This window comes from Dendrobates tinctorius, unplaced genomic scaffold, assembly GCF_039654945.1.
Source record: "Dendrobates tinctorius isolate UK_male_01 unplaced genomic scaffold, ASM3965494v1 ptg000250l, whole genome shotgun sequence".
Classification (NCBI taxonomy): Eukaryota; Metazoa; Chordata; class Amphibia; order Anura; family Dendrobatidae; genus Dendrobates; species Dendrobates tinctorius.
The window spans coordinates 59989011-60277368 of NW_027361917.1; the positions used below are offsets into that span (position 1 = coordinate 59989011).

The 288358-nt window shown below is 41.5% G+C and overlaps 1 protein-coding gene across 5 annotated transcripts; it reads right to left on the minus strand.

Moving 5' to 3' along the window:
• Positions 1 to 5431: 5431 nt before the first annotated feature.
• Positions 5432 to 238977, minus strand: ADGRG6 (adhesion G protein-coupled receptor G6). Of its 5 annotated transcripts, XM_073557707.1 has the most exons (29): positions 238082 to 238977; positions 225496 to 225596; positions 145212 to 145553; positions 136670 to 137290; positions 123908 to 123976; positions 121849 to 122034; positions 115412 to 115480; positions 111690 to 111764; positions 95274 to 95356; positions 90826 to 90878; positions 89130 to 89195; positions 85589 to 85645; positions 71964 to 72097; positions 71686 to 71800; positions 67295 to 67356; positions 64568 to 64775; positions 64126 to 64291; positions 63364 to 63504; positions 52180 to 52308; positions 50235 to 50280; positions 41399 to 41508; positions 24236 to 24363; positions 21894 to 22162; positions 20714 to 20819; positions 20205 to 20488; positions 19756 to 19857; positions 19112 to 19270; positions 14997 to 15043; positions 10156 to 10287 (listed from the first exon to the last, which is right to left on the minus strand). In XM_073557707.1, coding segments are annotated over exons 1-28 (3897 nt in total). In that variant the 5' UTR covers positions 238084 to 238977; the 3' UTR covers positions 10156 to 10287; positions 14997 to 15029. The 5 variants fall into 5 exon arrangements, with proteins under 5 accessions (XP_073413807.1, XP_073413809.1, XP_073413810.1 ...); XM_073557706.1 differs by lacking the exon at positions 14997 to 15043 and having other exon boundaries at positions 5432 to 10287; positions 238082 to 238976; XM_073557708.1 differs by lacking the exons at positions 14997 to 15043; positions 121849 to 122034 and having other exon boundaries at positions 5432 to 10287; positions 238082 to 238976.
• Between the last annotated feature and the right edge of the window lie 49381 nt (positions 238978 to 288358).

Sequence of the window (288358 nt, forward strand, 5' to 3'; positions counted from 1 at the left end):
GTCAGAACACCTTTTGAAACCGTACTCTAGCAGAGGATTGACAAGACCAAAACGCATTTTTAATTACCGCCTCACAAGAGCAAGAAGAATGGTTGAATGTACCTTTGGTATTCTGACAGCCAAATGGCGGGTCCTATTGACTGCGATCAACCTCAAGACAGAAACTGTGGACGAGGTGATCAAAGCGTGCGTGGTACTCCACAATTTTGTTATCTGCAAGGAACCCATTTCCATTGAGGACACCTCTGAAGAAACCACCTTGCAAGATTACCATGACATTACCACTAGAAGTTCTGTGACGGTTTCAGTAATGAGGGACAATTTTGCACTATACTTTATGTCACCTCAAGGCAGAGTACACTGGCAGGATGACAGAGTGTGAAAGATTTGTGCCCTAACCAAACTTGTGTACCTTCTGGACCAACAGTATATACCTTTGCCAACCAAAGTTGGCTATCTTGTCATGGTCTCTATTTTTAGCTTTAGGCCACAGGTGTGTACCTGGTTGTGTTTTATGCAAAGTATTTCACCTTTTAACAAAAGTTGTGTACATTGTTAGGAAATCACCAACAATAAACACAACTTTTTAGGTGAAATACTTTGCTTCAAACACAACCAGGAACACAACTGTGGCAAAAAGCTAAAATTTACCCACAGTTATATACCTAGTTTTGAATACCATTTCACCTTTTAAATACCCTGTATTTAACCTTTTTCGCCGCAGAAAGAAATGACAGACAACCAGTGTAAAATAATTTAACTTTTATTGAAAAATGTTTTTTTTAGTAAACTTTTTTAAAATTTTAATAAACTTGTTTAATAAAACTTTGAAACTATAAAACTGAAACCATAAAACTGGTCATTTTTATTTAAATACACACATTATAATTCTGTGTAGTGTGTGGTGGAAATACTGCTGTAGGGGCTGCGGGACACTTCGACACTGGGAGTGTGGAGAGAGGACTGGGATCGTGGTGGGGAAGGAACAGTTAGAGGTGAAGGTGTGGAAAAAACTACAGAATGGGTGGACATGTGGGAAGCAGAAGAGGTGGTGGGTGGTGGAGTGGAGGGTTGGGCAGGGACTGTAGGAGCAGATGATGTTGATGGCAAGTTGTATGGGGAAGGAGTTTGGTACGGGGCAGGTTGCTGGAAGTGGGGAGATGTCTGGTACGGGGCAGGTTGCTGGAAGTGGGGAGATGTCTGGTACGGGGCAGGTTGCTGGAAGTGGGGAGATGTCTGGTACTGGGGAGGTTGCTGGTACTGGGGAGTTTGCAGGTACTGTGGAGGTTGCTGGTACTGGTGAGGTTGCTGGTGCTGGGGAGGTTGCTGGTGCTGGGGAGGTTGCTGGTGCTGGGGAGGTGGATGGTGCTGGGGAGGTGGATGGTGCTGGGGAGGTGGATGGTGCTGGGGAGGTGGATGGTGCTGGGGAGGTGGATGGTATGTAATAGGAGGGGGAGGATGGAAAGTGGCTGGAGGTGGATGGTATGTAATAGGAGGGGGAGGATGGAAAGTGGCTGGAGGGGGTGTAGATGTAATAGGAGGGGGAGGATGGAAAGTGGCTGGAGGGGGTGTAGATGTAATAGGAGGGGGAGGATGGAAAGTGGCTGGAGGGGGTGCAGGTGGAGGAACTACTGTGGTGGGAGGAGGAGGAGGTTGGGAGGTAACTTGCTGGAGAGCAGCGTGGCATGAATGCATTACATGCATCTGCTGGGCAGGAGAGAGCGTTTCCATGCGCTCCACAACAGACCTGAAAAAGGTGTGGTTTGGCGAAGATCTTGCTTCTGAATGCATGGTTTGCAGAAGTGTCTTCACCTCCAGAATGCTGGAGTTGATCTGCTGATAGCCTGCGGATATTTGCTCTGACAAGACTTTGAGACAGTTCTGGAAAGATGCATTCAGATGCAAGAACTCTGGCGCATAAGTCTTTTCCTGACCCCTCTGCCGCTGCCGCCCAGTACCCGCAGGTGTACTAGAGGTGGCAGGGGCAGAAGGGTGGGGTAAAGGGAAAGCGATCTCCTCACCAGCAGCTTCATGTAATGTAGGCGGCCACGATGCTCCTGTGCTGGTGGATGGGACAGATGGGTCGAATGTGTGGGAAGGCTGGGAAGGTGCAGATGTACCGGGGCGGTCGAAGTGTCCCTCGGTGCCGGTCTCCTCAGGGATCGCCTCAGAAGGGTCCAATCGTGCCGGCTCCCGAGTGCTGCTCACCGTGCTGTGGAATAAAGAGAAAAAAAAACAATTAAAATACTGACATGGTATGGCCCTGGCTGAAAAAATTTTTTACATATAACATTTTTTTTCACATGTGGTGTGTAATATTTACCTTCTGGTGACCATTGTTTCCCGGAGGAACGACAGGGCTTCTGCGTACTTGTACTTGCTCCTGCGTCCTCCAGATCCACTCGGGGCCCGCATCTCTTTATTGAACTCCTTCTTGAAGCGATCCCTCACAGACCGCCACCGATTCACAATTCTGTTCCCTGAAACAAGAAAGGAGTGGTTAGTATACAACATCAGTGTTTCCCAAACTCCAGTCCTCATGGTCCCCAGGGGTCATGTTTTCATGATTTCTATAGTAAATAGAAATCCTGAACACATGATCCGTGGGGACCACGAGGACTGGAGTTCGGGAAACACTGGTTTACATCAAGCAACCGGTACTGTATATACTTACGCTCTTTAATCTGGGCCCGAGCTTCGAGGTCCTCCCAGCGGCCCACAAGGAGAGAACAGATTTCCTCCCAGAGTCGTCGGGTAACAATCAGGTCAGCATGGCGGCGGTCAGCCATATTCCAGAGCGGCTCCCTTTCTCTGACGAGATCGATGAGGCGGTCCACATCAATCCCTCCATCCTCACCGTCAGAGTCGGGAGCACGCTGTGAAGGCTGTTAAAGAAAAAGACAAAAATAACATAATTAGCCTCCACAAAAGAAATGAAATAAAAAGTGCAAAAAAACAAAGCAAAAATATTTATACTTACACGCTGGTGACCGCCGCGTTGCTGTTGCCGACGACCCTGGGAGGCACTGCGAGGACCTCTTGGCCAAGCACCAGATTGGGAAGACTAGAGAAGAAAACAAAAAAAGTTATGTCTTTGGATGTAGGCATTTGTTTGCTGTGTGTGGTCTGCAGAACATTGTTTTCTATGTGTTGTGTGTAGTGTGATGTTGTGTTTCTGCGTTTGATGCAAAAAACTTACGAATTGTGAGCCCACTCCAAGTGTCTGTCCACCCCTTCCTTCTTCTTCTGGGAGCTCCTCTTCATCTTGTGATTCCTGTTTTGAAATAAAAGGCAATGAATAGACATATATTACAGAGAAGATGGATTTTGGAAATAAAAACTTACCGTCAAACGCTGACGATGCGAGGGAGGGCTCCCAGAAGATGTGTTGTCCTCTTGCTGGCCAGACTCCATGGCTGTGGGTGGTGTTACAGCTGCTGCCAGTGAAGCCAGTGCTGCTGCTGCTGCTGCTGCTGCATCTCTTGGGCGGCTGTTGAATAAAGAGAAACAAAGGGCCAATGAATATCTTGATATTCAATAGCCCTAGTTTGGAGGAATGGGTGATTTGATAATTACCGTCTCTCATCTGCTGCTGGACTCCCCTCCCGTTGTTCAGCATGCTGCTCCAATTGGGGTGGTGCTGATGGTGCTGCTGCAGATGTCTCCTGCCTTCTCCTGCGCCTGGTTGCTGTCTTGGGTGGCATGTTGGGTGTGGCTGTGGGTCCCACTGTCTTGCTTTTATATATGTCTTGTGGGCAGAGCTACTGAGCATGCTCAGACCAAAAAATCGGATCCGGCCGACGGATCCGGCTTTCGCCGGATCCGGCGCATTGCGGCGCTCATAGACTTTCATTGTGTGAAAAAGCCGGACGCGCCGGATCCGGCGTGTCCGGCTTTTTCGACGGAGACAAAAAACGTTACAGTCACCGTTTTTTCCAGACGCCGGATCGCGACACATTGCCGGATCCGGCGAAAACCGGATGAAACACATGGCCATCCGGCGCGATCCGGCGCAAATGCAAGTCAATGGGGGGGAAAACGGATCCGGCATTGCATTTCGCCGGATCCGGTTTCTGTCAAAAGCGCCGGATCGCGCCTGACGGCGAAAACCTGATGTGTGAAAGAGGCCTTACACGGTACAAAGATATACATCTTAATGGTATCAAATATTAATATGATTTCTCTTTTGGTCAATCACATTACATTAAATTAACTGATAAAAATAAACTATTAAACATTTCTATTTTTTAAAGCATTCTTACTTTGGAACGATTTTTGTACACCTGACTAAAATGTTTGCACAAATTTCCCCTGTTTGTATTTGTTCAGTTGACTACTAGATGGAATATTGAAAAACTAAATACATGTGTTAATATGGTTCCCATGAAAATGCAATACCAGCTTCTACAATGGTTAATTTACAAAAATGCACATCCATTCACAGGGAATGTTTTTGCCTCTCCATGGCACTTAGTGCTGAATAATGAAAGGGATAGCTACAAGATGACTGAGCCCAATTAAATCTACAGGCTTACAAAAAAAGCATAAGGAGTTGTAAAAAAGAAACAAGATAACATGTGCATATGAGGCTAAAAACATGTTGCAATTTCGATCCAAAATGATAAAGTAACGTATCCTGAGTGGGTACACCTTGTCACAGTGGGATGGCTCATACACTTTTTTGATCAAAACAGTCTCAACTAAGTACCCTTTGTTATTACGTGTATTCAAGGGTCTGTACACACGTTGTGGATTCTGCTGCGGATTTGGCTCTGAGGACCCGCAGCAGTTTCTGCTGCATTGTACAGTACCTTTATAGTCTATGGAAATTGAAAAAAGCAGTGCACATGCTGCAGATTTTTCTGCGCGGATTAGCTGCGGTTTTAAATCCGCAGCATGTCAATTCTTTGCGCGGAATCCACAGCGGTTGGACACCTGCTCCATCACCAGGTGTCAGAACGTAGGGGAAAACCGCAGGCTAATCCGCAGGTAAAACGCAGGTCATTTGACCTGCGGATTTAGCCAAATCCGCAGCACAATCCGCAACGTGTGCACTCACCCTTACTATTTACTTGTTTCCCTTTCTGCAGGGTATCTATACATTTTTTAGAATATAAAATATAATTCAAAAAAGTGCAAATAGAATAAAAAATGTACCAAACACACAAAACTGGGCAAAAAACAGGCACATAGGCAATGATTAAGGAGGCCTTGGTATCCATCATGAAAAGTATCCTGCAATACTCTCATTTTCTGTGTCCTGCTCCTATAATGGAGAAGAACAATGGAAATGAAGAATTAAACCAGGTATTTATTGAGACTTTTAGCATAGATGGACATTTGCAATAAAAGTCACTTTGGTATTTGAAAACTACATGTAAAAATGATTGCTTACTTATCTTTTTGATAAATAAAAGCCACTAGAAAAACATTCATATTTATGTATTTATTTCAAAATATGACAATTTTCAGTTTAGAACAAGCTATACATCACATCATCTAAATGACGGAAAGCTTCACACAGTAATTGTATTTCATACAGTGAAAGGAACATGTGGCGCAATAAAAGGCCCTTTCTCTCCATAACCTTACCAATTACCACACTCCGATCTTTATCATAACAAGACATGAATATGCTGAAGCTTATCAAAACAAACATCAAATGACACATTCAAACAAATCAATAAATAAATATATACATAGGAGGCGACATTAGCCACAGGACGCTGGGGCTACCATAAAACAGTATAGCAATAACTAAGGAATAATTATACTGTACAGTGAGAAATGAATACACTTCAGTGTGAAAGCTGAAAACTGACTGGCTACTACTCATCGTGACACTTAAAAGTAACAGGCATTAAGAGATTAATATTCTACTACATGGTAGTAAAAAGGAAACAAAACACTATAAAAATAAAGCAACATATACAGGTATGGTTGACCTTTTTACTGTGATTTCACACATCTGTTCCCTTTTCAAATTATCTCCATATTCTCTTGAAATATGACTATTAGGCACAAATATTTGGTTGATGACAAAAAATGGATATGGTCAGCAGTTAGATATTTCACATTATTTGTTTAGAGAATTTTTATATACTTTATTGCCCATACATCAAAGTGTTTCTGCCAGGTTTATGGCGTAAAACACATTAAAAAGTCGTAAACTTTTTTGAGGTTGCTCATAAATTTTGTGAGTTTTGTGAGTCCCAGCCAGATCTGTGAAAGTGGATATAACAAGGGTGTTAGTGCTTGCCTGGCCAATTCATGAAAAGTTCTATAACTCACACCAATAATGTTACTCCAGTCCCTGAGTGGAGTAACAATTCTGGTGGGACACATTAATGCGCATGACAATAAGAAGATGTATTGGTATAACTGGTGAACACATTAAATCGCAGCAAGACTCTTCCCAGTTACTAAACAGTTATAACTTATCTTCAACAGGCATTCATCGCAAATAGAAACATACCGTATTTATTTGCCACAAAATTGGTCCGAGACAGTACATAAAAAATGAGTGATGTGAAGAAATAAACTGGTTTCCATGACTGCACAAGTCACATTACATAGTACACATGAAATTAAGCAGGTTTTTTGTAATATATCTTATCAGAGAAATCGGCTTTTTTTTACCTCCTGAATTGGTATTTCAGTCTCAATTCAAGGGTAAAATCTGTGTTCAGTGAAGATGTATTTTCCCATTACTAAGACAGGAAATGACCAATGCTGCTTATAAAATTCTATGGAAATGGGAGGGGGAAGGAGGAGTAAGATGCAAATATAGCTGCATGTTCTCCTAAAACAACAGTTGCAGTTATCCATAGAACATTATTGTTGCTTGCAACTAGTGATGGGCGAACCCCCCGATGTTCGGGATCGGTGGGCTCGCCCGAGTTTTTTTGTAAAGTTCGAGCTCAGGGCCGGAGATAAGGCAAACTTGCGTCCGAACCCCGAACTCCTTCCTCAGAGCCCTGGGCAGGGCAGTCAGCTATTTAAGACCCTGAAGGTCTGAGTCCACTGACAGTCAATAGTTCTGTTATCCTACTATATACCTTTGTCTGTGATCCTTTGTTTTGTACTGATTATTCCTGTTCTTTTGAGCTCAATTTGAATATTTACTACTTATTTTATGATTCTGCCCTTGACATAACCTCTTGGATCTGACCTGGCTAACTAATTATCCTTCTTGCCAGTTTGTGCCATTATACAGCAGCTGTCTCTATGGCCCTGTATACTATGAGTTAATTTTATATGGTTTCAATCAGTTTAATATAATATACACTGAGATGAGGTAAGCAAAACGTCACTGAAACTTACTTAAGATTAAGGAATGTAAATTACTGGTTATTTGTTTATCCATCAACAAAGGACCATTGATATTCAAGGCAACTACCCTAATTAGATTGGGTGTGCTAACTTTCCCAAGGATGTTATCTTGTGCTCCGAAGCCCCTCCTCCAGCTTGCTGCATTTCTGCCATGTGGCACACATGAGGCCCCCTCTAGCTTCCTGTATTATATACTGGTTAAAACAGGTATTGAGGGGATGTGTTTATAGCCAATGCACAATAGACTTGTGACATAATTCCCCACATGATGGGGCTGGACACACCTTTTAGCTGGACATTTAAAAGAACCAGGACACATGTGCTCAGGCTCTTTTTGGCTCCTGGAGGATGACTGGTTGACGTCTATCTGAATAATGTAACGTATGAATAATGCTTGTTTCTGATTAATGCATATGTATTTATAGTTTTATATTTTTTATTCATTTATTAAGTAAATCAATTTAGTAAATTCAATTCTTGTGTGAGCATTTTCTTATTCATCACAATCCATTGGAACCCTTACAATACAGGCCCTAGCCTGTGTAAGTCCAAATCCCTGTACAGTAGTTAAAGGGTGAAGGTCAGGACAACTCCTGGGTTCTGGGAAACAGAGCAGCTTGTGCCAAGCCTGTTCAAAGTAGTCATTTCAAAGCTGCAAAGTGACTGCAAAGGGAGCATACGTGACAATTGTGAGCACCAACTATCATTTGTTATCTCAGTATGAGGACATCTATGTTCACTAAAGAATTTTGAGAATTAAAGATCAGTCCAAGAAGATAAAGAAGCAGATATCTATAATAAGATATATTACAAAGTTTCAAAAATCTTATTTTTCAAATGTACTTTTGATTTATGGTGGGAGGGGGGGATAAATTGCTGATCACTCTTTAAGGGTGTAATCTCAATAAGAATATCCCCACATCACTTATCCCGCTTCAGAAGTTCAGCTGTGGCTTGCCATATATCTCTCCTGCAGGAGCCACTAGAGAGGAAATGCAGAATTATATTTCGGAAGTTGAAATGAAAGACTAACCATGTAATACATGGACAGGTCTAATCCACAAGGAGTAGTGCTTAGTAAAGCTCTAATCTGGCTCTTATAGAAGGGTCTCAAGCATGTTACCATTTCTTTGACATTTGCTATGTCAAAATAGGGCATTTTTGGAATGGAATATCGTCACGTGACAAGAATAATACATGCTTATTGAGTTACCATGTAACTGTATGAACACCATAAAATGCAGAAAAAATATCTTACTTTTAATTAAAATTAGTGCCTTAGTGATCTGAGTTCCCATTTAGGTAAAGCCAATGTTTCTGACAGTGCTTAAAAGCGTCACAAAACTTGTAATACAAATAGTGAGATCAAATGGTTACAATTATATTTAAATATATAATCCCACAATCTAAAAGGAAAAACAATGTTATTGAATAAATCTATCTTATTTTTTTTCTTCAAAATTACAGCTTCAGTTAACGTTGGATACGAACTTAGTTAAGAGATAAAACATACTACATGCTTTCCTTTGCATCATGTAGCTACAAAAGTGCATAAAAAAACATAAAAACTGCTTAACCACATAGCTCTTCACAGTTAGGTAACATAGAAATATATAAATAAATAAAAGAAGAAAAAAATTCTTGAGAATATCTGAAGAAATCCCAGCCCATGAAGAGCATATGATCTGTGTAAAGGTGAAACAAGTCCTAAAGTCCAAACACGTAGGATGCACTTTTCAATAATAATATGAAAACTTCCATATATATATATATATATATATATATATATATATGTCACTTCATTAGTGTTCAAAAGCATAATTTTAACAGTAGAGAGTTAAATGTATAGAATTTGGCTTTAAACATTTTTGTTCTGTAGTTACGCCAAGATTTTTTCTTCTGCACTATTCTATCCTGTGAAACATAAAAAATATCAATTTCCATTCTGTGTTAGTGGAAAAAATAGGAATTGACCCCAAAATTAGAAAATAAGTACTGTTCCTAAATTCCTGTTTTTTCTTCGTAACTACCGAAACAAAGTATGGAACGATTTTTATCATACAAAGTGGACGTGTGGACATATAGGTATGAAGGGTTTCAGAACAGGAAATAATAAGAGGTGGCTGCTTTGGCAACAGGATGATTGAACTGATATCACAACGAGGCAAGTTAACCAGTTAAATACAATGGGATAGATACTTATATGCATCAATGTTCTGCAGAAAAATCCCTTGTTACACCTTTAAGAAGACACGTTTTGGCTCAGGATCTTTTTGTTAAGGACTAAGATGTGAATATTTGTTAAGTTAATCATCACATAGACCCATTGAGTGTCCAGTTTCTTTACAACAGCTGAGCCAATGTGAACTGTTGTATTTTATCCTTAGGGTTAGAACTTGGTGATCTGGCATGATGTTTTGTAGAAGTTTTCGTGAGGATGACAATAGCCCTTGACTTTGTCAATGATGAATTGGAATAATTGATGTCTGTTCACCATCCACTTGGTTGACTCAGCCCAAAATCTGTCTTTGGTTTTTGTGCTTTCTTCACTTTGGGACTTTCAAAAGTATGCTTCATGATTGTAAAATACAATAATTTTACAGGTTCTTGAAGCCAGTGTAAAGAAAATAAAAAAAATGTAGACAATTCCCATTAATCATTTGATGATTTCATAAGTGTGACTAATGTTAAAGATTACTTTACATAAATTCCTTTGAGTGTTCAGTTTCTTTACGGCTGATGAACCAAAGAAAACTGCTGTATTTTATGCCTAGGATCAGAACTTGGTGCTATGGCTGAACGAGTCCGACATGATGATATTTTTGTAGAAGTTGTCCGAGTGAGGATGACAATAGCCCTTAACTTTGTCAATAACATGATGAACAGGAAGAATTGAAGTCTGTTCACCGTCCACTGGTGTAAACTTGACTGAGGGTCTCTCCCCAAAAATGTAACCTGCAAAGCAAACAATAGTCATCAACAACTGAGCTTTAAAGATTAAGACAATTGTCAGAATTGACTGAAAAAAAGTGTAATTACCATAGAAAAAATATTTTTATACTAGATTTTTCAAGATTAAATATTGATAACAAGATAACAAGCTTATGGATATAAGAATAGAAATACATTTTGTTTTCTATCTCCCATACTGTGTTACATACATAACGTTCATTTCCAAAGTGTACCTCTTCCGTGTGTAATATTTGCTACATTTCTAGTAGAAATTTCCATTCACCTCATTTTGTACGTTCTATTCACATGAGCATAGACAATTCTTTACAAATGAGTTAATAACTGTTATTAGTATTACTGCAATTATATTTGCAGAATGTTTTCAGGTAAATCTGTTTTGTCAGGTTCAGATAAGCATATATTACTTACGAAGAGAACATGGACCAATGTTATTGAATAGGGCATTGAATGGGGCAGTTTAGATGACTGTCTTTTCACTCAAAACAAGTGTCCATGAGAAAAAAAATTGCAGCAGGCACTAGCCTGATTTGGAAATTAGATCAGACTTGCCCATTAAACTCAAATGGTGCATAACAAAACAAATGCTATACAGACACTATTCATTTGACATTTTTTTAGACCCATTGCAATTATTTAAAGAGATTTTATGGGCACAAAAAGATCTATAGTTTCAAAACTCTTCTATTACCTTTTTATATTAATTTTTGTAGTTGCCATTCAGCCCCTTGGGTGAATCCTTGTGCTCTGTTATTGCTTACATTTTGAACTTCCTGCCAGCTCTTCCTTTGTGCTTCTAAACTACATTTCCCAACAGTCAAAGCTATATCTGCCCTACAGCTCTCTCACTCCCACTCTCAGTACCCATTCACTTCCAGTTCCAAAGCACTTTACTATTATGCTGTTTACTAGTATGAATCTGTGGAGGCTGCACTACTTCTGTGGCTTATATTCTTTCTCCCATACATATCCTCAGTAAATCACAACAAACTGAGGGTCACTAGCCATGTTCCCCCTCATGGCATCATCATTCATAGCACATGGCTGAAAGTTTCTTGTTGAGTCCTTGCCTTCTTCAGACAGTCTGGGCTTGAGTAACAGGCTATGTTCCGATCAAAGCACAAACAGAACATTTCTTTGAAAAAATGTTTGTGTTGGACAACTCCTTTAATGACCAGGCAGTAAATATATAGTACAAACATAACCATGGTTATTGACATATTTTATCTACAATAAATTTGAAGGCCACCCCTCTATGCATGGCGACACTGTGTAAGATGATCTGCAGCCACAACTTCTGAATCTTGTCTAATATGTTTCTTTAGTTATTATGTCTCCCTATGTTTCCCCAGGTAACAAGAATCTAATATCAAGTTCATGATGCCTGAACTGCAGGCAGCATGATTCAAGTGATGATTCTATCAGGCTTTGTTTTACATCTAAAGAATTGCAATAATTTAAAGAAATTATAGATTAATACTAGCTCATGACTCACATTAAGTATTGTCTTGAGCAGAGGAGTCCACAGAAAGTGTCCTCCTCTAACTACTAATATGAAAAGACATGTCCATCAAGCTCAGCCAGGTGTGGAAAAGTTGGATGAGTGTCTCCTAACAGACTCTTTTGCCCAGGACATCATGAACCTCCTAACTGTTTTTTTTATGAGGGTAGTATATTTTACAGTAAGTTCAGGTCCAAAGTTTTTCTACGGCAAAGAGATGAACTATATAGTACTATTTGTCTGATAGCAAGACTGAAAAAGATGCCATACTTATTCTGAGTGGAGCATAAACATGTGGGCGGAAAGAGGAGGCAGTTTGTGGGGGATTATTCTCATGAATAGTATTTATTAGCAGTAGCCTAGAGCTTTTTTGACAGTGGCTTGGTAGAAAAACTACACAATATGTTTTATGCCATGTACCATAGCAATCCTTCAGCTTTCTTGGATTGTCTATTAGGGTAAGTTCACTAGGCGTTTTTTCAGCACTTTAATTTTCTGCAGCAAAGCCTGATCTTTTGGCTGGAAAGAAGCTGCAGAAAAAAACATGTTTTCCTTGCCTTTTTAATGCGTTTTTTGCTGCGGTTTTGGCATGCTAAATTTGTCTTTTGTTCATCCTGATAAAGTTTAGTGTGGAAAAAAAAAGTCCTATTCTATAGAATCAGATTTTTGCACAAAAATGCAACAAGACCTGATACCTATGTTTTTTCACCACCCATTCATTTCAATGGGTGAAAAACGCTGAAAAAAAAGCTAAAAGAAGTGACATGCTTTATAGTGCAAAAAACCATGCAAAGTACAAAATCCTGATGACAAAAAAAAAAACAAGCTGTGTGCATGAGATTTCTGAAATCACATAGTCGTTGCTGGTACTGTAAAACACAGCTGAAAATTTCCATAATAAAATGCGCTAAAATAAAATCGCTGCAAAAACTCCAAGTGTGAATTTAGCCTTAGACTGTCATATCCGCTTTAAAGAGACTCAGCACAAGATGAGTGTTCAATCCAAATACAGAAAAGATGTATATCTTTGTACCGTGTTAGCCAGTAGAACCAAGTAGAGTGTTCAAACCAAATACAGGCATTTGGAGCATCTTGTCAGTGCCATTCATTAAAATGCACCTTCTGTCTGCTTGTTTTCACTCTCTCTATCCCTACTCTTTTCTTTGATTGACAGCTCTGGCTTCATACATGGAAAACTAGAAGTGAGAAAGTGCACTTAAATGATTGGCCACACCATGATGCACCTTCATTCTGTGCTGACAGATTCCCTTTAAGTATGTCCTAGTCACAATAATACTTTTACAATATATATGAGGTAAATGAGTATTAATATAACTGACATAAGACAATGAATAACAATCAGGTTGATAATCAATATGCAAGTATTCATGTAATCATGTTATAAGCAATTATTATAAAATACATATCATATTCATCAATATTGCATTCGGTTAGATGTCCAAGCAGGCGACCATGCTGCTGTAATTGAGAGGAGAGAAAGGTTTCCAGAAAACAATCCCAAGAGCCATCACAGATCCCATCCACAGTTTGTGGCAATAAGCAAGATTCTGAAAGCCCTTTAAATTCAAAAGGTCTAGAAAGTGAAGAGATGTTGTTGTAGAAGGAAGTGACTTCACTGTATGTACCCTTCAGGTCTAATCTTTGAAGATTTGTGTTCCCCTTATCCACTGTAACAATTTGATTTGTACAGTTGTAGCCAAGGATGGTTGTTACCTTCACTATACAGTTGTCTGAACTATGTTAAAAGGAACCTGTCAGGACAATTTCACTTCAGAAACAAATGGAATGGCTGTATAGGTCAAACTACAGCAATAAAAATGTTTTGTAATAATCCAGTCTGACAACATTGAAAAATTGAGCTTTGAACCACATGAAAATTAGCCAGAAACTGCTTTGGGGGTGAGTTGAGGCATTCCGAGTGCGCCAACAGTCCCCCAATGCACTTACTTGTTAACTAAGCTTGATTTTTCGCCAATGGCACACTGGATTACCTAAAATCATCTAATTTCTTATAGGCATACTCATGTTGGGGAAAGGGGATTAAGCAATCGCTGATGTCTCCTCTTTCCCGTTGAATGCAATAGTAGGAACTACTATTGTTTTTTAGAAAATGGGTAAATCAGTGCTTTTGGTGATATTTTCACAAATATCTGCATTTTTAAGCACTTGACATAACAGGACTACGTGATGAATGTATGTTACAAAATGTTTTAATTTATGGCTGCAGCATATTACTTGACAAATCTGTCCCCCAAAATAAAAAATGTTTTAATTTTTTCAGACCTCAAATCTCAGTTTCCTACATTTTGACTCACTTAAACCCTTAAGAACTCGGCCTGGTATGAGCCTTTATCATATTTTTTCCAGTATATAATTATATTTTTACCTTTTAAAAAAATATTTTTTATGGCTTTATTTTAGGAGGGAGACTGCTAATTTTGTGATAGGATGTTAGAGGCAATAGAATAAAGAGTATGCATCTGACATCTCGGGGACAATTAAGCATGGACTTACAATATGCATTCGGCAATATGCAGTTTTTAAGTCTAGGCTAATCCTTTCATGGCCTCTTAAATAAGATTAAAAATTTGTTAGTTTAAGATAAATTGTTTTATCTGCAAAGTGAATGGAGATGAGAATATTTTGCTGAGCATCAGTTTTACTAAGTTTGTTTATGAACTAAGGCAAGACTGTGAGCGCTCGCGGGCATGGTCCTCTCTCCTTCAGTACTTGTGTGTCCCTTGTCTTACACATGTTTATTGTACTTGTCTATATTTCCCCTTTTCATCTTTAAAGCGTCATGGAATAAATGGCGCTATATATAAATGTATTATAATTGATAATTAAAATTGTATTTTATAAAGAAAAGCAGTGACAATGTCAAATGCATCAGCAATATTTATGAATTCAGTTGATACATGCACTTAATAAGAATGTATAAATAGCATAAGAGCAAATTGAAATATTATTTTCACCAATAATTAAGCCAAAAAAGGAAGGAAAAAGCCATAAGAAAATTTAGAGATGATCATCAATGTCCTAAGATGAAGCAATGGAATGATGAGCAATTCTGATTAGAGAATGGTCCTTTCCATTGTATGACTACATGCAAGAGTACCCATCCCAGCTCTTGATAGATCATGCACCCAACCAACCTTAGAGGAGCAATTACCTGGATGTTTCCACCTCTGGTTAAGGGATGCTCTTAGAAGCCATTATCTATGCCATAAACATGGAATTTACCGGTCAATTTAGTAAGTAACAAACATGTTAGTGAAAACCACAAGTTGTAACACAAAACATTAAATGTACACAGTCAAATCCCTACTGAAGCACTGTACAAGTAGCACTTTTACATTAAGGTCCAGAAATATTTAGATAGTCACACAAATTTGGCATTTTAGCTGTTTACCAAAACATATACGTATACAGTTATATAACTAATATGGTCTTTAAGTGCTTTAATTTCAGGGTATTCTTGTCCTAGTTGGAGTAAGTGTTTAGGAATTACAGCTCTTTAATATGTAGCTGCCTCTTGCTAAAGGAATCAAAAGTAAATGGACAATTATCTTGAAAACTCTTTAATGGGCTTTAAAAGCTATTTCATCCTTAATCTATTATCAATTAAGCGGCTAAAAGGTCTGGAGATCATTCCAGATGTGTCATCTGCATTCAGAAGCTGTTGTTGTGAACCCACATGTAGCCTCTATGGGAAAAAACAAACCATCATTAGACTGAACAAAAAGATGAAATCCATCAGACAGATAGCAAAAATGTTAGGAGTGGACAAATCAATGTACCAGTTTGGTACATTTTGCAAAAAATAGAGAGCACTGGTGAACTTGGAACTCAATAAGGCCTGGATGACTACGGACAACAAAAGTGGTGGGTGATCGCAGAATCCTATCCATGGAGCAGAAAATCCCTTTCATAGCATCAACCAAATGAAGAAGACTCTCTCCCAAGTAGATGTTTCAGTTTCAAAGTCTACCATAAAGAGAAGACTTCACAAGAGCAAATACAAAGGAATGACCACTAAGTGCAAACCATTAATCAACCTTAAAAAAAAGAAAGGACAGATTAGACTTTGGTAAAAACATCTAAAGAAGCCTGCCCAGTTTGCGAAAAGCATCTTTTGGACAGATTAAACTAAGATCAACCTGTACAAGAATGACGAGAAGAAGAAAATTTCAATAAAGCTTGGATCAGCTCATGTGCCAAAGCACACCACATCGTCTGTAAAACATAGTGGAGGCAGTGTGATGACATGGGCATACATGACTTCCAATTTTCAGTGGTCACTAGTGTTTATTGATGATGTGACTGAAGGCAAAAGCAGCTGAATGAATTCTGAAGTGTATAGGGCTATACTTTCTGCTCACATTCAACCAAATGGAAGAAGGTTGATGAAGCGCTTCACAGTACAGTTGGTTGATCTAAAACATACTGTGAAAACAAGGCAGGAGTGTTTAAAGGTAAAGAAGTGCAATATTCTGCAATGGCTGAGTCAATCACCAGATCTCAACCCCATTGAGGCTGCATTTCACATGCTTAAGACAAAACTTAAGGAAGAAAGGCCCACAAACAAGCAACAACTGAAGTCAGCTGCAGTAAAGGTCTGGCAAAGAATCAAAAGGGAAGAAACCCAGAATTTGGTGGCATCCATGGCTTAAACATTTCAGGAAGTCAATACCTGCAAAAGATTCTCTACAAAGTATTACAAATTTAAATTTTATTTATCATAAAGTTAATTTATCCAATTCCTTTTGAGTCTCTGAAATGAGGAGGCTTTTCAGAAAAATGGATACAATTCCTAAATGTTTCACGGGATATTTTTGTTCAACCTCTTTAATTAAACCTGAAAGTCTACAATTCAATTGCATCTCAGTTGTTTCATTTTAAATAAAAAATATTGGCTTGAAGAGTCTAAAACCCGAAGATTCAATCACTATCCAAATATTTCTGGACCTAATTGTATGTGCTGAAATTAACTGTAATCTTGAGTAAATGTAATAATATAAAGCTTTGTCAAATCTTTGAATTTATTACTTAAAGTAAACTTTTTAATCTATTAAACATTCAACATTAATCTTTTCGCTCTAGATGTTAAAAAAATGGGTCAATAGGAGAAATGTAAAAAAATCTTAAAAGAATAAACTTTAGGGATAAAGAGTGAACCAGAGTGCACAGGGTGATACTTTTCTAAAAAGATAAAATAGCTCCAGGTAATCTGCTAAACTGAGTGAGTTGTGTACTAGGAACAATTCCTGTGAAAGCTCAATAACTGTTTTTGCTGCCTCGTGGACGGAAATAAACTACAGCAGGAAGCTTGAAGGTAAAGATAATTCACAGTTTGGGCTGCAGTAACCCAAATGAAGATCATTGATCCAATAATATAAAGAAACAAAACTTTCAATTCTCTTTACCTTTAAAAAAAAATTGAAAAAAACGCAAAACTTTCCTGCTAAATTCCCTATTCCGATTCTCCCCATTGGTCTTTGCTTACTTGGCTGCAGTCATGACTATACTTTGACATGTGAGTGCTACAGCCAATCACTGGCCTAAGTAATCACATTATTGAGGCAAGGGATGGGCTGCAGTAGTCACATGTGTTAACAGTGTTTCAAAGCTGTAGCTTAGTAACCAAAAAATTGCTGGGTTACATTGGAATAGTGACACTGGTAAATCATGCCTTTTTGCATATTATTTTATTTCATTACACTATGATGGTCCTTTTTAAAGTATTTCTAGCAACCCCTTTAAGTTGATGACTCTGTAGTACCAGATTCATCCTGTGATTGCACTCATATTTTTTCTAGTATTATACAATCCTTTTAATCATCGCTAAGCTTGTTTACAGACTACTAGACCACAAGTGTTATTGACATTATGCTATGAATCTTATGATTCTCCTCTAATAGCTCTAAAAGGTCCTGGTTGCTGAAGTAAAGGATGAGAGGCAATTTGCTGAATAAAGTGACGTCTGCTCTTCCCAAATGCACTATATCTAAAGAACAACCCAGGTATATTGGTGGTACCAGCAAGCAATGACAATATTCTTGCTGAATGAATAACCTAAAGATGTTGTCCACTACTTTTTGATTGATGGCCTATCCTTAGGAGTGATTGGCTGGGGTGCCAGGTGTTGGACCCCTGACGATTAAACATTGATGACCTATCCTATTGATAGGTCATCAAGCAAAAAGTAGTGGGCAACGTCTTTAATGGTTAACCGATTAGATGCTGCTTTCAATAGCAACCATGGCATTTAAGGTTACCTAGAAGGAAGGGACTCTAGTTAACCACTCTAGGTAACCACTAGGCAACCTTTGTCATTTCATCGGTGATTTATTTAGTCATTTATGACTTCATGCCACTTTGAGGTCTGAGAAAGTTCCCTGTACGTGCAATCCGTATTCACCTATTAATTTCTCCGTAAAGGAGGCTTAATCGGTTACTTGTTGATGGATTACTTATAACCAATAATACACTGCAATACAGAGTTTTGCAGTATGTTATTTAAACAATCATAAAAATCTAAAGAAGAAATGAAAATTAAAAAATCAGTTTCTTTAAAAAAAAGGATGAGCGTAAAGTATTATAAAACTATTTTTTTCCAGTGAAAATCCATATGTTGCGCAAAATTAATGATACGGACAAAAATACATAGATATTTTGTAATGCCGTAATAATAAGAATGTGCATAATAAAGTATAATTATTGTTTATATCATTGTAAACACCTAAAAAATACCAGAAAATCTCTAATTATCCGCCTAAAAATTAGCTAATCAATGAGTTATATGTACCTCAAAATACTGAAAAATATAACTTGTCGTGAAAAAATCAAGCCTTAGTGAAACTAGGTTAACAGAAAGTGAAAAAAAGACCTTATGGCTCCCAGAACATGGCAACAACAAAAAAATTAAAATACTAAAATAAGTAAAATAAATATGTTAGTTGTAGCTTAAAGTGTACAGCCTAAAAAATAAGTAAAGCTAAAAAATGGTTGTTTTGCCTATCCCTTAGCCCTCCTTCAAAAAAAGTTGCTCAATTATTTGTAGGTACCAAGTGATGCTACTATTGTAAAATAATTAACTTGATGAACATATAAGAGTTATGGCTGTAAAAAATACAATAAATTGCTATGAAAAGACTCAGACTGGTGCCATACTTGGCCGTTGTCAATCTGCTACGATTTTTTTAAGCGTACGGTAAATTTCACTGACATATATATATATATATATATTGGAATAAAACAGTAACAACAAAAATGAATGAAACTCACCGGTGCTACTGTTCCTTTTATTAAAGAATGTATTCGAACTAGACTTTGATTTTGACGTCCAGTATGTAGAATTTGAGCCTATGGAACTAGAAGAAAGTGACTTCCCCAGATTATCAGAGCTGACCTTCTTTGTGTTATTCGTGGCTGTTTTACTCCAATCTGAAAAGTAAAATCGTGTCTGACTGTTACTTGACAACATTAAACATTGGAAGAATAAGGCTATGTGCACACACTGCGGATTCACCTGCGGGTTTTTCTGCACGGAACCGCAGGTAAAACCGCAGGTAAAGTGACCTGCGGTTTTCATGCGGTTTGGCCTGTGTTTTTCCCCTGCGGTTTCACACCTCTACTATGATAAAGGTGTGAAACCGCAGCGGAATCCGCAGAAACAATTGACATGCTGCGGTTTATAAACCGCAGCAAAACCGCACGGAAAAAAACGCAGTGTGAGCATAGCGGTTTTTAAAATCCATAGGGTAACATGGTACTGTACCATGTCTGCGGAACTGCTGCAGTTCCGCAGGGCCAAAAACGCTGCGGAACCGCAGCAGAATCCGCAGCATGTGCACACAGCCTTACCAAACTCCCCCCATTCCTTGCAATGAGTTGTATAAACACCTAACATTCAATCCTTCTGACTTTACCTGAATTATCTGATAGTCGAAGTTTCCCACAGCACAGATGCCTCCTCCATTGTTTTTGTACATTTTCTTTTAATGCACAGTGGAAAACAAAAATGAATAAACCTACAGAGAACAAATAAATTGTTGAGAAAGAATGCTAGAAAGAGACGTGAGTCCATCTAGTTCAATCTAAACCCTTGTAGTGTGGAGTCAGACAGATACGAATAATGTTTAAGAGGAAGGTTTACTATTTTCTATTTATCTTAGAAAAAAATGTTTGTCATATTCCACCACATATTTGGCATTTAGTATAAAATCCTGAATTAATTACCTATTTCCAAATTCTAATACACATTACCTCTAATATTAATACACAAGTATCCAAAAAGCACAAAAGGAAATACAAACCATACAAACACACATGAAAATGGTTAGGACACGTTATACTGCGACCATTTCATACACTGTACCTTGCAAAGAGTTGAATATGGTGAAAAGGTACATGAATGCTAAGGTAGCATTTCCCCAAGCAAAAAAAGCAAAACCCCATGTCATCCCCAGAAGGAATGTCAGGCTGACAACACTGCGCATGTTCCGTAAAACCTCTTCTCTAATACTGCGATTAGTCCTTTTCCCATTTCTTCCACAGATCTGTACCATCACCACGATGAACATGGCTATATTCATCAGGAACATCACTCCGAAATAAGCAACACAGGTCACATAAAAAACGATGTTGCTTTTTATCCAACAGCTGAAAAAAAAATAATTGCATGCGTAAATAGTCAGGTTGTGAAAGGTGAGATTTACTTATGAGTCTTCATACAAAACCATGTAAGTCCACCAAAAAGTTAAGCCATTTATGCTCAAGAACAATACAAGCCGCAACAGGAAACAACCATAGCATTTTAGATATAGGTGGAGAAAATAAATCTATGTGATTTTCCACAAAAAACAGTATTATAATAACCATACTTACAATGCATCACCATTTCCATCAGAATCCTGCCCATACATGCTTTTCCCATAGGCACTGTCTTTATGTGTACTTGCCAGAACAATTGCAACTACTACGGCAGGAACACCTATAATACAATATATCAAATTAACCTCTAATAAATAGGGAAACTGAATGATAGATAATCGCATTGTATAAACATTGCACAGCCTAATAATAATAAAACAGGAATGAGAAGGAAGAAAATGAAAATCTGTTTTTTTCCTCATGTAATTTGAAAAGAATACCAACAAATGATGAAGAGAGAAAAATTAAGGCTCCAATTGATCAAAGCAATTTTGCCAAAATTCTGTCTTAAATCACTTTGCTCAAAAACTTTGCAACTTTAGACATTTTCACCAGCTTCACCTAGCTTCGTTGACCTGTGGCTCACCTCTAACTAGAAATTTTATCCAGTCCCTGGCGCACTTTCCCTGTCAGACGCTCCTGATTCATGAAGAAGAGTGCACCTTTAATGAATCAGGAGTCTGTGACTCCAGCACACCACCTCAGTAAGACTGGCGTAGATATCACCAGTCTTGATGAATTGACGAATAGGGGCCTATATGTCTAAAATGAAAGACATCGACCCACAAAAAGAAAAATGATGGCTAATTCTTAGAATCTTCATGCCTAATGTCATTAATATGATTATTTTCTAGTAAGGGAAGTGTCATCTGATTGCAAAATTCCCAGAAGAGTAAATAGTTATTTTCACTTACATTAATTGTTGCAATTAATTAATTAAATTGTAACCTTTATAATTTATTTTGCAGATATTCATTAATGTCTTTACTGCAAATGATAACATTTTATTCAGCTAAAAAAAATGTAAATTTCTCACTAATAAAATTGAAAATTTCAGATTTCATTGGAATAGGGAGGAAATCCTTTCCAAATAACCTAATAACAAGGTATCACTTCTGGACACAGAGTGCCTCTATGCAATTTGAACTTGTAGGGGCTGAATATGTCTAGGTACAATTTTAATTTGTCTGCCACGAGGTAAATATTCCAATTAATTATATTCATGTAAAAAATATTCCATTGGGTAAATTCTAAGATTGATTTTGCATTTCCATTGGTTATAACAACACATGTGACACTTAATTATGGTGTCAGTATCAATATACTGGTACACAATGTCTTCTAGATAACTTACCCCAACCAATAATGCAGAATTTTAATATATATCTTCGGATATACGTATTGAACACTTTTACAAGTGCTATGTACATGTGCACAGCCTCTAATCCCATCCAAGTGAATGAAGCTAAAAGAAAAAAATGAAGCACTGCTGCCACGGCTATGCAGAGCTCATTAATATCGAAGGAAGCCAACCAGCCATCCAGGAGGAAGAAAAGGTTCAGGAAAAGCAAAGCAGTGCTCAAGTTCATCAAAATTTTTGAAGGGTAATCACGTCTGATTTTTCTGGTGAACAAAAAATAAAAATTGTTACATTTTACAAAGCAGATGGGTGTGGAGTATAGTGGCTCGCAAGAGGCGGAAACTTGACTACGCCATTCAAAGAGGTTAGGACTCAACATTTGGTCATTTATGAATCACATCAAAATTGAAGCATTACAGCAAGTTTGTGCTACAATTGAAAGATGTCTGATCATTGCTACAATTTGCCAATCATATTTCTAGTAGGTAATCAATGAGATGGCATGAGCAGTACTGAAATAATTTTATCATTACAACGAGCATCAGACTGAGGTACCAAAGGCCCAGGAGTAACATAAATTCTTGGAGCCAGCTAAACAACTATATGCAAATGTTACTTGACCCTTTTTCTCAAAATTTTCAGCCAAAGCATTCAATATACATTTGAAGGGAAAGCTAGCTGTATTTGAGTGCAGTTGCATCTCCACTGAAATACTTTATATGGAGGATGCAGACATGATGGGCTGGACCCCATTCACCCAACAGGTGGTGAACCCAGGGGTAGCATTTATGACATGTCCTGTAATGGGTAAGTTAGTAAGTAATGGCCACAAATTGACCAGATATTTGAATGGCATGTACATTTACGACAAAATTGTGCAGTTTTGATTGGAGGATAAGCTTGTGGAGGGCTGAACCCCTATTCACTCAACAGGTGAGGAGACATTTATGCAATTTCCTAGAATGAAAGGACACATACATTTGCCTGTATTAGGCCACGACCACACATTTAGTATTTGGTCAATATTTTTACCTTAGTACGTGTAAGCCAAAATGAGGTGCGGAACAATCAGAGGAAAGGTATAATAGAAACACATCACTCGCAACTTCTGCATTTTTTATCCCCTTCTGGCTTTGGCTTAGATATACTGAGGTAGAACACTGACCAAATCCTGAATATGTGAATGTGGCCTTAGTCTGCTACTTTGCCCTTGCCTCAGACACTTTTTTTCCTGGGAACTCTCTCAGTAACCTGTGAACCTGGCCCTTGTCTTTGACTAAGAGTTCTCCCAGTTTTATGGGCGGGTTATAAATGCTCACACAGCAGTACACTATCTGCTCTACCTGAATGTAGTGCACCAACCGTACTGTGCCAAGCACTGCTCATGTATGGGATGTAGGGCTGAGGGCCCACTCTTACACAGGGGCTATCAACAGATTCCTGTGGGCCAGTCCGAGCCTGCAATCAAATATTGCCATGGTAACCTAGTTTAAAACGCTACTAGTGATGAGTGAGTATACTCATTGCTCTGGTTTTCTCGAGCATGTTCGGGTGTCCTCCGAGTATTTTGGAGTGCTCGGAGATTTAGTTTTCGTCATCTCAGCTGCATGATTTGTGTCTGCTGGCCAGCCTGAATACATATGGAGATTCCCTAACAGGCATTCCTTACATGTATTCAGGCTGGCCAGCAGATGCAAATCTTGCAGCTGAGACAACGAAAACTAAATCTCCGAGCATGCCAAAATACTTGGAGGACACCTGAACATGCTCGGGAAAACTCGTGCAATGAGTATACTCGCTCATCACTAAACACTACATAAAATTTTGTATAACTAATTGCATTTGCAAAACATTTTGTAAATTGTTAGAATTGTACATTATTGGAATTTCAGCATACAAAACTACACCCTCACTATTGTCTTTCTTCTGTTTCAGTAAGGCTTCCTTTACGTTACTTATTGTAAGTAACCACATATATATTCACAGAGTGACATAAATAAATTGTTTCCAAATGAGGCAGCAAATACATCAAAATCCAAACTCCTGCACAGTGATGTGGAGGAGAATTTTTGTGGCGTTGCACATCTTTGACAACTTTACACGTCCTGCCCTTTTAGATTTAATATAATATACACATATTTAATTTATAATGTTTATTCCTCAGTCTTGGTTATTTTGATTCTGTCTGAAAGACTGGTGCTCCCAAATTTTAACAATGACCCTATTATCAGTGGATCTAAATGATTAACTTTTCCATTTCCATTTGATTAATTGTTTTTACATTTATATAAAAAAAATAATAATAAATGTCACAATGTTTGGATAAATATACTTACTCAAATGCAATGTAAGTTAGAAGTGTGGCAGCTGTACAAATGGCAGATATCCCACAGCCAATATATGTAATGAACGTAAGTATTTTTGTATTCTGAGGGTCTATATATTGTTGAGTTCTCTGAAGGTCCTGCAGAAGATAAATATATGTGGTACATAAATACATTTTTCTTGCACAATATTTTATTATTTAAAAACATTAATGCAAAAACATTTACAATGCAAACATACATACTGTCACGAAGTGACTTGCCCTGTGTGACACGACCTGCTAAGTGCAGGGTCATTCCACTGCGTGTCAGTGGCCCACCTCCTAAACTCTGAGCAGTACTCCTCAGCAGGCCAGCCTCCCTACTTGATCTTACGGAGTCGGGTTTCCGCCAGGGAGACGCCATCAGGATCTCCATACATCAGCGCCAATGCTGCAAAAAACTCGTCCACAGATCGTAGAGATGGTAAATCGACCGGCAGCGAGAAGGCCCAGGATTGGGGATCACCCTTATGAAGGGACATAATGATTCCCACCCATTGTTCCTCACTCCCTGAAGAACGAGGACGGAGCCTGAAGTATAACTTGCAGGCCCCCTGAAAAAACAAGAATTTATCTCTCCCTCCAAGAAAACCTGTCAGGGAGAGATATCTTGGGTTCTGGTTGAACCTGTACCTGAACCAAGGCCCCAAACCCCACCAACTGCTGCAGCTGCTGCACCACCTCACCATGCAGCACCCTAATCTCATCAGTGAGGGGCTGAAGGAGTTGGACCAAGGCCTGTATTTGGGTCATAACTCACCAGAAAAAATGGGTTGGTGATATTGTCACAAAGTGACTTGCCCTGTGTGACGCGACCCGCCGGTCGGTCACCGCCGGTCGGTTTTAGTCGGTAACTAAAACATGACAAACAAGGGGACACTGGGGACACAATTACAATGGTGGGCCCTATAATAGGGAATGGGGACGTGGACACCTCCTGTATTCTCCTGAGGCTGTTTCCCTGAACACTCCTAACGTTCCCTATACAGGTTCTTTCAACCTGTCGCCGACCAGGATACCTCCATCCCTCACTAGCCCTGCACCTATCCCTTATTAGGGAACTGGCTGGTGCGGGCACTGGTCCCACCGCTGTACTAATAAACACCAAGGAAAATAACAAGACAGGGAAAAATGAACAACACTTAGCTTTCTCTGCTGCCAATGCTCCTTAGGCAGCAGCGTATGGCACGCAGTCACAGCTTCAGCTGAAACACCAGTGCAACAGCACTGCTCCAAATAGCTCCTCTCTCCTCCAAGGTTGGTTAGGGAATGACCAGTATAACCAACAGTGATCCAGAGCACCTGACAACCTTTTATAGGAAGGAGGGGGGGTGGTAACACCTGCTGGCTAATTTAAATGTGTAGTAACCCCAGCAGCCACCGGGGGCAAAAACCCACCAGCAGAGCAACTAAGGTTGTAGTTACACCGGCGGCAAAAACTAACATTAAGCCAGAGGCTTGAAAGAAAAAAAAGGTTATATATGAGCCCGGATCTGCCACAGATCCAAAAATGGATCGTGACGCATACAGTGCCTTGTGAAAGTATTCGGCACCCTGGAACTTTTCAACCTTTTCCCACATATCATCCTTCAAACATAAAGATTAGAGTTGAGCGACTTTGGTCAGATCGGGTTTCATGATTTGTTTCAGATGAAACTGGTCTGACTAGGGCAAAAAAAGTCGGAGTTTCGTCCGAAACCCGACCCCAATGCAAGTCAATGGGAAATAAAAGTCGGCATTGAGCGGATGACATTTGACCAAAGTCGCTCAACTCTAATAAAGACACCAAATGTAAATTTTTGGTAAAGAATCAACAAAAAGTGGAACACAATTGTGAAGATGAAGAAATGTATTGGTTATTTTAAATTTTTGTGGAAATGCAAAAACTGAAAAGTGGGGCGTGCAATATTATTCGGCCCCTTTACTTTCAGTGCAGCAAACTCACTCCAGAAGTTCATTGTGGATCCCTGAATGATCCAATGTTGTCCTAAATGACTAATGATGATAAATATAATCCACCTGTGTGTAATCAAGTCTCCGTATAAATGCACCTGCTCTGTGATAGTCTTAGGGTTCTGTTTGAAGCACAGAGAGCATCATGAAGACCAAGGAACACAATAGGCAGGTCCGTGATAGTGTTGTGGAGAAGTTTAAAGCCAGATTTGGATACAAAATGATTTCCAAAACTCTAAACATCCGAAGGAGCACTGTGCAAGTGATCATATTGAAATGGAAGGAGTATCATACTACTGCAAATCTACCAAGACCCGACCGTCCCTCTAAACTTTCATCTCAAACAAGGAGAAGACTGATCAGAGATACAGCCAAGAGGCCCATGATCACTCTGGATGAACTGCAGAGATCTACAGCTGAGGTGGGACAGTCTGTCCATAGGACAACAATCAGTCGTACACTGCACAAATCTGGCCTTTATGGAAGAGTGGCAAGAAGAAAGCCATTTCTCAAAGTTATCCATAAAAACTGTTGTTTAAAGTTTGCAACAAGCCACATGGGAGACACACCAAACATGCGGAAGAAGGTGCTCTGGTCAGATGAAACCAAAATCGAACTTTTTGGCAACAATGCCAAACGATATTTTTGGCATAAAGGCAACACAGCTCATCACCCTTAACACACCATCTCCACTGTCAAACATGGTGGTGGCAGCATCATGGTTTGGGCCTGCTTTTCTTCATCAGGGACAGGGAAGATGGTTAAAATTGATGGGAAGATGGATGGAGCCAAATACAGGACCATTCTTGAAGAAAACCTGTTGGGAGTCTGCAAAAGACCAGAGACTGGGACGGAGATTTTTCTTTCAACAAGACAATGATCCCAAACATAAAGCAAAATCTACAATGGAATGGTTCACAAATAAATGTATCCAGGTGTTAGAATGACCAAGTCAAAGTCCAGACCAGAATCCAATCGAGAATCTGTGGAAAGAGCTGAGATCTGCTGTTCACAAACGATCTCCATCCAACCTCACTGAGCTCGAGCTGTTTGCCATGGAAGAATGGGCAAGAATTTCCGTCTCTCGATGTACAAAACTGATAGAGACATACCCCAAGCGACTTGCAGCTGTAATCGCAGCAAAAGGTGGTGCAACAAAACATTAAGTTAAAGGGGTCGAATAATATTGCACGCCCCACTTTTCAGTTTTTGTATTTCCCCAAAAATTTAAAATAACCAATAAAATTTTGTTAAACTTCACAATTGTGTCCCACTTGTTGCTGATTATTCACCAAAAATTTACATTTGGTATCTTTATGTTTGAAGCATGATATGTGGGAAAAGGTTGAAAAGTTCCAGGGGGCTGAATACTTTCGCAAGTCACTGTACATACATAAAGTACATATACACAGACACATACATACAGTACATACACACAAACAGACATAGACATACATACATTTCATGAACTCATTTTCTGCTCCACCAGTTGAGAGTTCCCCTTCCTTCTCCCTCTGGTGGTGACAGGAGGTAGTGCGCTTGGTTTAAGTGGTAGTGATCTGCCACCTGATGAGGAAGATAACGATTGGATCTCTGGAGTATCAGACTGGATATAAGACAGCCGACGCCCTATCTGGGTGCTGGTGATTCAGTCTGCTTCTCAGGTCCTGGACTTCAGCTCTCTTCCAGTCTTCTCAAGTTAAGTTTGTTTTTTGCTAATGTTCACACTTGCGCTTGTTGGTCAATTCAGTTTGTTGTGTAATCAGCCTGCCCCTGCTGGGGCTATGCTGAAATTCCACTCCTATTAATCAGATTTTGCCAATCTTCTTTTTGTCCCTTATTAGATTGGCCTCTTTTTTGCTCTGTCTCAGAATATTTCAGAGTGCTGATATAGGTTTAGAAGTCTAGTGACTTCAGGGTTAATTTTGCTATCAGAAGTGTTGGACAATATTTTTGTAGGTTGCTTTTGGCAGATTGCAGACAGTGTCTTTCCTTTTCTGTCCTTTTTACTTAGCCGGGCCCCATCGTTTGCTCAGCCTATTTTCCTGCCTTTGTTTGTATTTTCATCTTGTTTCACCGTCAATACATGTGGGAGGCTGTCTTTCCTTTGGGGTCTGCTCTGGGGCAGTTAGTTTTCCTCTTTTCCTGCTTTAGGCTTATGTAGTTCTCCGGTTGTGACGAGGCGTCTAGGACCAACGTAGGAACGCTCCACAACTGCTGCTAGTTGTGCGGCTAAGATCAGGGATCTGCAATCTGCATAGTTACCAACTTCTCTGGTTTTCTGAGACTTAGCTTGTTGTCTTGTTTTTCCTCCTCGGTTTCCCTTTCATAACACATACACATACAGACAAATGTACACAAACTATTTATCATTTATTATGTTTACACACATGCAAACACACATATACACACAAACAAATATATACACACACAGACACACAGATAAACATAAAATGTACATACATAAACACCCATGTACCACAGGCTCACATAAATACACACTTACCCCAGCGACATACATACACACAGCATATACACACATATACACAGACCTACATACACTATTTATCATTTACCATGTTTACAAACATGCAAACACACACATACACATATATACCCGCACACAACATGGATAAACATGTTAGGGCAAGTTAGGATAGGATATGGGTTGAACTAGATGGACTTAAAGTCTTCCTTCAACCTTAATAATTATGTTACTATGTTACATACACACATATATGCACACGCAGACCAACACAGATATACATAAAACATACATATACAGGCATGTACCATATACTTACATATATACATACTACACACATACACTCACATACATATACACATACATGTGCAAAATCTTTCAAACACAAACAACTGGTAAAAAAAATAGCATCAAAATGTGCAATAAAATCCAAAATGGTGCAAAATATTCAAAATAAATCTGTTATATTGGTGGTAGTGTTGAGCATTCCGATACCGCAAGTATCGGGTATCGGCCGAAATTAGCGGTATCGGAATTCCGATACTGACTTCCGATACTTTTGTCATATCGGATTCCGGAATCGGAAGTTCCCATCATGCTATGAGCCTGCTTGCTTTGATTAAGCCAATGGGAATCCTCCGAAGTGTGGGCACATCCTGTTAGGCATGTAGGCATGTTAACTATTGGCATGGCTGTGATTGGCTGCCGAAATGATGTCATGATGCACTATAAAAGCCACCGCAGCCGCCATTTCTGGTTCACTCTGCTGTGAATTCAGTTAGGGACAGGCTGCTGTAGAAGACTGTGAGGGACAGTTAGAAATAGCGATTCCACCAAACATCTAGTGCTTTACCCAGGCTACATAAACCACCACTGTAGCCTTCTTTGCCCTAGCAGCAGTGTTCACAGCTGTCTGCAAGGGCTGTGTGAGTGCAGCTCACGCTGTGGAGTGGGTCCTGCAGCCACGTCAGGCTGTAGGCCACCCAGTGTGATCACTGCTGCCTCATACATCTTTTAATTTTTGAGCTGCATTTTTTACATAATTTCAATCTAGTGTGCTTCCATCCGTATCCATATACGTTGGTTGCAAACACTAGTAGTAGACAGCGGAGCCTTTCTGCAGCCTTTCAGTGCTAGTGTCCACTTTGCTGCACTGTTCACGGCTGTCTGAGAGGTCTCTGACTGTGTGTGAGTGCAGCTCACGCTGAGTAGTGTGTCCTGCAGCTACGTCTGGTTGTAGGACGCTCAGCGTGTCACTGCCTCACACATTTTTCTTTTATTGCAGCTCATTTTTTCTTCTATTAGTGTGCATCCATCCGTCTCCATCTACGGTGGTTGCAAACACTATATAGGAGTACACAGCGGAGCCTTTCTGCAGGCTGTCAGTGCCAGTGCCCACTTAGCTGCACTGTTCACGGCTGTCTGAGAGGTCTCTGACTGTGTGTGAGTGCAGCTCACGCAGAGTAGAGTGTCCTGCAGCTACGTCTGGTTGTAGGACGCTCAACGTGCGTCACTGCCTCACACATATTTGTCTTTGAGTGCAGCTCATTTTTTCTTCTCCTATTAGTGTGCATCCATCCGTATCCATCAACATTGGTTGGTTGCAAACACTATATAGGAGTAGATAGAGGAGCCTTTTTTTCTGGCTTGTGCCCTGCCGGCGCAGCCAGATTAGTATTACCCAATTTTTTTGGAGCCTCATCTTTGGCATTGTAGGTTACCTGCCTGCATTGTAATAGCTCCAAAAAGTTGGTGATACTATCAGTTTCAATTCTTTGTTCACATACTTTGAGTTTGTTTCCAACAAAGAAACCACAAAAAAAGTTCACCAAACACTACATTTGGAACTTGTGTAGGCTACATCAGCTCCTATTAAAGTGTAGTCCACACACACACACTTCATAAAATTAGTGTTTCTTGTACCTGTAACCAGCTGTTCAGGAATAAGCACACTAAGGCCCCCCTTTGTACTTTTCTGCCTATCTTAAGCAGTCTGGCAAGATGAAGAAGGCAGGGAGTAAGGCGCGTGGGCGTGGGCGTGGAGTTTCAGCAGGGAGAGGACGTGGGGATTCTGCAGGGAGAGGACGTGGGGATTCTGCAGGTAGAGGACGTGGGGATTCTGGGCCTGCTGCGGGCACCAGTGGATCAGCATCCCCCAGTTTTAGCAGGCAACAGTCCTTTATGCGCAGCTTTGTAGGACCTCAACGTACCCCACTGCTGCGGGAGGAACAAATTGAAGCCATCTTACCATTTCATCATTTACAGGATGAAAATGATGAAATGGTAAGACAGGATGTTGAGAAGGCTGAACTTTTAAATTCCTATTTTGCATCTGTTTTCTCTCAGAAAGGAAATGTAACACCAACTGTTATTCACTGTCCTATTAAGGGAATAGAAGAATCCAGGATATCTATAAACAGAAAGATAGTGAGGAAACACTTAGCTAACCTAAATGAATTCAAGTCTCCAGGTCCAGATGAATTACACCCCAGAGTACTGAAGGAGATAGCAGAAGAAATTTCTGAACCACTCTCCATAATCTTTGAAAATTCTTGGAGAACAGGAGAAGTGCCAGAAGACTGGAGAAGAGCAAATGTTGTTCCTATCTTCAAAAAGGGGAAGAAGGTGGACCCAGGCAACTATAGGCCAGTGAGTCTGACTTCTATACCAGGAAAGATCTTTGAAGAAATTATTAAACAACATGTAAGTCAATACCTGGATAAGAATGAAGTGATCAAACAGAGTCAGCATGGGATTGTAACTAATAAGTCATGTCAGACTAACTTAATTTCCTTCTATGACGGTATCACTGATTGGGTGGATCAAGGAAATGCTGTAGATATAGTATATCTTGACTTCAGCAAAGCATTTGACAAAGTCTCTCATACAATCCTTATTGAAAAAATGACTAAGTATGGAATGGACAAGGCAACTGTTAGGTGGATTCATAGCTGGCTTAGTGATCGGACCCAAAGAGTGGTCGTAAATGGCTGCACATCCAGTTGGAAGAATGTCTCAAGTGGGGTACCACAGGGCTCTGTCCTGGGCCCTGTATTGTTCAACATCTTTATCAACGATTTAGATGAAGGAATTGAGGGTAAACTGATTAAATTTGCTGATGACACAAAGCTAGGAGGGATAGCTAATACTAGAGAAGAGAGAGAGAGGATTCAAAAAGATTTAAATAAACTGGAGAAGTGGGCAGTAACTAACAGAATGGTTTTTAACAGGGAGAAATGCAAAGTACTACATCTGGGCAATAAAAATGAAAAAAGCATATATAGAATGGGAGGAATAGGGCTAAGTGACAGCACATGTGAAAAAGACTTGGGTATACTAATAGATCACAGACTGAATATGAGTCAACAGTGTGATGCAGCAGCAAAAAAGGCAAATGCAGTTCTAGGATGTATTAACAGAAGCATACAGTCTAGATCACGTGAAGTCATTATTTCCCTCTACTCCTCTTTGGTCAGACCTCATCTGGAATATTGTGTCCAGTTTTGGGCACCACATTTTAAAAAAGACATCAACAAACTGGAGCAAGTTCAGAAAAGAGCGACCAGAATGGTGACCGGTCTGCAAACCCTGTCTTATGAGGAAAGGTTGCAGGATTTGGGAATGTTTAGTTTGCAAAAGAGAAGACTGAGAGGAGACTTAATTGCTGTCTACAAATATCTAAAGGGCTGTCACATTGTAGAAGGATCAACTTTATTCTCATTTGCACAAGGAAAGACTAGAAGCAATGGGATGAAACTGAATGGGAGGAGACACAGATTAGATATTAGAAAAAACTTTTTGACAGTTATAGTGATCAATGAGTGGAACAGGCTGCCACGAGAAGTGGTGAGTTCTCCTTCAATGGAAGTCTTCAAACAGAGGCTGGACAGACATCTGACTGGGATGATTTAGCGAATCCTGCTTTGAGCAGGGGGTTGGACCAGATGGCCCAGGAGGTCCCTTCCAACGCTACGATTCTATGATTCTAAGCCGCTGTCGGATGGATGGCAGCTAACGCATCGACTTCAATTACTTCCACAGCCTCTCAGGACCAGAGCACCGAAGAGCAACCATCTGTCTCTTCACCACCTGGTAAAGTGCCCAGGCAGTCAGAGAGACATGGACAGGAGCCATCACAGTCTCTACTTCTGTTCTCGGAATCTGTTGGCTTGGAAAGAGGGGGCCAGCCAAGCAGCATTCCTGAATGTGAAGAAGAGGGAGTATGCAGTGATGCGCAACTTCTTTGTCCCTCTGAATCTGAAGAGGCGAGTGGGCCAGTGCCTATGGTCAGCACACCTCAGTACGCATCAGATGATGACGAGACTCAGTTGCCACTTTCTGGTGCGTACGGTGCTGGCGAGACAACCCCGGAGAAGCAGCTGTTTGAAGAGGGGAGGGAAGATGATGAAGTCCTTGACCCATCATGGCGTGAGGAACAGGAAGGTGGTGGGAGCAGCTCGGAGGAAGAGATTCCCCTACCGGCCAAAACAGGAGGCAGAGGGAGGGGGAAGACTTGGTTGCCTGTACCCTCCACTTCGGCACCCGTTAGGAGCATTCCTCATTCCAAAGGCAAAACGGGCGCTCCCAAGAGTTGCAGTGCGTGGTCCTTTTTTGACACAGTTGCAGATGACATTTGCTTTGTCAAATGCAAGCTGTGTCATCAGATAGTCAAAAGAGGGAGAAATGTCAGCAACCTCAATACCACAAATATGTGGAAACATGTGCGCACCAAGCACGAGTTGGAGTTGCAGAGACACCCTGAAGACGTAGGCCAACGTACAGCACCACCTACCACCTCTTCAGTTCGTGTTGGGGCCTCTTCCTCCAGCTCACACACTGCTGGTTCGGCTTCCTCACAGGATCGCCAAGGAAGAACCTCTGCCACTGTTGTCCGGAGACCCTGTCAGATTCCACCCATAGCAGCACGTTCCCATCCATCACAGCCATCGGTAGCACAGGCATGGGATAAAAGGCGCCCTTACTCGGCAAACCATCCCCGAGCACAGTCTCTGAATGCTGGCATTGCCAAACTTCTGGCAGTTGAAATGCTGTCATTCAGGCTGGTGGACACTGACACCTTCCGGGACTTAATGGCATTGGCAGTCCCCCAATACAACGTGCCCAGTCGCTTTTATTTCAGCAGGCGAGCCGTCCCTGCCCTGCAGAAACATGTTGAGGGCAAAATAAAACATGCGCTACTAAACGCCGTTAGAAGCAAGGTCCACCTGACCACCGATGCGTGGACCAGTAACCATGGACAGGGACGATACCTTTCCCTCACTGCCCACTGGGTCAATGTTGTGGAGCCGGGTACAGATCTGGAGAGTGGCGCTGTACGTGTTCTTCCAACGCCACGGATTGCAGGACTCCAGTCTGTACACATAGACTCCTCCTCCTACTCAAGTTCCTCAGAAACAGCAGAGCAGGAGCCTGTTACGACCGATATGAGCACAGCCGTGGCCAAACGTCAACAGGCTGTACTCAAATTAATTTCTTTGGGGAATCGAAGCCACACAGCGCAGGATCTCTGGAATGCTATCAAGCTGGAGAGCGATGTGTGGTTTGGGCCAGCGAATCTCCAGCCGGGCTTGGTAGTGTGTGACAATGGCCGAAATCTGGTGGCAGCTCTTGGCCTAGGCAACCTCACACACATCCCATGTCTGGCACATGTGCTTAACTTGGTCGTGCAGAGCTTTCTGAGGGACTATCCGGATCTTGATGCACTGTTGCACAAGGTCCGCATAGAGTGCGCTCACTTGCGGCGTTCCAGCACGGCAAGATCACGCCTCGCTGCTCTGCAGCGACGATTTGGCCTTCTGGAACATCGCATCATATGTGACCTACCCACCCGGTGGAATTCAACGTTACATATGTTGGAGCAGTTGTGTGAGCAGCAGGCAGCAGTCATGGAGTACCAGCTGCATCAGGCGCAAACAAGTCGCACTGTGCGCCGTTCACACTTCAGCACCATTGAGTGGGCCTCTATGAAGGACATCTGCCTCGTTTTGCGTGCCTTCGATGAATCCACGCGGATGGCGAGTGCAGATGATGCACTAGTCAGCATGACTGTCCCCCTTATCTGCCTGCTTCAACAAACACTGCAAGCACTAAGGGATGAGGTTTCGGAAGAGGTGGAGGATGAGGAGTCCCAAATGCCATCTGCTTCTGGACAGTCTGCGCTACGTGTTTCCTCACAAAGGCCTAGGCAGGGGACACTTTGTGAGGAGGATGAGGAGGAGTCGATGGAGGAGGAAGACATCTCTCCAGAGGAGGGAGGTACACAAACCTCTACTCAGTATGTACAGCGAGGGTGGGGTGATGCAGAGCAGGCCGAGGTCACGCCTCAAACAGGGGACAGCGGTTCTTTGGCAGTTGGGAGTCTGCAGCACATGGTTGATTTCATGCTGCAGTGCCTGAGAAACGACCGCCGCATCGCCCACATTCTCGTCTCGGCTGATTATTGGGTGTACACCCTCCTAGATCCTCGCTACCGGGACAGCGTACAAAGGCTCATACCAACGTTGAACCGGGAGCGTAAACTGCGGGAGTACGAAGAGTCACTGGTGCAGTCCATAATGTTTTCCATTCCACCCGACAGCATTGTTGCTAGTGCTTTACAAAGCAGCTCTGTGCGTCGAGGCAGTGGAGGAAACTCTGCACAAAGAGGGAGCAGAGGCAGCGCCGCAGCACAAGGCAAGACCACTATGGCCCAAATGTGGCAAAGTTTTGTGTGTCCACCACAATTGTCTACACCATCAGCGACGCCTCGAGTCAGCAGGAGGCAACGCTTCCGTCAGATGGTGTCAGACTACATGTCTTGCCCTGTCACTGTACTCCCAGATGGCTCTTCCCCCTTCAAGTTTTGGGTCTCTAAGCTGGATACATGGCCAGAGCTTAGCCAGTATGCATTGGAGGTGCTGGCTTGCCCTGCTGCCAGTGTATTATCGGAACGTGTCTTTAGTGCCGCAGGTGGTGTACTAACAGACCATCGCACGCGACTATCTTCCGATAATGTTGACCGGCTGACTTTTCTGAAAATGAACAAGGCCTGGATCTCCAAAGACTTTGCCATTCCTCTTACAGACTAAATTAGTGGTTGGCAACTGTATCCAGGTCTGCTGGTGTGTTCATTTTTCTACCACCTGAACTATAGTCCCTGTGCTTCAACACAGCCAGTTGTCGCTCAGATGTGTCATCTGCACAGAGAAACACACTAGCTCCTGTGTTAGTGGGGTTCAGTAACGCCAGCTGATCCCCTGCTGTGTGGACGGCAAAGTCACCAGCTCCATCAACATTCAAACCACTACTGATTTTTAACCGTGCCCAACTTAGGTCTCTGGCTCCACTGTCTCTACTATTTCCCCTGACCTCCAACCCCGCCATCTACATCTCTGAAGTGGCGTCAGCACAATCTACACTTGTTCCTGTGTTCCTGTGGCTCAGTCCCATCAGTTTATCCCCTGATGTGTGTGTGTCCGGCAAGGTCTCCTGCTCTATCCACATTCCCATAACCAGTAGTGGGAATGAGGACAGAGCTGGCGAACTTGCTGGACAAACATCAGGGGATCAACTGACGGGACTGAGCACCAGTAACACAGGAACAAGTGTAGATTGTGCTGACGCCACTTCAGAGATGTAGCTGGCGGGGTTGGAGGCCAGGGTAAATAGTAGAGACAGTGGAGCCAGAGGCCTAAGTGGAGCATGGTTAGAATCAGTAGTAGTCAACAACCTCCATAAAAACCGCTGCCCATTGGCCTCTGCATGCGGCATGCGTAATCCTGGGCTCCAACAGTGTCAGTTGGTGTTCAGAAGTGTCATCTCCACAGAGCCAAACACATTCGTTCGAGTGTTAGTGGGGTTCAGCACTGCCAGCTGTTCCCCTGCTGTGGAGATGGCAAGTCTCCTGCTGCCTACACCTGCCAAAATCCAGTAGGCCCCAGCCTGCTCCACGCCTGATCCTGGGCTCCAACAGCGTCAGTTGGTGTTCAGAAGTGTCATCTCCACAGAGCCAAACACATTCGTTCGAGTGTTAGTGGGGTTCAGCACTGCCAGCTGTTCCCGTGCTGTGGAGATGGCAAGTCTCCTGCTGCCTACACCTGCCAAAATCCAGTAGGCCCCAGCCTGCTCCACGCCTGATCCTGGGCTCCAACAGCGTCAGTTGGTGTTCAGAAGTGTCATCTCCACAGAGCCAAACACATTCGTTCGAGTGTTAGTGGGGTTCAGCACTGCCAGCTGTTCACCTGCTGTGGAGATGGCAAGTCTCCTGCTGCCTTCACCTGCCAAAAGCAACAGGCCCCAGCCTGCTCCTCGCCTAATCCTGGGCTCCAACAGTGTCAGTTGGTGTTCAGAAGTGTCGTCTCCACAGAGCCAAACACATTCGTTCGAGTGTTAGTGGGGTTCAGCACTGCCAGCTGTTCCCCTGCTGTGGAGATGGCAAGTCTCCTGCTGCCTACACCTGCCAAAATCCAGTAGGCCCCAGCCTGCTCCACGCCTGATCCTGGGCTCCAACAGCGTCAGTTGGTGTTCAGAAGTGTCATCTCCACAGAGCCAAACACATTCGTTTAAGTGTTAGTGGGGTTCAGCACTGCCAGCTGTTCCCCTGCTGTGGAGATGGCAAGTCTCCTGCTGCCTACACCTGCCAAAATCCAGTAGGCCCCAGCCTGCTCCACGCCTGATCCTGGGCTCCAACAGCGTCAGTTGGTGTTCAGAAGTGTCATCTCCACAGAGCCAAACACATTCGTTCGAGTGTTAGTGGGGTTCAGCACTGCCAGCTGTTCCCCTGCTGTGGAGATGGCAAGTCTCCTGCTGCCTACACCTGCCAAAATCCAGTAGGCCCCAGCCTGCTCCACGCCTGATCCTGGACTCCAACAGCGTCAGTTGGTGTTCAGAAGTGTCATCTCCACAGAGCCAAACACATTCGTTCGAGTGTTAGTGGGGTTCAGCACTGCCAGCTGTTCCCCTGCTGTGGAGATGGCAGTCTCTCCTGCTGTCTCCGCATTCCAAATACAGTAGGCCTCTGCCTACACCCTCCTATTTCCTGGGCTTCAGCACAGCCAGTTGTAGCTCGGAAGTGCCGTCCACACGGAAAGAGACACTTGCTCCCGTGTCTCAGTGGGGTTCAGTAATGTCAGCTGATCCCCTGCTGTGTGGATGGCAAAGTCTCCTGCTGCCTACACAGTCGTACCACTACTGATTTTTAACCGTGCTCCAATTAGGCCTGTGGCTCCACTGTCTCTCGTATTTCCCCTGTCCTCCAACCCTGCCAGTTACAGCTCCGAAGTGGCGTCTGCACAATCCACACTTGTTCCTGTGTTACAGGTGTTCAGTCCGGTCAGTTAATCCCCTGATGTGTGTCCGGCAATGTCGCCTGCTCTGTCCACATTCCCATAACTAGTTATGGGAATGTGGACAGAGCAGGCGACATTGCCGGACACACATCAGGGGATTAACTGACCTGACTGAACACCTGTAACACAGGAACAAGTGTGGATTGTGCAGACGCCACTTCAGAGCTGTAACTGGCGGGGTTGGAGGACAGGGGAAATACGAGTATCACTGATATTCAGTCCGGTCAGTTAATCCCCTGATGTGTGTCCGGCAATGTCGCCTGCTCTGTCCACATTCCCATAACTAGTTATGGGAATGTGGACAGAGCAGGCGACATTGCCGGACACACATCAGGGGATTAACTGACTGGACTGAACACCTGTAACACAGGAACAAGTGTGGATTGTGCAGACGCCACTTCGGAGCTGTAACTGGCGGGGTTGGAGGACAGGGGAAATACGAGTATCACTGATATTCGTATTTCCCCTGTCCTCCAACCCCGCCAGTTACAGCTCCGAAGTGGCGTCTGCACAATCCACATTTGTTCCTGTGTTACAGGTGTTCAGTCCGGTCAGTTAATCCCCTGATGTGTGTCCGGCAATGTCGCCTGCTCTGTCCACATTCCCATACACACATCAGGGGATTAACTGACCGGACTGAACACCTGTAACACAGGAACAAGTGTGGATTGTGCAGACGCCACTTCGGAGCTGTAACTGGCGGGGTTGGAGGACAGGGGAAATACGAAAATCAGTGAAGCCACAGGCCTAAGTGGAGCTTGGTTAAAATTAGTAGAAGTCTACAACCGATCTTAAAATTTCTTCAATGCAGCCTCAGCCTGCTCCGTGCTTGTCCCTGGGCTTCAACACAGCCAGTTGTTGCTCGGAAGTGCCGTCTTCACAGAGTAAAACACTAGCTCCTGTGTTTGTGGGGTTCAGTAACGTCAGCTGTTCCCCTGCTGTTTTGATGGCAATCTGTCCTGCTGCCTCCCAATTGACAGCACATCAGGCCTCAGCCTGCTAAGTGCTTGTCCTGGGCTCCAACATCGCCAGTTGCTGCTCATAACTGACTTTGGCACGGGTACTCCCTCCTGCCCAGCTTGGTTCCAGCCCTGCCTGCTGTTTCCGGGAAGTGTCAATGTCAGTTTGCCACTCCAAGTTGCCATGTCGTGTTGCGGTTGGGTTAGCCGAGGCTAGGGTGCCAGCAGTTTAGGTGCTTCCTATGTGGACTGCGGGTTCTGGTAAGAAAGGCTTGTTCCGTAGTGCCAGTAGGACAAGCACCCCCTGTAGGACTGTGTGATTCGGTAACTGCGGCCAGCTTGCGGCATGCCAACTTTGCTTTTCAGGGGTAACTTCTGCTACCCCTCCGGGTTCCAGCACCGTCAGCTGGTTCTCGTCAGAGCCTTTGGCCTAGGTGCCTCCATCTCGGTATCCGAGTTCCGGCAACGTCTGCTGGTCCTTGGTAGTGCTTTGTAGCACAGGTACCTCCTGCTTAGTAACCGGGTTCCAGCACCGTCAGCTGGTCCTCGGTTGTGCCATTGGCTCTTATTCCTTCTGCTGCCCCTCCGGGTGACAGCACTGTCAGCTGGTCCTCGCTATTTCCATTTGCTCTTGCAGCTTATGCTACCCCTCCGGGTTCTAGCACCGTCAGCTGGTTCTCGTCAGAGCCTTTGGCCTAGGTGCCTCCATCTCGGTATCCGAGTTCCGGCAACGTCTGCTGGTCCTTGGTAGTGCTTTGTAGCACAGGTACCTCCTGCTTAGTAACCGGGTTCCAGCACCGTCAGCTGGTCCTCGGTTGTGCCATTGGCTCTTATTCCTTCTGCTGCCCCTCCGGGTGACAGCACTGTCAGCTGGTCCTCGCTATTTCCATTTGCTCTTGCAGCTTATGCTACCCCTCCGGGTTCCAGCACCGTCAGCTGGTTCTCGTCAGAGCCTTTGGCCTAGGTGCCTCCATCTCGGTATCCGAGTTCCGGCAACGTCTGCTGGTCCTTGGTAGTGCTTTGTAGCACAGGTACCTCCTGCTTAGTAACCGGGTTCCAGCACCGTCAGCTGGTCCTCGGTAGTGCCATTGGCTCTTGTTCCTTCTGCTGCCCCTCCGGGTGCCAGTACCGTCAGCTGGTTCAAGAGGACAAAGAACAGGAAGACAACCACCAAGATGCAGAACAACAAGAGAGAGAAGACAAAGAAGCATAAAAAAACAAAGCAGAAGAACATTAAGCATAAGACTAATACTCTTAGCAAATGATATTATCTTATTTATAAGCAGAAGAAGACTAAGCAGTGTATGGGGGTGAGTCCGTTCCTCCTCGTGGTGCCCCTGGAAAAGGCCTGCTGCTGCAGGCCAAACTGAACGCGGACAAATCCTGTTGTAAATCTTTTGTGACAGGCAGAACGGAAGGTGTAAACTTCTAACTTTTCTAGATAACAACTACAGGAATGCCTGACACAAACAAGAATATGATGAAGAAGAATAGGAAGAAGATGAAGAAGTTGAATATGTAGAATAATAATTGTTGAATAAGAAGAATATGAAGAATGTAAGAAAAGGAAGAAGAAGAAGAATGTAAAAAAAGGAAGTAGAAGAATTTAAAAAAAGGAAGAAGAAGAATGAAAAAAAGGAATAAGAAGAAGAATGAAAAAAAAGGAAGTAGAAGAATGTAAAAAAAGGAAGAAGAAGAAGAAGAAGAATATAAAAAAAGGAATAAGAAGAAGAAGAAGAAGGTAAAAAAAGGAAGAAGAAGAAGAAGAAAGAAGAAGAAAGAAGAAAGAAGAAGAAGACATACATGTCTGGCAAAATATAAATGAGGCTAACATAGTCAATATCTTTGTAACTCCTAACGTCTTTAAAAAAAAAGTTTAATTCCTGCTATTCCATTTGATTGGGCTAAACCTCTATGGCTTTAATGTCTCCTCCACCTCCCACAATACATTCTACATTATTCTTAGTTGTTTTTCTTCATGTAGAATTAACCTACAAGGAAAGAAAGGTTTTTTTTTAATTCCGATATTTTGGCCCCATTGACTTGCATTGGTTCCCGGTATCGGAATCGGCGATACCGATACTTTTTTTTAAGATCGGCCGATCCATTCCGATCCGATATTTTCAAGTATCGGCTGGTATCGCTCAACTCTAATTGGTGGACATTTGAGACAACTTGTGTCTACTTTTCAAACATTTCTCTTAAATTCCATGATTTCATCAATTGAAAAAGACCACATAAATCTTGTTTACTGGGAAAAAAAACACATAGTAAACATGATGTAATATATTCTCAAAACAAACAATTTTTTACACTTTAATTACCATATATGAATAATAATTCATATTTATAACAAAATTATAAAAAAAAAGGCTCATGGACGTACTTACCATCAGAATACCAAAATGTGTGAGGTGACTGCATAGACAGACAGTCTCATTCGCATTGGATTCATTTATCAAAACCCTGCAGCCAGATTGGCTCCAGCCACCATTGCCAGCTGTTGAAAAGTAAGAATGAATAATCGGTCGTTAAGGATTTGTTACAACTGAGAAAACAAGATTGTGAAAGTTACATAAAGAAGCAAGGATCATATCTTATGTTATTGTTTCAGATTTTATTATATTTATGTTAAGCACAGCATTCTTTATACTAAGTAGTAAAGAATAAACTGTCCATTTCCTTGGCGGATATTCAGAGTTTAGTTGATTTAATCACTTGCTTACACCTTAGACATGGGGTTGTAAAGGGGATAGTGATATTTTATGAAATGGATTGTTAACCATACGATAATGGGACGTGAAAGGACTTAATGAGTAAAATAAGAGGAACATAAATTGAAATAAAAGAAGTTAGATCATGGATTTGTTTTTGGAATTCTATTTTGTAATTTTGCTGATTGAAGTGCATATATTTATATACCACTATTAGCCTGGTATTTATATTAACTATCCGTATTATTTTATAAAACAAAAATACTTTATAAAATTTGTAATTAATAGAGTTGGATGGAAATCTAGCACCAATATCTCCCCCATGTAAGAGGACACTTCAGGCACTGTTTAGGCTGATCTAATACAATATTTAACACAAAACATTGGCCAATACAACCCTTGGCAAAAATTATGGAATCACCGGCCTTGGAGGATGTTCATTCAGTTGTTTAATTTTGTAGAAAAAAAGCAGATCACAGACATGACATAAAACTAAAGTCATTTCAAATGGCAACTTTCTGGCTTTAAGAAACACTAAGAGAAATCCAGAACAAAAAATGTGGTAGTCAGTAATGGTTACTTGTTTAGACCAAGCAGAGGGGAAAAATTATGGAGTCACTCAATTCTGTGGGAAAAAAATATGGAATCATGAAAAACAAACAAACAAAACATTCCAACACATCACTATTATTTTGTTGCACCACCTCTGGCTTTTATAACAGCTTGAAGTCTCTGAGACATGGACTCAATGAGTGTCAAACATTACTCTTCATCAATCTGGCTCCAACTTTCTCTGATTGCTGTTGCCAGATCAGCTTTGCAGGTTGGAGCCTTGTCATGGACCATTTTCTTCAACTTCCACCAAAGATTTTCAATTGGATTGAGATCCGGACTATTTGCAGGCCATGACTGACCTTATGTGTCTCTTTTTAAGGAATGTTTGCACAGTTTTTGCTCTATGACAGGATGCATTATTATCTTTAAAAATTATTTCATCATCCCCAAACATCCTTTCAATTGATGGGATAAGTGTCCAAAATATCAACATAAACTTGTGCATTTATTGAAGATATAATGACAGCCATCTCCCCAGTGCCTTTACTTGACATGCAGCCCTATATCATCAATGACTGTGGAAATTTGCATGTTCTCTTCAGGCATTCATCTTAATAAATCTCATTGGAACGGCATCAAACAAAAATTCCAGTATCATCACCTTGTCCAATGCAGATTTGCGATTCATCACTAAATATGACTTTCATCTAGTCATCTAGAGGTCCACAATTGTTTTTCCTTAGCCCATTGTAACCTTGTTTTTTTCTGTTTAGGTGTTAATGATGGCTTTCATTTAGCTTTTTTGTATGTAAATCATATTTCCTTTAGGCGGTTTCTTACAGTTCGGTCACAGACGTTGACTCCAGTTTTCTCCCATTCGTTCCTCATTTGTTTTGTTGTGCATTTCCTTTTTTGTAGACATATTGCTTTAAGTTTCCGGTCTTGACGCTTTGATGTCTTCCTTGTTCTACCAGTATGTTTGCCTTTAACAACCTTCCCATGTTGTTTGTATTTGGTCCAGATTTTAGACACAACTGACTGTGAACAACCAACATCTTTTGCAACATTGCGTGATGATTTACCTTATTTTAAGAGTTTGATAATCCTCTCCTTTTTTTCAACTGACATCTCTCGTGTTGGAGCCATGATTCATGTCAGTCCACTTGGTGCAACAGCTCTCCAAGGTGTGATCACTCCTTTTTAGATGCAGACTAACAAGCAGATCTAATTTGATGCAGGTGTTAGTTTTGGGAATGAAAATGATTCCATAATTTTTTCCCACAGAATTGAGTGATTCCATAATTTTTCCCCTCTGCTTGGTCTAAAAAAGTAACCATTACTGACTACATTTTTTGTTCTTGATTTCTTTTAGTGTTTCGTAAAGCCAGAAAGTTGCCATTTGAAATTACTTTAGTTTTGTGCCATGTCTGTGATCTGCTTTTTTTCTACAAAATTAAACAACTGAATGAACATTAGGGTGACCGGATCTCATATGGGGGGAAAAAATGTCAGAATCTTGTTCGTCTGGACCCTACAAAACGATTCCCCTTTCCAGATATTGAGATAGCCAAAATTTGAGCTCGATCAAACAACGTTAACCCGTGCCGCTCGTCGCTCAAAGTTTGAAAAAATCTAAATTGAGGTATTTTAAGATCTAGGTATTTTGCATAGTCTGTTAGACTATAAAGAATGTGACAACAACATTGCAGAAATAGCCCTGACCAAATTTTCGAACCATTTGTGGTATTTGAATGCAGAGTTGGTGGGATTATCGTTTTTTGATCCCACCATTACAGACAATGAAAAGTTGTTAATGGCTAATAAATTGCTCAGTAGCACAGATGAACCATCAGAGCACGCTAACCTACATGAGTTGATAATTTTACATAGTTATCTAATCTATTCTAGAGCTTTTGTTAAAGTAGTTTTTGAAACATCAGAATATAATGCTCGGCATTTGCTTACAACTTGCAGGACATATTGCTTTTGTTCTTCATCTTTTGTCAGAAGGTCGTTAAAGTCGGTTACTTCCTACCTCTTTTAATTTTTCTTTCCTAACTTTTGGATTTACAACCCTAGCGTGCTCTGATGGTTCATCTGTGATACTGAGCAATTTATTAGCCATTAACAACTTTTCATTGTCTGTAATGGTGGGATCAAAAAACGATAATCCCACCAACTCTGCATTCAAATACCACAAATGGTTCGAAAATTTGGTCAGGGCTATTTCTGCAATATTGTTGTCACATTCTTTATAGTCTAACAGACTATGCAAAATACCTAAATCTTAAAATACCTCAATTTGGATTTTTTCAAACTTTGAGCGACGAGCGGCACGGGTTAACGTCGTTTGATCGAGCTCAAATTTTGGCTATCTCAATATCTGGAAAGGGGAATCGTTTTGTGGGGTCCAGACGGACAAAATTCCGACATCGATTTTTTGCGGTCACCCTAATGAACATCCTCCAAGGCCGGTGATTCCATCATTTTTGCCAGGGGTTGTATAACAATCGTAGGACTACTGCGCGCAAACATATATCCATATTTTATTGTACAGGGTGGGCCATTTATATGAATACACCTAAATAAAATGGGAATGTTTGGTGATATCAACTTCCTGTTTGTGGCACGTTAGTATATGGGAGGGGAAAAACTTTTCAAGATGGGTGGTGACCATGGTGGCCATTTTGAAGTCGACCATTTTGGATCCAACTTTTTTTTTCAATGGGAAGAGGGTCATGTGACACATCACACTTATTGAGAATTTCAGGAGAAAAACAATGGTGTGCTTGGTTTTAACATATCTTTATTCTTTCATGAGTTATTTACAAGTTTTTCTTTGTTTACAGCCATTGACATGTCGCAGAGGTTAACACGTGAGGAGCGGATAGAAATTGTGTTGATGTCTGGTGAATGCAGTACCCGGGTCATTGCAGCAGATTTCAATACAAGACACCCTACGCAAGAAAAGTGTCACCATTCCCATTTTATTTAGGTGTATCCATATAAATGGCCCACCCAAAAAAGTTTGCCTCATCACTGAATATAATGTTCTATGTAAACTGAGTGTTAGGGTTTGCGGAACACACTAAATAAAATATAAAGATAAAGTGCTTTCATAACCCAGGGTCCACCATGCAGAGATGGAAAACTGCAGCTAGTGAGAATAATGGTGAACGGAAAGGTGGCACTATGGCAATTTAAGCACAGTGTTAACCATCGCACTGTGTGAACAGTAGCCAAATAAGAGCACTCTGTTACGCCACAGACCGGTAGGCAAATAATAGAACTAACAGCGCTGTTCCCTGTTAAATGTCACAGAGCACAGCAGGGATGACGCTAGTGAGGTCTCTATGGCTCAGCCCCTAGAACGCTGGGGTTAGAGTCAAACCAGACCCACAACACGCATGACATTGCATAAGCGACGCCACTAGTTGGCGCTGACGCAAGTTAGGGACTCAACCTCCTTCCTACACTGTCAGCCTAGGCACTAGCTGACTGGGCTGAATGATACATGCACACTCCTCCTAACCGGAGGAGCCAGGGTAAGCTTAGTATGGGACCGGCCCTAAACACATGCACAGCCAAGGGAAGGGGAAATATAGGGAGTCATTCACCAGAGACATGCATACAAAACACACCACATGGTCTATAATAGCGCATGGACTTGCAGCTGTGAAATCCTTTTATAGATCCCAATCTGCCAGGACCTTGCTGGTGGGCCAATCCAGACTCGCTTGAGGACCTGAGCAGCTGACCGCCGACCACCAATGAGAGATCACCACGTCACGAGCATGCTCAGTAGGGCAAAACCCGGACTTAGTCCCAGGAACGAACGCTTGCCGCTTTTTGCTGCTGATTGCTATAGCTGAACCTGGAGAGGCAGCAGCAATCAATCGCTCAGAATGGGTCTGAGCAATACGCTGAGACCGATGTCTCTGCTGAGCAGGACCCACTGCAGTCGAGACTGGATGGGAGACCGCATTAGAAGACACAGCTTGGGATCTAACCTGTGCAGAGGAAGAATCCCACCGCCTAACACTGCGGCTACTGTTCCAATTTTTGTTTTGCCCATTCTGCAAATTCAGTGCGCCGATCTGGGTCACCAACCATTCCCTTTATTTTAGGTGTATCTATTGTGAGGTAGCACTGTCATTCGGGTAGGGGATACTCGCTAGGCAGCGAATAAATCACATCCGGCACAGGTTTTCCATTAAACCAAAACAGTCCATGCGGTTTATTCAACATCATACACCCACAGCAGTAACATAAAGATCATATAATCAGCATAGCGTCCATGTCAGAGCTTCACTCTGCTAAGCCTGTGGTCACACAGGTTACACAATGTCCATTACTCAGGCTCTTCAGCCTCTCAGTTATCTCACCCATCAAGGTTCACTCATGGTTCTTTCTCTATGCTGCAGACGTCCATTCCCTCCAGGGAATTCTCAGGCATGTGCAACCATTAACACAGCGTTCCCTTGCTGTCAGAAGGCAGCCCCATCTCACTCAGATGGAACCTTCCACACTGGACCAACCAGGTCCCAGCATTCACCCCATGTGACCTACCCTGGCCACATTATATGGTCCATAGCCACACCCACCGGGTCACATGACTATGACCTCATCACAGGTCCTTCAACTACTCACACTCTTTACAACAGTGTTCTTTAAACACACCCCCTGGGTGGGTTTGTAGGTAACTGGCCGCTCATCTCACTAGTTACTTGGAGACTTCTCCCTGTCACATTAAAGCAGCACCTCAGCAGTATCACTGCTGATCAACACATAAGTCTCCATCTCAAAGCCACCCACTTTGAGATACATAATGGCCATTCAGTATTCTGCCATTCATCCTTTCTCCTGGGACATCCACACAGTGCCCCCACTAGCGGACACAGTGGTTACTACACCACACTATATAAATGGCCCACCCTGTACAAGGATCATGTATCAACATGCAATCAATTACTACAAACTCATAGTTACAAAAGATCAAAACTAACATGTACTTTGTAAAATAAAATCTTTAGCTACAGATACAGAGCACAATAGTAGGAAAGTTATCATAATCACATCAACTTGCCCACTCCCATCTGTGGTCTTTAGGGCCAATGTTATTGTACAGTATTTGCAGTGATAGTGCTGCGGCCTTTCCAAAGATTTTTTTTTAAAAGAAGGGATTGACTATTGTTTCTTTTCTGCGTTCGGCTCATCCTATTATTAGATGAGTTCTTCTTACTTAATTTTGAGTGCAATTTTTGTGGGCTTTTTTGGAACGTGGCTGAGCATCCAGGTTCAAAATACATGTGGATATTTGGGATCCTTGAGTTATTTTTGCCAAAGAAATGAAATTCTAAGAACCTTAACCTTAAGTTTAAAAGGAACCTGACACCTTATTCATGCTGGCAGTATGAAAAAGATCCTGACTGCACGATTGGAGAAAGGTACATTTTTGTCTGAAACACTCCAGCATTACAGAGAAAGACATACCTGTCTGCAATTATGTAGAAAGGATCTGATTTATGCTGCCAACGGTTTGGGTAGCATGAATCAGGTGTTAGGTTCCCTTTATGCTTAAGTGTATGCATAGCCATGAATGATTACCATTTTTGTGCATCCTTAAAATATTTAGCTATGCAAACATAGAAATATGAAATTATTTTGGCTATGTGTTTCACATACATTGTTCTGTCTGGGTTTGGTATGGTTTTTCTTCTTCAAACCCTTTGTGAAATTTAGCTGCAAAGTAGTAGTTTTCTGGGGCAGGAGGACAGGGAGTGCAAACAATTTGTTCATGCTTTAACTTCGAGCAAGCTTAAAGGGAGAAGAGTTTTTCACGCAGTGTAGAAAATCATAGGATACCTAAGTCATACATTTCTAGCAAAAAGGTATTACCCAAACAGACATGTGTGCTCAATTGCTGCTTATGATTATAGCATAATTTTGAGAGTTTCTAGTGGAAAACAATGATGTACAATAAAAATGATATTGTGGTACCGCGTTAGCCAGAAAAATCGATGTAAATACTTTTATGCCAAACGATGACAAAAGTATTCTCAGAGTGATACCTTTATTGGCTAACCAGAAAATAATATATGTTTACAAGCATTCAGAGCACAGGGGTTCCTTCATCAGGCAGGTTTATAAATATATTAAAAAGCTAAGAGCACAACATTTAAGAGATATTATAGCAGGACATTTATTCATGAGGTAGAAGGGGTGATGCCTCCTAAAGATAAGATACTGAAATCATCCTCCAATGTGGTGTACATGATACAATGTACAAAGTGCCCTGGAGGCATCTATATTGGGGAAAACCATACAAAACCTACAAAAAAGAATGAATATGCACAGTACACAATTAAGAATGAGCTGGTCACACCTGTGGGAAAACATTTCTCTGGACCTGGACACTGTAAGGCTATGTGCCCACGTTGCGTTTTAAAACGCACATGAAAAACCGGACTCCTTCCCAGAAATCGCGCGTTTTTTTCCCCGCGCGATTTTACCGCGATTCTGTTCGCGATTTTGCCGCGATTTTCTCAAACACTTTCCAAGCGATTTGCGGCATTGCTTGGAAATTGATTGACAGGTTGGTCACACTCGTCAAACATAGTGTTTGACAAGTGTGACCAGCTTTTTACTATTGAGGCTGCCTATGCGGCATCAATAGTAAAAGATAAAATGTAAAAAATAAAAAATCGGGGTATATTTACCTTCCGACGTCCCGCGCTGCCATCCCGGGCCACAGCGTTCCCAGTAATGCCTTGCGAGACCTGTGATGACGTTGGTCTCGCGTCACTATAGCGATCTCGCGAGACCGCTAGAGTCACGCGAGACTACGTCATCACCTTGCTGCAAGGTATTACTGGAAACGCTTAGGCCGGGAATGCAGCGCGGGACGTTGGAAGGTAAATGTACCCCGATTTTTTATTTTTTATTCTTTTTTTTACAGGGGTATGGTACCCAGGGCCTGGAGGACAGTCTCCTCTCCTCCACACCGTGGGTACCAACCGCACATGAGACGCTTAACTTCCCGCATGGTAAAGTAAGCGATTCTCATGCATTCCTATGGGTGTGGAATCGCGGCAATTCTTTGTGATTCCGCACAAAAGAATGACCATGCTGCATTTTTTTCCGCGATGCGATTCCGCTCTGGAAAAATGCGCAGCATTAGCACAGCATGTGCGGAATGCCATAGGAATGCATGGGGGGCGTTCTGTACACGATTTTTAAACGTTTTTGCAGCGTTTTCGCGCCATAAATTGCTGCAAAAACGCTTAAAAATCGCATTGTGGGCACACAGCCTAAAAGTCTTAATACTAAAAGGTCATTTTAAGGATGACAGACAGAGAAGAATTTGGTAATTCAATCTATTAAGGCTGGTCAATTCCTTCAATTCTTTGACACTGAGACTCCATTTAACACCTGGATTTATGTCTCACTACATTGATTCAAGTCATACCTCCATCAGACGGATTCCAGATAACTAAGAGAACATTCCCCCCCTGCCCCTCCATTTGTAACAAAAACCTAATTTGATTTCCTTGGCTTATCTTTAGGAGGCATCACCACTTCCACCTCATGAATAAATGTCCTGTTGTAATATCTCTTAAATGTTCTGCTCTTATCTTTTTAATTCATTTGTAAACTGTCTGAAGAAAGAGCCTCTGTGCTCAGAAAGCTTGGAAATTTATTTTTTTCTGGTTAGCCAATAAAGGCATCACTCAGAGAATACTTTAGTCATTTTTGGGCATATAAGTATTTACAATGGAAAGCAATGAAACATATATGTCTATAGTGCGTGAGAGGCATTCAAATAATTATCAAAATTTAAGAGGTTGAATTTTAAACAGTGTAATCACCATGTTAGCACATTTATGTAAACTGAGGACATTTATGGCTCTTAAAAAGTCGTGAGAACAGGTACAGATAACAATAATGTGCATCATACCATTTTTGTTTATATCCCAGAACACACAGGTTGGATCTCCATGTTCCTAAAAGAAGAAGAGACATTTAACAAGATGTTTGCAAAGGCAAGTCTAAACTGACAAAATGATATACAGCATATCTAGAGTCCCCTTATCGCTGTGTGGTGTATTTTCATTTTCAGTCTATCTTTTTAAGAACTTCCACTTTAGTGAGGTATTACTCAAATATCCCTTAGTATACTAAGTACAACTGTTATATTGAACTGTATAAATATTTTATGCAGGAGGACTGGTGGCCACAGTTTACTGCAGTTCTGTTGCATTTGTGATGCTGTGATTGGACAAAGTGATGGAATTCTTCTGAGTGACAATGCAAGGGTTCGTCTTGTAGGCAAAAAATATGAGCTAATATACAGTACTGGGCAATAGCTACTAGCTACTAAGCAATGTACACTGTACACATTGTATATCTGACCATAGCTGGTGGTAAAAACAGCTGATTGGCGGTGACATCGAGTATAGGACCTCCACTCATCTTATATTAATGACCTATTTAAATAATATATCATCAATAAAAAAGTAGTGAACTCTCCATAAACCCTTAAAGTGGTACTCTAATGTGATTAAATTGCTTTTCTCAGACACCATGAAAAGTAGTGCATTCGCAATTGACTAGATTTTTCTTTCTGCTTTCATTATTCTGCAATGAGAGCTTTTATCTCACATGGTGTTCAGCTTGTTTCAATAGAGCATGGCTACTAGTGTCTGCCCAAACATGGCTGAGAATGCGCAGCAGTTACATTCCAGTAGAGAAGTTAACTCCTAACATTCCAGTTACTTCTATCTAGCCTATTGATTTTTATAAAGAAGATAGCTGCTCACCTCCTTCCCCTTCCCACTCTGACAAGCTGCTGTAATAAATCTTGTAAAATCATTAATCCAACTATCGGCTGCTCACCAGCCCTCATTACACCTCTCACTATCCCTAGCTGTGTGCTTGATCAATTATGTTGTTTCTATATGTAAATAGAGTGATAAGAGTGTATACTTCATAATAAACCAGTGATGGTTAAATGTGTTACACCAGAATTTGTGCTGAGCTTTATGTGTTTGCAACTCATCAAAACTTACTACCAGAAACCAGTAAGTGAAAGAGACTGGAAAGCTGTGTGCTCCTCATAAGACAATTTGAAAATACCCCTTTAAGGCCCTTTCTACTACTGATGAAAATGAACTGTCTGCAACCAACCCTCAAATTTGGTGAGATATATCTGGCATATTTTTTTTTACATTTTGTTGTAAATGATTCTTTTCTTGGTGTTCCTGGCTCTGATGACTCTACATTTGTCATTTGGTAAGCTCTACTGGGCAGAGTGGTGGGAAGGTGCAGTGAAAACTGTCCAACTTCCCCTAGGTTAAGTCCCTATTAACTTTGTCTTTTATTCATCAATCAATTACAACAGGACATGGGAAAGAACTATCACAAGGGCTGTATTGACTGGTTGCTGTGGGTTACAATGAGTTTTCATTTTAATCAATTTCATAAATCTTCCCCATTGTGTCAGTTAAAGCTACAGTAACTAATAGACTTTATGCACCACTCTACAGTAACTAATAGACCTCATCCACCACAATATCTGTGGTTGTGTTCAGAAAAGTTGAACTGTTTTAATTTTGGGGGTTGGCATTTCTTTTAAGGAGAACTGTTTTGGTACCCCTCATTGAGGTCTGATTCTCCAGTAAAAATGTGATTCCCCCAGTGATTAATTAGAACTGGCACCAGATTTTAGATAATAGTGGAAGCTTTGCTGCAGGGATCCTTACTGCTTTCTATACAAGCTAAGTTGTATCAAATACACTCTTTTAAGAACACATTCAAAAATTTTACTAATCTACTATTTTTAATTTTATTTTTTTTACAACAAATTCTAATTCAGAATCTCAGAAAAGGTGAATATTACTTACTTGACTGCTCTTGTGTTTAACAGTTATCTTGACGGGATCTGTAAGGTCGCGAATAGAAATGTTTCCAATGCTACATGCAACAACATAACTGTTCAGCTTCTGTTTCTTTTCAACATTCAATTTAGAATCCTGTTAATGTGTTCATCAAGAAATGTTCTATTAAAATCTTACACATTTACCAATTGTGCATCCTATTAGTGTAACAGATTTTCTCTCTCCTACTTTTATATCTGCAAAATGTATATCAGAATACAACTGGTACTTGTAAACTGTAACGTGTGTAATGACTCTTTATTGCCCACATACAATGATCAGAAATATTAGTTAACCTCTTTTCGACATAGAATGTAATAGTATGTGCTACGATGAATCCATGGCAAATGTCAGTGGTGTTACACAGGGTCTCCCTGTAACAGCATTGGCTGTAGCATGCTCTGAATACCCCTTTGTGATCAGGCCAAAATTTTCAAATCGGATGTGTCACTTTCTGTATCAAAAACTCGGGAATGTTTCAACATATCCCAGTGATTCTGAAATTATATTTTTGTGGCACATTGTACTTTATAGTAGTAGTAAATCAGACTGTGTGTTAGGGTTGCAGATCGCACTGAATATAAAATATAAGCAAGTGCGATCGCAACTCGGGGTCAACAGTGCAGAGATGTTATGCTGCTGCTATACAACAACGGACAGCGTGTAGTAAACCGCTTGCTGGACACCGGCGGGGAACCACTGACCCGGTGTAATAGGAAGTGGGCTCTGTAACTGCACAGAGTCCGCAGAACCCGATGCCGAAGCTTAAACCTCACAGGCTACGGCTAGAGGAGCGCTAGTGTGTGGTCACAGGGCACTGCTTCCGACACACGAGAACAGTGCCCCTCTAGACCCACTAGCGCCCAGAACCGCTACTGCGGAGCCAGGGAAAGTTCCCCCTGGAAAGCTGTGCCCTGTTAACCATCACAGGGTGCAGCAAACATTAGACCACCGCCCTGAGCGTGTACTGCGTCTGCACATGCGGTCACCACTAACCAGCCTGAGCTTGATGCACACTATCTGTGCATGGTGCCGTGAAGACGGACGCTGCTACACATGCGGTATGGTGGTGCTTGTGCTGACTGGCGCCCACTGGCACTAATGGATGAGAGCTGAAAGCACTGCGGCACTAAGCAGTACCAGTACTAGGTGCTGACTCTACTCTGTGACCTAACTCATACACACCCGAGGGAGGGGAGTCATAATGAGTCATTCACCTGTCTCATACATCCATCATCACACACACCACTATAAGAATAAGAGTTAATCTCTATCATAGCGCATGGCGGGGCGGCCATACGAGGCTTTTATAGCCACGACCTTCCGGGCCTTCCTGTTGGTCCAATCAGAGCAGGAGCAGGACCTGAGCATGTAACCTCCGATCTCCAATGAGAGATCGTCCCACGGGCATGTTCAGTGGACTGAAAGGAGGACTTAGTCCCTGGAAGTAGCTCGCTGCTGACCAGCATGCGTTGCTATAGCTGGACCAGAGGTAGCAGCAGCAACCAAACCCACAGTGCTAGTCTGAGCAGAGCTCTGGGATCGACGAGTCTGCTGAGCAGCCTCCTCTGCGGCCGGAGAGGAATGGGAGACCGCAGAAGGCAAGGCTCAGAATTCATGCTGTGCAGCGACAGGAACCTGACGCCTAACACTGTGGTGACCTGATCCATAAATTAATGCGTTTTTGAAGAGTTTGTCAGCTGCTGCAGATCCAGGGGTTGCCAAAGCAGTGAAATGAAGATATAGAGAATTTGTGGATTCCTGAGGAAGAAGTGCTTGTCAATTCAAAACGCGTTGAATAAAAACATCATGATCAATAAATTCCTGATAACTGACGTCTTCAATAATCGGCAGCGAACAAAAGCATCCACAAATTCTCCATATCTTCATTTACCAAGATAGTCATAAAACACAAAATAGTTATGTCTACTTTACATTTACACCATTTCACAAATGTATTTTAATTTTGTTAAATAATGTTAGAAGTTTTCAAAAATTATCAGCAATTTTTCAGATTCTCAAAGAAATAAAAAAAAATGTATTTTTAAGGGATCTATGCAGTATTCAAGTGACTTTGGGGGACCTACTGTACATTTTGGAAAACCCACATAAGCAATACCATTTTAAAAACAGCACCCCTCAACAGATCCAAACCTGCTGTAAGGTAGTTTTTTAACCCTTCAGGGGCTTTTCAGGAATTATTGCAAAATGAAATTACGGTAATTAAAAATTATATTTTTACCACTAAAATTGTTTCTGATACCTGAACACTATAGCAGACAGACTCTGAGGCCACACAGCCACAGTGCCAGTAGGGTTAAAGACTATATCTCAGGTCAGCAAAATAAGATATTGGTCGTCCTTAACCCCTTCACGATGCGGCCAATTTCCGTTTTGGCATTTTCATTTTTTCCTCACCTTTGTCTCAGAGCCATACTTTTTTTTATTTTTCTGACCATGCAGACATATGAGGACTTGTTTACGGGAAGAGTTGTACTGAAATACACCATTCATATTACCACATAGTGTACAGGAAAATTGGGAAAAAATTCCAAGTGGGGAGAAAATGTGAAAAAGACACACGTCTGACATTGTTTTTGGGAATTGTTCTTACTGTGTACATTTTGTGGTAAAATGACCTCAAAATATGATTCTGCACAACATCAGTACGATTATGGCAATACCCAACATGTCTAGTTTTTCCTTTTATTTTAGTGGTGAAAAATAATTAGGAGTTTGAAAAATAATCTTTTGGGGGTTGTATTGCTATTTTCCGAGACCTGTGATGATTTCATTTTTCTGTTGCCGGAACTGCGTGTTCCTTATTTTTTTTGCAGGAAGATAATGTTTTTCCAGCATTTTGGGATCGATATGACATTTTGCTCCCTTGCTACAACATTTTACAGCCTTGTTTACAGCTGCATCCCAATCTTCTCATTCTTCTCCATTGATATTTTTTATTGATACTGATATTGATAATTGATGCAGTAGGCAGCCATGTAAACTATACATTTAAGGGCCTGTCACACTAAGCGATATCGCTGTGTCTGATACTTACCTCCGACCGATACCCCGCTGGTTATCGCTGATCGTGCGAGAACGTCCTGGACTGTTTCTCGTCGTCAGCTTCCTGCGGCGCTTCCTGTGGAGAGACGAGCGACGAGCGTGGAGCCGGGCGGGAGGACGTCAGGATCGCCTAGTGTGACAGGTAAGTAGCGACCCCCGACCCCTGCGATGTCGCTGGTGAGATCTGCCTGTGTGGCAGCTCACTAGCGACCACTTAGCGATGAACCAGCGATCCTGACCGCGTCATATCGCTGGTCGTGATCGCTGGTACATCGCTAAGTGTGACAGTACCTTTAGACTTCAACCACAAGTACTCTTAGCCCTTCCTATAATTTAAGAACCAGGTTCACTTAAAGGGTGAAAATCTCACCATACCGGCCTGAAATCAGGCAGAGGAAATGTAGCAACTCTCTATTTACGAGTCTACGCTGTGCTCCATTATCTCTCTTCAAATGGGAAACACTTGTTACCTTTTTAACCCAATGTCCTGTTTATAGTATGAAAAGAATTTGATTTTTGTTTCTGAAACTTTGTTTGGAATTCCTTATTAATTAAGAGGGCACATTACAAGTGGATGTGAAATGGTAATGAAATCCCAAGCTGTAACTAATCTGTTTACAAGGCTTGACGTCGACATATTATAACCCTGTGACATCATTTCCTATATGGAATGGCTTGGTTCTCTTATCTTATTGGCACTGTATTGTTATGTCAGGGAAATAAATATTTGTACTGCCATAACGGATGCTGAAAACCTGTTGGGTTACTGTACTTTTGTCACCACTTTGTTTTCTCTGTACACGATGTACTCTAAATTAGAAAACCTATCACACATCTATATCTATAAAACTACTTTCCACAAATCAATAGAAGTGGTCGGAAACTCTATAAAATTAGACTTGTCACCTCTCTCCCCAGCCTCCAGCACTAATCATTTATGTTGCATTTATACAGCATGATTGTATCTGTTAAATATCCGCCGATCACCTGAGAGCCGCATGATATAGAGATAGAGAACCCGATTCCAGCGATGTATCACTTACTGGGCTGCTTGCTGTATTTTTTTATAATATCACTGCTTTATTATTAGATTATGACAAGAGAGCTAGTCAACCTGCTGCCATGTAGTCCTCCATATTCATGAGTTCTCTATAACCTCACCCCACCACTAATTGGAAACGTGCTGCATATTCAGTGTACAGAAAGCTGCCAATCAGTGGTGTGGGCAGAGTTATACAGAGCTCAGCATTCAGAGAACAGGTAGAAAATAAGATAATGATTTATTCAAAACTACAGCAAGCTGCCCAGTAAGTGATACATCACTGGAAACAGGGTCTATGCCCTTACATCATGCTGCCCATGAGGTAGCAAAAACCTGGAGACAGATTCATTTAACTCCTAAAAGCATTTTTCTATAACTGATATTTAAACAAGTGAAAGGACTAAGGAAAAAGAAAGAGCGCAATAGGGTCTTATCTGGGTGGAAACTGGAAAAAAGACTGATAAAATCTACTCACCCTTTCCAGGAAAGATATAAGCACATAGACCAATGTCAGCTTGCTGCACGCCCGAGGGTCCACTCCGTGGCCACCAATATAACTCCTTTTAGATAGAATATCAGGCTTATTGTGCGCTGCTGGACCAGATACAATTACTAGCAAATGAAAAGTTTAACCATTTATTTTCCCAACGCGTTTCAAAGTGTGAACCAATTCTTCCTCAGGGGATGACATATAGTCACTATATGTCATCCCCTGAGGAAGAAGTGGTTCACACTTTGAAACGCGTTGGGAAAATAAATGGTTAAACTTTTCATTTGCTAGTAATTGTATCTGGTCCAGCAGCGCACAATAAGCCTGATATTCTATCTAAAAGGAGTGATATTTAAACAAGACATTTAATGTATACACATGCTGTTGCTCTATCGTGTTTTGTAGCAGAAGAACATACAAACATGGGTGCACAGCCTAGATAACCACTACAGGGTGCTGCATCGTGCCCTGTGCTAACCAAAGTATGCTAAGTAACAGAAAACTTGTCACCCATGATGACCCATGGCTCATGTAGCCCAGACATCCCACACGTATCACTGTAGGTTATAGCTTCATCAGGGAAAGTGCTTCTCTGATGAAGCCAAGAGTTAATATGGAGTGTCTGGGCTACATGAGGAATGGGTCATCATTTGTGACATGTTTTCTGATGCTTAGCATACTTTGGTTAGGAACCTTATCCAGCACTGGGCACTTTAGTTGTTATAAAACAATCCAGCTCACCGATCAGGACATCATGAGGCTCGGAGCATGGAACCGCCGTGTCTTGGTGTATTGAATTCCAATGAAGAGAAAATCCATGACTAAAGGTGCTATGACACCTGAAACGCATTGATAACGCAATTTTTTTGTCCGTACTATGCTGAATTTTATCCTCTATTTTTGCAAAAATCTGAGTGAATAAGGAATTGTTTTTTCACTTCATCCTTGAGCTAGATTTTCTCTTCATTGGCACTTTAGCTATTACAGCTTTGGCTGAGAATAGTCTATGAGCGATTTTCATATGCAGCTATAATTACCTTATAAGTATCTTTATATACCTGCTATAGACTTTTCTTGTGTCTATTATTGGATAACTGGATACATCTGGCTACAGCTATTAAAGATTACTATTAATTATTACATTATTTGAGATTTATTACATTGGTTTACTTATTGCACCTTATAGTATATTTCAAACTTTCTGTAGCTCACCTCCAGTATGCCTTGTTCTCACTGGTGTGGGATATAGCGTACCATTTCTTTATCCCTCTTTATACATTTATGCATGGCTTATACTAATTCTATATACCAAGGCTAGCAATACTATAAAAGATGATGTATTATTATGCTGTTATGTCTACATTTTGGTATGTCACCTTGGCCCATGTTTGTACCTGCGTCTCAGGTTGTTGTATTGATATTTTTGATATTTTTATGCTTGTACACTAGTGTTGAGCATTCCGATACCGCAAGTATCGGGTATCGGCCGATACTTGCTGTATCGGAATTCCGATACCGACTTCCGATATTTTTTCAATATCGGAAGTCGGCATCGGAATCGGAAGTTCAAAGTTGATTGACAGCCGAAATGATGTCATCATGATGCGCGGTGTGTGCGCATCATGATGCGCCGTCATTTCGGGCCTTCCGGGGGTCTCTGCCGGCCTGCCGGGGGGCTGTGTGGACTGCCCGGGGTCTGTACCGGCCTGCCGGGGGGCTGTGCCGGCCTGCCGGTGGTCTGTGCACCCTGTGTGGGTCTGTACCGGCCTGCCAGGGGGCTGTGCCGGCCTGCCGGTGGTCTGTGCACCCTGTGGGGGTCTGTACCGGCCTGCCGGGGGGCTGTGCCGGCCTGCCGGGGGGCTGTGCTGATGTCCGGGGGTCTGTGCAAGCATCGTCTGATGGGACTATAAGTCCCATCTGGCGATGCCTGCTACCATGACAGTGATTGACACATTAGCCAATGATGGGACAGTAGTAGTCCCATCATCCGGCTAATGTGTTAAATGTTAAAAAAAAAAAAAAATACTACATACATACTACATACATACTACATGCATGCTACATACATACTACATGCTACATACATACTACATATATACTACATGCATGCTACATACATACTACATGCTACATACATACTACATATATACTACATGCATGCTACATACATACTGCATGCTACATACATACTACATACATACTACATACATACCACATATATACTACATACATACTACATGCATGCTACATACATACTACATACATACTACATACATACTACATACATACTACATACATACCACATATATACTACATACATACTACATGCATGCTACATACATACTACATACATACTACATGCATGCTACATACATAACACATATATACTACATGCATGCTACATACATACTACATGCTACATACATACTACATATATACTACATACATACTACATACATACTACATGCATGCTACATACATACTACATGCTACATACATACTACATATATACTACATGCATGCTACATACATACTACATGCTACATACATACTACATATATACTACATACATACTACATACATACTACATGCATGCTACATACATACTACATGCTACATACATACTACATATATACTACATGCATGCTACATACATACTACATGCTACATACATACTACATATATACTACATACATACTACATACATACTACATGCATGCTACATACATACTACATGCTACATACATACCACATACATACTACATACATACTACATGCTACATGCTACATACATACTACATATATACTACATGCATGCTACATACATACTGCATGCTACATGCATGCTACATACATACTACATACATACTACATGCTACATACATACCACATATATACTACATACATACTACATACAATACATTCATACAATACATACATAGACATACAGTACATATAACATAGAGTAACATACTTACCAATACTTGTCACATTGTTCCCCGAAGCCATTGTCTTTTACGGAATAAATATTAACATAACAAACCACAAAAATACTCACCCACGATCCGAAGCAGTCCACGAGTGTGTCCCATGATGATCTTGGGTAGAGAACTGCAGCATCAGCTGATGCTGCCGTTCTCTACGGGCTGCAGGAATCCAATGATGGAAGGTAGGTATCCTTCCGCACTGTATTCCTCCGCCACTTAAAAAAAAAAAAGTCCCTAGTCTCACTTTATGCCATTGCTGCGTGGGAAATCCCTCTGTCTGGCAGCGCACTCTAAGTCCAAGAATTTATTCCTTATTGAACTGTGGTACGGTTCCGCTGTGGACCGTTGGACGTGCAGCAGGCTGACTTACTATACAAGCTTTATTTTCTCTTTGAGAAGGTGAGTTTAATACTTTCAGTATTTGTACATTTTACCCGGATAAGACCCTATTGCGCTTTTGTTTCAACCCTTTAGTGAAAATAATATTTATTCCGTAAAAGACAATGGCTTCGGGGAACAATGTGACAAGTATTGGTAAGTATGTTACTCTATGTTATATGTACTGTATGTCTATGTATGTATTGTATGAATGTATTGTATGTAGTATGTATGTAGTATATATGTGGTATATATGTAGCATGTAGTATGTATGTAGTATGTATGTAGCATGCATGTAGCATGCAGTATGTATGTAGCATGCATGTAGTATATATGTAGTTTGTATGTAGCATGTAGCATGTAGTATGTATGTAGCATGCATGTAGTATGTATGTAGTATGTATGTAGCATGCATGTAGTATATATGTAGTATGTATGTAGCATGTAGTATGTATGTAGCATGCATGTAGTATATATGTAGTATGTATGTAGCATGTAGTATGTATGTAGCATGCATGTAGTATGTATGTAGTATGTATGTGGTATGTATGTAGCATGTAGTATGTATGTAGCATGCATGTAGTATATATGTGTTATGTATGTAGCATGTAGCATGCATGTAGCATGCATGTAGTATGTATGTAGTATGTATGTAGCATGTATGTGGTTTGTATGTAGCATGTAGCATGCATGTAGTATGTATGTAGTATATATGTGGTATGTATGTAGCATGTGGTATGTATGTAGCATGTAGTATGTATGTAGCATGCAGTATGTATGTAGCATGCATGTAGTATATATGTAGTATGTATGTAGCATATATGTAGTATGTATGTAGCATGTAGTATGTATGTAGCATGCAGTATGTATGTAGCATGCATGTAGTATATATGTAGTATGTATGTAGCATATATGTAGTATGTATGTAGCATGTAGTATATATGTAGTATGCATGTTGCATGCATGTAGTATATATGTAGTATGTATGTTGCATGTAGTATATATGTAGTATGCATGTTGTATGCATGTAGCATATATGTAGTATGTATGTTGCATGTAGTATATATGTAGTATGAATGTAGCATGTATGTAGTATGTAGTATGAATGTAGCATGTATGTAGTATGCATGTTGTATGTATGTAGCATGTATGTAGCATGTAATTTTTTTTTTTTTTTTTACATTCAACACATTAGCCGGATGATGGGACTACTACTGTCGCATCATTGGCTAATGTGTCAATCACTGTCATGGTAGCAGGCATCGCCCGATGGGACTTGTAGTCCCATCGGACGATGCCTGCACAGACCCCCGAAGCCTGCACAGACCACCGGCAGGCCGGCACAGCCCCCCGGCAGGCCGGCACAGCCCACCGGAGCCTGCACAGACCACCGGCAGGCCGGCACAGCCCACCGGAGCCTGCACAGACCACCGGCAGACCGGCACAGCCCCCCGGCAGGCCGGCACAGCCCACCGGAGCCTGCACAGACCACCGGCAGGCCGGCACAGCCCCCCAGCAGGCCGGCACAGACCACCGGAGCCTGCACAGACCCCCTGGCAGGCCGGCACAGCCCCCTGAAAGGCCCGTACAGACCCCAGAGAGGCTGTACAAGGCAAAAACAGGGTTTTTCTTATTCCGATACCGGAAGTCCCATAGACTTGAATGGGACTTCCGGTATCGGAATCGGCGATACCGATACTTTTTTTTAAGATCGGCCGATCCATTCCGATCCGATACTTTGAAGTATCGGACGGTATCGCTCAACTCTATTGTACACCAATAAAAGCTGTTTATATTTTAGAAGTGAGCATCACTAGTGTATTTCTTTTTTTCTTACTCATGTCATAGTGTTGTGTTTGTAGCATCTAAAAATGGAGGCATTATTTAGAGTGGCTTTTCATGCACTTTAGAATGCCAGAAATAAACTGTGTAATAAAAGCCTTTATACTCTCAGTGGAAAAAGTAAAGTATAACCCCATTTATAGGCATTTAGCAGAGATTTCACAATTGAATATACACTGAAATTAATGTATCATCCGAAAGGCATGAAAGGTGTTTCAGTGCCCTAATGTAAGAGTTACAGGTAATGTAAGTGTCACGTATACCTGTCCTGTGTGACACGACCCACAGGTCGGTAACTGAAGCAACAAAACTGTCACATGTACCTGTCCTGTGTGACACGACACGCAGGTCGGTATCTGAAACAACAAGACAAAAGGGGAACACCGGGGAAACAGTTACAATGGTGGGCCCTGCAATTTGGGAACGGGGACGTGGAGGCCTCCTGCACTCCCCTGAGGCAGTGTCCCTGAACACTCCTAACGTTCCCTATACAGGCTCTTCACCTGTTGCCGACCAGGATACCTGAATCCCTCACTAGCCCTGCACCTATCTCTTACTAGGGAACTGGATAGTGCGGACACTGGTCCCACCGCTGCACTAATACACACGAAGGAAAATACACCAACGGGGGAAAACAACAAAACACTTATCTTTCTCTGCTGCAGTCACCGGGCAACAGAGTTCATCACTGAGTTAGCTTTCAGCAGTGGATCGACACCTAAGAGCCAGCTGCTACCTTCACCATCTTTCTCTGCTGCAAACACTGGGCAGTAGAGTTCAGCACCAGATCAGCTTTCAGCAGTGGCTAAACACCTCAGAGCCAGCTGCTAACTTCACCGTGGTTGGAATCCACAAAGGACCTGCTCTAACCAACACCAGCTGATACACCAGGTGACCTTATATACCAAATGAGGAGTGGTCACCATCAGCAGAGAAACCAAAGACATGCAATAACCCCAGTAACCACCAGGGGCAAAAGGTAAAGCAAAGAAAACTATCAGACATGTAATAACACCTGTGGCCACCGCGGGCAAAAACCCATATTAAGGCCCCAAAGGCCTGAAAGGGAAAAAAAAAAGGTTTAAATGAGGGAATCCAGAATCTGACACAGGTCCAAGAATTGGACTGTGACAGTAAGGGGCAGGATGTAGAAGATGATGTCAGGCTTTTACTATTCACTGGACCAGCAAAGCTTCTTGATAAATACAAAAGGGAATAGGTAACAGTATTAGTAATAAAAACCCAACATTTAAAAAGGTGTGATGGGTTAAAGTGGGAAATGACTACCTGAAAAAACTAGGCCTTAACCATTTTTTTTAAAGTTGCTCAGATTAACAAGTACTCACCTGAAAAAGTCCAGCTTTGCTGAAGAAGGTGAACTGGGCTCTTGTAACAGTATAGAAATCATCTTGACTTAAATTCGACAACAGGCTGGATGGAAGGACAACAGATGCCAATGGGTTATCCTGATTTGTCTTCATGTCAACCTGATGAAAAAATATATTGAAATGTAAAATTCATATTGAAAAGCTCCTTATATCACAGTATTCTTAGCAATTTGTCATATTATTTTTATTATTACCGTATATACTCGAGTATAAGCTGACCCAAATATAAGCCGAGGCCCCTAATTTTACCACAAAAACTGGGGAAACTTATTGTCTAGAGTATAAGCCTAGGGTTGGAAATGCAGCAGCTAGTGATAAATTTCAAAAATAAAAATAGATACCAATAAAATTAAATTAATTGAGACATTGGCCCCATAAGATGCTCCATACAAAATATCACGCATATAATGCTCCATAAAGTTGATGATGGGCCCCATAAGATGCTCTATACAAAAATATGCCTCATATAATGCTCCATAAAGTTGATGATGGCCCCAAAGATGCTCCAAACAAAAATACGCCCCATATAATGCTCTATAAAGATGATGATGGGCCCCATAAGATGCCCATATAGTGCTCAAATGCAGTTTATATCGTATATTGCTGCTGCTGCAATAAAAAAATTACATATTCACCTCTCGTCGCTGACGTATCTGTATGTGTGTGCGTGCGCACGCGTGTTTGTTATGTTAATTGTAAATAAGTCACAGTTCACTACACCTTAAAATCGGAACTGTTACTCTGAGCTCCAACGCTGAAGGATGAGCCATTGTATGAGGTAGCATTCACTTTGGAAACTCCTAAACACAAGTTTCGTGACACAATGCTGACAGATGGTCCTGGGAACTGAATCTTTAAAGCCAGAGCTTCTATTGTCTTTAGTGCTCTGAAATAAACACAATAACAGAAGAAGTAAGATCTAGGAAAATATGACATCATTGCCATTCACTAACATCCCTCAATAATTCACTTCTTAGGGTAGCATTGAGCACTATATTAAATATTTAGAATTACCTGTATCCATTCTGAACATTTTATTTGTACGATCTGCTTTAAGAATGGTTAGAATTGTTGCAATTTATCTGAGTCGTCAGTACTGTTGTATTACTCCAAGAATAGCTAATTGATAAATCAATGAAATATTAAGAAATACGGTACTTACTGAGAAGAGGATGTCGCTAATACATTGTCTGAACTGTTTAATATATTGGAAAACACAGTTACAACAGTTGAGCCCAGGTCAGCATTAATGTCAGCAGCATCATTCACTATTTTCTTCAGTGTTTTGACAACATCATTAACTTTCTCCTGCGTTAGCTCCTGGCCGCTCCCAGTAAGATTTAACAGATTGGCCAAATCTTCAGCATTATCTGTAAAATGACACATTGCTTAGTCCATATGATTTAGCACAATAAATCCTCTTAACAATTTCAAATCTTTATATAGTCATAGTAAACAATTTAAGATCCAGCATCAGATAAAAAAAATCACCAAAAATCTTTATTAGAACTTCATTAAAAATGTTGTACAGACATACTGATGTCTGACACGTTTCGCCTTACTCAGACTCTTAGTCATAGGTTGAATATGGTACAGGCATATTGTTGTTCTGACGTGTTAAGTCAGATTATTATTTGCAGCCTGTTTGACTAAGAGTATGACTCGAAATGTGACAGAAACAACAGTATGCCAGTACTACATTTTAATGAAGTAGAAAAGGATGTCAGGATATAACTAAGAGTCTGACTGACAAGAACCATGTAGTATGCCTGCACTACATTTTTAATGAAGTTCTAATAAAGTTTTATTGGATTTCTTTATCTGGTGCTGGGTCTGAACTTTTTACTACAACTATATGATGTAATGCTTGGAGCCTTATGAGCTTAAAGGGCTTGTCCATTCCTAGGAAAACTCCTCAAACTAAATGCTCAGCTCCAATAAAATAATAAAGCAGATACTCACCTACCATGCTGTCTCCATTCCAGCTATGTCAGTACTCATGGACCAGGGGCTGTGATGTGCTGGAACAATACTTAATGCCTGTCGCCCAGTCAGCGCTGGTGTCACAGACTCCGCTTTTGGACAAACTGAACATGAAGAGGAAGTCAGGGATCAGCTGCAGCCCTGGCTTCCTCTTCATTTTCAGCTTGTATTAAGGCAGAGACAGTGACGCCAGTGCTGAATGGTCGCAGGCATCACAACACCTCATCACAGCCCCAGGGACAGCAAACGCCAACACTGTGGGAATGGCGCCAGCACCGGAGTGCTTTGTTATTTTATCGGGGCAGAACACTTAGTTTAAGAAGGGATTGTCATAGTAGTGGACAACCTCTTTAACCAGTATACTAAAAGGGGGATTGCTTGCAGACTACATCTAATTAGGTGGTAATGAACACCTAATAACTGTTATGAATGGGTAGCCGAGGAGAAAATAAAAAACAACACAAGCTAAGTCTCAGAAAACCAAAGAGGTTGGTAACTATGCAGACTGCAGATCCCAGATTCTAACCACATAACTAGTAGCAGTCGTAGAGCATTCCTACGTTGGTCCTAGACGCCTCATCCCAACCGGAGAGCTACATAAGCCTAAAGTAGGAAAAGAGGAAAACTAACTGCCCCAGAGCAGACCCCAAAGGAAAGACAGCCCCCCACATGTATTGACGGTGAAACAAGATGAAAACACACAGAAAGGCAGGAAAATAGGCTGAGCAAACGATGGGGCCCGACTAACTAGAAAGGACAGGAAAGGAAAGACACTGTCTGCAGTCTGCCAAAAAACCCTACAAAATGTCCAACACAACTGATAGCAAAATTAACCCTTAAGTCACTAGACTTCTCCCACTATATCAGCACTCTGAAATATTCTGAGACAGAGCAAAAAGAGGCCAATCTAACAAGGGACAAAAAAAAGGCAATTTGGCAAATAAGAGTGAAAATTCAGCACAGCCCAGCCGGGCTGGCTGACCACACAAAAAACTGAAAAGACCAACAAGAGCAAGTGTGAACATTAGCAAAAAAAACAAACTTATCTTGAAAGACTGGAACAGAGCTGAGTCCTACACCTGAGAAGCAGACTGAATCACCAGCAACAGGATAGGGCGTCGGCTGTCTTATATCCAGTCTGATACTCCAGAGATCCAATCATTATCTTCTTCACCAGGTGGCAGATCACTACCACTTAAACCAACCTCACTACCTCCCGTCACCACCAGAGGGAGAACGGAAGGGGAACTCTCAACTGGTGGAGCAGAAAATGAGCTCATAACAAATAACTGTGTTTTATATGTCTTTTTCTGAAAGGAATTTTGTCAACTCCAATCTCAAATTAACTACTTATACATCCTTATAGTGGACTTAGCTCACTTTTTAGTTTTTCAGCAAAACAGGTTTATTCAATATGCAAATAAGGGCTTCTTTGTGAAAGGCTAAATGCACCATTTTACCTCCACAATCAACATTTCATAAACCTTCCCTTAGCTTTATTAACAATGCCTGCTTTCTCAGAGCAGGCAAGTGTTATTGAGGGTGTGCTCTCATCCCTCTCTCCTGTCTGCATCGACCACTCCCTACTGTGTGATCCTGTGTACAGCGAGTGGACGCCACAGATAGGAGAGCGGGATGAGCACGCACCCACACTGGCGTTGAGTGGAATTTGAAATTCTTTCCAGGTGCCATGTAGACCAGTGTCTATTGCAACCTATAAAAGATTATAGACAGCTGCTATAAAGCATAAATCATGTAAATCTCAAACTGTTTAATGCGCTTGATGTATAAATATCAGCAGCAAGCTTCTAAGCTTAAACTTTGTAACACCTATGCAGGAAAAATGGGAGCATTGTTTTAATTCTGGTTTTAGTTTTATTCCTATTACAACTGCTCAATTTCTTACCTGTGCAGTTGCTCAGATCCGGCGGCCCCCAATATGACGTATAGTTATGTTGTCCCAAATAGCTACAAAGAAAAATAAACTTACTACAGTTAAATAGGTAATATCAACCAATAGAACGTAGATAATCTGGGCGCAGTTCACCTTGAAAACAAATTTAGCAGATTTCCAGACACATTTAAACAGCAGGTTACAATAAATAAAATATCCTTTGAAAATATTATCCTTTTCAAAAAGGGTTTATTGTAGAGAACCTGTTTCAAAAGAGAAGCTGCTGATGGCAAACTGCAATCTCTATTGCAGTCAGCCAGGGTTTTTTTGTTTCCTTTATGAAGTTCCTCCACCCTACAGGGTTATATGGAAGGGGAATTCTGCATGAAACAACCCATTAACCCCTTTACTCCCAAGCTTGTTTTAACCTTCATGACCAGGCCAAATTTTACAATTCTGACCACTGTCACTTTATGAAGATATAGCTCTGGAAATGCTTCAACGGATCCCACTGATCCTGAGATTGTTTTTTGTGACATATTGTACTTCATGTTAGTGGTAACATTTCTTCGATATGACTTGCGTTTATTTGGAAAAAAAAATGGAAATTAGCAAAAAAATGTATGCCCTTAAATCATTATAGTTAATAACAACATTAACCACATGTCTACTTTACATCAGCACAATTTTTGAAACAACATTTTTTTGTGTTACTAAGTTATAGGGGTGAAAATTTGACCAGCGATTTCTCATTTTTGAACAAAATTTGCAAAACCATTTTTTTAGGGACCACCTCACATTTGTAGTGACTTTGAGGGGCCTATTGACAGAAAATACCCAAAAGTGACACCATACTAAAAACTGCACCTCTCGAGGTGCTAAAAACCACATTCAAGAAGTTTATTAACCCTTCAGTTGCTTCACAGGAATTTTTGGAATGATGCAAAAAAATAAACATTTAACTCTTTTTCATAAATTGTCATTTTTTTTATTTTTGCAAGGGTTACGGGAAAAAGGGCCCTAAAATTTGATTTAAAATGTCTGTTAAGCATGCCTATACCCAATATGTGGGGAAAAAAACATTGTTTGGGTGTACAGGACTTGGAAGGAAAGATGTACCATTAAACTTTTTGAATGTAAAATTTGCTGGAATAATTAGCGGATGCCATGTCGCATTTCGAAAGCCCCTGATGTGCCTAAACAGTGGAAACTGCCAACAAGTAACACCATTTTGGAAACTAGTTCCCTCAGGCAACTTTTCTAGATGTGTGGTGAGCACTTTGAAACCCCAGATGCTTCACAGAAATTTATAACATTGAGCCGTAAAAATGAAAAAAAATCTATTTTTTCCCCAAAAAATGTATTTTAGTCTCAAATTTAGCATTTTCACATGGATAACAGGAGAAACTGGATTAAAAAAATCATTGAGCAATTTTCTCCCCATATGTGAAGGGAAACTACTGTTTGGGTGCACAGCAGGGCTCAGAAAGGAAGGAGTGATGTTTTATAATGCAGACTTTGATGGAATGGTCTGCGGGTGTCATGTCGTGTTTGGAGAGCCCCTGATCTGTATAAATCCCCCACAAGTGACCCCATTTTGGATACTAGACCCCGCAAGGATTGTATATAGATGTGTGATGAGCACTTTGAATGCTCAGGTGCTTTAAAGAAGTTTAAAAAATAGATCTGTGAAAATAATAAAATCACATTTTTCCCACAACTTTTATCTTCAAATGTTTTGTTTTCACGAGGGTAACAGGAGAAAAGGTAACTCAAAATTTGTTGTGCAATTTTTCCAGAGTATGCCAATATACCATATGTGGATGAAAATTACGGTATGTTTGAGGAACAGTATAAAGCTCAGAAGGTAAGAATCACCATATTGGAGTTCATATTTTACTGGACTGGTCTGAGAGTGCGATGTCACTCTGGCAGAGCCACTGAGGTACCAGAAGAGCAGAACCCCATAAGAGACACCATTTTACAAACTTAATCTCCCAATGAATTCATCTAGGGATGCAGAAATTGACACCACAGGTTGGTCACAAAATTTTATACTATGGGGCAGTGAAGAAAAAATAATTACATTTTTAACCACCAAAATTCTGTTTTAGCCACAGAGTTAGCAATTTCACATGGGAAATGGGAGAAAATGGCACCAAAATTTGTCCTACAATTTCTGCTCAATGTAGAAATATATATGGCTGTATAGTACTGTTTAGCCACATGGCAAGACTCGGAAGGGACAGAGTGCTATTTGCCACCTGAACCGCAGATTTTCCTAGAATAGTTTGCGGATTCCATATAAAGAGCCCCTAAGTGCTGGAAGAGCAGTGACGATTTTGACTCCATGGGTGTTTTCCAGCAATAAGCAGCACTGGATGTTGCAGAGTGACAATTGCAAACTGCCGTTGTAATGACCAGTACGCTGTAGTGACCAGTACATTGTGCCCAGCTTATGCTTCTGGAGATCCGCACCTGTAAATTAGGCAGACACTCATAGCTACAGAAATGCCAAACATGTGGACGCTAAATGCGGTTTAGGCACACTGGGGCTCAGAAGAGAGGGCATTTGGATTTGGGAGCGCAGAATTTTCTGTCTTTTGGGGGCGAGGAGCCATTTTGCTTTTCCAGAGTTTTGTGCTGCTAGTAACATGGACGCTCCCTATATTTCCATTGATACATGATGGACCTAGGTAGGGGCTTTTTTTTATGAATTTAGTTGAAGCTTTTATTGGTTAAATTTTTACATAACGTTTGAGATCACATTTATCCTGTGTGCTCTAGAATGAACAAAAACCAGCAATTCAGAAATTGTTTTTTTTATGTCATTCTGTGTGTGGTAAAATTGATAATACAGCTTTATACCTTGGGTCAGTACGACTATAACGATACCACATTTATTTTTTTTATGGTTTTGTGATTTTACACAACAAAAACAATTTTATAAAAAAAATCATTATTTTTTGCTTCACTTTTTTGAGAGCTATAATCAAACAGAGAGCAGAGTGAGCTCCCTCCCTCTGTACGACTGCGAAATGCTGTGATCGATATCGATTGCGGTATTTAGAGGTTAAAGTGCCAGGAACGGTGCTGGCACCGCTCCTGCACTGAGTGTTGGGTGTCAGCTGTCAGAATCAGCTGACACCTGGAGGTGAACGCTCGCGCACCCCCTCTAGCACACAAAATCATCATGATATATCCATACGTCCAAGGTTGGTAAGTATCAATCATCTTGGAAATACGGATACATCCAAGGTCGTAAAGGGGTTGAAGAACAATTTGAAACTCTTCCTTGCTTCACTTTATGCATTATACTGCATAGTTTAAATTACAGCATTTCTCTAATAAAATTGCATTATCAGAATTAATCAGAATTAAAATCAAATAATAGCAACACAATTGTTTACATTTTCAAGTCAACTCAATACCATTCAAGGTTTAATCTGTAGAGTATGTCTCCAATCACACTGCAAGCTATATAATCTCACTGTACAGTGAGACTACCGTGAATAAACAGTAGGTATAATTCCTCTTCTAACACCAGCAGTCAGAGCTTGCGCCATTTACTGCTGTTTAACTATTTAAGTTCCGCAGTTAGGTCTGCATGTTATGCACTCACACACAGCACATTGCCCCCCATGGCCCTCCTTTCCCTCCCAGAGCCCATAGTTATCTGGGGGACTGTTGAAAGCCCACATGGCTATTATCCTAGTACCCCTGTGAACTGCTGCCTTATCTTTAACTCCGAAACAAAAAATGAATTGAAATCCCAGAATTTCATTATTCCAAGGAATGATAGTCTTATTATGCACATTGGATGTCAAATCAGACAAAATCTTTATGTATGTTTATTGCAGCCTGATTTTCAATCAGTGAAATACGGCTTTCTAGTATCATTTGGCATCAGCTTACAGTAGTGGTCCTCCTAATGGGAATCTGTCACCATGTTTTTGCTTCCCAATATTCGAACAGAATGCTGTAAGTGCAATGTATAATTTATTGAGCTACTTGCTCCAGATCTAACAGTCCTCTGAATGCTGAGCTCTGTATAACCCCGCCCACACCAGTGATAGGCAGCTTTGTGTGTACACTGTGCATAGTTAAAAAGCTGCCAATCAGTGGTGGGGGTGAGATTATACAGAGATCTTGAATATAGAGGACTACATGTGACCACAAGTTTAGTAGTCCTCTATTGATAAAAAAAACCTGATAAAAACAGTGATTTTACCAAAACTACAGCATGCAGCTTGGTAAGTGATTTATTGGTGGAATCAGGGTCTCCATCTCAACATTATGCTGTTCTCAGATTAGGTGGCAAAAACCTTGTGACAGATTCCCTTTAAGATCTTTATAGCACACACACATTGGCGCCTTGTTAGAGGAGTTCACATATGTCTCACCATGTCCTTGATGCTGTGTATCCAGAGTTTCTTGGACATGGAATAAATGCAGTTGTTGTTGGATTCGTTTGAGGCCACGTGTATAAAGGTGGATTTTCTTGTTGTTCACAAAGTTCTAGCAAAAAAACAAACAATGAGGGAGATTTGTCAATGAAGTTGTAGTAGGATTGCTTTTATGGGTATGTGAATACTAGGCAAATTGCACAGTGTGTATCATTTGTAAATGGGAGTGTATGGGTGTCCTATCTCACCATGCACTGTATGCCGTGTCCACTTACCAACTCGATAAACTTCAACTGCCTGAAGGGTCAGACCAGGGTGTGAGCTTCCATTAATCCTTTTTAATATATCATCCTTTTCCAAAACAACGTTATTACTATTGTTATACACGAGAAGGGCCCAGATATAGTAACTGCAAAAACATAGGACATTGTGATTAGATAAGTAACTTTGGGGATTCAAGTGATTCCTATAATTATAAAGAAGATAAATGTAGTGGTCCAAATGTATATTCCTCTTTCACAGATAGTGTAGTGTTTTTAATTCTCAATTGAAGGATGTTTCTTGAAAATTGCAGAACAAGCAAAACTGAATAATTTAGAAATGGTTTTGGCCAATCCTCTGTTCCTTCACAAAAACCACATATAAGATGTATCACTGCACTCTTCTCACATAGTGCTCATCGTCTCATTAGGGGACAGTTTTTATTGACCCACTCACAGAGCCTAACTTCTTTTCCCCCAGACCCTCCGAATGCCCTCTTAATCACCCTTTCTCTGCCCTAACTAACTATTCTAGATGGGGGCTGGGGTAGGGCACAGCCTGAGAGGAAGCCCCCATGACTGCAATTGGCGGGTAAGTTTTCAAATTTGTTTTGGCCTCGGTGACCTGAATGGTTGGGATGGGGTATGGGAGGAGTTTGGGTGGGGGCGGCCTGGGGTAGTGGAGAGAAAGTGCAGGAAAACCGCATTCGTCAGTAGGGAGCAGGAAACTGAAGACCCACCTTGACAGCACATAGAGAATGGAGACCGTGGATGCGCTCATGTCCAGGCTCCAGGACGTGGCCCAGTCCAGAATGGGAGGATGGCTTCAGTTACAGCTGTCCTCTCTCCTCAGGGCGGCGGACGGACTGTGAACTAGCCAGCGGGGCAGAAGGACCAGGCCCCTGGAGAGGTTGTCACTGGAGGTGATGGCGCGCAGCAGGCGCAGGCTGCGGAGCCCCTCCAGGGACCCTGTGGGAGGCGCGAGTACCGGGGTAGTTTCCCCCCACAGCACCCGTCCCGGCAGGAATCCGCCTAGCCGGCCTGCGGGAGCGGGAAGACAGAGAGCGGGAGCCACGCTGGAACTACAGGCCGGGCAGGAAGGGAGGACATCGCGGGCTGGAGCTGAAGCATCGCGGGACTTGGCGGTGCCAGAATGGCCCACAGGTGCAGGAGCAGGCCGCGGTAGGCCTGCGTCACAACGGCGAGGAGCGAAGCGGGCGGAGGCGGCGACAGTGAGGTCGGCGATGAGGGTCTACATGGCAGATGCTCCCGGGGAGATCAGATCCGTGGGGTCTGCCAGATGGGGCGCCAGACAGAGCATCACAGCGGGCATGAGTGGCCAGTATGAGGACATCCTGCCTGGCCCCAGCACTTCAGACACGTCAGGGAGAGCGGCGGGCAGCAATGCGCAGCTGTCTGGCAGTCAGTCGGATGGTGCTGCAGACCGACACAGGTCGCGCTCGGGTCAGAAATCTATGGGGCGCCATGAGTCACGTGCTCAGGTCCCCCCTGCTGACGAGGAGGCCAGGGGCGTGGGCTGGGAGCAGCAGCGAGTGTCAGATGGAACTGACTCGGGCAGCGAACATCAGGATAATGGAGGACGTCGGGATTCTGGACATTCAGCTGGCGGGGGCACAGCACCCGTGCAGCTATGTGAGTATGGCTCCATGTCGTGTTTGTCGCCCGCAGGGGCTGTATTACAGGAGAGTGGGGGTAGTCTAGGGGATGCTAGGGAGCAGAGGGGGTGTAGTGGACCTAGTGGGGCGGAATGCCTGGGCTGCGGGATATTTTGAACAATATATCTCAAATTTTGAGGAGACTTGAGGGGGGTAATTTGGGAGGCAGCCCCATCTCTGGTGGGGGCATGGTTAGTGGGACGGGGGTCTGGCACCCAGACGGAAGAGGAGGCATTGCGCCCGGTCGAGTGTGACGGAAGGGCATCGGCGGGGGTATTGGTTTCGGTTCAGACAGAGACGGACAAGGGTGACAAGATAAAACTGGACGATAGGGCTAAGGGAGAGGTTTATGTGTGCTTTGAGGGGCCTTTGGGTGCCCATTTAAAGAAAGAGGTGAAGGAAAAGATTTGGCGGGACGAGTACGTCGAGATATTCTCCCTCCTTCCGTTGGAGAAATTTAACTTAGATAAGGGGAAGGACGATAGTAGAAAAGAAGAGGAGGAGAAGAGGAGGTGGCGGCTGATTCCACAGACGTTTGTAAACTGGATGCAGGCATTCGCTATTTTGGCGAGTGTCGTAGGTGAAAAGTTTCCAGAAAATTGTTCTGGTCTGTTTTGCTATCTAGACTAGAGTTAAGCGAAACGGGTCGGTCATATTCAAAAGTCGCCGACTTTCGCTGAAGTCGGGTTTCATGAAAAAAAACCCGACCATAGCGTGAGGTCGGCCACGAGGTCGGCGACCAGAGCGCCAAAGTCGCGTTTCAAAGGATGCTTCCAGCTCCCTTTTTCAGCCAATGATGGAGGACGCACACTGTGGGCAACGCGATGACATAGGCATCGGTCACCACCATCTTTGAGAAGGGCATGCAAGTGATTGGCTGGCTTTGGGTGGCGTCACAGCGGCTATAAAAAGGCGTGACGCCGACCGCCATCTTACTTATGCGGATCTTAGCATAGGGAGAGCTGCTGCTGCTGATTCTGTAGGGAGAGCGTTAGGCAGGGAAGAAGAACCAAAAAACTGCTTCTGCTGTTAGCGATTTCCACTTACAACACATCACTTTGTATGCAGTGACAGGGGAGGCTCTATTTTTGTGCATCAGCTCTGTTGGTTATTAGGCTGCCTTATAAGGCTCCCTGATCGCTGCATTGCTGTTTGCACACTGCTGTGCAAACTGCTTTTTTAAAAGCAAAAATACTTTTCATCCTCTTTTCTGCACAGTTACCAAGGGTTCATTTTTCCACCCTTTTGTGTGTGCACTGTGCAGCAGTCTTGCTTATTAGGCTGCCTGTGTCCATACTTGGACTGAGAGCATCATTGTCAGCGTCATCAAATCTCTAGTGAGATCCAAAATCTCACCAATCCTATAGACACCCTACACCTTCTCATACACCATCCAATTTCAGCCTGTTACATTGAGGTGTAATCTCTACTGGGCCAGAGACAATAGTTCTGCGTCCTCAAATCTATAGTGAGATTCAAATTCTCACCAATCCTATAGACACGCTCCACCTTGTCATTCACCATCCAATTTCAGCCTGTTACATTGAGGTGTAATCTCTACTGGGCCTGAGACAATAGTTCTGTGTCCTCAAATCTATAGTGAGATTCAAAATCTCACCAATCCTATAGACACCCTACACCTTGCCATACACCATCCAATTTCAGCCTGTTACATTGAGGTGTAATCTCTACTGGACCAGAGACAATAGTTCTGCATCCTCAAATCTATAGTGAGACTCAAAGTCTCACCAATACTATAGACACCCTCCACCTTGTCTTCACCATCCAATTTCAGCCTGTTACATTGTAGTCTAATCTCTACTGGGCCAGAGACAATAGTTCTGCGCCCTCAAATCTATAGTGAGATTCAAATTCTCACCAATCCTATAGACACCCTACACCTTGTCATACACCATCCAATTTCAGTCTGTTACATTGAGGTGTAATCTCTACTGGGACAGAGACAATAGTTCAGCGTCCTCAAATCGCTAGTGAGATTCAAATACTCACCAATAGTAGATACACCTTCCACCTTGTTTTACAGTACCATATAGCTGGTGGTATTTTGGGTACATTTTCACAAAAATGAGCAAGTATGGTGGAAGACGCCATGGAAGTTTGTGGGGGTTGCCAGCTTATCCCGATGGTGGTGGTGTTGCATCTGTTGGTAGTGGCAAAAGCACAATAGCACCTAAGGCAGGAGGTGTTGAGCCTGCATCATCGTCTGGCTCCACAAGGCCTCGAAGGCTCTCTTTTCTGGGAGTATGTAAACCACTTTTAAAGCCGGAGCTTCAGGAACAAGTTTTGGCTTACATTGCTGACACAGCCTCCAGCTCTCTCGCCTCCTCTTCTGAAGTTTCAAAAAATAAAAGCACTGAGTCGTCATTGGAGGCTCCTGGTCAGGAACAACACCTTTCCTTGTGTCCTTCACCCCTACCAAAAGTGAAGTATGTGGCAGGCCACACTACCGATTACTCCATGGAGCTCTTTTCACATACCATGCCTGGTTTAGCAAGTCAAATCGTGAATTCCACAGTCCAAGATGAATCTGACATGGAGTGCACTGATGCAATGCCACTGCTAGATTTGTCTGCTGGTACATTCACTCACAGCACTAAATTGTCCTCGCAGTGTACTGAGGCAGAATCAGACGCTGATGAAACTCAGTTGCCCCTTCCCGCATTCTATACCACCTTACACGGTGACACAGAGGAAGGTGCACATGAATTTGAAGAGGAGGTGATGGATGACCCAGTTGTTGACCCAGAATGGCATCCATTGGGGGAAGAGGGTGCCGCTGCCAATAGCTCAGAAGAGGAGGAGGAGAATCCGTAGCAGGCAACGACATCGCAACAGCTGCTATCTGGCAGGACCGTAGAAGTCCAAAAACTTGTTACAAAAACCAAAAGAGTTGCAGGACAGCTTGGCCAGATGGTCAAATTAGCACAGCGTGCAAGGTCTCAAAATGTCTTCCATAGTAGGAAGAATGCAGTGTGGTACTTTTTTGAACAAAATCCGAATGATCAGGCAAAAGTTATCTGTAAGAAGTGCGCAAAGACCTTTAGCCGAGGGAAAAATCTGAGAAATTTGAATACCAGTTGCATGCTTAGACCATGCACTTGCAAGCGTGGACGGACTACCAAACCTCACGTACCACATGTGCACCTGCTCTGAATGAAGGTAGTCAGAAACGCTACATCGCTTCCCCCACTGTAAGCCCACCGGTTAGCACACCACCAGCAGCAAATGTCGAGGTGTCGTCGCAAGGGCAAAGCAGTCATGGAATGACAATGGTATTGCTACGAAAGACTGAATCTCGGTCATCAGCAACACCACCAACACCATCACCATCACCAACCGCCATGTCCACTGCTAGTTCCACCATATGCAGCTCTCAAGTCCAGCTCACCTTACCAGAGACTCTGAGTAGTACAAGAAAGTACTCATCCTCTCATCCACGTACACTGGCTTTGAACGCCCACATTGCCAAACTAATCTCGTTAGAGATGATGCTCTACCGGTTGGTTGAAAGCAAAGCTTCCCACGAGCTCATGGCCTACGCAGTACCACGCTATGACCTACCCAGTCAGCACTTCTTTTCGCGAAAAGCCATCCCAGCCCTCCACGTGCATGTGAAAGACCACATTCTCCATGCACTCAAGCAATCAGTGAGTGGAAAGGTGCACCTCAAAACAGATGCATGGTCCAGTAGGCATGGCCAGGGCCGTTACGTGTCCATCACTGTGCACTGGGTTAATGTGGTAGATGCAGGGTCCACAGGGGACAGTGGCGGTGGGACAGTGCTGCCTAGCCCACGTTATAGGAAACAGTTGGCTGTAGGCGTTCGACCCTCCTCCTCCTCCAGAAGCGATAGCTCGTTCACAGAGTGCAGTCGCACGAGCACTCCATCCGCAGCTGCCAGTGTGGCACACAAGGTGTCCCTCTATCGAACAGCTAGTGGTAAGCGTCAGGAGGCTGTGTTGAAGATGATGTGTTTGGGAGACAACAGACACACTGCGGAGGTACTGGCCGACTACTTGCAGCAACAAACTGAGTCATGGCTGGGCAGTCTACATCTTGAGGCAGGCAAGGTAGTTAGTGATAACAGCCGGAATTTTGTGGCAGCCAAAAGCCCTTTCAAAACTCACATACCTTGCCTGGCTCACACCTTGAACCTGGTGGTGCAGTGCTTCCTCAATAATTATCCGGAGTTAATACCCCTGCTCCATAAGGTGCGAAGACTGTGCTCACACATCTGCCGGTCGCCCGTACACTCCAGTCGTATGCAGAAGCTGCAGCGATTGCTCCACCTGCCCAAGCACCGCCTAATTATCGACATTGCAACAAGGTGGAACTCCACCCTGCACATGGTTCAGAGGCTGTGCGAACAGAAGCAGGCTGTAATTCATTTGTGGGAGGATACACGGGCAGGCAGTTTGCAGGCAGACATGGAGTTGTCTGGTGTGCAGTGGTCGAAGCTGAAAGACCTCTGTAAAGTCCTTCAGTGTTTTGAGGAATGCACACGGCTGGTAAGCGCAGACGACGCCATCATAAGCATGAGCATCCCACTTATGCGTCTGCTCATGCAAACTTTGACGCACATTAAGCAGCAGGCGTCTGCAGCCGAGGAGGAAGAGGAGGAGGGAAGCCTTGATGACAGTCAGCCATTGTCTGCTCAAGGAAGTCTCGTGGACAAGGTGGAGGAAGAAGAGGAAGAGGAGGAGGAGGAGGATGATGGGGATGATTATTTTGGGGAGGAGGATGCTTCTCAGGGGGCAAGAAAAAATGTTGGCGCTGCAAGGTCAGGTATAGGGTTTGTGCGTGAATGAGGGATGTGGATTTGCCAGAAAGTGCTCCTCCACGCAGAAACTCGCAGTGCATCATTGACACCTGGAACATTGTCCCACATGTCTGATTATGCCTTGCAGATCCTAAAAAGGGACCCCCCCTCATTGCCAAAATGATGAATGATGACGACTACTGGTTGGACAGCATCCTGGATCCACGCTATAAAGGCAAATTCCAAAACATCATGCCACAGGAGAACCTAGAGCAAATATTGGCTAACAAAAAAGCAACTCTGGTAAACCGTTTGTTTGAGGCATTCCCAGCACACAGCGGCGGTGATGTTTTTCCAACAAGCCATAGGGGGCAACATGAAAGAGGTGTTCGTGGTGCACACAGCCGAAGTGGTGTTGGACACAGGGGTTTCATGACCATGTTGTGGACTGATTTTTCAAGTCCCGCTCACACGACTGGTAATACTGCATCGATCGAAAGTGACAGGAGACAGCAGTTGTCAACTATGGTAACAAACTACTTCTCCTCCCATATCGATGTTCTCCCTCACCGGTCATTCCCCTGTGACTATTGGGCCAGTAAACTTGACACCTGGCCTGAATTGGCACAATATGCCTTACAGGAGCTCGCTTGCCCTGCTGCGTGTGTTATCTGAACGAGTCTTCAGTGCTGCTGGATCAATCCTGACAGAAAAAAGGACCCGTCTGTCAACCCAAAATGTTGATGATCAAACCTTCATTAAAATGAACCATGCATGGGTTTCAAAGGATTTTGTCCCACCCTCCCCTGCTGACACGTAGGTTGCCAGAAAAATGACTTGCTTTTGTCCTCCTCTTCCACGGACTTCTCCAATTACTCCATTTGCAGCTGCTGAATGTCCAACATCAAAGTATGCCAATTTTTCCACCTCCCTAACTGGGCTGCCTCCCCCCACGGGGCCGGGGTCACCATCTGGCGCACACACCCGTGCGAGTGCCGTTGCCCTGGACAGGTGGGTGGGTACACTGTTTGGCAACGGCACTGGCACAAGGTCCCTCATAGAACAATCAAGTGTCGCTGATGGTGGGGGTGCACACCCGCCGTCAGACACACGGCGTACTATGAGGGGCTCTGTGCCAGTGATGTCGCCAACGAGTGGCCCCCCCCTGCTTGCTCAGGATCACAGCACTTGCAAAGTTGAAATACTTACCTCTCCCTGCTCCACCGCCGTGATGTCTTCCGCATTTCCTGACAGTGACATTCTGGTCAGAGAGCGCAATGACATCACGTCTGTACGCCCTCTGCCTAAACAGTCCAAGTGCAGTGAGATGGAAGATGGGGACTACGAGGAGTCCAGACTAGTACAGGGATTCCCTAGCGAGGAGACTTATTTAATTGTTTTCAATGTTGGGACAGCTATTTTTGGGGAGCACTATACTCTGGAGAATGATATATGAGGCCCACCATACACTGGAGCATTCCAAAGGTGGACATGAGACACTGGAGCAGCATTTACAAGGCCCATTATACACTGGAGAATTTAAAATGGATATCAGTCAAGAGATGTAAGAAGTGAAGTATTTTTCATTGTACTATACCGCTATTTCTCTGCCGTATCAGAGGATCATGAATTGTGGCATGTGTTAAAGGACCCCATTGACACTCTTTGGCCCTGGGCCCACGAAAATGTGGAGCCAGCCCTACCCCCCCCACAACTTCAGCCAAATAACCTCCAGTTTTCAATGCCTAACTATTATTATAAAGTTAATTAAGGTTGACAAGCTTAAGTAATAAGAATTGATGTTTTTGGCATTAAAATGGGCACTGTAGGTGTGTTTCCTGTCCTTCACTCACTGCCGACTTTTCTTCCCCATTGTCTTGCATTGGGTTTCGTGTTTCAGTCGGTCTTCGACTTTTCACGATAATCAGCCTATTTTGTTCGACTCGACTTTTGAGAAAGTCGGGTTTCATGAAACCCGACTCGACCCGGAAAAAGGCAAAGTCGCTCATCTCTAATCTAGACGCTATTGCGGAGGCACATCGTATTTATGGGGGTCAGGCATGGCTACGATACGATGAGCAGTTTAGACAGAGGATGGCGGTGCGGCCAGAGATAAAATGGGATCAGAAGGATATTGGGTTGTGGCTGAAGGTGATGGCTCCAGTAAGGTATGGGCAGTCCTTTCACGGGAGCGAGGGCGGTGGCAATCAGCAGGCAGGACACGGTGGTGGTCAGGCAACCCAGGGAGGAAAAGAAAAATCTGGAACGTGCTGGCAATTTAATGGCGGGCAGTGTAAGTACGGGATCAGCTGCAAGTTCATGCACGTGTGCTCCCACTGCAATGGTACCTCTCACGGGGCGTCAAAATGTTTCAAAAAGGGGAAGGGTAAGCCACACGTGGGTACCGGTCAAGGGGGAGAGCCCGGTGAGAATTCAAGAGATGGCCCCCTTTCTAAATAGGTACCCAGCTTGGGCGGAGGCCAGTGTTATTTGGAAGGGTTTTGTTGAGGGCTTCAGGATCCCCGCCTGGTCATGTGGCTCCTTTTTCGGTTAAAAATTTCCAGTCGGCAAGGATGTATGCGGAGGTAGTGGATGCTAAGTTGAAAAAGGAGGTTGAATTGGCTAGGATGGCTGGTCCATTTCCCACGGCACCAGTAGTGGGTTTGATTGTTTCCCCTTTGGGGGTAGTGCCAAAAAAGGAGCCGAACAAGTTTCGTTTGATTCAGCATTTATCATACCCAAAAGGGTTGTCAGTTAATGATGGTATTGATAAAGAGTTGTGTTCGGTGGAGTATACCTCGTTTGATACTGCAGTTCAGTGGGTGCGATGTTATGGTTCAGGGGCTCTGTTAGCAAAAACCGACACTGAATCGGCTTTTTGTTTATTGCCGGTACATTCGGAGAGTATCCCGCTGTTGGGTTGTTTTTGGAACGGGGGTTTCTACCTCGATAGGTGTTTGCCGATGGGTTGTGCAATTTCTTGTTCACTGTTCGAGACATTCGGCACTTTTCTGGAGTGGGTGGTAAGGGATGTTGCAGGCGTGCAATGTATCATTCATTACCTGGATGATTTTCTTTTAATCGGTCCCCCGGATTCACCGTTGTGTCGGAATGCGTTGGCAGCCATGGTAAAGGGCGGAGCGTTTTGGAGTGCCGTTGGCAACGGAGAAGACTGAAGGCCCTAAGACCGTTATATGTTTTTTGGGCATAGTAATCGATTCGGAAAAGATCGAGTGTCGTTTACCAGAGGACAAGTTGTCATTGTTGAAACAGGAAGTTGATAGGATCGCGAAGTTGCGGAAAGTGATGTTAAAGGAGTTGCAATCCTTATTGGGGAGATTGAACTTTGCCTGTAGGATTATGTCCATGGGTCGCATATTTTCCCGTCGTCTGGCTGGTGCGACAGCTGGAGTAAAGGCTCCTCACCATTATGTCCGCTTGACTAAGGAGCATAGGAAGGACCTGATGGTTTGGCAGCATTTTTTAAAGAACTACAACGGTTGGTCGTTGATGCAGGAGGAGACCTTGAGCAATTTTGACTTTGAGATCTATACGGACACAGCGGGCATTTCTGATTACGGTGCCTACTGTAAGGGGAAGTGGAGCATGGGGCGGTGGCCGGAAGCATGGAAGTTTTTGGGCCTTACAAAAAACTTGGCATTGTTGGAATTGTTTCCCATTGTGGTAGCTGTCTCAGTGTGGGGTCCTACGCTTGCGAACCGGAGGGTGCGATTTCACTGTGACAACGCAAGTGTAGTGTCAGTAATTAACAGTTTGTCGGCTTCATCTCCCCCTGTGCCAGATTGGTTAGGGTCTTGGTTCTTTGGTGTCTGGAGTTGAATGCTGGGATTTCTGCAGTGCATGTGCCCGGTGTAGATTCTTTGTCTCGTTTTCAGTGGGGGCGTTTGAGAGTTGGCACCAGGAGCGGATGCCTCGGGCGTGGAATGCCCTTCTTATCTGTGGCGAGTGATTATGGAAGAGCGGGAAGATTGATTCGGGAATCGGTATCGAACCAGACCTGGTCAGCCTACGAATCCTCGTGGCAAGTATGGCAGAGTTGGGTGTCAGAATGGCGCGGGGTGACAAACGAGGAGGATAAGATGTTGGCGGTATTGTTTTTAATTGGAAAGGCGGCTGACAGGGGTTGGTCCACTGCTAAGGTGAACAAATTTGTAGCGGGTACTTCTGGGTTTGAGTTGGCATTGTTTAGGTTAGCTTTTTCTTTGGCCTTTTTTGGAGCAATGCGAATCGGTGAGGTAGTTTCCCGTAGCAGGGACACGGCCTGAGGGGTGTTGGCAGAAGATGTGGAATTTTGGGTGGGGGGCATTGCTTTTTGGATTCGACGTTCCAAAACCGATCAACTGGGTAGGGGCAGGCGGGTAGTGTTCGGGTGAGTCGAAGGGGCGATAATGTGCCCACAGAGGTGTTTGGAGTTGTATTGGGTCGAGTGGTCAGGTAGAGTGGGTCCTTTGTTGTGCCATGTGGATGGTACCTATTTGTCTCATTTTCAGTTCATCGCGATCTTGAAGAAGGGATTGTTGGAGCTTGGCCTCCCCCTGGATATGTATGGGTCCCATTCTTTTAGGATCGGGGCTGCGTCGGAGGCTGATAGTATTGGTTTGGGGGCCGAGGTGATCAGGAGAATTGGCAGGTGGAGGTCGAATCGTTATTTATTGTATGTTCGACATTAATTATGGTTGTTGAATGCTAAGGGATTTGTTTTCCATGTTCTGTTATGTATTTTCAGGTGGCGACCCCTTTCTGGCCTGGATATTTGGACACTCGTACATGTATTGGGGTGCGCTACGAGCTGACGAAAGGCCGGATGGTAGGCATTTGGGCTTTAGGAGGGAGCAGGTGGTGATTCGTTGGTTGGGTTTTCGAGGTATGGTGTGGAGCAGGGTGCTCCCAGAATTTGCCAAGTCTGCTCGCCTTGGTAGCCCTCCCGACGTTCTTGTCATACATGCGGGTGGTAATGATTTAGGGGTCAGGCCGGTGAGAGAATTAATCAGGGACATACGTTTCGACTTTCTGAGATTGTGGACGTCGTTCCTGAACGCGTTGACTGTGTGTTCTGATGTTGTACCCAGAAAGAAGTGGAGGTAGGCGAGGTCTTTCAAAGGGATTAACAGGGCTAGAGTGAAATTAAATCAAGCAGTATCTGGATTTGTATCTAAGAATGGGGGTATTAGTGTTAGGCATTTTGAGTTGGAATCGGGTGTCGGTAATTTTTGGTTGGATGATGGGGTTCATTTAAATTCAATTGGAATTGACTTGTGGGCATTGGCAATACAAGAAGGTATAGAGAGGGCATTGGTGGCTTTGGGGAACTCACGAGCCTGGGATGGTCAGGGCTGTTCGTGGTTGGCGGGGGGTGGGGTTCTTGGAGTTGACGATGATTGGTCAGGGAAGGATTTGGAAGTAAAATTCCTGGCAGTTTTAAAATGGTATGGTGGATCTGGCTTTTTGGTTATGGGCTCTGGACGGGGTTTTTACCTTGGGAGCTCTGGTGGTTAGTCTCCCAGAACGGGAGTTATGGTGCCCTCGATCTGGGGATGGACGGCTGAGGGTAACATGGTGGTTGAGTTTTTTCCCATTGGTTTTTGGCCAAAAGGTTTTTGCCAGATCTTTTAGCTCCAAGAACCCTCCCCTCATATTTTGCATTATGATTATATATTATTGCTTATTGTTAAATGTTTTTGTTTGTTAATAAACTTGGCCGCTGTGGCCAAAAAATTATCCAAAGAATTAAAGTTGTAGCGTGTTTTATTTTAGGAGTGGGAATATCGGAGGGAGTCGGGTAGGATTGGAGAAAATGGCAAAGGGAGAAAGCTGGACTCGCCATATGCGGTCAAGATGAAGGCTGGGGTAGGGCACAGCCTGAGAGGAAGTCCCCCATGACTGCAATGGGCGGATAAGTTTTCAAATTTGTTTTGGCCTCGGTGACCAGAATGGCTGGGACGGGGTATGGGAGGAGTTTTGGGTGGGGGCGGCCTGGGGTAGTGGGGAGAAAGTGCGGGAAAACCGCATTCGTCAGTAGGGAGCAGGAAACTGAAGACCTACCAACTCTCCCATTTATACAGTAATACAGGGCAGGTGGGGGTAAGGGGTTACAAAAAAAAATGGGGCTGAAGGGATTTATATGGATTGTTTGGTGTTTCTGACGTCACAGTGGCTAGGTGGGCGGGGGGTGGGGTTCTTGGAGTTGAAGATGATTGGTCGGGGAAGGATTTGGAAGTAAAATTCCTGGCAGTTTTAAAATGGTATGGGAGATCTGGCTTTTTGGCTATGGGCTCTGGACGGGGTTTTTACCTCGGGAGCTCTGGTGGTTAGTCTCCTGGAACGGGAGTTACAGTGCCCTCGAGCTGGGGATGGACGGCTGAGGGTAACATGGTGGTCGAGTTTTTTCCCATTGGTTTTTGGCCAAAAGGTTTTAGCCAGATCTTTTAGCTCCAAGAACCCTCCCCTCATATTTTGCATTATGATTATATATTATTGCTTATTGTTAAATGCTATTGTTTGTTAATAAACTTGGCCGCTGTGGCCAAAAAATTATCCAAAGAATTCAAGTTGTAGCGTGTTTTATTTAAGGAGTGGGAATATCGGAGGGAGTCAGGTAGGATTGGAGAAAATGGCAAAGGGAGAAAGCTGGACTCGCCATATGCGTCATGCATCTTAATGGGGTTGTCAAGTACTAGGACGCTCCCTTCTTGAATATTTGACCCTGGGAAAATGAAAAATCTCACAGTCATGGCCGATAGCATTGGCACTTTTGAAATTGTTCTACAAAATGAAGTATTTCTCCCACAAGATTATTGCAATTTGTTATACACATGTTTATTTCATTTGTGTGTATTGAAAAAAAACAGAGAAAAAAAGGCAAATTGGACATAATTTCTCACAAAACCCCAAAAATGAGTCAGACAAAATTGTTGGCACCCTCAACTTAATATTTGATTGCACACCCTTTGAATCAAATAACTGCAATCAATCGCTTCCTATAGCCATTAACAAGCTTCTTACACCTCCCAACTGGAATTTTGTACCACTCTTCTTTTGCAAACTGCTCCAGGTCTCTCATAGTTGAAGGATGCCAAGCAGAATAACGTTCATTTTCTCCAAATACTTAATATGTGCACATACCCTTAGACATGAAAATGCTCCCATTCCACTTCTAAAGTTACCTTTCATTTTTGTTGTCTCCAGGACTTCTGGGAAATCTTGCAAGATTGCTCTGAAAACTAAAAGCAAAATAACAAATTAGCTGATCATATTGAAAGTATGTGAGAAATCTGTGTGTGTGAAGCTGAACCCACCTCACACTGGGCAGATGCCTGCTGTGCTTCACAGCCAGCATCTGCTTCTTACAGCAGCGATCAGAGCTTGCTCAGTTCACTGCTGTTGAACTATTTAAGTGCCGCAGTTAGTAACTAACAGCAGCAGTTAAACGGTCTGCTTGCTGCTGCACTCATACACAGCACACTGGTTCCCGTAACACAATTGCTGGGAGTTGAAGGGTTACCATAGTAGCTGGGGGCCTGCTGAAGGCCCAAATGGCTATCATCTTAGTCCTTCTGTGAAGTGTTGCCTCGTGTTTAACTCCAAAAAAATTGCTGGTGTTGTGTCCCCTCTCAAAAAAATGCTATAAAAACCAATAAAAATGTCATACCTTTCCTAAATTGGTATCAGTGACAACTACAGAAGAACCCTCACACAGCTCCTTCGGCGGTAAAATAATTGTCACAGATATCAAAAAATGACAACACAAACATTTTTTATTTTACTAAGTTTAGAATTTTTTTAAACTGTAAAATACAATAAAAAACGAATTCTGGTAAAAAAAACAAAGCCCAAACAACAATACCCGAACTATGTTTTTTTTTTACTTTTTCATCCCATTTGGAAATGTTTGCCATTTTTCAGTGTATCATATGCTAAAATTAGTGTTGCAATCCAAAACTGCAGCTCATTTTGCAAACACTAAGCCATGATATGGCTATGTGGATGGAAAACTAAAGTGACTCTTAAAAAAAACAATAAGGACGAAAAAAGGAAAAATCACCAAGTCTTGAAAGGGTTCAGTGAAAATCTTTAAAGAAAATTTTTAAAGAAAATTGAAAAGGTATGTGGCTGCGCGTGTGTGTCTGTATACATTTGTATGTGTGTGTATGTATGTGTAGGTATATGTGTGTGTATGTATATATGTGTGTGTATGTCTGTATATGTGTGTATTTGTTTATCCATATGTGTGTGTATTTGTGGGTATGTGTGTGGATATGTGCGTATATGTGTATGTATGTCTATGTGTGTATATGCTTATCTGTATGTGCATGTATGTGTGTGTATATGTGTGTATGTACTGTATATATATGTGTGTTTATGTCTGTGTATGTGCTTATCTGTATGTGCATGTATGTGCGTATGCATGTGTATATATATATATATATATATATATATATATGTGTGTGCATATGTATGTGTGTGTACGTCTATGTGTGTGTATAAATACATGTGTGTGTATTTCTGTGTATGTGTGTATGTGTTTATCTGTTTGTGCATGTATGTGTGCGTTTGTGTGTATTTGTGCTTGTGTGTGTATGGATACATGTGTATGTGTGTTTGTGTTTATGTGTATGTATGTGTGTGTGTGTATGATTGTGTATATGCGTATGTATGTGTGTGTACGTATGTGTGTGTATAAATACATGCGTGTGTATTTCTGTGTCTGTTTGTGTATGTGTTTATCTGTTTGTGCATGTATGTGTGCGTGTGTAGATGTTAGTTCTGTGAATATATATGGCTTTCATCATAACATAATTTATAAGGATCAGGATAATTTGTTATCAATATTTTTATACTATAAAATTATGAAAAAATCAAATAAAAATGCACATGCATCCAAGACGAAAACAAAAAGAACCAAGGATGAATCATTGTCATATTAACCAATGTATAATTCTCAAAACAGAGATCATTTTTGGGGGAAAGGAAAGGTGAATTGAGGTGACAAACACAAAATTTGCTCAGTTTCATATATAACAATTGGAATACAATGTCGGTATGCTATCCCCAGTAACAATAATGATGGTTTTGACGTACATACAATCCATATAATTCAATGATTACGGTACACTATTTTATGGGAATGCATTACATGGTATATTTCCAGCAACACATTATACAGTGCAGCTGTTACTATTATAGCCCAAATAATTGTTGCCATTGCCCAGAGCTGATTACAAGCCGTTCTAAGTGCTCTCATATGATCCTTATTTAAATAACAAGATGTCTAACAAATCCTACATTGTTACTATAATCAAAGCTGTATATTAAAGCGACCACTATATATGTTCCTTTGTTTTGACAGCTAGAGATTGTTTGTGGTCAGAGGCCCACATCATTTACAAATGCAGTGTATAGCACTTAGGGCTTCCCACAAAATACCACCTTTGTACAACCCGTTATGATTCTTTAATTACCTAGAAACTATTACATAAATAACACATATTTAATGTTCCCACCTATAATTAAGAAAAGATTAAGATGAATACATTTACCTTCTGACACCATTTGATGTTTACGGAAATGTAATCTTAGTAGGGGTGGCCTTAAATCCAAAGTAATTTTCCTCCTAAATCCATTTGTCTAGTTAGTGCCATAATCTAAACTGCTTTCTAATATACTTGAATTAAAAAAAATACACACTGTTCCCTAACTACACTGTCTAACTGTTTTTCTATTTTATTTTCAATTACTTTTTCATGATGCCTCGTTTGGGAATCCCAGTTCATGCTGGGATATTTAAACAAAGCTTCTTCAGGGGCAGAGGCTGCCGTCACTTGCAGGGGCAACGCCGGTCTCTGCAAGTTAGGTAATCTGACAACTGCTTATATGAGTCGGCAACAGAGCGTACACTTCCTTTGTGTACACCACACAGTGCACATTGCGCAGGGACCAGCCCAGTCACTGATGACACTACATTTTGAGGAGGGGGCAGATGCTTAAGTTGTTAAGGCAGCCTCTCCAGCTGATGACGCTCCATCTGAGTATCGAGAATGCACCGGGATACTCAAACAAAGTGTCATCAAAGAGAAAGTGAAAAAAAAATAGAAAAGCAGTTAGATTGTGTGGTTAGGAAAGGATAGGGAATTTTTAATTCAAGTATATTAGAAAATAGCTTAGATTATGGCACTAAATAGATAGGGATTTAGGAGGAAAAAGTACTTTGGACTTCGGACCACCCCTTTTAAAGGAGATTGTGAATTAAAGTTTTTTAGACATAATACAAGATGGTAGAACTGTAATCAGTTTTCTGGTCATATGAGCATCCAGATGCACACATCCTTTCTTCTTCTATTCTGTGCTACCCTCATTCCTATAAAAGATCGCTAGCTACAAATCCAGAGCATTTTATCTTACTATTGAAGGAATGGCCCTTTTTTCATTTTGGTAGGAACACCCATATTCATCATGGGCAATATTAATGTAAATTGTCTATATTTATATTTGATTCATTATCAAGGAAACAGTTGTCACACAGAAATAGGCAAAAAGTTATAGGGACCTTTTAGGAAAAAGTTAAATTATTAAAAATTATTAATTTTACTGCAAAATATACATTGATAGTGCTAATAGTATTTATTGTGGAACCAATTACAATTTAATAACCCACCAACAGACATCTCAGTTCAGTGAACTCATATATTACTCATGCTACTCACTTACCTGTTATCAATGACTGACGCCACATCTCTAGTTCGGCGTCTATTTCCATCATTTACGGGTGTAACACTGGAAGAAGAAAGAAAATAACAACTATAGAGTCTTTCCATTTCTGATTCTGAATTTTGCAGAAATCTTTAAAGTGTGACCGTCATTTACATTTTTATGTTACTGTATTTTTATTTCGCAAATCAATAATACACATGAAAATAAGTAAGTTTGCAATGTCTCTTATCAGAGAAATCTGCATCATTCTCCTCCTTCCTGTGTAAAAATCTAAGTTCAGTGAAGACAAACTGTTAATTACCGTATATACTCGAGTATAAGCCGACCCGTGTATAAGCCGATGCACCTAATTTGACCAAAAAAAACTGGGAAAAACTTATGGACTTGAGTATAAGCCTGGTATCCATGGCCCCCTCATCCCTATCCTGGTATGCATGGCCCCACCCCTACCCTTGTATGCATGGTTCGCATCCCTATCCTTGTATGCATGGTCCCATCCCTATCCCTGTATGCATGGTTCCTCATCCCTATCCTGGTATGCATGGTTCCTCATCCTTATCCTTGTATGCATGGCCCCATCCCTATCCTGGTATGCATGGTTCCTCATCCTTATCCTTGTATGCATGGCCCCATCCCTATCCTTGTATGCATGGTTCCTCATCCCTATCCTTGTATGCATGGCCCCATCCCAATCCAGGTATGCATGGTTCCTCATCCTTATCCTTGTATGCATGGCCCCATCCCTATCCTGGTATGCATGGTTCCTCATCCTTATCCTTGTATGCATGGCCCCATCCCTATCCTTGTATGCATGGTTCCTCATCCCTATCCTTGTATGCATGGCCCCATCCCAATCCAGGTATGCATGGTTCCTCATCCTTATCCTTGTATGCATGGCCCCATCCCTATCCTGGTATGCATGGTTCCTCATCCTTGTCCTTGTATGCATGGCCCCATCCCTATCCTGGTATGCATGGTTCCTCATCCTTATCCTTGTATGCATGGCCCCATCCCTATCCTTCTATGCATGGTTCCTCATCCCTATCCTTGTATGCATGGCCCCATCCCAATCCAGGTATGCATGGTTCCTCATCCTTATCCTTGTATGCATGGCCCCATCCCTATCCTGGTATGCATGGTTCCTCATCCTTATCCTTGTATGCATGGCCCCATCCCTATCCTTGTATGCATGGTTCCTCATCCCTATCCTTGTATGCATGGCCCCATCCCAATCCAGGTATGCATGGTTCCTCATCCTTATCCTTGTATGCATGGCCCCATCCCTATCCTGGTATGCATGGTTCCTCATCCTTATCCTTGTATGCATGGCCCCATCCCTATCCTTGTATGCATGGTTCCTCATCCCTATCCTTGTATGCATGACTCCATCCCTATCCTTAGTGCTGGACCCCGAAAGGGTGAGTAAAGCTAGATTTATTTTTGTTATTTTAAATGAACTGCACCTGGGATGGATAGGAGTTTTTCCAATATTGCAAATCCTATTTGAGTGCTTTTCTTTTATAAATAATCAGTACTTTAACAATGCTTAACAAAGTTACATAATTACAAAAACATCTTGCTATTATTACATAGTAGTAAAAGTATGCTGTAAATGCAAATTAACTGATATGTACAGAGTTTAGTGCTATTTTTCCAATGGTAACCATTTATTGCAGAACATCGTAACACTTACCTGATATTTACAACAAAAACTTTATAGTCCCAATTCCGAAAAGTGTGGTTCAGCTGAAAAATAATGCAAAGGTTAATCTTCACATTTACTTTTAATATTATCTTTATTTGTATAACCAGAGCTGACATTAGCACTGTAATTGGAGCCACAGGTTGTTCTGCCAACTCTAACTGGATATATTCTGCTTCAAGCATATCAATTGAAAATGTAAATAGCTTTTCTGTTATATTTTTCAGGTTTTTAATTTATTTAGCATTAATGTAATATCCTAACCACCTAATCATGTTATATTCACTGTTGACTCAAGCCTACTGCGCAGTTTTCCTTCTAAGGATGACTAAAGGCCCCTTTACATTTAGCGATGCACCAGCGATCCCGACAAAGATAAGACCCGGTCAGGATCGCTGGTGCATCGCTAAATGGTCGCTAGTAGGCTGCCACACAGGCAGATCTCACAGCAATGCAGCAGTGATACAGTGATCGTTACTTACCTTTCAGATGCGGCAATCCTGACGTCCTCCCGTCCGCGTCCACGCGTCGCCACAGCAGGAAGTCCAGCAGGAAGCACCCGACGAGAAATGGAGCAGACAGCAGGGGAGCCGGTCGGAGGTAAGTATCACAGATTGCGCAAATATATCGCTATGTGTAAAACCCCCATAAGGCTAGTTTCACATTAGCGTTTTTTAGCGCTGCACTTCGTGCGCAAAAGAATCGCATGCAAAAAACGCATCAGGCGTTTTACATGCGTTTGCTTTTTTAGGCGCATGCGTTTTAATCAGTTTCTAGCCATGTTAACTCTTAAAACGCATGCGATCTCAAACGCGTTCCCATAGACTGTAATGTGTTATTTTTGTGCATTCCGTGCACATGCGGTTTTTTACGCCATTGGACAGACCCAAAAATGCAATAGGTTGCATCGGGCACGCCTAGGTGCACACTACAAAAAACCACATGCGCACGAAAACGCATACGAATGCGTGCAAACGCTAGACCATGCGCCCGCCATGTCAAACACAGGGGCGCAGGGCACTGAAAAACGCTAATGTGAAACCAGCCTTAGTCAACCAAAACTATAGGCTTTCAGAAGTTTTAGCTAATGCTCTGCTACTTTATAAACAATACTCACTCAGCATCTGATCCTCCGATGGGACCATGTACTGGAAGGTACTACATTACTGCAACCTACATCTCACTTCAGGGACTGATCAGAGCACTGCCAGCTCCAGAAAGCTGATGGCTCATTACCTCTCTTCCTTAGGTTAGTCAACCAGGGAGACCAACGATGCTACACTGTAGCCAGACACTGATTGGCTACAGTGTTAGGGTTGTTTTTACACAGTGGCTCTACCCCTCCCCCCATAAATGTACCTCAAGTCACGAGCTCTGCTGTGATTGGTGGGCTGCACTGCTGCATGAGGAGGTAGGTAGAAGAAAGGTCCCTGCTGCTGCGTCACTGCTTGAGACCCACTCACAATGTTAGTAAAATGATCACAGAGGCAGACTCAGGCCCAATTATCATCCCTGACTATTCAGAGGTAATATGAGTGGTAAACAACAGAAAAAATACAGGGAAAAACGGAAAGCCACACCGTGTCAATGTGCCTGGTAGCCTTGAATTTGACAGCAGCGATCTAAAAAAATCCGTCTGATCGTCGGATCACAATGAGAGGAAGAAAAAAGTTGTCGGATCACAACAATTCTTCTTTATTTCACACCATCATAAAAACGTGTAGATACAGTATATCCACAAATAGATAAAAACAGAGTCACATTCGCATGCGTTTCTGGCTATCAGCCCTTAGTCATAGAATGATAGCCAGAAACACGTAAGAATGTGACTCTGTTTTTATCTATTTGTGGATATATCTACACGTTTTTATGATAGGGTGAAATAAAGAAGAATTGTTTTTTATTATTCAGCTGTGTGATCCGACAACTTTTTTCTTTCTCTCTTAATCTGAGTGGTTTTGACTGACTGAGAGCCTGTTTTCCCCATCATTTATGTAATTCCTAACTGAACGATGTCCCATGACCCTCAGACATAATGACAATGGCAGGGGTTAGGTAGATGGCCTTCAATCAGTCATAGCCATTTGAGTTATAAAATAGATAACCATTTGAGGTATAAAAACTAACTCATAGGGCTATAAATGATTTCAAGAAGCCCTTCCATCAAAATTTTTATCCTCTTAATATATTGCAGTCATCATATTATGTAGCACAGTGTTCTTACTTACAATTGCTCATTTTGTCTTTCTCTCCAGCTAATTCTTCCCTTTTCTCTGTGCTATGTAGAAATCGGAAGTCTCTTGTCCCTCCATTTATCACCCCCCTCTTCAACTACTGACCCAGCTGTTCCACTCCTTGCCCTACCAGTGTCTTTTGCAGTGACTTATGACTCATGAAGTGAAAACTGACCTCCCGTTTCTACACACAGCTTAAAAGGATTTAGCTAGAAGAATATTTAGAATTGAGAGTCCTCAGTGGTTGATACCTTTTAACATGGTACAAAGATATATATCTTTCCTGTATCAAAATCAAGGATGTAGCTAGTCAGTTTTAATCATGTGATGTCATATACCTAATTGAAAAGAATTATTAGCTGTATAGAAGGATAAAATGAGCAATTGTAAGTGCACAGTGCTATATAATATGATGACTGCAATATATTAAAATGATACATTTTCTTTAAGGGAGTACTTCTTTAAAACTACTTCCTAATCCCAGCCACTGTCAATACGTGTATGGGTATGTTCACATATAGATTTGCTGCTAGTTATTTAACAGCATACCTGCAGCGAAATCCTCATGGGTTACATTTTGTTGTGGACCTGCTCTCAGTAAGTACTAAAGAGATATCTCTTAGAATAAGTATTGGTGTGGAAGTTACAGTAAGGATTCAAATAGACACTGCAGCTATTGCCTTCTTGTAAGCATGGTGGACCCCAAAAATGATTTTCTCTTGTAGGGTCAAAGTACTCCAATCTAACACTGATAATATTAATTGAAATATACAGTAATATGTTATGTACAGCAATTTGTTCCCAATACTCAGATCTCAGGGACCATGTTTACCTATGGTTCATTGACAATACATAACAAATACTTTAACAAGAAATATATTTGATAAATTTACCTAGGAATTATTAATAATAATAATAATAATAATAATATTATAAAAAATAATAATTATATAGCACCAACATATTCTGCAGCACTGTACAATTAACCTGGGACATGTACAGACAATAAAGATGTTACTGAGTAATACATAGTTAAACAGACACAGGAGGAGTGAGGGTCCTAATCATGCTTATGATCTACACGAAAATAGAGGGGACACAATAAGTAAAAATGTTGCCAGCATTATAATAAATAGTGCATTTCTAATAAGCTGTGTGATCCAGTCATCAGCCTGTATCAGTGTAAGTACAGTCACTATGTGCTCCTTAAGAGACTTGAAGTTGTGATCTTCCAATCGCCAGTACTACACATAGCAAGGCTTTAGCCCTGCTATGTATGCCAAAAATCATCATCTGCTAAGAATGCCGACCACGAGCTGGTATTCATAGGAGGTTCACAATAACAGTCACTGGGGTTTTCTGCAGACCCTCAGCTGTCATGACAACCCATTGGAGCTCCACTCACGTGACAAGGACACCGATGGGCGTGTCTTGTGATGCTCTTCATGCTAGCGCAAGTTAAATGCAGTCAGAGATTGACACCAGCATTTAACATGTTAACAGCCGTGGGTGGATTGCGATTCCACCTGCAGCTGTTACGGGCACATAACAGCTGATCAAATCAGCTGTCATATGCAAGGAAAGGTACGGGCTCATGACAGAGCACGCATCAAATGGAGGCACATGACCGATGACATATCTTTAGGTCATCGATCGTGAGGGGGTTAAATAGTAACTTTTTATTTCATAAATCAAGAGCTCATATGAAAATAAGCAACTTTGTAGTATTTGTTATTAGAGATATCTACTTCTTTTGCCTTCTGGATTGATCACTCATTCTCAATTCATGGTTATAATCTGTATACAATGAAGACAGACTTTCCCATTACTGACAGTGGAAATGATTGTTGGTGCTCTTAAAATTTTATGGAGACAGAACGGGAGTAGCTAGAAGCATAAACCGAAATTCTGCTGAAGGTTCGCCAGAAACGACGGTTATAGTTCTCCACAGAACTTTATTAGCACAAACTGTCATTTCCTATCTCGGTAATGGGAAAGTCTGTCTTAATTGTACAGCTCTCTCTAATAAGATATATTGCAAAGATCTTATTTTCATGAGTCACTTATTGTCACTATCAATTTATGGAAAAAAATTAAAACAGGTACTCTCTTTAAGTATAAATTACATACAGTCATACATAATCATATGCAAATTATATTAGAAAGGCTCATTGATAAATTGTAGTAAGGGACATGTATACTTACCCACTGTGACACCAAGCTGTGGACTGTTAACTCGTTAGCAACATCACTGACCACCGTAATAGAAATCCTATAAAATGTCCCACCTGTTCAGAAACATGATAGTCAAGTTAAGACCTTCCATACATTAAGCAGACACTGTGCTGGCGTGATGTTAGTAATTAGCTGATCATAAAATTACGATTGGTTAATCTACTGCTATTTCCTTTGCAGACTTAGGATTTCTAATACAGCAATGTTAGTAAGAAAAAATGTGAACTATGTTGCTCTTTTCTATAGGTACAAAATGGATTAATTGGCATCAAACCCAAAACACCATGCTTCATTTGACTGAGTTACTTTTGGAGAAGCTAAAGTAGTTCTTAGTATTCTGCTGAAAAATTAACATAAGTAAAAGAAGATAGTATTTCTCGGCCTCAAAATGTGATTTTAATTCATATGTGTAACTGGGGGGAGGACACATCCTTTATTGTATTAATGTAAAATCTGAATATATAACTTCCACCCTTTGAGACAGCCTGGACAGTCTGCTCTGGAGAACATGAGCTTTGTCATGTCAATATTAACACATGACTTAAATCGTTTCATGGCCTTCTGGGCATTTTTTATTTTGACGCTATAAGACTAATGAAGATGGAATAAAACATATGTGCGTAACTCTAAAAAATTTTAGGACACAGAGTTTAGGTAATATAACAAAAGTCTGAATTATTTTACTAGTCGCAATTACTATTTATATGACCATTGAGTACTTTAGTTGATGGGGCCATCCTGGTTTGTCCCATCACTTTGCTCCTTTTGCTCCCCATCCCGCAGGAACTGAAAACTTAGCAAACAATGAGTTTAGGATTCATAAGAAGGATGTGCAAAGAAACGTCATGTCCTACATTCTTTTAAATATCAATAAATGCCTGCAAACAGTCAAGGGTGGCCATTTTGTCATTTTATTAGACCACCAACCTTCAACGTATAGAGACAATTTGGTGGGGAACCAATACTAATTTGGGTGTGCATACTTGGAGGGAATATTGTGGTTTTCAGGAACCAAATCATCCAAATGCTCCTGTTACCAAAAGATTATTGTGACCTCCTTGTGTGTTTGTTTGTTGTCCTTTAACTGCTAGACTTGTACAGGCTACTGCAAAAAAGCCTATAAGCTACTCACACTTGTGATCTATGTCAAATTTGCAATTATGTTTAGAATTGGGCCAAATGAAACAATGTTTTAGGGACCACAAACTCAAGTGTTATGTTTATTAGCATTCATTGTGAACTTTCATTTTTTTTTTTGAACTTACAGACTAAGGCCTCAATTCATCATTTATAATAATTTCTTGTCTTTTTTCTTTGTCTTGTGTTTTTTTGCTTAGATTTTTGCACCATATTGTCTAGCAACAAAGGACATAAAACTTTTAAAAAGTCTCACATTATCCTCAAAATCTTGCAAACTGAAGGAAGTGGGGGGGGGGGTGAGGTAATGGGTGAACCAATGACGTGAGAGCCACCAAATATTTTTTTTTTTTCATGAATCAGTCTAAAATATTTTAGAAGCAAAGTTGCCTAGGAATAATAAAAAAAGACTTAAAAAGAAGAACGACTTAAAAAAATTGAAAACGTACACAGAATAAGGTACAAGTACTAAAGCCACTAAAATATGTGGAAATTACTCCAGAAAAGTGGAGAAGCAGCAATGTTGATTCATGATCATGTGCTTATATTTTCTTTAAATCCAGTAAAATACACTGAATCTGAATAATATATTCTGTGCTCCTAAGTTGTTGTTTTTTTTTTACACTAGCTGGCATTAAATTACATCATCAAGTATTAGTAAAATGTAATACAACTAGACTTAAAGAGAGCCTATTACTTACTGTAAAAAATGTGTTAAATACCTTGCAAAAATCCCTGAGCTTTTCCGATTCTGCTGCTCTTTTTCATTTTGTACTGTGTCTCTATATTGCAGAGATATTCATGCTTGCGTCTTCTGGAGAACACTATGTGAAATTTCTGCCAGTAATTCAACTAGCATTTCTTCAAAGTCCTCTGTGGGGACATGCACTTACAGCCTTGTTAGATGCTGCCAATTACAACTCAGCAGCATCTGAGACTGCTAGGCTGTTAGTGCTGTGATTGGCAGAGATTGGGAGGGAGGCGTATAAGTGTACACCCTCAGAGAAGACTATGGAGAAACACTAAGTTGGACTGCAAGCAGAGATTTCACATGCTGTGCTCCTAAAGCATCAACTGTGAGTATCTGTACAATGTGATGAGTGACGGAGAGCAAAAAGGAAAAGAGTGACAGAATTTGGGGGAGCTCGGGGATTTTCACAAGATACTTAATTCAAATTTTTGGGAGTAAGTGACAGATCCTCTATAAACGAGACTGCAAAGAATGTGTCAACATGTTCCAATCTAAAAAAAAAATATTACTAATTTCATATCTTTTAGCAAAATGGTACATAAAAAGAGTTAAACAAATAAAAAAGCAGCTTATATTTGTCAGGTTCTTTTTTATTTCAATTTATATATCAAGGAACTGGGCTTGGAAATGGTTTTGCTCTGTGATGTATCTCGTGAATCTGTGACGGTCAGTAACGGTTTGCAACAAGTATGACACAAAATGTAAATAGGTCATCGAATGACACTAAAGCAATTTCCACTCCAATTGATGTGAAGGAGGATCAAAGCAGTCTTGCAAATGTAGCACACATTTTACCAGTCAGTTTTAACCCCCTTACCCCTAAGGGTGGTTTGCACGTTCATGACCGGGCCAATTTTTACAATTCTGACCACTGTCCATTTATGAGGTAATAACTCTAGAATGCGTCATTGGATCCCGGTGATTCTGACCAAGTTTTCTCGTGACATATTGTACTTCATGATGGTGGTAAAAAAATTTTGATATGACTTTCTAGGTGAAAAAAATGGAATTTGGCAAAAAATTTGAAAATTTAGCAATTTTCCAACTTTGAATTTTCATACCCTTAAATCACAGAGATATGTCACACAAAATACTTAATAAGCAACATTTCCCACATGTTTACTTTACATCAACACAATTTTGGAGCAAAAAATTTTTTTTGTTAGGACGTTATAAGGGTTAAAATTTAAACAGTGATTTCTCATTTTTAAAAACCCCATTTTTTTTTAGGGACCACATCACATTTGAAGTCACCTTGAGGGGTCTATATGATCGAAAATACCCAAAAAGTGACACCATTCTAAAAACTGCACCCCTGAAGGTACTCAAAACCACATTCAAAAAGTTTATTAACCTTTCTGGTGCTTCACAGGAATTTTTGGAATGTTTAAAAAAAAATAAACATTTAACTTTTTTACAAAAAAATTGATTTCAGATCCAATTTTTTAATTTTCCCAAGGGTAACTGGAGAAATCGGTCTCCAAAAGTTGTTGTGCAATTTGTCCTGAGTATGCTGATACCCCATATGTTGGGTTATACCACTGTTTGGGTGTATGGCAGAGCTCAGAAGGGAAGGAGCGCCGTATCACTTTTTCAATGCAAAATTGGCTGGAATTAAGATCGGACTCCATGTCGCGTTTGGAGAGCCCCTGATGTGCCTAAACAGTTGAAACCCCCCACAAGTGATATTGGAAACTAGACCCCCCCAAGGAACTTACCTAGATGTGTGGTGAGCACTTTGAACCCCCTGGTGTTTCACTAAAGTTTTTAACTCCCGTCCGTGAAAATAAAAAATCATATTTTTTCCCACAAAAATGATTTTTTAGTCCCCAATTTTTAATTTTCCCAAGGGTAACAGGAGAAATTTGACCCCAAAAGTTGTTATCCAATTTGTCCTGTGTACGCTGATACCCTATATATTGGAGAAAACTACTGTTTGGGCACACGTCAGGGCTCGGAAGGGAAATAGTGACATTTTGGAATGCAGACTTTGATGGAATGACCTGTGGGCTTCATGTCACATTTGGAGAGTCCCTGATGTGCCTAAACAGTGTAAACCCCCAAAACGTGACCCCATTTTGAAACTAGACTCCCCAAGGAACTTATCTAGATGTGTGGTGAGCACTTTGAACCTCCAGGTGTTTCACAAAAGTTTATTATGCCCAGCCATGAAAATAAAAAATCATATTTTTTTCCCACAAAAATGATCTTTTAGTCCCCCATTTTTAAATTTCCCAAGGGTAACAGGAGAAATTGAACCCCAAAAGTTGTTGTCCAATTTGTCCTGAGTACGCTGATACCCCATATGTGGGAGAAAACTACGGTTTGTTTCTAATAGATGGGGGGCCTATATCAATGTCCCCTTACCAGCCTGAGAATACCAGCCCCCAGCTGTACGCTTTAGCAAGGCTGGTTGTCAAAAATAGGGTGACCCCATGCCATTTTTTTAAAATTAGTTATTTAAATAATTTAAAAAAACAGCGTGGGGAACCCTCTATTACTGATAACCAACCTTGCTGAAGCTGACAGCTAAGGATTGTAGCCCCCAGCAGTGAGTTTTGCCTGGCTTGGTATAGAAAATACAGGGGAACCCACGCCATTTCTTTCATTTATTTATAGCACAGACAGTGGCTGATGAATACCCCAGTATTCAGTCGCTCCCGCTGTCACTGTTATTAGCAGCAGCAGGGGTAGGCTAATGGAAGTAATAGTCCCATCAGCTGCCGCCTGCTGTCTCTTTTATCACATAAATGTAACTCTCATCATTCTTCCCTGCTCGCACCGATCACCGGCAGAGCAGGGGAGAATGATGAGAGCTCCAACACCAGGGAACAGCTCATACTGCATCGCTTCTTCCCTGGCGCCTGTCTGTGTGGTACTGATGCGGCACATGGTTGCCACACGTATTACACACACGGACACTGACATCTCCGGTACCGGAAATATCAGGACGTGTGAAACAGGCCTTATAGCAGGTTTTTATGTTTGGCAGCTGTCACACGCTAAAAGACACTCTTTATTGCAAAAGTAGTTTTTGCATCACTACATTTTGAGAGCTATAATTTTTCCATATTTTGGCCCACAGAGTCATGTGAGGTCTTGTTTTTTGCAGGACGAGCTGATGTTTTTATTTTTTTTATCGCTTTCTTTTCCGATTTTTGGGAGACAGAAAAAAAACAGCAATTCATGAATTTCTTTTGGGGAGGCGTTTATACAATTTCGTGCGGTAGAACTGATAAGGCAGGTTTATTCTTTGGGTTAGTACGATTACAGCAATGCCTCATTTATATCTTTTTTATGCTTTGGCGCTTTTATACAATAAAAACTATTCTATAGAAAAAATAATTTTTTTTGCATCACTATATACTGACAGCTATAACTTTTTTATTTTTTCACTGACACTGTATGTGGCTTGTATTTTTGTGGGACAAGATGAAATTTTCAGCGGTACCATGTTTATTTATATCTGCCTTTTTGATCGTGTGTTATTCCACATTTTGTTCGGAGGTATGATGATAAAGCATTGTTTTTTGCCTTGTTTTTGTTTAATCGTGTTGACTAAAGGGGTTAACTAGTGAGACAGTTTTATAGGTTGGCTTGTTGCGGACACGGCAATACCAAATTTGTGCAGTTTTATTGTTAAGATTTTTTTTAAATTCAAATATTTATTTATTGATAGAATATATAATGTTTTTTTTATTATTATTTTTGATTTTTTAAAAAATATTTTTACCATTTTTTAAAACTTTTTTTTACTTTTTCCCCAATTTTTTTTACTTAGTCCCACTATGGGACAATAATTTTTTGCAGGCTTATCGCTTCTATAGTATACAGATGAAGCAGCATCTGCATGCCATAGAAGCTATCAGCGCTGCACTGACACAGGGAGACTTGCTGATCATGCACTGTGCATGATCAGCAACTTTCCTAGCTCTGGTGAGCTGGATGTCATCATGACGACATCCTCTCACCATGGCAACGATAGGGACCCCGCGTCATGCCGCAGGGTCTCTGATCCAAAGGCAAAAGGGCTATCTGCCCCTGTGCCAGCTTCCAGAATGCTGCGATCTTGTTTGATCACAGTATTTCGGGGGGTTTAAGTGCCAGGAGCAGTCTTTGACTTATTGCATCTGCTGACACCCGGCCACAATCGGCAGCGCACCCCCTTGAATGCTGACATGCAAAATAACGCTATTAACCTACAGATTTATCCCATATCTGCAGGTTAATAGCATTATTTTATATGACAAGTTCCCCTTTTTTTTACAGAAGTTGGTTTGCTGCTGTCACGCCATACTGGGAGGTATAGTTTCACAACAGCTTGAGATGCACAAGATAATGATGACTATTATTCAACAGAAACTGATTATCTTAAACCTTGACATTCTGTACACATCTTTTCTCTTCTTCTTTTTATTATGTGGAAGGATTTCTTTTTCACGTGTAGAAAATGTTCCTATTTTAACAGTAATTATGATGAATTAAGTCCTTAAGTCAGCGTATGAACTCAAAGATTTAAATGACATTTAGTCACGCATAGTCACATGTAAAGCGGAGACATCTATAAAATTGACTCCAGCAGTGTATGTGAGTGCATCAATCCTTTCTTTTACTATGTGCTCAGCTTTGGGCTGTAAGAACACACCTTAACCACTGTTTTATAGCATAAATACATGGAAGGGACTTGTAAACACAACTCTCACATCTTTCTTTATGTCACTTGCTCCATATTTTTCTACATATGTAAATTGCAGAAATATTTACAAAAAGCCATAAATCAAGTTATGAAGATGTGTTTATATGTATTGCATTCTTTTATTCTTTTAATTTTCTGCTACAACATAAGTGATGCAAATGGGGTCGCATGTAAAGCAGAACCATTAGTAAGCATTCAGAGAAATCTGCATTAAAACATTAAAATGCTACTAAAGTGTTATAGTATACACCAGGTCCTGGCATATCATAAATGGAATTAAATAAAAAAATATATTGATATCACAACCATCAATTCATATACTTTCAGTAAAAAAAGATCAATAATTACATTTAATATAAAAGTGAATAATAAAAGAATATCATTTCATACATAGTAAAATACTTGTCAATTATTTCAGAACTTGAACACTAAGAGCTATGTGACCTGATATTCACTGTGGGTATAATGACGGATCTTTCATTTCCAGCACAAAAACATTCTGAACGTGTGTTATCATGTCGCCTATATGAACAATTTTTTTTACATTTGGGGCTTATCAGTATCCGCTCCAGTAAATTATCATTTAAAAGCAGAAGATGAAGTGCAAATAAATCATATGGCTATGGTGAGATCCATGTCAAATATGTCTATTATATTCACAAGTAAATATCAGTTCACAAACCACTGAATCATTGCGGATATAATTAACAAGACTATTCAACTTAAAAAGATATATTTCTTAGAAAAAATAAAAGCACCAACTATAGCGAATTTAAAAGGAACCTGTCATTTAAAATAAGGCTGTTTATCTGTAGATACGGGGTTAATCTGCAGGTTGATAGTGCTCTGACACCTGGGGGCACCAATTAACCTTATTCCTCCCGGCAGCGTTCAGCTACCAGTCATAGGGCTGGTGCCGGTACAGTTTCAGTCACCGCTCTGTGCACAGATAGCGGTGGCTGTAACCTCACCCCCGGCACTGACTGACAGCCGGCTCTAATGCTAGGATCACACATGCAAGAAACTTGGACGAGTCTCGCATCTTAATACCTGGCACTGCCGCCGGCACTTGGGAGCGAAGCGTGCAGCTGCATGTAATGCTATACGGCCGCACTCTCCAATCCGAGTGCAGGCGGCAGTGCCGGGTATTAACATGCAAGACTCATCGGAGTTTCTTGCATGTGTGATCCCAACCTAATTTTGAGCCTGCTGTCAATCAGTGACTGGAATTGTACCGCAGCCACTTCTATGACTAGAAGCCCAAGTCTGCCGGGTGGAATAAAGTTTATTTCCTCCCGGCAGCGGGGCTTTCAGTGTCAGAAAGGCACAGTGTCAGAATGCTGACATGCAAAATAACGCTATTAACCTACAGATTTATCCCATATCTGCAGGTTAATAGCATTATTTTATATGACAAGTTCCCCTTTAAAGTGATAGGCTATCTTCCGTTCTATGGACTATTGGGTATTTTATTGTGTGTATTGAAAGCTATTTTTGAGTACAAAAGCACACAAAAAAATAAGATATATATTGTGACAATTTAACATATTTATATAGTCAAATAAATATTGATGTCAATGCCAAAATATTCACAATATTTATAAATGTTTTACTGTGTATGAAGTTATATGATTTTATTATTAGTTCTATATTCATTTATTGGTGATTTATCAAGTAAAATTTATATGAACTGACAGTAGTGTGATACAATCTATCCATCTATACGATAAATCATGTATACATACAGTGGATTAGTTGTGTTCACACTGGATTCATAATATATTATTCCACTATATAACTGAGAGTCCATTTATACTGCAGGATTATCGTGAGCAAACATTCCTATGAACACTCATTCACGATAAATTTGCAGTCTAAACAGGCGGCCGATCACCGAACGAAAAAGCAAAACGCTCTTGCCAACGCTTCATCCTGTGTAAAAAGGACCTGCGCTGCCAAGAACAATGGCTGCCTATATGCAATGCGCTTTATTACAGAGCATTCAGTCTGCAACTGAAGCAGGGTTGGCCTGTGTAAACTGGCTGCTAAACAGACTGGGGATCACCCAATGGACAAGCAATTTGCTCATGGAGTGAAATAATCTTTTGTGCTGCAAAAAATCATTGTTCTCAGCAGCGCATTGTTCTGTGTAAACAGCACCTGTGCTGTTGAGAACAATGGCAGGCTATGTGCACTGAACGTTAAGTTGAAAAAGAACTCGCTTTCATTAAAAACAGTATAGAATAAATAAATCTCTCGCATATCTCTAAAGTTTGGCATAATTTTAAAGATGATGCTTTCATAAAACACTGCCCTTAGCCATACCTTGTTCAGAGCCGGGTCCAAAAATTGCTGTAACTACCATAATTACAAGTAGTTAAGCTTATTATAGAATTGGGAAACAATTTACAATTTCAATTGACCAATATTAAAAATTTAAAATTAGGAACTGAGGACAACTGCTATTTAAAGGGAAAACAAAATCATGTCCAATACTGAAAATGATGGGGCTACATGTGTGTAGTTCAGGGTTCTTTAGCACGTCCTAAGCATTTTCATTTAACTAAAACATGGCCAGGATGGTGGCTCAGTGGTTAGCAGTGTTGCTTTGCAGTGCTAGCGTCCTAGGTTTAAATCCTACCAAGGACAACATCTGCAAAGAGTCTGTATGTTTGCGTGGGTTTCCACCAGGTAATCTAGTTTCCTCCCACACGCCAAAGACATACTGATAGGAAATTTAGAATGTGAGCCCCAGTGGAGACAACCATGACAATATCTGTAAGGCGCTGTGCAATATGATAGTGGTGTATAAGTTAGCAAACTATTCTATGGATATTATATGGCATAAAATGTGAGATAATACTCAACTGCAAAAAAAATGTTGACATGGTGTCCAAACTTTGCAATCGCCTTATAAGTATATTAATAAAGTTAAAATATATTACTTTTAGTGGGAAATTTATTGCAGAATCACAGCATAAACATTATCTACTAGTTAATATTTATATTTAGTACAATATAAATGATTTGATGAATTATTTTCTGAATAATATTGCATAAATAAAATAATATTTTCTACTACAAACACATTTAATAGCACTAAAGTTTTCTTCAAGCAATTATCTATTGAAAGATATGACTATCATTAAGGGGGTGTCTAGTCTAGGAAGATGCATCTACATACTGCTGTTAACCTCCTGTCCACAGAAACAGGTAACATCAGACAGATGACTGCACTGGCACAGCAGGTCTGGTGGAGCCAATGTAATTGCTTCAAATGAGCCATTGCTTACAAGCTTTTGACTGGTGTTATTAAAGTAATCTTCTTGATGCGTAGGCTGATGCGGAAATCCAGTTTCGAAAACAAGAGAATTCTCTTTTATAAGATCTGTTAGTTTGGAGTCTGAAAATCCTAACGTGGCAAAACTTTCAGAAAGATGCTCGTTATCCTTATTTGCTAACACCACTGTTTGAGTTTTTTCCATAATGCCGATTGATTTTCCAGGATTTTCAGGGAGGGTTATAATTTTCCAGTAATTCCATACATTATTTATTATTGAGCTTGTAGTCAGATGAGAAATCTGAGCAGCATTTACATCACTCTGGGTCTGTATGATTAAAGATGGTAACCTGGTTGTTGTTGATATTTGTTGACCATTATGCATCAAATAGGTTTCAGATGTGGTTGATAAGAGATTATATTCGAGCGGGGGTGTTGCCATATAGGTGTTGTATCTTATTTCTAATGACTCTTCCTTACTGATAAAATTACTTTGCTTTAGTGAGTCATCATTAATGCCACTACTTGCTGTCAAGATACTGATTTCACTCGCTTGTAATGTTATATCTAAAGTTTGCAATGTACCCTGAGGTTTGATAAATTCTGGATGAGCAGAATGTTGTTGATGTTGTTGCTCGGGATTAATCAAAACCTGAATAGTGCATGGCACAAGTTTCATTTTGTTAGCTACATCAGAAGACTTTTGACTGCCAAAAGACTGTTGTGAGGAATGATCGATTATAGAAATGCTTAGGTCAATTTCATCTAGATTTCTTCCAATCTGTAACTGTGTCGTGCTTTCTAAATCTTTTAGATCTAAAGAGTTGCTTGGCGTTATATTTGATGTAAATTTATCATTACCTACTGGTTGGGCAATAAGTGTTGATGGCAAATAATTTGACAATGTCTTTGTTGGGGTCAGGTGAAATGTTGTATTCATTTGTGAAAGTCCTGCAATAGCGTCAGTGGATTCAACTGTATGACTCCTAGACACTAAATACAACTTTTCAGCTTCGAAAAAATCATCTTCACCAGAAAAGTCCATTGCGTCAACATGTGTTTGATACTCATTGAGTTCAACAGTTGGATGTGGGCTGACAATTCCAGTAGATGAAGTATCAAATGGAAGTTCAGTGGTTGGACCAACCATGTACAATTTGAAGTTCTCACTGTTTTTTTCATAGTTGAGTATAAGGTTCTTCCACTGATTGTCTGACACATCATAACTTGAGGTCATCAAATGGTATTGTTCTTGCCCCCTCGAATTCAGAATATCAGTCTTTTTTGCTTCCGTGAAATGTATAGTTTGTCTATCTAAGGGCATACTATCCAGATTTAATACTGTACTGTATAATCCTTCATGATGTCTTGTTCTTGTTGGTAACAGCTCTTCTACCAATGTTGGATGTAAGGTATACTCCATATTGTTGATATTTACATGGTGCATATTTGCTCTGTGAGCCAATAAACTTCCAAGAGACAGCTTTGATTGGGTAGGTAATATGTTGTACACTATGGTACAACTGGAGACAGGATCACAAGACACACTGTCGGTAAATAAAATGTTCTGTGCATATACTGAGTCCACTACTTGATTCCTTAATAAAGTAGGAGCTAAATTATTTGGTTGAGTGGTTTGTGCATCAGACGGAGATTCTGTAGATACGCTAACATTATCCTCCTGAACATATTTTGCTTCTTCTGTGTTTTTCACATCATATATCTCATAACTACTTGGAGTTTGAAAACTATAAAACCTTTCAAGTCCTTTATTATTTGATCTTCCTGACTTGAATTCTTCTGTTGATGTCACCACAGAGGATACAATATCTGAGTCATTTATTAAAAATGGTAGTTTACTTGTTGTATTGTTCTTTTTTTCAGATGCACTTTCAGTACTATTATCATGACTTCCACTTGCGTGATCACGATAGAAATATTCTGATGTCTTTTTGCTGTATTCATTACTATACTTTACTACACTTTTAGCATTCAAGGGTGGAGTAAAATTGTCAAAGTTATGCATAATCCATTGTGGCCACCATGTTTGATTTATTTTCATGTTATTAGTATTGCTAAGCTGTGTTCTACTGAAAGGCATATTATCTGGTTCCATCACTGAAACATTACGCCATTCATCTTCACTTCCAGACCCTGCTGTCTCCATTTTTGAGATTTCATCTTCTCCAAATAATAAAGATAATTTGCTTGAAACATTCTTTAAAATAGCTAAAACATTACCAGATAATACTGTGCTTGTGGACCTGTTTTCTTGAATTACTTCACCCTCTGTACTGACCATGGTGGTTATCCTATGATTTATAGATGACGTCCATATTGATGGGGTTGTCATTAACCAGAAGTTGAATGGTATTTTGCTTGTCGTACTTTTTTCAGAAGATGCTGGTCTCTGTTTCACTGGCCACACTATTGGAGTAGAAATAATCCCTATACTGCGTACACCTTTTATTTTTGAGTCTTGCATTTGTTGCTGCCATCCTTCCCAAGGACGGGTAACTAGGTTTCTCTTCATTCTGATGGAAAATGTAGCAGGAACTTTGAGTTCCTGCAGATCTGTATATGTTATGCCATACAATAAATAGATTGAAAAAAAGCAGTTACTTGCAACAAAAATACATTTCTGTCAACTTGATGCAAAAAATTTTACTTGAAATATACTGTATGTGATTGTAACATTACATTGATTATGTACAGAAATTCACTTCAGATGTCTAACAATTAAAAATATAACTTTGAACTTTGGTACACCTAAGTCGAACCTTCACTCATATCTTAGACATTTGCAGATGTTGAAAATTCCTTATATACTATAGCATTAATGACAGAATGTATCTGGTTTCCCATTCAGTCTGTTTCACGTTACATGTAGCATTTGGAATTCCTAATAATCATTCTATAAATATGTTTCCTGAATATATAAGTATAAGTGTAGGCTTTACTTTGGGTTACCAAACATGAACTTCCCATTACTGCTTTCCAGACATATAGACAACTTTAAGTCCTTCTACTAAAGAGGAACCGTAGTTCTAATTTTTATTACATAAACTTTGAAACTTTGTAATATATCTTATCAAAGAAATCTGCTTCTTTCTCTGCCAGAAGTTATCGTACATTAATCAAATTCTCAATTCTTGGATAAAATCTGTATTCAGTGTAGACAGATTTTTCCATTACTGAGATAGGAGATGACAGTTATTACTGACAAAATTCTATGCAGAGGGAAGCGAAGAGGAAAAGGAGCTAGAGGCAGAGACCATCCCTTCTCCTTCCTCTTGCCTTATCAAAAGTAACTTTCATCTATAATTTCAATCTCATAAAATTATGTCTTTATGGAATTCAGATTTCACCAGTGAATTGAGATTTTTGAAAAGGAATGATAAGTCCTGGTGGAGAAAGAAGAATATTTTTCTGCTAAGATGTATTACATAGTTTCTTATGTTCATGTCTACTACTGATTTTTGGAATAAAAGTGAAAACGACGGTTACTCATTAAAGACATAGTCCCATCTCAGTACGTCGGTACGTCATGGCATATCACTAGGATATGGCATCACTTCTTGATCACTAGTAGTAGTAGTATAAGAAATTCCAGCACTGAAAAGAAGTATATGCAGAAGAAATTTATTTGTACAACAGATTCTCCCAAAATTATATGACGTTTCGGTCTACAACTCAGACCTTCATCAGACTGGGAACAAAAGACAGAAAAACACAAAAAAATCAATTAAAAACATAAAAACCACTGTGTTTCAGAATCAATATTACAAGGGCTAATGGAAGATGATACTCATCATAAATGTACAAATATATAACAAAAACGAGAAACACCAGTTAACACAAGGTTCACACTTCATATATGACAGAAGTGTCTAAAATGTTGATAATATAACATAGTTACTTGTATCATGTTTAGTTGCGTACAGTAAAAAAATAAAATAAATTTTGGAGAAATTACCGGACCAAATGAAATATACAAAAATAACTAGTTCCTAGAGGTATGGAGATATATGTGAGCATGGAAAGTCCATGGAAGACAGCCACGATAAGTAGAAATATTCTTTGTAGAAATGAATAAGAGTATTAATAAAAGAACATTCAAGGAAATAAGGAAAAAAATAAAAAACGACAAATACAATGTAAAAAATAAAATGAAAAAAATGAAAAGAAATGAAAGAACGATTGCGATTCATTTGAACGCCATCTGCGTTCCACCGCTACTTCATTTCGAGTATTACACTTCCGGAAGTGTCGTCACTTATAGCAGCCACCTCCGGTATTTAAAGCGCCTTCATGCCTCACTGTACGCTTAACCACAGGGTGCCCCAGCCCCCCTGCCAGGGCTGTGTACACGCCTGACTATGTGCCCACAGGTATTTAACCATTACCTCTCTGTTTCTCCTATCCACTCATTTTTACATGTGAGCTTTTTTTATGAGTTTTTTCCTGACTTTCACCCTTTGTCCCAAGAGCTTGATCTCTCTCCCCCCAAAAAGGGTAAGCTTACATACCAGTCTATTTCTGTTCTCTATTGTCCTCCATCATTATGCCTGTTACTATGCATTCTACTACTATATATTTACATTGCTATTGGTCAGTTTTTTCTGTTTTTTTTATCTTTTTTCACATTTTTCTCACTTTTTTCTCACTTTTTTCACTCTTTTAATTTATTTTTTATTTATTTTTTTCATTTTTCCTTTTTTTCTATATTTTTCTATATATAATTTTTTTTTGCATTTTTATTTTTTCATCCATTTCATTTTCGTTCTTTCATTTCTTTTAATTTTTTTAATTTTATTTTTTACATTATATTTGTCATTTTTTATTTTTTATTTTTTTCCTTATTTCCTTGAATGTTCTTTTATTAGTAACAAGTAACTATGTTATAGTATCAACATTTTAGATACTTCTGTCATATTTGAAGTGTGAACCTTGTGTTAACTGGTGTTTCTCGTTTTTTGTCATATATTTATACATTTATGATGAGTATCATCTTCCATTAGCCCTTGTAATATTGATTTTGAAACACAGTGGTTTTTATGTTTTTAATTGATTTTTTGTGTTTTTCTGTCTTTTGTTCCCAGTCTGATGAAGGTCTGAGTTCTAGACCGAAACGTCATATAATTTTGGGAGAATCTGTTGTACAAATAAATTTCTTCTGCATATACTGTGCTTCTTTTGAGTGCCGGAATTTCTTATACTATACGTCTTGAGGAGTGGTATCCTTTTCCCTGCACCTCGAAGACGGAGTGACGTGTACTCTATTCCTACTTCTTGGTCACTGGAGGTTTGATTTCTAGAACACTTACCATGCCAGAGAATAAAGGAGCCACAGGTCTGCTTCAACAATGCATCAACCTTTACAGATTTTCCTGAATAGAGACATTTCCGGGTAACCGGCTATGCTGGAAATGACAGCTGACACCAGTAACTTGGAAGGAACTGTGATGAAGATCGTAGTCAGGAGCACCCCTGTAAGAGGGGCAAACTGTGAAGCAATGCTACAGCCCCTTCAATCTCAGGATCAGTAGAGGCTCTAGAGGTCAAACCCCCTGCGATCATTAAGTAATGGAATATCTTAGTGAAATTATAATTATTACTAATTATGCTATTAATTAGTTAATCATAGGCAAGAGTGGTTAGAAGAACCAACTCTCATTCACATCCCATTGATTTTATAAGAACGGTGACATTTCCTACCATGGTACTACAAGGAAACTGAATATTTGCTTATGGGTTACTGCTGTAGGATCTAGCAGCGGGACACCCTTTGAACAGTTTATTGGCAGGGAACCCTTTTAATAAAAAGCCATTTTTCAAAGTGAAGAAATCTTTTGAATAAAAATTTGCCTCTGCAAATTTCTTCTGTCTGTAAATTACTTGTAGGAAAATAACAGGATTCATTTAGATTTGCATTTGATACAAAGGCCTTATTGCTGGAGAGAAGCATTATACACAATATTAACAACACATGAAACTTTCCAAAGAACAAGCGCGCAATGTCTATATACCATACTGATAATATACATGCTCCATATGCAAAGCATTCTATTCTATATTTTCATAACAGATATATAATTCAATATGTATGTATGCAAATATAACAAAAAAGCAAGTGTCACATGACTCTCTCTTCATTATTCATATCAAACGTTAATTAAGAAGAGTATTAACCCGGTTTGTCAGCTGTGATGAGTTTGACACCAATGGCGTTTGTACTTAGCTTTATGGACATCATAAGGAGCCTGTTTGTTGTATGCAAAAATATAACGTAGCCAGAAATCCTTAATATAATGATATTAGAATCATCTGTACATTTTAAGATGACCTCAATTAGGGAAAAAATGATGCACATTACAGCAATCTATATTTTATACTAATTCGTGCTTTCATAAAATCGACTTTCACTTTGCTCCATACAGAATCTTTAGTTAGTGTTTTCTAATATATATCAAATATAAACCATAAAATACATTAGCAGACATTATAACATGGGTTTCTTACCAGGCTCTGTGTTATCGACTGTGATATTAGTCATGTTAGTAGTTATCATAGTGGGTGGTGAAGCTGTTACGATAGCTGGGAAAAACACAATAAAATGTGAGCTTGAGTAGCGATTCTGGGAACCATTAGGTAAAGCATTGGTTGTGACAATAAATTCAATAATCTAGGCAGGTTAGGTTATTGTGCAATAATAAAGCAGTAGGTGCCATTCAATAATTTGCATATTATACATGTGTATAAGGATGTGAACCATTGTGGAAAGCAGTGATCATTAGGCTATGTTCACTCAGGGTAGGCTTTTTGCAGCAAGTCTACCACTGTTTGATATATCTGACTGGAGTTTCTAAAAATCCATGCACATGCTGGAGAATCTCTATATTCAGACATATGAAAGTGCTTTTCAGTTTCAGAAATTGTGCTGTTTGTGAACATACCATTATCCTAATTTGCATATTATGGCTACATAATTAATTGCTGTCATTCATTATTGCCAGGCTTATAAAAAGCAATGCTATAACAAGCTTGCAAACCACAATTATACTAATTTGGAAGCAAGGAACACATATAGAAATTCACGATATTCAACAAATTGCTTGATACTAACATTTTTACATATGGATAATAGTGCAATAATTTATCCTCTAAAATACCTTGTGTGTGAAGTTTACATTTGCTTTCATGTGATTTCAATATATTCTAATTGTAACTTCTGCCATTTCTATGACTTTTTTTTGGAACAGCCTCCTTATAGGGGTTATCCACTGCTGAATAAGCCATTGTTAATGGGTGAAGAAAGGTGAAAAATAAATGCACTACACCTCCCGGACCAGCCTGGCTCCTTGGTAGTTAGCGCTGTGTCCCCCCACCAGTCTGCTGGGATCAACATTCATGCGGGAGGCATCATGTTACTGCAGCAGACAATCGACAAATGATGATCCCAATGGACCAGTGGGAAAAACAGTGGTGATGTGGAGGAGTGATACAGGTACAGGTTATATAACTTCATCAAATTTTTGTTTTTTTTCCAGATTAATTGACAAAGAGAAGGAAAAAAATCAGCTGCTAACTGAAAATTAATACTTATCCAGAAACCAACTATTGTTCTTGAATATTATGACTAATATGTATTTTTACTTAGTACAATTACAAATCTCTAAGGCTATGTGTGGGATTCTGCAGTATTACAATTACTAAATACAGTATGCCATGGAATAAATGGCACTATATAAATGTATAATAATAATAATAATAAATAATAACATATGTGGGTGATAAAAAAATTAGAAAGCAGAAGGGAAAATTCTACCTGGGAATAAATGACAGTCAAAGTGATAAATAATATAAAATATAATGCTGCTTGGATGAAAGTAGAGATAATAATACACCTATGTGAGTATTAGATCCCACTTGGGAGTGTAACATGTCATGCGATTGAAAACAATAACGACATGACAACAAAGTGTCAAAAGGCAAATTACCAAGACACAAATAGCCTTCCTCATCTGATGCGCTTTTCATATTGTTTGGTTTGGAGGTGAATGGTTTCCTTTGTTTTCTACTTTCACCACACATTGGGTTTTCATTTATGTTCTTAAAAGGGGTTTCCACCTTTAAAAAGTGGTCCCCAAAAGATTGGATACTTGTAAGAGAACAAACACAGATAGTATTCATCATCTCCCAGAATTGCACTGTATCCCAGTCACTACAGCACACATCTCCACTGCAGCCAATCAATGAGCCTGGCAGCTCATACTCTCTACAGTAGCGAGCCAATGAGCTCAGTGATTGGCTGCAGAAGTGATGTGTGTTGTAGTCATGCTCTCACCACTTCAGCCTAAAAACGAGACTGGAGCAACGGAATGGATCTGGTACCAGCCCTGGGGAAGATGAGCAGAATCTGGTTAGCTACAAGTAAAATCCTATGGAGAACAGTTTTTTGAAAGTAGGAAAACCTTTTTATTGTATTTGTACATCTTACTGCAAATATTACTAAATATTTAGTCTTTTAAAAGGGTTTTATGATTCTCACCTAATTGCTACATTTCATTTTAAGTGGTTCCACACTTTGTGATTTTTGTTGGTGTTATTTGGGAACTAAAAAGTATTTTAGCAATAATTTGATTGGTGTGTTTTCTACTGTAAGTACATATAGGTGAATTGTTCTGATTGGTGTGTGAAAAAAGTAATAAATATGATTGCAGCTCAGTCTATTGAGTCATTATTATTAAAAGTCAAATGTTCTCATTTGATAAATTTGTTAAATCTAAACAAAATCAATAATTTAGATACAATTGGAAAATAATCTTGAATGCAAATATACAAAAAAAATACATAAATATGTTGGCTATGTAGAAAATATTGATCAAACATGGAACTTAAATAAAATGTTTAACTAGATGGGTTAATATAATCTTATGTGTGATAATATAAAGTCTCTAAACAGTTTTACATGTTTACAAGATGATTGTCTATAAAATGATGGTAGTCTCAATTTCGAAGCAGCAGTGGGTAGTAAGATATGGAGCCTGAAAGTGAAAAGTTCAAAACATTGTTATCCTTTTGCTCATCACTGTAACAGCTATAATGTCCATGACTGCTTGGTGCAGGTGTTTCTCACAAAATTAGAATATCATCAAAAAGTTAATTTATTTCAGTTCTTCAATACAAAAAGTGAAACACATATATTATATAGAGTCATTACAGAGTGATCTATTTCAAGTGTTTATTTCTGTTAATATTGATGATTATGGCTTACAGCCAATGAAAACCCAAAAGTTATTATCTGAGTAAATTAGAATACTTTATAACACCAGCTAGAAAAAATTATTTTAAAATCCAAAATGTTGGCCTATGTTCAGTAAATGCTTTCAATGCTTGGTCAGGGCTCCTTTTGCATCAATTACTGCATCAATGTGGCGTGGCATGGAGGCGATAAGCCTGTGGTACTGCTGAGGTGTTACGGAAGCCCTGGTTGCTTTGATAGCAGCCTTCAGCTCATCTGCACTGTTAGGTCTGGTGTCTCTCATCTTCCTCTTGACAATACCCCATAGATTCTCTATGAGGTTAAGGTCAGGTGAGTTTGCTGGCCAATCAAGCACAGTGATCACTGTTTGTAATGACGCTATATAATATATGAGTTTCACTTTTTGTATTGAAGAACTGAAATAAATTAACTTTTTGATGATATTCTAATTTTGTGAGATGCATTTGTAATGAGTGATAAAACACTGGGGAGGAGGCTGATTGCTGGAGCCATCATTAATCCTATGCAGTTTTAATAGCTCCCATAAATTTCCAGATACTTTTGTGGTTTCCGGATGAAGGAGTCATAGTACTCCGAAACGCATTGAATAAAGCCACTTTTTCATCTGAATATCCATTTGGACTTCTATCTTTCAAGCAGCGTGGAGTGAATCCACCTTTTTATCCTTTTTTTTTATAAATTTCCAATGAAAAGAGAGATGCATCCCTGTTGTCAAACCTATATATTTAATGTTTTATAACTCATCTCTTGAAATCTAGCTGTCAGGATAAACTTTTCATGCTGTATTACTTTTAGTTCCTTTTGACTTTCAATAACAACAATAAAAATACCAATTACGGTATATAAAGATGGTGCATTTAGAAATTCAAAAAGTCCCGCTTGCCTTAAAAGAAATGGGTAATTGGCATATTAATCCTCTTTCAATTTCAACTAGATAATTCATGATATAAAGTCTTACCAGATACTGGGCTATACGTGGTTATGTTAATAGTGATCAAAGCAGATGACAAAGAGGGAGTTACAGTAGCTGGCAAAAATATAAACAAAACAAATGAAAGCATGAATGACAAGACTGATAAAAAGAAGTATAATGACAAATTGTACAATGTAAATAAGAATAATCTTCATAGAGAATAGTAACTATTGTAACAATTGTTGACAACAGTTAATATGTTTATAAATTTGGTCTTATTTCAAGTGCAATAAAATCTATACAACACAAACTAAATTGATTTTCACTTTATATTTTAGAGCAAGGATCTGAACTTTGGGAAGCCAGAAACCTATTATGGTAGAAGGGATAGTACTTAAAGAGGGTGTTCCAACAAGAGATATTTATGGCACGTCTAAGATCCATAAATGTTTCATAGGTAGGGCTACAAGATAAGGGAGAAGGAGAGGGCTGACCAAACATGCACACCTGTCTGATTGAAATGTTCACACCTGAGCATAAATGGCAAATATTAAAGGATCTTTACTAGATGGCAAAAACAATCATACTTGCCAAATATATATTATTTTATTGACTATCATTTGATGACTTTCAACTTTTTTTAATGTACTGTTTAACCCCTTAGCGACAGAGCCAGTTTGCAGCTTAATGACCAGGCCAATTTTTACAATTCTGACCACTGTCCCTTTATGAGGTTATAACTCTGGAACGCTTTAATGGATCCTGCTGATTCTGAGATTGTTTTTTGGTGACATATTGTACTTCATGTTAGTGGTAAAATTTCTTCGATAAGTCTTGTCTTTATTTATGAAAAAAACAGAAATATGGCAAAAAAATGTAAAATTTTGCAATTTTAAAACTTTACATTTTTATGCCCTTAAATCAGAGAGATGTGTCACATAAATTTCTTAATAAATAACATTTCCCACATGTCTACTTTACATCAGCACAATTTTGGATGCAAAATTTTTTTTTGTTAGGAAGTTATAAGGGTTAAAAGTTGACCAGCGATTTCTCATTTTTACAACAAAATTTACAAAGCCATTTTTTTTAGGGACCACATCATATTTAAAGTCATTTTGAGGGGTGTACATGACAGAAAATACCCAAAAGTGGCACCATTCTAAAAACTCGACCCCTCAAGGTGCTCAAAACCACATTCAAGAAGTTTATTAACCCTTTAAGTGCTTCACAGGACCGAAAGCAATGTGGATGGAAAAAATTAACATTTAACTTTTTTTTGGAAAAAAATTACTTCAGAACCAATTTTTTTTATTTTCACAAGTGTTAAAAGCGAAAATCAACCACAAAATTTGTTGTACAATTTCTCCTGAATACGCCGATACCCCATATGTGGGGGTAAACCCCTTTTTCAGCACACGGCAGAGCTCGCAAGGGATGGAGCACCGTTTGACTTTTTCAACGCAGAATTGGCTGGAATTAAGATCGGATGCCATGTTGCGTTCGGAGAGCCCTTAATGTGCCTAAACAGTGGAAAACTCCAACAAGTGACCCCATTTTGGAAACTAGACCCATTAAGGAACTTATCTAGATGTGTGGTGAGCACTTTCAACCTTCAAGTGCTTCACAGAAGTTTATAACGTAGAGCCGTGAAAATAAGAAATCCATTTTTTTTTCCACAAAAATGATCTTTTCACCCCCAAATTTTTATTTTTACAAGGGTAACAGGAGAAATCATACCCCCACAGTTATTATGCGATTTGTCCTGAGTACGCTGATACCCCATATGTGGGGAGGAACCACTGTTTGGGCGCATGGGAGAGCTCGGAAGGGAAGGAGTGCCATTTTGGAATGCAGACTTTGATGGAATGGTCTGCGGGCATCATGTTGCGTTTGCAGAGCCCCTGATGGGCCTAAACAGTGGAAACTCCCAATAAGTGACTCCATTTTTGAAACTAGACCCATGAAGGAACTTATCTAGATGTGTGGTGAGCACTTTGAACCTTCAAGTGCTTCACAGAAGTTTATAAACGCTGAGCCGTGAAAATAAGAAATCCATTTTTTTTCCACAAAAATGATCTTTTCGCGCCCAAATTTTTATTTTTACAAGGGTAACAGGAGAAATCATACCCCCACAGTTATTATGCAATTTGTCCTGAGTACACTGATACCCCATATGTGGGGGGGAACCACTGTTTGGGCGCATGGGAGAGCTCGGAAGGGAAGGAGTGCCATTTTGGAATGCAGACTTTGATGGAATGGTTTGCGGGCATCATGTTGCGTTTGCAGAGCCCCTGATGGGCCTAAACAGTGGAAACCCCCCACAAGTGACCCCATTTTGGAAATTAGACCCCCTAAGGAACTTATCTAGATGTGTGGTGAGCACTTTGAACCCCCAAGCGCGTCACAGAAGTTTATAAACGCAGAGCCGTGAAAATAAAAAGTCTTTTTTATTTCCACAAAAGTGATTTTTTAGACCCCAATTTTTAGACCCCCAAAGTGGGTAAATAGTGGAAACCCCTCAATTCTTGCTCCAACCCTAACCCCAACACACCCCTAACCCTAATCCCAACCCTAATCCCTAATCCTAACCCTAATCCTAGTTCGCCCTAACCCTAGCCCAACCCTAACCCTTAACCCTAGCCCAACCCTAACCCTTAACCCTAGCCCAACCCTAACCCTAGCCCAACCCTAACCCTTAACCCTAGCCCAACCCTAACCCTAGCCTAGCCCTAACCTTACCCTAACCCTAGCCTAACCCTAACCCTAGCCTAACCCTAACCCTAGCCTAACCCTAGCCTAACCCTAACCCTAGCCTAACCCTAACCCTAGCCTAACCCTAACCCTAGCCTAACCCTAACCTAACCCTAACCCTAACCCTAGCCTAACCCTAACCCTAGCCTAACCCTAACCCTAACCCTAGCCTAACCCTAACCCTACCCCTAGCCTAACCCTAACCCTAACCCTAGCCTAACCCTAACACTAACCCTTATGGAAAACTGAAAAAAAAAATATTTTTTTTATTTCATTATGTGTGCCAGAATAAGGGGGTGATAAAAGGGGGGGTTATGTACTATTTTTATTATTTTGATCACTATGATCGTTTATCATAGTGATCAAAATAATGAATGGAATCTGCCAGCCGGAGCCAGCAGATTCCCGGCGGGCGCACTGCGCATGCGCCCGCCATTTTCAAGATGGCGGCGCCCATCGGATGACGCCGGCGGGCGCGGGACCACCGGGAGGGGACGGAGGACAAGGGAGAGGTACCGGGAGGGGACCGGGGGGATCGGGGACCCTATTTCTCTATCCTCTGATGTGCGATCACATCAGAGGAAAGAGAAATTAAATGTTAAATCGCGGCTTTTTTTTTTTGTGGTCGCCGTTATAGGGTTAATAACGGCGATCGCAAAAGCGGGGGTCGGTAAAAACCGACCGGTTCATGTTCTCTGGGGTCTCGGCTACCCCTGGCAGCCGAGACCCCGGAGAAAATCCGACACTGGGGGGCGCTATTCACTTAAATCACAGCGCCGTGAATTAACGGCGCTGTGGTTTAAGTACCCTTAATTACCGCCGTTAAAAGGCGTATCGGCGGTCGTTAAGGGGTTAATGATATTGGATAATGAATTATAATATTAATTTAACTCATAAGTTGGTCAAAAACTAGAAGCAAAAAATCCAAAATGTTTCAGAGCTGAAATTTGGCGCATTCCCTGTTCCTATACTTTTCAGGTACCAAGCCAGTGAATGCAGTTATGGAAACATGCTGACTTTTCCTGATCAAGCTGGGGGAAAAGTATGAAAACTGGTGCAAATGAAAAAGGAATTAGCCATACATCTCATTATTTAGAGGCATTTTATAAAATGGACCATTAGCAGGAGCTAATCCTCTTTTCTTTTACAGCAGTTTTAATATACTTGCCCCATGGGCTTGGGTTCTTCAAACATGCCTTTTTGAAAAGAAGATATGTTACTATGTTACTATTCTTATCTATATCAATATAATTGAAATTGCAAAATATAAACATTATTTCAAACATATCTTCCAGGATTATCTTGTGAATGGGAGAACGCTTTCAATACCATTTACAGCCATTGCACAATTTATGGAGTAATGGCACATCTGGTGTGCACTGCCAACAAGAATTATCTGATTGGACCCCCAAAATCTGATATTGATGACCTATCCTCGCGATAGCTTATTAAAGGGTTATTCCCAAATTACAAGTTATTGCTTAATCACAAGATAGTGGATATCTTGCTAATCACAGGTGGTGTGAACTCAAAATTGGGTGCTCTGCAACTCCATCTTGAAAGAAGCGACAGTGTATATGCTCCACCTCCATCCAGTACAATGCATGGATTTGAGACTGAGCATGCACTCCTCTTCAGCTTCCCACAAATCTACAGTAAGCTATGGAACCCAATTCTCAAGGTTCAATAATCTAAATGTCAGGATAATCGAGAATCCCAGCCGTTAGACCACAAGTGGTCAGTAGGTTTTAAGATACGTTATGGATAGGGAATTACATGACATTTTGGGACTAATCCTATAATATTAAAGTTTCTGAAATAGCAAAGATAATGTTATTATGGAAAAAACAGCATGCTTAAAATGTTAACAGCAAACAAAGCAGTAATGAATGTATGCATTTACTGTATAATGCATAACAAGCAAATGATGATGGATACACAAAATATACAGATGGTTATTTGTGTTAAGTTTGAATACATTTGTTGTTCCCACTTTTTATCTATGATTGTATATGATTTAGCATTACAAAAGATGGTTGATGATGAAGGTGTGACCAGCAAAGGCATAACACTAGATAGCTTTTGACCAAACAGCTATCTATCATGACATCCCCACACGCAGGAATTCTCAGCTTGGCTAAGTGCTCTTGTATTCTCTATGAGAGAGCCATTGCCAGACCCCTCCAGCAGTGGCTCATCTTCCTTAGTACAAAACAATCAGCTGAAGTCAGGAGACCCCCATATACATTAAACTGTCGAATGATCCTGCTGCGCCAATTTTACTCAAAAATGTATAGGGGCTTTAAAAAAGGTCTTGATAATTATTAGTGATGAGCAAGTATACGCGTTACTCGAGATTTCCTATGCATTTCCCGACAGAATTTGGATGTGCTCGGAGATTTAGTTTCTGTCACCGTAGCTGCATGATTTGCGGCTGCTAGACAGACTGAATACATGTGGGGATTGCCTGTTTGTTAGGAAATCCCCACATGTATTTAGGCTGTCTAGCAGCTGCAAATCATGCAACTACGGCAACAGAAACTAAATCTTCGAGCACTTCCAAATACTCGGAGATCACCCGAGCATGGTTGGGAAGTCTCAAGTAACAAGTATACTCGCTCATCACTAATAATTATCTGATAACAAATATTATTAATGGTTATAATTATCCTAGCAATCAGAGATGTATCAAAGGTTAAACTTGATGGTCCTGTGTCTTTTTTTCAACTACAGGGCAAAAATAGAGTTTAGACTCCTCATGCAGAACTGTTCTTTGCCCCAATGGATTCCTTATATCATTGAATATCTAAAGCCCCTAAAATCCACCCTCTGCGCACATAATATTGATTAGTTATTTAAAAATGGATATATATGTTTTCTGGAATTCTATGAAGTGTTTGTTTAATCTAGTATGAGCTTTTTCTTCAGCTTCGGTTAACAACCCTGCTTTTAATACCTGCTGGCAGGACTTTGTTATTGCACAGACAGACAGCTATCTCAAGCAACCTAGTTATGTTGCGATGTAATATATTTGGTATAGTGGTCTTCAATCATTAATCTGGAGCATAAAGAATACAGCTTATCTGTAGTGACTGATTCATTATAAGGGTTAAAAAGCCAAGGCCATGTTTAACAATGCATAGAACTATTAAAGGGAATCTGTCAGCAGGTTTTTCTTCTGTGATCTGAAGACAGCAGAAGATAGAAACAGAAACATAGAATTCAGGGATGTGTCACTTGTCAACATGCATGCTGTTTACTTTCTGTGAAGGATTTCTATGGTTAATTCTGATTGTGTAAGAACTGCTGCACCCAGTAAACTAAGTGATACACTCTTTACCTACATTATGCTGCTCTCAGATGAGGTAGCAAAAATGTGCTGACAGATTCCCTTTAAGATGGCATCTGATGTAGCCTATCAGGCCATTTTTGCCAGATTCCACAACATTCAGGTCATACTTCATCAAATGCAGGGGTAAGTCCTCTGGTTTTGCCTATCAGAAATGGTGGAAATAATGGGTGTCTATGTCTCTTTTGTGTTCAGTCCTAACGCAACACGTTTTCACACTATTGTCCCACTAACTAGGATATAAATCAAACATTTTTTTGTCTTTTGTTTTTTTAGTAAACCATCTGAATATTTTAGAGTATAGATATAGAAAGTATCTAGTGTTTTTGTCACTTTTACAAGTGAAAAAACTCACATAATATGGAAGATGTGGTCTTACCATACATGGTACTGGAAGCATTAAAACCAGGAGTATTAGTGGTGACAGTGGTTGGTGAGGTGGTAGTTGTATCAGGTGAAGAAGCTACAGGAGATGGTGAGGTTACGGCAGGTGATGGAGATGAAGTTACTACAGCTGGTGATGAAGTTATAGCTGATGTCATTATAGTGGACACTACTGTAGATGCTAATTAACACAAGAAAGAAGTAAACTAGGATGAATTAAATGGAAGCATCCTTACAGAGATAAGAAATACAGATATTCACAAAAGCTCTGAAAACTTTAAGTTTAACAAAGATTGGACACTAAAATGATGTAAAACACTATGAAATATTTAAAACATATGAATCATTTTTCATTGAAAAATAAATAGATATTGTGCTACTATAAATTCTATAAATTAAATTAAAATTTTACTGTAATTCCAAAAACAAGTCTTCAATTGTCTGAGACTTTGTACATGAAATCAGTGGTGACTATTTTGTTATAGATGATTCTCCAAGTCAAAAAAGATATAATTACTTGCCAACATAGGATAAATCATGTTACAGTATTATCATAAAATTACACCATGGCTAAAAAGAATATCCTGCCTACATAAAATTGTACTGTCGATGTATAATACATGCAGAATTGGGCTTTGCCATGACACAAAGGTCTCACGAATAATGCAATTCGGTAATAGTCTAGGCATCTAAGGTTGTCTTTCCCTGTTCCACAGAGTAAGCGAAAAATGTTTTGTTTGTCTTGCTGTCAAAATACAGGTCTCTCTGTACCCCGTCTACAACAATTACAATTCTCTGAAGAAGGAAACATTCCACTCTAACAAATATTAGCAGGCAGCAGTGGTCTATGTGCACTATCGCAGCTGTAATAATAAAGTAAAACCCCAGTGACACTAAATAATGGGCGAGGATGGAAAAGGTCCTACAGCAAAGCTGCATGAAAGGTCAGAAACCCATTGTCCTACATTTCTGCAATATTCTAGTATATTCCTTGTACCGATCAAAGCATATTTTAACTTCTACTTTACTTCTACTTTGGAGTTTTACAATCTGGAAAATCAACATTTTTTGCTTAACTATTTTAAAGCCCTGGCTGGAAGTGTAAAGACTGACGCTGGTCTCAAGAGCTTACTTTAAAAAAAATGTCAGACACAAACCACTCCACAGTTTCTTACATTTACCTGTAGTTTGTGTTACTCCAGTCACTTCTCATGGTTAACACCGGTGATTGTACATGTACATCCATAGTTTTATAATACCAAAAATTCAAATTAAAAGTCAAAATAACATTCTAAAATGTAACAAATATTAAGAATGTTTAGATAGCCAGACAGAGAGATATATTGGTGGCCTAGTAGGTAAGATCCCTGGGTTATTATTCCACCAAAGATAAGATTTGCACAGAGTTTTATGCTCTCCTTGTGTTTGTGTGGGTTTCCTCCCAGAAGGGATAGAGAATTTATTTTGTGAGCCCCAGTGTGGGGCAATGGGCCTGATTCATCATTTGCATTTATTTTGACACTTTTCTTTTTTGTTATCTTGTCATTTTTGCTGATGTCTATTGTGCCAAATCCATCAAAATGTTGAACGCTGTTCATTAATTTTGCGCCAAATCAAAAAAAAATTTTCTGTCTTTAACTATTTTTGCGACTTTTAGAGTAAAAAGTCATATCTTTTTCAAAACGTCGTACAAAATGCTCAAAAATTTCTGACCTATATAAAATAGCTTCAGGCAGTTGAGACACATTTGGTACAAATTTTTTTGAAAAGTCACAAATGATGAATCAGGCAAAAACATTTGGAAACCTTAAACCATGCCCACAGTGAGGAACTGAAAAAAAAAAAAGAGAAAAAACGAGAGCCCATAAAAAACTTTAAACACAGCGCAAATGGAAAGATTAATTTGGTGGACACAAAATAGGAGCAAAACCCCCAAAAAGCAAATATTATGAGAAAGTATAATAGATATGATAGGGAGATTCTAATATTCTAAGTCATTGAAAACACCAAGCAAATTGATGCTTTAACACTTGACAATCATTGTATTCTTGTACCTTGACAGACACCTGCCAGCTTTTCACATGTAGTTGGTTCTGTTGAAGCAGTTGTTGGTAAAAATGTACCTAAAAGTCCAAAAATAAGAAATTATTTATTAGAATTGCTTCTGTATATAATAATGTAATAATGATATGAGAAGCCATGTGCTTAATGATTGCATTTAGCAGGGCTAATGTATATACACATACATTTATTCATATATACAGCTGTATACAATATAGATATGAATATATGTATAGAAACTCAAACCATTCTCTGTTCACCTTTTAGTGACAGGTTTGGTCTGATTTATAACCCATTACATTTTGAAATAGCAGAGACAATATTTTTTCATCTCTTGTCTCAATACTACGTGACAGCCTTTTTATCTTTCAGTTCATGTATCATGATGCTTTCACTGTACATATACATAGCAGTTATTTTTTTTACTCTATTCACCACCTAGAACAAATAACATGTTAGCTGCATTGTAATAGTCAGTACCTTTATGGAGATACCAAGTATGGTAAATGTGACCAGTCATGTAATAATCATTGGATTAGGTTTTTTTTTACAGGAAGGAACAGCATTTCTGGTTAAAAACAGTAATTTTGTTCTGTAGAATACTTTCTTTTTAATACTGAAACACATGATAGCCAGATCATCATCTACAGGTGCTTCTCACAAAATTAGAATATCTTCAAAAAGTCAAGGAGTGGAGTGTGTCAATGACTGCCTTCTGGACATGTGTCAAGTCAGCAGTCTTCCCCATGATTGTGGAGCCTACTGAAACAGACTAAGGGACCTTTTTAAATGCTTAGGAAGTATTTGCAGGTGTTTTTTGTTAATTATTCTAATTTACTGAGATAATGAATTTTGGGTTTTCATTGGCTGTAAGCCATAATCATCAACATTAACAGAAATAAACATGAAATAGATCACTCTGTAATGACTCTATATAATATATGAGTTTCACTTTTTGTATTGAAGAACTGAAATAAATTAACTTTTTGAAGATATTCTAATTTTGTGAGAAGCACCTGCATATTGTACCTAAATGTTCTAATTCTATTAATATTAATTGAACTTAAAAGGAACCTGTCATTTGAAAAAACGCTATTTACCTACAGATATGGGGTTAATTTACAGGTTAATAGCATAGTGAACTTGCCCGGCGCCTGCACTGTGAACCCCGCTGCCATAATTAAATTAACTTTTAAACTTACAGCATTTGGCATTCAGTCACAGGGGTGGCACTGGCAGGGGTTCAGTCACTCTGCTGTGTATAGAAAGAAGCAGCTGTAGCCACACTCTCGGCACTGACAGCCAGTCCTAATGCTGATCGAGCTGTCAGTCAGTGCAGGGGGCACGGTTACAGGTGCCGCTCTCGATACACTGAGCGGTGATTGAACCTGCACCGCTGCCACCCCCATAACTGAATGCCAATTGATGCTAGGATAAATAAAATTAATTTCCTCCCAGCATCGGGGTTCTAAGTACCGGCACTGAGCTGGTTCAGTCAGAATACTATAAACCTGCAGATTAACCCCATATTTGCAGGTTAAAAGCATTTTTTCAAGTGATAGATTCCCTTTAAAGGAAAGTAGCAAAATGGCTATTAATGGCCAATCTTGCAATACAGCGTAGGCTAAAATCTGCCAGCATGGGCATAAACAATAACAAGAGTCTTCCCATTCTGGTTCAAAGAGGTTGGTCCCAAAAGGGAGACTCCCTTCTAGAATGTCCATACTGTATTACCTAATAGGACATATTAATAGGGGCTGTCTTCATTCATTTCTGGATTGCTACTAACATCACGGAACATTTGGATAACAATTTGCAAGCTGCACAGAAGTTGTAAAATTTGTTTTTTTTATATACAAATAAATGTTATGAAATGTCTTTTTAGCCCCTATAAAACTATTATAGGATACAGGGTCATGAAAACTGATTATGGGTTCCTTTTATGGAAAGCTAAAAATGGTATATTCACAGGCTCAGTCATGTGAGTTACACAAAAGAAAAAAATCACAGAAAGTACCTATTAGCTTCTACTTTACCCTACAGTGTTTGCTGACAGAATACATTCCCTGCACCCAAAAAAACTATTAAAACTGACAGCAAATGGGCAACATTCAAAAAGCTTTAGAAAAATTTAACATACTCAGATATTAGAAAACCTACTGTAACTGGCTACAGTTAGGCTACATTCAATGCTGCATCCATGTTATTGCGAGATGTTTCATCTTTATCTACATTCTCATTATTTGAGATATACATGTTTTGCAGCAACCTGCAGGACGGTGCAAGGGCTTATGTGAACCTTATTAGTGTAATGCCCAAATTGTTCCACCAATCACATACACAGCCAGGCTCAGACTGACACACAGGGCACAAGTAAATACCATGGTGAGCCTCGGTGTAGGAATGAACTCTCTCTCTCAACTCTACATGAGCAGTGCTTGGCAAAGTACATTTAATGCAGTATATTCAGAGGTAATGTAGGGCATCTAATCATTTTTTTTAATAAAATATCATTTTTATTAAAATGTAGATGCATATTGTAGGCTAGCAGACCATGTTGTATCCACCCTCCCAGACCCCACTTACTTCATATTGCCACAGTAGTCCCTTCCTACCTAATCGTCTGGCAGCTTCTTGCTGTGGCTGTCTAGCATTGGTATTAATGGCCTATCCTTAGGACAGTTCATCAGTACAGATTGGCAGGGGGTGAGACACCCAACATAACCACTAACGAGATGTTACCAAGTCCCTCAGAAGCCAGATGTTGACATGTGTACCGTACGGAGCCAGAACATCATAACTCTTAAAACTGTGCACAGTGAGGTGAACTGGAGCTGAGCTGCAGCTTCGCAGAACTGCCAAAACACATTGTACAGAGCTGCTGTGTTCTGGTTTCATATAAAGTGAGTGCACAATTTTTAGGCAAGTGAGTGTTTTTACCATATCATCATTTCTATGCAGCTTTTCCAATTCCAAGCTGTATAAACTTGAAAGCTTATTGGATGAAGCACATCAGGTGATGCATATTTGTCTAAGGAGGAAGGGTGTGACCTTATATCAATATCCTTTATCAATGTGTGCAGAATTATTAAGCAGTTTCTTTTCCTCATGAAAAATTAGTCAAAAAAAGAGACTTAACTAACTCTGAAAGATCAAAATTTATTACAAGTCTTACAGAGTGGTGAAAATTGTTAAGATATTGGGGCGTGATCCCAGAACCATCAAAAGCTTTTATGCAAACAGTGTTGCAAAAATTATGTTGAGGAAAAAAAAGATGTACGATATATTAACTGCCAAAATTTGAGAATAAACATATGTGAAGCAACCAAGAACCCATTATACTCCAGTGCTGTCATATTCTAGAACTGTAACCTTCCTGGAGTGCCCAGAAGGTGTTCAGTGCTCAGAGAAGTGGCTAAGGCATGGAAGGTTTAAAACTGACCACTAGTAAACAAAACACATAAGTTGAAGTGTGCAAAATATTCCAAGCCATTAGATATACCATTGAACCCGGGGAAGATGGTTATCAGAAAGATGCTTAAATTTGGCAAAACGTTAATTAAAAAATGTGACATTACCTAAACAAATTTATAAAAAGACAAGAACAAAATTGATCCAAGAGGTTGCCAAAAGGCGGATGCAAGATGAGAGAAGCGGCTGAAATTTCTGGCATGTATCGGTTCTATACTGCATGTGACAATAATCTATGTCTAGTATATTGAGTAGAGTGACAGCACACAGACCTTTTCTGACAAATAAAAACATCCAAGACTATCTAGTAGGGATGACCGAATAGCTTTGGATAAGAACTTATCTGAATAGCTATAGCGCTTCCCGAATAGCTACTTTGGTATCCTGGATAAAGTACTGCAATGCGCAGGCGCCGGACCTCTCTGACCTTTTCTGGCACCTGCGCACTGCAGTACTTTACTCTGCACTCAACAGGGCAGATATAGTATGCCTGCGTAGGAGCTGTGGCAGAAGTAAGAAGGAGGACGTCATCGCTAGAAGATGGGAGGCGTCAGACCGGACCACGACACCCATCGGACCGGACCGGACCCTCAGGTGAGTATAATCTAACTCATTTTTCTTCTCTTTCAGGTTACATCGGGGGCTTATCTACAGCATTACAGAATGCTGTAGATAAGCCACTGATGGCAGTGGCCACATCTCATAGGCCAAAACTGAGGTGACAAATTCCCTTCAAGTGTTCTACTTCAAGTCAGATTCAGGAGTGTACTTGTCTGATATGGCCACTTACATCAACAAGTGCCAGCAGATTTTATCCCTTCTTAAGAGATGTGCTCTGTAGTCAAAACATGTGCCTTTGGTTAGTGGTGCCACCATGAGGCACTGTATTCTTTCTAAATGCTATGTGATACAACATGCATTACAGCATGATGTAATTTGATTAAGAATTCCATAACTCTATGTGCATCCATGCCAAATCAAAGCCCCCTAGATATCTACTATAGAACTATATTAGCATGCTGGATTCAAATTAAAGTAAAATTAATTTTAATGGAATTATCTCTCTACAGACAATCACTTTTATGGCTTCCACTAACCCCTTCAAACAGTTGCTTGCTTGCTAGGAAGAATCAGTCTGACAAGCATTTTTCTTGTAATGGCAGCTTCAGGAGAAATGTATCATTCAATGATGGTCATTCTGGCTCCTGAGTTGGAGATCCTCATGTGATGTTTATAAGCCCTATTAGGGCATGCAAACATACCTTTCTAGAAATCAGATGCTCGGCCTTGGGAATAATGAATTAAATTAGAAAATAATTCCCAAAATTCTAAAAGAGTCACATACTTAGAAACATTAACAGGTGTGAAGTCAGAAATGTGAAAAAATGTTCTTTAGCTTTTTCAAAACACAATAACGTAGCATAAGACAAGCAAAATACATCTACAATCACTACACTTTGCAATATAAACATTATGTATGGCAACCTATGGTAATGCACAACCTGGCTTTGTTCCCAGTAAATGTATGCTTCGCAAGGCACAGTTTAATGGAAGTGACTGTGAATAGACTGAATTAACAGGTCTATTCGTTTTCAGACCATTTATTTCAGTTTTAGATGTTGCTCACTCTAATGGTATTTGCACAGTGTTCTCTGAAGAGATATGGGTCTTGTTGTAATGTTTGGTGCAACATCTCCATTCCTATCAGTGTTTAGTTGCTAGATTTGTATGCTGTTCATAAAGTTAGAACAAAAAAAAAACTCCCAGAGGCTCACACAGGGAGAGCATGTGACTGTATTTCCTGTTTCTGTGTTTCCTGTGTCTGTGTATGAGAGAAGCAGCCTGCTGTAGATGCTGCACAGATAGAGACACATAAATGATTTATTTCTGATCTGTTAAGCTTATCATATATTGTTCCTGTTTGTTCCTGAATAAAGAAGCTCTGTTGTCACACGCTTGGAGAGTATCCTGAATAATCCACTGTCAACAGGTTATGGGCCCAGAGTGACACCGAACCCCGGAGTAACACAGCAACAGAAGTCCAAGGCAAAAACATCACAGAGCAACAGAGAATGTCCACTAGCAGCAATCCTGTCAAGTTTTCAGTGCCAAGCCTTACTAACCAGAACTACCAGTCCTGGAAATTCAAGGTGAAGATGCTGCTCATAAGAGAAGATATGTGGAAATATACTCAGGAACAGATGCCTTATCCATTACCAGATGATTGCCTAGAGAAGGATCAGAAAGCACAAATCATATCTCCCTCAGGGTAGATTATAATCAGACTGTGCATATATGCAAGCGTGCAACTGCAAAGGAGAAGTGGGATGAGTTACAGAAAGTGCATGAAAAATCAAATCTCAGCAATAAGCTTTATCTCATGAGAAAGCTGTATCAGTCTAAGCTAAGTGATGGACAGAATATGCAGGACTATATAAGAAACACCCTAGAGATTGTGGAGCATCTCAGGGGTATTGGAGAAGAAATTATAGATTTTCATCTTGATGCACTACTATTAAGTGGTCTTCTATAAAGTTATGACAGACTCGTGACTGCACTAGATGCACAGACAGATGAAGAGCTGACATTAGAGTATGTTAAAGTTAAACTTGTGGAGGAATTCAAGAGAAAAATGCAGAATTTAAGCAGCAGTAATGAATCCAGAGCAGAAACAGCATTAAAGACACAGGATTTCCCTAAATATAAGAGCAATCTAAGAGAAACTCTTGAATGTTTTGTCTTTAAAAATCCCGGCCACCTTAAAGCAGACTGCAAAATTTGGAAAGCAAGAATGAGTCAACTTAAAAAGCAGATCAAAGGGTTAAAGCAGCTGTAAAGGAAGATTCTGCATGTGTTGAAGCTGCATTTAATGCCAGAACAGGCCCATCTACAAAGCATATATGGTGTATAGATTCTGGTGCAAGCAGCCATATGACAAATAACAAGGATTCTTCACTAAGTTTAATGAAAGCAAGTCAGAAAAGGTTATCTTAGCTAATGGTCACTATATGACTTCAGAAGGAGTAGGAGATTGCTATCTCCACTGTCCAGTTTCCTCAGCACAAAGCAGAAAGATCCCAGTAAAGGATCTTCTCTATGTTCCCAGCCTTGAAAGCAATCTTCTGTTAGTAAAGAAGCTCACACAAAAGGGGAATGTAGTTACTTTTAAAGATAACAGATGCATCATCTCAAAGAAGGGTCACACTCTTCCAGAAGTAAAAATCCAAGATGAACTTTATCAGCTAAAATGTAAAGTAAGAGTATACATTGATAGACAAGATCTACATAAGAACTGTATCCATGTATGACACAGACATCTTGGGCACAGAGACCCAGAAGCAGTAAGGAAGCTAGCTCAACTTGCAAATGGTATTGAAATCAACCAGTGTAGTCAAATGATGAAGTGCACTAGCTGTCTTAAAGGGAAAATGTCCAGAAAATCCTTTCCTAAAATAAGCATCATACAGATGTATGTGGTTCAATGAGCGTTCAAACTCATAGCAAGAAGAGATATTTTCTCACATTTATTGAGGACTACTCCAGATATACAGTCATTTATCTGCTTCACAGTAAGGATGAAGTTCCACAGAAACTTGAAGAATATCTTGCTGGAGTGTTTAACAAATTTGGAAGAATGCCAAAAGCCCTGCGTGCAGATAATGGAACCAAATATACAAGTGGTAAGGTGCAAACCATTTTGAAAAAGAATGGAGTTGTGTTCCAGACTACTATTCCATACAACCCAGAACAAAATGGCATTGCAGAGAGAAAGAACCGTGCTCTCTGTGAAAGTGGAAGAAGTATGTTGTTTGATGTGAATCTGCCTACAACGTATTGGGGAGAAGCCATCATGACAGTTTGCTATCTTCAAAACAGAGTGCAGGTAAAGACACAAATAAAACTCCATATGAGCTATGGAACTGCGAGAAGCCTAACCTTATGCATGTCCCAAAAAAAAAACGTTTCAAGTGGGAATCACACGCAAAGCAAGGATTCCTGGTGGGCTATAGCAAAACTCAAAAGGGATGCAGAATCCTGCACACAGAGACCAACCCAGTAACAATCAGCAGAGATGTAGTGAATGATGAAAACTCTGTATCGCTCAAATTCCATAAAGTTACACCAGTTATGCAACCTAAGAAGCAAGAACAAGAATCTCAATCACCAAACCTAGATGCCAAAAAGGAAAACACTGAAGTGTGGATAAGCTTTGAAACCACCAAGGAAGACACAGAAGAACCAAGTTAACCTCCAGTCAGGAGATCAGAAAGACCAAACAAAGGTATCCCAGACACCTTTCTTATATGGTTAGAACACTTCCTGAACCAGAGCCACAGTCATGGCAAGAGATGCAAAAACTCTGCCTGTTCACGAGAATCAGAAGTGGATAAATGTCGCTAATGAAGAGATGGGTCCCTTCACTAACTCCAGACATGGGAGCTTACTGAGCTACCACAAGGAAAAAGAGCTATCAGATGTAAGTGGATCTTCAAAAACAAATATGACTCACAAGGTAAAGTTCACCGGTTTAAGACAAGATTGCTCGCAAAAAGGTACTTGCAAAAGTATGGTGAAGATTATGATGCTACATTTTCTCCAGTTGCGAAGCAAACCACATTCAGAACTTTAATGTCCGTAGCTGCAGTTCAACAGATGACAGTGAGACATTTTGACATCAAAACATCCTTCCTACATGGTGACACTGAGGAAGAGTTGTACATGTGTAGGGAAGTGGACTGACCTATGGACCTGTATGCAGCAGGAAGGTGAATGCAAAATGTGCAGTAAAAGTACTTGACGTGAACTGGTGTATATGTATGTGGGGGAGACAGCTAGAGACAGTGAAAGATGGTGAAGTACTGGGCTTTGACAACTAGGGGGAGACAAAGAACAGCAGGAAAAGGAGATAGTGCATTACTAAGGTTTGGCCACAAAATGGAGGAAAAGAGTAGTGAGAAAAGGCTTAACAGCAGCTTAAGGCTAGGAAACCGCATAGTCATGGTGGGAGGAGTTACAGGGGCTCCCAGAGAAGGGAATAAAAAGGCAGAGAGAGTTCCAAAAGGAAGCCAGTCCAGGAGGAGTTCAGCAGAGGCGGAGACTGAAGGAGGAAGAGACAGAGAGGAGGACTCCGGGAGGGACTGGAAGGAGAAACAGTCAGGGGGGTGGCCCTGACAGGAGAGCCAAAGGACAGAGGATGCCCGGGGGTACCAGATGGACGAACTTGGACAAGCGAAGCGCTGTGGTGGTAGGCCTACGGTAGCCACAGCGAAAGAACTGCGAGGGACTATCAATTAGGAAAAGGAAAAATGTGAAAGGTACCCGGGCCTGTGTGTACGGAAGCTGTCGTGCTGCTGTGGTCTTCAGAAGGACAGCCAATAAAGAGGACCTGTTGAACGTGCATCAGTTTCTGTCTCCAGTCTGTTTGCGGCAAAAAAAAGGACCACCCCCGAGTTGGCACACTTACCTACACATGAGGAAACCCGGGGGATATAATGACCGGAGTTTTTTCGGTTTTGAGTTTTCGTTTTTTGCTCCCCTTCTTCCCAGAGCCATAACTTTTTTATTTTTTCATCAATATGGCCATGTGAGGGCTTATTTTTTGTGGGACGAGTTGTACTTTTGAACTACATCATTGGTTTAAGCATGTCGTGTACTCAAACACAGGAGAAAAAATTCAAGTGCGGTGAAATTGCAAAAAAAGTGCAATCCAGCACTTGATTTTTGTTTGGCTTTTTTGCTAGGTTCACTAAATGTTAAAACTGACCTGCCATTATGATTCTCCAGGCCATTACAAGTTTATAGACACCAAATATGTCTAGGTTCTTTTTTATCTAAGTGGTGAAAAAAATTTCCAAAATTTGCTAAAAAAAAAAAATTGCACAATTTTCCAATACCCTTAGCGTCTCCATTTTTCTTGATCAGGGGTTGGATGAGGGCTTATTTTTTGCACACTGAGCTAACATTTTTAAGGACACCATTTATGTGCATATATGATCTTTTGCAGCGGCCAAAAAAACGTAATTCTGGCGTCTTGATTTTTTTTCCCACTACGCCATTTAGCGATCGGGTTAATCCTTTTTTTTATTGATAGATCAGGCAATTCTGAATGCCGCAATACCTAATATGTGTATGTGTGATTTTTTTATTGTTTTATTTTGAATGGGGTGAAAGGGGGGTGGTTTAAACTTTTGTATTTTTTTCAGATTTTTTAATACTTTTTTTTAATTTTGGCATGCTTCAATAGCCTCCATGGGAGGCTAGAAGCATTCCATTACTCGTTCGGCTTTGCTACATATAGGCGATGAGCAGATCGCCTATATGTAGCAGAATTACAGCAATGCTATAAACGCCAACCACTGGGTGGCGCTCATAGCAATGCCTATCAACAACCATAGAGGTCTCTAGGACACCTCTGGTTGTGATGGAAACGCATCGCTGACACCTGATCACATGACGGGTGTCATCGATGCGCATATTTCCGGCCCGGCGGCCGGAAGTGCTGGTTAAATCCCTCTGTCAGAGTTTGACAGCAGGATTTAACTAGTTAATAGGTATGGTTGGATCGCGATTTCACCTGCGCCTATTCCGGGACATGTCAGCTGTTGAAAACAGCTGACATGTCCCGGCTTTGATGTGGGCTCACTGCCGTAGCCCTCATCAAAACAGGGGTACTGCCATTGGACATACTATTCCGTCTATTGGCAGTAAGGGGTTAAGTTAAAAAGGGTGAAGAGCACCTTGATTGTAAAATGCAAAAATCTGTCTATGAGCTTAAGCAGTCGGCAAGAGCTTGGAACTCAAAAATGAACAAAGTTTTGATAGATGAAGGACTTAAAAGATCTCAAGCTGATCCATGTTTGTATACCAAAAATGCAGCGAAGGAGTGGATGTATGTTCTCCTATATGTAGACAATGTAATCATGTGTCATCAAGATGAAAAGGAAATTGCAAAGCTAGGTGAAATTCTCCACCAGCACTTTGAGACTAAGGACCTTGAAAATGTGACATATTATTTGGGAATCCAAATCAAGAGAGAAGAAGATGGGAGTTTTCTTCTCAACCAAAGTTCTAAAATTTCCACAATACTAAACCAGTTTGGAATGTCAGAAGCCAAAGGTGCATCAGCACCAATGGATCCATCCTACTTAAAGTTGGAAGGAGAAGAAGATCTGGTACCCAGCAATTAAAGTTACAGATAACCAGTGGGGGCGCTTCTGTACTTAGCAATCACAACTCGTCCAGATATCACAGCCACATTCAGAATTCTCTTCCGACATGTAAGCAAGCCATGCCAAAGAAACTGGAATGCAATTAAGAGAATTTGTCAATATCTTAAAGAAATTTAAAGGCTAAATCTTAAGCTACCTGCATCAGGAGATCTCACTCTCAGAGGTTAAGTGGATGCAGATTGGTATGGCGATTCAAGTGATCGGAAATCAATAAGTGGTTACTTGATCAAGTTAGGAGAAAATTCAATTTCTTGGTCCAGCAGAAAACAAGTGTCAAGCACATTATCCTCTACAGAAGCAGAATATATGTCTGCTGCTTATGCAAGTCAATTTGGTTGAAACAACTTTTGGAAGATTTTGGCAAGCCATTAGCTCAACCAACAGTTATCTATGAGGACAACCAATGATGCAGTAAACTTGACAGCAGTGAGAAGATTGGTGCAAGGACTAAGCATATTGATGTAAAACATCACCACTTACGTGACTTAGTGGAACGTGGCGTACTCAAGTTTGTTTATTGCAAGTCTGACAAGATGATAGTTGATGGTATGACGAAGCCATTATCAAGAGCAAAGTTTGTGGACTTCAGAACTTCAATGAGACTAACAGGATAAGTAGTTGTTGAGTGGGGGTGTTGGAATATGTTTGGTGCAACAACTCCATTCCTGTCTATGAGTATTTAGTTGCTAGCTTTGTAGGATGTTCATAAAGTTAGAACAAAAAACAAACTCCCACAGGCTCACACAGGGAGAGCATGTGACTGTATTTCCTGTTTTTCCTGTGTCTGTGTATGAGAGAAGCAGCCTGCTGTAGATGCTGCACAGATAGAGACACACACATGATTTATTCCTGATCTAATATGCATATTGTTCCTGACTGTTCCTGAATAAAGAAGCTTGGTTGTCACACGCTTGGAGAGTATCCTGAATAATCCGCTGCCAACAGGTCTGTTCTTTGAATCTCTATGTAGTATGTATTTCTATCAGATTCATTCTTTTTTATTCACTTTTTGGAGTTTGTATGGTTAGAAAGATGTTTTCTATGGAGTATATAAGGCCACAATGGAAAAATCAATTGATGTGTTACAACTTCTAGACCCAGAGTCAACATTTAAATAGTAGTTTCAAACCACTTGATCTCATTATATAATGGGCTAAGTAGGCAATCTGCTAAATTATGTACTCTTATCCATGTGAAGTGCCAGCCATTACTTCTCCCTCATGTCTAACCTGGTGTTTACTGCCTGTTGTCAAGTGTAATCTGTCAAGCTGCGAAGGTACCAATACAGATTACAGAAAGGGTCATTGTCTATCTGCTTCTTCTTTAGTGTCTGTCTAACTGCATACAGTCATAACAGACATGCTGACTTTTAGTTTGGGTCTTTCAAACTACTAAACAAACCGTGGGTAATACATGCTGGGAAGTAAGGGAAAGGAAAGTTCAGCACGTATAGTGATGGAGGAATTGGGATGAAAATTAGTATGTGCTCCATAAGTAGTTTTAAATTGTTGGAGTTGAGGGCAGCATGCTACAGGTGTTATGTAAAAAGGCAGGAATGTTTTATATTATTTGTGCCTTTTATAATATTGGTACTTTCTTCAGTAGCAGAGGAGCCAGTAAACCCCCTGAAATGGTTAGGCCTGGCTGTGACCACAACTTCTGTTGCCCCTATTTGTATACCCCTGCTTGGACCATGAACTGGACTGAAGAAATATAAATGATAAACTATATGTTTGTTTAGAATGTAAGTTTGTTCTGTACAATTTAGGAAATACAGTAACACATTAAACAATGCAGGAGAATACCCACTGAATCTAACAAGCACCCATATAACAGCATGGCGTCGCTCCACTTTAATGGAACAGAGGAACTGGTGAAGAAACTAGAATAATCCTACACATTAATAGCTTCCTTGTCTCTCATTGCAATTTTAACATTCCAACATATGTTGTAAATAAGAAACACATGAGTTATATGTTCTTACAGATGAACAATAGTCTAAATGATACCAGAGGGAGAAAAATTACAGAAGAACATTTGTAAAACCATACTTACCACAACTAAGGTTGCTTTCTGCTTTCCTTGCCCATGATGGGATGTTCCATAAGTCATTTTCCCAATTTATAACATTTCCCTTTACTTCACAGCTGAGGTTCGCAAGAGTATGTGAATCCATTGCAAAGTCCCAGAGACGAAAGTTGTAAATATCCCCTTGCAGTGGCTCAATTCCAGAACCGTAGGAGCCCAGTGTTAAATTCCCATTACCTGGAATGGAAAGGTCTTTGGTGTCTGGACAGGAAACTGCTTGGTAGCTATTTTTTGTGCTCACAAATACATAATCTGAACTACTATTCCAGATAACACACAGCTGTTGAAATGATTCTGTAAAGAAGTCTTTACTGCCATCTAAAAGCAGGGCAGGATCAAGAATGCATGGAACATCCAAGACAGTCAACACGTGTCCATAAGCTTCTTTTCCAAAGCTTAGACTGTCTTTGTTTGAGGTTTGGTAAGAAAAAGCTTTCCAGTTCTCTATGCTGTTGTTGGTTTTGGTAGCCTCAAAGCAAATAGTTAATTGTTTTAGAGGAGGAACAGATACTTTGGACGACAAAGAGACAAGACCTGAACTTTGGTTTTGTGGAATAGTGACTTTTTGGTTTTGCAACGATACAGCGACTATAAAAAAAAAAGAAAATAGGAATTAATCCCAAAGTCATGAAGCAAATGAACATCATACATTTCAGGAATAATCTATTAAGTGGTGATAAAGCAATATGAATATATACTTGTAATGTTAATATTTTTCACATGAAAAACACGCCAGCATGGCGTTGATATGAGTTGTCAATAAAAAGCCAGTCCACCTACGTGTTTATCCATCTGGATCCAATACTAATTAAAAGACATCTTATGTGTTCCCTATAGAATATTCTTTTAATTTACATACTTATAGCGAAGGTATTGTTATTTCTTTAATGGCGTTATTCTATTAGATCACTTATAGCTCATATGTCCTATTAGTCCATATGGACATCATAGTCCTTTGCTCAGAATAACCATCTGTTAATAAAAGTGATGAGCTGCTGTAAAGAGGACTATGGAATACAACATTTCCCCAGCAGTGACCGATGCAGAAGAAAAGTGATTCTGCAAAGATGACAGTTGTTTGTGAGGGATTTCAGACTTTGGACCTTTTAAGGCCCAAGATAATTTTACTCTTCGAGCCACACATAATTGCTTTCTACATCAACATTGTTACAATACTATGGTGTGCACACTAACAGCTCATACAAGATTTATTATTTTAGTGGATTCTCTTCCGGATAAAATTGCAATATTATAAAATGATTACTTCAAGCTCTGGGCAGATCTTAGAGGGGTTGTCTCAAGCTCTTAATTGGTTAAAATTCCAATAACTTGTTAAAAGAGGCAACTTCTGAATCTACTTAATAGTAAAAATCTTTTCCATTCTCAATAATAGATGGATTTTTATTTTTAGAGACAACACCATGTTGAGTAGGTTATTCACACCACCCTGCAGTGGCCAGTTACCTAAATATGGGGCATGCAACACTTATATGACCAATGCTTAAGAGCATGCAGTTGCTGCTCTGAATCTGGCTGGTGATGGCATGGGACTGTGCAAAATCTGGACCAGTGCCTCAGCTATCTGCTGGTTTGAACTGTCAGTCTTCAAGAGTGAACGGCTCCCTGCAACCAAGAAGTCAGGAATTTGGGGAGAAGTGCATGAAGAATATTGGATCACTCCTTTAAAGGGGTTGTCCAGACAAAATAAACTTTGCCCATGTGATGAAATATGTGAAAAATAACCAACATAGCCATAATCACTTATGTTGTGAGTTCATTTTCCCCTTCATTACTGAGGCCCGAGGAACTCCCTCTTCTGGTAAAGAAAGGTAGTGAGCCTGATTATCAAACACCTGAGGCTGATGATGATGACTGGCTGAGTGGAGTTACAGACTGGATATAAGGCTGCCGACGCCCTTCTGCCCTGCGGGTGATTTCTCTGTGGGATCCTTGGAGACCAGTCTGAATTCCTGCTCCTCTAAAGCTAAGTTTTCTGCTTGGCCTTTTGCTTTTGTGCTTTGACTTTGTTTTGCTTTGTTTTTTCTGGATTTCTGCCATTCCCCGCTGGGGTGTGCTGAATTCATTTAGCTCTGTCTTCTGAAAATACCTGAGTGCTGATTTAGTTTTTGAAGCCTAGCTGCTTCAGGGCCTTTTTCATATCAGCTTGTTGGCTTATGTCTTTGATAGGGTTTTGGCAGATTGCAGACAGCAGCCTTCCTGTCCTTTCCTATCTAGATAGTTGCGGGCCCCGTCTTTGCTCAGTCTATCTTTCTGTCTGTGTTAGTATTTTCATCTTTCTTCACCGTCATTATATGTTGGGGGCTGCCTATTGCTTTGGGGTCTGCTCTGGGGCAGTTTAGATTTCCCCTTACTTTCTTTAGGCCTATGTAATTCTCCGGCTGTGATCGAGGGGTCTAGGGCTTCGTAGGAACCCCCCACGGCTACTGCTAGTTGTGTTGATAGGTTCAGGGGTCTGCAATCTGATAGTTGCCAACCTCTCTGGTTTTCTGGACTTAGCTTGTATTTCTGCTTTTGCCTCCTACGTTGACTCATTCATAACAGAATCACCCGCCATACCGCAGATTCTAGGGTACTCAATAGCAGGAAAGAATTGTAAAAAAAAAAGAAAAAAAAAAGGTGTATATTTTTTCCTCTATATCTCTGAGGCCGTAGGGGGAATTTTTTTTTCTCTCAATGGAGATAAAGCAATTGTCTGATCGTGTGGAGCAGCTCGCTGCGGAAGTGCGGGGAATTTCCACCTACCTTGCTCATTCACATGCTGCTGAACCAAAGATTCCTACACCTGATGTATTTTTTGGGGATCGGTCTAAATTTTTGAATTTCAAAAATAATTGTAAATTATTTTTTGCCTTGAAGCCTAACTCGTCAGGGAGCTCCGCGCAGCAGGTTAAAATTGTCATCTCTTTGCTGCGTGGCGATCCCCAGGATTGGGCGTTTTCTTTGAAACCAGATGATCCTATTCTGACTAATGTGAACGCATTCTTTCAAGCTTTGGGGTTGTTGTATGACGAACCTAATGCCATTAATCAGGCTGAAAAGACCCTGCTGGCATTGAGCCAGGGTCGTGATTCTGCAGAATTGTACTGTCAAAAATTCCGAAAGTGGGCAGTACTTACTACCTGGAATGATAATGCCTTGGCTGCTCTCTTTCGGCAGGGGTTGTCAGAAGCCATAAAAGATACTATGGTGGGATTTCCTGTTCCCTCTGGTCTTGACGATTCTATGTCACTAGCCATTCAGGTTGATCGGCGTTTGCGCGAACGCAAAGCTGCACGAAAGGTGTTGCCACCTGTTGAACAAATGTCTGAACCTATGCAATGTGATAGAGTTTTTTTCAGAGAGCAGCGTCAGGAGTTCAGAAGGCGTAATAAGTTGTGTTTTTTCTGTGGCGATGCCTCACATATTATTTCCGTCTGTCCTAAACGAGAGAAACGCTTTGCACACACGTTTTCTGTTGGGGGTGTTCAACCTAAGTTTCTTCTGGCTATTACTCTGATCTGCTCCCTGTCCACATTTTCCGCCAAGGCTTTTGTGGATTCGGGAGCAGCCCTAAACCTAATGGACTTGGATTTTGCTAAACGTTGTGGATTTCCGATGACACCTCTGCAGACGCCTATCCCTTTGAGGGGGATTGATGCTACTCCTTTGGCTAAAAATAAACCCCAGTTTTGGACCCAGGTGGTAATGCGGGTCGCCCCAGACCATCAAGAAAATTGCAGATTTTTGGTGTTGCATAATCTGCATGATACTATTGTTCTGGGGTTTCCCTGGTTACAGATTCATAATCCAGTTTTGGATCGGAAATCTGTGTCTGTGGTGAGTTGGGGTTGTCGGTGTGCCTTTAGTGAGGCTCCGGTGTTTTCCACCTCTCCTCAGTCGCATGATGTTCCTGATTATATGGCGGACTTTTATGATGTATTTAGTGAGAATGAGTCTGCGTCTCTGCCTCCTCATAGGAGTTATGACTGCAATTGAACTGAGCCCGGGGTGTACATTTCCCAAGGGTCTGCTCTTCAATTTATCTATACCCGAGCACGAGGCTATGCAATCCTATATTAAGGAGGCGTTGGAGAAGGGTCATATTAGACCATCCTCGTCGCCCTTAGGTGCCGTTTTTTTTTTGTAGCCAAAAAGGATGGATCATTAAGACCTTGTATTGATTATCGTGCCCTCAACAAAATTACTGTTAAATATCAGTATCCGTTACCCCTGATTTCTGATCTATTCTCCAGAGTTAAAGGTGCTTGCTGGTTTACCAAGCTTGACCTCAGGGGGGCGTATAATCTTATTCGCATTAAGCATGGGGATGAATGGAAGACGGCATTTAATACTCCGGAGGGACATTTTGAGTACCTGGTGATGCCTTTTGGGCTCACTAATGCCCCTTCTGTCTTCCAGTGCTTCATGAACGATATTTTCTGAGATTTTGTCGATAAATTTTTGATTATCTATCTGGATGATATTTTGATCTTCTCCAAGGATCGGGATTCTCATGTGGAACATATTCGGACTGTGTTCCGGATCTTGAGAAAGAATTCCCTGTATGTCAAAGGATCTAAATGCCTTTTTGTAGTACAGAGGATTTCTTTTTTGGGATTTATTTTGTCCCCGTCAAGTATTGAAATGGACCCGGCCAAGGTACAGGCCATTCACGATTGGGTTCAGCCCACTTCTTTGAAGGCCCTCCAGAAGTTTTTGGGTTTTGCTAATTTTTATCGGAAATTTATAGCAAAATTTTCTTGTATTGCCAAGCCATTGACTAATTTGACTAAAAAGGGTGCTGATGTGTTAAATTGGTCTCCGGAGGCTGTTTCTTCCTTTCAGGAGCTGAAGCGAAGATTCACCTCCGCCACAGTTTTGCGGCAACCTGATGTCTCACTTCCATTCCAGGTAGAGGTGGATGCTTCTGAGATTGGTGCAGGAGCTGTTTTGTCCCAAAAGGATCCTGTAACATCTAAAATGAATCCCTGTGCTTTCTTTTCCCGAAAGTTCTCTCCATCTGAACGTAACTATGATGTGGGGAATAGGGAACTGTTGGCCATGAAATGGGCATTTGAGGAGTGGAGACATTGGTTGGAGGGAGCTAAGCATCAAGTCGTGGTCCTCACTGACCACAAGAATTTGATTTACCTAGAGTCGGCTAAGCGCTTGAACCCTAGACAGGCTAGGTGGGCCTTGTTTTTTACACATTTTGATTTTGTGGTTTCTTTTCTTCCTGGAACAAAGAATGTCAAGGCAGACGCCCTCTCTAGGAGCTTCTTTGCTGATTCTCCTGTGGAGACCAAGCCTGCTACCATCTTAGGCGAAGGGGTAGTTCTTTCTGCCATCTCGCCCGATTTGAGACGTGCTCGGAAGAGAGTTCCAGGAGGACAAACCTGAGCGTTGTCCCAGTGGAAAGTTGTATGTTCCTGACCAGTGGAAGAAGAGAGTGATGTCTGAAGTTCATTGCTCTGCTTTTGTTGGTCATCCAGGTATTTTTGGTACTAGAGATCTGGTGAGTCGGTTTTTTTGGTGGCCCTCCTTGTCTCGTGATGTCAGGAATTTTGTGCAGTCCTGTGGGACGTGCTCCCGGTCTAAATCGTGTTCTCTCTCTAGTGGGTTGTTGATGCCTTTGCCTGTCCCCAAGAGGCCATGGACCCATATTTCAATGGATTTCATCTCTGATATGCCTGTCTCTCAGAGGATGACTGTTATTTGGGTGATTTGTGATAGGTTCTCTAAGATGGTTCATCTTGTACCACTCCCTAAGTTGCCGTCTTCCTCTGAGTTGGTGCCCCTGTTTTTACAAAAGGTGGTTCGTTTGCACGGGATTCCTGAGAACATTGTATCTGACAGAGGAGTACAGTTTGTGTCTAGATTTTGGAGAACTTTCTGTTCCAGGCTGGGAATTCAGTTGTCCTTCTCCTCTGCTTTTCACCCTCAGACCAATGGGCAGACAGAGAGAACAAACCAGACCTTGGAGTCATATTTGAGATGTTTTATCTCTGCTGATCAGGATGATTGGGTTTCATTTTTGCCCTTGGCCGAATTTGCTTTAAATAATAGAGCTAGTTCTGCCACTTTGATGTCACCTTTTTTTTGTAACTTTGGGTTTCATCCTCAATTTTCTTCAGGGCAGGTGGAGCCCTCTGCCTGCCCAGGTGTTGACACTGTGGTGGAGAGAATGTACCAGATCTGGGACCAAGTGGTGGATAAGTTATCTCTCTCCCAGGAAAAGGCCCAGCGGTTTTCCAACCGACATAGGACCATTGGTCCCCAGTTTAAGGTTGGTGATATGGTGTGGATATCATCAAAAAATTATGCTATGAAGGTGGCTTCTCCTAAGTTTAAGCCTAGATTTATTGGACCTTACAAGATTGTGGAGATTATTAATCCGGTCTCTTTTCGTTTGGCTCTTCCTGTCACATTTAAAATCCATAATGTGTTCCATAAATCTTTGTTGAAGAGGTTTGTTGAACCTGTTGTTCCGGGGGTGGCACCTCCAGACCCCGTATTGGTTGAAGGTAACATGGAATAAGAGATAGAGAAAGTACTGGATTCCCGTCTGGCTAGACGGAGACTCCAGTATTTGGTTAAGTGGAAGGGTTATGGTCAGGAGGATAATTCCTGGGTCTCTGCCTCTGATATTCATGCCAAAAGATTGGTGCGTGCCTTTCATTGGGCTCACCCTGATCGCCCTGGTGGCGTAGCTGAGGGTTCGGTGACCCCTCCTCAAGGGGAAGGTACTGTTGTGAGTTCATTTTCCCCTTCATTACTGAGGCCCGAGGAACTCCCTCTTCTGGTAAAGAAAGGTAGTGAGCCTGATTATCAAACACCTGAGGCTGATGATGATGACTGTCTGAGTGGAGTTACGGACTGGATATAAGGCTGCCGACGCCCTTCTGCCCTGCGGGTGATTTCTCTGTGGGATCCTTGGAGACCAGTCTGAATTCCTGCTCCTCTAAAGCTAAGTTTGCTGCTCGGCCTTTTGCTTTTGTGCTTTGACTTTGTTTTGCTTTGTTTTTTCTGGATTTCTGCCATTCCCCGCTGGGGTGTGCTGAATTCATTTAGCTCTGTCTTCTGAAAATACCTGAGTGCTGATTTAGTTTTTGAAGCCTAGCTGCTTCAGGGCCTTTTTCATATCAGCTTGTTGGCTTATGTCTTTGATAGGGTTTTCAGATTCACTAGTAGGACTTTTATGGATTAAAACGTGCGCTGCCAGACCATGTCATCCCCTGAGGAAGAGGTTTTATGACCTCGAAACGCGTTGGGAAATAAATATATTAAGTACACAACTTGTGAGGATTGATGGTCTGGCAGCGCACGTTTTAATCCATAAAAGTCCTACTAGTGAATCTGAAGATTTATGGCCACAGCGTGGTCATTTGGATGTGCAGCAAGCTGACCGCATTTCTTTATGCTTGTTACTCTCCTATATACGGTGAGTATAAATTACTATTTGATATCTTGGTTTTCTCAGATAAGACCCTATTGCGCTTTTTTTCCTTGCAGTTTCAATTATTTGATAGGGTTTTGGCAGATTGCAGACAGCAGCCTTCCTGTCCTTTCCTACCTAGATAGTTGCGGGCCCCGTCTTTGTTCAGTCTATCTTTCTGTCTGTGTTAGTATTTTCATCTTTCTTCACCGTCATTATATGTTGGGGGCTGCCTATTGCTTTGGGGTCTGCTCTGGGGCAGTTTAGATTTCCCCTTTCTTTCTTTAGGCCTATGTAATTCTCCAGGTGTGATCGAGGGGTCTAGGGCTTCGTAGGAACCCCCCACGGCTACTGCTAGTTGTGTTGATAGGTTCAGGGGTCTGCAATCTGATAGTTGCCAACCTCTCTGGTTTTCTGGACTTAGCTTGTATTTCTGCTTTTGCCTCCTACGGTGACTCATTCATAACATACTTACGAGTATCCATCTTGATACATCATAGAATGCTCCATGGTCCACACAGAGACAGGAAGCAGTGCCATAGAGACACATAGATAGATTTTTTTTTACAAATTTCATAATTTTTTTTCACAGCTAAAAAATGTAATAAAAAAACTGGGCAAATTTGGTATTGCTGTAAACATGCTGACCTGAAGAATCATGTTGTCAGTTTATTTTTGCTACACAATGTATGTTGACGAAACGAAATCCCAAAAACAACTACAGAATTTTTTTTTTCACAATTTCACTGCACTTGGAATTTTTTTTACCATTTTCCAGTACATTGTATGGTAAAATGAATGGCATCATTCAAAACTACAAATCGTCCTGCAAGAAAAAGCCCTCATATGGCTACAAATCGTCCTGCAAGAAAAAGCCCTCATATGGCTATGTCGATTGAAAAATATAAAATAGTTTTGGCTCTTAGAAAAAGGAGAAAAAAACAAAGGCGCAAAAAAATAAAAATTCCAGGGTCCTTAATGGATTAACTTATATGTTGCCTTTTAGCAAACTTTTTCTTCAGTAATCTCAGGTAAAGTAAAGTAAATTCACAAATTGAATCCATTCATACTTACCGATATTATATGTGATTGAAAATCCTTTCTTCTGGATGCTAAAGTCACTCACAAAAGTAATGATCATCACATCTCTGGTTGAATTAAAGGAGAGACCTTTAGCTGTAATTCCGCAAAATTTTGAAACAGCTTCACCGTTGTTTATTGAGAGAGAATCGTACATGCAGTTCTGAGCTTCTTCAACTTCAAAGTCCACAAACGTGACATGTATTATAAATCCAATCGGTGCGCGTATTATCCACCGGCAATCCTGACTGTTGGGGTACATTTCGGGGTAGCAGGGTGAGCTGAAGGATCCAGAGGGGGCAGTAAGTTCTAACTTGCAATTGGCACAGCCTAATACTGTTGGATAAAAAAAAGATAAAAAAACATGTTAGATAGGTCAACATATATGAAATACAGGCATAAAAGAAACAGAGTAAATATTCTCAAAAATGGATGCATTACTTATATACAACTATAGCTTCCTGCACATGGCTGTATTACAGATCTGTATTGCATCCATAATACAGTCTCATAATCTGCTTTGAGCCCATACTGTGCTTTTTATTTGTGCCTCGCATTTTATATAGAGGTACAGAGAATATTTTTTCTCAAAAATTTTGTGAGATTCTGCCAGAACAAAATTTTGACATGCATCATCACATGCTGTTGTACTTAGATTTTCTCCGCTGGAAGCAATGCCTAAAGAAAGATATGGTGCCTCGAGGAGGCACCATAAAGGGGACCATCATGTTGTGTTTATAAGCACTTAGTCTGCAGTTTTTCTACGTAAGAAGATGACTATCATGTATAAATATAAAGGAGTTTAGTGAAACTAAGGATTTCCAGTTTCATGGTAATTACGTAATGAAGCACCCAACAACCTATGCCTGAATCCAGATGTCACAGGAACGACTGAGCCACACAACAAACTGGACTACTCTCCAATATATGCATTTTAGATCTTCTTTTTGGTTTATAATGCTTTATGTGGCTTGCTCCCTTCACAACCCTTTTAGATAGTTAGCAACCATATTCTTCTTTATTGTTTCTATAAGTGCAGAGGTTGCAATAGGGCCCTGGAGTTTATGGAGCCCAAAAGGTCCCAAAGGGCCCATATGGAAAGACAATTACTACCAAAGACTTGCAATAGTTAGGGGCCCCGCTAGAGCTTTTGCACTGGGGCCGGAAGTTTCATGTTATGCCACTGTCTGTTGGTACTGTACAGTAAATGTAAGATTTTCAATTTCTGCCCTGTTTATATCAACAGTAAATGTACCTTTCCATCACAGATGCTGCAAATCAAATGCCTACCTCTGAACAAAAACAGCATTATCTAGGCTCATTCTATCCTATGCTGAAAACTGGCTAAACCCGTCTGACAGCAGTGATCACAAAGCGGACAAAAGTACAGCAAGGCATTTTTACATTAACAGAAGTTACTAGAAGGCATATTCATGTTCATAAAGTTCATAAAATGCCCTAACTAGAGATACATGCTATGTCACACAACCCACATATGTCAACAGAGAAAGTCCTTCAACATTTTCCCTGAGACATACATCAAGTCACAAAAACACATTTTTTACTGCTGTATATCACAAAGTAGTAAATATAGTAAGATAGTTAAAAAATGAGTTTATAGAAAGCCACAACTTCTTGGTTTCTAATAATTCAATTAGGTATGCAATAGTCATTAGTACATGGTTTTTAAAATCCAAATTTTTTTCCTAATTTAATCACATGACTAGAGATTAGTGACTATATTAGAATGGAATTGAATTCTACTCAAATAATACAAAAATCTACACTCGACGATATTCATATTTTTTGTAATTCGCTGCCACACAGATTCACCTAAGCGGTAGCTGGCTAGCCACCATTTTACTTCTTTAAAGGGGCATCAAAATGTTAAAAATAAAAATATACTTATAGTCCCATTACTGCTCACCTCTTTGGGTCCTCTACTCTTCACCATTTCTTGTTCGGTCCTTGACACATCTTATTATCACGACCGCCGAAAGCACAATTCCATGGCTTCTCTCACTACCCTGGGACTTCCAGCCCTAGTGGGGCCTGGGATGTTTATACACATGCACGCACAAGGTAAGAACATCATTACATCATGACCTTATGCAGAGACGTACCAGGTTACATTAGAGATGCAAGTCTTCTACCAGCAAGAATATGCCTGGGTGTTCAGTGGTCAGTGTAAATGGAAGAAGATGCACCGAGAACTAGAAGGGGGATGGTGAAGAGTGGATTGGCCAGAGAGATGATCAGTAAGATGGGTTAAAGGATTATTTTTTCATTTTCTACATCTTACGTTTGTTATGCTTTCGGGTCAAGAGAGACCCTTGACACGCCCACCAGGGCTGTGGAGTACTCGGAACCGGGTCGGACAGTTCTCTGGGGAAGTCATGGGGCCGTTACCCGACTCCGTGGCCCTGGCTGTGCCGTAAAATGGGGAATATGTATATGCGATTAACGTGACGCCACCTGTGGTGTTCGGCAACAGATGGCCGATGCTGCTTAAGGAGACCGCTGGGGCTGATGGTAAAGCAGCTAGGATGGTTCTGTTCCCCACAGGTAGAGCGGGGCCCCAGGGCTACTGGTGTTGTTTATGTCAGGCTTTGTGTACCTTGTGGTGCAGGACTCAGGGCGCAAGAGATCACTGGAGGACACAAAGACTGTACAGGAAAGATGTATATCTTTGTACCGTGTTAGCCAGTAGATAGAAAAATATTCAAAATTGAGAGTCCTCAGTGGTTGATACCTTTTAATGGCTAACTGAAAAGATGGTATCACATTGCAAGCTTTCGACACTACTCAGGTCTCTTCATCAGGCATTAACTAATACAAAATCTGAAGAATCATATATTTATGCACAACACAGCACAGAAAAAATGCAATAGATAAGACAAGTGACGTGAAGCAGAACTATCATTAGATAGTTAGCCTAAACATAAATATTGGACCAGTTCATAGATAAGGAGTGAAAGTTTTATTGTCCTCTGATTGTGGTCTGGTAATGTGTTGTGATGCCCCCACAAGGTTTTAGGAGCAAATTCCTTAATTGATGTAAAAAGACATAAATCCATGCGACACATTCATTCCTGCATTGAGAGTGTCAAAGGTCGTCATGAGCTTGTACTCCCAGACTTTTCTTTCTCTTTGAGATGTGAAGTTACCTTTCAATACCAGTAATTTCATGTCCATGGTGCTGTGATCAGGCATACAAAAATGTTTTGCCACAGGTAGATCCATTCTTTTTTTCGCTTACTGTGTGGCAATGAGAAATCATCCTGGTTCTCAGTTTTTTCCTGGTCTCCCCCACATACAGACCCCCAGTTGGACATTTAGCACAAATAATTACTACCGCTACATTGATGATATGTAGTTTTCTTTTTTTTGGTTGCTAAATAATAATAAAAATCTTTATATAGCGCTAACATATTCCACAGCGCTTTACAGTTTGCACACATTATAATCACTGTCCCCGATGGGGCTCACAATCTAAATTCCCAATCAGTAGGTCTTTGGAGTGTGGGAGGAAACCGGAGTACCCGGAGGAAACCCACGCAAACACAGGGAGAACATACAAACTCCTTGCAGATGTTGTCCTTGATGGGATTCAAACCCAGGACTCCAGCGCTGCACGGCTGCAGTGCTATGCGCTGAGCCACCGTGCATGCTGCTTTTTCACCAGTGGAAACCTGCACCCACCTGTCTCATTTGGACCCAGCCCAGCAGGGTTTACAAGTGGATTATGTCTTGAAGCTCCTACACCTCCTCCTGCTTTCTTTTCCTTTACTTGGTGGTTGATAGTACAGACCGGGCCACTGGTAACAGATTGTGATGGAGAGCCGGGCAGTCTGGAAGCAATTTTGATTTCACCTGGCCAGGTAGGTACAGAGCCCTTACTTCTGTGCTGTCCTCCCTTTCTCCTCCCTTGCTGCCTAACAGCTCATTCTCCTGCTGCTAACTGTCTCCCTCTGCTGTTAAAAATAAATCGTTGCCCGCATGGCATGCAGCTCGAGCCTATCATAGGTGCCGCTCCTTTCTGTCGGCTCCAGGCTCTGTGCCTGGTATGCTGCTGTGCCACCGGTCATTAGATGGGACCAGGAGACCTGCAGTCCCCTGCCCTCTGGATTTAGCTGCCTGGACTTCATGCAACCACGGACTCAAGTATCCGGTTCCTAGTGCTCAGCTCTGGGGCGAGTTTGATCACAGCTCCACTCTTCAGGTTCTGCTCAACTTCTCTCCTACTGACACCTGGTAAGGGGCCCCCTCCTTGCTTCCAGGCATAAAATTCCTCCCTGTGAGGGAGGCGATGCCACTGTGGCAACCGGACTCCTGGAGTGTCACACCCTCACATAAGGGAATTTCAATTCACAGTGAATAACTGGGGGTTAATTGTTCCGCCTCTCTCTGGCAGAGGGCGGCTATTTAATGCTCACTGGACCTAGGTCCAGTGTCAGTTATACTCCTGCCCTCGGCTGAGTTAGGTGACCTTGTGCGTACGTGTGCCTTGTGCCTGATATCTTTCTTCTCTTCCTCTCTGTATGCGACTACGCAGGTATTGTCCTCAGCTGCCTCTTATTCCTATAGTATTGGTAACATATATAATTCACGTCATTCAGATCATAACCTCAGCCCCTGATGAAGCTACCTCACGGTAGCGACACGCGTTGGGCATTCCACAGGCTCCCCCTGGCATGGTAATGGCTTTGTACCTAGCGCTTATACACACCTTTTTGAAGCGCTTTTTTGGAGGAACATCATTTAGCTCTGAATTATTGTAATTTGAGCCTTGGTGCACTCTTTTGTGTGTTATTTTTCCATTCAGATGACTGGTACAATTGGAATATTAACCCATTGGTGTATAGATTTTTGATGCAGCATTCTGGATTTAATGATTGATGCATTTGCCAATAATAGCTATTTCTGTGTATCTGTATTACAACATGTTTGTTCTAGACCATGATGGTATTTCCTCATTATGATCAGCCATTTATATTATGATACCTATACATTTGGGGAGCTCTTTGTAGGGCTATATTATTAACCCTTCAGGATATATGTCACTGTTTTGGAGTGATTTTTAAATGTTTTTATGGTGTTTTGGTCTGTTTTTTGACATTTAATAAAACTTATATTATTGTGACCTAGTGTGTGATCCCATTGTTATGGTCAGTAGCTTTTCTCTTGTATGTTTATTGTGCCTGATATCTTGCTTGCTTGTTTGGTTTTGATCCGGTTCTGTCCCTGTTACGAGTTCTGCCTGCCCCTCTTGTACTGCGCTACCTCTTATGCATGACTCTCTGCTTGTGACCCGACTTCTCTCTGCTCGTCCCCTTGGTACCATGTCGCCCTCTTGTGTATGACCTTTGGCTTTGTCTGACTACCCGTCTGTTTGTCCCTCCTGTGCCTCGTTTGCCCGTACTGTTGTGACCTCCATTTTGCCTGACTCTGAGTTGTTGTATGGTGTCCTGTCATATCTGAAAGCAGGACGCTAAGCCCGCCCCCTTGGGGCATATTTATGATGAGCCTGATTGAATGTGTATGGCTGAGGACATGGTGATGAGTGTGTGCCAGGGGAAGCACTCAGCCGAGTGGTTTTGCTCAGAGATCAGACGCTGGGCTGCAGAGGTCTGCTGGAATGATGGCGCCCTCTGGGGTTTGTTCCGTAGAGGCCTGTCTGAACATCTGAAAGATGCCTTGGCTCTCCACCCTCCGCCTGTTTCCCTGGAAGAGGCTATGACACAGGCCGTCCGAATGGATCGCAGGCTACGGGCGAGGGGAGTGATGCAAATTGAGAGACCGTTATTCTCCCAAGGAAGGGGAGTCAGTCATACATTGGAAGTCACGGAGATGGGAACCATCGACCTCAAAGAAAATGATAGGAGACAACGGCGCATGGGAAAATGCTGTTTTCACTGTGGTGATTCTGGACATTGGAAAAAGGATTGCCCCTCCGGTCCACTGACCAACAAGCGACTGAGCCCGGGTGATTGTCATGGAGGTCACCCAGGCTCTCAGGTACCCTTTTCTGCCTTCTCTAAAATGTTGTTACAAGTGGAACCTTGTTGTGGGAGTGTCTCTACATCCACTTCTGCCTTCGTGGATTGCGGTTCATCATTGAACTTTATTGACTCGGACTTGGTGGCCAGGTGTAAGTTAGGGACAGTTAGGTTGGAGACTCCTATTCACATTGTTGCCATTGACAAAACACCACTGGTGAAGAATAACGTTATCTTTATCACTGAAGAGTTTCTCCTTAAAGTGAGTTCCTTACACCAGGAACATATTTCATGTTTTGTTATGGACAACCTGCCTGCGGGACTGGTGCTAGGGTTCCCCTGGTTACAATTGCATAATCCTGTAATTAATCGGGAATATCGGGACATTGTTAAATGGGGTCCCTATTGTTCTGAAAAATGTCTTGTTACGGTGTCTGTGTCGTCCGTGGGTCTTGAAGGTATTCCGGAGTGCCTGAAAGACTATACGGATGTTTTCTCCGAAAATGAGGCTGAGGTTTTACCATCACACCACCCATTTGATTGTGCCGTTGACTTGGTTCCAGGTGCTAAATTGCCCAAAGCCCGCTTGTATAACCTTTCGGGTCCAGAATGTGCCGCGATGAAAGAATATATTTCCGTGAGTCTCCGTAAGGGACACATTCGTCCTTCTGTTTCTCCCGTAGCGCCGGTGTTCTTTTTTGTAAAGAAAAAAGACGGTGGTTTACGCCCATGCCTCGATTTTCATGAGTTAAATAAGATAACTGTGAGGAATACGTATCCCCTTCCACTTATTACTGATTTATACAATCAGTAGTCCAGAGCTAAGTGGTTTTCAAAGTTAGATCTACAGGGAGCGTATAACCTTATCCGAGTCCGGGGTGGAGATGAGTGGAAAACCGCTTTTCTCACTACTGAAGGGTTGTTTGAAAATTTGGGCATGCCTTTCGGTCTGACCAATGCTCCAGCGGTTTTCCAAAATTTCATTAATCATGTGTTTTCTGATTTCATTGGACGTTTTATGGTGGTATATTTGGATGACATATTGATCTACTCTCCTGATAAACAGGCTCACATTGGTCATGTTCGGGCAGTTCTCCAAAGGCTCCAGGAGAACTGTCTCTTTGCTAAATTAGAAAAATGCTTATTTTTTGTCCAGGAACTGTCTTTTCTGGGGTTCTTTGTGTCTGCTGAGGGGTATCGCATGGATCCTAATAAGGTGCAGGCCATTGTTGAATGGGTTCAGCCTTGTGATTTAAAGGCTCTGTAGCGTTTCCTAGGATTCGCCAATTACTACCGTAAATTTATAAGGGGGTTCTCACAGGTGGTTAAACCCCTCACAGACATGACTCAAAAGGGGGCCGATATCAAGAATTGGTCAACCGCAGCGGCGTTTCAGTTTTTAAAAAAAATGTTTCATGTCTGCCCCGGTTCTAATTCAACCGGACCCGTTGGAACCATTTATTGTTGAGGTAGACGCCTCAGAGGTGGGGGTGGCGGTGGTATTGTCCCAGGGACCCGCCACTTTGACCAATTTGAGACCTTGCGCCTTTTTCTCAAAGAAGTTCTCCCCTGCAGAGAGAAACTATGATGTGGGGAATCGAGAACTTCTGGCCGTAAAGTTGGCTTTTGAAGAATGGAGGCATTTTTTGGAGGGGGCTGTCCTTCCTATAACAGTAATTACGGACCACAAAAACCTGCCTTACATTGAGTCAGCTAAAAGGTTGACTCCCAGACAGGCTAGATATTCACTTTTTTTTTCCCGGTTCAATTTCTCGATCACTTTTCGACCAGGATCTAAAAATGTCAGAGCGGATGCCTTGTCATGCAGTCTAGATCCGGTGTCCCCCCCGGAACCTCCGTCCTCAATTCTTCAGCCTGGGGTGGTGGTGGCAGATATTTCTAATATGTTGAAACTGGAGATTCAGGAGGCTCAGTCTCTGGCACCTCTGACTAAGCCGGTGGATAAGCTTTTCGTGCCAGCTCAGTTTCATCTCAAGGTCCCCCGGGAGTTCCATGACTCAGTTCTGGGTGGACATCCAGGGATCTCAGCTACCCGGAAGGCCATTGGTAGAGTATTCTGGTGGTCTGCTTTAGCCTCTGATGTTGGGGAATATGTGTCTGCTTGTGATGTTTGTGCCCGTGCAAAAAAACCCCCATAACCGGCCGGCCGGGGAATTGGTACCACTGCCAATTCCTGAGAGACCATGGACTCATTTGTCCATGGATTTCATTACCAACCTTCCCCCCTCCAAGGGTAAAATCGTCGTTTGGGTTGTGGTGGGCAGGTTTAGTAAGCAGGCACATTTTGTACCTTTGGCAGCTCTACCTAATGCGGAAATGTTGTCCAGATTGTTCGTTGAGCATGTGGTGCGGTTGCATGGGGTACCCTTGAATGTGGTGTCTGATAGAGGGGTGCAATTTGTTTCCAGATTTTGGAGGGCTTTTTGCAAGAGGTTGGGTATTGGTCTGTCCTTTTCATCCGCTTATCATCCTGAGACTAATGGACAGACCGAGCGGACCAATCAATCTCTGGAGCAAATTTTGCGTTGCTTGACCTCAGCCCGACAGGATGATTGGTGTTCTGTGTTACCATTGGCCGAGTTTGCATTTAACAACCGCATTAACCAGTCTACGGGTACATCTCCCTTTTTCTGTAATTATGGGTTTCATCCTCATTTTGGAGAATTTTCCCGTTTGAATTCTGGGTGTCCTGGGGCAGATGAGACGATCCAGTGGTTGGGGGAGGTATGGCGGGAGGTCCAGAGTAACATTACGAAGGCCCAAGACAAATTTAAGTTTTTTGCGGACAAAAAACGATACGCAGGACCGGTGTTTCAGATAGGGGATAAGATATGGTTGTCCACCATGAATATAAGGCTCAAGGTCCCCTCTGCGAAGCTTAGACCCAAGTTTATAAGTCCCTATGTAATTACCGAAGCAGTTAACCCGGTGGCTTTTCGGTTGCGGCTCCCGCCATCTCTGCGGATCCCAAATGTTTTCCATAACGCCCTTTTGAAACCTGTGAGGTACAGTGGGGAGGGATCATCAGCTTCCCCACCACCGGTTTGGTAGACGGGCAGTCGGAGTACGAGGTGGAACGAATCGTCGACTCTAGGTTGGTCCGTCGTGCCTTTCAATATCTGGTACATTGGAAAGGCTACGGTCCTGAAGAACGGTCGTGGGTTCCTGCTTGATCAGTCCATGCGGATCGGTTGGTCCAGGCCTTTCACGCCAAGTACCTTGAGAGACCTGGGGTCTGGTGGCCCCCCATTGAGAGGAGGGTACTGTCATGATCCAGGGCGGGGTTTCGCTTTGGCCCGTCCTGATCAGACTGGGGATTAATTGTTCTGCCTCTCTCTGGCAGAGGGCAGCTATTTAATGCTCACCGGACCTAGGTCCGGTGTCAGTTATACTCCTGCCCTCGGCTGAGTTAGTTGACCTTGTGCATATGTGTGCCTTGTGCCTGATATCTTGCTTGCTTGTTTGGTTTTGATCCGGTTCTGTCCCTGTTACGAGTTCTGCCTCCCCTCTTGTACTGCGCTACCTCTCATGTATGACTCTCTGCTTGTGACCCGACTTCTCTCTGCTCGTCCCCTTGGTACCACGTCGCCCTCTTGTGTATGACCTTTGGCTTTGTCTGACTACCCATCTGTTTGTCCCTCCTGTGCCTCGTTTGCCCGTACTGTTGTGACCTCCATTTTGCCTGACTGTAAGCTGCTGTATGGTGTCCTATCATATCTGAAAGCAGGACGCTAAGACCGCCCCCTTGCAGTCACCTGACCATAGGTCCTGTGCCAGCTTGCTGACTTCAGTGTCCGCAGGTCCTGTGCATCTTTACTTTCCGGCGCTGACTGGACCCTGACACTAATAGTTTGAAGCACGCATTGTCACCTCTGCTGCCCTGCTCCACAGGTATCTTTTAGCACTGTTTCTGTACTCAGGACACGCGCACTGGCTCTGTGAGCGAGTGCAGTGCGGTGTCTCTGACACTTACAATCTATAGGGAAATAGGGGGAAACAGGTCAGTCTTTATAATAATAATAATACATTTTATTTCTATAGCGCTGACATATTCCGCAACACTTTACATTTCAGAGGGGACTTGTACAGACAATAGACATTACAGCATAACAATAATCACATAGATCATAACAGATACCAAGAGGAATGTGGGCCCTGCTCGCAAGCTTACAATCTATGAGGAAAAAAAGGGAGACATGAAAGGTGGGTGGTAACAGTTGCCCTGATTGTATGGACCAGCCATAATGTTAAGTGTGTAACAGTGCAGATGCAGAGGGCTAATGGATGCATAAAGCATGTGGGAACATGATGCGGGGAACCTGGTTATGGTAAAAACCTTTGGCTGTGACACATAGGGATAGATTAGGTTAATGTGTTGAGGTGGTAGGCCAGTCTGAATAAATGAGTTTTAAGGGCACGCTTAAAATTGTGGGGATTGGGGACTAATCGTATTGACCTGGGAAGTGCATTCCAAAGAATTGGCGCAGCACGTCTATAGTCTTGGAGATGGGAGTGGGAGGTTCTGATTATTGAGGATGCTAACCTCAGGTCATCAGCAGAACGGAGGGTGTGGGTAGGATGGTATACTGAAACAAGGGAGATGTAGGGTGGTGCTGAGCCATGAAGAGCTTTGTGGGTGAGGGTAATAAGTTTGTACTGGATTCTGGAGTGGATGGGTAGCCAGTGTAATGACTGGCACAAGGTAGAGGCATCGGTGTAACGATTGGCGAGGAATATGATCCTGGCAGCAGCATTCAAGACAGATTGGAGGGAGGAGAGTTTGGTAGGAGGGAGACCGATTAGAAGAGAGTTACAATAGTCGAGACGAGAATGAATAAGAGAAACAGTAAGTGTTTTTGCGGAGTCAAAAGTAAGAAAAGGTCGAATTCTAGAAATGTTTTTGAGGTGCAGTCTTTCTCAACTCCAGCCTCAAGACCCAGCAACAGGTGAAGTTTTCAGGATATCCTTAGTATTACACAGCTAACAATTTCATCACCTGATCAAGCATTAGTTCCATCACCTATGCAATACTAACCAATGACCTGTTGGTGAGGCTTGAGGACTGGAGTTGAAAAACATTGCAATAGGTAGAATGTGCTTTTTATCTAACGTCCAGTCATCATTACTATTATAAACTATGAAATATGAAATATGTTATATTGTTAAATTGAGCATATTTTTCATACACAAAGTGCTCTGAAAAAGTATTTGCACCTTTACAATTGGTTGGTTTACTTAAGTCTTGCTACAGTACAGAATTTATGATGATTAGGTTATTTCTCCTCTTTAAGGATATTGAATTTTATTGCATTCTACGCTCTTCAAAACTCAGTCAAAACTTCAACTAGTAGTTTATTATGGGTTTATAGCAATGTATTAGCATTCTTATAATACAGCCTCTGTCAAGTTATTAAAAGCTCTGAATTAACTAATAGCAGTCCTATTGCACTTAAACAGAATGTTCTGATTATGTGACAACACGATTCCTTTCCAAATAGGATCAAAAGTGTTCGCAAACATAACAGCATGTTCATATGGTTCATGAAAAAAGCACATTAAAACAATGTGAGCCAGTAGTGGAAAAAAAATTGTCAAGAAGCCTTCTCTAAAACTACGCTTTGTGTGGACCTGGCACAGTTTTTTCTAAAATTGAATTACCTAGAATATGACTGTTTAGAAAATGTCTGCCATGGAAAGTAGCGAATCTTGGCCAGGGCTGGGAGTAATGCTTTTAATAAAATTGTTACAGACATCTTCAGGGTATATATAAATGGATAAATAATAAATGGTATTTTCCTCTGGTATGTAGGTTGGTAATGACATTGTGATATTTGCGTGAATATTGTATTAACAATGTCATTCATTTCGATAGACCTTTCCTTACAGGTCCAAAAAGTTCTTCACATTGCTTAATGGGTCGTGTGCTTTGTAGAGCCCTTTAATTCTGAAAATGAATGATGGTCCACATTCTCAGACTAACATTGTGGTCTTTTCCAATGTGTCTGTGACAAATTAGAGAATCATTTAAAATTCATTTGGCCTTAAAGGGGGTTGTTCGGTCTTAAGCTACAAAGTGTGCAGGCACTCTATGTGACTACAGACTTGTGAATCCTCACAAAACGTGCTCCGGTGCTAGCGCTGGAAGCAGCGGGTGAGTAACCACAAGTAAGTCATTGCATACATGAGGTCACGTGCCAACTAGATGGGCACAGTGTATTAGGCGAGGCTGGATAAAGTCTAGTCGGAATGTGGCGGGAAGTATGCAAGTCGCATACTTGCGGTCACATGACCACCAACTCCAGGCGCCGACACTGTAGAATCATTAAGCATTTAATGCCCTTGCGATGTGAGGATTTCCAGCAGTAGAGAAAATATAACTTCCTTTTCTCCTTGGACACACTCTTAATTGTCCTGGTACATGTGTTTAAAATGGAATGTGTTATGATTGGGTCACCGATGAGGAAAACAAGACCAAGCCAAGTCACAGAAAAACCAGAGAGGTTGGTAACTACGCGGATTGCAGACCCCTGATCCTAACCACACAATTAACAGTAGCCGTGGAGCGTACCTACGATGATTCCAGACCCCTTGTCACAGCCGGAGGACTAAATAAGCCTAAAGCAAGAAAAGGGGAAATCTAAACTGCCCCAGAGCAGACCCCAAAGGAATAGACAGCCCCCACACATGTATTGATGGTGAGACAAGATGAAAGCACAAACACAGGTAGGAAAATAGGCTGAGCAACCGATGGGGCCCACACTAACTAGAAATGACAGGAAAGGAAAGATACTGTCTGCAATCACGCCAAAAAACCCTGCAAAAATGTCCAACACAACACTTCTGATAGCAAAAAAAACCCTGAAGTCACTAGACTTCTCCCACTATATCAGCACTCTGGCATATTCTGAGAACAGAGCAAAACGAGGCCAACCTAATAAGGGCAAAAAAGGAAACTGGCACATACAGTGACATAGGAATGGAAATTCAGCACAGCCCCAGCCGGGGCTGGCTGACCACACAAAAATCTGAATAGACCAAACCAAATCAAATGTGAACATTAGCAGAGACACTTAGCTTGAGAAGGCAGGAACTGAACTGGAAACTAAGACCTCAGGAGGCAGGAAAAAATCACCAGCATGGGAATAGGGAGTCGGCTGTCTTAAATCCAGTCTGAGACTCCAGATGTCCAATCCTCATCCACATTATCAGGTGGCAAGTCTCTGTTAATTATATCAGCTTCATTAATTCCTGCCACCACCAGAGGGAGCCCGGAAAGAGAACTCACAACACATCTGTCAGCACAACCAGCTCCCTCACCAGAAACCAGAGGCAGACCAGAAAATGAGCTCACAACAGGAATGTACCAGCAGATCACCACTGAAGACGGTGGTAAATGCCACTTTTTTTCTTGCTTGTTCTCAGGTTCCCTATAACATGAAGAATATTCCAGAATGAACTTTATAATGTAACTGTCAGCAGGATTTCACCTGCTAAACTATTTATATGGGCATGTAGCTCTTTCAAAGACAAGTCCAGCAATAACTCTACATGGCCAATCCATTCCTCCGTCACTGAGAAATCAGAGTTTAAATTGATATGCAAATGAGGGTGAAATGCTCTGTCACTCTAGCTCTGTTTCCTGCCACCACCTCCTTCTGCTTGACTGACAGCCTTTATGCTGTGCAGTTAGGCATGTACTTTCTGTATGATCCACTCATTATGAATATCACCTGTAACCAGCAAGTCATAGCGGACTACCGCCGTAGAGATTCACAGTAGAGCAATGCATAAACACAGGGTACAATGAAGTTTACTACCACAATCCTATTGTTTTGCTACACACAGATAGATTCACAAAATGCAGATTCTGTATTTACTAACCTTCATGCGGCTACAACTACTTTTTCATCAGGTTAGATTAATATTAGATAATCTGAATCTAACAGTAAAGATTCTCCTCCAGTGAACCCTGAGCATATAATCATTGGAACATATCTACACATACAAATCTTTCTGCTGAAGCATATAATAATTTTGTATTGAAAGTAAAAATGATTTTTTGAACAAAAACTTTCTTCTGCAATTTTATTCTATTAGGGCAGGTGCAGATGAGAGTATTTTCAGTCCAGGTGCGATCCCATCATTAGTCTATGGGGCCATGCACATGTCAGATATTTTTCTGCATGCTGCATGCCCGAGTTTGATCCGATATTCCATCGCACTTGGCCATGCACATCAATGGATCCGTGGAAAACATCAGACAGAACTCAAATGACATCTGACTGTAGACCGATTTCCACAGACTGACATAATGGAAAAGATGGAGAGCTTTTTTTCTGCAGATTTCTGCTCCTATTAGCTAAATTTCGAAAAAATCTACACATACAGTTGTGGCCAAAAGTATTGACACCCCTGCAATTTTGTCCGATAATACTCAGTTTCTTCCTGAAAATGATTGCAAACACAAATTCTTTGGTATTATTATCTTCATTTAATTTGTCTTAAATGAAAAAACACAAAAGAGAATGAAGCAAAAAATTGATCATTTCACACAAAACTCCAAAAATGGGCCAGACAAAAGTATTGGCACCCTCAGCCTAATACTTGGTTGCACAACCTTTAGCCAAAATAACTGCGACCAACCGCTTCCGGTAACCATCAATGAGTTTCTTACAATGCTTTGCTGGAAATTTAGACCATTCTTCTTTGGCAAACTGCTCCAGGTCCCTGATATTAGAAGGGTGCCTTCTCCAAACTGCCATTTTTAGATCTCTCCACAGGTGTTCTATGGGATTCAGGTCTGGACTCATTGCTGGCCACCTTAGAAGTCTCCAGTGCTTTCTCTCAAACCATTTTCTAGTGCTTTTTAAAGTGTGTTTTGGGTCATTGTCCTGCTCGAAGACCCATGACCTCTGAGGGAGACCCAGCTTTTTCACACTGGGCCCTACATTATGCTGCAAAATTTGTTGGTAGTCTTCAGACTTCATATAGCCATGCACACGGTCAAACAGTCCAGTGCCAGAGGCAGCAAAGTAACCCCAAAACATCAGGGAACCTCCGCCATGTTTGACTGTAGGGACCATGTTTTTTTCTTTGAATGCCTCTTTCTTTCTCCTGTAAACTCTATGTTGATGCCTTTGCCCAAAAAGCTCTACTTTTGTCTCATCTGACCAGAGAAAATTCTTCCAAAATGTTTTAGGCTTTTTCAGGTAAGTTTTGGCAAACTCCAGCCTGGCTATTTTATGTCTCGGGGTAAGAAGTGGGGTCTTCCTGGGTCTCCTACCATACAGTCCCTGTTCATTCAGATGCCGACGGATAGTACGGGTTGACACTGTTGTACCCTCGGACTGCAGGGCAGCTTGAACTTGTTTGGATGTTAGTCGAGGTTCTTTATCCAACATCCGCACAATCTTGCGTTGAAATCTCTTGTCAATTTTTCTTTTCCGTCCACATCTATGGAGGTTAGCCACAGTGCCATGGGCTTTAAACTTCTTGATGACACTGCGCACGGTAGACACAGAAACATTCAGGTCTTTGGAGATGGACTTGTAGCCTTGAGATTGCTCATGCTTCCTCACAATTTGGTTTCTCAAGTCCTCAGACAGTTCTTTGTCTTCTTTCTTTTCTCCATGTTCAATGTGGTACACACAAGGACATAGGACAGAGGTTGAGTCAACTTTAATCCATGTCAACTGGCTGCAAGTGTGATTTAGTTATTGCCAACACCTGTTAGGTGCCACAGGTAAGTTACAGGTGCTGTTAATTACACAAATTAGAGAAGCATCACATGATTTTTCGAACAGTGCCAATACTTTTGTCCACCCTCTTTTTTATGTTTGGTGTGGAATTATATCCAATTTGGCTTTAGGACAATTCTTTTTGTGTTTTTTCATTTAAGACAAATTAAATGAAGATAATAATACCAAAGAATTTGTGTTTGCAATCATTTTCAGGAAGAAACTGAGTATTATCTGACATAATTGCAGGGGTGTCAATACTTTTGGCCACAACTGTAAAACTCAGCATACTTGCAAGAGAAATTGACTCTGTGGATTTTTAAAATGCACCACAGCTCAGTTCACCCAGCATAAAAAAAAGACAGTGGGCATGAGATTTCTATAAATCCCATCTGCTTTGCTGGAACTATAAAACGCTGCATTTTATTCACAGCAAAGGTATGCAGCATCAAAATCTCATCATGGGAACATAAACTTTATACTTTGCCTGAATTAAAATATCATTTTATGGAAATAAAATTCATTTTTGGGCTGACACTTTTTGACTCATAACTTTTTAATTTTTCCTTCTAGATAGCAACATGGACATTGTTTTTTTGGGGGCAAAGCGAGTTGTATTTTATGTTATAACCATGTGGGAGGTACATATTATTTGATTTGTATTGGTAACTTTTATAGAGAATTGGGGAAAAACATCAACTTTTCCACAGCTTTTTGTGAGATTTTTTTGGGCTATTTATAAAAATGTAAATCTTTTCCTAACAAAAAAAAATAATGAGGGTCTATGTTATAATATATTTTCTTAATTGAATTCAAGTTTATTTTGTCCTCTTAATAGACTAGAAGCTGCCAGCCTTAGATCACTTACATACTGCTTTGAAATGTATTGTACTTTGACATGACGTATGGGTAGATGCCTCCAGCAGATCTGGTACCATTGTCAGCCTTTGGACTGTCTTAACAAAACAGCAGCCCCCAGCGATTTTGCTACAGAAGGTAACATGTAGACAGAAGGAGTCCCCTTCCTTTTGCAAACTCCTTTTTCCTAACAGAAAGTGCAAGAATGGTCCTACAGAGCGTTCCTCCACTTTGCAAACTCTCTCCACTTTGCCCAATAGATGAGGATCCTAAACAAAGGATCTCCTCTTCTATTTATGACAAATGGAGTTTCTAAGCTGGACAGTAACACTACGTATGGCTTCACCACTTTCATTCATGAAGTTACTACTACTATGCAATAGAGCACAATATACATAAAGACATGGAGATAGAGTTACACTTAAGCAAATATTTTATTTGGCACCACAACAGTGTCTCCTGTCTGCTATGAACCTGCAGTACTCTAGTTATGCAAAGACATTAAATAAAGCAAGTAGAACATAGAGGATCGTATTGAGTTGTATCCATATGTGTATGAAGTGTTACTTTTCATGTTTGTAGAAATCAATAATTATATTTAAAGGGAATCTGTCACCTCATTTTTGGCCTATGAGATGTGGCCACCACCATCAGGGGCCTATCTACAGCATTCTGTAATGCTGTAGATAAGCCCCCGATGAAACCTGAAAGGTAAGAAAAACGAGTTAAGCCCCAGTCACACACAGTGATCTCACCAGCGAGATCGCTGTGTGTGACACTGACCAGCGACCGCCCCCCCTGCCGGTTATCGCTGATCGTCCTGGAATAAAAGGACATTTTTTGATCACTGATCTACCGCTGGCCAGCACGCATCGCTGTGTGTGACAGGCGGGAGACCAGCGATCAGCGCGCTGGTAGCTAGGGTAAACGCAGGGTTTCTAAGCACCATGCGGTGCTTAGAAACCCGATGTGTACCTTAGTTACCAGCGCGCTGATGCAGGGAGCTGCTAACCAAGGTACACATTGGGTTTCTAAGTGATGTGTGCTGCTTAGAAACCCGATGTGTACCTTAGTTACCAGCTCCCGGCATCAGCGTGCTGATAACTAACGTACACAGCGACGCCAGGCGCTCGGCGTCGCTGGTGCTGATCGCTGGTGAAGCTGTCTGTCTGTTTGATAGCTCACCAGCGATCATGTAGTGACTCACCAGCGATCCTGACAAGTTGATATCGTTGTCGGGATCGCAGGTGAGTCGCTATGTGTGACGGGGCCCTTAGATTATACTCACCCAGGGGTCCGGTCTTGTCCGATGGGATTCGCGGTCCGGAACCTCATATCTTTTAGTGATGACATCCTCCTCCTTACTTCTGCTGCGTCTCCTGCGCAAGCATACTATATCTGCCCTATTGAGGGCAGAGCAGAGTACTGCAGTGTGCAGGCGCCAGGAAAAATCAGAGAGGTCCGCGCCAGTGCACTGCAGTACTTTGCTCTGCTCTCAATAGGGCAGATATAGTATGCCTGCACAGAAGCCGCAGCAGAAGTAAGGATGAGGATGTCATCGCTAGAAGATGGGAGGCGCCGGACGGGACCGCGACACCCATTGGACCAGACCGGAACCCCGGGTGAGTATAATCTAACTCGTTTTTATTATATTTCAGGTTACATCAGGGGCTTATCTACAGCATTACAGAATGCTGTAGATAAGCCCCTGATTGCTGTGGCCGCATCTCATAGGCCAAAAATGGGGTGACAGATTCCCTTTAAATAAGACTTCACCGCGAACCTAATAACTCCTCTCAATTCCCATTGGAAAGTGATCCATCAGAATACAGAACACTACATTCTAAGGTAGCCTATAGTCTGAGCTTGGAATACACAATACAAACTGTCATACAGCTCCAGATATTTATTTAGAAAACTTGGAGGCACATTATGGGCATGTAGAAGGCTGTTCACCTCTTTTTAGGAATGTCTATGACTCGATGACTCTGATTTTTACTAGTTTAACATGTAGACAATTTGCGTGCAGACATGCACATGAAACTATTTTCATTTTATATGACTCCATTGTTTTGTGAAACTGATTGAAATAATCTAATTAATTTTCAAGGCCCCAAAAATGCACTTATACCATACAGCAGAATTTATATGATACTTGTAATTGGAGACTGGATGAATACAACTTAAAGTATTAAGTGAAACACCATTCTTTGCTTTTCTTACCTAACCATTTAATCCTGTGAAAAAATAGCTGCAAGCAATATTACAAATATTATTACATTTTATTCTGGCTGAAAACAAGACACTTAAATTTAAAACAATATCACCCGGAAGGTGAATGTGCTGGCACCATTTTTCTCTTGCAATAATGTTCTAATTAAAAATGTTAAACTTGTGTTGTACATTCTGTAACATATATCCAGTATATGCTGGTTTCAAGTATCAGCATGCCATCATGCTAATATAAGAGGGAAAATTTATCAAGACTGGAGCAGCTGGGGAAAAGTTGAGTTGTGCATTTTTCTTGCAGTGAAAATATTCAACTGCAAAACTCAACAAAAATCATTACGAAAATGTATCCATATAGTTTATGACACTATTCATTTTACTTTATCAGGTATTGAAAAATGGAAACAAAAAATTAAAGTGAAATAAAATTGTGAAAAAGCTGCAATTCCACACTTGTTTTTCAAGGTTTTGATGTTATGGAACTCAGTAAAATTGATCTTGCAACATGATTCTTCAGGTCAGTATAATTACGGCAATGCCAAATTTATATTGTTCTTTAGTATTATTAGTAGTGATGGGCGAATTCCTGGATGTTCTGGTCTGGCGGGTTCAGCTGAACAGTTAAAAAAAAGTTAGGTTCAGGCACCAGAACAGTACCCGAACCCAAACCCCATTCACATAAATGGGGGGTTCCGAAAATCCAATGTTTGCCATGCTGTCATTTGTATGACAGTGCACCAAATACTGCCTCTGATCAGTGGTATCATCATGACCGTCGTTCAGTTGACAGAGTGAGCCCGCAGCTTTGACTGAAAGTAAAAAGTTTACCTCTGGTCATATGCGCTAGCTTTTAAGACTACTGCTCCCATCAGCCAATGCCTGCTGCTGCTAATGACAGCGAGAGCAGGCAGTATCTGATGGGAGTATTCATCAATCAGCACCTACTCTATAAATAAATACATTTAAAAAAAATGGCTTTGGTTCCCCTGTAATTTTCATAAACAGCCAGACAAAACTGACAGCTGTGGGCTGCAACCCTCAGCTGTCAGCTTTAGCAAGGCTGTATATCAAAAATATAGGGATCCCCACGCCATTTTTTAAAATTATTTAAATAAATAATAATAAAAAAAGGCATAAGGTACCCCCATTTGTCATAACCAGCAAAGCTAAAGGAGACAGCTGGGGGCTGGTATTCTAAGACCGGTAAGGGACCATGGATATTGTCCCCAGCCTAAAAACTGCAGCCCTCTGCCACGCCAGAAAAAGAACATTTATCAGATTTCTGGCACTTTGCCCAGCTCTTCCTGCTTGCCCTGTGGCAGTGGCAGCTGGGGTTCATATTTGTGGAGCTGATGTCACCTTTGTATTGTCTGGTGACATCAAGCCCATAGCTTAGTTATGGAGAGGCATCTATAAGACCCTCTGACCAGCAGTAATATCAAAGCCACCATTGTTTCTGCATGACAAAGCCAGAACCCCCGGTGTTCAGGGTAGCAACCCCAAGAGTAACACAGACTTCCTGGTAAAGTCTGTGTTCAGGTTCCATGCACTCTGTTGTCAGCTCAGATCAGCAGTAACAAGCTGGCAGCAGAGCAGTGTCACCATTCCCGGCATGCAGACGTGAGTGATGTCACCTGCAGTGGCGTTGATCTCTGCACGCTGGCTATTCTGACACAGCTCTACTGCCTGCGTGTTACTGCTGTTCCGAGCCAACAACAGATTGTGCACTGTTACTGTGCACATTGCATGGTGCATATCGTGTAGGGACTAGAGAAGCTCCTGAAATGAGCATCATTGATGATGCCTCATTCCATGGAGGGGGCAGGGGCTGCAGCGGTGACCACAGCCTCTGCCCCCTGATGACGCTTCATTTGAGTGTCCCAGCATGCACAATAATTTCATTGTAAAAGAAGTAGGGGAAAAAATAGCAGTTAGACAGTGTGGTTAGGGAACAGTAGGACATGTTTAATGCATGTACGGGTAGGTCCATATATATTTGGACAGAGACAACATTTTTCTAATTTTGGTTCTAGACATTACCACAATGAATTTTAAACAAAACTATTCAGATGCAGTTGAACTTCAGACTTTCAGCTTTCATTTGAGGGTATCCACATTAAAATTGGATGAAGGGTTTAGGAGTTTCAGCTCCTTAACACGTGCCACCCTGTTTTTAAAGGGACCAAGAGTAATTGGACAGATTAAATAATTGTAAATAAAATGTTAATTTCTAGTACTTGGTTGAAAACCCTTTGTTGGCAATGACTGCCTGAAGTCTTGAACTCATGGACATCACCAGATGCTGTGTTTCCTCCTTTTTGATGCTCTGCCAGGCCTTCACTGTGGTGGTTTTCAGTTGCTGTTTGTTTGTGGGCCTTTCTGTCTGAGGTTTAGTCTTTAACAAGTGAAATGCATGCTCATTTGGGTTGAGATCAGGTGACTGACTTGGCCATTCAAGAATATTCCACTTCTTTGCTTTAATAAACTCCTGGGTTGCTTTGGCTTTATGTTTTGGGTCATTGTCCATTTGTAGTATGAACCGACGACCAATCAGTTTGGCTGCATTTGTCTGGATCTGAGCACACAGTATGGCTCTGAATACCACAGATTTCATTCGGCTGCTTCTGTCCTGTGTCACATCATCAATAAACACTAGTGACCCAGTGCCGCTGGCAGCCATGCATGCCCAAACCATCACACTGTCTCCGCAGTGTTTTACAGATGATATGGTATGCTTTGGATCATAAGCTGTACCACGCCTTCACCATACTTTTCTCTTTCTATCATTCTGGTAGAGGTTGATCTTGGTTTCATCTGTCCAAAGAATGTTCTTCGAGAACTCTGCTGGCTTTTTTAGATGTTTTTTTACCAAAGTCCAGTCTAGCCTTTTTATTCTTGATGCTTATGTGCACTGTGCAGTGAACCCTCTGTATTTACTTTCATGCAGTCTTCTCTTTATGGTAGATTTGGATATTGATACGCCTACCCCCTGGAGAGTGTTGTTCACTTGATTGGCTGTTGTGAAGGGATTTCTCTTCACCATGGAGATTATTCTGAGATCATCCACCACCTTTGTCTTCCGTGGGCGCCCAGGTCTTTTTGCATTGATGAGTTCACCAGTGCTTTCTTTATTTCTTTCTCAGGATGTACCAAACTGTAGATTTTGCCACTCCTAATGTTGTAGCAATTTCTGGGATGGGTTTTTTCTGTTTTTGCAGCTTAAGGATGGCTTGTTTCACCTGCATGGAGAGCTCCTTTGACCGCTTGTTTCCTTCACAGCAAAACCTTCCAAATGCAAGCACCACATCTCAAATCAACTCCAGGCCTTTTATCTGCTTAATTGAGAATGACATAACGAAGGGATTGCCCACACCTGTCCATGAAATAGCCTTGGAATCAATTGTCCAATTACTTTTGGTCCCTTTAAAAACAGGGTGGCACATGTTAAGGAGCTGAAACTCCTAAACCCTTCATCCAATTTTAATGTGGATACCCTCAAATGAAACCTGAACGTCTGAACTTCAACTGCATCTGAATTGTTTTGTTTAAAATTCATTGTGTCTAGAACAAAATTTAGAAAAATGTTGTCTCTGTCCAAATATATATGGACCTAACTGTATATTACAAAATAGTTAAGATTATGGTACTAAATAGAAATTTAGTAGGAAAATGACTTTGCCTTTAGACCACCTCTTTAATCACTTTTTATTGCAATTTTTTGACTGAAAAATCATCAATCATTTTTGTCTTTTTGGTGTTGAACGTATGTTTTAAATAATTTTATATTTTGACAGACAGGAGATTTGTGGATGCAGTATTTTTAAATGAATATCTTTAATATTATTATTCCTTTATTATTTTTCTAACTTTCTCTTTTATGCATTGAGAATTTCTGGGCTCTTGAATATATTTTCTTTGATTATCCATCCTCAATGCAGAGTGTTATTATTATATAGTATATCATTATAATCCTTAAAGCAGAATTTCACACCCCAAACTATTTATATGAGGATGTAGCTCTTTCAAAGACAAATTCAGCAATACTGTAATATAGCCAGTCTGTTCCTTTATTACTGAAAAATCTGGGTTTTAATTAATATGCAAATTAGGTTGTAGGTCTTAAGCCTCTGTGACTCCAGCTCTATTCCCCACCTAGTGCAAGTAATTTTATTTAAAAGGTTATTCCCATCTTTACATATTAGTCATAGATTGTTAAGTGTCAAACTGCAGGAAGCCACTGGAGTCCTGAGAACAGGGTGCTACAAAGTCCTCTCTGAATGGAGAGGTAGTTAGGTATGAGCACTACAGCTCCAACCACTCTCTATTGTTCTTCCATAAAAACTGACTGCTCTACTCTACTATCTCCAGCAGATCCATAAAAAAATAGTGGTGCAGTTGTGCACATGTCTGTATTCAGACAGAACTTTTCAAAGCGCCTTTACTGGGATCAGAGGTGGTCACAGTGGTGGAACCTCTAGTGATCAAAAAGTTATAACTTATCTAATAGGTGATAACTTTTAAAGATATAAATGCCCTTTTATTTTCAATTTCAAAGAATATATTAACTATTTTTGTAGGTCCAGAAAGTGGTTTCGATGTAAGGTTAAACATTTTAGCCTTTAAAGAGTAAAAGCAGAATAAACAAACAGGCAAAATTCCAAATCTTAAACCTTTAGAATTACGGTACTTTATTTTTTTTACCAGGGGTTATTAAAATACTAGAAAATAACTTTAATGTCCCGAGAAAAAGGAAATTAATTTTTCCTCTTGTACTTATTTTAGTAATATCCTACTTGAGATAGCCATTATAAAGGTTACAAGATCGGTGCAGTTCATGTGGAAATGTAAATTAGCAGCTGCTGAAGCTGAGTGATGTGAAGATTGGTCTCCTACTTGCAGAAATTGCCAAAAGTCTGGGAGCACAATGCAGGATGAGTCTGGTGATGGGCCATGTCATGGACAATAGACACTTGAAAACCATTTAGAGACTACATGAAATGTATAAATGTGTACAAGTCTTTGATGGCTGTCAGTGACTATTGAGTATACATCATGTACTGCGTGAGAGTCCATCCAAAGAGTAGTTTTGTGTTTTCTCATAACTTCTGGCAAAGCAGTTACTGAGGTAAAAGAGAAATAGGGGATTTCTAATCACACAGCCATTTATTAATTAGGTTTTAAGGTGGAGGAAACATCTGTTCCCTGGCTGCAATTTCTAAAAAAAAAAACTAACTGCACTTTATTCACCTTCTCTGGGTCCAGTGCCGAGTCTCCGCTGCTGCTCCCAGTTTCTGGTATCTTCTTCTGTGCTGACATCACGTTGGCAGCACTGCAGCCAATCAAAGAGCTCAGTGGCTCTGACATCAGCTCTGGCAGAGCAACAGAGTACACTTATTGGCTGAGAAATTCACTTCAACGTTATTCTCATTGAATTAATTGTCCCTCTTTATGCTCTGGGGTCTCTCCAAACCCCATAACATAATAAATGTAAGATGTAGAAAATAAAAAAAAACATTTATATCCACTTTACCACTCACTCACCTCTTAAAATCCTCTACTCTGCACTGTCCCTGGCCCACCTTCTTATCATCATCGCCAAGCACTGAATCCCTAGGCATCATCACGCTTGACCAGTTAAATTGAATTTTTTTTAACACTTTGATGACCTTTTATGGTTCAGAAAAATGGCAGTCAGCAGGACGACATTTTGCTGAATCTACACAGAAGTAAATTACAAAAAGTCTTTTCCACTCACATATATTTGTTCATCTCCCAACAGTTTATTTTTTTCCACAACCCAATTGGACAGTTTTGTCTTTTACCGCAAAAAAAACCCTTTAACTTATAACCCCCAATTACTCAAGACCGACTTTGTTCACGCTGGTCTTATTGAGGGAGCATGCTGGAGTCAGGGGTGCATGCCTCTTAATGAATTAGACACGTCTGAAAGTGGTGTGCGCCTCGCCACAAATCTTGCTTCGGTCTCGTTATATATATGTATATTATGTTATAATAAATCTAAAACTAAAAAAATAATTGTGATGCTAAAAACTTTATAGCCACTAGTTTGTCATGTTGATTGTACACACATACACACACACAAACACACACATATATATATATAGTCTTCTATTCTGAAGTCTACTTGCAACAAATAATGAAAAAAAGTATGTTTCATAAAAGTCAATTGTGGAGCGGACTTCCATTACCCAAGACTATCATTACACTCTTATTAATTAAAATGGGTTTACTGAGAGTAAATACATATGCAGACAGCACAGGTTTCTTGTTTAGAAGTAATAAGGGAAGGCTACAAATGGAAGCAGGCTTGTCAGGTTTTACAGTGCAATAATCAGACCATTTTGTTGCATGCCACCCTCTAATTGGCAAATAAATGAATGACATCATATGTAAATACTCATTTTAACAGCTGACAGATGGTGGAAAACCTATAAATGTTGCAATTCCAATTTCAAAACCAAAAAGTGTAATTTTCTTGGTTCATTTAAAGCATAAAAACATTTTATTTGAATGTATAGTTGTGGTCAAAAGTTTACATACCCGGCAGAATTTTTGCTGTCTTGGCCTTTTTTCTGAACATATGAATGATAACACCAGAACTTTTTCTCCACTCATGGTTAGTGTTTGGGTGAAGCCATTTATTGTCAAATTACTGCGTTTTCTTTTTTTAAATCATAATGACAACCCAAAACATCCAAATGACCCTGATCAAAAGTTTACATAATCCATTTCTTAATACCATGTATTACCCCCTCTAACATCAATGACAGCATGAAGTCTTTTGTGGTAGTTGTTGAAGAGGTTTTTTATTTTCTCAGATGGTAAAGCTGCCCACTCTTCTTGGTAAAAAGCCTCCAATTCCTGTAAATTTGTGAGCTGTCTGCATGAACTGCGAACTTTAGATCTCCCCAGAGTGGCTCAATTATATTGAGGTTAGCAGACTGAAATGGCCACTCCAGAACCTTCACTTTGTTCTGCTCTAGCCAATGACAGGTCAACTTGGCCTTGTGTTTAAGATTGCTGTCATGTTGGAACTTCCAAGTACGTCCCATGTGCAGCTTCCAGGCTGATGATTGCAAATTTGCCTCCAGTATTTGCTGCTAAGGTGTTGCATTCATCTTTCCTTCAACTTTGACCAAGTTTCTTGTACCTGTGTAGCTCACACATCCTCAAAACATCAGCGGTCCACCTCCATGCTTTACAGTAGAGATGGAGTTTCTTTCATCATAGGCCTTGGTGACCTATCTCCAAATGTAACGTTTATGGTTGTGGCCAAGTTCAATTTTGGTCTCATCACTCCAAACTACCTTGTTCTAGAAGTTTTGAGGCTTGTCTCTGTTCTGTTTTGCATATTGTAGGCAAGATACTTTGTAGCATTTGCGCTGTAATGGCTTTCTTCTAGCGACTTGACCATGCAGCAAATTTTTCTTCAAGTTATTTTTCATCTTGAAACATCCACACCGCTAGTTTTCAGAGAGTCCAGTATTTCAGCTGATGTTATTTGTGGGTTTTTCTTTGCATCCCGAACAATTTTCCTGGCAGTTGTGGACAAAATTTTTGTTGGTCTACCTGACCGTGGTTTTGATTTTACAGAGCACCTGATTTTCCATTTGTTAATATCACAGTTTGAACACTACTGACTGACATTATCAATTCCTTGGATATCTTTTTGTATTCCTTTCCTGTTTTATACATTTCAACTACCTTTTCCTGTAGATGTGTTGACAATTCTTTTGCTTTCCCCATGACTCAAAATCCAGAAGTGTCAGTGGCTGGATGAAAGATGCAAGATTCTGTCTGGATCCCAGAAACTCACTCAGCTTTTATGCACACACACTGATTACAAGAAAACAGGTCACAGGTGATAATGTTACCTTTAGTAGCCGGTCAAATCCATTTGTGTCAACTTCTGTGCATGTTATCAGGCCAAAATCACCAAGGTATGTAAACTTTTGATCAGGGTCATTTGGATGTTTTGGGTTGTCATTTAAAAAGAGAAAACACAGTAGTTTCACAATAAAGGGCTTTACACAACCACTAACCATGAGTGGAGAAAAAGTTGTGGTGTTATCATTCATAGTCTCTGAAAAAAGGCCAAGAAAGTAAAAATTTTGCAGGGGTGTGCAAACTTTTGAGCACAACTGTAAGTAATTTACTGTATGTCGTTATGTCATATATGCTGTAGAACAAGGACAAACGAGTTGCAGGTCATAAAGGTTATAAAAAAAATCTTGAGATAAAATAAGTGGCTTTTTAGAAGTGTTTATGATCTTTGTAAGAAACTTAGGCTTTCTAGGAATGACACATACATAGAGGGATTAGTCAATCAAAGCTGTAAATTGCATTCTGTATCAACTCAACCTCCATATGTCTATATGCCTCTAGTTTGTGAAATATACAATGTACTAAAGAGAATCAGAATCAATGCTGCTTTACAGTTTCTCAGAAGCAATGTTGTAAGTGAACACAGAGTGAGGACTGGAAATCATAAAATATTCCCTGTTTTCTGCATTTCTGTGTCAGCTTTACTGTATATGCTGGGACAGAATCAGCAGAAGGTGAGGTATTTAATTACAGCATTAAATGGACTCATCAGGCCCAATATTCCCCCTTTGCCTCTTACAGAAACAGTATTTAAGTGTTCCATCATTTTCTTGACAAGGTAAAAATCTGTGACATTTCTCTGTGAATAAGCTAGAGAAGGTTGTTCCTTTTCAATTAGGTTTCTATCCCAGCTGCAGTTTGTTTGAAGAAAAAAAAACAACCTGTACTCACCATCCCACAAGTTTTCGTGGCTGGTCCTGGTGTTTGGCATTAGCTGATGTCAAGTCAACAACACGGGAATCAATCAGTGAGCTCAGTGATTCGGCCAGTGTAGACAGAGCGCTCCCATGAGGGCAGCTAAGCTCACTGATTGGCTGCTTTGCTGTTGACATGACATCAGAACCACAGCCAATGCAAGACACTGGGAAAAGTGGCGGAGATGACATTGGTCTTGTCCTATTCTAGAAAGACAATTGCTCTACATTTATTTACTTACCAATGTGGCTTGTCAATTCTCCACATGAGAGAAAATGGAAAACTTGAGCATATAATCAAGAAGGATTCTTGTCTAGACTAGGAGTAATTTAAATTTGTCTTTTTGAACTGAAATCAGTATTGGATCAGGACCACTGCTTTCCTATGTTTATGCAAAACCTAAAAGGATCTTTACCCAATATATGTCACAAAAACAAAGTTTTGTTCTCCACCACCAATCCTCTACCAATCCTCTTCATTTTTTTTTCACAATTTTTCCTCACTTGGATTTTTTTTCCCCATTTTCCAGTACATTATGTGGTAAAATGAATAGTGTCATTCTTCACGCAAAGACAAGCCATCATCTATGTGAATAGAAAAGTTATAACGGTATGGCTCTGGAAGACGGGGAGGAGAAAATGGAAACTCAAAAATGGAAATTGGCTGTGTCGTGAAGGGGTTACGTCTCAAGGTAGGTTTGGTAAGTGCAAAGGTTTGAAATGCAAAGAATTCTATGCATGATGTAAAGGGCAGTTTATCCTCATAATGAAATGAAAAGTAAAAAATAAACTTGACATTCCACTTGCAAATTTCATTACGATGCATCTGCAAGTGATACAACCTGTTATTCAACTATTACATAAAGTAACTTATAATTAACTTCTCAAAGTATCTGGAAGTCGAGTAATACAATAAAATATCTTAGGTGGCTGAAAAAGCCCAATGACCATGAAGGGCCAAAATAATTACACTTACCAAATATGATAAACCTGGACATCTCTAGTTGTAATGAAAATTGATCTCCATTTAGAAGAAAACATATTCTTCTTAGTCCAATATCTGTCAGATACTCTATAATGGTGTCATACTGTGTATTTTTTAAATAAATTTTCAATTTTTGTCCTTTGATGTTGAACATTTTTTGCTTTATAAAATAGATTAGGGTTACCAAAGAATAGCTGTGAACTTCAGAGTCCACTCTGAACTTTGGCTACAGGAAACCACCTAAAATGACTAAAATCGGACATGTCTTCATAGTATGTGAAAATGAATAAAAGCTGCCAAATCAAATTTTATTTTAGTGTGTTCCCATCACATCATCAGCACTAGATGATTCCATCTGCCTTTTAGCTTCTCAAAGAAATAGCAAAATACTCAATGGATCCATTGTATCTCTGTGCAAATTAATCAAGTGGTCATAGTTTCTGAATGTAGGAAACAATGAAAGCCCTATTGAAAAGCCTGGTTGAATAATTTGCCCACACCAAGCTGTCATTCTTTGAGCTCTCATCATTTATTTCTTCTTTAGAGTCAGAGATCTGGCTGACCAAGTAAGATATATGGAGATGTCATCATTAGTAGAAACTTTTTCTAGCTTTGCCATGAAGGCAATTTCACAATGTTACTCTTTTTCTGTTTTCAAGTGGTCAATGTGTCTTCTCTCAGCTTTTATTAGGAGTCAGCATACTAGAAAATAGAAATTCAAAATATCGGAAGAGAGAAACCTTAGTAGAATGTAAAATAATGATTCAATTGGATTATAATAAAATTAGAGACCTCTTAATACTTCATGTAATACGCCATGAAAGTTGTTTTCTCTGCTGAGTGTGTGCACTCCATGGGTTACATCCTAGAATCCAATGAAAGTCTAATCTACAATTTAATAATTTTACCCAAAACTTTAAAAACACAAACCATAGAAAATCAGGAAATATCCTGCTGTTGTGTTTAAAGGGAATGTGTCACGCCTTTTTTTGAATGAGCTGCCGGCACCGCCATCAGGGGCTTATCTACAGCATTCTGTAATGCTGTAATGCACTCCAGTTTCCTCCCACACTCTAAAAGACATACTGATAGGGAATTTAGATTGTGAGCCCCATCGGGGACAGTGATGAAAATGTGTGCAAACAGTAAAGCGCTGCGGAATATGTTAGCGCTATATAAAAATAAAGATTAAAAAATAAAGATTATAATAGCAAAACCTGGCAATCATTTATTAATCCGTAACAAACTTCGGAGGCATTGCCAAACTTATAATCATTGAGACACAGTGGTGTATTGCAGCTTTTTTCCCTTTTTTATATACATATCTTGTTTCTGAAAGGGAAAGTCATAAAAGGACCAAGCTGTGATTGCCAGCAGGGGCAAAGCAAGCTTAGTTACAGAGGGTGTGAACATGACCAGGTTGTGCAGTTGAGGGCTCAGCGATGCCAGCACCTATTTTAGCTGGATGTATGTCTGGGGATGCACATTCAGCTGAAAAGTATTGCTATACAGTGATTTGCTGGTTCCCTTCACTGTAATTAACACTGCCAGCCAATCAGAGGCCAGAAGCTGACTTCTTGGGCGGCACATGACAGTGACATCATGCGCCCCCCTGTGGCTGGCACGGCAAAGTCAGCTGGCGGCCTATAAGTTAGCTATGGAAAAGGACATCATAGGAGCAGGGTAAGGTTCAAAGAATCGTTTATTTGTTTTACATATATTGGAGAATAGCAGCAGAACAGACAACATGATTACTAGAAGGGGCCAAGGATGGAGGACATTATATCAGGTGCCAAGAATAAGGGACATTATACCAGGAAGGGGCCCAGGATGGGGAACAATATACCAGGAAGGGGCCCAGAGGATGTGGACATTATATCAGGAAGGAGCCCAGCACAGGATATATACTATACTATACTATACAATACTAAAAAAAAATATTGAATGACAAAAGTTTTATGCCTCATTAGAAAACATATATAGCCTGTTTAACTTCTTGGAAACACAGTGCACAAGAACATTTTATTTATTATTTTATAGAAAAATAGCTAAGAAATTCTAGAACATAATTTATATGAGCTTGAACACTAAAAGGAAAAGAGGACTAAAGGTTCTCCTATTGACATACCCCAAAAATATAGTCAAAGGGGTTGTCTAGGACATAACAGGTGGCCTGGCATAAATCATCATTATGAGACCAGTGTTGGCACTTGAGTGGGAGATAAACACTAGTACTCGGCAGTGGCAACTAGGCAATGCACAGGGTTGTGGTGTTCCCCTCATAAACTGCTTATATCCAGCCTCTCCTGAAGGAGGGGTCAGTTAATTTCTGATTGTAATAGATGTTGGACACCCACTGATCTCATATTGACGACCTACCTTACAAATAGGTCAATTGTAATAAAACCCTTTAAGAATGCTAGTCATCATGCGGTATCCTTTTTAAAAATAGTATAATTTTTCATTCTTTTATGTCTCATTTGTTTCCCAATGGGGAACAGTAGCGGTTAAATCACTGCTCACGTAGTTGTATTGCCCTGTAAATAGTATTCCAAAGCACTGACCTAGAAGGTCTAAAAAATCTCTTGCAAAATGTATCAGAAATATCTGAAAGCAGGTAACATTTATGTAGTTTACTAACATTCTCATTTTCTTTTTAAAAGGGTTACAATAAGGTTCCATTACTGATGGAGTTTAGGTATTAGTGTCAATAGATTTTTCTATATACTCTAATGGGCTGCATGGTGGATCACTGGGCAGCACTGCAGTCTTAGATTTAAGCTTGACCACGGGGAGAATAATCTGTGAGAGGTTAATTGCCTTCCTCTGAGGTTGGATGTGTGTGAGAGAGAGGGAAATTAGATTGTCAGTCCCACAGGACCTATGAGCTGATGTGACAGATTTACCATCAGTAAAAATGAGAAATACAATATATCCTTATTATTATTACCGGTATATGACTTTTATATATTCCTTGTTAAGTCACAATTCCATCACTAGATTTAAATATATATGTGAACTCAGAAATGTTGATTATTATTATATGACTTTGATGTATTCCTTGTTAAGTCATAATTCCACCACTACGTTTAAATATACATGTGAAGTCAGAAATTTGGATTATCTCTTACAGAAGCATACAGTAGATAATTTGGAATACTGAGCACAAAGAAAATACTCCGAGAGCCAAGTCAGGGTCCATTCTCCTTCTCCTAATTATTTGGTCAACTGCCAGTAAAAATGGTTCTGGAGACAAACACATCAACTGGATAAACCTTTGCTGACCTATTGAACAACTTAGCACAATGTGCACTGCCAGTAGATAAAATTATGGATTTCCTCATAGTTAAAGGGCAAGGTGAAAATCCTGTGTTCCACCCAGTTTGACTAGAAATTATTTTTATTGGCATTTGTGGGTTAAGTTAAAAATATGAAAAACAAGATAAAATGTTCTATTGTTCATTTTTATAAGCAAAAAAAATCTTGTCAATACAACAAATGTATATTTTAAATCAGATAAAAGTCTTGTTACGATAAACCCAGACATTTCACGGATGACAAGGCATTGATTTGCTCGCAGAGCACTAGGATTTTGACAACATAGAGCGTATTGGCCAGCTTTAGACATAAGTGCTGTTGGTTAGGCCGGTTTCACATTTGCGCTTTATAGCGCAGCGACGGCCTACGCACGGCCGCCGCTAAGCCCCGTCCCCTGCCGGCTCCCTGCCCGCCCCATCCGGTCTTTGCTGCTTACTAGCGCACATGGACGCTTGCGATCTGTGCACCCTATCTTTAGCATAGGGTGCACAGATCGTGCGCTGGCCGTGCGCTAGCAGGATTTTGCCGTGCGCTGCGCACTTTTGAAGGTGCGCCGTGCGCACCGAAATGCAACATGCTGCATTTGGCGCACACGGGTGCACCTTCAAAAGTGAGCAGCGCACGGCAAAATCCTGCTAGCGCACGGCCAGCGCACGATCTGTGCACCCTATGCTAAAGATAGGGTGCGCAGATCACAAGCGTCCATGTGCGCTAGTAGGCAGCGATGACCGGATGGGGCGGGCAGGGAGCCGGGAGGGGGCGGGGCTTAGCGGCGGCCGTGCGCAGGCCGTCGCTGCGCTATAAAGCGCAAATGTGAAACCGGCCTAAAACAATTTACTGTTTATTAAAATTTGCAACGTATAGTACGCAATGTAATTTTTTTCTCTTGTTTACAGCGTGTTGCCTAAGAGACCGATCACGGCTGATTTCTTGCTTGTAAGTACTGCACTGAAGCTGCCTAGGATTAGGAGATAGCAGTGCACTCCAGAGATCCAAGCCAGGATCAGCTTCAAGCAGCGCTTTCCAAGCTCGACAGAAAGGAACTTGTAAGCACTTTGCATGTTCAGCCACCGTTTCTTGGCACTTGACAGCAGCGGTGGTTGGTCACCTAGGCGATGAGCTCTATACAAAAGAAAAATGTTAATATCTCAAGAATGGCTAAAAAATTTTCATAAGTAGTAAATTGCAAAAGTGCTGTTTTTATTAGCAGTATACAACAATATTCATATACAAAGATAGAAAAACCCTCTAAGTGAGAATTCCACAAGCAAATATAATGCTCTATGTTGATTTTACAGCACATTTTTAGGTAGGTTCCAGACAGAATCTGCATGAAAAAGACTTTATGTACACCCACCCTTACAATGATCATATATCATCAACCTCTTACCTCTCAAAAAAGCTTAACAAGAAAGATAATGATACTTAATGACTCAGTAATATTGGATATGTTATACACAGCCAACACTGAGTCTCTGCTGATGCTCCAGGAGTCTACTGGTGGCTGTGCTGACATCATGTTGACAGTGCGATAGCCAATCATTGAGCTCAGCAGATCTGCCCACGTAGACAGAAAGCCCTGCTTACAGAAGCTGATTGGCTGCCTCGTTGTTGACTTGACGTCAGCGCTGCAGCCAATATCGGACACTGGGAGCAGCGTCAGAGAATCAGCGCTGGACCCAGGGATGGTGAGTAAAGCGTGGTTTGTTTTTACATTATGAAATGAATCATGTGAGATTTAACATTTCAGCATGCCTGCCTTCAATTACAACAGGTCAGGAACTTATGAAATAGAAGTTGGTTTGCAGTTTAAGTCAGTTACACAGTTGTTAAGTAACAAAATGATCCAGCACTATACATTTAAAGCAACCGTAAACCTAAAATAGATTAGAAACTATATGTTTATAAATTGCATGTTCCTTTACAAGCTCCCAAAATAGGTCTTGATTTATAATTGTCTGGTTCTTTATAAAATTGTATATCTCATAAAGGAGTTTTCCAACAATTAATAACCCCCATCCATAGTACAGGGAAGAATAGAGCCCTGTCTTGAATGGTGCAGAGGAGATTTCCATCAGTCTCATAGACAATGAAAGGGGGCGGGGGTTGGGAATTTAGCAGAGCACTGTTTGAATGGAGTCGAGATGTGTATACTCCTCAGAGATCGGACCATCAGTGATCAGTACGTTATTGCTTAAAAAGATTGAAAAGATGGGGGATACTTATTAATGAAGGGAATACCCCTTTAAGAAACAAGAGCTTGATATCCACTACAAGGAGATAAATAGTGGTGAGATTTCTTCGGCATCAAGCTGCCCCCCAACTAGATACAGGATAGCAATGTTCATTGCATAGTTAGAACATTGTAATGGTGTTGTTGAGTCCAACAGTACAATGATCTATAATCTGTCTCCAGAGTTGGGTGCCCACTCTCTAACAAGCCTTTACAAATGGGCCCAAAGTGAAATATGAATGCTGCAGCCGATCAGGGTCCTCTGATTGGCTGTGGTGCTCACGTGACTTTCTCACTGCACGTTGATTCCAGGAGATCTATGGGGAACACCGAGTTCAGAGGAGGAGTGATGGTCCACGAGGTGAGCAGCTTTTTATTCAACTCCCAGAGCTCATTAATAAAGGGTTATCTATTAGTAGAGAGTGGTCTTGACGGCATCATTATTGTAGGCTCCCTTCCCCCAATGGCCACAAGTATGAACAAGCAATCATTGAGTAGAAAAGTATGGGGCCTTATCAAAGTCAAGTCCGCAGCATTATTAGACAAAATATTTGCATATACTATATAAAATAACAATTCCTCATAACATTAATAACAATTTTAATAACTACATACATGGCAGCATGGGAGTAGATTTGATTAAAACTAAATATGTTTATATAGTGAAAATATGTTTAGATTTTCATTGATATTTAATTGCAAATGTGTAATCTTTACAAGCTTCAGACAGAAATGCACTATTCTAATATAACGCACAGGTTATGATAAATGGTGTATAAACAAATAATATAGATAAAAAAATGTTGAATCATTTTGAATGTCAAGATTAGAAAAAGCTGCAGCATCTAGGACCAGTTTATTGCCGTCACAAAAGAAAAGAATGTTATATTCACATATTTTTTACAGCTATTTCAAAAAACCCTTGAGTATCTAATGGCATTTCAATTAGCAATTCAGATTTATAGATCATTTCCCATTGGACTGTTTTATCAGGGAAATGCAAAACCATTCACAGACTTATAAAAGTAGGAAATTACCAAGGGGGAAAAATTGTCTAGCGTGAGTCTTGTACAAGACGTTCTTCCTTAAAGTAGCTGGGACATTATGTCTTAAGTGCAATGATTACAAAAGCTACAAAATTTGTGAAATAACAACATCCTATAGGTGCATTCATTTTTTTGTGTTCTTTTTTGTTTCCGAACCTAAACAGATATAAAACTTGAGTACACTTGACTGGTGCAGCCTTGGTGGGCCTATGGGATTGGCATGTGACATAGGGGTCCTACATTATTATTAATGGGGTTCTTCCTATTAAGAGAAACAAAACAATCTAATAAAGCTCAAGTGTGAATATATGTATGTATGTATGTGTGTATGTCCGAGATTGGCATCCGCACCGTCGCAGTTACAGTCACAAAATTTGGCACAGTCACACGTCTGGACCCCAAGAGTGTCCTAGGCTATGTTGTAAGGTGAAATTTTAACCCCGCACGTTCCAATTCACCAAACAATTTTGCCACTATCTACATAATGGGGAAAAAGTGTGTGTGTGTATCAAGTCCCGCCCCTCATTATGATGTCATAGTGGTTGCCATGGCGACGCTGATGTCATCATAGGTTGCAAGCCCCGCCACTCATTATGATGTCATAATGGTTGACTATGGGATGGAGGATGTGTGATGGGTATATGGGCACTGGACTATGGGATGGAGGATATGTATGACGGGTATATGGGCACGGGACTATGGGATGGATGATATGTATGATGGGTATATGGGCATGGGACTATGAGATGAAGGCTGTGTGATGGGTATATGGTCACTCGACTATGGGATGGCGAATATGTATGATGAGTATATGGGCATGGGACTATGGGATGGAGGATGTGTGATGGGTATATGGGCATGGGACTATGGGATGGAGGATGTCTGATGGGTATATGGGCACTCGACTATGGGATGGAGGATGTATGATGGGTATACGGGCATGGGACTATGGGATGGCGAATATGTATGATGGGTATATGGGCATGGGACTATGGGATGGAGGATGTGTGATGGTATATGGGCATGGGACTATGGGATGGAGGATGTCTGATGGGTATATGGGCACTCGACTATGGGATGGAGGATATGTATGATGGGTATATGGGCACGGGCCTATGGGATCGTGGATATGTATGATGGGTATATGGGCACGGGACTATGGGATGGAGGATAATTATAATTTGCTATAACTAGCCACAGTTAGTTTCTATGTATATATGGGGGCTGGGGCCATCATACTATATATATGAGGGAACTGAGGTCATCATACTATATATATGGGGCTGTGGGACCATCATACTTCATATATGAGGGAACTGGGGCTATCATCCTTTATATATAAGGGAACTGGGGTCATCCTACTGTATATGAGGGAAATGGGGCCATCCTACTATATATACGGGGAACTGGGGCCATCCTATTATATATATTGAGGAACTGTGGCTTTCCTACTATATATATATGGGAACTGGGGCCATCCTACTCTATATATGGGAGAACTGGGGCCATCATACTATATATAGGGGGAAAATGGGGCCATCTTACTATATATATGGGGAACTGGGGACATCCAACTATATATGGGGAAACTGGGCGCATCATACTATATACAGGGGGTCTGGGGCTATCATACTATATGCATGGGGGAACTGGGACTATCATACTATATATATGAGGTAACTGGGGTCATCATAGTATATATATGGGAGAACTGGGGCCACCTTACTATATACATGGGGGAACTGGAGCCATTCTACTATATACTGTATATATGAGTGAACTGGGGTCATCATATATATAAGGAGTGAGCTGGGGATATCTTACTATATATATGGGGCTGTGGGACCATCATACTTTATATATGGGGGGACTGGGACCATTCTACTACATACATGAGGGCAACTGGGGCCACCAAGCTATTTATATGGTGCAGTGGGGACCTTTACACTGTATATACAGGACAGTGGGGCCATCATACTATACAGTTGAAACCAGAAGTTTCCATACATTATATAAAAAGACACATATGACCTAAAACGGGAAAGGTTTATTCTGATTTCATGTCAGATATTGAGAAAAACATGCAGATTTGTATTTTTATACAGTATATAGTGGATGTAAACTTATGGTTTCAACTGTATATACATAGGGGGCAGTGGGGACATTCATACTATATACAGGGAGCAGTGGGGACCTTCATACTACAGTGGGGAAAAAAAGTATTTAGTCAGTCAGCAATAGTGCAAGTTCCACCACTTAAAAAGATGAGAGGCGTCTGTAATTTACATCATAGGTAGACCTCAACTATGGGAGACAAACTGAGAAAAAAAAATCCAGAAAATCACATTGTCTGTTTTTTTTTCATTTTATTTGCATATTATGGTGGAAAATAAGTATTTGGTCAGAAACAAGCAATCAAGATTTCTGGCTCTCACCTGTAACTTCTTCTTTAAGAGTCTCCTCTTTCCTCCACTCATTACCTGTAGTAATGGCACCTGTTTAAACTTGTTATCAGTATAAAAAGACACCTGTGCACACCCTCAAACAGTCTGACTCCAAACTCCACTATGGTGAAGACCAAAGAGCTGTCAAAGGACACCAGAAACAAAATTGTAGCCCTGCACCAGACTGGGAAGACTGAATCTGCAATAGCCAACCAGCTTGGAGTGAAGAAATCAACTGTGGGAGCAATAATTAGAAAATGGAAGACATACAAGACCACTGATAATCTCCCTCGATCTGGTGCTCCACGCAAAATCCCACCCCGTGGGGTCAGAATGATCACAAGAACGGTGAGCAAAAATCCCAGAACCACGCGGGGGGACCTAGTGAATGAACTGCAGAGAGCTGGGACCAATGTAACAAGGCCTACCATAAGTAACACACTACGCCACCATGGACTCAGATCCTGCAGTGCCAGACGTGTCCCACTGCTTAAGCCTGTACATGTCCGGGCCCGTCTGAAGTTTGCTAGAGAGCATTTGGATGATCCAGAGGAGTTTTGGGAGAATGTCCTATGGTCTGATGAAACCAAACTGGAACTGTTTGGTAGAAACACAACTTGTCGTGTTTGGAGGAAAAAGAATACTGAGTTGCATCCATCAAACACCATACCTACTGTAAAGCATGGTGGTGGAAACATCATGCTTTGGGGCTGTTTCTCTGCAAAGGGGCCAGGACGACTGATCCGGGTACATGAAAGAATGAATGGGGCCATGTATCGTGAGATTTTGAGTGCAAACCTCCTTCCATCAGCAAGGGCATTGAAGATGAAACGTGGCTGGGTCTTTCAACATGACAATGATCCAAACACACCACCAGGGCAATGAAGGAGTGGCTTCGTAAGAAGCATTTCAAGGTCCTGGAGTGGCCTAGCCAGTCTCCAGATCTCAACCCTATAGAAAACCTTTGGAGGGAGTTGAAAGTCCGTGTTGCCAAGCGAAAAGCCAAAAACATCACTGCTCTAGAGGAGATCTGCATGGAGGAATGGGCCAACATACCAACAACAGTGTGTGGCAACCTTGTGAAGACTTACAGAAAACGTTTGACCTCTGTCATTGCCAACAAAGGATATATCACAAAGTATTGAGATGAAATTTTGTTTCTGACCAAATACTTATTTTCCACCATAATATGCAAATAAAATGAAAAAAAAAACAGACAATGTGATTTTCTGGGGTTTTTTTTCTCAGTTTGTCTCCCATAGTTGAGGTCTACCTATGATGTAAATTACAGACGCCTCTCATCTTTTTAAGTGGTGGAACTTGCACTATTGCTGACTGACTAAATACTTTTTTTCCCCACTGTATATATAGGGGCAGGGGGACCTTCATGCTGTATATAGGGGCAGTGGGGACCATCATACTATATATAGGGGCAATGAGAACATCTTATTTTATATAGGGGCTATGTAGCCATTTTACTATACTGTATATAGGGGAGATGTGGGGTCCTCAATGTATAATAAAGGGCTTTGGGGACCATCATATTGTGTTTGGTGGTATGTAGGACCATCATTCTGTATATTCAGAGCTTTGTGGGCACTCAGAGGACATTATTTGTTATAAATGAGGACATTATTAGTTTTGATAGGGGCACTCACATTGCATTATTTTTTTCTTAGAGCTCGGGTTCTGCTCCCATATCTCTGTAGTAAGCTCTGTTCTCCTATACTTCTGTAGTAAGCTTGGTTCTGCTCCCTTATCTCTGTAGTAAGTTCTGTTCTGTTCCCACATCTCTACAGTAAGCTCCGTTCTGCTCCCTTATCTCTATAGTAAGCTCAGTTCTGCTCCCATATCTCTGGAGTAAGCTCGGTTCTGCTCCCATATCTCTGTAGTAAGCTCTGTTTTGCTCCCTTATCTCTGTAGTAAGGTTGGTTCTGCTCCCATATCTCTGTAATAATCTCCGTTCTGCTCCTATACTTCTGTAGTAAGCTCAGTTCTGCTCCCATATCTTTGTAGTAAGCTCAGTTCTGCTTCCATAGCTCTATATTAAGCTCCATTCTGCTGCCATATCACTCTAGTATATTTATATAATTGCCTTGTAATGTTTCCATTTCCTGTTCTGTCCAAATGTCACCGTATCCCAGAATTCCAAGCGGAGGAAGTTCACCAACCGCCATATTGGGACACCCAAGTGATGGGTGTCAATATGGAAACTGCTGCTGGTACCAACCTTTTGCGCGGTACCACCAGCGGAACACCGTCGCACCACACACACACACTCTATATGCCGAACGCACCACACACTCACACACACACACACACACTCTCACACTCATACTCTCACACTCACTCTCACAGCACGGTACCACCAACGGAACACCGTTGCTCTGCGCCTGTGCGAATTTCACGCAGGTGCAGTGAATCATTCAGCTGATCCCGGCGGCAGATGCACGACGTGTCTATAGGCAGAGGAAGCCGGTCACATTAAAGGGGTTTTCCCATGAACGAAAGTTCATTTTAAAAATTGTGTCTGACCATGTACGGAGCATACCACATCTCCTGGGCAGGGGAGGAAGCAAAAGACAATACTGACATTACAGCAGGGGATCACAGAGGATTCATTTTGTGAGGTAAAATATTTCACTGACTGTTTTTAAACAATATTTTACCTCACAAAATGTATCGTCTGCGATCTCCTGCTGTAATGTCAGTATTGTCTTTTGCTTCCTCCCCTGCACAGGAGCTGTGGTATGTTCTGTAGATGGTCAGACACAGAGGTGAGAGAGACGGAGCACAGGGGGAGACAGCTCAAATGGGACAGCACAAGAGGGGAGACAGCAGACAAGGGGGATAGCACATGGGGTAAACAGGTCAAAGAAGAGAGCACAGATGGGGAAAGAGAGGGTGGATAGGAGGGTGAGCACATGGGGGGAGAGATTCTCAACGCTGCCAAGCCTTCCCCCATTGTGACATTACCGCCCTCCTGATGCAATAGCATCGGACCTCCATCTAGTGCATTTACATATAGCTAAAGACTCTCTAACATGTTCCAAAAAACTATTCACCAATTACAGGTTTGGACATCACTTTTTTTATTGATGGATTATCCTTAGGATAGTCCATTAATGTCTGATCGATCTGTGGGGAGACAATACCCATGACCCCCACCGATCAGCTGTTACCAGAGAGAAGTTTTTGGATGCTGCTGGAACATGGCAACTCAGTCATTTCTGAAGTGGCCGCAGCCGGGTCCTGCAGATCCACCCCATATAGGGTGTGGTTCTGCAGTAACTGGCCCCGACCACTATGAATTTAATGGAAACCGGTAACAGCTGATCAGATATTGAGGGCCTATCCTAAGAATAGAACATCAATAAAGAAATAGTGGCCAAACCCTTTTAAGCATCTTGAAGTTATAAAAAGTGTCTATATGCCTTAGTTAGTAGCAAGTTAGTCTTTGAATGTCCATTTACACTACACTACACTATTTGAATGCACAAGTATTACTTTACATATGTATGCCCTTAGGGTATGTGCATGCACGTCTATAAAACAACCGTACACTCATTGATATTTTTCTATGTGAAGAACCTTCACGAAAGAGCTAGTGGTCCATTGTCTTCACGGCAGCTCCGCCACCAGCATCTTTTTCTGTAATTTGTACTATAATTAGCCATTCCTTCAACCCCTTCATGGTTTACGTACCCTGCAACGATTAAAGTAATTTACAAAAGGCTGACCTTTTCTGCACAACAATGTCATTTTTACGCTACTGTGGACTATGGTCATTTTTTGCTGCGCTTTTTCAGGCACATTACAGGTGGAAAATTGCACATTCCCTTAGAACAGTTTCCCAAACTCAGTTCCTCACAGTCCCCAACAGGTCATGTTTTTAGGATTTCCATAGAGTTGCAAGAGTGAGAGAATTCCTGATGCCTTCATAATACTTCCATCACTTGTGCAGTGTTAAGGAAATCCTGAAAATTTGACTTGTTGGGGACTGTGAGGCCTGGGGTTTGGGAAATAATACCTTAGAATGATCATATCATCCACATATTTACTCTTACAAAAGCATACTAAGGATTCATGACTCAATAACACCAGATATGCCATATACATCCAATGCTGAATCTCCGCTGATGCTCTTGGAATCCTGCGAAAGTGCTGACATCATGCTGACACTGTGGCAGCCAGTTATTGAGCTTTGTGGCTCAGCTCATGGAGAAGTAATGCCCTCCATAAATCGCTCCTGCGTTGTCAACATGACATCAGCTCTGCAGCCAATATCAGACACTGAGAACAGCGCCAGAGACTCAGCGCTGGATCCAAGTACTGTGAGTAAAGTGTGGTTTGTTTTTTTGATAACAAACTGTATCCCAGGGACAAAGATTTTCTGAAATGAGACAACCCCATTAAGCCCCCTAGCATCTCCTCAGGCAATGCACTCTATAGCATACAAATGGTACCACTTCTAGTGATCCTTAGTGTAAAGTTCTCAGACCTTCTGATCAAGCCTCTTGCAACTTCAGAATACTGCTGGTATTATAAATGACACAAGGATGGTTTAGAGTGCCGTTACAGAGTCAGCATTGCAATGATTCAACATGCATTTATGGATAAAGACTTCCCATCATGTTCAATGATGCGCTAATTCAGTTCTTGAGTGTTATAAATAGTCCCTATATGCCCCAGTGTGCAGCAAATTATAGTCTGAGACCATCTCGGGGACCACAATATTTGAATACTATTTTACCTTGTATAAAAAGCATAATAAGATTAGTAAAGATACTTGATGGCTCAATAACTTCAGATATGTCACGAAACAGGAAAAAGTCTTCTGCAAAAATTAGCAATGATCTATTCTTGGTTATTGAGTGAGAATGAAAGCAGCGATCTGCAGACCATTGCTTTCTACATAACACGGTGCAATGTATCTAGAATGTTTAATCAATGCACCTGACACCAAAATGATGTTACCTTTATGTGTTTAGCCCTAATATTTTGAAACTGTGAGTACATAAAAAATACAGAGATGAATTAGATCGTTCATGTCTGGCTGGAACTTCCCCAGATGATGATGGCCTGACAGCTGATGCTGCTGAGCTGATGATATGTGGTATCCTGATCTGCAAGTGCTGGCACTTTCAGTTCTCAAAACATAAGAAGCCAAAAGTCATACCATGAACAGCAGATGCTAGACACTGAACATATCGTACCAATTTATAATTTTTTGTCAACTCCCACATATCAAAAGATACTGGAATTAGCTAACTATCTAATAAACTCACCTGTATGTGTGCGTTTATGAAATGGGAGAGTAGGCTACTAGCCACCAAAGGCAAATACCAGTGGGGAATCTTTTACATGGGCAGATATTCTCATTTTACAATGTGCTGATCAGCTGAAAAGCAGGTATAATTCAATTTACAAGCAGATTCATCAGCAAGTACAAATGTATAAATTACCACGTTAGTGTGATTGTTCATCCCCGTACAGTTTGCATATTCTTGCCAGTAGAGTCCCCGTTTACACGAGGTGCCATGTGGCTAACCAAGGATGGCAAATAATCAATTGCTAATTGTTAGCATATTTACATAAGGCAATGATTAGGAAACAATGTTCCTATGAATGGTCATTCGGCCGACAAATGTCTCGTGAAAGCAATGATCGGGGAAAAGTGTTCCTATGAATGGTGATTTGGCCAGCCAATGGCTCGGGAGGGCAATGATCTGGAAACAATGTTCCTATGAACGGTCATTCGATTTCGGTCGACCACTGGCTTGTGTAAAAGGATCCTGAATGAGTCTTTGTACAAAGATGCAGAATATACTGGCACCATGTAAATAATGATAAGTGTTTGTCTACACTTCGCACCTTTCAGCTCTCAGCTCTGCACTTTAAATGGTGGTTGTAGTTGGGACTTAATCCACTGAATTGTACATTTATAACATTTAAAACACAAATTCTCTGTAGTTGCCAGCAAATACAACTGAGAAGCAAATTCACACTTACCAACTCATGTCAAGTTTCCGAAATTGGACAAAAGTGTAATTTTAGCTATTAAACTCCTGAGATTAAAGCGATTTTTGTCACCGACCCATCATTGCGATCACCAGAATATATATTTATGTGCTTTGTAGCTACATATTTGGGATAATCTATATCATAATAAAATGTAATACATTTATAAAATGCTGAAATGATTTTTATTTTGCATTCTTCACAAAATCCTGGCTTTACTTTGGATACAGTGTCCGGTTTGCACATAAAAGTGAAAATATTGTTTTTCCACCTCCGTATCCTATTATAGGAGTATAACTATTGTTTCCATTCATTCCTATTAGTTTCCATGTTAAAGTTGCTGACATCAGCAGATCTGTGGACTTTGGCTTCAGTGATAGTTGGCTCCGACAATTGCACAACATTCAGTCTCTGGCTAATTGATGACTATTTTTCATCAGAGGCAAGTTGAAAACAATTTGCCTGAAGTATATTGGTAACAATAGTAGCTTCTGATTAAGATTTTCATTAAGATACTGTACTTAGAACAGCACCCAATGAAACAGGAACGTCAAAATGACTGCATAAATAATAAATAGGGAACCCATGCCGCACACAGTGAGCCTGCCAACAGACACAACAGTGCACAAACAGAAAACAGCCCATACTAACAACATAAACTCACTTTTGAACTTATCATGCAATCTCTTAAAGGGGTTGTCCACTTAAAAAAAATAATGAAATAAATATATATACTGTATATAACAAAAGTAATCCTGTACATTGACTGATGCTGAAGAAAGTGTGTTTTTAGCATCCATCTGATATAAATAGTATATAAGCCATTGTCCACGTCAGACAATCCATACTTGTTAGAGGAATACTTTGACAGTAAAACATAAAGTGCTTCACTGCTGGGAGAGTGATCATCTGTGCGAAAATCTAGTAGTAAGTATGCAATGTTACCGCAGGGTCACCATACAAAGTTTCAAGGACAGGAATGCCAAGCCACATCTTGGGCGCATGCTCAGACTCCACTCCTTTCATTTTAAATGGGAGCGCTGTAAATACGTGAAGAATGGAAGAGGCTGACCATGGGCACTTCCACTGCATTCAAGATGTGGCTGCAAAACCCATCTTCTGGGGTCCAGAGCCCTATGTTTGAGCTCGCTAGAAGTCCTAGTGATCAGTCCCACAGCAATTACCACGTTATCCCCTATCTAGGTTGTTGGGGCTTGCATTTTTTCAGAGGAAGGGAGGGAGAAATAACCCTTAAAAGCTTTAAAAATTTCACAGTGCCCATGCAAATCAAGAAGATGCTGCTCTTTATAATGAAGATTCTGAACACAAGAAACCTTGATACCCTACCCTCTCCTACTGTATTCCTCAGCCATCCCTGTAGACTGTGAGCCATCGTGGGCAGGGTCCTCTCTCCTTCCGTACTTGTGTGTCCCTTGTCTTACACATGTTTATTATACTTGTCTATATTTCCCCTTTTCACATGTAAAGCACCATGGAATAAATGGCGCTATATAAATGCATAATAATAATAATAATAACTAGGAATTCCTAATAGGGAAAAACACTTTAAAAGTTCACATTTACTATATATCTAATTGATTTATTTAAAGGGAATCAGCGATTGTCTACCTAATCTGACAACAGCAAAGAGCCTCTGATTTCAGCAATGTGTCAATTTTGATATAGTTTTAAGAGAGGCCTGGTGTCAGAACCAGAGCGCTGAGTGGATTTGCCCTGACTTCCATACCAATGATCCCTTTAATAGAAGCCTGGGGTGAGAATCAGAGCGCAGAGTGGATTTGCCCTAACTTCCATACCAGAGATCCCTTTAAGAGAGGCCTGGGGTCAGCACCAAAGTGCAGAGTGGATTTGCCCTAACATCCATACCGGAGATCCCTTTAAGAGAGGCCTGGGGTCAGTACCAAAGTGCAGAGTGGATTTGCCCTAACTTCTATACCAGAGATCCCTTTAAGAGAGGCCTGGGGTCAGTACCAAAGCGCAGAGTGGGTTTGCCCTCACTTCCATATCATTGATCCCTTTAAGAGGGGCTTTGGGTCAGAACCAGAGCGCTGAGTGGATTTGCCCTGACTTGCATACCAATGATCCCTTTAATAGAAGCCTGGGGTCAAAATCAAAGCGCTGAGGGATTTGCCCTAACTTCCATGCAGGAGATCCCTTTAAGAGAGCATGGGGTCAGTACCAAAGCGCAGAGTGGATCTGCCCTAACTTCCATACCAATGATCCCTTTAAGAGACCCTGGGGTCAGAACCACAGAGCTGAGTGGAATGGTCCTAAATTCCATACCGGGGATCCATTTAAGAGAGGCCCGAGGTCAAAACCAAAGCGCTGGATGGATTTGCTCTGACTTCCATACCAATGATCCCTTTAAGAGGGAAGATGTGACTATGGGATGGAGGATGTGTGATGGTATATGGGCACAGGAGGGGGGATTCATTTCTGTCATGTGCTCTCTGCTCCTTTCAGTGGGGCAGACATTGGCTGGGAACCTATGTTCCCAGGGATGCTAGGTTTCTCCCACCATGTCAGTGTCTGCTGAGGTGTTGTCAATTGGGAAAACTTGCTCATAGCAACCAATCACAGCTCAGCTTCTTTTAACCAGCTCTGGTGAAATAAGAGATGCTTAATGATTGGTTGCAAGGAAAACTGTTGCTCATAGCAACCAATCACAGCTCACTTTCTTTTGAACGGCTCTGGTGAAATGAAAGATGCTTCGTGATTGGTTGGTGATACACACACACACACACATGCATACATACATTTTTATATATAGAGATTAATTACCCTGACCATGCAGCCTAGTTTCTGTTTTTCTTCTATGGATTGGTTTTTACCTCTGTGTAGTGTTTTTATTCATATGTGAAAAATATTTTATTGCTCTAAAGTTTTTGTCCACTAGTGTATTTACTGTGACAAAGTCATTGGTAAAGTGCTGGAGGGGAGATATGTTTTACTACGCCTAATAGCATCAGTTATATAAAATCCAGAGTTTTTCCTCCAGCACATTAAGTGTTGGGGGGGGTTTAGCCAAGTTGCACAATGGGCTGGCTTTAATGTGGATATTCATAGAGCGGGTGGGAGAATGCCTACCACATCTCCACCTGTAGAGCCAGCACCGCCGTGTGCTGACCGGACCTGTGTGATGTCACAGTCTTGTGATCAGTCACATGTTCTGGGACCTAAGTAGCTGGCTTCCAAAGGCAGTAGTGTTCAGTGTGTCTGAAGAGGAAGCACTCCAGGAAAATGTTTGTACCCGTGTTGTATATTAAGGACCTGAACCGTGGACATTGCTAACCGTGAGCGGGCTGATCTCCACTACGAAAAGGACTGTGTTTTTGTTTTGTCTTACTATTTTGTGTCTATTTTTCCTAGCTTGGTTTATGCTGCCTTTAATAAGCCTAGCACATTCTTAAAGAGACAGTGTTCCGTTTCTACCTCTGTGTCCAACCGATTGAGCAGCTCTACCACATTACGTAGTCCTGCTTCTATTTAACTGGTGCTCTTGTATGTATGAATTCATGCATGTTAGGACCTATTATATGTGCAGTTTTTAGAATGCTGTATGGGTGAGAATCACTGAATACGAATATAGTGCAATGTGATGACAATTATGCCATGCAAAATAAAAATGTGCTCTTTATAAACTGGTTAGCCAATGGTCATCAAAATGGTGACTTGATGTAGTGGCTCTTCTGCCTTTATGTCCATTTACAGGGACTGACCAGCACCACTAATTGACTCCAATCAGTAAATATTTGCCCATTGGAGGACCTTTAATAGCCTGTTTACACAGGCAGCCAACAGTAAATGATGTACTCTGAATAATCTCTAATAGATTACTGCATCTAAGCTGCTATTGTTCTCAGCAGCACAAGTCTTGTTTACACAGGACATTGAGCTGCCAAAAATGATCTTTTTTTGCAGCGCTAAAGATAATTTTACTCAACAAATACATTTAGCAGGTGATTGGCAGCCTGTTTACAGTGAAAGATTACTGTAAAATGAGCCTTCTCAAGAATGTTTATTCACAAAACCTTTCAGAGTAAAGGGGGTTTTACACATAGAGATATCGCTAGCAATATCGCTATAACGTCACCGATTTTGTGACGTTATAGCGATATTGCTAGCGATATCGCTATGTGTGATACTTGCCTCCGACCGGCTCCCCCTCTGTCTGTTGCTGATCGCACGAGATCGGCTGGCTCCATTTCTCGTCGGGCGCTTCCTGCTGGGCTTCCTGTGGCGCTGACGAGCGTCGTGTGGAGGTGGGCGGGAGGACGTCAGGATCGCCGCGTCTGAAAGGTAAGTGTCGTCCGCTGTCTCGCTGCTGCATCGCTGTGAGATCTTCCTGTGTGGCAGCTCACTAGTGATCATTTAGCGATGCACCAGCGATCCTGACCGGGTCGTATCGTGGTCGGGATCACTGGTGCATCGCTAAATGTAAAGGGGCCTTTAATGTGCCTATAGTAACATCTTAATCGGAAAGGACATCTAGCTGGGTTGCCAACTGTCCAGAAATTCCAAGACAGTCCATTAAAATAGAGCACTTTTTTGACTAGTCCATAAAAATTCAAATCTAATCTGATTTTTTTAACCTGAAGGCCATGTGCACACGTTGCGGATTCTGCTGCAGATCCACAATGTTTTCGGCTCTGCGGAACCGCAGCAGATTTAGCTGCGTTGTACAGTACCATTGTTTTCAATGGTACAACAAAAAACGCTGTGCACATGCTGTGGATTTTTCAGCGCGGATTTGCTGCGGGTTCAAACCACAGCATGTCAATTCTTTGTGCAGAATCCGCAGCGGTTTCACACCTGCTACATTGTAGAGGTGTGAAACCGCAGGGCTAAACCGCAGGCTAATCCACAGGTAAACCGCAGGTATTTTGACCTGAGAATTTACCCGCTGATTTTTCCAAATCCGCGCGGAAAAATCCGCAGCACCTTTTACTACGTGTGCACATAGCCAAAGAAGTTTATGCAGATTATTTTGTCTGTAACTATTATCATTTTACAGTTTACACTGAATGCAGCCAAAGTCTTCATATCAGACTTATGAGCTGTAGACATGTAACACTTATATCATGATGATTTATGACGGTTTTTCAATGTGTCCAAGAAAAACATTGTCTATTTTTGATTTTTTGGTAAACAGTCCAAAGAAAAGTTGTCAACCCAATCTACCTACTACAGATAATCTCCGGATGGAATGACCCACCAAAGTATTTAAAGGACCTGGGCCACGGCTCAATAGTGAATGCCAAGGATCAGCAGAAAACAACTTTGGAACTAATCATTTGCCAACAGGTTTTCATTTTTACAATTTGCTGCACAATTTGGGATTGTCCCAACTGGTTAAGTTCTAACCTAGTCCCTCTAGCTAATCCTATTAATATTATATCAAAGCACTAATTTGGAACTGATGGCAGAAAAACAGAAAAAGTGAAAGAAAGTCAGCTTTGGAAATAATTCCAACGTAAAAAAAAGTACCTATAAATGTGAAGAACCTTGTTAGATTCTTGTATGATTACTGGTGGTGGAAGTCAGATCTGCTAGTTCCTAGACTGCCATATGACTGCATTTCCTTCGGTTGATTAAACTGTTGCAAATCTACTTCCTAAAGATGTAATCAGCATCTAAAATAAAGACATGTTTGTGCCACCGCATATTTTGTCTGTTTGTCACCGACAGCGTTCTTATCCTAGTGATCTAATGAACTCATTCATGACACTTTGTCCTCCTTCATCAGACACTAATCTCCACAATCATTTCCCTGTATTGAAATCAGCTTTCTCCAGCTTGCTCATAAATCACACGTATATAAAGAAACAGATTTAAGCAATTATTTGGCAAGGTCTCACTTTTTTCCTCCCTTATTCCTTCCAGATAAATAGGCTAAGAAATACTCATGAACTGTATGAAGAGTTCAGTGTATCCCATTTTTTTTTGTAAGTACTGAATGAGTCAGAAACAGTAACATATTATCACAGATTTCCTGTCCTGTGGGAATGAGTCTTTTTCATGTTCTGTCCCTGTGGGAAAGTGTTCCTTTAACTCTATATGCCACTTGGGATATATTTCTAGCTTGAGATTATGTATGTTATTCACAGCTAATTATTATATGAAAAATCTGTGTCTTGCAATGGAAATGTTATCATTTAAAAAAAGAATGAGCATAGAAAACAAATATATTTTTCATATACTATTATTTCTTAAATAGGTTTGTTTTAAAGTTGTTGGGTCCTTCTCGCCATGGGAAGCCCAAAGTATTTTAAAGGGGTCATTCACTTTCTAATATAATATATCCCTCGCTGTATTCTGTCTACTCTAGAATGCTCTGCTCAGAGCCACTGAACTCACAGACTGGCGACCACACTGTCAAGGTGACATCTGTACTGTAGCCAATGCCACATACCGGGAACAGTGGCACAGAGTCTATGGTGGAACAAGGAAAGGCGAGTTTAGCACGGTTTGTCTTTCTACTCTCCCTGACAGAATTTATGTCACTTATCCATGTTATGTAAATAAAAGCTTATAACCTGACGTTAAATTCATCCATTGGTTGTATAAATTATATTCTTTTGAAAGCTGAAACCCTCCGAAATGTGGTTTAAGTTAAGAAAATAAATTACCATCAATACAGAAATATTGATCATTTAATGGACACAGAATGGTCAGATTTTGGCAAGACAAAAGTTTTGTTGCCTGGTCATATAATGCACCCACCAATCCTAGTTTACATCCTCACCTGTGCTCAGTAAATGATCGGTTAATTAGTGGGTGTGTATAAAAAGAAACCCCAGACCTTCACTTGAGCTGCAACTTGAGCTCTGACAACATGCCAAAACTCCACCCTGCGATCAAAGCCTGGATTAGCAAGAGGCTGAAGACCAGATCCACTGCAGAGGTGGCTGGCACCTATAATGTGTCTCAGCGTCAAGTACAAAGAATTAAAAAAAGATTCAAACAGACTGGAGATGTGTTTGACAAGCCCAGGTCCGGCAGACCCCGCAAGACAACTGCTCAGGAGGAACTTTTGTTCGTTAGAAAATCCAAAGCAAGCCCCTCTTCCACTGCAGCAGAGCTCCAACAGGCCTGGTCACCTCAAGTCCCTGTGTCAACTAGAACAGTTTGTAGGATTCTGTCTCGAAATGGCCTCCATGGTCGAATCAGTGCCCAGAAGCCAGCACTAAACAAAAGGCAAATAAAAAAAACATGTGGCATTTGCAAAGTCCCACAGCCTGCTAAACAGATGGACGCTGGAAAAGTGGCAGAAGGTGGATTTCTCTGATGAATCTTCAGTAGAATTACACCACAGCCGCCGCAAATACTGCAGGAGACCTACTGGAGCCCGTACAGATCTAAAATACACCCAGAACACAGTTAAATTTGATGGTGGAAAGATCATGATCTGGGGTTACATTCAGTATGGGGGTGTGCGAAACATTTGCAAGGTGGAAGGCAATATCAATAGCCTAAAATATTAAGAAGTATTAGCTACCTCTTATATTCCAGATCATAAGAGAGGTCAAATTCTGCAGCAGGATGGTGCTCCATCTCATACATCCATCTCTACAACAAAGTTCCTCCAGGCAAAAAAGATCAAGGTGCTCAAGGACTGGCCAGCCCAGTCACCAGACATGAACATCATTGAGCTTGTTTGGGGTAGGATGAAAGAGGAAGCTTGGAAGACAAAACCAAAGAATCTAGATGAACTATGGGAGGCATGTAAGACTGCATTCTTTGCTATTCCTGATTACTTCATTAATAAATTGTATGAATCATTGTTGAACTGCATGGATGCAGTCCTTAAAGCTCATGGAAGTCACACAAAATATTAAATAGGACTCTAATACCACCACAACTTCACTCACCAATGTTATGCAACAAATAATTTGTATTTTAAGTTAATTATTTGTTTGAATATCACATTACTTTCTGTGGCCGACAAAACTTTTGTCTTGCCAAAATCTGACCATTCTGTGTCCTTTAAATGAACAATATTTCTGCTTTGATGGCAATTTATTTTCTTAACCTAATCCACATTTCGGAGGGTTTCAAAAGAATAATTTATACAACCAATGGATGAATTTAACGTCAGGTTATAAGCTTTTATTTACATAACATGGATAAGCGACATAACTTCTGTCAGAGAGTGTAAAACAAATGGAGTAAGGGATGACTCACATTTGAAGGGGAACAACCTATCTAACTAGTATAAATGGATTCTATTACCATGCATTAAACATTTTCTAACCAAAATTTCTATTAACATCCTCAGATCAACATGGCATGATTCAGTTTTATAGGCCTAAAATGAAGAATTATCTTCAAGCAGTTTTAACCTATTAACCCCTGAGTCTGTTTTCATCTTCATGACCCAATACTGAACAGCAGAATCCCACATAAGAGACCCCATTTTACAAACTACACCTCTCATAGAATTCATCTAGGGGTGCAGTGATCATATTGACACCACAGGTGGGTCTCAGAATATTATACCATTGGGCAATGAAGAAAAAAATAATTATATTTTTACCACAAAAATTTTGTTTTTGCCCCAGATTTTACATTTTCACACTGGGAAATGGGTAAAAGTGGCACCAAAATTTGTCCCACAATGTCTGCTGAATGTAGAAATACCCAATATGTGGATGTACAGCACTGCTTAACCATATGGCAACACTCAGAAGGGACAGCGTACTATTGGCAAATAGCATTCCATCCCTCCCGTGTCTTGCCATATGGCAAAGCAGTACTGTTATACAGGCAGCAATCTGGAGTGCAGAATTTTCTATAATAGTTTGTGGCCTAGATATACAGAGCCCCTTAGAGCTAGAATCCCCCCTCGAGTGACCCCATTTTGAAAATTATACCCCTTTTGGAATTTATCTACAGATGTCATGATAATTTTGACTAGGTGTTTTCAAGAAACAAGCAGCAGTTGATGTTGCAGAGTGAAAATTGCAAACTGCCGTTGTTGTGACCAGTATGTTGTGGTGACCAGTACGTTGTAGGGACCGTTACGTTGTGCCTAGCTCTTGCACCTGTAAATTAGGCAGTCTCCCCTGCTACAAAAATGTCATTTGAATATGTGTACTTTTATTATTTATTTGTTTTTTTCATAATAATATGTATTTATAAGATAAGATAAGATAATCCTTTAATCGTCCCACCATGGGGAAATTCAGAGCATTACAGCAGCAAGGCAGGAACAAGTACAGATACAGATGCATAAAAGGCATTACATTGACAGTAGGTAGGTACATATACGAAAAAAAAAAAAAAACATGTAAAGTCCTTCCTTCCTGCTGCAGTTAGGCTGTATAACCAGCACTGTCCAAAACGGAGAGCGACCCAAACAGAGAACTGATTTATGGGTACAACATATTTTTTATTTTTCTTTATTTTGTGATTTTTTTTTTAAGAATACTTTTACAACTTTTTTTTTCTTCACTTTTTTTTTACTTATTCCCACTATGGGACTTTCACTTTCTGCAGTCTGATCACAGTTGTAAGGTACAATAATGCATGATGTAACTAACTTGCCAATGCATGGCAATGATCAGGACCCTGGGATGATGTTGCTGGGTCACCAATCCAAGGGCAGAGGAGCTTTCTTTCCTCTGCCTGCTTGAAGCAGTGATTGCAGCATTTAGGAGGTTAAAGTGCCACTCCTGGCACTAAGAGCCAGGTGTCAGCTGTCTGAATCAGCTGACACCCGGCGGAGATTGCCCATGCACAGCCCCAATCGCCATGACGTATATATGCTGCGTTGATAGGGAAGTCCTTCCCAACAATGATGTATATATACTGCAAATGTCGGAAAGGGGTTAGGTTGTTTCGTACATAATCTATACTAGAGACTAAAAGGAGTTGTCTCTCCAAAACAACCCAACTAGGGAAAATCAGAGTCAGAGAAGTGTGATCCAATTTGGTGATCATCTTCTGGGAGCTAAACTAAAGAGTCACTAAGAAACAACTATCATTGTGGCTGCAGCTCCATAAACGCTCATTCACCCAAAAACTATTTAACCCAAGCACACAACATAATATTGTGCAGGCTTTTTCATAGGAAACATGAAGTAATCTACCACCAGTCCCCAATGGCATCAGTTGCGTAATCTCTCAAGGTAAAGCATGTTAAAATTCAAAATATTTGCTCTTCTTTCTCTACATGTCTGACGAGAGGCCCCCCTACACATTAGTCAGCCAATTCTGGCAAATTTGATGAGCTGAGCTTATGTTACAGGACAGTAATTTATGTGTATGACCAGCTTAAAGCTGAAACAAAGGAGATCGGCTGATCGCCAGACTGGATACATTAAGGCTGTGTGCACATGTTCAGGGTTTTTCGCGGTTTTTTTTTGCATTTTTTCACGTTTTCCCCCTGCAAAAACACTTAAAAAATGCATACATTAAGCATCCATATTATTAGAATGCATTCCGCAATTTTTGTGCCCATGACGCGTTTTTTTGTCCGCGAAAAAAAAACGCATCGTGGAAAAAAACACAGCATGTTCATTAATTTTGCAGAAAGTATGCGGATTTGCCACTATGTTCATTGTATTAGGATGCTCTGGGAAAAAAAAAACACGAAAAATCCGCAAAAAAAGGGATAAAAACGCAGAAAAAAAGCGAGAAAAATGCGGATTTCCTGAGAAGGAGTCCGGTTTTTCTCAGGAAAAATCTGCTTGCATGGGCACATAGCCTTAGAGTTAACAGGTAAGCAAAAGATCCATGACAGGACTGGAGTGCTGAATATCCCACGGTTCATGTTATAAATATATATTTAGCTGTGGCGCTATTTCTTCTGACATACGAAGGTTTGCTATGTAAGAAACATCATTACAGAAGGGCATGTTTACCGCTTTAGGTTACATAATGCGTTCCTTCTTAATTGTAAGTAAAAAGTTACGTTAGTTCACAGATCCCCATTAAATCCTACAAGTTTACCAGGGAGAATTTGTGTTAAGCTCCCATGTGAATAAGTTACACAACTCATAAAGACATTACAGCATTTCTTCATAGGCAGATACTTTGATCAGCTGGCAGTCTGCAAAGTGGCCCCAGCAACAAAAACCCTCTAATAACAAGCCAAAAAAGTGTCAACACTGCTTTAACCAGACTTCCGAGCAATATGCCTCTAAGTGTGACAAAACATTCTCGCTCACGCAATAAACAGGCAGCACTTACCAAGGCTTGAAACCAGCTTATCAGTGCTGAGGGACATTGTCACGTGTTTTATTTTATCATTTTGTTGTGCTAAATATCCACAAAATTACAAAATTAATATAATAAATGATCTGCTCAATTCTCATATTAACATATCCCATGGATGTAATGTTTATTGCAAAGTTTTTTTTTTGTGTTATCATGTCTGTATTAACCACATATTCATATAATTCAACTGATAATCTATAATCACCCCACAGATCTCTTCTTTTAATTAAACCAATTTTTTTTTTTACTTTGAGATCTATAATTTGATTTCTCTGAACATTTGGAAGAGCAAAACTGGATATTCCAATTATTATCAATATTGATCCACATTCCAAAACATTTCTTCAATTATTTACCTAGTTTCCAGAAATGAGGTTGGAAAGTTTTGATGAACTTCTATTAATTTTTGGAATAACGCTATTGCTAACAGCATAGAAAAAGATCAATAGATGGAACTTTTTTACCCATCCCCTACACATGGAGGGAACATTGCTGATGCTCACTGCTGTCTGACACAGCAGTCGGATGTAGTCACACTTTGTTGTGGTTAAGACACGTTAAGAGATCTATGCAAAACTGAAAAAAAAACACTTCTTTAAAGAATGCATTGCAATATTATATACAGCATAGACGTACGATGGGTTTTCTGACTGATTAAAGGGTTATTTCCAAAAAATTAAAAGGGTTGTCCAAAACCTAGCAATTAATACTAACGTCTAACAATTTAATTTAAAAAAAAAAACTTTTCTAATGTACTTCAATTAAAAATTCCCTACTCTTGCTTACTCTCTGTGCTTTTTTTGGGTGACACTATGATCACTGCCACAGCTGATGCTACCACTTTGAAATGGGACATCATCAGGAAAGTCCTTTTCAGGGATTTGGCTAGCCTCTGATATTCTGAGTATGTGCCGGCTTTCAGTTCTGAAGCATGCTCAGTATGCACTTCCTGCTCGCCAACCTATTACTATCAATGCGCACTGACAGTGTGAATAAAGAGAAGTGACGAGTCGGCAAGGGAGCATCAACCCCTTTAGGTCATTGCCTATCAATACTAAGAATGCTGATCTGCAGACTGCAACGGGGGGTCCCAGAATCTGGTCCCCTATCGATTAATAAATTATCCCCTATGCTGTAGTTGGGGATAACTTAATATTTGAGGAATAGAAAAATATTCAGGATTTTCTATCTACTGGCTAACACGGTACAAAGATATACATCTTTCCTGTATTTGAGGAATAATCTTTTAAAAGAAGAATATTGTATTACACATGAAAGACTAGTCATTAGTGTTGAGCATTCCGATACCGCAAGTATCGGGTATCGGCCGATACTTGCTGTATCGGAATTCCGATACCGACTTCCGATATTTTTTCAATATCGGAATTCGGCATCGGAATCGGAAGTTCAGTTGATTGACGGCCTGACGTCATCATGATGCGCGGTGTGTGCGCATCATGATGCGCCGTCATTTCGGGCCTTCCGGGGGTCTCTGCCGGCCTGCCGGGGGGCTGTGCCGGCCTGCCGGGGGGCTGTGTGGACTGCCCGGGGTCTCTGCCGGCCTGCCGGGGGGCTGTGCCGGCCTGCCGGTGGTCTGTGCACCCTGTGGGGGTCTGTACCGGCCTGCCGGGGGGCTGTGCCGGCCTGCCGGGGGGCTGTGCTGATGTCCGGGGGTCTGTGCAAGCATCGTCCGATGGGACTACAAGTCCCATCGGGCGATGCCTGCTACCATGACAGTGATTGACACATTAGCCAATGATGGGACAGTAGTAGTCCCATCATCCGGCTAATGTGTTAAATGTTAAAAAAAAAAAAAAAAAAATACTACATACATACTACATGCATGCTACATACATACTACATGCTACATACATACTACATATATACTACATGAATGCTACATACATACTACATGCTACATACATACTACATATATACTACATACATACTACATATATACTACATACATACTACATACATGCTACATACATACTACATGCTACATACATACTACATGCATGCTACATACATACTACATACATGCTACATACATACTACATACATGCTACATACATACTGCATGCTACATACATACTACATACATACTACATACATACTACATGCATGCTACATACATACTACATGCTACATACATACCACATACATACTACATGCATACTACATGCTACATACATACCACATACATACTACATACATGCTACATATATACTACATGCATGCTACATACATACTACATACATACCACATATATACTACATACATACAATACATACATAGACATACAGTACATATAACATAGAGTAACATACTTACCAATACTTGTCACATTGTTCCCCGAAGCCATTGTCTTTCCGGAATAAATATTAACATAACAAACCACAAAAATACTCACCCACGATCCGAAGCAGTCCACGAGTGTGTCCCACGACGATCTTGGGTAGAGAACTGCAGCATCAGCTGTTGCTGCCATTCTCTACTGGCTGCAGGAATCCAATGACGGAAGGTAGGTATCCTTCCGCACTGTATTCCTCCGCCACTTAAAAAAAAAAAAGTCCCTAGTCTCACTTTATGCCATTGCTGCGTGGGAATTTCCCACACAGCAATGGCATAAAGTGAGACTAGGGACTTTTTTTTTTTTAAGTGGCGGAGGAATACAGTGCGGAAGGATACCTACCTTCCGTCATTGGATTCCTGCAGCCAGTAGAGAACGGCAGCAACAGCTGATGCTGCAGTTCTCTACCCAAGATCGTCGTGGGACACACTCGTGGACTGCTTCGGATCGTGGGTGAGTATTTTTGTGGTTTGTTATGTTAATATTTATTCCGGAAAGACAATGGCTTCGGGGAACAATGTGACAAGTATTGGTAAGTATGTTACTCTATGTTATATGTACTGTATGTCTATGTATGTATTGTATGAATGTATTGTATGTATGTAGTATATATGTGGTATGTATGTAGCATGCATGTAGTATATATGTAGTATGTATGTAGCATGCATGTAGTATATATGTAGTATGTATGTAGCATGCATGTAGTATATATGTGTTATGTATGTGGTATGTATGTAGCATGCATGTAGTATGTATGTAGCATGCATGTAGTATGTATGTAGTATATATGTAGTATGTATGTAGCATGCATGTAGTATGTATGTAGTATGTATGTAGTATGTATGTAGCATGCAGTATGTATGTAGCATGCATGTAGTATATATGTAGTATGTATGTAGCATGTAGTATGTAGCATGCATGTAGTATATATGTAGTATGTAGCATGTAGTATGTATGTAGCATGCATGTAGTATATATGTGTTATGTATGATGCATGTAGCATGCATGTAGTATGTATGTAGCATGCAGTATGTATGTAGCATGCAGTATGTATGTAGCATGCATGTAGTATGAATGTAGCATGTATGTAGTATGTAGTATGAATGTAGCATGTATGTAGTATGCATGTTGTATGTATGTAGCATGTAATTTTTTTTTTTTTTTTTTTTTTTTTACATTTAACACATTAGCCGGATGATGGGACTACTACTGTCCCATCATTGGCTAATGTGTCAATCACTGTCATGGTAGCAGGCATCGCCCGATGGGACTTGTAGTCCCATCGGACGATGCCTGCACAGACCCCCGGAGCCTGCACAGCCCCCCGGCAGGCCGGCACAGCCCCCCGGAGCCTGCACAGCCCCCCGGCAGGCCGGCACAGCCCCCCGGAGCCTGCACAGACCACCGGCAGGCCGGCACAGACCACCGGAGCCTGCACAGACCCCCTGGCAGGCCGGCACAGCCCCCCGAAAGGCCCGTACAGACCCCAGAGAGGCTGTACAAGGGCAGGAAAGGGTTTTTCTTATTCCGATACCGGAAGTCCCATAGACTTGAATGGGACTTCCGGTATCGGAATCGGCGATACCGATACTTTTTTTAAAGATCGGCCGATACCATCCGATACGATACTTTGAAGTATCGGACGGTATCGCTCAACTCTACTAGTCATACAATCATATAACTCCAAATATTAGAGCTGTATATACTATAAAATTATAGCAGAAGATAAGATTAGTGATTTAGAGTAAATGGATGCCCGATACAACAGTCCACTTAGCAGGTTTTCATGAAACTGAATTGAGACAGTGTTTTTTTAGATTGTGATAAAAGGTAAAAATAAAAAACAAGGAAAAGAGAAGCCTATGTCTATCAAGCTTAACCTAGATATGAAATGTCTCTTAAAGTCATAGTGTGGATATAATAGAAGGCACTTTATGCAAACAATGCAGTCCATACAACAGAATGTGCATTTAGATCAGTAAGCTCAGACACAGAGCACCTTCCCGAGGAAAGAAAAGAGCAGTCTGACTGAGCTGATGACCTGTAAAAGAGCCATCAAACCTGATTGCTAAATAAGGCAGAAGGTAGAGGATACATGTCATGATAGATCGGCCTACCCTTCTCTCCCCGCTGCTGCAATCAGGCCTTGTGATCAAGATTTGATGGAAAAATGTACTCATATATTAATATTATACATTTTACTGGGTCATAAATCAGATAAAAAACACAATACTTATTATGCATCCACACAACTGTAATGTCTTGAAGAATCAATTAAAAAAAATGGAACAGTACCACAATTAGACTTGCCAGAAATTGCTTTTCTCTATATTCTTATAGAAAGAAAACATAAAATACACAGTAATTTCCATGTTTCCCCAAACAACGGAGAAAAAAATACAAATTCTCCAACGTAACAGATTGCCTCGAGCAGTTAAATTAGTGAAAAAAGTATGACTGCTAAAATGCAGAGAGGCATAAATTAAACAAATTGATTTTTCATTAAAGGGGTATTCTCAAGTTTGGAAGTTATTGGAATTGGGGATAACTTCTCAATCAGTAGGGTCTGACCATTGGAACCTTCATCGATCCCAAAATCAAGGGCTTTTATGTGAATGGAGCAGTGGAGAATGGAGATCAGCGGAGTCATCTGAAGATAGTCTTTAGGATAAGGGATAACTTCCAGACTTGAAAATCCCTCTTTAAGGATCAGACAGGCCTGATCATTAAGGGATTAACAATGTAATGCTCAGTTTCTGCTATGTCACTGATTGCTTTAGATGCATACATTCATATACACGTTGATGAAAGAGAAACAATGTAACAGACCTGAAGATGTCATGGCGGTGACTCACATGCCTCTGCAGCGCCGCTTTACTTACTGTGGTCTCCACTTGGCTTCTCCTCGTGTCGTGATGTCTTGTTGAGTTGCCTTTTGCAGCACTCCTCTGCACTGCTGCTTCATTATATAGCTTCCAATTGGCCTTAGGAGAGCATGGCCGTTCTGTGCAGGAATTTAACCCTGCTGTGTCCTGTAGAGATTAGGCTCCCTGGCCTATACTGTGCCAGCAGGGTCTATATTATGCAGCTGCTCTCACCATTTTTTGAGTTGATTGCTCCGTTATTGACTTGGCTTGTACACCCATCCCGTATGACCTCTCCGCTCTTGACCTCGGCTTTGTACTCTGATCCTGTGCTACCTGCTCTGACCTCACACCATCTGACTACACCTCTGTGTCACCCTCCTACTCCTCATACGCATGCCACTGGCCCTCCAGCCAAGTTGCTGCAATCCCGGGGACTGTCATGGAGTGGTATCTGGTGACTACCAGCAGCTAAGCCTATCCTCACCATCAGAGGCCCTAGTGAAGACCTGGTAGACAATTAGTCACACCCCGCAAGCCCCATGGCCCAGTGGGTCCACAGCAACCAGAGTTACAGCAGATCTGATAAAAATGTTAGTACAAAAGCTAAAAAATGTTTTTTTCATAATTTCATCAACATGTCTAAATCTACAAATTAAGGTCCATTTAACAAGCGCCAGTTGACTATATTGCCTCACTCCTTGACCTGTTTATAGAGGCAGTCCTTACAGTAGCACATCCTGTTATAGGCAGCACATCCCTTTTTATACATGATGATATGCTGCCGAAAACGATGATTTTTATACTGGCATAAACAATTCAATCACTTGACTAACAAATGATTTGCTCGTGTTTACATCGGCCAATAGTCAGGAAAGTGCTGTCATTGTCGGCTCATCTAACTGCACCTTTGCTTAGATTTGATTGTACTACCATGCAGCATTGTACAACCTTCCTATATAGCAGCTACAGGTTATTAACAAAATCGTATGGCTGCCAGAAGGCTTTTAGAGAGAAGTTCACAGCCCTTGTTGGAGCTTTACTCTTGCTACTGAGAGACAAGATCTGTGCAAGACTTCACTGTCCAGGGGAAATACAAATGTTAGAAAGAAAATGGGGAACTGGCATTATGGTCATGCAATGGTTGTGGAGAAAAAACACCGGGTCATCCTGTCCTGGGAGGTAAAATACAGCCATGCAACTGGAAATCCAATATGATGTTCCATCCCCATTTACTAACTGGAAGATGGGAGCAAAGTATGAAATATGCACACCCAATGGCAGGCAAATACCCTTCATATAAACCCCACTGCTGCTGCTAGCTAAATGCTGCAATAAGATCCCTCTATAAGTCTGTTATGAGCAGGAGACGTGACTGTGGTCAGTTAGTGTTATTTTTTTAATAATCTTGCTTGCATCTCATACTATACAATATGGGAGCTAACAATACTTTACATACCGCTGCCCTGTGCAGAATTAATTAAAAGACCACTGTACTGCCATGGTTCTAGAGGATAAAGTAACTTCTGTCAAGACCAAAGAACTAGTAGGAGCTTTATTCATAGAGGAATATAGTAACTACTGAGTTTATTACCCAGCCGAACAAAAGCATATTGTATCCTGTTCATGTGTCCGCTCAATGTATTTAGCCAGTGGAGGGGAATGACTGGGTCAACTTCAATCATTAATAAATATATTACATTTATTCAGTAACAGAGTAATCACCAAAAACATGTGCAGTATGTGATATGGGAAGAGTGAATCAAATATTCCATAATTTCTTTGGTTTCACAGTTTGGTCACTTTGCCAGTTTCATTTGGATTTTTCCCTTAATAATGATAAACATATGGAAATAATAATTTGAGCTAACATTTTTTATTATTTCATAGAAAACGTCTTTTTTTTTCTGGAAAACCGAAAGAAATGAACTGCAATATAAGTTGGTATTCATGCAAGGTGTAAGCGCATGTTCACACTGGCCACTAAACAGACAAAACCTAAGATAAAAAATTTGCAAATACCCTGTAGTAAACAGCAGTAGTGCATGAAAATAATATAGGGTATTTAGTTAACATTATTTTGATTTAAAAAAATGTAAAAGCTATCCCACCACGTCAAGGTGACCCTATTCAGGATGGTCCTAACCTCTAATATTAAAACCTTATCATATGTCAAATTACGTAAATGTGAATACATGCACTATTGCTATTTTTATTTACTTACTGCAGGGTTTTTGCTCATTTTGTTTTTATCTTAGGTTGTTGTTTTTTTTCTGGAAGTCCAGTGGTCAGATTTTGTTAAAAAAAAATAGCCACAAAAGTCAATATTATGCAAAGTTATAAGTCCTCCTACATTCTGGGAAATAGTTGGGTAAGGAATTGATAGAAGGTCTTTTGAGAGGTAGGAAGAAGGCCAGGGTTAGACAAGAGTATGAAAAATTGTCTAGTTTTCATCTAGAAAACTTGGCTGATTTTAATTTATATGGTCATCCATATATCTGTATTTCATGTCCAAGTGATATCCGTATGATTAATTTTTATAGATAAATAGTTTAAAATGTACACAATCAAATATAGTTTCTAAAGTTAATAACTGCAATGTCTCCATATAAATCAGATGCAATTCAGATGTTGCATATGAGATCTTTTCTTTCCTCAGACAGGGGTTTTGACATAACCGGTCAACCTAATGGGAATTACTTGCCACTGCAAGAACGCAAGAACCCACACGACATATTGCTTCTGATATTAACTAGAGGTGTGCCCGATGCTATCGCATCGGGAGGGAAGTGTGTTTGAGGGGGTGTGTGTGTGTAAGTGTGTGTGAGTACATGTGTGTGTGTGTGTACACGTGTCTGTGTGTCCCGCAGCTGCCTGCCCACCCACCTCCGTGCAGTCACAGCCAGCAGGAAAGAGGGTGGTTTGCGGCCTGTGCAGGAGATGTGAATACATGTGTGTATGTGAGTATGTGTGTGTGTATGTGTGTGTGTGTGTGGGTAAGTGAGTATGTGTGTGTGTATGTGTGTGTGTGTGTGTATGTGAGTATGTGTGTGTTTGTATGTGAGTACGTGTGTGTGTGTATGTGAGTACGTCTGTGTATGTGAGTACGTCTGTGTGTGTATATGTGAGTATGCATGTGTGTATGTGAGTACGTGTGTGTGTATGTGAGTACGTGTGTGTGAATACGTGTGTGTGTATGTGAGTACGTGTGTGTATGTGAGTATGCGTGTGTGTGTACGTGAGTACGTGTGTGTGTGTGTGTGAGTACGTGTATGTGAGTATGTGTGTGTGTGTGTATGTGAGTAGGTTTGAGTGTATGTGTGTATGTGTGTGTGAGTACGTGTGTGTGTGAATACGTGTGTGTGTGAGTACGTGTGTGTATGTGAGTACGTGTGTGTGTATGTGTATGCAAGTACGTGTGTGTGTGTGAGTACGTGTGTGTATGTGAGTATGTGTGGGTGTATGTGAGTACATGTATGTACAGTTGTGGCCAAAAGTATTGTAAGAACAAAACCGTTGGCACAACCCTGAGAATTGTAGGTGTGCCCAAGTAGGATCCCAATCCGTGAACTAAATATATATAAACTTGGCACACACCAAAGGTTTCTGATGCAGAAAGGTGATTTTTAATTATACAACAGTACATACATACACAGACGTTTCGGTCTAGGACCTTCATCAATGTACGATATATTGTACTGTGAGATTCTTAGTGACTGGGCTTTGTGAGATAGACCAATCCTGTGAGGAGGCACATGAAGCCGTCCCACTGCGTGGTGGTTTGTGGAGTGTGGACACAGTATCCGCCGCGAATCCCAAGTGCTGCAACACCCCTGCAATTCTGTCAGATAATACTCAGCTTCTTCCTGAAAATGATTGCAAACACAAATTCTTTGGTATTATTATCTTCATTTAATTTGTCTTAAATGAAAAAACACAAAAGAGAATGAAGCAAAAAAGCAAAACATTGATCATTTCACACAAAACTCCAAAAATGGGCCAGACAAAAGTATTGACCAACCGCTTCCGGTAACCATCAATGAGTTTCTTACAATGCTCTGCTGGAATTTTAGACCATTCTTCTTTGGCAAACTGCTCCAGGTCCCTGATATTTGAAGGGTGCCTTCTCCAAACTGCCATTTTTTAGATCTCTCCACAGGTGTTCTATGGGATTCAGGTCTGGACTCATTGCTGGCCACCTTAGAAGTCTCCAGGGCTTTCACTCAAACCATTTTCTAGTGCTTTTTGAAGTGTGTTTTGGGTCATCCTCCTGCTGGAAGACCCATGATCCCTGAGGGAGACCCAGCTTTCTCACACTGGGCCCTACATTACTCTGCAAAATTTGTTGGTAGTCTTCAGACTTCATAATGCCATGCACACGGTCAATCAGTCCAGTGCCAGAGGCAGCAAAGCAACCCCAAAACATCAGGGAACCTCTGCCATGTTTGACTGTAGGGACCGTGTTCTTTTCTTTGAATGCCTCTTTTTTTCTCCTGTAAACTCTATGTTGATGCCTTTGCACAAAAAGCTCTACTTTTGTCTCATCTGACCAGAGAACATTCTTCCAAAACGTTTTATTCTTTTTCAGGTAGGTTTTGGCAAACTCCAGCATGGCTTTTTTATGTCTCGGGGAAAGAAGTGGGGTCTTCCTGGGTCTCCTACCATACAGTCCCTTTTCATTCAGATGCCAACGGATAGTACGGGTTGACACTGTTGTACCCTCGGACTGCAGGGCAGCTTGAACTTGTTTGGATGTTAGTCGAGGTTCTTTATCCAACATCCGCACAATCTTGCGTTGAAATCTCTTGTCAATTTTTCTTTTCCGTCCACATCTAGGGAGGTTAGCCACAGTGCCATGGGCTTTAAACTTCTTGATGACACTGCGCACGGTAGACACAGGAACATTCTGGTCTTTGGAGATGGACTTGTAGCCTTGAGATTGCTCATGCTTCCTCACAATTTGGTTTCTCAAGTCCTCAGACAGTTCTTTGGTCTTCTTTCTTTTCTCCATGCTCAATGTGGTACACACAAGGACACAGGACAGAGGTTGAGTCAACTTTAATCCATGTCAACTGGCTGCAAGTGTGATTTAGTTATTGCCAACACCTGTTAGGTGCCACAGGTAAGTTACAGGTGCTGTTAATTACACAAATTAGAGAAGCATCACATGATTTTTTGAACAGCCAATACTTTTGTCCACCCTCTTTTTTATGTTTGGTGTGGAATTATATCCAATTTGGCTTTAGGACAATTTTTTTTGTGTTTTTTCATTTAAGACAAATTAAATGAAGATAATAATACCAAAGAATTTGTGTTTGCAATCATTTTCAGGAAGAAACTGAGTATTATCTGACAGAATTGCAGGGGTGTCAATACTTTTGGCCACAACTGTATGTGAGCATGTGTGTGTGTATGTGAGTACATGTGTGTATGTGAGTACGTGTGTGTGTGTGAGTACGTGTGTGTATGTGAGTACATGTGTGTATGTAAGTGTGTGTATGTGAGTACGTGTGTGTATGGGTATGTGAGTACGTGTGTGTATGCGTATGTGAGTACATGTGTGTGTGCGCATGTGAGTACGTGTGTGTGTGCACATGTGAGTACGTGTGTGCACATGTGAGTACGTGTGTGCGCATGTGAGTACATGTGTGTGTGCATGTGAGTACGTGTGTGTGTGCATGTGAGTACGTGTGTGTGCGCACATGTGAGTACGTGTGTGTGTGTGTGTGCACATGTGAGTACGTGTGTGTAGTAATCGCAGGTACGCGGGATGCAGGGACAAGGCGGGAGAAGGGAGGAACTTTAAAGATGTAACATATATATATTATACCTATAGGGGCCATCTCGAGCAACCAAACAAGTTAACAGCAGTTATCCTCACAGGGATCAACACAAGAATACACTGGTAACACAAACATGACTAACCCAGTCACTATAGGGCCGCGGTATGGCCGACTACGGGTCCAGAATGTTAACTACAACGTGTCACTTATCCTCTCTGACGTCCGGCAGAGCGATGGTCGATGATGCTTTGTCCCAGCCGACGAGGATTTGGCGGAGACTTTGGGCGTTCCTTTGCCCCGGCGAAGTGAGGGCACAGCAGGCCCCGGAAGAGTTCCTCTGCGTCGCACCTCCTGGCGGAGGTGGGACGGAGTTGCCCGGGGTCTGGACGGCGTAGGCCGCAGCCGCGGGCCGGAGCCGAGCTGCGGGGGCCACAGGCGGCAGCAGACAGGCTGCACCCATGGGGTGGAGTCGGATGGGCCGTACCCGCGGGGTGGGGTAGGGCGTCGGCTGCCACGGGTGGGAGTGATTGGGCCGCAACCTCGGTGTGGAGTCGGGCATCAGCTGCCGCGGGCGGAAGCGGTCGGGTCGCACCCGCGGGGTGGAGTCGGGCGTGGATGGCCGTGGGTGGCAGTGGATAGGCCACACCTGCGGGGCGGAGCCGGGCGGTGTCTCTCCATTGGACGGCTCGGTGCCGTCTCCCTTCTGTTAGCGGTGAGTCTCCTTCAGTCTCTCCCATCGCTGCTCTGCTCTCCTTGCTCTGGTTCTGGCTCTCGCTCTGGCTCTCGCGCCCTCTAGCTTCCTCTGTTCTCCTCTCCTGCTGCGTCGACTGACTCATGCTGGCGTCCTCAATCCCTTTTATAGTAGCTCCTCCCCCAACCTTTCTAGAAGTCTCTGCAGTCCGTTCCCCAATTGTGTCCCCCGGAAACAGTCTCCCTAAGAACCTTGGTGACTGTCCCCTTGGTTCCGGCCCACATACACAGCGGGGACTCCTCCTCCTACATGTGCATGTGAGTACGTGTGTGTGTGTGTGTGTACGTGTGTGTGTACGTGTACATGTGTGTGTACGTGTACGTACGTGTGTGTGTATGTGTGTACATACGTGTGTGTGAGTATGTGTGTGAGTACGTATGTGTGTGTGAGTACGTACTGCAGGGATTCGACTCGCTTAGGTGCAATGGGAGACAGTCAGGAGGCAGGTTCCCTTAAAGTTCATGCGCTTTATTACGTCATAAACCAAACAGCACATCACCAAAATAAACAGCCATCAGTTCAGGAGACAAAGTGACATCACATGTCCTTTCCTTCAGGCTCAGTCCGCGAGCATCAGCGCACACAGGAGGTGTATACCCCCTCACATACAGCAATATTTGTTATGCCTTACATTATGGAGACAAGCCATTTATGAGACACATATCTCCCATCGATTACACGACCCTTAGCCCTGCCACAGTACGTATGTGTGTGTGAGTACGTACGTACATGTGTGTGAGTACGTACGTACGTGTGTGTGAGTACGTACGTGTGTGAGTACGTTCGTACGTGTGTGTACGTACGTATATACGTGTGTACGTATATACATATATATATGTACATGGTGGTCACGCAGTAGTGGGTCCGGCAGGGGGGTCTGGCGGCGTGGCCAGCAGCGGCGGGTCCAGCGGCGGCGGTGGGGGGTTCAGCGGAGGCAGGTCCAGCGGCGGGGGGGTCCTGGCGGGGGTCAGCCGGCAGAAAAGACCGCGGCTTGCGGCCTGGGCACAGGCCGCAAGCCGCGGTCTTTCCTACCAGCTGTGACGGAAGTGGGTGGGCAGGCAGCGGCGGGTCCAGCGGTGGTGGGTCCAGCAGCGGCAGTGGTGGGGGGGGTCCGTCGGCGGTGGAGGGTCCCAGTGGTGTCCCCCTGGTGGTCCTGGGGAAGGGCCTGGTACCACCAGCAGGTGCCATATTGAAATACCCATCACTTGGGTATTTCAATATGGCGGTCGGCATACTTCCGGTTGGCACGGTGGATTGTGGGATTCGGGGACATCCAGACGGAAGTGGATCACGGACAATTTAAGGCAATTATATATATAGATTGTATTCCCCCCCCAGGAGCAATGCAGGGGCACGACATGTAGTATTAAGATACAAAAACTCCCCCCCTTTTTTCTTTTTATCCCCTACTGTGCAATACGGGGGATTTTAGTCCTTCCTTCCCTTTTGAAATATGTCTGTGACTGAGAGGAGGAACGGAAAACAACTTGGGTGAGACCGAACCATTTTCTATTTTGAGCAAGGTTTAAACAGAGCACTAGTACTTTATATGGTATTGTTTGTCTGTATGTACATATTGGTTGATAAACATTTTGGTGATTATTAAAAGCTATGTTTTAATTTTTTGCCTGGCTCTGCTGTAATGTCTCAGTCCGTACTCAGACCACAATACACCGACGTCTGAATTTGACCTAACATATCTATATCATAAAGTCTGCTAAACTGGCATTATAGACACCACATTACTAAGTTCTAACTACTCTAAAAATCAATTGAACCATGGAGTCACAGGACAAAAATGTTAATTTTATTGATCACACATATACATATTTATTAGATTATTTTGGCCTTAAAGGGGTTATCTGGGAATTTTCTCTGTTTTGTTTTTATGGGGCTAAGAACTGGTGCTAACTGCCTGCCTGTTCTGCACAGTGACAGTTTCTGCTCAGAGTCGTCATGTACCGTTCCTGCTGGCAATTCTCTTTCCGTTGATGTCTTGTCAACAGAGCAGGGCCTTCTCTTCCGGTCTGATCTGTTAACAAGGTTTATCTATTGATGTCATGGTGATTGACAGCCGACTGCTTTATTGGAACACAGGTATTCTATTGTTTTCTATTTGTCTAAGGGTGGTCCTTGCTCAGCAGTGCACTTTCAGCAAAGTCATAGCAGATATATGGCATTAACATTGATCATTTTTAGTTAACAGCTTGGGGGATGTTCAGTCATGATAATCCTAATAAGACAACAATGCAATTTAACGTTGCATTAGTTTTATTAGAACAAATCTTCTGTGATGTCATTTGTTCTTTAGCTCCTACATGTTAAATGGATTTGGAAATGCTTTCCCTATTTATATTGTTGGAATGGAATTTTAACAAGGAAAATTTTCCAGATGAGAATTAGGAATTTGGAAATGGAATGTGTAACCAAATGTTATTCTTCTAAATACCCATCATCATGCTGGTAGTGGGCACAGCTGGGAAAGGCTGGCAACATTTCGCAAAGGAAAGATATGAATAATACAGGCTATTCTTATAACAAGTAGACACACTATTGTAATGGTTTTCACTTTTGTCCCTTCAGGTAGAGTTGTCTTTATTCATAGTAAGTAAGCATTACCTTAGTGTTGCGCGACAACTCTACCAAGAAGGAAATTGCTTTGTCAGTCGTTGGGAATCAATTTTCCTATATTAGTAACGCAGTGTAGGATTGGGTTAGGCATTTTAATGCTCTGCTTTGATTCGGATTTAGCGGCTATGCTCACTCTGACACCTAGCATCTTTTAGTAGTTTGAGATCGGAGTGACTTCCATACCATTAAAACAACAACTTTTGCTATTTTTTTCATCTGTGAAAATTTTTACCCAGTTCCATGAAAATCGGTGATCTGAAATGCAAAGCTCAGTCTTAAAACATCTTCAAAGGAAACCTACCAAGGGGATTAAGCCCGCAAACCCCCACCAACATGTTATCCAAGATTGTAATAGGTTCCCAATTTCATTCTTTTTTACTAAGGTATATTTATTATAGTGCAGAGGCAGAATGCAGTATTCAAATGACTGTAAGGATTCAAATGGTAGAGCTGCTCTCATGAACAGTCTTGTTGGCTGGTCCCGATTCTGGATTATTTGTAAAAAGCACCACAAGCCAGGCTAGGGTTCACCTTCCATCTCTCCGCATGTGTCAGATACCACTGGAGATGTTGTGATAATATGTCTTACATGTGGGCAGTCTGTTTAGCAGGGGAGAAACAAGCCCGCAAAACTTCTTGAGTGATTCCATCCTCACAGCATTTAAAGCTCTTTTTCTGTTCTAGAAGAACATCATTGTGAACATACCACTGGATGTTCCTGAATAACTGGCTGGTGGCAGTTTGTAGCATAAATTCCACTGATAGAACCTCTTGAATACATTGCAAACATTTTTTTTCGTATTGTAAGAATTATTAGAACTTGACCTATCAAGACATCCTCTTTCCTTATACTGTACATGATTGTTGCTAAATGGAGAACTGGTGCTGGAGTACTGTTGCTTCCTTCAATAGTAAAATATTTTACCTTGGGCACTCTGTACAAATTAAAAGGACTGTGCTAATAGGACAATTCCTATATTTTTTTATTATAAGCACCCATAGTAAATAGATATGAAATGTTAATTCTTGTTTGCACATTTTTCACAGTAGAAGCGTTATACTAACCTGACAGACTGCTCACGACCCCCCCTATTTTGTATAGCGCTTTTCACCCTGGATGAAAAGAAAACTGGAAAGTGCTGCAGTTCCCAAACTAATTTATATGTATTCTGTGGAACTTTCCCTACTAAGCTGAGCACCACTGTATCTGTAACATTACTCCATTCACTGATGGTCCCTCCCCCGAGGGGCAGAACTTGTAATCCTCTATACAGTAGACATCAGAATCTTTCCTCTACCTTACACAGTTACCATGCTGAAAATATGATGTGGGAATTGTAAAAATTCACTAAAATGAAAGGTTACAGTGTAACTAACTGATCAATACTTTGTTTTATTTATAAACTAATGTGGTATTTGCTTTGACAAGTGAGTCACAACAGCAATTGACAGGGTTAGCCTGCTGTACAAGCACTATTGTCCTCACGAACAATATAGGCAGAAAGGTGCACTGGCTTTAAAATAGATGTAATATTATCACATGTATCATGCGTTCACTGCCACCAAACTGGAGACTATAATGTTGCAATTGAGATTAATATACAATTACTGCAAACTGACAGCTAAGTCTTTGATTAACACCAAGTAAACAAATGAAAGAAGCGACAATGATTTCCAAGCGGAGGAAATATTACTTTTTGTTACAACTTTGTGATCTTCCGGAGAATGCCAGATAATACTGTCAAATGCTACATTAACTAAAATACTTTGACAATACTATCCTATGGGTGGAGTATTAGGTTCATATAGGTGGCAGAAGGTAAAAGTAAAGGCATGTTATGAATGATTAAAAACAGTAATATTTTAGCAACGACTAAATCAACAAACATTAAAAAATAGAAAAAGTGTCTAATGTCTTTCATGGTGAGGCTGTGCTGTAATTCTGAGAAAATCCAATGACAGATTTCCCTCTTCTGGTTTTTGTGAAGCATTGTCCTATAGACGTCCAGAAGTTTGTAACTGAGCATTCACTTTAGCTAGTGGCCGGTGATACACTTACTCAGCCGATAGGTCCAGTACTATACATCTCCAGTTCTCTCCCGCATACACCTGCCCACTTATATGCCACTGCCAGTAAACCCTGTGATTCTTCCCCTTGGACAAAATGTAAACAATGCAGCTGATCAGTGAACACTCGGGAAGCATTGCTAAGTACAGACCAGTTTGGGAAGTGAGTATTAATATTTTTTTCACCTCCCTGGTCCTATTAATAATGGGTTGTCCTATATAGGAATTCTCAGGACTCCTGACAGGTCTGCTGTTATTTTTACTCTAGATGCATAAATACAATGGCAGTTGGGTACTACTGTGTCAGATTCTACATACTCTGACGACAAAGAGAATGGTAAAAAAACATTTGTCATTTTTTTTACTGAGACAGACGGAAGCAGACGTGTGAAGGAAGATGACAAATCCTCTTTAAAACAGAAATAAGGAACCAGGAACAAGTAAGTTGACATGCCATAATAAAGACAGGTGAATCCAGTAAGAAGTTCTACTAGTTTCCTGCAGACTATACTGAGAATCTTCTATTGTTTGCCGGAATGGCTTGATGTCAGTTCAGTTCAAATTGTGAATAGTCAGAGCTATTAAGTATTGAATGACTTCTGAAACAGGTGTGGCAAAGCATCAGCACAGACTTTTCTTCTGGCGTTCACATCGACTGTTAAACCAATATCCACCAGCCGGTAACGTGTATGCACTTGTATAGCTACAGATGGAAATGTGGATATGTATTACTGTATACCAATGCAACATCAAATTGCAAAAGACTTAGAGGTCATTCTTACAGTTAATGGTTTGTGATGCAATCAAACCGGATGGGTATGACACTGACAGAAAATTGCATGCAGAAAAGTACTGAATTTCCATACAAGTCATGTATAATACATGGCTTACTAGTTTGGCTGTATCTTTTTAAGATTTCCTTCACACTTGTCCTTGTTTTATATCATTTTTCTAACCAGAAATATCATATAAGCATTTTTCTACACTGTCTTGATTTTTATTTTTCACATGCATTTTTTTCACAGAATTTAGAAAATTTTACTTTCAGAAGTGAAGCACAAAAAGTGACTAAAAATGCACAAACGCAGCAAAAAATCCACAAAAAACATACTGCCTGTTCTGCACTTAATATCTTTCTATTGACTTCAAGCAGAAATATGGTTTGCAGCAAAAACTTCCAAGGAGAAGTGTTAGAGTAACACTTCTATACAAAGGATATTGAAGTAATGAGATATTTTCCTATGCTGGTATATCACTTTACACTCCTATGACACTTGATGTGCTACTTTTCTGTGTTCTATGGGTGTGGGGCATGTTCTTCTGTGTTCATGTACTGAATACCACTCCCATTTCTGCTTTTGTACCATTTAAATTCCTGCAGAGCAAGTTGCTAATGGCTATGCACAAGCTTCTATAGATGAGCAAATCAATTGAGGACAAGTTTAATTTGTCTCCAATTTTACATGAAAATCAGATTACTGTAATCCAAATTAATTAATTAATGTAAATATATCAAAAGGGCGGCCGGCCACCATTTCACTGGATTCTAAAAGGCTGGAAAGGGATTAAAAAAAGTTTCTAAAAATGAATACTTAACTTTCCTGGGCTCTCACCTTGTCTGCACAGCTCCCACCTTAGCCACCTTGGTCTGTTTTTCATTTATCGGCTTTCAGTCTTCTCCATGCAACAAGTCCTGCCAGGCCTTTGCATTTCGGGTGCCCACTGGACTTCCAGATAGTCTGGGCCTCACATAAGACCATGACATTTGTCAAGTCAGGTGGGTGTCCGAGGAGCCGAAGACCCAACTGGACACATGGTTTGAAGTCGCCTATGAATGAAGACAGAACCAAGCAAGGAGCTGTAAGGACAAGGTGAAAGTCACGGAGAGGTGAGTATGATTATTTTTATTTTTTGTCACCTTTCTTTTATTATGCTCTTGGGTCTATAGAGATCCCAGAACATAATAAAACGTATTTGTTTGGAATTCAATCAATTTGATGCAAATCAAATTTCAAGGCCTACTTCAAATTTCAGTAGGTTTGCTCATCACTTCATGCTTTGTTTCCAGGAATGGAAGGTGGAAAAAGCTTTTGCTTTGTCAAATTTAATTATTCAATTATCGTAAATGATTATTTATTAAATGCATAAAATTTATCAGTTACTACTGTTTGCAAGTAAGCCAATTCAGGAACTGTTTCTGAACTTTCCCATGCAATTTTGTAAATGAATCTGTTCTCATAATGACCACAAGAGTGAAAGAACCCAAACGCAATGAAAAAATGCAAGTAACCAAATTTAGCAAATTGATGCACAAAAGCTACATAAAATCCACAACATCCAAAACACGCCAAATACTCATTGTGGGAACTGATCCTTGATGTCCAAAAAAAGGTTTTCACATTTGCCTTAAGGCTATGTGCCCACAGTAGCGTTTTAAACCTGACACAAATCCTGACTCCTTGCTAAAGAACACGCGTTTTTGATGCGTTTTTTTCCGCGCGTCTTCTGGACCATAGGAAATAGCTAAAAACTCGGACTAAGCCACAAAATTAATGAACATGGTGCGTTTTTAGCCAGTAAGCAATTCCTTAGCAGTAAAAAAACGCATCCATTGGCACAAAAAGGCCAAAAAGAATTAAAATGATTGGGAAGCTTCTTTTAAGCGTTTTTGAAGCGGTATGACCCCTAAAAACACTTCAAAAATGCTACTGTGGGCACCCAGCCTCAAGGAGTTTTTTTTTCATTTTAGCTTTGCAGGAGTGAGAGTCATTGAGCTGGTTGGTTCTAAGTGTGCTGTGCCTCTGCAAGGTCACTGAAAATGGCCAAATCCAGTGATCCAGCAAGCTTCAGAGTAGCACTTTCAAGCTGCACAGCAAAGACCTTCTATGAACTGCGCTCCTTGCCTAGGAGACCGCCCAACACTGACTGGCTAGATTGGCTGGTATATACTGATGGCCAATGGAATTTAAAGTTGTGAGAACAGATAGGATTTTTATTAAAAAGTAAATTGCTAAGTTTCTTGTTTCTGGAACAGTAGGGGTCTAACTGCCAGAATCCCGGTCATACAGATGTTTGAAGTGTGTTTGTCTTATTCAAGAGAATGAGACTGAGCAACAAAACTGAACAAAGCCAAAAATAAAGAAGGGGTTTGTGCTTCACATCCTCCTTAAACAATTGATTGGTATTGGTGGGGAAAGAGTCAGATCCTTTGGTGGACACAAAGAGATCCCTGTGCAAGAACAGTATATGGGCCCTTTGTAGTGCAATAGATCTTCATAATGCACAATTCTACCTGCTTTGGAGGTAGAAATGGGCCTCCTTACCTCTTGGGCCCAATGCGGCTTTACCAATGAAAGTCCAACTATGGTCAGATCTCTACCAATGGAATATTGACAGCACACACTTTTACACATTTAAAGTAGATCAATCTGGCTAAGCTTTTCTTCTAATACTAAAAATTAGCATTTCTATAGTGAAGTTCACAGATCTGCTTTAAAGGGAATCTATCATCTGAATCAGCCAATGGGTGTATGATCACAGTCATGTATGTTTGTCTCTGACTGAGCCTACCGAACAACTAGTCATACAAGCGGGTCCCAGGCGGTTTCTCCCTGCCTACTGCTGGTGACAGGTCTCTGCCTGCCTATGGGTATAGTCAGAGTTTTGTCAATCACTGTCAGCAGGTGGGGAGAAGCTGCCGAGGACCCGCCTGTACAACATGCCACCCATGCAGCTCAGTCCCTGGCGGCTATTAAAAGTATGAGCTTATCTGAAATGCCTCAGTGTTTCAGAGACAAACATACTGTATATGACTGTAATCAATAGCCAGTGGCTGACACACGCTGCTCATGGTTTGGGCAGCATGTGTCAGCTGACAGGTTCCCTTTAAACCAAATTAATGTATGTCCACCGTCAACCTAACCACAAGCCAAAGGGACTTCTGGGCATTGGTATCACAAAGTGCAACTTAAAAATCAGCAGTATTTTATGTTCTTCATTGGTCTACTTATTTGGATATCTAGACTTAATATTGATATCTTGAAGGTAGGTCATTCATGATGATTGTGCTTGAAATTGTTTTAGATCTTGGATCCCATGACAAATCTTTTTTTCCCTGCCTTTAAAAAGAAAATAACCATTGTGAATAGATACCACTTATGTGCACCTGCCAACTGATATAACTATAAGAGGAGGATATTAGCTTTTGGATGACACATTATGGAATAAATAAATTGCGTTCAGTGCACAAAAGATACTTTATGTTCTGCTGGAAAAATATGTGGCAAAAGCTCAGGAATAAATGCACAACACCAAAGTGATAAAGTAATTTTTCATTTTCTGACTGGAACTTACAGTTATTGAGAACTGGCGGAATTTTCTCACTATTGACTATCATGGGAAGGTCGGGACTCGGAGCAGCTTGGTCCGCCGCTATCTCACACATTACACATTCTACTTACGTTTGGTCACTGGAATTTCCCCCTTCCTATTGTCACACCCCTCTATTTAAAACGGCATGTCCAGTTCCCAGTCAAAGGCAACGTTTTTGGTAATGTGTCAATCATATCCGACAACAAACAGTTCCTAGTCTTAGCTGATATGTGGCGGAATAGTGACATACTCTATCTAAGGTGAAAGTAACCGGGGATCTGGAAGTCCTTTTAATTCCTGAATGTAAGCTATCAGAGGCAGGATTTCCTCCCCTGGGGGTTTACTTTTATGTCATATACAGTATGCTGTTGTGTGTTTCCATGAGAATTCTGAAACTTTCCTTTGTCCCGAGTCACACATTGTAATGTAGATGGAAGAAGCTTCAGAATAACTCAGAATTCTTTATCAAGATAAAATAAAATCATTATTTGTAAAATTGTAATCTAAACTTAATGTGTTTATAATCGTTCAGTAAAGCAAAGCATTAGGATTTATATTTATTTCATGGCCCCGGTTCTTTAATTTGAGGACTTCACAGTGAAATCTGATGTTAGTATATCGAATATGAAGTATTTAAAATGAGAAGCGAGCTTTTATTAAATGCGATCAAACTTTATAACTAACGTTCTGTAATAAATACCGTCAGACTGTGGCTGAGCGGGAACAAGGATTGTTTACTTTGCTGCATCCATGTATATTGCTATTAGGGTAAACTACGTGCGTTAGAACATATATGCAAATATAGAATTCAGTGGCACTGTGTAGGGAAGATATTTGTAGACATTGCTCACTGCCTCCAGTTAGCAACCCAATTTCATTTCCTTGTCTTATTGCACACACTTCTTTGAAAAACCTTTAAAGGGAACCTGTCAGTTCCCCATGCCTCCAGAATCAGAAGCAGTTGTGTCTACATATGTAAACTCCCTGCCTAAGTCCCTTTATTACATTATACACATAAACAGATCTTTAGAAAAATGATTTCTAAAGTCCATTTATGATATGTAAATGAGGGCTTTGACTAATGGAGGGGGCGTTAGTGTCCCCAGACTAGTGGTCCCACTTAGATGTTATCACACCCCTGTGGGTGTGATAACATGACTTACAAGCGCCGGCGTCATCGCTAGCGCTGTACTTACATCGCGCATGGACATTGTACACGTCCCGGCTTCCGAGAGGCGCATTGCGCATGACTGGAAGTGCAGAAAACTACCGATCATGTGCAGTGCACCTCTTTGAAGGTGGCATGTGTACACCGGGCTTCAAAAGATAAATGCAGTGAAGGAAAGAAGCCACGCGCATGTGCAAAGTAAGTATAGAGCTAGCAATGATGCTGACACTGATAAGTTATACTATCAAAGCCAGAGGGGCGTGATAACATCTAAATGGGTCCACTAGTGTAGGGATTCTAACGCCCCCTCCACTAGTTAAAGCCCTCATTTACATATCATACAGAGAAATAATTTTTCTAAAGGTCTGTTTATCTGTGTAATGTAATAAAGGGATGGTTAGGCAGGGAATTTACATTTTTAGACACAACTCCTGGTGGTTCTAGGGGCACAGGGGACCTGACAAATTCCCTTTAACCTATAAGCATGGCTTTAGAATATTGAGGAAACCAGAACATGTTAATGAAAGCACAACGCACACATAAACTCTGTGAATGCTGCTGCGGCTGGATTCAAATTTAGAATCCCTGCATTGCTAAATTGTGTTAAAGGGTTATTCCTATTCCCAAAATCTTATCCCAACATGTAGTAGGTATAATAACAATAATATTAGCAAATACCTCCAATTCGTTATGTAATCTAGTTCTTCTGATTCGCTATGTCGCTTACCCCATGTTCAGGGCATTGTAGTAGCTTAGAGATCCATGATTATGACCACTAACAACTAACTAACTGTCACTATTTGAGTGGCCGTAACCATGGATTCCTAAGCTACTACAATGCCCTGCATATGGGGTAATCGACATAGCTAATCAGAAGAACTATACAACATTACTATTAAATACTGGGATATGATCTGGGGATAGGAATACCCCTTTAAATACATATTGTAGATGCTGACTATCCTTAAAATGGTTGCATGAGACTAGAAGAAAGATATTTTATCCTAGAAATTGGCTTATTATCAGGGAATTTAGGGACTGTAAACAATTCAGTAAACATGAACATTTTTAAACTAGATCTGTCGTGGAAACAATTCGTATTCCACCCTCATTATCAGTCCGTGAGATCAGCTCTAAGGGACCGAATTTTAGTCAAGTTCCTACTATATAAAACGTGAGAAAATTATTCACATGAACGAGGCTGCATTGCAATTTCCTGCAGAGCAGTAAGTCAGTTATGGAGAAATTAGGCTGCAGTCTTTCATTTCATTTATTTCCAATGCCTAGACATTCTGTGTTAAAGCCGTTCAAACCAATCTGTGTTCTCAAAGGAGGAAACATTCACTGCAAATTCATTTAATAGACATCCAGTTAAATTAGATGTCGGAGATTAACATACTGATGACTAGTGCATAACATAGATCATCGATATGAGATCGCTAGGGGCCTGACATCCGTCACCTAACGATCAGCTAATATCTGAACCAGCAGTGACCAGATATAAAGAATGTATGGAGCAGAACACTGCAGCTATGTACATCATTCAGTGACCATAGTTTATATCCCATTCACGTGATATGGATAGATAAGTCAATCCCTTGTCTGGGACTAAAGGTACTGTCACACTTAGCGATGTACCAGCGATCTCGACCAGCGATATGACGCGGTCAGGATCGCTGGTACATCGCTAAGTGGTCGCTAGTGAGCTGCCACACAGGCAGATCTCACCAGCGACATCGCTGGGGACGGGGGTCGCTACTTACCTGTCACACCAGGCGATCCTGACGTCCTCCCGCCCGGCTCCACGCGTCGCTCGTCCTCACAGCAGGAAGCACCGCAGGAATCAGACGACGAGAAACAGTCCTGAACGTTCTCGCGCGATCAGCGATAACCAGCGGGGGAGCGGGTTGTAGGTAAGTATCAGACACAGAGATATCGCTAGCAATATCGCTATAACGTCAATAGTTATAGCGATATTGCTAGCGATATCTCTTAGTGTGACATGCCCTTAACATACACAACAGTTAGCGACCATACACATTAGATATTGGCTGATAGCTATCTAGCCTTACTCCCTCCATACTCCTCCCTGCTTGGCCGAGCTCTCCAGTGTTCTCTGTGAGAGAGTCACTGTCAGACTCTTCAGGAAGTAGTTTCTCCAAGAAAAAAAAATGATCACCTGTTGAAATTAAACAGGCCGTATTCCTCTCTCTGTTAGGGAGAGTCAGTTGGCCCTCAAAGTTACGTATTAGATTGTCATGCCGAACAAGTCATAATCTGTAACAGATCATTGCCAGTGGAAAGCTGACAGGACTTCTACGGACAGGCTGTGCACTAGTCACTTTTTCTACCGTGTTCCAGCTGAACTCTGCCTTCAACAGGGATCTGGACTTATCCAATGCTTGACTCCACAGAATGGCTGCTGGCCGGTGGAGCGGGCTGGCAGATGGTGTTCAGAAAGACAGGTCAGTACCAAGAAGTCAAGATAGGACTAAATCATAGTTAAAACACAAGTCCAAGATCAGTAATGGGAATCAAACAAGCTGAGCAGGAGCAGAGTAACAAGAGTGAGCTAACGGAAGAAAAACTGACAAGGAACAGAATGCTCGGGTTTCATTTGGGAAGGACTCTTCCCATGGCTCCCAGCAGATACCTATTAACAAGAGAATAATCAGCTCACTGCAGATACTCATGTAGTAGATGGAGTCCCAGCAATACTAGGATTTGACCAAAACACGTTGGCGTCGCCCGTAGGCATCCACAGTATTCGTGTGGTGCTGTCTGGCAATAGGAGAATAGATGGTAGAAGCATCATCAGACAAAAAGCTGCAAAGAAGATGTCATTTCTGTGTTGCGTGCTCAACAGTACACAATGTTACATGTACATCACAACTCAGCTCTGCTTCTTTCATAAACTAAGCCCTAGACACCATCCGTAAAAAAATACTCCACCTGCTTACGTCTAAGAATTTTTTATTTATGACTGCTATTTGGACTTGTTTTTGGGGCGGATTCCATAAATAACAAGCTGTCACACAAAAGAAGACCTTAGGCAATTTTTGTCCTAGACAAAAGAAAGTTTTACAGTCATCTTGTTCATTCAGTTTATTAACAATGCTGTGTACTGAATGTTCTGGTTCTGCTAAAAGCCTTAAACTTTTCTGGGAAAAATAATCCTCTTTGCACATATTTTTATGGTGCAAGTTATTGATCTCCATAACGATAGTATTCCAGTGTTAGCGTATCAACTCAACGATCGTAACGTCTGGAAACCCGACACAGACATAAAATAAGCAGTTTACCCTCCAAAAATAAAAGTGAGATACAAAAAACTCTTACCGGAGCGCTGGACGCAGGCAATATAAACAGCAATAAAATAGAGCATATGCTGCATCTTCCTTTTCCAGTGATTACACCACATTCCACTTAAGGGGGGTGTCCTGTAAAACAAGAAAGGGACCATTTATAGAACTTTTCTCTCCCCAGAATCGGACGTCTCTTCTTTAGTTAATGAAGTGTTTATGAAGTATTAACATTCTGACAGCTACTGCTCACTCACATCTGTGATACTATTCATGATGCTGAAAGTGATATTTGTATTGCACACATTGCTTACGGAGGCTTCACGATGTGCAACAGTTACTCTGCGGGGCAAAATAATGTATAAAAGCGGAAAAAGATCTGTTGTATCTACATTAATGAACTCTGTATTTAGTGTCATGGACCAGTGATATAGACAAATAGTATAGCTTACATACAGGTTTTCTTACAATCAGAGCTATAATGAGCAAAATGGATAAACCTGACACAGAAATAATTATATTATTACTAGAATAAGATCTTTAAAAGATATTTGTTCATTTATCAGCACAATTTTTCATATTTCTTCTATAAATCGAAAACAAAAATGAAGCAATTTTGGAAATATTTTATCATTTTGTCTAAACAGCTTCAATTAAGAGATAGAAACCATTAGATTAATCTGATCCTGCCGTTATGTGTTACTACTCCTCATTGTCTGTCTGCCTCCTCTTCTTCTTATCTTTGTTTTGCAGGGTTGGCATCCACAAGTAGTAGCATCCACAAACCAGTAGGATATGTTTTCAAAGTTTTTTCATTTTTATTTTTTATTTTTCTGCATTGGAACAGTAAAACGTGCAAACAGTCTAAAATAAGTCTAGAAAGTAACATTGAAAAGTGAGCTTGGGCTGTGCTGGCTTTCCTACTAAAGATATAAAATTCAGGGTGTGTATCGCACGCCTAGTCTCCGTTGATGAACTCCGAACACAAACTTCTCTGGAAAGTCCGTTTTAGTGTTCAGAGTTCCAGGCAAAGGAGAGTCAAAGGGGGAATTTTACAAAATGAAAGTTTGAGTTCCCATTGACTTTTATGCAGTTCCGGTTCTGGGTAAAGTTCAGGTAGAGTTCTCATACCCAAACCGAACTTTGGACTAAAGTTCAGTCGAACCCGGACTTCCATGTTCACTCATGCCGATATACAACATGTGATGTGTAAAATCATGCAGTGCAATTAAAAATGAGCACAGTCTCAATATTGATGTCATATCCATGCCTGTAGGGTTATACTATGAGTCAGTCCACATAAATACACATATAATGGGACAGGACTGGCAAGGCTATAGAAACCAAGGAATCACTGACTTAGCTGTCCACCTAGGTCATGTATTCCTTTAAAATAAGTTGATTCCGCCACATTGGAGTCTTAAGCCAGGGTCACACTTGCGTGTGCAATGCAAGAAACTCACGTGATTCTGCATCAATACCCGGCACTGCCACTGGCGGTTCGGACCGAAGCATTCAGCTGCATAGAAATACATGCAGTCGCATACTCCGGTCCCGAGTGCCAGTGACAGTGCTGGGTATTGATACGAGAGACTCCTGCGAGTTTCTGGCATTGCACTCACAAGTGTGACCCCGGCCTAAAGGTCCTCATTTTTTTATGGTTATAGAATCCACAATGTCCAGCCACAAGCACCAATGCTCAGGACATAACATGATTTAAAGAAATGATACACCTGACCTTTTGGAGTAGTTAATGGTATTTTTTTCATGAGACTACAAATGTCTTGAGGTTACTGCTTTGCTTTAAAGATATTTAGGTCAGAGCTTGATTAGTGTTTTCCTTCAAGCTACGGAACTATGAACGTCAACCATTGTAGAAAAGTTTTCTGTGACATTATGGTTATATGTCAGGATGCCATCTGTAAGGGTCTGTTCATCCTAATTATCCCCAAACCAAATGGGTGACGGCACTCAGGATTTCCACAATCACAAAACCATTCGTGAAACACTCACTGTCATTTTCAACTAACTCTGCTATAGTACGAGCAAACTTAAAAACATTTGTAAAGTACTATTTGGACAAAAGCAATGAGACACACGTTTTAATTAAAGAATTTAGGTTTTTCATTTAGTCTCATTGCCAAAGTAATATAAATCAAGCACCTAGACAGCAGCCTTTACAAACATTTGTGAAAGAATGGGTTCTTCTAAGAGTCCACTGAATTATTGTGATATTGTTATAGAATTCCAGCATTGTAAAATGTCAGTTTGTAAAATTGCTACCCTCCTAAATATTCCACCATCATATATCAGTGGTATTATTGAAAAGTATCATTAAAAAAAAAACATTTAGGAACCTCATTATCTCAGCTTCAAAGTGGCAGACCATGTTAAATTAGAAAGCAGGGATGCCGAGAGCTGAAGAACACAGTGTGTAAATGTCTCAGATGTTCTGCTTACTCAATAACTGCTGAGTTCCAAACCTTTTCCAGCATTACCATTAGCGCAAAAAAAAAATCATGGCATGGGTTTCTATGGCTGAACATCAGCATTTATGCCGTATATCACCAAGCACAATGTTGTATAGCATGGTGCAAAGCACTAGACTCTGGAGGAGATGAAATTTGTTTATCTGACCTTTCTATCTAGCAGTCTGATGAATGAGTCTGAGTGTAGTGAACGCCATGAAAACGTACGTTACCTGCCTGACTGCATTGTGACAACTGTATAATTTAGTGGAGGAGGGATAATCATATAGGGTTGTTTTTCAGTCGTTGAATGAGGACTTAGATCCGGTGAAGGGAAATCTTAATGATTCAGAGTATCAAGATATTTTGGAAAATTTTATGCTTCCAACTGTGGGAAGAGTTTGGGGAAGGCCCTTTTCTGTTCCAGAATGGCTGTGCCCCAGTGCACAAGGCAAAGTCCATAAAAGAATGTTGTGGAAGAATTTGGATGACCCTTGCAAGGCCCTGAACTCAACCACATCGAACACCTTTGAGATTAACTAGTCTTGCAAGTGAGGCCTTCTTGTCCATCATCTAATAGTGTTCTAGATGTATGTGCACAATTTCCCACAGACACCTTACAAAGTCTTGTAGATAACCTTCCCAAAAGAGTGGTATCTGTACTAGCTGTAAAAGGCGGAACGGCTCCATATTAATGTCTATGGATTTAGAACAGGATGACAAAAAATGCGATGTGTAGGTATCCTAATACTTTTGCCAACCATGTGACTTCTCAGAGAAATATGATTCTTCTCCATGAACTGATCATTTACTCAAGACAGGCTGCCAGCTCAGTGAGGAATCAGATTACAGCTGCTTTTTAAAGTCTATGTAGAGAGAAATGGGGAAAAGAAGAGGGGATGGAAGAGAGACAGGGGTAGGAAAACACACAAAGAAGAGCACAGAGCTAGTAAGTATTATATCCCACCAGTGCTGGATTCACAGCTGCACTGCTCCTTAATGCCCTATAGAGAGCTCCACCCTGATGCTGCTTCTAAACATGCGATACATAGAGGCAGGGTAGCAGGTATGCCTCATATCTCTGTGTACTGTGTATAAAAGGCATCATTACAGATAGTCTTCACCTACAAACTCATAGACAACTCACATTTACAGAAAGAGTCTTCAGTTGGGAACACAGGTGTAAAAACGGTACATCATGCAATGATTAGAAATATTGTAATTCCTCCAGTAGACACTACTGTTATGAATAGGTCACCGAGGAGGATGGCAGGAATAGGCTAGGCCACCAGGAAACCAGAAAGGTTGGTAACTTAGCGGATTGCAGACCCCTTATCCTAACAACACAACTAACAGTAGCCGTGGGGCATACCTACGATGCCCTAGATGCCTCGGCACAGCCAGAGAACTAATTAAGCCTAAAGCAAGAAAGGTGAAATCTAAACTGCCCCAGAGTAGAACCCCAAAGAAATAGATAGCCCCCAACCATATATTGTCGGTGAGACAAGATGAGGCACAAACACAGGCAGAAAATAGACTGAGCAAATGATGGGGCCCAAACTGTCTAGATAGGATAGGAAAGGAAAGACGCTGTCTGCAATCACGGAAAAAACCCTAAAAAATCCAACACGTCTGATGTACAAAAAACACTGAGGTCTCATGACCTCTCCCCCACTATATCAGCATTATGGTGTGAACTGGCAGCAAAGCAAAAGAGAGTAATATGACAGGGGACTGAACAAACTGACACAAGCTGTAACATATGGAGCGGGGTCCAGCACTTCCCCAGCAGGGAGCACGCTGAACCCTCACAGCAAAGCAAAAAGAGGCAAAACCAGATCATATGCAAAGGATTAGCAAATGAACAACTTAACTGAAAAATGCAGGATCAAGCAGGAGACAGCAGACCTCAAAATGCACAGGAAGAAACAAATCACCAGCAGCAACTGAGGGAATCCTGCTCACTTATATCCTCCCAGTCAGTAACCCCTGACTTCCAATCATCATAGTCAGGTGGCAGACTTCTGTCAACCCGGCCAGCTCCACTACCCGCAGTAACCACCAGAGGGAGCCCCGACTCAGAAGTCAGATCAAGAGAATTCACAACACACTACAGCTTATTCTTAAAAGTAATCTGAAATTACAGGTACTTTTTAAATAATAATTTTTACACAATGAGTATTGTCATTAAATAACCAAAAGGTACTGGAAAATCTGAAACTGTACAAAAACGCATTCATAATAGAGTACAATATAAATCACCACTACATCATTAAAAGGTAGACAGGTTACCTACAACAACATGTTCTAAATGGCAATTTACGTCTACATGACTGCTCATTATATGAGGGATGACTTGTAAAATCAACTTTTGCATTTTACTATTAAAGTAATTGTTCACTTTAGCATAAATCTGCCTGATCAATGTAAAACGTGAAGTTTGGTAACTTTCTGCCGTACTTCTGTATTTCAGGTCCTCATCATCTTTAAGAAATTGCTTGTTCTCAGTGAAGGGCAAAATTGAGACAGTAAACCTGCTCAGACTTATACTCTCTCCTAGCTGGTATTTTGCTACAATTGTATCCAGTCTAGCCAAATCTCATCTTTCTCTAAACTCTCCATTCTGTGCCCAAACCCAACAGAATCTGCAAGTTTTCTGCCAGAAATCATTGTGAACAGAACATTTCATGCTTTGCGAAATATCCACATGAAATTATAAGATTTCATAAATCACAAAATATTCATTATTGCCATGGATTTAATCCAATTAACCCCATTATACACTGCTCAAAAAATAAAGGGAACACTTAAACAACAGAATATAACTCCAAGTAAATCAAACTTCTGTGAAATCAAACTGTCCACTTAGGACGCAACATTGGTTGACAATCAATTTCACATGCTGTTGCGCAAATGAAATAGACAACAGATGGAAAATATTAGCAATTATCAAGACACCCTCCACAAAGGAGTGGTTCTGCAGGTGGGGACCACAGACCACATCTTAGTACCAATGCTTTCTGGCTGATGTTTTGGTCACTTTTGAATGTTGGTTGTGCTTTCACACTCGTGGTAGCATGAGACGGACTCTACAACCCACACAAGTGGCTCAGGAAGTGCAGCTCATCCAGGATGGCACATCAATGCGAGCTGTGGCAAGAAGGTTTGCTGTGTCTGTCAGTGTAGTGTCCAGAGGCTGTAGGTGCTACCAGAAGACAGGCCAGTACACCAGGAGATATGGAGGGGCCGTAGAAGGGCAACAACCCAGCAGCAGGACCGCTACCTCAGCCTTTCTGCAAGGAGGAACAGGAGTAGCACTGCCAGAGCCCTGCAAAATGACCTCCAACAGACCACAAATGTGCATGTGTCTACACAAACAGAAACTGACTCCACGAGGATGGTCCGAGTGCCCGATGTCCAAAGATGGGGGTTGTGCTTAAAACCCAACAATGTGCAGGATGCTTGGCATTTACCACAGAACACCAGGATTGGCAAATTCACCACTGGCACCCTGTGCTCTTCCCAGATGAAAGCAGGTTCACACTGAGCACATGTGACAGACATGACAGAATCTGGAGATACCGTGGAGAGCGATCTGCTGCTTGCAACATCCTTCAGCATGACCGGTTTGGCAGTGAGTCAGTAATGGTGTGGGGTGGCATTTCTTTGGAGGGCCGCAAGGTGTTGGGCTGTGAGCACAACCCCCATCTGTGGATGTCGAGCACGCAGACCATCCTCATGTAGTCGGTTTCTAACCGTTTGTGCAGACACATGCACATTTCTTGCCTGCTGGAGCTCATTTTGCAGGGCTCTGGCAGTGCTCCTCCTGTTCCTCCTTGCACTAAGGCTGAGGTAGCGGTCCTGCTGCTGGGTTGCTGCCCTCCTATGGCCCCCTCCACGTCTCCTGGTGTACTGGCCTGTCTCCTAGTAGCGCCTCCAGCCTCTGGACACTACACTGACACAGCTCGCATTGATGTGCCATCCTGGATGAGCTGCACTACCTGAGCCACTTGTGTGGGTTGTAGAGTCCGTCTCATGCCACCACAAGTGTGAAACCACAGCCAGCATTCAAAAATGACCAAATCATCAGCCAGAAAGCGTTGGTACTAGATGTGGTCTGAGGTCCCCACCTACAGAACCACTCTTTTATTGAGGGTGTCTTGATAATTGCCAATAATTTCCATCTGTTATCTATTTCATTTGCACAACAGCATGTGAAATTGATTGTCAATCAGTGTTGCTTCCTAAGTGGACAGATTGATTTCACAGAAGTTTGATTTACTTGGAGTTATTCTTTGTTGTTTAAGTGTTCCCTTAATTTTTTTGAGCAGTGTATTTTAATGCTGATCATCAACATACACATCCTGATGTCATTTCACAGCATAAATAAAAGTTTCAGCTGCGACTTTCCCCCTTTGAAAATCATAGCAAATTAATAACGCAGTCAACGGGCATTGTTAGGAAAGTAATGAAACAAACATATTATGGTCAAAGTTACTAGCAGAGTACAGTGCGGCCATTCACCCTGGGTGTACAGAAACCTTCCTTTCTTTGCCGGCATGACAGTACTGCCAAGTGCCAAAGCAGATTAGACAGCTAGTGCATCTTTCTATCATACGGTTGGCACTCGCTCTCATGACGCAACATATAATAGATTCTTAAGCGGGAAACAGTACGTGCTATTCACTTGTATGGCAAGGCTAGAACTGTGAAGCTTCAATGAAAGGAGTTATACATCCTTAGTCTTTAGCAGTGCCAACCAAGCTGACAGTCTTGCATGCTGCGTTAAACCCAAACCATTTGAAGACCATTTATTTTTAGGAAGCAAAATCTCAAGTTTTCGAACATCTTTCTTAAAGTCAACAGGCAGCAACGATCTAACAAAATAGCAACTTTGTACAAAGAGAAGGCTGGTAGTGCAATAAGAGACTGCGCTGCTGTGGTAGAATTCAAGGTATCTTTATTGCCAACGCGTTTCCTGAGCCCTGATGAAGTGAGCTGGGACTGGCTCAGGAAACGCGTTGGCAATAAAAATACCTTGAATTCTACCACAGCAGCGCAGTCTCTTATTGCACTACCAGCCTTCTCTTTGTACCAAGTCCTTGGACCTTGTGCAGACTGCTGCAGCTGTTTTATGCGATTATAGGTGTTGTGACTCTCACAACCCTATCAGGTGAGCCTAACACTTGCTGTGCACTCATCTACTTTCCATACAGACCTACGCATTGGAAGCGCCCTGTCTCCCCTTTTTCTTAAAATAGCAACTTTATCACACTTCAAAACACTTTACCAAATCTCAACTGCTAACATGCAAAATGGGGACCCCGCCAGCACCTTAAAGTCTAGAATTCTGCAGGGACCAAGTGATGTAAAAATGCTACTGGCGATGGTCTCATGTGGCTTCTTGCCCAGGGCATGGAGAGGCCAGTAACAGAAAATCAACTAAGAACTGCGGTAAATTGGTTACATCAATAATTCCGTTCATTTACATTTTTTCTGCATTCAATGAATATTACACAAAATCAAGAATATTAACCCCTACCGGACGTGACCTTTTTTTGGTTTTTGAATTTACGTTTTTGCCTCCCTTTCTTTCAAGTGTAATCACTTTTGTATTTTGCCATCAACATAGAAACACGAGCCTTGACGTTTGCTGTAGAAGTTGTAGGTTTGAATGACACCATTCATGTTACCATGTTATGTGTTAAAAAAAAAAAAAAAGTACGGTGAGATTTTGAGAAAAAATGACAATTCCATCTTTGTTTTTGGTAACATGATCCCTCGGGTCCGTACGATCGCAGCAATTCCAAACTAGTTGTCCAGTTATATTAGATTTCAGTGGTTAAAAAAAATGTCAGAACTTTGTAAAAACATGATTTGATTTGTATAGCAATTTTCTGAGACCTGGATCTATTTTATTTTGTCATCAAAGGGTTTCTTTTCTGCTTGGCAAGCTGATTTTGGGGTACATATGACTTTTTTATTGCATTTTTAGCAGAGATACAAGGAATGAAAAACAGTCAATGTGGCGTTTCCGTATTTTTATTTTATTTTGTTTTCAATGTTTAACATATGGTTAAATAATTGAGATTGGACTTTTCTGGATGTTGCAATATTAAATATGTTTTATTTCTATTTTTTTACCTTTTTTGTATTAGGAAAAGGAGAAGGTGTGATTAAAACTTTTATTTTTTTATTTTTTTAATGATTGGTTGCTTGAATTGATGTCCTACCTGATTGCTCTAGTTAAATACAACTTTCAGACGTTGACAGCAGCATTTAAGTGGTTAAACAGCAGTGACCAGACCTAGCTCTGATTGCTGCTGTTGGCTGTATAAGGCCAGGGTCACACAAGCGTATGTTCTCTCGTGCGCGAGAATCGCGCCAATTATGACAGAGTTTGGTCCCGGTGTCACCTTAGTGTGATCTGATTCTCTCACATGGGCTTGGAAGATGAGAAATTATTTTCTCCATCTTCTCCACTGCTTGGGTCCGCAGTAATCAGACTGCGCTCAGATGATATCTGAGTGCAGTCTGATGTTTTCACACACACCTATAGACTTGAATGGGTGAATGCAATCCGAATATTTGATGCAGATCTTAGCTACACCATAGAATAACACTGGTCCTAGTGCTATGCAATAAAACATCAGATCTCACTCGCTGTGTTATACGCTTGTTGTGAGCGAGCCCTAACACATCCCACATCCAGCACTGTCTAGGGTGCGAGCTCAGCTCCTAAAACCAGTCCATACACCTTCACTAGACATGACCTGTGCCTGGCAGAAAGGAGTTAACAACATATTTCTAAAAAATGTGAATGGTATCTATTGCTTGCATTTCCTTTTTTGATCCAAACCCAGCAACCGGGTTTTACATGAAAGTCTATAGTGATACATAAAATGCACATCGTACAAAGCATATTAACCAGACATATTATGTGTATGGTGTTTTTCGGTTATTTTTCATGCAGGCTGTTATAGGAAAACCACATGAACAAACGTTCAGAATTTTGTAATGCTTGAACTCTATGGCTTTTTTTGTGCAAGCAGGAAAAAACTGTGAAACGAAGGGTGTGGTAATGAGGCCTAGGGGTCTAATACATTGATTAATAAGATTTATTTATGATGTCTAAGGTATGCCGTATGGAGGCAAACCATCTCCATGTGATCTATTAGGATTTACGAACATCACTACGGGGCCCCCAGTTTGAACCTTATTGCTGAGCTGCTACAAAAGGCGATTCTCTTGCTATCAATGTATCGTGTGTAATATTACATATTCTAGGAGGTGACTAAATCTACGGGAAGCAATTCAAGGCAGTCTGTACCAAACTAAGGCTTATGGGTCATACCAATCTGGCCTGTGTAAGGGCAGCTTCAGATCTGTCGAGGCTTCAAGAAATAAGGGACCGGTGTATTTATTATGAGAGCACTCCCCCGTTCTCCACACTTTCACCCCACCACTCTTTACCATATGAGTATACACAGCAGCCTATCAATCAGTTTCAGCGGGTGCACAGATAGAATAACCCCATTGTCATTCATTCATTGTCAGTCTATTCCATGCAAAATCTACACAAAATATGAACCGGTTAAGGATTGGTGACTCCTCAGTCGCTGCCACCCCACTGCCCCAAAGCTCTCTAACCCTCAGTGGTCCTGTACCATCTAATGTGACCATTAGAGCTATTGATTGGCCTTAGCCGTGATGACAAGGTGGGCAGCATGAGACTGCTGACCCCAGTGATTAACTGCAGTGGTCATATCGGTTGATGACGCATGACCGCTGCAGGAAAGTAAACGGAGATTGGCGGAAAGAACAGAGAAGCGGGTCTGAAGCCATGGCATTTCTTAGGCAAATAATGAGTATGTAAATAAGTTTGTTGGATACGGTAGCCAAATAACTGGGGGTTTATGTTGCAAACCCTATGACGACATCACAAAATAACATCGGTGGCAAAGATTAATCTACCGCTGAGAAAATGAGGTCCGCTTACCCACAGACCTATATAAAATCATAGATAGCAGATGAGTTGTGCCAATTAACAATTTCAGCCCTGCTGTTTCTGGATAAATAGTTTACTTCTGTGTATTATTATATACTCATGCTTTTGTTGTTGTTCGTGTTGTTGTTGTTGTTTCCAACTCAGCCAAGATCAAAAAAACATGTATGGGACATAAGAGGATTGAATGCCAGAGCAGACGGCCATAGAAATATACCTTATACTTCTACATAAGCTATGACTATAGAGGTTTATTATTGTGTTATTAGGAAATGCAAAGAATCTTCCCCGATACTTCTCTACTAGGCATGAAGCAATTCTGTACAGTGGCCACAATAAAGGGATACCGGCACCGGCTATCCCCAAAGTATTTAGTTCCTCACTAAAGTATAAATCTATTGCAAATCTAAGTAAGTCTATAAAACTTAGTGTTGAGTATTCTGCTGTTCTATACCATAAGATGCATAGCTAGACTCACCAGCCATCTCAATACATAGAGAGCAATATCAGTAATAGCCAATTGGGGACCAAACTGACAATGAAAAGGTAGCACCTGTATAATAGTGAGCTAGCACAGATTTCCAGTGGACTGATCACTAAGATATGAACTTACAACTATGGTGACTGTCATACATATAGACACCGTGCCATGTTATGTTGGCCATTGCAGCAAAAAAACAGTTTTGTGGTTGGATACTTGGAGCAGAATCCGGAAACAAAAGACTATAAAGTATTATAAGGATTCATTTTTTAGGATGCAGACTTGGTAAAATGCAGCATCGAATATTGACTAACAAACATAAAAGTTACAAGTAAGTGAGAAAACTTGAAAATTGTATCTATTCCTAGAATAATTACAAACACATTCAACAAATATTCCTAATTCTAGAATTGTAGACATTGTAATATTACATGTCAGTAGTTTGGTTATTGGTAGATTTTAGGCTGTAACATAGACGCTGGTAGAGCTACAGAATGATCATCATGTCTAGGGCCACATTTAATGGCTGTAAAGGACGATGATCTCTCCTTCATTGCTTAGAGCGTCATATTGTAAAAATTCAGAAAATGACACACTATACAGCTACTACATGAACAATCTAATTAATGTGATGATATCGTCAGTACTCATACATTATCGTTACTATGCATCACTACCAGGTGATCTGTAATATCCAGGACATTCATTGCAACATTCTATATCTTTATGTAGCAGAAATAGGAATGTAGTCATTTATTAACTTTGCCACAAAGTTAAAGCCCTATTCAAACCAGATGTTGCCATCCGTCTGAAAAAAATGGATATATCTACTTTTGATATCTAATTAACTTGGATTAATTTAATTTTTATTAGAAAGTCTATTCTTAATTTCTAATTAATCTTTTCTAAAATCTCTTTTAATGTCTTAGAAAGCACACCACATAGAAAATAGCACTAATTACTGCACGAAGTCAATTAATACATCAAAAACTAAATAAAATCAAATACAACTGTATACACAGGTACCATGAATTTACTCAACAAGGCACAGAAGAACATTCTGTAAAGTCATGAACTTTAATAAGTTTTGCCCTAATATTAGTATGTCCTATGAAATAACCTGAACCTTGAGTCCACATTTCCACAAACATTAGGTGAATTCCATCTACAACTTATTATTATTACTCTTTGCTCCAGCTAGAAAAGTCTCACAACGCTCAAGCATCCAAGAATAATTCCTTCCTCCCGACTGAAAAATATGTCAATATTTGATCTGGATTGTATTCACAGCCAGAAAATGAGGAGTATTTTAATAAATTGAATTTACTGCCTAATACCAAAAGCTTCCTGCTAATATCCAACCTGCAACTAGTGTTCAATAACAGCATGCACAAGCCTTCACATGCACAGAAAAGCTGTGAAGGAAGAGGTGTCTAGTGCTAGTGCTTATACCCTCAGGGACATCAAGTTGGAACATTTCTAATAAAACTGGCATAATATCTGCAAAAGAAAAAATACTATACATATTAGTTACACAGAAAGATAGCTAGATAAGTAGATAAAGTTTTTTTCCTGAGTTGCCACCATGATCTGGTGGTGCTTCACCATATCTGGTGCCAGGCAGGTTGCCTCTGACTGTGTGTTCTCCTAGTGCTCCAAAAATACTTACATTGTGGTGTAGATTTCCAAGTAGTCCTTATTCCACAAAGTGCAGCATGTTACTCCTAGAGAAGTTTCCTTGAAACCTGCTGGGCTTGAGCTAGATATTCCTCAGCCTCCTTGTCAATCATGCGAAGTGGACAGAGAGAGAGGGAGCTTATGCCTTGTGGTGTGTGACCAGGGTAGTCCCAGTGGAGATGTCTGCGGTGGCCAGCTGTGGACGGTAGTGGTGTGTCTTCTCCTCCAGCTTGTACGTAGGCAGCAGTCCTCAGCTCTGCTCTCTGACTCTCGGTGCTGCAGGATCTCAGAACAAGTGTAGCTCAGTTTCACATTACAGCTCTTGGATTGCAAAAGTAAAACCTGCTTCTGTCTCGGGCTGACTCAACTGCAGAGCCAGGAATGAATGAATGAAGAGGTGTATTCCAGGTTCCTTATCTATGTAAAGGTCCCCAAAACTTAGATCAACCAAGCAGAACAGGGTGGGAAGTTCTTCTGAGCTGTTCTCAGATGCTGGCCAACTCTGTTCTTGGGTCCAGAGAGACTTTTTTTTCTTTGGGACTATATGACACTCCTCTGTTCCCTTATCTTTTCCTCCTGACCTCTTTCTTTTGCATTGTTTATTATGACAATCTTTCAGTGGGCTGATTAGGTTTCTTCTACAGTGTCTGCTTTTCTTCACAGTCACTGGCTGTCGGCACTTTCCAATTTCATCCTCTTTCAGCTTCTCTCAAGTCTCTTCTCACAGTGCTTTCCTTCAGGTTTTCAGAGCACTGCTTGTGTCAGTCCTCCAGGTGCTGGAGCTTCTGGCTGCTCATAACCTGTTGCTCAGGCTTCCTCCCATGTTTTTACTGTCTTTTTACTCTGTGTATGGTGGAGAGGGCTGCTGCGGAGACTTTTCCAAAGAGACTCTATTCAGCACAGCCCCACCCTAACTTGTAACCCCTGCCACAGCATTTATCCCAGCACTACACCATGCACCTCGTACAGCCTGTAGCATTTCGGTCACTTCTGTCCTTAAATAGTGCTATCATTCATTATAAAGATAAGTGTTTTCTGTGAATTTCTTCTTGAGGTTCGTCTGCACCACATTTTTGGTATTATAGTTACAATAAATTTACACCATTCTTTTATAATCTATTTCTGACTTTTAAAACTTTTCTCATTGGAGAAATATTGTATATTTGGAATATTAAATAATCATTGGCGTATTTTTTAATTTTTCTTAGCTATACAATATTTTTGGATGTCTTATTAAGAAATCTTTTATGAAAATACCTTATAAGTATACAGGAACACAAAGATTTTTGATTAGGGATGAGCGGACCCATGGAAGTTCAGGTTCTGGTACCTGACCCAAACTTTGTTTCAAGGGACATTTCAGGTACCAGAACTGTATCCTAACTTGAACTGGAACCTGTACCCCTTTGAAAACAATGAGAACCCAAACATGTGAGCTGGAAAATTATGAGGTTGTGGTGAGATTTTGACTCTGGTGTTTTCACTGCACAAAAAAAGGTAGCGACTTACATTTTCAGCAAAATGGATGGGATTTATAGAAATCTCCTGCCTACTGTGCTTTTATTACACTGCGGTACATACTTGAAATCCACAAAAAGTCAATTTATCCTTTGAAGGCGCTGATTTTTATGTGCAGATTTTCCTTATACATTTGAACTAGATGTGGAAAATCCACAGGTAAAAAACACATATACAGTGGGGAAAAAAAGTATTTAGTCAGTCAGCAATAGTGCAAGTTCCACCACTTAAAAAGATGAGAGGCGTCTGTAATTTACATCATAGGTAGACCTCAACTATGGGAGACAAACTGAGAAAAAAAAATCCAGAAAATCACATTGTCTGTTTTTTTTCATTTTATTTGCATATTATGGTGGAAAATAAGTATTTGGTCAGAAACAAGCAATCAAGATTTCAGGCTCTCACAGACCTGTAACTTCTTCTTTAAGAGTCTCCTCTTTCCTCCACTCATTACCTGTAGTAATGGCACCTGTTTAAACTTGTTATCAGTATAAAAAGACACCTGTGCACACCCTCAAACAGTCTGACTCCAAACTCCACTATGGTGAAGACCAAAGAGCTGTCAAAGGACACCAGAAACAAAATTGTAGCCCTGCACCAGGCTGGGAAGACTGAATCTGCAATAGCCAACCAGCTTGGAGTGAAGAAATCAACTGTGGGAGCAATAATTAGAAAATGGAAGACATACAAGACCACTGATAATCTCCCTCGATCTGGTGCTCCACGCAAAATCCCACCCCGTGGGGTCAGAATGATTACAAGAACGGTGAGCAAAAATCCCAGAACCACGCGGGGGGACCTAGTGAATGAACTGCAGAGAGCTGGGACCAATGTAACAAGGCCTACCATAAGTAACACACTACGCCACCATGGACTCAGATCCTGCAGTGCCAGACGTGTCCCACTGCTTAAGCCTGTACATGTCCGGGCCCGTCTGAAGTTTGCTAGAGAGCATTTGGATGATCCAGAGGAGTTTTGGGAGAATGTCCTATGGTCTGATGAAACCAAACTGGAACTGTTTGGTAGAAACACAACTTGTCGTGTTTGGAGGAAAAAGAATACTGAGTTGCATCCATCAAACACCATACCTACTGTAAAGCATGGTGGTGGAAACATCATGCTTTGGGGCTGTTTCTCTGCAAAGGGGCCAGGACGACTGATCCGGGTACATGAAAGAATGAATGGGGCCATGTATCGTGAGATTTTGAGTGCAAACCTCCTTCCATCAGCAAGGGCATTGAAGATGAAACGTGGCTGGGTCTTTCAACATGACAATGATCCAAAGCACACCGCCAGGGCAACGAAGGAGTGGCTTCGTAAGAAGCATTTCAAGGTCCTGGAGTGGCCTAGCCAGTCTCCAGATCTCAACCCTATATAAAACCTTTGGAGGGAGTTGAAAGTCCGTGTTGCCAAGCGAAAAGCCAAAAACATCAATGCTCTAGAGGAGATCTGCATGGAGGAATGGGCCAACATACCAACAACAGTGTGTGGCAACCTTGTGAAGACTTACAGAAAACGTTTGACCTCTGTCATTGCCAACAAAGGATATATCACCAAGTATTGAGATGAAATTTTGTTTCTGACCAAATACTTATTTTCCACCATAATATGCAAATAAAATGAAAAAAAACCAGACAATGTGATTTTCTGGATTTTTTTTTCTCAGTTTGTCTCCCATAGTTGAGGTCTACCTATGATGTAAATTACAGACGCCTCTCATCTTTTTAAGTGGTGGAACTTGCACTATTGCTGACTGACTAAATACTTTTTTTCCTCACTGTACAATGTGAGTGCATTTCTGACATAGAAAGGCACTAAAAATGCCCGCAATCCACACATATGGAAACCGAGAAAAAAGTTTGCGGTATCATCCAGGCGCTGCCACAGAGGGGGATGAGCAGCTAGTGGTACAATTACATTTCTATTGCACTTAAAATACGCGTTTCGGGGACGGTCCATCAAGTTCATCAGGTATATCCAAACAGGGCATCACCTCTGGCGTATGTACTGGACGGAGATGATGTGACACTTCCACTTAATTAATTAACTCATTGGTTCCAAACAGTACATCCATGTGTAGTTTACCTGTATGAATTACAGAATCTCCAGAAAACACTACACTGCCGGCTGCATAATGTAAAAGAATATACACTCACTGGCCACTTTATTAGGTACACCATGCTAGTAACGGGTTGGACCCCCTTTTGCCTTCAGAACTGCCTCAATTCTTCGTGGCAGAGATTCAACAAGGTGCTGGAAGCATTCCTCAGAGATTTTGGACCATATTGACATGATGGCATCACACAGTTGGCGCAGATTTGTCGGCTGCACATCCCTGATGCGAATCTCCCGTTCCACCACATCCCAAAGATGCTCTATTGGATTGAGATCTGGTGACTGAGGAGGCCATTTGAGTACAGTGAACTCATTGTCATGTTCAAGAAACCAATCTGAGATGATTCGAGCTTTATGACATGGCGCATTATCCTGCTGAAAGTAGCCATCAGATGTTGGGTACATTGTGGTCATAAAGGGATGGACATGGTCAGCAACAATACTCAGGTAGGCTGTGGCATTGCAACGATGCTCAATTGGTACCAAGGGGCCTAAAGAGTGCCAAGAAAAAATTCCCCACACCATGACACCACCACCACCAGCCTGAACCGTTGATACAAGGCAGGATGGATCCATGCTTTCATGTTGTTTACGCCAAATTCTGACCCTACCATCCGAATGTCGCAGCAGAAATCGAGACTCATCAGACCAGGCAACGTTTTTCCAATCTTCTACTGTCCAATTTCGATGAGCTTGTGCAAATTGTAGCCTCAGTTTCCTGTTCTTAGCTGAGAGGAGTGGTACCCGGTGTGGTCTTCTGCTGCTGTAGCCCATCTGCCTCAAAGTTCGACGCACTGTGCGTTCAGAGATGCTCTTCTGCCTACCTTGGTTGTAACGGGTGGCAATTTGAGTCACTGTTGCCTTTCTATCAGCTCGAACCAGTCTGCCCATTCTCCTCTGACCTCTGGCATCAACAAGGCATTTCCGGCCACAGAACTGCCGCTCACTGGATTTTTTTTCTTTTTCGGACCATTCTCTGTAAACCCTAGAGATGGTTGTGCGTGAAAATCCCAGTAGATCAGCAGTTTCTGAAATACTCAGACCAGCCCTTCTGGCACCAACAATCATGCCACGTTCAAAGGCACTCAAATCACCTTTCTTCCCCATACTGATGCTCGGTTTGAACTGCAGGAGATTGTCTTGACCATGTCTACATGCCTAAATGCACTGAGTTGCCGCCATGTGATTGGCTGATTAGAAATTAAGTCTTAACACACAGTTGGACAGGTGTACCTAATAAAGTGGCCAGTGAGTGTAGGTAATTAAAACAATAGAGGAGAGTAAAAATCTAAATATAATGATTGTAAAAAAGAATCATTTGAAAAAATATACAAAAACATTAAAATGATTGGCTAATTGGACTCACTACAGAAATATGTAATTCATACCTACTGTGTATTCTCTATAGATTTGAATATTACTTATTAAATATTGATTTATAGAGAGGAATGATCCTAATTCTATCCAAGATCCTACCTAAAAATCTCAGTATAGTTTTTAGAAGGAATAAAAGACCCCCGTTCTTTTATTGTGTGTAAATGGCGTTTTATTTTATGGGCAGCACGGTGGCTCAGTGGTTAGTGGTTCGAATCCCACCGAGGACAACATCTGCAAGGAGTTTGTATGTTCTCCCCGTGTTTGCATCGGTTTCCTCCGGGCGCTCCGGTTTCCTCCCACACTCCAAAGACATACTGATAGGGAATTTAGATTGTGAGCCCCATCGGGGACAGTGATGAAAATGTGTGCAAACTGTAAAGCGCTGCGGAATATGTTAGCGCTATATAAAAATAAAGATTATTATTATTAGATTAGTTTGTGTTTTAGGCTCATGTAGGCTGCAGTTTATGGTTAGTCAGGGGAGACATGGTTAACTATAGGGCTAGTTCACAGTAGGGAGGAGTAATGGGGACTTGTGTGAGTTTCTGGTTTTAAAGTTGATTGATAGTGAGCTGGAAAAAAGGAAGAACACCCTCAGAAAACATCTATTATCATTGGATGTGTGTGGAAGTAACAGTCAACAAGGCAGCAAGCCATTCCGCAAGCAATTTATTTATGGTATTTTTTTTTAAATTTTTCTCATTTCTATAGCGCCATTAATTCGCCATTAATTCCACAGTGCTTTACAGACATTATCATCACTGTCCACTTTGGGGCTCACAATCTAAATTCCCTATCAGTATGACTTTGGAATGTGGGAGGAAACCGGAGAACCCTGAGGAAACCCACACAAACACGGGGAGAACATACATACTCCTTGCAGATGTTGTCCTTGGTGAGATTTGAACCCAGAACCTCAGCACTGCAAGACTGCAGTGCTAACCACTGAGCCACCATGCCCATAATTCTACAGTGGCAGTAGTTTTCCTCATCGCAGGTAAGTTGCAGGACCTAAGCTAGAAGAGGTACAGAAAGTCTCAATGTTAGCCAGACCTGGAGATCAGCAGTGAAAAAATATGGGATCGGCCAGGCTGGGGCACATCCGTAATATGGTAGCTAGTGAAAGCTCACTTACACCATTCACAACAATGTAGCTAGGGTACAGAGGCATGGCATAACACATTGCCTTCTGTTTCCCTGCATCGGGAAGATGGAGGCCTCCAGCGTAACCTGCAATGCATCTGTAACTTTCCTCACAGGGGATGTCCGCCATCCAAAACTGTTCTGCACCTCTGTTATGTAATGCAGAAGAAACAGCCAAGCATTGTTCCTGCCACCCTTTGTATATAAGCTCTGATGTCAGTAAACAAGACTTTATATTGTTTTCTTCATCGGGAAGCTAGATGGGTCCAATGCTGTACAAATGGTGACAGAACATACCCTGAAGGTGTCCGCAGCAGAAACACAACATCACGCACACACCCAAGGACCCCTATGTAAGGTGTTTAAAGGCACAGAGTTATATGTCGGACAAATTCCCTACTTACAACTGCTCTGAAGCTGACCGGATTTCTATTTAAAGTAGCCGTAAAGAGTGGCTAACATGCTGCTTTTACTCACTGAGACACTTAGGTACCTGATATCCAAATATTCAATCTATGAAGAATACATACATAAGTATATGGCATATTTCACCTTGCACCCTAAGTAGATTTATACTTATACGATATTTACCGCATAATGTTTTACAATATTTCACAATTTAAAAAAAATATTCAAATATAAAAAAAAAAAAAAGGAGAAAAGTTATTACAGAAACGATAAGCGCACCTCTATATAAATGTATCAATATTTATCGGGAGTATGCACAGCAACTAAAAACAATTAAAATAAAAAATATATATATCTTAAAACACTGACATATAAGAGACATATTGATACATCTCTTATTTTTCAGTGTTTCAATATTTTTTTTTTAATTGTAACTGTTTTAATTGATGTGTATAGTCCCAATAAATATTGTTGCATTTACATAGAGGTGTGCAAATATTTATAAAAGCATGTCTTAATCACGTTATTGCATTTACAGAGATCCCTGAAGCCCATTAAAAGATCAGTAGTTACAACATAATATCTCTAGTGCAGTAAAACACTCTCAGTCTCCACCTCGTAATTAGCAAATAAACTATTTGTAAAGGGTTATGTTCAATTTAGCATTAAATAACATTTCTGATTGCTCAAAATTAAATAATTTTAAGTGACTAACTGAGACCACAGAATAAAAAGATTTAATCTGTTATTAAAATCCAATCTCGTTAGTATGAATGGTGCCAAGAGAAAATGAGAGCGCAGTCTAACCATTAAACACAAAACTTTTAAGATTACCTTTTTAATAGGGGTGTAAGTATAGTGGGTACAGGGGTTGCAGTCATCCTGGCCCTGGCATTAAGGGGGACCTAAAAGGTCACTTTGGACCAAGTGAGAGGAGGACCAATAATATTAATGACTTGTGACAATTGAGTTTTTAAAGCACATCCATTCTTATGTATGAAATCTAAATGCTTTGAAACATTTTATTAAAGGGGTGATCTAATAAAAACACTTATCAATAAGGTAGGTGGTGAATTGTTGATTATGGGGGTTCAAACGCTGAGACCACTTTATTCCCATTAGAACGGAGTGCACATGCCCGAGCACCACTCCATTCATTTACTACGGAGGGTGGCAAGCGCTATGGTTTGCTTTTTCTAACAGCCTCATAGAGAATGATTGCAGCAAGCACTCTATCGGTGATAAAAATCCCCCATTCTTCTGATCAGTGCAGGGCACAGCAGTCAGACATCCAGCAATCAATGAGTTATTACCTATCCTTTGTATAGGTGATAACTAGAGATGAGCGAAACTAAATTGTAAAGTTTGCGGTTTGTACCAGACACCTAGTGTTGAGTGCTGGACTCCGAATACGGACTTCTCCCAGAAGTTCATCTTAGTTACCGAAGTTCAGAGAGAAGTCTGGGGAGACAGACAGACTTATACTGTTCACTAGCAGCTCTTACTATGACTGTCACGATCCATTTTTGGATCTGTGTCAGAGTCTGGACTCTCTTGTATAAACCTTTTTCCTTTCTGGCCTCGGGGGTTAATATAGATTTTGGCCCCCGGTGGCCGCTGGTGTTACTACAACTGTAGTTGGTCGGCTGCTGGGTTTTTGCCACCGGTGGCCGCTGGTTTTACTACAACTATAGTTGGTCGGCTGCTGGGTTTTTGCCCCCGGTAGCCGCTGGTGTTACTACATGTTTAATTAGCCAGCAGGTGGTGACCACCCCCCTCCTTTCTATAAAAGGTTGTCAGGTGCTTAGCTCATTGTTGGTAATACTGGTCATTTGCTAACCAACCTTGGTGAAGACTGGACCTACCTGGTGGAGAGGGGGTTCAGCTTATTTGGAGCAGTGGTGATGCTGCTGGATGCTGATCAGGTGCCTTCCTCTGCTGCTTGGAGCATTAGTAGCAGATAAAGCTAAGTTTGGGTTTTTAGTTGCTTTAACCCGTGCTGTCTGTTTTATTTTCCCTTGTGTGTTATTTGGTGCAGTTCACTTTATTCCCTGTCTCACCTCCTGGGGAGGGGGTTGTGGAATTAGCTCAGGGCTAAACAGGAGATAGGGACAGGTCGGGGACTTGGCTCTCACTACCTTCAAGTGTACCCCCAAGTTTAGGAAAGTCAGGGCACCTCCTTAGCCTGAGGGGCAGCTCAAGGGCCCAGGTTCCACGTCTCCTGCTTTTTCTCTACTGCCCCGTGACAACAACCTATTACAGCACCAAAGATTGGGTCCCAGTTGACTTCTACTTGGTTCAGGTTCAAGTTCCAGTAGAGTTCTGGTACCCGAAATAAACTTTGGACAACAGCTAACTTGGATCTGACGAAACCGAACATCCACAGGTCCGCTGATATTCATGTTTCATCTCAGTATACTCATCTTTTCAAAACGCTCCTTTTTCCCTCTTCCCATATGTCATTATTTCTGTTGTCCTTCATCTTGGCTTTTATGCACTGTAATGAAAAGATAAAATAACTGAATACATTTGGTATCCACATGGTTAAATGTGTGAGGATCATCTGCCCTCTGAACTAGTCAGTTATATTAATGCAGGATTAGGTATATAATGGTCCATGATAGTCAGAGTTTAAAGGCAATCTCTAACCAGGTATTTCACACCTAATTTGACAGCATTATAATGTAGTGACAGTGACCCTGACTCCACCGATGTGTCACTTATTGGGCTACTTGCTTTAGTTTTTTTTAAAATCCTTGCTTTATCAGCTGGACATTATCACTAGAAGACAAGAAAACCTGCTGCTGTGTACGCCTCCATATTCATGAGCTGTGTATAACCCTGCCCCCACCACTGATTGGCAGATCTCTTCTTATGCACAATGTACATAGATAGCTGCCAATCACTGGTGTGGGCGAGATTATACAAAGGTTACTGCAGAGGCAGAGCTAGGGGTTCAGCTCAGCAGTGATACACATCTGAGTCGGCCCCTAACCTAGGTAACTATGTGCACAATTACTGTAGCGCACCCTAATGAGAGTGGGTAAAAGTGAACCTCAGCAGATCTCCATGCCGCTACTGAAATAATAACTATGCAAAGACCCAGACCTCTATTACCGCCATGCAGTGACCATAAAGTGATAGATACCAGTTGTGCAGAACAGATTAAGAGGTTACAGTACAGTTATGGATAGGGATTTACAAGTGATATTCAGAAAACTGGTAGATCTGCAGCAGATTGAAACAGAGATTTAAGGAAAAATACAACATGCAGTCCAGTAAGTGATACATTGCTGGAACCAGGGTCTCTGCCTGTACATTGTGCTGCTCTAAAAACCTGGTGACAGATTTCCCGGGTTCACAATGAAGGCTCAACAATAGACAGTGTGGGATTAATGAAATATTAAAAAAGTTAAATATATGGAAAGAAAATAAGCGTGGAACTAAGAAAAAATATACAACATGCGGATTCTTCCTATACATGCATTCATAAACCAAACAACAAATCTCTATATATAAAAATCAATGTGTGTGTGTGTGTGTGTGTGTGTGTGTGTGTGTGTGTGTGTGTGTGTGTGTGTGTGTGTGTGTGTGTGTGTGTGTGTCAACCAATCACGAAGCCTCTTTCATTTCACCAGAGCTGTTCAAAGAAGCTAAGTTGTGATTGGTTGCTATCACCAACAGTTTTCCTTGCAACCAATCACTAAGCATCTCTCATTTCACCAGAGCTGGTTAAAAGTATCTGAACTGTGATAGGTTGCTATGCGCTAGTTTTCCCACTTGATAACACCTCAGCAGACACTGACATGGTGGAAGAAATCTAGCATCCCCAGGAACATAAGCTCCAGCCATCGTCTGTCCCCCAGAAAGGAGCAGTGAGTACAAGACAGAAATGAATCCCCCCCTCCGGTGTGGTATCATTAAGTGGCACACATGAATGTAGGAAAGTGCACATATCAAATGTCATGTGGATTTAATATTTTCTCACAGACACTTTTATACATTATTGATGTGTTAGGCTAAGTGCACACGTACCGGAACTCTCGCGGAATTTACCACGAGAATTCCGGAATTCCAGTCCGCGGGAAAATCGCATTTTAAATTCCCGCGATTTTCCCGCGGAAAAACTAGCATTTTGCAAGCGTATTTAGCTTGCAAAATGCTAGCATTCTCCAAGCGATCTGGAGCATCGCTTGGAGAACTGATTGACAGGTTGGTCACACTCGTCAAACATAGTGTTTGACAAGTGTGACCAACTTTTTACTACTGAGGCCGCCTATGCAGCATCAGTAGTAAAAGATAAAATGTAAAAAAAAAATAAAAAATGGTGTTATTCTTACCCTCCGACGTCCCGCGCATCCGTTCCCAGTAATCCTTTGCGAAAATGCCCTCGATGACGTCCGTTCTCGCGGGATCGCGACGTCTCGCGGTAATTCGCGATGACGTCGCGCAAATGACCGCGAGACTTCGCGATCCCGCGAGAACGGACGCCATCGCGGGCATTTTCGCAAAGGACTACTGGGAACGAGAGCGTGAAGAGAAGCGGGAAGACTGCGCGGGACGCCGGAAGGTAAGAATAACAATATTTTTTATTTTTAAATTCTATTTTTTACAGGGATATGGTACCCAAGGCCCGGAGGACAGTCTCCTCTCCTCCGGACCGTGGGTACCATCCGCAAATGTTCTGCTTACTTTCCGCATGGTGTGCACAGCCACATGCGGAAAGTAAGCGGAACAATGCATTCCTATGGGTGCGGGATCGCCGCGATTCCGCAAATTAATGAGCATGCTGCGGTTTTTACCGCGAAGCGATTCCGCCGCGGTAAAAACCGCAGCATTAGTACAGCATTGCGGAATCCCATAGGAATGCATGGGATGCTTATTTTTCACGTTTTCGCGGCAAAATCGCGCGGTTAAAACCGCCGCGGAAACGCGAAAAAAACGCCACGTGTGAACTCAGCCTTACTGTGCTCTGATGCTGTCAGTTTTTTTAAAGTGCTACTTTCCCCATAATTCACCTGAATATACCCATATAACAAGTAATTCTTTTCCCATAACAACACATTAAATATGATACTATACTGCATACAGATGCTGTACATCCATGAGCAACTCAGCCGGACAAATTACAAGTTGACGGTGCATGAAAATGTGTGTGAAGGTTTCTCGACTGTACTAATGTATAAGGTTTGTGCCTGTCCATTGGTGAAAAGCATGACTGTGATATTTATGGTGGCAGATAAGTTAGAATATCAGCCTGATTAGTAGAAAACCTGGGATCTTAATGAACCATGTTTCTCTGCAATTTCACTATTCTACTTTTACTGGCTTTGACGGGATGATGTGGGATATTAGGGGTAGTAGTCTGGTGGCCAGGCCCGGATTGGCAATATGACGAACCGGGCAGATTCCCGGTGGGCCGGTGGCTCTGAACTAGGAAATGGGCCGCCGGCCCTTTAAAACCTTTGACTAGACCCTGTGTGCGCGCTCCCTCTCATTGCTTGCGCTGACAAGGGCCGCATCTGCCGGCGTCAGTGCGTGAGCATGTCCCACGTCCGTGACTGTGTGCGCCACTGCTGCCCTCCTCAGTGCAGGCAAGCAGGAGAGCTAGCGCCGCACACTGGACCTTGTCAGAAGTTTGAAAAGGCCACCGCCACCGCAGCACGCACACGACTCCTGCCTCTCTGTCTGACGCTAGAAAGTACCAGTGTCAGAGAACAGTGGAGAGAGCCAGCAGCACGCAAGATTAAAGGTAATACCTGCCTGTGAGTGCTGTGCTTCCAGGGAGAGCTAGGGAAGCTGCTCAAGTCAGCACCGTGACATCGTCTTCTGCTCTGATCTGCATCGGGGGAGGTGACGGGACAGAGCTGCTGTGAACACTAGAACCTGAGGAGCTGCATATGGACATCAGCCTCCTCTGCACCACTGATGAGAGAGTGTGTGTGTGTAAGTAATACATGTGTGTGGTATCTGTAGTGTGTGTGTGTATGTGTGTGCAGTATCTGTAGTATGTAAGTGTGTAATGCTTGTGTGTGCGGTATCTGTAATGTGTGTGCGGTATCTGTAGTGTGTGTGCGGTATCTGTAGTATGTGTGCGGTATCTGTAGTATGTGTGCAGTAGGGTGACCGGATCTCATATGGGGGGGAAAAAATGTCAGAATCTTGTTCGTCTGGACCCCACAAAATGATTCCCCTTTCCAGATATTGAGAGAGCCAAAATTTGAGCTCGATCAAACGACGTTAACCCGTGCCGCTCGTCGCTCAAAGTTTGAAAAAAATCCAAATTGAGGTATTTTAAGATTTAGGTATTTTGCATAGTCTGTTAGACTATAAAGAATGTGACAACAACATTGCAGAAATAGCCCTGACCAAATTTTCGAACCATTTGTGGTATTTGAATGCAGAGTTGGTGGGATTATCGTTTTTTCATCCCACCATTACAGACAATGAAAAGTTGTTAATGGCTAATAAATTGCTCAGTAGCACAGATGAACCATCAGAGCACGCTAACCTACATGAGTTGATAATTTTACATAGATATCTAATCTATTCTAGAGCTTTTGTTAAAGTAGTTTTTGAAACGTCAGAATATAATGCTCGGCATTTGCTTACAACTTGCAGGACATATTGCTTTTGTTCTTCATCTTTTGTCAGAAGGTCGTTAAAGTCGGTTACTTCCTACCTCTTTTAATTTTTCTTTCCTAACTTTTGGATTTACAACCCTAGCGTGCTCTGATGGTTCATCTGTGCTACTGAGCAATTTATTAGCCATTAACAACTTTTCATTGTCTGTAATGGTGGGATCAAAAAACGATAATCCCACCAACTCTGCATTCAAATACCACAAATGGTTCGAAAATTTGGTCAGGGCTATTTCTGCAATGTTGTTGTCACATTCTTTATAGTCTAACAGACTATGCAAAATACCTAAATCTTAAAATACCTCAATTTGGATTTTTTCAAACTTTGAGCGATGAGCGGCACGGGTTAACTTCGTTTGATCGAGCTCAAATTTTGGCTATCTCAATATCTGGAAAGGGGAATCGTTTTGTGGGGTCCAGACGGACAAAATTCCGACATCGATTTTTTGTGGTCACCCTAGTGTGCAGTATCTGTAGTGTGTGAGTGTATAATGTGTGTGCGGTATCTGTAGTGTGTGTGTGTGTGTGTGTAGTGTGTGTGTGCGGTATCTGTAGTGTGTGAGTGTGTAATGTGTGTGCGGTAGCTGTAGTGTGTGAGTGTGTAATGTGTGTGTGGTATCTGTAGTGTGTGCGGTATCTGTAGTCTGTGAGTGTGTAATGTGTGTGCGGTATCTGTAGTGTGTGTGGTATCTGTAGTATGTGTGTGTAATGTGTGTGCAGTATCTGTAGTATGTAAGTGTGTAATGCTTGTGTGTGCGGTATCTGTAATGTGTGTGCGGATTCTGTAATGTGTGTGCGGTATCTGTAGTGTGTGTGGTATCTGTAGTGTGTGAGTGTGTAATGTGTGTGCGGTATCTGTAATGTGTGTGCGGTATCTGTAGTGTGTGTGCGGTATCTGTAGTGTGTGTGTAATGTGTGTGCGGTATCTGTAGTGTGTGAGTGTAATGTGTGTGCAGTATCTGTAGTGTGTGTGCGGCATCTGTAGTGTGTGAGTGTGTAGTGTGTGCGGTATTTGTAGTGTGTGAGTGTGTAATGTGTGTGCAGTATCTGTAGTGTGTGCGGTATCTGTAGTGTGTGTGTAATGTGTGTGCGGAAGCTGTAGTGTGTGAGTGTGTAATGTGTGTGCAGTGAGGACATTCATTGTATGTGGGCTGGTGAATTTTTTTTGTGCCAGGGCTGCTTTTTGGTCCCAGTCCGGCCCTGCCGGTGGCTCTGGCTGATGGGATGATGTGGGATATTATAGTGAATGTGGCTATGTGGAGTGGGCGGGGCTATACACTCAGCTTTATATATAATCATTATAATTTGTTATAACTAACCATAGTTAGTTACTATGCCCGGGCAGCGCCGGGCTCTTCAGCTAGAGTACTATATTTTAGAAAAGTGATTAGATTATTAGATTAAATAGATATGCATTTAGGATTAAAATAGGTTTTACTTTTGGACCACTACTTTAAGTTTGGGTAAATAGATCTGCCATATCGATGATGACTTTAAACCAGGAAATATTTTATGAGTGAAACAACAAATACGCATGTGCATACTATCCTTGTATTTAAAATATTTAGCTGTAAGTAATGTAATGTACAAAAACTGTGAAATATCACCACCACTAAATATATGGCATATTCACCACAATCACAATGTCAAATTGCAGAACTTATTAATCATGACCCATATAATCTGTACGGTAATGGTGAAGTAGTGTTCTCACTCTCCGTATATTAAGCATTCCCTGAGGCAGTGGACATGTCTTACCGACTTGGCTAACTTAGACATAGGTTAAGTCGGCAGGATTTGTCTACTGCCTCTGTGAATGCTTAATATGTGGACAGTGAGAAAACTACTTCATTACCATTACCGTATGGATTATATGGATCATGGCCAACAAGTTCTGAAAAAGAGCATTGAGAATGGGGTGAATATGTGTGACAACGCTGGGTGTGGACCAACTGTACCACGGGCTGGGCTTAGCCTTGAGGGGTGTGACTAAGCGACTACCTGGTTTTCACTAGAGCCTTTGGTGGTTAGGATAGGCTTGGCTGCAGGTAGTTGCCAGGTGTCACTCCAGGGCAGGCTCCGGACCTGCAGGAGCAGACCCACGGGTCAGAACAGGTCGGCAAAGTACAGGAGGGCGAGACAGGAGCATAGTCAGGTGGTCTGAGGTTGGGGAACGCAGCACAGCTTCAGTTTAGAAAGCAAGGGTCAGGAATGGAGAGGGCAGGCAGAACGGGTAAATGAGCCGGGTCACTAACAGGAAAGACAAGACAAGAAAACACACTGACTGAACTCTGAAGACGGACAGGAAAGTAAGTTCAGGCTGGGAAATGGAGGAGGAGCAGCCTAATATTTCCCTGCTAGCAGAGGATAGACTGGGGAAATCAAACCCTGCAGGACACAGCAGGGTTAATTCCTTCAGGATCTGGCCTTACCTCACTATAGCCAGGTGGAGACAGCATGGATATACAGCAGAGTTGGAAGAGGTGCATGAGGTCTCAGTGTGGAGGCCTAGCACAGAAAGGAGCAAAGCGGCGAACGCAGTGAGTAGCATGGATCTGGGAACACGGGTGAGTTATACATGACAATATGCCATAAATGTAATGTTGAAAGTTCACATTTTTTGTGTATATTACATTACATACAATAAAATATTTGAAATGCAAGAAAAGTATCTACATGTACAGGGTGGGCCATTTATATGGATACACCTAAATAAAATGGGAATGGCTTGTGATATCAACTTCCTGTTTGTGGCACATTAGTATATGGGAGGAGGAAACTTTTCAAGATGGGTGGTGACTAGTGTTGAGCATTCCGATACCGCAAGTATCGGGTATCGGCCGATACTTGCTGTATCGGAATTCCGATACCGACTTCCGATATTTTTTCAATATCGGAATTCGGAATCGGAATCGGAAGTTCAAAGTTGATTGACAGACTGACGTCATCATGATGCGCGGTGTGTGCGCATCATGATGCGCCGTCATTTCGGGCCTTCCGGGGGTCTCTGCCGGCCTGCCGGGGGGCTGTGCCGGCCTGCCGGGGGGCTGTGTGGACTGCCCGGGGTCTGTACAGGCCTGCCGGGGGGCTGTGCCGGCCTGCCGGTGGTCTGTGCACCCAGTGGGGGTCTGTACCGGCCTGCCGGGGGGCTGTGCCGGCCTGCCGGTGGTCTGTGCACCCTGTGGGGGTCTGTACCGGCCTGCCGGTGGGCTGTGCCGGCCTGCCGGTGGTCTGTGCACCCTGTGGGGGTCTGTACCGGCCTGCCGGGGGGCTGTGCCGGCCTGCCGGGGGAGCTGTGCTGATGTCCGGGGGTCTGTGTAAGCATCGTCCGTTGGGACTACAAGTCCCATCGGGCGATGCCTGCTACCATGACAGTGATTGACACATTAGCCAATGATGGGACAGTAGTAGTCCCATCATCCGGCTAATGTGTTAAATGTTAAAAAAAAAAAAAAAATACTACATACATACTACATGCATGCTCCATACATACTACATGCTACATACATACTACATATATACTACATACATACTACATACATGCTACATACATACTGCATGCTACATACATACTACATATATACTACATACATACTACATGCATGCTACATACATACTACATGCTACATACATACTACATATATACTACATACATACTACATACATGCTACATACATACTGCATGCTACATACATACTACATACATACTACATACATACTACATGCATGCTACATACATACTACATGCATGCTACATACATACTACATGCATGCTACTTGCATGCTACATACATACTACATGCTACATACATACCACATACATACTACATACATACTACATACTACATATATACTACATGCATGCTACATACATACTACATGCTACATACATACCACATACATACTACATACATGCTACATACTACATACATACTACATGCATGCTACATACATACTACATGCATGCTACATACATACTACATGCCACATACATACCACATACATACTACATACATACTACATACATACTACATGCTACATACATACTACATATATACTACATGCATGCTACATACATACTACATGCTACATACATACCACATACATACTACATACATGCTACATACATACTACATATATACTACATGCATGCTACATACATACTACATATATACTACATGCATGCTACATACATACTACATGCTACATGCATGCTACATACATACTACATACATACTACATGCTACATACATACCACATATATACTACATACATACAATACATTCATACAATACATACATAGACATACAGTACATATAACATAGAGTAACATACTTACCAATACTTGTCACATTGTTCCCCGAAGCCATTGTCTTTTCCGGAATAAATATTAACATAACAAACCACAAAAATACTCACCCACGATCCGAAGCAGTCCACGAGTGTGTCCCACGACGATCTTGGGTAGAGAACTGCAGCATCAGATGATGCTGCCGTTCTCTACGGGCTGCAGGAATCCAATGACGGAAGGTAGGTATCCTTCCGCACTGTATTCCTCCGCCACTTAAAAAAAAAAGTCCCTAGTCTCACTTTATGCCATTGCTGCGACACAGCAATGGCATAAAGTGAGACTAGGGACTTTTTTTTTTTTTAAGTGGCGGAGGAATACAGTGCGGAAGGATACCTACCTTCCGTCATTGGATTCCTGCAGCCCATAGAGAACGGCAGCAACAGCTGATGCTGCAGTTCTCTACCCAAGATCGTCGTGGGACACACTCGTGGACTGCTTCGGATCGTGGGTGAGTATTTTTGTGGTTTGTTATGTTAATATTTATTCCGGAAAAGACAATGGCTTCGGGGAACAATGTGACAAGTATTGGTAAGTATGTTACTCTATGTTATATGTACTGTATGTCTATGTATGTATTGTATGAATGTATTGTATGTATGTAGTATATATGTGGTATGTATGTAGCATGTAGTATGTATGTAGTATGTATGTAGCATGCATGTAGCATGCAGTATGTATGTAGCATGCATGTAGTATATATGTAGTATGTATGTAGCATGCATGTAGTATATATGTAGTATGTATGTAGCATGTAGTATGTATGTAGCATGCATGTAGTATGTATGTAGTATGTATGTAGCATGCATGTAGTATATATGTAGTATGTATGTAGCATGTAGTATGTAGCATGCATGTAGTATATATGTAGTATGTAGCATGTAGTATGTATGTAGCATGCATGTAGTATATATGTAGTATGTATGTAGCATGCATGTAGTATGTATGTAGCATGCATGTAGTATGTATATGGTATGTATGTAGCATGTAGTATGTATGTAGCATGCATGTAGTATATATGTGTTATGTATGTGGTATGTATGTAGCATGCATGTAGCATGCATGTAGTATGTATGTAGTATGTATGTAGTATATATGTAGTATGTATGTAGCATGTAGTATGTATGTAGCATGCATGTAGTATATATGTAGTATGTATGTAGCATGTAGTATGTATGTAGCATGCATGTAGTATATATGTAGTATGTAGCATGTAGTATGTATGTAGCATGCATGTAGTATATATGTAGTATGTAGCATGTAGTATGTATGTAGCATGCATGTAGTATATATGTGTTATGTATGTAGCATGTAGCATGCATGTAGCATGCATGTAGTATATATGTAGTATGTATGTTGCATGTAGTATTTATGTAGTATGAATGTAGCATGTATGTAGTATGTAGTATGAATGTAGCATGTATGTAGTATGCATGTTGTATGTAGCAATTTTTTTTTTTTTTTTTTTTACATTTAACACATTAGCCGGATGATGGGACTACTACTGTCCCATCATTGGCTAATGTGTCAATCACTGTCATGGTAGCAGGCATCGCCCGATGGGACTTGTAGTCCCATCGGACGATGCCTGCACAGACCCCCGGAGCCTGCACAGACCACCGGCAGGCCGGCACAGCCCCCCGGCAGGCCGGCACAGCCCCCCGGAGCCTGCACAGCCCCCCGGCAGGCCGGCACAGCCCCCCGGCAGGCCGGCACAGCCCACCGGCAGGCCGGCACAGCCCCCCGGCAGGCCGGCACAGACCACCGGAGCCTGCACAGACCCCCTGGCAGGCCGGCACAGCCCCCCGAAAGGCCAGTACAGACTCCAGAGAGGCTGTACAAGGGCAGGAAAGGGTTTTTCTTATTCCGATACCGGAAGTCCCATAGACTTGAATGGGACTTCCGGTATCGGAATCGGCGATACCGATACTTTTTTTAAAGATCGGCCGATACCATCCGATACGATACTTTGAAGTATCGGACGGTATCGCTCAACTCTAGTGGTGACCATGGTGGCCATTTTGAAGTCGGCCATTTTGGATCCAACTTTATTTTTTTCAATGGGAAGTGTCATGTGACATATCAAACTTATTGAGAATTTCACAAGAATAACAATGGTGTGCTTGGTTTTAATGTAACTTTATTCTTTCATGAGTTATTTACAAGTTTATGACCACTTATAAAATGTGTTCAAAGTGCTGCCCATTGTGTTGGATTGTCAATGCAACCCTCTTATCCAACTCCTGACACACTGATAGCAACACCGCAGAAGTGCTAGTCTAAGCGGGTCAGATTCCTTGTAGGAATGCTCGGACCTGACACCCACAATGTGGTGGTGCACCATCTTGCTGGAAAAACTCGAGGAATGTGCCATCTTCAGTGCATAAAGAGGGCAACACATCATCATGTAGTAATTTCAGATATCCAGCGGCATTGAGGTTTCCAGTGATGAAGAATGGCCCCCCTATGTTTGTACCCCATATACCACACCATACCATTAATTATGGGTGTCAGGTATGAGCATTCCTACATAAACAGTTTCCTGGAAAGTGGATTGGTCGCTGTGGGCCAGGTGAATGGCCACCAAGGTCTCCCGCTCTGACCCCCTTAGACTTTTATCTTTTGTGCCATCTGAAGGCAATTGTCTATGCTGTGAAGATATGAGATGTGCAACATCTGAAACAACGGATACTGGAAGCCTGTGCTAGCATTTCTTTTGCGGTGTTGCTATCAGTGTGTCAAGAGTGGGAGAAGAGGGTTGCATTGACAATCCAACACAATGGGCAGCACTTTGAACACATTTTATAAGTGGTTATATACTTGTAAATAACTCATGAAAAAATAAAGTTACGTTAAAACCAAGCACACCATTGTTTTTCTTGTGAAATTCTCAATAAGTTTGATGTGTCACATGACCCTCTTCCCATTGGAAAAAATAAAGTTGGATCCAAAATGTCCGACTTTAAAATGGCCGTCATGGTCACCACCCATCTTGAAAAGTTTCCCCCCTCCCATATACTAATGTGCCACAAACAGTAAGTTGATATCACCAACCATTCCCATTTTATTCACGTGTATCCATATAAATGGCCCACCCTGTAGATTTGTTGTTTCGCTCATAAAATATTACCTGGTTTAAAGTCATCATCGATATGGCAGATCTGTTTACCCAAACTTAAAGTGGTGGTCCAAAAGTAAAACCTATTTTAATCCTAAATGACTATCTATTTAATCTAATAATCTAATCACTTCTCTAAAATATAGTACAACTAAAAATTCCCTATCATTCCCTCTGTACTATAAGTGATTTTTTTTTCACTACTTCTACTGATGACACTTTGTTTAAGAATCCCAGTGAATGCTGAGATAGTCAAAAAAGCATCATCAGAAACTGCTGCAGCCTCTGCCCCCTCCTTGAAATGAAGCATTATCAGCGATGCCTGCTTCAGGGGCTGGGCTAGATCCTGCTCTACTGCACATGCATCGGTTGTCAGTTCCCACGTATGCTCAGTAGATTCAGATTCTGCCACTGCCGTTCTAGTACTGTCACCCCAGCTGTCTTAAATCAATTTGCAATTGTAAAAGTTCTTGTTTGATTTAGATTATCAGTAGATTCTGCCATTGTGCAATATGTACAGTGACAGTGCGATCCCTTGCAAGCTCAGACCAGGAGTAATGAGCCTGCAAGAGAGTGCACTGTCAGTCTGTGTTGTAGGATTGCAGAAACCATTACCCTCCTCACAGGTGATGTCACTTGCAGGGACAGTGCTGCTGGTCTCTGCTTTTTCAGCACAAGGTTGGGTAATCTTACAATGCACACTGTCAGTGCGCTTTCTTGCAGGCTCATTACTTCTGCTCAGCGCAAGCATGATTTTAAATTCTACTGAAATTGTTAATATATTGTGAAGTAAACTTTCAAATACTCATATTTAAATGGGTTGTCTGGAACTTGTACATTGATGGCCTACCCTTAGTATAAATTATAAATATCTGATCATTGGGATGCGGCACCCCAGGCAATCAGCTGTTCTTGCTGTTCCCAGTGCCAGTGGTGGCTGGATGTGCTCAGTTAGGAGCTACATAGCACAGCTCTGTCAATGGTATTAGTTGCTGAGTAATGCACATGTGCCCCCTATTGATTCAAATAGGGAGTGGATGTGCACCACCATTCCACAACTATTATGGCATTTTCAGAGCTGTGCTGTATAGCTCCTCAATGTAAATGTTCTGAACAACCCCTTTAAACAGTACAATTACCAAAAATCAAGATTAATTTACACCCAAAAAAATTAATTGTGCATGATACACTTTTTTTCCTACTTGCTGGATAAATGACTATGGTTTTAGAGAGAAACCCTTCAGGGTTTGGGATGCAGCACTATCAGCACAAATTTCTGGCATGTAGTAAGCCTACAAATAGGTGAAGTAAAGTTAGACTAGATAGTTTAAAAATGCATCAAATTCATCACATAGCATAAGCGCATACATTTGGCATATTTTAGCCCCTTTACCCCAGAGCGTGGTTTACACGTTAATGACCAGGCCAATTTTTACAATTTTGACCACTGTCCCTTTATAAAGTAATAACTCTGGAACGCTTTAATAGATCCCAGTGATTCTGAGCAAGGTTTCTCATGACATATTGTAAATCATGATAGTGGTAAAATTTCTTTGATATGACCTGCGGTTAATTGTGAAAAAAATGAAAATTTGGCGAAAATGTTTAATATTTCGTAATTTTCCAACTTTGAATTTTCATGCCCTTAAATCACAGAGATATGTCACATAAAGCACTTAATAAGTAACATTTCCCACATGTCTACTTTACATCAGCACAATTTTGGAGCCGTTTTTTTTGTTTTGTAGGAAGTTATACGGGTTAAAAGTTGAACAGCGATTTCTCATTTTTTCAACACCTTTTTTTTTTAGGGACCACTTCACACTTGAAGTCACTTTGAGGGGTCTATATGATAGAAGATACCCAAAAGTGACACCATTCTAAAAACTTTACCCCTCAAGATGCTCAAAACCACATTCAAGAGGTTTATTAACCCTTCAGGTGCTTCACAGGAAGTTTTGTAATGTTTAAAAAAAATGAACATTTATAATTATTAACATAAAATTTAATTCAGATCGAATTTTTTTTAATTTCCCAAGGGTAACAGGAGAAATTGGACCCCAAAAGTTGTGCAATTTGTCCTGAGTACGATGATACACTATATGGGGGGGTAAACCATTGTTTGGGTGCATGGCAGTGCTGGAAAGGGAAGGAGCGCCGTGAGATTGGACGCCGTGTCACATTTCGAGAGCCCCTGGTGTGCCTAATTAGTGGAAATCCCCCATAAGTGACCCCATTTTGAAAACTAGACCCCCAAGGAACTAATCTAGATGTGTGGTTAGCATTTTGAACCCCCAAGTGCTTCACAGAAGTTTATAACGTAGAGCCATGAAAAAAAAAATAATTTTTTTCCACAAAAATGATCTTTTCGCCCCCAATTTTTTATTTTCCCAAGGGTAACAGGAGAAATTGTACACTAAAAGTTGTTGTGCAACTTGTGCTTAGTACGGTGAAACCGTATATCTGAGGGGTAAACCACAGTTTTGGGCCCATAGCAGAGCTCCTAAGGGAAGGAGCGCCGTTCGACTTTTTCAATGCAAATTTGGCTGGAATTGAGATTAGACACCATGTCGCGTTTGGAGAGCCCCTGATTTGCCCAAACAGTGCCCAAACAGTGGAAATCCCCTACAAGTGACCCCATTTTGGAAACTAGAGCCCTCAAGGAACTTATCTAGGTGTGGTGAGCACTTTGAAGGTGCTGCTTCACAGAAGTTTATAACATTGAGCCATGAAAAAATAATAATAATAGTAAATAAATTCTTGCCACCGCTATAGGGCAAGTGGGAAGAGTCGGGCAAAGTGCAAGAATTGGGGGCATCTAATAGATGTAATATATATATGTATATACCAATGGCGCTAAAGCGTACAACCACAGAGCACAAAGCAGCAAGTATTAAGACAACACACCACTCAGATTGTCTCCATAAAAATAATAATAAATAAACTTTATATAGACTTGCGCTAATTAAATGTGTCCTGGTTAAAAAGAAATATCTTATGAAGAGATCTATTACCTTTACTGGAGCTAAAACTGGCGAGGCAGGGAGAAAAAGTCTTCAGAATACAGATAGATTTCCAGGTTCTTTCCCAAAGATACTCCCCGACACAGCTGTATAAAAAGTTCCTGGAGCTAAAGGGTGCTACCTCCTAGCATGCCGCCGTCCCGGCCGGTGACTGGCGTGCAGCTGGAGGTGTGTATTGGCAGGCTGTGAAAGTGCCAGCCGCCGCTTGCAAAAGCAGTGAATTCCGCAACGCGTAGGATTTGCCATTGTTTTTTGGCCCCTTCAGCGCCTCATAGCGCTTTTGTGCCTGTCACGTGACCTCCCACGTGACTGTGACGTCACGCAAGGTCCTTCAGCGTTCTCGGACCTTGCAGGCCTGCTTTTGCAAGCGGCGGCTGGCACTTTCACAGCCTGCCGATACACACCTCCAGCTGCACGCCAGTCACCGGCCGGGACGGCGGCATGCTAGGAGGTAGCACCCTTTAGCTGCAGGAACTTTTTATACAGCTGTGTCGGGGAGTATCTTTGGGAAAGGACCTGGAAATCTATCTGTATTCTGAAGACTTTTTCTCCCTGCCTCGCCAGTTTTAGCTCCAGTAAAGGTAATAAATCTCTTCATAAGATATTTCTTTTTAACTAGGACACATTTAATTAGCGCAAGTCTATATAAAGTATATTTATCATCATCTAATAGATGTGCCTTTTCTGGGCAGCTGCGGACTGCTATTTTTAGGCTGGGGGAGTTAATATCCATGGCCCCTTACCAGAATGAAAATACCAGCCCCCAGCTGAGGGTACCCCATGCCGTTTTTTTAAATTATTCATTTAAATAATTAAAAAAAACAGCATGGGGACCCCTCTATTCTTGATAACCAACCTTGTTGAAGTTGATAACTGAGGGTTGCTGCCCCCAGCTGTGAGTTTTGCCTGGCTAGTTATAAAAAATACAGGGGAACCCAAGCCGTTTTTTTAATTAATTAATTTATTTATGAATACCCCCATCAGCCACTCCTGCTGTCACTATTATTAGTGGCAGCAGGGGTAGGCTGATGGGAGTAATAGTCTCATCAGCTGCCACCTGTTGTCTATTTTGTCACTTAAATATAACTCTCATCATTCTCCCCTGCTTGCACCGATTGCTGGCAGAGCAGGGGAGAATGATGAGAGCCGTGATAAGCACCTGACACCGGGGAACAGCGCTTACTATAACGCTTATTCACTGGGAAACGTCCGTGGGGTACTGATGCAGCACAAGGATGTCACACGTGTGCCGCAAGTAATACAATCACACAGACACTGACATCTCGTGTACCGTTTTTCCCGGTGGGGGGGTTGCCATTCTATGTGTGGTAAAATTGATAAGGCAGCTTTATTCTTTGGGTCAGTATGATTACCACATTTATATAGTTTCTTATATTTTGGCGCTTTTATACAATATAAACTATTTTATAGAAAAATAATTATTTTTGCATCGCTTTATTCTGAGAGCTATAACTTTTTTAGTTTTTCGCTGATGGAGCTATATGGTGGCTTGTTTTTTGTGGGACAAGAGGACGTTTTCAGCGGTACCATGTTTATTTATATCCGTCTTTTTGAAGGTATGATGATAAAGCATTGAGTTTTGCTTTGTTTTTAATTTTTTTATGGTGTTCACTAAAGGGGTTAACTAGTGGGGCAGTTTTATAGATTGGATAGATGTGGCGATACTAAATATGTGAACTTTTATTGTTTATATTTTTTTCATTCAAATATTTATTTAAAGATAGAATATATTTTGATTTTTTTATTTTTGACTATTTTTTAAATATTTGTACAATTATTTAAAAAAAAAAAAAGGTATGCTTTTTTTAACTTTTCTTACTTTGTCCTACTATGGGACAATCATTTTTTGCAGGCTGATCACTTCTTTAGCATGCAGATGAAGCAGCATCGCCATACTATAGAAACTGTCAGCACTGCAGTGACATAGAGACTTGCTGATCATGCAATGCGCATGATCAGCAAGTTTTCTAGGTCTGGTGACATGAATGTCGTCATGACGACATTGTGTCACCATGGCAACGAGCGGGACCCAGCGTCACGCCGCGGGGTCTACAAATCCAAAGGCAGCGGGGCTATAAGCCCTCTGCCGACTTCCGGAATGCTGTGATTGTGTTTGATCGCAGCATTTCAGGGGTTAAAGTTGCGAGAGTGGTCTGTGACCTCTCCTGTCACTTAATGCCGGATGTGAGCTGTCAGAATCAGCTGACAGCCAGCGGCAAAAGCCCACGTACCCCTTGAGTGCGTGGGTGATCGCGATGATGTAATATTCTGTGCCTGGGCAATTAGGCAATGGGCACATGGACAGAATACTGTATTACGTCTAATGTCAGAAAGAGGTTAAAGGGAACCTGTCACCAGAAAAATTGTTATTAACCTGCATTTATGGGGTTAATCTATACGTTAGTAACTTTATTAACCTGTCTGACACCCACACTTAGCTGAACACTGTGGGGAAAATGAACTTTATTACCCCAGGCAGCATTTTGTTTTAAGTCACGGGAGGACACTGGTGCAGGTTCAGTCAGCACCCTAATGCAGAGCCAGTGTCAGCCAGGGCTGGGTTCACGGTTACAGCCACTGCTCTGTATACTCTGAGCAATGATTGAACCAACGCCGGCGGTGCCCTCTGACTGAAACCTATAGGACTCAAATGTAACAAACAAAAGGTATATTGGTCTCTGCCAGTCCTACTCCAAGAGTTTTCACTATTCCAGACTGAGAACAGTAGTCAGCTGCAGTGGTTATAATGAAGAGTGATAGAACGATGTCATTAAAGTGACAAGTAATTCAAAGGGGAAATATTAATCATATATTTACATTGTATTATTCCCTAAAATTGGTAACTATTGAAAAATCCTGGAAAACCTTTTAAAATGTCAATACGCTCACTCATCTGATTGAATTGTTTAACTATACTCTGTAATGTCAGCTGTTGTTTCGAAATGTTCCTTCTGAATTGTAAAGTTCTGCAGAATATGATGGCACCATATAAATGAAATTATTATTATCATTATTATTATTAAGATTATGTATAATATTATAAATGGACTGCCTTCAAGACGATGGTTTCTCTAAAGAATCACTTCAGTGAATACAACTATTTACTGAAAGTCTTTCTTTTCCATACCATACTAGCACATTTCTTTATGAATGTACATTTGAAAAGCTCTGTGTACCAGGAGCTGTACATGGACATGCTGGGTACCATCCAGCAGAAAAATGGTCATAAATTAAAGCTGCTATTTCTTGTAAAATGATGGGTCATTTGTAGTATTTTTAAAGGTAATTTGAAAAGCTGCTCTTGTGTATTTTGTAAATGGGCTGTTCATTCCTCTGTAATTTTAGCTTTTGCTTGTAAAACTATTAAGCGTACTTTAAAAGACTAGAAGATACAAAAACATTATTATTTTACAAATTACCTTTACATTTCCGCTTTGATGCTAATTTCATACTTTACTATCTAAACCAGAGCAACAGAATGCAATACTTTCTCATTTCTAGGTTTCCTACTTTATTTCTGTGGCTTTATTTGTTCATGCAAGTTCATAGTGTGTTTCATTCCATATTGATTTGAAGCTAACATCAGGTTGCAACTTTTTTGTAGCAAAAAAAAATCAAGTAAAAAAAAGTCAGGAGAAACATTTTTGAAAAAAATGTTTCCTTAAGAAACGCAGGCACAAAAAAAAGTCCTTACAGAACCTTTTTCATAATCTACTTTGTGATACATTTTTTTACAGAATGTCAGCCTTATAATGTCTTTAAGGGGGTTGTCTGTTTTAATATAAGGTGGGCATTATTCTTACTTAAAGAGGTTGTCCTGCTTAGGCAACAAGTCTGCAGTCACTCTATGTGACTGCAGAATCGTGAATCCTCACATCGTGTGCACTCATTTGCATGCTATTTGCATACTTGAAGACCACATTCCGTCTAGACTTGTCCAGCCATGCTCAATACACTTGCGTTGAAGAAGGCCGTCCATGTCTAGTCGGCGCGTGACCACATGTGTGCAAATCAATACTTGCTTGTCACGCGCCCGCGGTTCCTGGCTCTGACACCAGAGAATCCTCACAGCATGCAAGGATGTGATGATTCACAAGTCTGCAGACACGTAAAGTGACTGCAGACTTGTAGCCTAAGGCAGGACAACTCCTTTAAATAAGAATGATGCCCACCTCAAACTAAAATCGAAAACTTTTATAATATGGCCCCTAGATATCTAATATATAAAGCTCAAAGTGTGTATGTATGTATGTATGTATGTATGTGTGTATGTGTGTGTATGTCCGGGATAGGCATCCGCACCGTCGCAGCTACAGCCACAAAATTTGGCACAGTCACACGTCTGGACCCCGAGAGCGTCCTAAGCTATGTTGTGAAGCGAAATTTTAACCCCGCGCATTCCAATTCACCAAACAATTTTGCCCCTATCTACATACTGGGGAAAAAGTGTGTGCGTGACAAGCCCCGCCCCTCATTATGATGTCATAATGCCCCTATCTACATAATGGGGAAACAGTGTGCGCGTATCAAGCCCCGCCCCTCATTATGATGTCACAATGATTGCCATGGAGACGCTGATGTCATCATAGGTTGCAAGCCCCGCCGCTCATTATGATGTCATAATGGTTGACTATGGGATGGAGGATATGTATGATGGGTATATGGGCACGGGACTATGGGATGGAGGATGTGTGATGGGTATATGGGCATGGGACTATGGGATGGAAGATATGTATGATGGGTATATGGGCACGGGACTATGGGATGGAGGATATGTATGATGGGTATATGGGCACGGGACTATGGGATGGAGGATATGTATGATGGGTATATGGGCATTGGACTATGAGATGAAGGATGTGTGATGGGTATATGGGCACTCGACTATGGGATGGCGAATATGTATGATGGGTATATGGGCACGGGACTATGGGATGGAGGATATGTATGATGGGTATATGGGCACAGGACTATGGGATGGAGGATGTGTGATGGGTATATGGGCACTCGACTATGGGATGGAGGATATGTATGATGGGTATATGGGCATGGGACTATGGGATGGAAGATATGTATGATGGGTATATGGGCACCGGACTATGGGATGGAGGATATGTATGATGGGTATATGGACACAGGACTATGGGATGGAGGATGTGTGATGGGTATATGGGCATGGGACTATGGGATGGAAGATATGTATGATGGGTATATGGGCACGGGACTATGGGATGGAGGATATGTACGATGGGTATATGGGCACGGGACTATGGGATGGAGGATATGTATGATGGGTATATGGGCATTGGACTATGAGATGAAGGATGTGTGATGGGTATATGGGCACTCGACTATGGGATGGCGAATATGTATGATGGGTATATGGGCACGGGACTATGGGATGGAGGATATGTATGATGGGTATATGGGCACGGGACTATGGGATGGAGGATGTGTGATGGGTATATGGGCACTCGACTATGGGATGGAGGATATGTATGATGGGTATATGGGCACGGGCCTATGGGATCGTGGATATGTATGATGGGTATATGGGCACCGGACTATGGGATGGAGGATAATTCAAATTTGTTATAACTAACCACAGTTAGTTACTATGCCCGGGCAGCGCCGGGCTCTTCAGCTAGTCTATTAAATATATGTTCACCGAAGTACAATTTTACAAAAGTAATTTAGTCCAAGGAGTAATTAATTTTTTACTGGAATTTTGCACAGGGCAACTATAAATTACTAATTCATTATATACATCACTTTTTAACTAGAATAAAATGTGTATTGAAAAAACACGCATGTTATATTGAGGTTTAGAAGACCCTCTACATATACCCAATTAGGGACTTTTGAGATATACAGGTGATCCCTGTACAGTATCCTCAACTCTCGGGCAAGAGATGAGTGCAAAAACAATAATTGCCTTTGACGGGAAGGGTTTGTAGGGGCCATAGAATGTCCACTATTAGTAGTTGGTTATTCTCCTCCTTATTAGCTCCATTATGCTATAAGAGGACATATGGGAAATGGATGGCCCATGTACATAAACCTCTTTCAGTTTATTACAATAATCATGTTTCATTATTAAATATTAGATTACATTGTCAAATCATGCAAAATGTATGTATTTTTAACTACGATAAATTATTTAAAGAATGCTCGTAAGTATAGATACAGATTTTTTTTCTTGATATGGTACCTTCAGGTGTTCGTTTGATTCTGCAGCGTTGGTGAGAAGAAGCTCTTTCTAGAATTCTGATTCTTACTAGCTAGTTTCTGTTGTGCTTCATTTTTATAAGAGAATTCATATGAGGGGACCAGAGGCGCAGCTAGGGTTTTGGTTCAGGGGGGGCGAAACTTCTGAGTGGGCCCCCAACCAGGTAACCTTGATTATAACTCGGTCACGCACAATAATAGTGGAGGAGAACCTCAGCAGAGGACCGCGCTGTTGCTGAATATAATTTCTAAATAAAGACCAATATTGATATTACCGCCATATAGTGAGTGGTCCTACACAACATACCATATAAGAGATCACAGCACAGTTACAGATGGTAACTTACAGCTGACGTTCTTTCTGATGGAATCGTTCACTTTTCCATCTGGCCCAGACCAACATGACAACTTCTTCCAGCCAGGACTCGTCTGCAGAGATTACAACAAAGACTCATTTCATGTCTCATATTTTCAGCACTGTCACCAATGGGACTACTCCCTACCTGCACAAACTCCTTACCCTGCTGATACCCCAATGCTGAGCCGCCGCTGCTGTATGTGTCCCTTTAACTGTACCTGCTGTGTGGTTCTCTGTGCCCTCTAAATTCTAAAGCAACTCTCGAAAACAGTGCCCATATTTTGTCCCCTAGAAAGTAATAGCGCCATTTGTGCCCTTTTGACAGTCACAGTTACCTGAGTTCCCTATAACAATAAGTGCCCACTTTACATTTAATAATGTCATGAGTCTCCCCACTGTACAGCTCCCCTATACACTGTATGATGCTCCCCTATACACAGCATGATGTTCTCTTATACACAGTCTAATCCCCCCTCACTGTATATATACTGACCGCTTATTATTCCCCAAATTGTTTGATAGCTCCAACACTGTAAACTCCACACTGTATGATGGCCCACTAGATAGCCTCCATATAGTATAATGTGCCAGACAAGTTCACTATAGTCCTCAATATAGTATAATGCACTCCCCATAGGCAGACCCTATAGAATAATGCAGCCCTTTATATAATGCACCCCATAGACAGCCTCATAAAAAATAAATCCAAAACTCACCTTTCCTCCTGGTTTCTTCACTGCTGCGAGCTCCCGCACATCTCCGGACTGTAGGCTCCGAATAGTGACGTCATTGCGACCCCCTGTCAGTGTTGGCGTTAGTGACATCAGAAGCTGATGAGAGGGGGATGATAGGAGAGGGAGCGTAATGCTCCTTCTCTCATCAATGTAGTCAGCTGAAATGGCATCCAGCCAACACAGTTGATTTTGCAATGACAGGTGGGGACCTACTGCTGGCGCAGGGCCCCTGCGCCTGCTCATGGGCCCCATAGCGTCCGGGTGGCAGAGCAGGGAGATCGATTCTGCCTGATCTGCCGCAGAATGTAACACTATCGGTGTGCTGTGGGTGGGTCCCCTCAAAGAGCTGGTCCCGGGGTGACCTCCCTCCCCCCTGTAGCTCACCACATTGTAGAATTCACTCCAACAATAAGTCACCTGCATTACTGATACTAATATATTATATCACACTAGTAAAATGTCCATGCCACTAACAATCGCTGTATAGAAAAACACTATTCCACACTATTTGTCATCAAGCACTAACTGTTGCTGTGGCACTACAAGTGCCAGACTTAACTTCCCAGTATGAGCACTCTGGGAGCAGCAAACACTAGTTAGGGTGTGTGCACACGTTGCGGATTCTGCTGCGGATCCGCAGTGGTTTTGGTCCAGCGGATCCGCGGCAGTTTCTGCTGCGTTGTACAGTACAGTCTATGAGAAATTAAAAACAAAGTGCACATGCTGCGGATTTTCTGCAAATTTAAATCTGCAGTATGTCAATTCTTTGTGCGGAATCCGCAGCGTTTTGACACCTGCTCCATTATAGGAATCCGCAGGTGTAAAAACACAGGAGAAATCTGCACAAAATCTGCACTAAATCCGCAGGTAAAACACAGGTCATTTAACCTGCGGATTTAACTGTGGATTTGGCCAAATCCGCGCGGAAAAATTGGCAGAGTAATCCACAATGTGTGCACATACCCTAATCCTCTAGGACTCGCTGTCAGCCTGGTAACGGGTTGGTTAATAATTACACGCCAGCACAAACAGCGAGATAAGGTGATCGATACACTGGTTTAACCCTCCCTCTGCCTGCCAGGGAGGATGTGCCGCTTTCTCTGCACAGCTCAATGACTGCAGCTAGCAGTGCGATCTCTAGTTTGCACTTTTCCTTCTTTTCTCTCAGTCCCAAAGTGCAGTAAATTCCCTGGCCAAGACAAAGCATCACCATATAGCGCATCAGTGACCGCTGCAAAGTGCCTGAAAACTATGTAACACGTAAGGAGAGCATCATGTAATGAATATTACACCCACATAGCAGTAAGTTGTATGTATATATCCAAAGCAACAGATTAGACACTTCAAATAGTAATTAACATAGATACTCATCAATTCCCATGCTGTGTGCAGTGTCCACTGCTCCTGGAGCAGCACCCTCCTCAGCTTTCAGGCTCCTTTCAGTCAGAAGCAATCAAGTGCAGAGCAGACAGTGAACTCAGCTCACAGGCAGAGGCAGAGCCCCCTGCGTCCAGGCTGCTGCTGGAGCTGATGACTTCTCTGCAGCAGGGAGCTTTCAAGGAGAGCGCGCTCAGCCAGGATTGGGTGAGTGACCTCCCCTCCCCCTCTCCTCTGCAGAAGAGCGGTCACACGACTCACTCCCTGCTGCAGCATGTAATTGTATCGGCACGATCTGCATGCCGATATAGTTGCATAGCATAGCTCGGTTGGGCCCCATCAGAGCGCGGGGCTCGGGGCCACTGCCCCCTCAGCCCCCCCGGTAGCTACGCTACTGAAGGGGACTGATCTACAATGATCACCAACACTGAATGATTTAAAGGAACCTATCACCAGGTTTTTGCTACCCCATCTTAGAGTAGCCTGATGTATAAGCCAAGACTCTAATTCCAGTGATATACACTGTATCAATTACTGAGCTGCTTACTGCAGTTTTGATGAAATGTCTGTTTCAGGTCTACCAGTTCTCTGAATGCTGAGCTCTGTATAACCCTACCCACACCACTGATTGACACCTTTCAGTGTACAGATTGCATAAGCAGAAAACTGCCAATTAATTGGGGAGAAGGTGGGGTTAGACACAGCTCATTAATTTGAAAGATTACATGGCAGCAGGTTTACTAGTGCTCTAGTGATAATCTCCTGCTGATAAAATAGTGATTATTTCAAAACTACAGCAAGCAGCCCAGCAACTGACACGTTGCTGGAATGAGGGTCTTTGCTTCTACATTATGTTTATGTAAATTATAGCAGAAACGTATTTCAGCCCAGGACTGGAGAACATTTCTGACTCTGGCACAAGGGCAGCTGAAAAGATGCATTTAATTCAATAAGAGGCAGATGTTACTCCAGTGGACTCTAGATGAACTTTGTGTTTCAATTCCTCACTATTTTAAAGTTCTCTGCTGAGTGAAAATAGTACTCAGAGACTACAGACTGACTGATCTTCTCCTCATGCTTGCTTTTTTGGAAAAAATAGCTGTAATACTTAAAGGAAAATTAACCTTAGAAGTGTATATTTAAATTAAACAAGACACTTGATGGATGAACCTGGTTCCAGTTCCCAAGAAGGAACATTCAGCTTAATGTTCCTTGAGGACAGCCACACCAAATCACCAACACACAGTTTGTGACCCACCAAATGTCTTAAATCAGCCACACTCGCATATTTGCACCCCATCAACTTCAAATTATCAAGACTACCTTCCTACACTGATGTAGTAGATGAAAGAAATGTTCCTCCTCAGGCACCCTTGAAGAATGATTCCTATTGAAAGAGCAGAACTGAGGATGAAATCCATATGTCCCCGAAAAACAGGCACTTGCCAGTAGACTCATGACAATGGTAATTTACCGCAAACTCAGCTTGAGGTAAGTAACCCAATCTTCCTTATTCTCAGACACAAAACACCTAAGATAAGTCTCAAGATTCTGGTTTACACGTTCGGTTTGCCCATTAGACTAGGATGAAAGGCTGAATAAATAGAAAGATAGATCACCAAATGAGCGCAAAATGCTTTCCAAAATTTATAAATAAATTGCACCCCCATGTCAGAAACAATATCAGTAGATATCCCATGTAACTTCACAATTTCTTTGATAAAAATTTGCTCCATGGTCTTAGGTTAGGTAAAACTGGTAACACAATGAAATGAGACATCTTGCTGAATTTGTCCACACCACCAATATTACACTATTATCTGCAGGTACAGTATATCAGTGATGAAATCTATCGACAAATGAGTCCAAGGTGTCCTGTGAATTGCCAAGGGTTGAAGAGCTCCAGACTGACGAGTATGAGGGGTCTTTGAACGCCCACAAATACTGCAGGCAGCTACATACTCCCAAACATCCTGGTGCCATGGTCGTCCAAGTACAGGAGAGGGTAAGCCCTCTACCACAAAACTATCAATAAATTCCGAGTGCACGGCACCTAACTGCATATGTATCTGACTCGCCCCCAGAGGCCGTGGGGTACTCGGTGCCGGGCCCGTTGATTTCTATGGGAGATGTCACAGTGGCAGTGACCCGGTCCGTGGCCTCAGGCAGTCAATGTAAAAGGGGTAGAGTGATTAGAATAAAGTTGTTGAGATGATTCGTGACGCCACCTGTGGTTTCTGGTCAGTTTGCCCAGCGCTGCAGGGTTGCTTCTCTGGGATGGATGGTGTGGTGCAGCAATGATGTTGAAGCTCCCCACAGGTGGAGCTGTAGTCCCAGGGCAATAGTAATAGGTGTTGAGGGAAAGGGTGCAGTGTTAGGCACAGGGATGTAGCAGTGCGGAGTGGATTGGCGCAGGAAGAAGGCAAGGAGACAGCTGAGTGCAGTTCCAGTTCTTTTACTCACGTTCCTGGCACAGACCGATGCCCGCTTCAATGCCGCGGTCTCCAGACCAGGGGCTCAGCCAACTCCCAGGCAGATGGAATTAACCTTTCCAGCACTCCTTTTCGTGTGCCTGTCCTGAATGCCTCCTTTCTAGCGATTATCTGAGGTACTTGCAGTACTGAGTTACACTGAAGTTCCTCCTGCTTGATGTTACTCAACACTCCACTTGTACGGCAGACAGCTGTAGCCTGCTTCGGGGACTTCTTGCTATCATGTCCCGGCTCACACACGTTGCTGTTGTGCCCCCAAATCTTAAATATGAATAAAGTGTTGACAACTTCTATTCCTCCGGTTTCTGCTGCAGGAACATCAGTATCCATACAACCTCGGAGACCGGACTCCGGACCATGTGCCTTAAACTTGAGGAAGGGCTCCGCTCTCACCCTTGTCCTCAGTTCTCTTCCCCTCACATTCCATACTAATCTATCTTCCTTCTGAAGAATTAGGCTTTCTCTTGCTCTTTCCCGTGCCAACAGCTCCAGATCACAGGAGTCTGCTGCAGCACCTGCTTTGCTTTCACTCCATCCCTCTCCGGGGATCTTCTCTCACTCACTGACCCTTTCCTAATCTTCTTCCACTCTCTTGTGCAATCTAACCTTCACCCGCTTCCCAGCAGTCTTTGTGTTCCAAGCAGGGAGCCACAAAGGGTGCTCTACTATTCTAAAGTGTCTGTGCTGGATGTCAGTGGTGACGTCAGGTCAGGTGTTACCATCTTACCTGTTGAGTGGGATACTACACCTCAGGAGGAGGTGCAGTACCTCTGTGGCGACTGAACCCTCAGGGGTGCCACATATCCCTCGAACAACCTGAGTAAAATACCCCGGACTGAAGGGTGCTGGGTCAATGGTAATTATGGGTTAAGGTCTTGATAGTTTATGTGGCTGGATGCCTTGTTTCTGAACGAACCTGGCATCAATTAGATTAAACCCCTCCACACTGTCAAGAAAAGCTTAAAACAACTCCTTAATTTTGTCAAAATGGACCTTGGCTGGTAAAAAAATTGTGATCTACCCACTAAGTAAATATCTAAATCCGGGTTGCAAACATCTCTGTAACCCAGGTTCCTTAGTTTTCCTGCAGCTGATTGCGGTTAGGTATAGAACGACAAGTACCCACAAAATGACATTTCCTGCCACAGAAAGAACAGACTCCCACTTTACGCCGAGCTACAGGAGTACCAGTAAAATGAGACGTCCCCCCAACTGCATAGGTTCCACGTTTCTCTCAGTCCTGGGTTCCTTTGTCCTCAGGTCTGCCGAAAGTTGGACAGTCTCTTTATGTCTCTGATGAAGGCAGCAGTCCACATGGATAGCCAGAGACATGGCCTCCTCCAGAGACACTGGGGTCTCATACAGAGCAAAGGCATCTTTTACCCTCACAGAAAGCCCATGACAGAGCTGACTATGAAGCGCAGAGTTATCCCACTTAGTATCCATGTACCACCTTTGAAACTCAGAACAATAATCCTTCACTGGCTGGTCTCCTTGCGGAAGCTGTCAGTGTAGATTCGGCTAGAAAGACCCAGAGCCAGAAAAAAATCCTCAACCATTCGAGCCAATAGAGAGTCCAATGGGGGAAAAAATGCCCAGGTTTAGGGATCACCCTGGAGGAGAGAAATTACGATCCCCACCTGTTGCTCCTTAGTCCCTGAGGAATGAGGACATAATTTAAAATACAGTTTACCGGCCTCCCTGAGCACAATGAACTTATCCCAAACCCCAGAAAATGTGTCTAGTAGAGCGATCCTGGGCTCCACCAGGGGTTGCCTGAGAAACATGGGACCTAAATCTGAAGTGTTTGGGTACTGTAAAAAAACAGTGTTTAAGTCATCAACCTCTAGGGTTGGTTGCTGCAGTTGCTCTGCCAGCGTAGCCACCGGATCCATAATGGATAAAAAAAAATGTACCGGCCAGTGTTAGGGTCCCGTTACATTTAGCGATGCACCAGCGATCCCGACAACGATATGACCCGGTCAGGATCGCTGGTGCATCGCTAAATGGTCGCTAGTGAGCTGCCAAACAGGCAGATCTCTCCAGCGATGCAGCAGCGATGCAGCGATCCGTCGGGGGTCGCTGTTTCCTGTCACACCGCATCGATTCTGATGACTTCCGCCTACGTCCATGAATTCTGCAATGTCGCTAGTCGGCACCGAACACAGCGATGCATGCCGGCCAGCGGGAAGCAAACAGCGAAAAAATGGCCCAGGCCATTCGAGCACGAGCAACGATATCCAGCGGGGGGGGGGCGGTCACAGGTGCGTGTCACAAAAAGTGAGATTGCTGTTGCGTCACAAAATCGGTGATGCTTTAGCGATCTGGCTAGCGATCTCGCTATGTGAGAAAGGCCCTTAACGTTATGATGGTGTTGGGACCATGGGCGCTGACCAGTACCTTGCTATGCTCTTATAATCTATTATCTGTCCCCTCCCCCTCCCAGGGTAGTGGGAAGATGAGGTGTATGAGAAAATATAAATAAAAATACAAACGATGCAAAATTCACACATCAAACAACAGAGTGGAACACAGGGGAGTTAAAGGAAGGAGAAACCAAATAGGAGAGGATGAGGATATGGACGCAGACAAAACTCCAAGCAACAATTTCCTGAGCAATCTCCAAACACCAAGTCCAACCACAGACAACACCTCCAACTCCAGAACCAGGCAGTAAGAACTAACACTGGCAATCCCTAAGTGCCAGAGGCAAGCATATATAGCAAAGGGGAGTGGTCAACACTGAACAGCTGAGACAATCGGGTATGTAATCACCAGGAGCTTCATCTGAACAGATCAGCCTTTGGACTGCTAGCAAGGAAAAAACCTGCACTGTTTAATACACTGGTGAAGTAATTCTAAACTGTGCAGGAGTACTTGTGAAAACCAGAGACCATAGTCTTCTGGACCCTCTCTGTCACGGTATTCTCGTGACAGGATGCTTGGAATGAAATCCGATAAAATTGAAGCAATAATATCCTTATTAGGGACCAAACATCTCTATTTGGGACCATATGTATTCTAGTCTATCAAACAAAACAATTTCCTACAGTTCTGAATTTGATTTTTCTCATACTTCATGACATTATCAGTTTTCCTATTACTTTGGGTGTGATGAGCATAAAAGTCTAATGGAATTTTTTCTGAGAGCCCTTTTGAACCTGGAAACAAATTGTACACCATGATCAGATACAATACGAGCTAGAACACAATGAGACTGTAACATTTCTTTGACAAACAGTTCAGCCAGCTGTGGAGCAGATGGATGTCATGGTAATGGAACAAAATGAGACATCTTTTAGAAACAATCCACTATGACCCAGATGGTAGTGAACCCTTACGTCTCAGGAAAATCTGTAGCAAAGTCCATAGAATTATCAGGTCATCACCAGTGCAGTATAAGAAGAGGCTGAAGAGGATCAAGAGATGCAAGATAAGATGGGTTGGATCAATGCACACTAAGTATGAGTTGTATGGGCCCAACTCAGATCTCTAGAGTTCATTTTAAATGAACATTACCAGTGTGAGACATATTATGACTGGCAGTTTGCTCTCTTGATCTACCTGTCTCATACTGGTATTGACTCCTTTAATTTAACATGAGCTCTGGAAGCAGACTCAGGGAAATCTGAGTCCAACCCATAAGTGTTAACAGCTCATTTACATATTAAAAAATGAGGATATCTCTGGAATAAGACATCAGATCGAAGATATCAAAATATAATTTTATTCAATTTTCTATGACATGCACATATACGGCTTACGAGGGCTGATCCTATTGACAGATTTCCTTTAAATAGATGCTTTTGGTGGAAAGGTAAACCTTATCTCCAATACATTTGATGGGAAACAGGTCCATGATGTCTATCAGCACTCTTTTTCCTCTTTAGCCATCAAATTTGATTTCACCTCCAGTCCACAGTAGCACAAATATTTATCTGATCAATTGACCCACAGTAGAACCTTTTGTAATGGCACAGAAGCAGTCAGCCATGGGCCGCGCTTGAGTTATCAGGCTCTGGGCCAGCATTTAGAATTTTGAATTAAAGTTTCAATGAGGACCTAGTGGTTAAGGGAGTTTCATACAGTACTATTGTAGGAGGAGGAGTCATCGCTGTGTTTCCGGGCCATAACCAAGGGGGCCGTCACTAAGGTTCCTAGGGGGACTATTTCCAGGGGACATTATTAGGGGATGGACCACAGAGACTTCTAGAAAGGTTGGGGAGGAGCTAATATAAAAGGGGCTGGGGACGCCAGCAGCAGTCAGATGACGGAGCAGGAGAGAAGAGGCATGGGAGCTAGAGGACACCAGGGAGCCAGAGTAAGAGCCTTCGCCAGAGACCAGAGAGGAGAGCAGCGAGAGGAGAGACGGAAGGGAGACTTACCTGGGTCTAGGAGCGCCCAAAGTCTTCACCAGATCCTCATCGGCTGGGCCCAGTGGCTGAAACGCCGAAGCATCGCCGATCAGTACTCTGCCAGACGTCAGAGAGGATAAGTGACATGTTGTAATTAAGGACCCGTAGTCGGCCATACCGCGGCTCTATAGTGACCAGTCTTTGCCAGGTTAGGCCTCTTTCACACATCCGGTGTCAGGGGTCCGGCGGCCAGCGGCGAATAGCCGGGCCGCCGGATCCGGCCTGCAGCGATGACACCGGATGTACATGCGGCCCCTGATGCGGCTTGGAGGACATTTAAAGGAGCCGCAGCACCGGGGGTCGAGAGAGCCAGCCGGAGAGAGATCGGGAGGCGAGAGAGCAGCCAGAGAAACAGCGGGGGACGAGAGAGCAGCCAAAGAGACAGCGGGGGACGAGAGAGCAGCCAGAGAGACAGCGGGGGACGAGAGAGCAGCCGAAGAGAGAGCGGGGGATGAGAGAGCAGCCAGAGAGACAGCGGGGGACGAGAGAGCAGCCAGAGAGACAGAGGGGGACTACAGAGCCAGCCAAAGAAAGGTATGGAGCGTATGGAGAGAGAGAGGGAGAGAGAGAAGGGGAGGGGGACAGAGAGAGATGCGCGCCGGGCACTTGTGGGGTTAAAACTCATAGTGCCCGGGCATGCGCAGTTGAAAAAGCCGGTCCGGCGCTGCAAAAAAACGTTGCAGCCAACGTTTTTTGCAGATGCCGGACGGCGCATGTTTGCCATATCCGGCAAAACCCGGAGGCGCCGCATGTCCATCCGGCATGATGCGGCGATCATTACATTCTATGTGAAAAAACCGGATCCAATTCCGGATCCGGTTTTCACAAATTCGCCGCATCATGCCGGATTTTAAAAAACGGATGTGTGAAAGTAGCCTTAGTCGTGTTTGCATTACCTGTGTATTCTTGTGTTGATCCCTGCGAGGACAATTATTGTTAGCTTGTTTGGTTGCTCAAGATAGCCCCTATAGGCATCTATATATATAAAAGTTACACTTTAAAGTTCAAACCGTCTCGCGTCTAGTCACTGCATCCCACGTACCTGCGAGTGCTACACTATTGGTAGAAAAATGTAAGGAAAGTAACATAGGTAGCTGACTGAAAGTAAGTGCAAGCCTGCTTGTCTGGGTGTTCTGTTTACACAGGCAACGCACCGGAAGGAGACCCATCTTGGAGGCCACTCTCCACATTTAAAAAAAATTATTGTCACACTCCACTAAAGTGGCATCAATTTCCACAGAGTAGAAATATTATAATAGGCCTCTGACACATCTTCCACAACAGGCAGCCCACCAGATGGAGACCCAACTTGGAGTCTCCACATTTCAAAAAATTGTTTGCAACATTAGCAGCAGTAGCAACAGCAGGCACAGAAGACACCAGAAAGATGGCATAGACTGAAACAATGCAAGATCATTACATGACACAAAAAACAACACCATCGCCTAGTCTTCCCAATCTGCGACTGGGGTGCAAAAGTCATCGGAGATCCATGACTAATAATTTTAATAAAAATTAGGCGGTCTACACTTTGAGAGGACAGCTATATGCGCTTATCCGTCAAGACACCACCAGCAGGTGTCATGACTCATTTTTGGAGTGTTAATGTCATGGTTAGGACATGGTTAATGTCCTGTTCTCACAGGGTTAACTTTTGCCGGCCTCTCTTTGGATCTGGGAGGGGTATTTATACTCACTCCAAACTAGCATTCCCTGTCAGTTATACTGCTGTTCTGGTGTGCCTGACCCCTGGTGTGCGTATACTCTGCGTTGTTTGTTTGCTTCCCGTGTATGACCCGGCTTGGTCCTTCACTCTGTACTCCGTCTCTCGTTTTGGTACCATTGTCTTTTCTGGTTCTGACCTCCTGGCTTGGCTATCGTTACTCCGTTACAATTTACCCCTATTGTACCGTCTAATGCCCGTTCTGGTTTTCTGATCTATTGCTGCGTCCTGACTATCCATTCTGTCTAATCCTTAGGTACTGTATTTCTATCTCGTGCTTTGACCTCGGCTTGATCTGGTTTCTGTCTCTGTCTATGCCCATTGGTAACATTGTCCTGTAGTTACCTTTCTAGGAGTTTCCCTGCAGCTCCTAGGTCTGTGGAGCTTAGGCCATGCCCCCAGCAGTCACATGCTTCCAGTCCTGGAGCATGCATGGTCACCACTGCTGCCCGCTCCGCAGGTATCTTTGTGCACAGTCTTTGTACTCAGGACACGCGCACTGGCTCAGTGAGCAAGTGCAGTGTTCCTGACATTATAATTGAACGTTTCATTTTTTTTTCTATGAAGAAAAAAAAAAAAAGTGTGTGTTATCATTATGGATCCCATACAAGCCTTGGTGATCAGGTCAAGCACCTGACCCAAATGTTCCATAAACTCAATGTGGAACAGCGCACGATGGCCCATACCCAGCAACAGTTGGTGGTTACTCTGCAGGGGGCTGTCGATGCAGGGGCTTCTAGTTCTGGGGGTAGGGATGTGTCAGTAGCGTCCCCCAAATCTCCGGTCAAATTGCCCGACCCTTTCTCAGGGGATAAAAAGGAGTTCAGGTCTTTCAGAGAAGGATGCAAGCTTTTTTTTTCTCTAAGGCCCCGCTCCTCCTGGGATGAGTTCCAGAGGGTGGAGGTCATTATTTCCCTACTTCGGGGGGCTCCGCAAGCATGGGCTTTCTCTCTGTCTTCCTCTGCTCCTGAACGTGTCAGTGAACTTGTTCTTTGAGGCTCTGGGGCACATCTATGATGAGCCTGATAGAGTGCATCTGGCTGAGGATATAGTGTTGAGTGTGACACAGGGGAGGCACTCTGCTGAATGGTTCTGCTCAGAGTTTAGACATGGGACCACCGAAGTATCCGGGAACGACGCCGCCCTGAGGGGGTTGTTTCGCAGGGACCTTTCTGACCGTCTGCAGGACGCTCTGGCATTACATCCGCCTCCTGTTACCCTGGAGGACGCCATGATGCAGGCAGTCCATATGGACCGGAGACTCCGTGCTAGAGGAATGATGCTACAAGAGTCTCCCTTGTACCCCAAATTGTGTGATACTGCACCTGTATCTGAGCCCATGAAGGTTGGGTCAGTCTCGGTTAAGGAGAAAGAGAAAAGGCACCGTAGAGACAACCTATCATGCTTTTACTGTGGAGCCTCTGGACATTGGAAAAGGAATTGCCCCTCCTGCCCTTCTTCAGAGAAACCATCAGAGAAATGACTGAGTCTGGGCAACAATCGAGGAGGTTGTCCAGACTCCCAGGTATATTTTTTCTCACGTACAAAAATGGTGCTCCAGGTTGAATTGGAAATTGCTGGCGGTCCTGTTATGGCCACCACCTTTGTTGACTTTGGTTCCTCCATTAATCTGATTGATGCCCAAGTTGTGACTCTTAATAAGATAGGGACGGTCAGGTTAAAAGACCCTGTTAAAATTGTGGCTGTGGATTTATCCCCTCTTACCCGGGATGGAATTTGTTTTATGTCTGAAGTTTTTTCTATGAAAGTGGGTTCCACTCATGTGGAAAATTTAAGTTGTTTCATTATGAATAATCTGCCTGCTGGACTGGTATTGGGAATGCCCTGGTTGCAACGCCACAATCCTCTTATTGAAAATCCGTATCTGTGTCATCTGTCAGTCTGGAGGGTATTCCGGAGTACCTGAGAGACTTTAAAGATGTGTTTTCCGAAAGCGAGGCTGAGGCGCTCCCACCACATAGACCATATGATTGTGCTATCGGTTTAGTACCTGGAGCCAAATTACCCAAGGCTCGTTTGTTTAATTTGTCCGGGCCTGAAAGCCAAGCTATGAAAGAGTACATTAAAGAAAGTCTTCGCAAGGGGCATATTCGGCCCTCGGTCTCACCCGTGGCAGCGGGGTTTTTCTTTGTAAAGAAAAAAGATGGTGGGTTGTGACCGTACCTCGACTTTTGAGAACTGAACAAAATTACTGTTAAGAACACATACCCTCTCCCATTGATTTCTGACCTATGCAGTCAACTCACGGGGGCCAAATGGTTTTCTAAGCTCGATCTACGAGGGACTTATAACCTTATAAGGATCCAGGAGGGGGACGAAAACAGAGTTCCTGACAACTGAGGGGCTGTTTGAAAACCTGGTTATGCCCTTTGGCCTCACTAACGCTCCTGCGGTTTTTCAGAACTTTATTAATGTTTTTTCTGACTTGATTGGACATTACGTAGTCATTTACCTGGATAACATCTTGATTTACTCTGAGGACAGTCAGTCACACTAGCATCATCTGCGTACGGTGCTTATGAGACTCCGGGAGAACCATTTGTGTGCTAAGCTGGAGAAGTGCTCATTTTTTATGCAAGAACTGTCTTTTCTGGGTGTAATTGTATCCGGGGAGGGATTCTGCATGGATCCAGGGAAGGTTCAGGCCATTTCAGATTGGGTGCAGCCTCATGACCTGAAGGGGTTTCAGCGATGTCTGGGCTTTGCTAATTATTATAGGAAGTTAATTAAAGGGTTCTTGCAGGTGGTAAAACCCTTGACAGACCTCACTCTTAAAGGGGCAGATGTAAAAAATTGGTCCGTGGCCGGGTATTTTGAGGTGACACCTAGGGACTAGGCACGTGATGGCGGCGGGGGGAAGGACCTGCATAGGGCTATAGGGAAGCTTAGGGATAAGCACAGGTTGTGGTTAGGAGGTGCCCCATGCCTCGTTCCCTATTGTTAGGGCCTTCCTCGCCCTTTTACCATACTGTTGTTTGTAAATAAAGATAATTGGAGTGCTGACTTCAAAAATTAAACATGATTTTGTTGATACAATGATAAGTAACATACATCTTATACACAAAAAAGTATTGAGGAAGGAAAAGATAGGATTCACAATAGAATCCCTGGGAATGAGGCGTTAGGGGTAAGAGGCAGTTTCACAAATTACATAAGTATTGGAAGATCATGTAAACATATTCTCTTCTATTGTAAATGTAGTAATGTTGCAACAATCATAAAGTGCTTGTGCTGAGAGGGTCTACTGCTATGATTGAGTCACCGTAGGAGGCAAAAACAGAAATGCTAGCTAAGTCCAGAAAACCAGAGAAGTTGGCAGCTATCGGATTGCAGACCCCTGAACCTATCAACACAACTAGCAGTAGCCGTGGGGGGCTCCTACGATGCCCTAGGCCCCTCGATCACAGCCGGAGGACTACATAGCCTAAAGACGGAAAGGGAAATCTAAACTGCCCCAGAGCAGACCCCAAAGCAAAAGGCAGCCCCCCACATATAATGACGGTGAAGCAAGAAGAAAGAACAAAACACAGACAGAAAGATAGACTGAGCAAAGATGGGGCCCACGCTAGCTTAGATAGGAAAGGACAGGAAGGCTGCTGTCTGCAATCCATGAAAAACCCTATGAAAATAAGAGCCAACCAACTGACAGTAAAAAAGGCCCTGAAGACGCTAGGCTTCAAAAAAAGCTATGTCAGTACTCAGGAATATTCTGAAGACAGAGCAACAGGCAAAAGGAGATTCAGCTCACCCCAGCAGGGAATGGCAGAATCCAGAAAAGCAAGGAAAACAAAACACTAATGCAAAAAGGCAAAGCAGAAATCTTAGCTTTAGATGAGCAGGAATCAGACTGGTTTCCTAGAAGTCCACAGAGAAATCACCCGCAAGCCAGAAGGGCGTCGGCAGCCTTATATCCAGTCATTAACTCCACTCAGCCAGTCATCATCATCAGCCCCAGGTGTTTGACAATCAGGCTCACTACCTTTCTTCACCAGAAGAGGGAGTTCCTCGGGCCTCAGTAGTGAAGGGGAAAATGAACTCACAACAGTCTACCATTCATTATAAACTGATAATGTGCAAAGCAGGGGCATAAAGTTTATAATGAATGGTGGAATGGGAGACACGTTATGAGAGAACACTGGCTGCTGGGCATGACAAAACGTCCAAAGCGTGACAGGTGAGCTGCGACTGCATGGAGGTGGGTGGGCAGGCAGCAGCGGCGGGTCCAGCAGTGGCGACATCGGGTCCAGCAGCGGCGATCGCGGGTCCAGCAACGGCGACGGCAGGTCCGGCGCAGGGGGTCCGGCAATAGCAGGGGGGTTCCGGCGGTGTCCCGCTGGTGGTACTATGGAAGGCCCTGGTACCACCAGCGAGTGCCATATTGGAATACCCATCACTTAGGTATTCCAATATAGCGGTTGGCGTACTTCCGGTGTGGCGAGGTGGATTGTGGGATTCGGCGACATCCAGACGAAAGTGGATGACGGACAATTTAAGGCAATTATATATATAGATTCCGAGTTGTCCTTTACTACCATCCATGAGTGCATAATTTATTTTGATTTTATGATTTCTCATTAATTATTTGTTTTGGTGCACTTTTCCTTGAGTTTTTTGTTTAATTTTTCATGTACAGTTTAGGGAAAGTGAAGTGCATCCTTCGGACATTAGAGGGGGGCACCTTAGTATTATACTTCTTATAGATAAGGGTAACTGTAGTACTTGCGGGAACCACTATATGGTGGCATATTAGTGCACACTGCTGGTATAGTTCATAGTAAGGTTAGAGGGGATTAATGTAGGAGGGGCTGCTGGGCAGTAAGCTGCAAGTCTTAGGGAAGTTTCGTCAGACGGGGCTAGGGTGCCCGAAGTGTCCACGTGGACTATAGGTCCAGGATGGCTCAGCAGCCATGCAAAGTTAAATAACTGCAGCCCACGCTATCTATGGCCACTGGGCATCATAGCAGTGGGCCAGTGAAGGATAAGAAAGATGTGGCGACTCATAGCCTGGGTGGACGCCTTTAGGGCAGGAGTCGGTTGGAGTGAGGAGTTGAAGGAAGATGGAGCTTCAATAAGAACGGTACAGATGGGCCAGATGCTTTACCAGAGGCAACCAAACCAGGTGACTGATGATTTCGAGTCTGGGGCGAAACAGGCAGAAGAAATTGTCATCATGGTGAGGTTAGGCCAGGAAGGAACTGGGGAGCAGTGTTGTGAATTCGCTTTCTGGCCTACCTCTGGTTACTAGTGAAGGTAGTGGAGCTGGTTATATTGACAGAGGGGTCGCGAGTTCTCTTTCCGGGCTCCCTCTGGTGGTTACTGGAGGTAATGGAGCTGATCTAATTAACAGAGGCCTGCCACCTGATAATGAGGAGGATGACTGGAAATCTGGAGTTTCTGACTGGATTTAAGACAGCCGACTCCCTCTATCCCTGCTGGTGATTTTCTCCTGCCTCCTGAGGTCTTAGTTTCCAGCTCAGTCCCTGCATGCTCAGCTAAGTGTTCTTTTGCTATTGTTCATATTTGATCTGATTTTGTCTATTTCAGTTTTGTGGGTTCAGTCAGCTCCGGCTGGGGCTGTGCTGAATTTCCATCCTTATGTTACTGCTAGTGCCAGTTTGTTTTTGTCCCTTATTAGATTGGCCTCTTTTTGCTCTGCTTTCAGAGTATACCAGAGTACTGATATAGTGGGCGAAGTCTAGTGACTTCAGTATTTTTCTATCAGACGTGATGAGCATTTTTTGCAGGATTTTTTGCATGATTGCAGACAGAGTCTATCCTTTCCTGTCCTATCTTGTTAGTGTGGGCCCATCGTTTGCTTAGTCTATTTTCCTACCTGTGTTTGTGTTTTCATCTTGTCTCACTGACAATATATGTTTGGGGGCTATCTATTCCTTTGGGGTCTTCTCTGGGGCAGTTTAGATTTCCCCTTTCTTGCTTTAGGCTTATTTAGTTCTCTGGCTGTGTCATGGCATCTAGGATCATCGTAGGTACGCTCCACGGCTACTGTTAGTTGTGTGCATAGGATCAGGGGTCTGCAATCCGCTTAGTTACCAACCTCTCTAGTTTTCTGTGGCTTAGCTTGGTCTAGCTTTCCTCCTCGGTGACCCAATCATAACAGAGCAGTCTAAGATGGTCCAGTCCGGACGTGTGCTGCAGAGAAGCGACAGCAAAGCAGGGAAAGATGATGAGACAAGTGAATTTCACGATGTGTCAGCTGTGGATGTAACGTGTGAAGTATTAAGTAAAGAGAGTGTTCAAGTTATCCAGAACTGTGTCTCCATTACTGGTGGTCGCCTGGAAGAGTGACCGTCGCTGCCTGGGAAGTGCTCAGGGGGACCTGAACCTGGAGATGCAGGTACGCTGAGAAGAGGAATACAGTTTTCTGTGAGGGAAGGTCGGGACACAGATGCTTCAGTGTCTCTGGTCACGATTACAGTCCTGGCCACCCCTTACACATATCTGTGTACATAATATATCACATCCACTATAAAGATTAGTGTATGATCTACTAGGAGAGAAACATCAGATGTGTTAAAAAAAATACACATTGCTATAGAACACCAGATGGCTGTAGTCATAGCATATTCTATGCCAGTCATGTATTTCACTATATACTGTATGTGGTATACTGTGTGAACAGACATTGAATGTTATGTACAGGTTATTGTGTGTATAGTATATCAGATCTCTGTCCATGTCTGGTATATTTTATATAGTAACTACAGAGTCCTGGCCACTGACAGAGACAACTGGCCCACAGGCTGCACCATACCATTCGCTATCCCGATAACACTACTATCTGCGTCCATAGGATGCAGACAGGGGTGAATACTTCCACCAATCAGCGTGTGCAGCTGACACAGCAAATGTGATGACATCACTACATCTCGTCTGCTGTCCAGAGAGTCCGTGCACCGGTAACCGAGCAAACCGCTAGGGGAATAAGAACAAGGTTGTTGCATGTGTTGCTTTTTTTCATATGTGTACGGGATGTGTGCCTGCATGTAGGTGGCTATGTGGGTCCTCACACTGTATATAGGAGGCTATGTTGGGCTCAACACTGTGTATATAGGAGGCTATGTGGGGCATCACACTGCATATATGAGGTTATGTTGGACCTCACACTGTATATATAAGAGGCTATGTGGGGCCTCACACTGTGTATATAGGAGGCTACTTGGAGCCTCACAGCAGCGTCGGACTGGAACACCTTGGGCCCACCAGAGAAAATCATTCTTGGGGCCCACTATGTAGCTGCATAGAGTTAAATACCAGACCACCAATTATGCGGTAAAACACGCTAATATCCGGGTATAATATAAGGTTGTACATGTCTTAATTATGTAGCAGGAGTTGGGGTAGCCCCCTCATAGAATATAAAGCAGCTCCCTCACATAGTATAATGCAGCCATCTCATAGAATATAATGCAGCCATCTCATAGAATATAATACTGCCCCCCTCATAGGGTATAATACTGCCCCCCTCATAGGGTATAATGCACCCCCTCATAGGGTATAATGCACCCCCTCATAGGGTATAATGCACCCCCTCATAGGGTATAATACTGCCCCCCTCATAGGGTATAATACTGCCCCCCTCATAGGGAATAATGCACCCCCTCATAGGGAATAATGCACCCCCTCATAGGGAATAATGCTGCCCCCTCATAGGGTATAATACTGCCCCCCTCATAGGGTATAATACTGCCCCCCTCATAGGGAATAATGCACCCCCTCATAGGGTATAATGCTGCCTCCTCATAGGGTATAATACTGCCCCCCTCATAGGGAATAATGCTGCCCCCTCATAGGGTATAATACTGCCCCCTCATAGGGTATAATGCACCCCCTCATAGGGTATAATGCACCCCCTCATAGGGAATAATGCTGCCCTCCTCATAGGGTATAATGCTGCCTCCTCATAGGGTATAATACTGCCCCCCTCATAGGGAATAATGCACCCCCTCATAGGGTATAATGCTGCCTCCTCATAGGGTATAATACTGCCCGCCTCATAGGGTATAACGCTGCCCCCTCATAAGGTATAATGCTGCCCCCTCATAGGGTACAATACTGCCCCCCTCATAGGGAATAATGCTGCCCCCCTCATAGGGTATAATACTGCCCCCCTCATAGGGTATAATACTGCCCCCCTCATAGGGAATAATGCATCCCCTCATAGGGTATAATGCACCCCCTCATAGGGTATAATACTGCCCCCTTCATAGGGTACAATACTGCCCCCCTCATAGGGAATAATGCACCCCCTCATAGGGTATAATGCTGCCTCCTCATAGGGTATAATACTGCCCCCCTCATAGGGAATAATGCATCCCCTCATAGGGAATAATGCTGCCCCCTCATAGGGTATAATGCTGCCCCCCTCATAGGGTATAATACTGCCCCCCCTCATAGGGTATAATACTGCCCCCCTCATAGGGAATAATGCGTCCCCTCATAGGGAATAATGCTGCCCTCCTCATAGGGTATAATGCTGCCTCCTCATAGGGTATAATGCTGTCTCCTCATAGGGTATAATGCTGCCCCCTCATAGGGAATAATGCACCCCCTCATAGGGTATAATGCTATATAGATATATAGATATAGAGTTAGATAGAAATAGATAGAAAGATAGATGTAGAAATAGATAGATATAGAGATAGATAGTAGATAATGGATAGAAAGTAGATAATGGATAGATATAGATAGAAAGATTCATAGAGATAGATATAAAGATAGATATATAAAGAAATATAGATAGATAGATCAATAGGTAGATAGATATAGAGATAGATAGAAAATAGATAATGGATAGATAGATAGATAGATATAGAGATAGATAGCTATAGATAGAAAGATATAGAGATAGATAGATATATAGATAGAGAAAGATAATAGATAGAGATAGATAATAGATAGAGATATACAGATATAATAATAATAATAATAATATAGACATATATAGATAGATATAGAGATAAAGATATAGATAGATGGATATAAATAAAAATAGATATAGAGATATATAGAGATAGATAGATATAGAGATAGATAGATAGATAGATAGATAGATATAGAGACAGATAGATATAGAAAGATAGATATAGAGATAGATATAGAGATAATAGCTAGATATAGAGATATGTATAGAGATAGATAGATATAGAGTTAGAAAGATAGATATAGAGAGATATAGAGATAGATAGAGA

Excerpts from the sequence above, each read along its gene's own strand:
- ADGRG6 (XM_073557706.1), bottom strand. Across the intron at positions 145,554-225,495 it reads TGCCTGCGTCCAGCGCTCCG|TATTAGGCTGTGCCAATTGC; the intron begins GTAAGAGTTTTT and ends TTTATCCAACAG. Across the intron at positions 89,196-90,825 it reads GTTTTTGTTGTAAATATCAG|TGTTACACCCGTAAATGATG; the intron begins GTAAGTGTTACG and ends TTCTTCTTCCAG.